Source organism: Malaclemys terrapin, chromosome 3 (genome assembly GCF_027887155.1).
Source record: "Malaclemys terrapin pileata isolate rMalTer1 chromosome 3, rMalTer1.hap1, whole genome shotgun sequence".
In the NCBI taxonomy this organism is placed as follows: domain Eukaryota; kingdom Metazoa; phylum Chordata; order Testudines; family Emydidae; genus Malaclemys; species Malaclemys terrapin.
The window spans coordinates 118,353,955-118,598,165 of NC_071507.1; the positions used below are offsets into that span (position 1 = coordinate 118,353,955).

Genomic DNA, 244,211 nt, shown 5'->3' on the forward strand with positions numbered 1-244,211 from the left:
ACACCCAGGCCTTAATAACTCATTATCAGGCTGGGACTCTTATAGAGGCCTGGACTGGACAGAGGTGACTGGACTGTTAAGTGATTTTTCTACTTCAGATTCCATCTGCCTGTCAGATGAAGGGATCTCTGCAGACAGCCCTATCTGCCTCCTGTCAAAAACAACAACCAGAGTAATTCTTTATCTGAAGTTTGATCCAGATGAATGGCAACAGATGCCTTTCCCTGAGGCTGAATCAGGATATATACCTTTCACCCATTCACTATGTGACTCCTCATGTCAGGAGGCCATGACAGCTGTAGGGACTATGGAAAGATCATCGCTCCAAATCGTTCTGTTGATAAAACACATTTCTTTTTTCAGTGGGTCAGAACATCGAACACCCTTGGGGAATTCAGTCTTTAATATTAATGATCTGTCTTAATCACCTTGGAGAGTCTGGGCACATCTGAGAGTAAAGGTGATTTGCTGCAGCTTCTCAGCCAACTGCTCTGTAATTCACAGTCCTGTTTTGAAAGATACTGAAGTCTACTTTTCCCTTCAACATAAGGCACATTGGCCTTACCATCCAGCATGAGATTGTGCTCTAGGTCCTGGACAGAAGTGCCACATCCATTAGGATGCCCTCTTGCAACAGTTGGCCTATGAGGCAGCACCTCTAAGATTAGGCTTTCATTGAATAGTCCTCACCCATGTAACAAGTTCTTGGGTTGGGTACAGGGCAGTTGTTGTTGTTGTTAGCATTCAGTACAGAAGAGGGCCCCTTCCTGATCTGCTATGCCCTCCACCTGTCTGGATGGTTATTGGTGGAATGTAATAACGAATTTGCCATTTGTTTGGTTTGCAGGTTTTGTTTTGGTTTCACAGGACTGGAGATTTCCATGGGCGTCGTGAAGACTTTGAGGATTTTTGCAGTTTGTTGGCACAGGTGACTTAAGGACTCACTTGGTCTGTTTGTGTGGTACAATTTGACCTATCAGCACAGGCTTTGTTTGTTTTATTGATATATTGTTTGTTTCACATTATCACAACTCTGGGTAGTAGATCCTGGCAGCAAAGTTTGACTCTACTCTCACCAATTTTTAGGGGTGTAAGCATTGGTTTGGTGATTGGTTCTCCCAAAAACTGTAAAAGTCAGATGGTTTGGGAGAGCCCTTTCCCTATGAGTTGGGCCTCAACACACCTTTCTAGGGGAAAAGGATTGGATTTGTGGCCAAGCCTGAAGCGTTCTGAGTATTGCCAAACTGAGAAGTTCAAAAATCATGAGTCAGACCCCAAAAATCCAAAGATTTTTGAACTCCCTGGTGTGTGTGTGTGTGTGTGTGTGTGGCTAACTCTCCCATATTTATTGAATAAAGTGATTTGGGCCCTCTTCCAGGGTTCTTTCTGGCTGCCTTCTGATGCAAAGCTTTAAGCTTAAATCCAAACCCCAAAATTCTAATTCATTGTGTGTTTCGTCCATCCCTCAGCCCAGCAATTAATGATGCACCTCACCAGCCTCTACATCAGTTCTGCCACTTCTAAATGCCCACAATCTGCCTATCCCCACCCTCCCCACCTCATCTTTCCTTCTCCTGCCATCAATGGGTTCTTCTTTCCCTATCCCAGGCCTGAGGGACTGCAACAGGGTCCCCTCTTCCCATTTCAGGCTGTGGGGGGCAGCTCCCGGTGTTCTTCATACCTCTCCTCCTTCCCAGTCCTGGTGTTGCAGGGATGGATGGGGAGGAAGGAGGAGCAGACAGCAGACTGACCCATTGCTCATAGGAGGGAAAGGTGGAGCCACCCTGAGCTGCTGGACTCTTTCTGCTCCCTCCTTTTCCCATCACCTGCCCTCCTCTGTGAATGGTGTCAGCTGCTCCTTCTCCCAATAAAAAGTCCCTTGGGTTCCTGAGGGGAGTGAGGAGAGCTGTGCATTCTTCCTGCACCAGCTCTCGTTGTCTGCTCTTCCCCAGAAGGTGGGCAAGTAGGAAGGAGCAGCCAATCAGAAAGGGTTTTCCCCAAGGTGGGAATGAAATTCTCTTAAGGGCTGGAGCTACTTGCATCATCATGAGACTGGCTCCAGCCCCAGACAAACTCCTGTGACTCACTAAGGAATTGCCAGAGTCGATACCACTACATCCTATGAGGTCAGAGGGGTTCCCTGGAAGTAAGCTGTTCTTGGTTGCAGGCCACCGTAGTCCTTAAGAGTAATGGAAGTTCAGATAGGGCCTAAGTTTTGAGCAGCTGCTAAGTCCCGACACTCTGGTGCTCAGGATTTAACTATCAAAAATGGTGAAGGCAGGTGACAGAGAGCATTGATAGCCTTCCCCCTTTCACTGTTGCCCTGAGAAGTTATCCTGTTAAAGAATTAATCAAGTTGCTGCCACTTGGCTCAAAATTCCAGATGTCAGTATCTGTTGGCCCTGGCCATTCACAGTACCCTTTGAGTGCTATAAACCCTTTGGATACACCTACACTCTAATAAGACCCGTGGCACAGCCATGGCTGGCCCAGGTCAACTAGGCCAAGCTTGTGGGACTCAGGCTGCAGTGTAGATGTTCGGGCTCAGGCTGGATCCAGGCTTTGAGACCCAGTGAACAGGGAGGGTCTCAGAGCCCAGGCTCCAGCCCAAGCCTGGACATCTACATTGCAATTTTTAGACCTGCAGCCCAAGTCCCACAAGTCCGAGTCTATTGACCAAGGCTCTGAGACTGGGGGCAGGTCTACACTAACCCCCCCCAATTCGAACTAAGGTACGCAACTTCAGCTACATGAATAACGTAGCTGAAGTTCGAAGTACCTTAGTTCGAACCTACCTCAGTCCAGACGCGGCAGGCAGGCTCCCCCGTCGACTTCGCGGTACTCCTCTCGCCGAGCTGGAGTACCGCAGTCGACGGCGAGCACTTCCGGGTTCGACTTATCTTGTCCAGACAAGACGCGATAAGTCGAACCCAGAAGTTCGATTTGCTTGCCGCCGAACTACCAGGTAGTGTAGATCTACCCTCAGTATTGCAGGTTTTTATTGCAGTGGAGACATGATCTGAGACCAAAGAAGAGGCTCTCATGCTCTGTTTCCCAAACATCCCAGTTTCCCAAGCAAAGGGATGAAACATCTGCCTGTTAGATGAAAGGATTCAAAATACACTATTCAGTTCAGTTGTCTTTATGGAAGGATATTGGGGGGGGAAAGGGGGGAGAGAAATAGTTTGTACTGAATGTCTTGACTATTAAAAATAGTCTACTCAAATTTTATAGTAAGTTATTCATGTAGTTTTACAGAAAGGGCTGTCTTGGTAGCAGAAATTCTGTGTATTATTGAATGTACTTGTCATTAGTGATGAGATCACATAATAAACAATAATACTTTGCTTTTAAAGAACATTTTTCATCCAAGATTCTCAAAGCACTTTACAAGCATTAATTGCTAAAACCTCACCAAACATTTGTTATATAAGTATTATTGTCCCCATATTACAACTGGGTAAAATGAGACACTAAAAAGAAGTTCAGTGACTTGCTCAAGGTTACAAAGCAAAACAATGGTATAGCTTGGACTAGAACCAGATCTCCTGACTCTAACCACTAGCCTATACTCTTTCCTTTGCAGAGTACTTATCTAATGATCACGATTTGTTCCCAAGAGCAGGAAAGTGGGTTGAAAATCTCTTTAAAGATGAGTTGCAATCACCCCATCTTCTGGCTGCCAGTAACCATCCCTGATTCCTTGCATAACATTGAAAAACCCTAAACCCCCCAGACAATTTCCTAAAGCAGGATTAACCCTGGCTTACCATTTTTGATGTTGGGCTCAACACTGAAAACTATTTCCCATTAAACTTTTAAATTGCTGTGCTAAGCCTTCTTTGAAAAAGATGAGTTGGCAAAATAAAATCACTTTTGTTTCATCTCTGCAACATCTGAATAAGTAACACTTTTCATTTGTCACAAAAATTATGACATTGCTTTTGTAACATTGCAAAAACAAGCTAGCAATTTACATAGTGATTAAACTAAAGTAAATTGGTACACTTCATGCTGATGATTGTGATGTTGTTCTTTTATTATGCTTGATACTTTAGGTACTCCTAATTGGGCAAAAGAGCATAAACAGTAATAGGAAGAAAGCAAACTGGTATTGGAAGCACCATATATGTGACTGGTATATTTCTAAATGTGAATGAAGTGTGTATGATTTTGTAAATCAGCTGAGGATCAGGCCCCTCGTATTTATTCATTCAGTCAAGGCTTCCAGGGGAAAAATAAGGGCGGCAAAAAAGCTTATTGTGTTAGTATCTCTTTAAATCCACAAATTACCTTGTAAATGTGTTATATTAGATGAGTTGATGCTCCCAGCCAACCTTGAGAAATGGGTTTTAACTTCTCTTCTACAGTTCAAAAGGGGCATTTTAAGATTATGAAAACAGATGTTTCTCTTTCCCTTGCAGACTGTCTTAAAGAGCTCATTACAATGACACTGGTAGAGAAATTAACATTAGTTAACAGGAACTAATTGAAAAGGTGCAACAATGTCTGGCCACATCTAAAAGACCTTTATACATTGTAATTTAATTAAATGTACTCACATCCCTTACATTCTTTTCTGTTTTATTTATTTATTTTTTTCCCATGAAAGGGTTGCCTCATAGAACGTCTTAACATATTAAGGTATTTTAATGCAAGAATGAAGTTTACATTTATTTCCAAGATTTTGAATTCTGTGCACTATGAAGTCTGTCCTGCTGTATTGTTCTTCGCATATATTGATAGGTGGAAAATAATAAAAAAAAGGTTAAGCTGTGATTGCTGTTGATCTGGTTTGAGTGTCCTACAGTATATCTACCTCTTTCCGGTACTAAAGTGCCCGGAAGCTATTCAATATTGTAGGTGTAGTCTCATTACAATTATCTATGCAAGGATTATTATTGCACAAATCTGTCATTCTGGCACAGACAGATATTAATGTCTCCCAGTTGTATACTAGGATGAATTCAGATTGTATACTTCAGTGGGAAAACCTATGGGAGGGATCCTGAGGGGAAGAAAATGATACCACAGCCTCAGTGCCAGGAAATACTACATATGTGACTGCCTCTGACTCTCAAATACACTCAAGATGAATAAGGTTCCACAGACGTCTTATGAATAAATGATAATGCAGTTAAGGGCTAAACTAGCTTTTAAGTGGATTCCCTGCAGAGCTTTGAGGGTGTGACATTACATAAATTTCCCCAGACCTTCCCCATACTGCCCCTCTCCTACCTCTTCCACATGCAGATTCCTGTAGTCCTAGGGAGTACTTTATGAATGCAGAGGTGGAGAAGGGCTATACTGTAAGATGTCTGATTCCACTTCCATGAAGGAAGGGAAGGGCTGTAGATAAAAGGTCCCTTCTATAGACGGACCCTGTTGAAATGAACCCTGCTGAGACTGCAAACAAGGGTGCCAATTGGGGTAGTGTTTTTTGTTGTGTGGACACTTATACACTAGAAACTGGACTCAAAGCATCAACTAATTTCACATAGATGATTGAAAAGCCATCAAATGGTGATCATTTTAGCTAATGCTTATTTGGGTTAGATGTGAAGCAGTATTTTAGGAATGGAAGAAATTGTCTCTTGTCATCTGACCAGTTTGGTCTTCTCATTCTACTAGAATGAGAACACAATATCTGAGTCATAATAAGATACCTTTGGATCAACTTGCTCAGTAGCCTATTTTGAATTTGAAAGTCTTTTTCAGATACTAGGTTGTAGTATTTTAATTGGTTATGTAAACCTGGGTTAAGATAAAGTTTCAACTGCAGGTGGCAGCAAACCCCTAAAGATCAATTTATATTTTGAACAAAGTAAAAGCAAGACTAGGTTTACCATATCAAGAGTAAACAGAAATATATTAAAAAGCTATAGATCATGAGATGATTACATAGCAAATAGAAACACAGAGAACACATTTGTTAAAAACTAAACGGACATCTAATCCCAGATGTGTGATAAGCAATGACAGCTCCCTTAGAGAGGGTGGCAATCATTTGCAGGAATAGTCTCCAGCAAAGTGACATTGAGCACTGTATGTAAATTTTTCTCCTGTCATGCCCTCAGCAGATTACTGCATAGCTAGCAGCAAAAAAGAAGTCTGGTAAAACAGGGCATTTATATGTCCTTGCATAGTAAACTAATGCAAGAACTGGCTGCTCCAAAACATCAGAGCATTCTTGTTTAGGACGTTATTAACGCAGCTAGCAGAAATAATGAAGGCAAGCAGAATCCCAAATAAGGAAGTGTGATTAACCTCTAAAAACTGTCAAAAGTAAAGGATGGTTTCATGAAAAATAATGGTGTGGAAATTAAAGGCAGCAAAGTGTGCTATGGAAGATTATCCACATCTGTTTTAAACAGATGATGTGACAGGTGCATAAAACCCTGGGATGAATGGGCTTAAAAGCCTAGCGCTGAATAAGAGAGGCACTACAAGTGGCTAAGCCCATTGCCAGTATTGGCAGAAAACCTAGCCACAAAAGGCAAGCGGGAATATCTGTGACACAGATATGGCAATTTCCTCCAATATCTTTGGGAGATCTTACTGTATTAAGTTGAGGTATCATTGTGAGCCAGGGATTGTACGTAATTCCATGGGGAGGGGGACTACAGCTCTCTGGGAACTAAGAATAGTGGAGGGTGATTAGGCAAACACACTCAGGTTGTAACACCTCCAGAGAGGTACCACCACTTGGAGAGGCTCACATATACTGGTTCAAACTGGATTCTCCAGAGATCAATGGACTAAGAAAGGACTTTTGGTTAAATAGATAAATGTAAACTGAGTCAGGGTCTTCATTTTGATCCAGCAAATGGACAGGACCTTCAGTCCAAGAGGTGTTGGAAAGACTTTAGCCTACTGAGGCCTCATAAGATTGATGGGTGAGCACAGGTAAGCTTTTCGCAGGCAAATACAAACTTTTAGTGTTTTTTCTTGTGGTAACTTATGACTGCCGGCAGTTACAGCTATTCTTCGGAGAGAAAGCAAAGTTCAGACACTGGCCTATTTAGACAGTCCAACTTGCTGGGGATATCACAGTGTAGAAAGGGAACTCTGCAGCCTAGAAAAACCCCAGTCAGGAGGGACAGAAAGATGGGTCTCTACCCAAGAGCAGTGATGGCTGAGGAGCTGGGTGCCTAGAATGGGTGCCCTCAAGGGACCATAGAGAGAGAATAAGGGTGCAGTTACCCTGCACTGTGACAGCCTGCACTCATCTGACAACACCTAGAGTGGGTAAAATCATGCTTAAATGCTATGTAACCCTTCTGCCCCTCTGAGTTGGCAGCAACAAGGGCCGGGTTCAGTATCTAGGGGTTCCATTTCAATAATGCAATGCAAAACTGGCTCGAGCCCCTACCCAGTGACCTGGGACAATTACATACCCCCCCACCCCCCAGGCGCCTCTAGGAGGCAATACTTCCCCTCTCGCAAGCACGGAGTCTGAGTGTAGCAAAAGCCTTTTAATAAAGGAGGGAAACAATGCGGCATTATGTTGGGGAAACACCACAAACAGGATTCATAACACAAACCATGAGCAAAAGACCCACCTCCAAGTAAGTTTGGCAGTGTCCTTTTCCCCTCAGGGTCTTAAGTCCAATCACCCCAAAGTCCAACAACCCCAATGTCTCTGTCCCTGGTCAGTGCCGCCCCAGAGTTCAAAAGTTTATCTACAGAGTTTTAACCCCTCCCCACCCCACCCCCAGCCTGGGTGGAAATGGGGGGGGGGGGCACACAGGATGTTAAGGGGCACCTTACGTGGTCCGAGGCTGATTGCCCCACCTCTCCGTGGAGTTCTGCTGCAGCTTTTACCACGAATGGCTCTACACTACCAGCCGCGCCGCACCGCTCCACTCTGCTCCTCCAGCCATCCCCGCAAAAGGCGCTGCTCTGCTCCCCATTCCATGGGCAGCTCCAACCGTCCCACAAACTGCTCAGCTCTGCCAGCCGCTCCACTCCACCAGCCGTCCCATGAACCGCTCCAGCTGCCCCTGCAAATGGCTCAGCTCTGCGCCGCTCCAACTGTCCCACAAACTGCTTGGCTCTGCAAGCTGCTTAACAATATATCTTCAGGCTCCCCCACTGGTTAACACAGCACTCAGCTCAGCAATTTCAGCTTGTAGTAGGGGAGCCCCAGTGCTGGTGCACCATTGGCCCAAAGTGAATTCAATTCAGCAACTTCCAGCTAGACTCCTAATGGAAGTAAACTGAGCTCTGCTATTCAACGGGGGCAGGGAGGGGAATAGTGCAATTGGTGTTCCAGGCCCATACTACCAGGTACATCTATCTGTCCCCAACATCTCCCAATTCACTGGGTTTTGTAACCCATGCCCCTTGTCTAGCGAGTGCTACTTAGTTACTGGTGACTCCCTCTGTCATACAACAGTTCCACTGGCCTTGATTCACAGAATCAGGGTAACAACACTTTAGTCTTCTTGCCCCAATAACAGAGAAACTGGGGATCCCACACCAGCCAAAGTAACCACTTTCAGTTGTTGTTGTCCCACGCTAGGCGGATGGGTGTGCATATGCAAACAAGATCAGCCCCTGGAGTTCTTTTCCACCCTCGCCATAATTCACCACCAGATGTCAGGGTAGAGCTTATCCTGACCCTGCTTACAGTTACCACGTAAACTGGTAGTCTAAAAAAGAAGAGGTTTCAAATGAGATCTCTCTGAGACAGGATGAAAAATGGTGCTCTTCCAGATTGTGCCTCGCTGAAACCTGATAGTGTTTACTGGTGCTGAGCTTTGGAGAAAGCATGTCTCACTTGATAAATGTCCAGTTCTTTATTCCTTTATTATTCTGGCAGTATTTCCAATAGTAAAAATATCAACTCATAATTTATCATTGGTGCAAGCAACAACAAGGGTGCTGGAACAATTTGTATAGTAGGGTTTCTGAGAGCCATTGAACCAAACTGTAAACCCTGTATATGATAGAACCCACTTCAAGCCAGGGGATGCTGCCACATCCCAAGCACTGCTAGATCCAGCACCTCTGAGCGACAGTGGAAGATGTAGTATAACCAAGATCAGACAAGGTCATGTATTTTTAACCACCTGAGAAATTAACGAAGTAGAAGACAGGGCTCAGGCATTTTTATCACCATGTCACCAAACTCACCACCAGTGGTAGCAAGTATGGAAGATGTATTGCTCTCACGATTTTATCATGAGTGTCACTATATTGGTGATTTTCTTAAAGCCCTAGCTGCTGGAATCAAGAGATCACATAAGAATCTCAGCTTTCATTTTTTTTTTTTTAAGGAAGTTTTTGGCCTTCATGGTTGCGGAGAAAAGCTTGAAAATGTGATGCAAGTGGACCTGAAAAGTTCAGAAACCAACCAGAAGGCAAATAAAAAGAACTCGTAATTATTATTTTAAAACACTGTCATGATTTTAAGGCAGTCTCGTGAGGTTTATAGGCCTGACTCATGATTTTTGAATGCTTAAGGTTGGCAATACTGGGTGCCTGAGACATAAACGGTTGGTGGGGGGTCTGAGGCAGGAGTGACAAGCCAGGCAACTGACTTCAGAACCCAGGATAGCCTGTAAAGAACCAGGACAGCTTAATTTTATGAACTGAGCCCAGACAGGCAGTATTTGAGGGAAGGGAACTGGTGGCAGGTGTACTACAGAGTAAGTCTTTTAGGAAGTGTAGCGATGCCATGCTTCCTGTACACTCTTAATGTAGTCTTTGGTTTCCTGTGACACACTTCCTGCTGTGGCAGATACAAGGCAGCCTAGAACAGGGTAGTCACGTGCTGCAGCTACTCAGCATAGTGGAAATTTTACCACCTCAGTTCTGTACATAGCTCTGATCATAATAAAGGTTTTATCTTTACAGTCTGCTCATCAGTGAAATACTACATCATACCAAGAGTGGAAGACACAGCATGCTGGAAGACCCACTGAGAAAGGTAACAGTGCAATGGCTACTACACGGCTTGTGCTACTGCATGTAACTCCCCTACTAGCCATGAGAATCGGTATCATTTGGAGAATAGAAGAACCAACAGATTTCATTCACTCCTTAGTAAGTGTAGAGAAAAAAGGAGGACTATGACTGTATGTGGATCCTAAGGGGCTGAACAAAAACATAAAAAGAGAACACTTCCACTTGCCCACAAGAAGCGAACTATCTGTCTAAGAAGGCAGACACCAAATTCTTCAGCAAATTAGATGCATCGGTGGGATTTTAGCAGAGCCATGTGGACACTGAAAGCTCCAAGATATGCACTGTCAACACACCATTTGGCACATTCAACTTCTTAAGACTGCTTTTCAGAACACATTCAGCTCCAGAACTATACAACCATACAGTAAGCCAGATGCTAGAGAGTCTAGCAGGTGTGAAAGCATTCCTTGATGACATAGTAATTTGAGGCAGCACTGCCATTGAACATAAGAAACTACTGAGGAGAGTACTGGAAATTGCAAAAGCTAATAACCTTAAATTGAATAAGGCCAAATGTCAATTTCAAACAACAGAAATAATGTACTTGGGAGAGAGACTGACTTCTAAGGAAATCCTACCTGATGAATCAAAGATCCAAGCAATACTGAATATGCAGAGACCTGAAGATAACTAAGAAATTCAAAGCTGCGAGGCATGTATCAGCAAATTCATACCTAATTACACAGCTCGCAAAACTCACTTAAGACATCTCCACAAGGTCACAAAACGGCATGGATGCTAGGGCATGAAAGAGAGCTCAATGATTTAAAGCGCATTTGGACATCAGCTGCAGTGCAGCACATTTTTGATGCAATGAAAGATATCAAATGCTCCACAGATGCCTCAAAAGGAGCACTTGGAGCCATAGTATTACCATGTCATGGAAATGATTGGTTGCCAGTGTCATGCATCTAGAGCAGGGATCAGCAACCTTTGGCACACAGCCCATCAGGGAAATCTGCTGGCGGGCCGGGACGGTTTGTTTACCTGCAGCGTCCGCAGGTTCGGCTGATTGCAGCTCCCTTGGCCCGCGCCGCTTCCCGCAGCCCCCATTGGCCTGGAACAGTGAACCGCGGCCAGTGGGAGCTGCAATTGGCCGAACCTGCGGATGCTGCAGGTAAACAAACTGTCCTGGCCCACCAGCGGATTTCCCTGACAGGTTGCATGCCAAAGGTTGCCGATCCCTGATCTAGAGCTGTGACAGCTGCAGAGAACACATACACTCAAACTGAAAAAGAGACAGTAGGGCTAATCTACATGACACCACATTCTGGACTATGGGTATGTGATTGTAGACAATTCCAATGTGTTGCACTCTAACTGCCCTATGTAGGCTCTGCTTGTGCAAACTAAAAAGTATCTAGTGTGCATTAATATAGTCCTGCTGGAAACGAGACTCCATCAATGTGAACTAGGCACCATTTAATTTGTGCTAGCAGGGTCTACACAGAGCAGTTAGAGCACGATATGTTAGAGCACTCTATAGTTCACAGCTACGTACTTCAGACTGCAGTGCCACATAAATAAGCCCTAGGTCTGTCGTATGGATGTACAAGATTTTGTTACTTTCTCTTATAGTCATAACTTCAAAGCAAAAACTGATCACAAACCACTGATTGTGATATTTAAAAAAAAAACTTGGAGAAGCACCACCAATGATACAGTGTCTGCTTTTGAAAATACAGAAGTATACTGTGACCCTGGAGTTCCAACCTGGTTACTACTTAGTAGTAGCAGACAACTATCTAAAACATATGCTCCATCTGATAATACATAGCCTGGTGATCTGGTACAAGCAGTAAACATGCGTGTAAACAGAATAAAAGTGTCCCATGCTATATCTCCAGGCATATAGGATGAATTGGAGAAAGAAACAGCTAAAGATGAAATGCTGCAAACAGTGATACAAGCAATAGATAAAGGAGAAAAGAAATCAAGATTTCCGACCAGTATATCCCACTATAAAAATGAGCTTTCGATGTTCTCTCAGGAGTGCTCTTGAAGGGGACACAGATCATGGTTCCCACAGTGTTGAGAAGGAAAATATTGAAATGGATACATGAAGGGCACATGGGAATGACCAAATTAAAAAAGTATGTCATGTAAGGTATCAATGTAAAAGTCACAATCTACCTAATATGATTATCCTGTTTATATGCATGAATCATCTTTGTGTCTAAAGTTCTGAATATTAACTATGTTCCATTATTTCAAATGCGTTTGCTCCTGGGGTAACACCCACAAGGTAATTTACATCCAGTCTGGCCAGCACATTGTGAATGAACTATTCAAGTTGATGGCCCATTAAAGTTGATGGCCACAGAAGAAGCTTGTCCCCGCCCAGTGAGCCTTCTTGTGGATGCCTTAGCTAGAATATGGGTAATAGTTACTCCTGAATCATCAAAGCATGCAAAGGCATGTGACTGGCTTATGTGACCCTGGACTCCACCTTGTGCCTGTAATTTTCCACAAACTAAAACTGAGAGCATCCCCTGCACATGGATGAAGATATAAAAGACCCTGGAAGCGTCTCCATTTTGTCTCTCTTTCCTGCTCTGATTTCTGGACTATGGGCTTACACTAAGAGTATGTCTACACTGGAAACTTCAAAGTGCTGCCATGGGAACGCTTGGAGAGAGCTCTCCCAGCGCTCCTGGTAATCCACCTCCATGAGGCGATTAGCGCCGAGCACTGGGAGCCTGGCTCCCAGCACTCGGAACCTGTCTACACTAGCACATTAAAGCAGTCAGACTTGCTGCGCTCAGAGAGGTGATTTTTCACACTCCTGAGCCAGCAAGTTAGAGCACTATAAAATGTAAGTGTAGACAAGCTCTTAAAGGAGCATTCTAACCAATAGACTGAGGACTTCCAGTCTTTTGGAAATTACCAGAGACTTTACAAGCCAGCAGTTTAGTCCATCATAGCTTCAAACCTGATACAAGAACTTTGCAATGAGTTTGTTTTTGTTCTCCTTGACTATTTTTAACTCTCTCCTCCTTCTTTTATCTTATAAATAAACCTTTAGACATTAGATACTAAAGGATTAACAACAGCATGATTATTGGGTAAGATCTGAGTTATATATTGACCTTGCTATGTGGCTGATCTCTTGGGACTAGAAGGACACTTTGTTTGATTAAATTGGGTTTAAATAACCACTCATCATTAACTCCAGTGTCTGGGTGGAGAAATAAGGCAGCTTGGACTTCTTGTTAGCCAGTGCGGTGAGACAGAAGTTTACTTTTGCTTCTGGCTTGATATATGTAATGATAGAATAACCATCATTTTGGGGTTAGTTTACCCTATTTCTCAACAGTTTGTCCTGAATCTGGTAACCTCAGCTGTGACCCACTGAGGCATGGTGACAAACCTGAAGAGTTAAGTCAGGAAATTTTAAAAGGGAATCTCAAAAAGGGAAGATGTGCTATAGTGTAAGTTCTCCAGGAAGTGTAGAGATGCCACACTTCCTGTACGTTTTAGATGCAGTCTTTGGTTTCCTGGGAGTTAGGAAACACTTCCTACTGGAGCAGAAAAAAAGAAGCCTGGAACAGTGCAGTTGCAGGCTGCAGCTATGCAGAGTAGTAATAGTTTTGTTACTTCATTTCTGTACACAGTTTCTGCTCATAATAAAGAATTTATCTTGAAACTGGTCTTCTCATCAGTAAGATCAGCAAGTCATATAATAGCATCAGGAGACATAGCTTTAGGGGTTGCTCTCTGCAGCTTAAGAGAGAGGACCCCATTTTGTGTCTCAGCCCATGACATCCAGTCATTTAGGAACACCTGGAAGTATACTGGAGCGGACAAGAGCCTCAGACTCTATATCCAGGAGGAGAGGACTTTCTGCCTTTCTCACCTGTTCAGCTAAAGGAATGCCAGGGAATGGTACACTGGGAACTGTTCCATTCAGGGAGAGGGCTGCCTTGCTGTGGGGCACCTTAACAGTGAATACTGGGTATACTTTACCTAGATAGGAAAGGGCTCTGGGAGGAGGAAAGTGTTGGTTACTGGGTGCACAGCAAGGTGAAGGCTCATCTGGAGCAAAAAAGGTGTATTGACATTACACTACACACCAGCCACATTCAGGCCTACAATGTCTATTTGGTTATGTTAGTGGACAAACTTAATTCTATTCAGTCAGCCTTACAGTGCAGCACCTGTAGGCATACCCAGGCAAGCATTAATCTACATAAGAACGGCCATACTGGGTCATACCGAAAGTCCATCTAGCCTAGTATCCTGTCTTCCGACGGTGCCAAGTGCTTCAGAGGGAATGAACAGAACAGGTAATCATTAAGTAATTCATCCCCTGTTGCTCATTCCCAGCTTCTAGCTAGCAGAGCTAAAAATTAGCAGTGAAGATATGGCACCTTGGGCTTTAGCAAAGGCAAGAAACATAAGTATATACTCAGGGTCCTCAGCATGCATGTACAGCCCCAGCTGAAGTCTGTGTTGCCATATCTTCACATTATTTTTAGCTGTGCTAGCTAAACTAAGGCTAGCACAGATATGCCAGCCCATGCTGAAATCCCAGCTCTGATTGCAGTGTAGACTTACCCACAGAATTCTAACACAAAAAGATGTGCGAAGACTCTGGGGGTTGCACCAACTGGCTTTTATACTCTGTGCAGGTCAGGTTACATTTAACTGTTAGGGAGGGTTGACACACTGTACCCCATATGACAACCGGTACCTCATGTTCACCACTTTTATATAGTTATGAGTTATTTTGTACAAAGTATGCCTTGTGAGGTATCATTTGAAAACTCATAATCTACTGAACATCATTGTCCTGTTAAAATGTATTTATAAACATTGTATGTGAAGCTATGAGATTTTTTAAAAATGATTGTTACTGAAATATACTGTAGTTCTGAGTAATGCCCTCAGACCATTTTCTCAAAGACAAAGGCACACTGGCATGCCACCTAGGTGCTAAAAGGCCATTACCTGTTTAATCAGAGATTCATCAGCAGGCAAGATATAAAGAAAGTATTTACAATTCACCTGAAGGACAGCTGGCAGAGCACATATGCAATGGAGTTGCTGACCTCATGACCCAGCAAGGACTTTTCTAATGAAAAGGGTCAGGATATAAGAAGGCGAAAAATGGCGTCTGGGCACCACTTCTTCCCCATTTCTACTCAGAGTAGCAAGACTGTTTGAAAGACAAAGAACCATCACGGAACTGGAGGGGGGAGAGCTGTTCCTAACTGGAAGGCTTTCCAGTTAGCATGGACTGCTGAATGTTTTTGCATGAGAGCTCTCACACCCACATCTGCCCATCTCCTTCCCAGCAATTAATTTTGCATCCACACAGTCCCCACTCCCATCACTTTGGCCTCTATCAGTTCAGCACTCTAGTTTAGAACCCCATCAGTTGATTCCTCTCAATGCCTCTCAGTTGACTGTGTCAGTCCCAGCCCCACAGTTCTGCTCCCCATCAATTCAACCCCACCTCCTTCAGTTCAACCACCTCAATGTCTACCCCCTAATTCAGATCCCCCACTCGTTCTGCCACCATCAGCTCTGCCCCCCAGCTGTCCCCCAATTCAGCTCTCCCCAAGCCTCATTTCTGCTTCTCCTGGGATTCTTCACCCCCTCTCCCAGATCTGGGGGGCTGAAGTGGGGCACTTTCTCCCCTTTTCAGGCTGTGGGGGACAGCTTCAGAGGCTCTTCACCCGCTCTTCCCTTTTCCATGATGTGTGCTGCAGGGTGGGAGAGGGTGGAAGCAGAGTCACTGACCTGTCCTCCATTGTTCACAGGAGAGGAGGAGCAGGCAGAGCTGCCCTCAGCAGCTGGGCTCTTTAGCAACCTCCGTCCCTCACCCATCCTGTGAGAATTGTTTTGGGTTGCAATGGAGAATAGGAGGGGGAGAAAGCTCTGTCTGCAGCAGCTCTGATTGGTTATTCTGCCTCAGGAGGTAGGCAAGTGGAGCAGGCATCAAAACAGAGGGCTCAAATTCACTAGAGGACTGGCCCTTCTTGTGTTATTGTGCAAGCCCCATTGAAATTCATGTCACTTTTGGAAAAATTGCAAGTGCTGGCAACACTGTTCTCCTTGCCATTCCCTTTCCCCTCAACTTCTATTTTTGCTACTTACTTTTCCCTGATAAAGTGTTTGTTTCCTTTTAAACGTGGTTGGTGTTTGAGCCTGTTTTATTAAAAATGAACTAGAAGTCATAGGGACTGTATATTAATTTATTCACTCAGCCACTGACTGGAGGCACGATGCACTGAAAATCCAGTTTTGCTCCAGGAACTGGTAAGCTCTAAGAGCTAATGCCTGCCATCAGACCTAGGAGCACAACGAATCCAAGGCCCATTGGTTCTAAGATGGGTCCTGGAGCTCCTGAGGAGGGACAAATGGGACTGTACCACAGCAGGGGACCAGATATACCCCTAGCTGTGGCTACAGGCCTCAGAACAGATTTTCCATTGCCTCCATGCACCTTGTGTAGTCATTTTATGCTGGTGCAAAATATGTGCAAAGTGGAGGTAAGTTGTTATCATTCTATGATAGTTTTACATCCATTTTGTTCTCACTATATCTTGGTGTAATGGCTGTATGTGGTGCAGGGCAATGAAGAATCTGGCACCTCTTCTTGTCTCTTATGGTTGTCTGTGAACCAACAACCGGCCAAGATAATGACACATAATAGCTAACTCAGGCCTCAAATAAATGTACCGTTAAGAGAAAAATTAGAGTGTTAAGATTGTCAAGTAGCCAGACCTGGAAAAGGAATGAGGCCATTGAATACAAAGGTATTTATTTGAATGTCCAAGAACTTCAAATTAATTTGTAATGCATCACTCTGACATTCTGAACGTGGAAATACTTGAAATCAACAATTCTGCCTTCAGGGTAGTTTTACAATTCCTATGAGATATTCCTCCTCCCATGGCATGAAGGAGCTAGAATTATACATTCATTAATAATGGCACATCTATTTGCAGCCTTGCAGGATCTTCTTACTTTGGCATATGTGTCTTCTTACAGAGGAAGATAGAAGGTTAAGTGCAGACGGCTTTATATTACAGCCACAGCTGAGGAACTAGAAACTGAAACATGTACATGAGATATTTGATCTATTATTCTGCCACCTGTACCCACAGTAAACTCATAGTCTTTCAAGGTCATTGTATAATACTGCAGGTACAGTTAGATATAGATGTCTAGTAGTGGGTTACTGAAAAGGATGAGTGAAAAATAATGAAAATCTGCCAGTGTTCATAGGAAATGCCTCAAGGAATTTAAGAATTGTACTCTGTAGCACATGTCTGCTTGCACCCATGAATGCAACAACAAAGCAAATTGTGAAGAACAACTGTTTGTGCATCCCATGGTTGTTTAGTAACTGTGTGGTGCTCTACTAAAAAGCCTAAATAGCTAGGGTCTGGGGATCTGTGGCTGAAATGTCTTATAACAAAAGTTCAATTGGAATAGGTGGAAGGAAGCTGCCACTGCCAGTTGTACTCCCACAAACTAATGGCACGTACAGGAACAAGAGAAGCAAGTATTTAAGTGCTCCGACATTTCTGCTAATTCCAATGAAAGCAGGAAAACAAGCTGTTTTCAGATGGGTTCATTTGGTAGACCAGGGATCGGCAACCTTTGGCACATGGCCCACCAGGGTAAGCACCCTGGCGGGCCGGGCCAGTTTGTTTACCTGTCGCGTCCTGGCCCGACCCTGGCAGGCTGCGTGCCAAAGGTTGCCGATCCCTGTGGTAGACCATTGACAGAGTCTTGGTCATTGTGAAGACTAATGACTGCCAGTGTTTCCACTACATTTACAGAATGGTGGGGAGGGGAGTGTTGATCACAGTGACTATATTTCTGCAACTATGGGGACAACAAGAGCTGAGGAAACTTCTGCAGATGCATGAAGCCATATTATTTAATATGTACATTACAGGAGCTAGAGGCCCAGAGCAAGACAGAAGCCCCATTATGCTAGGTGGACAAATATATAAAGACAAGGGTGAAATTTGGCCTGACTGAAGTTAGTGGCAAAACTCCCACTGAATTCACTGGGGGGAGGATTTTACCCTAAGTCCCTATCCCACGGCTTTTCCTCTCTCTTCTGTTGTTCCAACAGCCAGTGGAATGCTTCAGTGATGCTCCTAAAACAGGAGAGGGAATGGAATGCTGGAACTGGAAGATGCCATGGCAGTTAGAACTGACAGTTGGGGGCTAACATGATAGTTGGCAATTTTTCCATGACTGACGGGAAGAGCCGTTCCCAAAGGCTCCCTGTGGAAGAAGAAAAAAAGCTGCTGATGTTAGGTTACAAGTTAGCAAGAGTCCCCATTTTCTGTTACCAGTGGTGTGAAAAATGAGAGGGAGAGAATACATCTATTTATACACTGCAGTAGTGAGTGTGTTATAGGACGTTTGTTATCAGGAAGCAGGAGGTATCAACATAACTTGCATGCTGCTGACTTCTCATTGGTATCTTTGTATGTAGGAGTCCAGTCTCTAGTTACCCTGACCTTGTACATCCCAGAGGCACCCTGTCCTGCACCCTGAATAATGTAAAGATTAGAGCGGCATGGGAAATACTTTTCCTGTTGCATGAAAATTTTCATACTACATAAAAAATTTTCCTGTCCCAAATTGGGATGAAAAGTAAAAATCTCAGGAAAAAAAATAATTTCATGTCAATCGAAACTTTTCATTTTGATTTTGACCATTTTAAAATGTTTGTTGTGATCATTAGCTTAAATTTTGAAATAAAAAATCATTTTGAACAGGAAAACTAGAACTTTTTGTTCTGAAAATGTCAGTACAAAATGTTTCAACAGTTTCTAAACTTTTTTTGAAAACTTTTCAAGCTAACCCTTTCCTACTAAAAGGTTTGGCTTGGATGAATTGGCATTATCTGAAGAAAAAAAGATTTTATTCAAAAATTGTTGAGCAGCTGCCTTAAAGATTACTTCAGGGGGGGAAAGAGCTGGGACACAGCATTTGAACTGGATTGGGGAGTGATGGAGTGCTCTGTCCCTCCCACACCTATTAGTCATATAGCCTACAGCCACCCAATTTGAGTGCTAACATTGCAGAGATTCAAAAGCCTTCTTTACCCACAACTAGAGTAAAGGCATTGAATCACAGAATCATAGAATCTCAGGGTTGGAAGGGACCTCAGGAGGTCATCTAGTCCAACCCCCTGCTCAAAGCAGGACCAATTCCCAACTAAATCATCCCAGCCAGGGCTTTGTCAAGCCGGGCCTTAAAAATGTCCAAGGAAGGAGATTCCACCACCTCCCTAGGTAAAGCATTCCAGTGCTTCACCACCCTCCTAGTGAAATAGTGTTTCCTAATATCCAACCTAGACCTCCCCCACTGCAACTTGAGACCATTGCTCCTTGTTCTGTCATCTGCCACCACTGAGAACAGCCGAGCTCCATCCTCTTTGGAACCCCCCCCTCAGGTAGTTGAAAGCAGCTATCAAATCCCCCCCCCATTCTTCTCTTCTGGAGACTAAACAATCCCAGTTCCCTCAGCCTCTCCTCATAAGTCATGTGCTCCAGACCCCTAATCATTTTTGTTGCCCTCCGCTGGACTCTTTCCAATATTTCCACATCCTTCTTGTAGTGTGGGGCCCAAAACTGTACACAGTACTCCAGATGTCGAATAAAGGGGAACGATCACGTTCCTCGATCTGCTGGCAATGACCCTACTTATACAGCCCAAAATGCCGTTAGCCTTCTTGGCAACAAGAGCACACTGTTGACTCATATCCAGCTTCTCGTCCACTGTGACCCCTAGGTCTTTTCTGCAGAACTGCTACCTAGCCATTCAGTCCCTAGTCTGTAGCAGTGCATAGGATTCTTCCGTCCTAAGTGCAGGCCTCTGCACTTGCCCTTGTTGAACCTCATCAGGTTTTTTTTGGCCCAATCCTCTAATTTGTCTAGGTCCCTCTGTATCTGATCCCTATGCTCCAGCATATCTACCACGCCTCCCAGTTTAGTGTCATCTGCAAACTTGCTGAGAGTGCAGTCCACACCATCCTCCAGATCATTAATAAAGATATTAATCAAACTGGCCCCAGGACCGACCCTTGGGGCATTCCACTTGAAACCGGCTGCCAACTAGACATGGAGCCATTGATCACTACCCGTTGAGCCCGACGATCTAGCCAGCTTTTTATCCACCTTACAGTCCATTCATCCAGCCCATACTTCTTTAACTTGGTGGCAAGAATACAGTGGGAGACCGTATCAAAAGCTTTGCTACTCAAATACTTGTACACAGGCTCCATTGCTGTTCATTACTTCATATTTGTTGTCCACTGTGCTACCTTGAGCAGTAAAGGGGGATTTCCTTTTTAATTAAATTATTTGATTAAAATAATCTATTGCTGAGCCTAGTATAAGTGAAGGTAACTTATAGACACACCAGTCCTAGGAGGCAGGGAAATAAATCTGTTCAAATTACTATGCATTCACAATCCTTCTCCCTGCTGTCATTCAGATTTTTTTTATCTATTTGGACAACCCATGCCTACGAGTCCTTGAAAGGAAAGGAAAGGAAAGGAGTGATAGTTGCAATGCATCCCTTCCTTTGTGTGGGAGGGTTGTATATGTCTGTGGTACTTTACATACCACAAATCTCAGAACTGCAGGAATGACAATGTTATGTGTGTGTGCACATTTTGGCTGAACTGTTGAGTAAAGAGCTATGATTCTGCCACAGAGTCATGGAGGTCACGGATTCCATAACTTTCCAGGACCTCTGTGACTTCTGGGGTAGGGCTGGAGCAGTTGTCAGCCCCAGGGCTGCCAAACAACTGACTGGTGGCCAGACCCAGGGCCACCGAACAGCTGACCAGCGGTCAGCTCTGGGCAGCAGTCCCTGGCCGCTGGAGCAGCACCTGGGGTTGATTCAGCCCCTCTGGGGCTGGGGCAGCAGTCTGCCCCGGCCACAGGAGCAGTGGCAGGGCTGGAGCAGCTGCAAGCACTGGCAGTGCTGTCTTTGTGTCCCATCCCACGCAGGGTATTTTTAGTAAAAGTCAGGGGCAGGTCGCAGGGTTCCATTAATTTTTGTTTATTGCCCATGACCTGTCCCTGACTGTTACTAAAAATATTCGTGACAGAATCTTAACCTTAGCTATAACTAGGTTTGTTTTACTCATTGTGCAGCATAAGAAGACTGCTTTAAGTAGGGTGACCAGATCACCCAGGTCAAATATCGGGACGCGGGGGGGCGTGGCATGACGGGGGGGTGGGGCAAAAAAAAGTGGCAGAGCAAAAAAACAACCACCACCCCTCCACAAGCACTGGAGGGAGGCCCCGGAGACACAGGGGGAGTGCGGGGCTGGGGTGAGTCAGAGTCCGGCCTGGCCCCGAGCGCAGGCAGGACTCAGTCGGGCGGTAGGGAGAGTAGGGAGGTGGCCCGCGGGGCCAGGCAGTGACTGTTCTCCCAATCTGGGCAGCGGGACTTGGGAGCAGCCGCTGCTGCAGCTCCAACTGCCGCGGGGGAAGGAAGCGGCCATGGCGCTCGGCGGCTGCGTCTCTGGCGCCCGGGCCTGAACCCCCCGAGCCCGGGCCTGTTGCGGGGACCCAGCAGGGCGCATGCTGTGCCCAGCCCCTAGCCAGTCGAGTCTGGGCTGCTGTCCAGCTGGTGCAATCCCACGGCAGGCCCGGGGTGGAGGCATCGGCAGCCCAGCCCCGTTCGTTCCCCTGCGGGACCCGAGCAGGACGGGGGGCTGGGGCCTGCTGCCCCCACTCCGGGGCCGCCTGCGGGATTGCACCAGCTGGGCAGCCAGCTGAGACACGACTGGCCAGGGGCTGGGCGCAGCGTGCGCGCTGCTAGGTCCCAGCAGCAGGCCCGAGCTTGGAGGGTTCGGGCCCGGGTGCCAGAGCCGCAACCGCTGAGTGCTATGGCCACTTCCTCCCCCCGCGGCAGTGGGAGCTGCAGCAGCTGCTGCTCCCGAGTCCCACTGCCCGGGGGGGAGAACAGCCACCGCCTGGCCCCATGGGAGCCCCCCTACTCTCCCTACCGCCCGACTGAGTCCTGCCTGCGCTTGGGGCCAGGCTGGACTCTCACTCACCCCGGCCCCGCGCTCCCCCTACGTCTCTGGGGCCTCCCTCCAGCGCTTGCGGAGGGAGGAGGAATGGCGAGCCTGGGGAAGAGGCGGGGATTTGGGGAGGGAGCCAATGGGGGAAGGAAGGGGGGGAGTCGGTGCGGGGGGGGGGGCACAAGCACTTCTGGGCTCCGGAGCATTTGCTTGTTTGTTCAGTGTCCCGACCTAACATCGGTCAGTACACGGGACAAACAAGCAAATATCGGGACAGGCCCGATAAAATCGGGACGTCTGGTCACCCTAGCTTTAAGACATGCTTTTAGTAATTTAGCTTATTCTTTTATCACTGCTCTGGACTCATATGATGTCGTATTTTACAGTTTTCAAGATGCTGCTGGTTACAGCTCTGAGGTTATTCAGGAAGCACCCGAGGTGACTGAGTATATACCTGTTGTCAAACCTTCATAGTGAGTGCTGATGAAACTTCAGACATGGTTTTTTTTACAGCCTATCATGGTCACAAATCTTTTGTCTTTCCTCTTCTTCCCAGGTTCTATGCTATAGCAGCAATGACCTTTTCCATGCATGTCTAAATATTGCCTTCAAAGTGCTAGGGGCCAGAGCACAGAGCAATGTGACTCCTTGGATGTAATACTCCTCCAGAGGGTATTCACTGGGTTGATGTGCTTAGCATTTTTAAAAATAACTTAATGTATTTGGTTTAGAAATGCTTTCTCTAAGCTGGTTTGGACCCCAACTGCATACACAAATATTCCCAGACAAAAACTAGGTTAAAATGGAGTTAAGATTGAGAGTACATACCAGTAATTTAGGGTAAACTACATTACATGGATGTTGTTGTTATTCTAAAAGCAAGTATTAAAAACTCAGGAATTTCATACAACTTCAAATTTAAAGAAATCCAGTAAAATGTTGTATGTGGTCCAGAATCCTAAATTAATGGCTGATGAGTAACATCACCCCTGCTAATGATAAAGAACTACATCTAACAGTCTGAGAAAAGCTAAAGTGTAAAGGAGAGAGAGAGAGAGAGAGAGAGAGAGAGAGAGAGGTGTTTTAGAATATGTGCAAATAAACCTGTAAAGGAAAACTAGATGTTCGTAAATCTAAATATTAACTAAAAAGACAACAGCATGTTTTCTCCCATGCATAATAGAATAGAAAGTTGTAAAATATTTTTGTATTTATAAGATGCCTTACAATAATCTGTGATATTAATTATATCACCTGGATCGATCGGACTTCAGCTATCATTAAGACTGCGCCGATCACAACATGTCCGCCATTTTTCTCGCACTCTTGCCTTTCTTCTCCATGTTCGTCCGAAACATTTAACAATGTCATCTTCCCATCTTCTTGGAGGCCAACTGGGTGGTCTTTTCTGTTCTCGCGGGTACCACTCAGCAATGATTGCGGTCCACCTATTGTCCGTGAGCCGTGCTGTGTGGCCCACCCATTGCATCTTGTTATATCTGCTTTCCACGACAATATCTTTCACACCGTTCTTTGATCATTTCATTTGGGATGCGATCCAGAAAGGAAATTCCCAATATAGCTCGTTCCATTGCCCTTTCAGCTACCAACAGCCGCTGCTCTTCTCTCTTCGTCAGTGCCCACGTTTCACTACCATACAGTGTGGCAGGCAGCACTCTTGAATTGAAGATATTTGTACGTGTGGTCTTGTCGATTTTTCTTTTGAGAACATCCTTGATGGAATTAAACTCACACCATCCTGCCTGAATCCTTCACAAGAGTTCTCCGTTTAGGTCTTGGCGCATATTAACTTCTTGGCCCAAATATATGTACTTTTCCACTTCTTCAATTTCTTCTCCTGTTACCATTATTCGGGCTTTTCGTAAGACGTCTAATCGCATGTATTTCATTTTGCAGCAGTTCATTTTCAGGCCAACCTGAATGCTTTTCTTGTTGAGTCTTCATAGCATGCTCTGCAGTTGGTTGGTGCATAATTATATGTTGTTGTCGTAGAGCAAAATATTGGGGCTTTTAATATAAAGATAAACTAATTTGTTGATAACCTTATATAAGTATTAAAAGGGAGGATGCAAACATAAAAGATAAGGCAATAGAGAAGAACTGAGACATTATAGGATCTGAATCCCAGTAGGTATTCATACTCTTCTGGTAAAAGTTCTGTTCATCCCATCTGGTCCATCTTTCCTCACTTGTTAATCTAATTCAGGCAATAAGTCACTCAATTCCTCTTAATTACTTTATTTAGGTTCTGTAGAGGATGGATCTATGTTTTTAAAACCAAAATAATGCTAAATCTAATTCTAATTACTATATGTATTTGTTAATTTAAACGAATCAGAAACTAGCAAAGCCTCCTTGTGGAGACACAGCATATACCAGCAAAAGGAGGTGTTTTGCCAGTATAGTTAAACCACATCCCCTAACAACATCAGCTACACCAGCAAAAGGACTAAAGGGAGGGGGAAAGGAGGTATAGGCCACCTGGAGGAGGTGGCAGGGGAAATGAGGGGGGGATTAGGGAAGTCAGCTATCAAGCTCATATTCTCCCTTTCTGTATGTATGCCAGGATCTGGGGGAACCCTGCCCCTCTGAGAGGGCTTGAGCTCCTCTCCCTTCCTGCCATATGAATCAGGAGCTGAAAGGGCCCTGTCCTTCTGGGTAGAAGGGGTCTCCCCTTTATACTGGGATTCTGCCTCTTCCTCAGTGGCTTGCGGCAACTGGATGCTTTAGCTTGCATATATGCATTGGCTAGATCAGCAGCTTTTTTCATAGAATCCAGGGGTTTATCCAAGATTACTTGTCTGATTTCCTCAGAAAGGGTGCTCAGGAACTGTTCCTGGGCAAAGAAATCAAACAACTGGTCATAATTCTTTGCCCCTTGGCCCATTTTCTCATCAAATCATACAATTTATACACATATTCCATATGACTTGTCTTGTCATTCATTCTAAGAATGAATTTTATTCTATACACTTTAGGGGTAATTTGAAACCTTTGTAATACAGCTCTTTTATACTCAGGATATTTTAAAGCCTCTTCAATTGGCATTTAATTGAATACATGTAAAGCTTTACCAGAGAGTTTTGCAATCATTGTGGGGACTTTCTTGTCCTCTGAAACTTTATGTACTTCACGTAGCCTTTCAAAAGTGCTACAGTATTCAATACACTCTGCTTCCTTATATGCAGGGCACAATTTATCCCAGCTTGGGGGAGGAGCCCTTGGGTAGGATTGATTATTTCTTGGGGATTGTCCACCCATAGTTCCCACATCTTGATTTCATATTGATGTTTCTTTTTGTTCTCTTTCCATTGTCAGAGACCATGGGTCTCAAATCCTAGTCCACAGGACTCTTAAGAGATAGACAGTCCCAGCCTACCACCTGCTGCTAGAATAGCAGCTGAACTCTAGCAGAGGACTCCAGTCCTGGGATCTGATTGGTGGAACCCTGGGGGTCCTGATTGGTCCCCAGCCTCTATTTAACCCAAGCACAGGAAGAGGAAATTGTCCATGATAATGGGAGCTTCCTTCATTGGACTGTTTCCTCTATTATACCTGCTCCAACTGATGAGTTCCTGGTAGGATTGCCAATCCTCCAGGATTGTCTTGGAGTCTCCAGGAATTACAGATTAATCTTTAATTAAAGAGTATGTCATGTGATGAAATCTCCAGAAATTTGTCCAACCAAAGTTAGCAACCCTATCTCCTGGTAATCTGATCCTGCTTGCCTCCTGACATGTGATTTTCAATTTGCCTTCTGGTCTGTTTTTGACTCTGACCTCCTTGTATCAGACCTGGCCTGACTCCTGTTCTAACCACTAGGTCAGACTGCCCATATCCTGTCTGTGATACCCATTCATGTTGGATTTGAAGGGTTTCCAGCTGGAGTTTCTCTCTCTAGCTGCATCCATTATGGGCCCACTTTTAAGCTAGATCTGTTTCCTCCTGATGCTGTAGACTCTGGGACCTCAGATGGGTCCTAATACACTGCCTGCCCTCCACATGTTTTGCCATAATCCATGAGGCCATTTTTTGATTCATTTGGCTTTTTGACAGCAAAGGATATGCAGCAATCTGAACATAATTCTTCTGTTTTCCAGTGCATTTGTCATGTGTTTCTTTGCTCCTCTTGCCCAGGCTTCTGTCTCTCACCCTAAATAAACAAACAGAAAACAACAAACCTTTCTTTTCACTGTTTGCAGACTTCACATGTGAGAATCACTTAAAACTGTTACACCAGTGCTTAAAGTATAATCTCAGTTAAAATAACAAGCTTTATATAAATCCTGCTTTGACTATGCCTCTGTCATATTCTGGGGTGCAATCCAGACCAGTGAGGAGTTATGTCACTGCCTGCCCATAACCTTGGGCTCCTCACAATGCTTTGCTGTTCTAGCTCTCAACCTGCGCTGCTCCCAACCAGCCTACCAGTCATACCATGAGCATCTGTGTGCTAGATGGTTCAGCAGCTCTCACCTCAGCTACAGCCCCAACCTGACTTTCACCAGTCTGTGTTACTATTTGCAGGGTGACCCCAACAGACCCCCAGTCCTGGATTTTCCCCAAAACTCGTGTTTTGCAATGTCCAGCCCTCTCCTGGACAGTTCAGAGATGGAGGTTCATTGCCTCTTTTAAGGAGTCACCAATAAATATTCACCAGTTTGTTACTTTATGTGGAGTTACCAAACAGTGCACACAGCACTGGATTGGTTTAGATTAAAAATAAAACAAGATTTTAAGTGAATTGAAGTATATGAGATAGTTAGAAATGGTTACCAGCAAATAAAAGTTAAAACATGCATCTAAAACTTAATCTAGCAGTGCTGATTCAAAGCTTTGTTTAAGATGGGCATTCTCACCCACAGTTTTCCAGCAGGATGGTGAGTGACCCTCTTGTCACGTTATTGATTTAAACTGGGACCATATAGAACATGGTTGCAACCAAAGTCCTGTAGTGGCACCAAATCTTGTATAAAAGGGGGTCAAATAAGGTGTCTAAGACAAGGTTATGGTTTGTTGGTTATGATTATGCTGTCTATATGTGTGTATCAATTTTGTAGTTGAAGTTATGAATATTGGCTCTATACTGTCTGTATTTCAAACTTATGCTATGCTTCTGGGAAACTTCCCAGACAAGTTGGTGTTAGCTCTGCCTAGCCTGCTTGATGGCCCATTAAGGACCATCAGCTATACAACTGACCCATTGAGAGAAGGCAAATACGCCTTGCAACTCAGCAAAGTATGCAGGGACTGGCCCATGTGACTCCTGACTCCATTTTGCTGTAATTTTCCACAGTAAGGACAAAGAGATGTTCTTATACCTGGAAAAGACTATAAAAGGCTAAGGCCTCTCCTCCATCTTGTCTTCAATTCTGCTTCAGAACTCTGGAGGGACTTTACTATGAATGGAAGCTCTATACAAAGAACTGATGACCCATCCCAGCTGTGGATGTACTCCAGAGACTTGATTTTAAACCTGCAGTTTATTCTATCACTGCTACAAGCCTGAACCAAGAACTTTGCCATTACTGTATGTAATTGATTCCATTTAACCAATTCTAGCTCTCATCTCTATCTTTTTCCTTTTATGAATAAACCTTTAGATTTTAGATTCTAAAGGATTGGCAACAGCGTGATTTGTGGGTAAGATCTGATTTGTATATTGACCTGGGTCTGGGGTGTGATCCTTTGGGATCAGGGGAACCTTTTTTCTTTTAATGGGGTATTGATTTTCATAACCATTTGTCCCCATAATGAGTGGCACTGGTGGTGATTCTGGGAAACTGGAGTGTCTAAGGGAATTGCTTGTGTGACTTGTGGTTAGCCACCTCTAAGCCAGGTTTGCCTTAGAGGTGGAAAAACCTCAGCCTTGGGCTGTAACTGCCCTGTTTTAAGCGATTTGTCCTGAATAGGCACTCTCAGTTGGGTCCCGCCAGAACTGCACCGTTACACCTCTCCTCAGTCAAACTTCTCCCAGAGGCCCAAGGTTCTGGTGCTTTTGTCTTGTTAGGTGAAAGAGAGAAGTGAGAGTTTTCTGCTCCTTTCTTTTATAGTCCAGTGAACCTCTGAAGTGGATTCTTCTGAAGGTTAACCCTCAAAGTAAAGTTTATGCAAACAGTGAGGAAGGTGGCATGGAATCTGGGGAAGGAGGTTCCACATTCTTTCTTCCCCCACTTGTGTTTGCTAAAATGCAAATTATTCTGTTTCCTGCCATTCCTTTCCTTGTTATCTTGAGGACCTTGTTTACTTATGTAAATTCTTTTGTTTAGGATAGACCTGTTTAACAACCAGGCCTGTCTGGTTACACTTTCTAATAACATCATACAGGGGAATTTTTAACTTTACATATAAGGTTGCTACATACATTTTACCATTGTATTATTGACCAGCAAATCATTAGTTTTCAAATGATACCTCACAAGGCATAGTTCATACAAAGTTTATTACAATAATATATAAGGTGTGAATACAGAGGTGCTTTCAGTTACAGTGACCTACCTCTGTCTCTGAGTCTAGTAAACTATCTCTCTGTGGAGTCTCTTCCATCCCTGTAGGGTTGTCCTCCAGATGGTTCTCTCTCTCTCCATTCTGTGATCTCTGTATCTCTGTAGGCCATCTCTGCGTATTGTATGTACTGGCTTATAAGTGTCTCCTGTTTTTTTGGATCACTTGTTTCTCTTGTGTAGTCACCTCATATGGCCTGCCACTGCATGCCCCTCACAACCTCTTTAGTCCACTCCTTTTGATGTCTCTGTAATAGCTGGATCCTCACAGGAGTGCCGGTCTCCAGGGCTTGTAGGTCCTTGGCTGACCTGTCGTACTCTAGTGTCTACTGTCTTTATTCATTGGCCATCTTCTCTCAGCAGTGTCTCCATCTTTCTGGCTGCAATAGGTCTCCCCTCACTGGTAGCAGGGTTTTGGTCCTTTGTCACAAAGTGCCTGTGCTGGAGTGTTTTGGCACTGCTGCGATGATCCCATGTGCCTCATATTACCGTGTGCCAAAAAGGTTAGCAAGGGGTCTGAATGAGAAGAAACACCTTGTGTAACAGTTACTTAGCAGTTTTCACAGCTGATTCCACTTTACCATTACTCTGTGGGTATGCTTGGGAAGAGGTATGGTTCAAAATTCCTTGAAACTTCCATTGTTATGCTGTATATATGCAAAAAGATTGATAACCAGTGTTTGCTTGTAGTCTTGCGAATTGTTCTAATATAGAAAAACATATGAGATTGACTGGTAACAAAGTACATTTTTAAAAAATGCTATAGGAATAGTTTCCATAGGAAAGAGGTGGAAGCTCTATGGTTTCAATGGTTTGCAAGAAAACTGGACACAGAAATTACACAAACTGTACAGCACAATCTTCTGCATTTGCAGGGGAGAATCTAGATTATATTAAAAGATAAATTATAGAAAATGGAGATTGAGTTAACTAAACAAAAAGCACCCCTTTATGTCCTTGCACTACAGAATACATCTTTAAACATATGAACACATACCATTTCACAAATAATACAACACAATTATACTTTTGTCTGTAACCTTAAATACATGTTTAGCATTTTGTATTTCATTTTTCTATACTTTCACTAAATTCATTTTCTTAATGGTCCAATATATCTTAGGCTTTGTATCTAAATTCTATTGTTTCAAAGTATGTATTTAAATAAAGTTGTCAAAATCCATGTATGATAGGGTATATACCCTCCACAGGGTGACAAAAGGGTTAAAGTGGTGTAAGAGGTCAATTAACCTACCAGGCTACATTTGAAGGGTGGTTGGGCCTAACTGGAGATCAGACCCAGCTAGGGAGGGGCTCGGTCTTCATAAAGGAAGGAGCAAAGGAGGTGGCCAGAGAAGAGACCTGCGTGAGAGGTAGCTTTCTCTCTGGATCTGAGAGAAGTCTGGGAGGCTCAGCCCTGAGCTGAAACCCTGACTGGACACAAGAGCTAAGCAGGGGCTGCAGTTTTCCTTAGGTGCAATTCAGGGGATGAGGCAGTGAACTATGAAACTAAGTTGCATATTTAGGTGACCTATATTTGAGAGCAAATTTTTGCTCGTATTCTTTCTCTATCCTTCCTGTCTAATATGTTGTGAGCTTTTGATGTAAGTGACTTTCATGAACTCTGTCTGGCACACAAAGTAGTAAATAATACTGAAAGATGTTACATGTGTGTATCTAAGGTTTCAGAAGAAGTTGTTTTATTTAAATAGTATGTGAATGTATAATTAAATAGTGCATGATAATATAGACCAGGGATCGGCAACCTTTGGCACGTGGCTCATCAGGGAAATCCGCTGGTTTGGCTGATCACAGCTCCCACTGGCCGCAGTTCGCCGTTCCAGACCAATGGGGGCTGCGGGAAGCGGCGTGGGCCGAGGGATGTGCTGGATCTAACTGCTGTTTTTGGTTTCCATTTAAAAGTATTCTCCAGCTGCCACTACTTTTTAAATTTGGAAATAACCCTAAACTATTTGGCAGCACTGGAACCAAAGTGCCCCGAAGACCCGCGGTGGGGGGGTCCTTCTGCCCCGGACCCCCTGACGCCAAAGACCCCAGGCCTCCTGAATCCTCTGGGCGGCCCTGAGTAGGAAACCCTACACCAGGATTACTTACCTTTCAAAGTGGAAGAGGTTTTCTGTCTGGGCATCCCAACACAGGGTCTCATCCACACAGTCATCCTTACAAAAAATTCTCAAGTATCTATTACACCTGAAGCAGTAAGGCTTAGCTATCTCCTCTATCAAGGTTCACCTTGCAGCAATCTCAGACTTCCACCCCTGGGTGGATAACCAGTCCGTGTCTTCAAATGACGTGTCTGTCTGATTCCTGAAGGTCTAGAAACACTTATATCCTCAAGTAAGAGAGCCTCTTCCGCCTGGGACCAGAACTTGCTCTTATCAAAGCTCATGGAACCTCCATTTGAACTATTGGCAATATGGTCCTTGTACCTCTAAGAAAAGTGATTGTCTTAGTGGCCATCTCTTTGGTCAGAAGGGTCTCGGAGCTCCGTGCCCTCACATCAGAGCCTCCATACACAGTCTTCTTTAAAGATAAGGTTCATTTACATCTTTACCCCAGATTGCTCCTGAAAGTGGTTTTGCCTGATTGCTATGAAATTGCAATCTTCCTTCCTGCCTTTTACCCTCCCTGCATGCAAATAGGGAGGAACAGCGCCTCCACTCATTGGACATGAGCCCTAGCTTTCTACATAGAGAGGATTACATCATTCTGAAAGTCCACCCAACAATTCATAGCGGTAGCTGACAGGATGAAGGGTCTCCCAATCTCTTCACAGACAATTTAATCCTGGATCACTTCATGCATTTGTACTTATTACAGTGAAGCAGATGTTCCACCTCCGGCTATCCTGACTGCTCATTCCACAAGGTTGCAAGCATCCTCAGCAGTATTCCTAGCACAGATCCCTATTCAGGACATTTGTAAAGCAGTGACCTGGTCATCGGTTATCCTCCCATTACTCCATCACTCAACAGTCCAGAGATGATGCCAAATTTGGCCGAGCTGTCCTGCAGTCAGTGTGTCCATGAATTCCGATCCCTCTATCTATTCAACTGCTTGGGAGTCACTCCCAAGTGGAATGCACATGTGCAATCAGCCAAAGATTCAACAAGGACAAGTGCAGAGTCCTGCACTTAGGAAGGAAGAATCCCATGCACTGCTACAGACTAGGGACCGAGTGGCTAGGCAGCAGTTCTGCAGAAAAGGACCTAGGGGTTACGGTGGACGAGAAGCTGGATATGAGTCAACAGTGTGCCCTTGTTGCCAAGAAGGCTAATTGCATTTTGGGCTGTATAAGTAGGAGCATAGCCAGCAGATTGAAGGATGTGATCATTCCCCTCTATTCGCCATTAGTGAGGACTCATCTGGAGTACTGTGTACAGTTTTGGGCCCCAAACTACGAGAAGGATGTGGAAACATTGGAAAGAGTCCGGCGGAGGGCAACAAAAATGATTAGGGGGGCTGGAGCACGTGACCTATGAAGAGATGCTGAGGAAACTGGGATTCTTTAGTCTGCAGAAGAGAAGAATGAGGGAGGATTTGATAGCTGCTTTCAACTACCTGAAAGGGGGTTCCAAAGAGGATGGATCTAGCCTGTTCTCAGTGGTACCAGATAATAGAACAAGGAGTAATGGTCTCAAGTTGCAGTGGGGGAGGTTTAGATTGGATATTATGAAAAACTTTTTCACTAGGAGGGTGGTGAAGCACTGGAGTGGGTGACCTAGGGAGGTGGTGGAATCTTCTTCCTTAGAAGTTTTTAAGGTCAAGCTTGACAAAGCCCTGGCTGGGATGATTTAGTTGGGGATTAGGTCCTGCTTTGAGCAATGGGTTGGACTAGATGACCTCCTGAGGTCACTTCCAACTCTGATATTTTATGATTCTATGATTTTATGTGCCTGGTGGGATGCAGGTCATAGTAATGCTAAAATAACATGTGTGCATATACAACTAAGATGTGCATGTGTGCATATATTAAATGCTACAACAGCCAAATACTCATACATAAACCTCATTATTAAAAGAGATGTTACCTTAATGCAAATCACTTTAGAACTCTCTAAGATATTGGTAGCCAAAACAGTTACTTTTGTAAATCATTTGTCTTTGACAAATTACTGAACTGTTGGAGATGTACCAAAATATTTGCCATTATTGACTACTAAGAATAAAAACTATTGATTTCATTGCTTATTTGTGCAATAATTAAAGTAGTTAAATATTAGGATTCCAACTAGGGCTGTCAAGCAATTAAAAAAATTAATCGTGCAATTAAAAAAATAATTGTGTGATTAATCTCACTGTTAAACAATAATAGAATACCATTTAAATATTTTGGATGTTTTCTACATTTTCAAATATATTGATTTCAATTACAACACAGAATACAAAGTGTACAATGCTAACTTTATATTTATTTTTATTACAAGTATTTGCACTGTAAAAAAACAAAAGAAATAGTATTTTTCACTTCACCTAATACAATTAATATAGTGAAATCTCTTTATCATGAAAGTTGAACTTACAAATGTAGAATTATGTACAAAAAAACTTGCATTCAAAAATAAAACAACGTAAAATTTTAGAGCTCGCAACTCCATTAAGTCCTACTTCTTGTTCAGCCAATCGCTCAGACAAACAAGTTTGTTTACATTTGCAGGAGATAATGCTGCCCACTTCTTGTTTAAATGTCACCTGAAAGTAAGAACAGGCGTTCTCCTGGCACTGTTGTAGCCAGCGTCCCAAGATATTTATGTGCCAGATGTGCTAGAGATTCATATGTCCCTTCATGCTTCAACCACCATTCCAGGGGACATGCATCTATGCTGATGACAGGTTCTGCTCGATAACAATTCAAAGCAATGCGGACTGATGCATGTTCATTTTCATTATCTAAGTCAGATGCCACCAGCAGAAGGTTGATTTTTCTATTTTGGTGGTTCAGGTTCCGTAGTTTCCGCATCAGAGTGTTGCTCTTTTAAGACTTCTGAAAGCATGTTCCACATCTCGTCCCTCTCTGATTTTGGAAGGCACTTCAGATTCTTAAACCTTGGGTCAGGTGCTGTAACTATCTTTAGAAATCTCACATTGGTACGTTCTTTGCGTTTTGTCAAACCTGCAGCAAAAGTGTTCTCAAAATGAACAACATGTGCTGTTTCATCCCATGGCACATCACATGGCCATATCACATCCCATGGCATATTACAGTGTTAACATTTCAGAGGGAGGTTTTTAAAGGCACAAGTCACAGTTTGGAACCCAACTTATTGAGGTTTTTCAGTGTGAGTTGTGCACTTAACTGCCTTGTGCCGTTGAAAATTGCCCCTTATATTTCTTATTTTTTATTTAGTTTAGGTGCACACCAAGGAAAAACATACAGTAATTTGTTTCAAATATATTCATTTTGTGCCCTCTTTCTGCTCCTAAGTGGAAGTTTGTCTTTATTTTTAATTACATGGTTTTGATCAATCTTACAAATGCTCTGAAAAGACAGAAATTCTTACTACCTAGGGCACCTGCACCTTACTACATAATGCAAGAGGCTGAGAGAAAATACTCCATTTTTTTCTTAAAGCTATACTGTGAATTGTCATTGAATTTACCTTCCTTTAAAGGATAAGTTTTTCAGCCTGAACATGTTCAATGTCTAAGGTTTCTATAATTAATACTGAACTACATTTTAACCAAATTGATTACAAATGGCATCAAGTAGAAATTTTCATAATATTTTCCCACTTTCGTCTTGCCTAGTACAAATAAGGCAGATGAGAAGATTTGGGAAAACTGCTAAATTTTAGTATAATAGTAATCATTAATAATTAATTAATTAATTATGTGTCTTAAAGCTGTACAGCTACAGCCTGGTCATTTTATCTTCAAGAATGCTATCAGGGAATAGAATGCTTATTGTAAAATCTTTGGAGCAGGCACTGTTTTCCTATATGTGTGTGTACCAGGACCTTTCTGAGCCCTTAATTGAAGGTACAGGATTGTTGAATATTTAACTTTATATTTTATCCAACAATTTCTCAAGATATCTGAGTTGAATATGTTTAGAGTTCTAATCTAAACAGAGTTCTAATCTAATTGCTTTCTTTGTCATTCAGGTGTCATTTCCTTGGAATTTATGATGCCACAAATCTACTAGATCTCCAGTCTTCCAGGAAAAACATGGTAGCTAGGAAGTGAGTTTCTAATGAAATATCTATCTCTACAATGCTGGGTTCATCTTTACAAAGCTATGTCCTATCCATAATATCTTAATTGTTCTTGTAAATCTCTCAATTCATGCTCTGTGAAGGTCAGACAGGTATTGAGTAACTTGAATGGTTTCTAACTACACACAAAAAATCACCACAGAAAGGAAATACATTATTTAATTGACTACTGATTAGGCATTTTAAAAATTCCTAGCAGTGAACATTAATCATTCAAAAATTTCAAATTAAAAAAGATGCTCAAATATAGTTGAAATAGGTGTTGAAATATTCTGTGTGACTCTCAATGGTGTATTCCACCATTACAAGGCTCTTAAAAATCCCTTACTATTAAGTCTATGCTAGCTTTTCTCCACACTTCATTAAATCGAATTATAATTTATTTCCCTTACTATAACACCTTCTTAAAATACTAAAAAGACATAACTCCTAGAGAAGCTGTTACACAGAAGGCACTGTGCACAGAGTCACTTATATGGAAATAACTAAAGCACTTCTGTTCTGTGATAAAGGTTAACAATGATTAGTTGCAGTCTGTTTTCATTAACTGGAAGAAGAAAAGTGGCATAGCAATATTAAGAAAATTAGTTATAATGTTCTAATCTGGAAATCAATATGCAGCTGGGTGTGAGCACACTTAGTACAATTTTGTGTCTCAGCAGTCATGACAAATTATCTTCATCTGTTTTAAGGTAGAGCCGTTTCTATCTTTACTCAATTTAGTAACTGCACCAGTTTTAGGAAAGCTTTATATAAAAGTACTAGAGATGCCCTTTCATTCTGAAAATGTCAAATGAAGTTCAACAGTATTAATTAAGTCACTCTCTCCTTCTCCCTCCTCCCCCAGCCCAGTGTCTTACTGTCATTTTAATGGCTAAGATGCTACTGAGTTTTTAATATACCTTATTTAAATGGAAGCCCCTCAATCTCCAGAGTTGTCAAGATAGTCACTTTAAAACTAATCAAGTAAAAATTGTTGCAAAAGCTTATTTATTTAGATTTGAATAATAAAATACAAAGTTTTCATTACCCTGACAAACATTACAACCGAAAATAATCCCAGCAGCATTAAATAATTTGAAAAGGAACTCTGCCAGCCTGCCACCAACAAAAAAAGCTCCTTTCCACTCTTTTATCAGTCTCAGAAACACACCAAAGTTGGGCTATTTCAGACAAACTTGGGAGTAAGTGAGTTCCAGAGTCCTGGAGCCTCAGAAAGAATGCCAGGCCAGCAGCTGCCTCTCTTTCATAATGTGGAAGACCCAGCAGGAACACTTCTCTGACTGCAGCTATGGCAGTATGGCACCAGCTTCAGTCACCAAATGGTTTTAATGTGTAACCCTATAGAAAGCACATTGCAATTATCTAATCACAAGGCATCAAAAGTATGGATAACAATGGCAAAGTTAATATCCGAAAGGAAAGATCTCAAACTGCTAGCCAAAAATATTTTGATCTTAACTAAAACCTTACTTTTCTACCATAGAAGCAGACAGCCTACCCTAATCTGATCAGTCTTGTACTCAAAATAACAAGAAACTCGCCTCATCAATGGTGGAGGAGATCAGTATTATAATGTCCTACCTAATCCATTAGGGATTTGGCCTTTTGGTGGAACAGGACTTCCCACAGAGCTCTCTGGAGCCCTTCTGGTTCCATTAATCTCCCAGGGCAGACCACCTAAACATCCCTCCACCCCAACAGAAGAGATGAGCCCCAGCCTCAAAGTGAAAAGAGGTCCATGATATAGGTTTAAGATCCAATTTCCTAACCTCCAGTCCTAATACAACAACTAAGTTCAACATGTAGCCAGCTGTATGAGTTGAGCCAGTAACTGTATGGGCTAAGCCCATGATCATCAGTGGCCAGGAAATCCTGAGCCAAGTCAGAAGATGCATTATCCATATTGTTACCCAATACGTATAGGTTTTATACAAACACCAACATTAACAGGTATTATGTGTATGGTATTAATATGGTATAATTGGGTATACAAACCCCAGACTGGGCCTGAAGGGCTTAAAAGGCAAAACTGGGCCCACTCCTCTGAGCTTGTTGAGCATGCGCCGACTGGAGGAGCAGGTTAAAAGGAGCTTGGAAGCCCAGGCAAAGGGGTGGTGGACAGGCTGCAGGAGAGAGGAATCCTCCTCCAGGAAGCCAGACAGGAGGTTAAGTCTAAGAGAGGACTATAGAGCAGGTAAGGCCCACAGGCACCCAATAACCATCATCCCCTTTGAGAACCAGCAGGTCCTGCAGGGCTCTGCTCCTGTGGGCTCTTCTTGTTAAGTGATTGACTGTTTGGACTATAGGAGCCACACTCAAAACTGAAGGGATATATAGGTAGGAAGTAGCTTAGGGCACCAGACTTAGACTCACTGTAGGGAGGACGCTGCTGGTGTTGTTTCCCACAGGGCCCTGGGCGGGGACCTGGTGGAGAGGGAGGTCCTCAGTCCGCCTACCATCCCCTTAAGGGCCAACGCCCATATGCAGGTGGGGACTGAAGACTTCCAATTTAGGGTCAGGAATAGGCACCTCTACTACCCTGATAGAAGCAAGAGGCCTGAATTTGGGTGTGCTAACCACTAGGATGCCTGGCCCTCCGAGCAACCTATTATACATGGTATAGAATGTGGTCACCATAGTTTCCCAGGCCTGAAAGTAGGCCAGAGGAGAGCATGGGGGGAGAGGCAGAAATGTATTTTGAGAAGTTGCTGAAGTTGTTCCTGGAAAACCAGCAAAAGCAGGTAGCCCAGCAACAGCAGACCCAACTGCTCCACCAGCTTACTGCCCAGCAATTGATTAAAGAAATTGTAGCACAGCAGCATGAGGAGCAACAGTGGCTCATCCAATAGACGACAACACTCCTACCGCCGGCTGGGGCAGCAGCAAGTCTCACCATGCAAAGCAGAGTTACAGCCCCAGTGCCATAAATCCTGGTAAAACTGACAAAGATGGGGCCACGATGACCCAAAGGCATTCCTTATCATGTTTGAGAGGATCACTGCTGTGGCTCGACAGAAAGCGGGGCCACCCTATTGGCCCTCTATTTGACGGGCCTGAACCAGACTGCATTCCAACCATAAAACACATGGAGACATTTCCCTTCTTCAGTTTCCAGCCCTCTAAGGAATCCAGGATTCCCCTTCCTGCACATGGTTTTTCCTCCAAATCATGGAATCTCTCTCCCCCTCTTCTGTAGACAGTTTTCTTCTTCCTTTGTGGGTCCTGCAGCTAAAAAGGACTCCTTTGCCATGAGAGTATGTTCCTGTCCCCTTCCCAAGCTTCCTTTGTCTCTGTGATTCCGAGTTTCTCTCAGGCTCTATGTTTTTTAAGACTTAGGCCATGTATACACTACACCAGGGGTTGGCAACCTTTCAGAAGTGGTGTGCCGAGTCTTCATTTATTCATTCTAATTTAAGGTTTTGCGTGCCAGTAATACATTTTAACATTTTTAGAAGGTCTCTTTCTATAAGTCTATAATATATAACTAAAGTATTGTTGTATGTAAAGTAAATAAGTTTTTTTAAATGTTTAAGAAGCTTCATTTAAAATTAAATTAAAATGCAGAGCCCCCCAGACTGGTGGCGAGGACCCCCTGCACTACCCCACACTACACAATTAAGTCAACATAAGGCAGCTTACATCGACCTAACTATGGAGGTATACACACTGCAATGCTCCTCCCACCGATTTAACTCTCCTGCTACACAGACATAATAAAACCACCTCGACGAGAGGTATAGCATTTAGGGTGACGTAGTTAGAGAGATGCAGTGTCAGTGTAGACCAGGGGTCGGCAACCTTTCAGAAGTGGTGTGCTGAGTCTTCATTTATTCACTCTAATTTAAGGTTTCGCATGCCAGTCATACATTTTAATGTTTTTAGAGGGTCTCTTTCTATAAGGCTATAATATATAACTAAACTATTGTTGTATGTAAAGTAAATAAGGTTTTTAAAACGTTTAAGAAGCTTCATTTAAAATTAAATTAAAATGCAGAGCCCCCCGGACCGGTGGCCAGGACCCGGGCAGTGTGAGTGCCACTGAAAATCAGCTCGCGTGCCGCCTTTGGCATGTGTGCCATAGGTTGCCTACCCCTGGTGTAGACACTGTGTCAGTGTTAACACCTGGCCTCTTTGTTCCCCTCTTTGAGGATTTTCTATTCTTCAAAACCCAGCCCCCACCTCCTACCCTAACAGAGAGGTTGGAAAATAGTGGCTTTATCTAGGCTGCAGTTACTCTTTTGTTTGATCCAGGTAAGATCTATTCAGGTCCTAACAGTCTTTAATGATTAGCAGATTCATGGACAGACATGTCCATGCCACTCCCCTGTCTCCTTAGCACAAGGCGTATGAGGCAGTACAGAGTAAACGAAAGTCATAAGGATACAGATAGTTCATAAAATCAAACTGGAATTCGTAAATTGTTCATAGACAAATCATCATATCTCTTCCTTCTTCAAAAAAAAGTGGAGTTGGGGTACCTCTCAAGTAGCAGAGCGGGAGTTCTCACATCCCTCTCTGTGATTAATACTTACTGATTTCAAGCTTCATACATTCATTCCACAAACAGTCCCAATATACCAATATAGTTTCATCAAAAGATTATAAGTCAGTTCCCATTTATATCATATAAATCTCATTCCTCATTATCTCACAGGAGGGGCACATAGGGGCAGAGTTCATGGGTGTTCCCATTATGCTCTTGTCACTTGTGTCAGTGGAGGTGTCCACAGTTGGTGCTCTAGTGCCAACAGAGAGAGCAGTGCACTGTGGGTAGCTATCCCACTGTGCAAATTGCCACCTTCTTCCGCTAGGAGTTCTGGGAATGGATCACAGTGCATCATGAGGGCAGGATCACGGCCCGGTGATGCAGTTTTCTCCGTCCCATAATTCTAAGGGCTTCCAGCTACATTTCATGCTGTTGTTCAACTGTCCCTGTAAACTTTGCACCTGACATCTCTGCCTGAAAGCATAGGTCCTGCACTACTCACCAGTCTTGTGATATGTGTTATGATCACAACGCGACAGATCCTGCAGTATTTCATGAGCTGTGAATCTAACAGGAATCCGTTGTACTTGCCCTGCTGTGTGCCATGGAAAGAAACAATTCAAGATTGATGTTGGCATTCATGGAGCAGTTGCACAGTGGACCGTTGCTATTGGGATTGGGAAACAAGTACTGAGTGGTTGGATCGGATTGTGAAGCAGGTATGGGATGCCAAGCAGTGGCTGCAGAACTTTTTATGGGCAAAGCCACCTTTCTTGAACTCTGTGCGGAGCTCACCCCTGCCCTGCCGCACAACGACACCAGAATGAGAGGTGCCCTCATGCTGGAAAAGCATGTGGCGATCTCTGTGTGGAAGTTGGCAGCTCCAGACTGCTACTGGTCAGTCATGCATCAGTGTGGAATTGGGAAGTTTGCGGGGATGCCAGTGTGCAGGGCCATTAATCACCTCCTGCTGAAGGACTGTGACTGTGGGCAATGTGCCGGAAATAGTGGATGGCTTTGTACCAACAGAATTCCCTAAGTGCGGCGGGGGGATAGATGGCATGCATATCCCAATTTTGGCCCCAGACCATCTTGCAATGAAGTACATCAAGAGAAAGGGCTACTTCTCTATGGTATTGCAGGTGCTGGTGGATCACTTGGATCGTTTCACTGACATCAATGCGGGGTGGTCAGGGAAGGTGCATTATGCACACATCTTCAGGAACACTAGCCTGTATAGAAAGCTGCATGCAGGGACTTTCTTTCCAGACCAGAAGATTTCAAAAGGGCATGTGGAAATGCCCACAGTGATCCTGGGAGACCCAGCCTACCCTTTACTCCCATAACTCATGAAGCCATAAACCAGAAACCTTGACAGCAGCAAGGAGCTTTTCAACAAGAGGCTCATCAGGTGTTTGGCAGATTAAAGGGTCACTGGCACTGCCTTTTTGTCAGGCTAGACCCAATGAGGAAAATATCCCCATGGTCATAGCAATCTGCTATGCTCTGCATAACATTTGTGAAGCCAAGGGGGAAAAGTTTCCCCAGTAATGGAGCACTGAGGTGGATCACCTTTTTTTGAGCAGCCAGACACCAGGGCTCTTTGAGAGGCTCAATGGGGGGCTATTCAAATCAGGGAGGCTTTGAAACAGCATTTTGATAATCAGCCCCAGTAATGTGTCTTTCTGGTAATGAGCCTGGCATTGTTTACTTGCCACCTTAAATGACCCCTGTAATGATTCCTGCCTGAGCATTAATAGTAGTCTGCAAATGTGCCGATTGCTGTGGTGTATGAATGTCTTCTGTAACCATCCTGTATAGATCACAAATAAAGAACCACTAAATTTTTATTAAACAGCAATACGTAGATTAACATTTCTTACAAGGGACATGACAGTAAGCAGTACTCTCTGAAGTGAGGATTTCACAACTGTGTGTAAGTCCAGCTGTTGTTATGGAAAATGTCCCTGGGGTGGAGTACAAGGGGTCCTGCAAAGGGCGAGGAATGTGTGTGAGGGTGTTTGGGGAGGGCAAGGAAGGCAGTTTTGTATAGGCTAGAGGGGGAGTCGAGCATGCATGTGTTCCACCTGCAGCGTAATCAGGGACCTGAGCATCTCTGATTGGTCCTCCATGAGCTTTCCATCCACTTCTGCCTCTGACTCCTCTCCTGGCTATCTATTTCTAAGTTTTTCATTTATTGTCTCTCTCCACGCTCTATGCTCACTATTGGCCTGATCTGACAATTGCAGCACTTTGCAAAACATGTCCTCCTTACTCACCTCTTTATCTGACGGAAGAGCTGGCCCTCAAGGGCACATCTGCAGAAGCAAAAGAAACAACACATAGAGTCAGTATTATGTGTGCATTCACAGTCTTGAATCATTAAAGTTACATACACCTCTTTCTCACTGTCCCTTGGCAAACACAGCACAGCCAGAGCACTAGACATGGTGAGTTTGGCCTGGGAGTGGAGTGGTGCAAGAGGGGACAAAGTTTCTGGGTGGTTTCAGAAGGGGATCAGTACAAACACCTAGGGACACTATTCTGAATACTGGCACTATTTTCCAAAGGCGGAGGTGATTGAAGTTGAAATCATACTACTGAGGGTAACTGAAGATGCAAGCCTTAGGGGCAGGGTGATCTGGGCGCCTGCCCAGGGTGCTGTAGTCAGAGGGAGTTGTGGCAAGGGGTTCGGGCTCCCCCTCACTGCCTGTGGGGTTCAACCCGGTGCGGCAGGAGCACACACCTCCTTGCTCCAGAGTGGAGGCCCCATGGTCACTGCCCCACCTGGTTTTCCAGCCTGGCTCCTAGTCCTGCCTCCGCACTCTGCGAGCCGGCGGGCTCTTCTCCCCTCCACCCCCCTGAGTGAATGAGGGAGCCCAACTGAGGGGGGATGAGCGGGGCTGTATTGGGCTTATAAGGGCAGGAAGCTGATAGCAGAGAGGGCTGTAGACTGCAGTTTCACCCTGGGAAATGGGAGGTTAGTTTGTGGCTATAAAGGCAAGTAGCCTACAGTTATTTCCTAGGAGGAGGGAGTTTGCAGATGGCAAACCCAGAGAGTCAGGGGAAGAGCCAGAAGGTAAGGACAGGGCTCAGGGAAAGGCAGTCTGGAACAGATCTTGGCTGCTGACTAGAGGGTCCCTGAGCTGGAACCCGGAGTAGAGAATGGCCCCAGGTTCCCCTACCAGTCACTGGGGAAGTGCACAGACAAGGCAGAGGAAAGAAGACTGCCTGGGACAGTCCCCCAAAAGACTTTGGTACCCTGGAAGGAGTAAACTCATATAGTGACCTAGCCAGAGGGCCAAGTTATGATGAAAGAACAACTGGAGTCACAGAGACAGCGAGAGAATGGCAGTAGAGCATGCAGCTAGCAGCAGAAGGGGGCCCTGGACCTGGAAGGAGCTAATTCCCAGAGTGGCCAGGAGGAGGAGTGAATGGACCCCGTGAGGGACTGTGACAGGAAAACTGTTTTATATATTTGATGTAAAGCAGGGTGGACTTTTGTACTGAGTGAGAACATGAGGACAGAAAGAGAGGAACGCTTATTCAAATCATAGACAAATTTCTTCTGCTTTCCATGGCATTTTTCCTTTGCTTTTTGTGTTTTTGATATCACAGTTATGGGTATGGCTTAAAAACCTGAATATAAAATATCAACTTTTCTTCTGGAAAAGGCCAAATGCAATCAGTGTTTAAACTATTCTATAGAAAAATGATACATTTTTGACAATTGTTTCCACAGATTATGCCTCCAGTGAGTCAGTTTGTGTACAAACATCTGCACATCTAGCTGTAAACATACATTGCTCCTTTTAATGTCAGACCTGCAGTTCACAGAAAATGTCTGTATTAACTTGTATGTTTTCGAGATCCACATAGAAATCTCAGCACCAAGGATTAAGCTCAGCATCAGCAATTAGTTCTTAACTTTAAAATAGGGCACTGTGGGTTTATTCAGTAATGATGTTCTATCGGGTTTGTTAAGATCAGGATATTAATGTATGAAGGACAGAAATGTTTAAGCTTTATGGTTATTTTTAAAAGTTTTACAGTGTGCTTATAAATAGTGGAGTGTAATTTTATGAAAATGGTAACACTTGCATACAAAAGAAATAGCCATGGCATGTTATGAAAAGCTACCATTTAGTAAATAGAAGTGAAATAAACAGAAATTGTCTTCTCTTTAAGATTCAACATATCTTATTGGTATTTTACAAATAAATAGTTATTTTATTGAAACATTTACCAAAAATAAGAATTAAGGCACACTGCTGGAACTCTGACCCCTCTGCACGACAGTGACATGCAGAGGCATCACCAAGAACACTCAGATGAAGGAATCCTGATTGGCCAACAGGTGAAATTTGTCTGTATATTGGGAGTGGTGAGCATAAGAGACTTGTTTGGTATATGTATTCTGTGTGTATTGCTAATAAATAGATGTTTAGAGCACAACTGTGTAAGGCTCTTTCCCTGGGAAAAGGTTCTGCGGTTCCGTAGAGCCCTGAGGCCCGAGGGAAAGGGTGGGTACTTAAATTGACTAGGTTTCTTCCTGAGCCCCCTGGATAAGAATAGGTGCCTTACGCCCTGAGTCTTCAGAAGGGAAAGAGCGGGGATGTTTAATTTGATTGGATGAAGCCTTGAGTCCTCGGGGTGTACAGGCGAGGTGCCCTAAATTGACTGGGTCACATCTTGAGCCCTCAGTAGGGTATAGGCAGGGTTTCCTAAATTGACCGGGTAACAGCGGGGAGGATCTAGTGAGAAGCCAGATGTCCAGAAACCAGAGAAGCTGGGTTAAGCACAGGCTGTAGGGAAGCAACTCAAGTGGCTCAGAGGGAGGAAGTGGCAGAAGGAAACAGCAATGTATTTGAAGGCATGGACTTGGCTGCTCAATGCAAGATGTCTGGGTTGAAACCCAGAATAAAGGGTGGGACTGAGTTCCCCTATCAGCCCCACAGAACAGGGACAAGACCACCATCAGGATTATGGAGCCCAGGATGGAGTTGAAGATCAACCTCAAGGATGGGCTGAAGAATAGCCCAAGAGGGGGCAGAAGGAGCTCTTGTGTTAGGACAAGTTGAGACTTTTAGTGGTACTTTTGTTATCTCAGGAGGGGTGAACACATATCAATACCTGGCTGAGGCAGAAGAAGAGAGACCACTGAAATCCTGGAGTGACTTGGTTGAAGGTGCTAGAGGAGAGTGAGTCTGCTACACCATATCTAGCTGTGAGAATGAGCTAATTGTTACTAATATCTATGAATATGTCAGCCTATAAAGTAAACACACCCCAATATTATGTGGGTGCAGGGCCGGCTCCAGGGTTTTGGTCGCCCCAAGCAGCCAAACCAAAAAAAAAAAAAAAAGCGGCAATCGTGATCTGCGGCGGCAATTCGGCGGACGGTCCTTCGCTCCGAGCAGGAGTGAGGGACCGTCCGCCGAATTGCCACCAAACAGCTGGACATGCCACCCCTCTCCGAAGTGGCTGCCCCAAACACCTGCTTGGTAAGCTGGTGCCTGGAGCCGGCCCTATGTGGGTGAGGAAATTAAGTTTGAACATGGAAGATTGGGCACATACTGCTCAGACTCTATAACAGGAGCAAACCACTATGTTTAGTGTTAGTCGTAGGTTGGTTTTTCTTAGGTCTTTCTCGGCTTCGTCTATAGCTTTCTAGCTCTCTAATTTCTCCTAAATTTTTCATCTCCACTTGATCCTTGAAGAATCTGGGCCATCAGACTCTTTTGACAAGCCAGAAAATGGTCCTTTGTCTCTCACCACTAGGTTCTCAAGGAAGGGTGTGAGCATGTTAATCTAGGAAGTTCTTATAAAAGATACCACCTGTACCTCTAGATCAGTACTATTTCCTTTTAATTCTGGGTTTGGAACTTTGATTACTTTTCCATTTATGTTAATAAATGTTAATAAAAGTCACTAAGGCTGTATTTTATTCTAGCATGAGTGTCCTTGTCATACATCCTGAGGGTCTTTGCAAGACTCCGTGTAGCCTGATTCTGGAGCAAGGATACTATTATCTTCTGGTCAGATCAATTGGTGAGCCTAAGACCTATATTATATAAGCAATAATAATGATGCCTATGGCCTGATTTTAGGGGATTATTTGAAAACGCATAATCTGTTGAATATTAGCCTGTTGAAATGTGTGTAACAACACTGCATGTAAAATTGAGATTTTGCTATATGATTGTTACTGAAATATTATAGTTCTGGGTAACATCCACAAACCATTTTCTCGGACACAAAGACACACATGCCAGCAAGGTGCTAAAGGGCCATTACCTGCTTAGCTGGCCATTCACCAGCAGGGGGAAAGTATAAATAAGAAATTTACATTTCATCCCAGAGATGGTTTGAATCTCACATATATACAGGACTGTTTGTCTACACCCCTTTGTGTGTGGGTCTGTGTGTGTACCTCAAAGAAAGAAGGAGGATATAAAAATAAGTGACTGACCTCTACATAGGGTGACCAGATGTCCCGATTTTATAGGGACAGTCCTGATTTTGGGGACTTTTTCTTATATAGGCTCCTATTACCCCCCACCAGCTGTCCTGATTTTTCACACTTGCTGTCTGGTCACCCTACCTCCACATCACCTATTTCTTCCTCCATCTCTCTGCTCACGGCATCAACGCATATCTGAAGAACACTGAACTGGGGAAGGGGTCTCTGGCTGAAAGAAAATCCAGCCTGTGAACTGTTACAGCTTATGGTGAGAGGCACTTTGCTTTTTAGCTCATTTAGGTATTAGTTTGTGGTTTTATCTTTTTTTATTTCTTTTGTAACCAATTCTGACTTGTAGCTTATAGGGCTAGCCTGGTTGCTTGCCTCTATATTTTTTTCTTGTGGGTTTCTTATTTTTTTATGGGTTTGATTATTTGTTTTACTATAATAGGTTATATTAGAGTATTTTGGATGTAACGCAAGGGACCTACAAGCCACATCCTGTATGTTGAGCTAAGGCAAAGCTAGCGTGTGTGTTTAGGACAGGGGTCTCAAACTCAAATGACCACGGGGGCCACATGAGGACTAGTACATTGGCACGAGGGCCGCATTTACTGACATCTCCCCCCTGCCGCCCTCGGCCCTGCCCCCACTGCACGCCTTCCATGAGGGCCTGTCCCTGCTCTGCCTTTTCCCACCTCTTCCCTGCCCCCATTCCAACCTCTTCCCCGAAATCCCCACACCAACTCAGCCCCCTCCCTGCCCCCAGGGGATGCAGGAGGAGTGCAGCAGGGGGCTCAGGGCAGGAGGTTGGGGTGCAGGAGGGGTGCAGCAGGGGCTCAGGGCAGGGGGTCGGGGTGCAGGAGGGGTGAGGGGTGCAGCAGGGGACTCAGGGCAGGGGGTCGGGCGTCGGGGTGCAGGAGGGGTGTGGGGTGCAGCGGGGGTTCAGGGCAGGGAGTTGGGGTACAGGAGGGGTGCAGGGTGCGGCGGGGGCTCAGGGCAGGCGGTCAGGGTGCAGGAGGGGTGCAGCAGGGGGCTCAGGGCAGAGGGTTGGGGTGCAGGAGGGGTGCAGCAGGGGCTCAGGGCAGGGGGTCGGGGTGCAGGAGGGGTGAGGGGTGCAGCAGGGGACTCAGGGCAGGGGGTTGGGCGTCGGGGTGCAGGAGGGGTTTGGGGTGCAGCGGGGGTTCAGGGCAGGGGGTTGGGGTACAGGAGGGGTGCAGGGTGCGGCGGGGGCTCAGGGCAGGGGGTCAGGGTGCAGGAGGGGTGCAGCAGGGGGCTCAGGGCAGAGGGTTGGGGTGCAGGAGGGGTGCAGCGGGGGCTCAGGGCAGTGGGTCACGGTGCAGGAGGGGTGCAGGTTGCGGCAGGGGGTCGGGCGTCGGGGTGCAGGAGGGGTGTGGGGTGCAGCAGGGGGCTCAGGGCAGGGGGTTTGGCTGCAGGAGGGGTTTGGGGGGCGGGCTCCAGCCCGACGCGCACCGGGAGCAGGCAGGCTCCCTGCCTGCCCTGCCCCCGCGCCACTCCGGGAAGCTGCCGGAACCTGGGGAAGGAGGGGCGCAGGAGTGTGTGTGGCTGTTGCTTCAGGCACCACCCCCAGCAGCTCCCATTGGCCGGGAATGGGGAACCGCGGCCAATGGGAGCTGCTGGGGGCGGTGCCTGCCCTGCCCCCGGTGCACGTCGGGCCGGAGCCACTCTAGGTAAACGCTGGGGGAGGGCAGGGGGCCGCGAGGAGCTCGCGGGCTGCAGAAAATAACCCCACAGGCCATGTGTTTGAGACCCCTGGTTTAGGACATTTCACCTAGATAGGTGGTGATGAGCTAAAGCATAAGGACCATGTATGGTTGCAACCTTTAACATAGATAAAGAATGTGTTGAAGCAGGGTAGTAAGGGGGGGCTACCTACGTTCATACTCTCTTTAAACTTAACAGGTGCACCACAACTTGGAAGAACTGAAATAACCGGTTAGGACAGAAATTACAAATGCAAGAATAATCTAATGTCATTAATATGTATTTATATGTCATCCATATGTTCAAGCATACCAGCCCATAGAGTAAGTGTACCCCAACATTTCAGTGGGTGAGAAAACCACATTTGGTCATAGGAGTGTTCATGCTCTTTAAGTGGGGTGACTCACCATGCCAAGCTGGCTTCTTCGTTCTTAGTTCTTTATGATCTTTTGTTTATTGGTCTGTTAGTTTTCAAGTGTACATTTTAAGTGAGTTAATTAAGTAAAAGTCTAAGTTAGCTTTTTATAGTCTTCTATAGTCCTCCCACTCAAGAATTGAGGAACCTTGACCTGAATCTCTTGGCATGCTAGAGGCAAGGCTGGTCCTTTGTCTCTTACCACCAGGTAATCAAGAAAGGATATCAGTATATTAATCAAAAGCTTTGTACATAATATTACATAGCTCTAGAACAATATTATTGCCTTTGTAATTCCTGATTATTTTACCATTTGATTACTATTCCATTTATCTCAATAAAAGTTCTCAAGGCTACACTTGTCTCAGTGTGAGTGTCTTTGTGATACATCACAAGGGTCCTTGCAAACTCTGTAGCCTGATTCTGGCACAAGAACCTTATCTTCTGATCAGATTAATTGGTGAGCTTATAACCCATATCTAAAATATTAACCTCCTAAAACCAGGCAACAGGCTTATGCCTCATCACTTCTAATTACTTAAAATCTATCTCTAGTTAATAAACTTGTTTTTATCTAAACCAGCATATTTAGATTGAAGTGTTTGGGAATCTATACTTAAGATGACAAGGCTAGTGCATAATCACCACACAGTGTTGGAATGACAGACTTACTATGAGCTTACACTGTCCAGGAGAATATTGAGCAGTGCAAGATGTACTTAGGCCTACTTACTGCAGTGTCTTCACTGCAGTGAGTCGACTGCTGCCACTCCCACGTCGACTCTGCCTGTGCCTCTCGTGTCAATGGAGAACAGGAGTTGACGGGAGAGCGCTCGGGGGTCGATTTATCACATCTAGACTTGACACGATAAATTGACCCCCGCTGGATTGATCGCTGCTCGCCGATCCGGCAGGTAGTGGAGACATACCCTGTGAGAGACAGCCTACTGCCCTCCTTCAGTTCACTCTTCCATTCCAGAGATGGAGGTAGCTGGGCTAAGTTGAGCTTACCAAAACTTGCAACAAGAGGATAAAGTTTAGGTGAGACCAGATACCTATATACATTTGTCTTAACCTTTTTCTCTGTTTGCACTGTACTTTTGGATAAATAAACAATATGCTTGTTTTGATTTAAACTGCATTGAGTCATTTTAATCAGCTCCTAGACACAGACTCCTGAACAGTTTTCTTGCAGGTGCCAAATGCAGTTTGGCCTGTTATGTTTTACATGGTGGGAAACAGAGTAACCCACTTATTAAGTGCCTGAATGGTAAAACTATGGGTTTCCACCCTTGAAAGAGGTGAAGGAAGCCAGGCCTGTCACCTGAAGGGTGCATTTGAGATAAATTGCAGTGGGGCCTAAAGTGCAACTTGTCCTGTAATGATGACATTGTTAAAGAGATTGAATAGCCCTGGCTTGAAAAAAGATTTTTCTCGACCATCACTGGAATTTACTCCCTGAGAAGATGATTCTCCACTTGCCACTATTATTTAAGATTTATGGGTTAGCACGTTTAATCACTTTCACAAGTGCTGCATTGATTTTGTTCAGTACTACTATTTTAATCAGAATGTTGTGCGATACTTAGACAAATACTGTACCAGACCTAGGTCTGATGGCAGCCCTGTTAATTTTTATGAGCTACCCTGTTAAGATTTATCAAGTACAGTAACTCCCCACTTAACGTCCTCTCGCTTAATGTTGTTTCAATCTTACATCCCTGCTCAATTACAGAACATGCCCCATTTAAAGTTGTGCAATGCTTCACTATAACATCATTTGGCTGCCTGCTTTGTCCACAGCTGGCAGCCCCCCTACGCCCTCCCCACAGTGCCTCCCGCCCGCTGGCAGACCCCACGGATCAGCACCTTCCCCCTCCTCCTGCCCATGGCAATCAGCTGGCTTGTGGTGTTCAGGATGGAGGGAGGGGGAGCCTGCGCATCGGGTCCTCGCTCCTCCCCCCTCCCTCCTGAATGCTGCAAGCCAGCTGATTGCCGCAGGCAGGAGGCAGGGGAGGGAGGGGGGAGGCGAGGACACCACGTGTGGAGTAAAGGGGAGGGGAGAGAAGAGGCAGGTTAGGGGTTGGAGCTTGGGGGAAAGGGGTGTATGAGCGGGCCAAGGGTTGAGCCCCCCACCCCTGGTGCTTGCAGAGTAGGGGAAGCTGCCACTGCTGCTGCACAACGTGCTTCTTCTAGCCTACAGCACCTTCAGCCTCCTTGCCTGCCTCATTGTCTGCAGTGCCAGTGGGCTGTGCCTGTGTGGGGTAAGGTGGGGGCACCTTCCAACTATAGTACTGTACTGTACTGTATGGCAAAAAAAAATTCCCTGAAACCTAACCCCCCCATTTACATTCATTCTTATGGGGAAATTGGATTCACCTAACATCGTTTCACTTCAAGTCGTATTTTTCAGGAAAAAGCGACAAAGAGTCCTGTGGCACCTTATAGACTAACAGACATATTGGAGCATAAGCTATTGTTGGTGAATACCCACTTCGTTAGACACAGGTATAAATATGCAGGCAAGAATCAGTCTAGAGATAATGAGGTTAGTTCAATCAGGGAGGATGAGACCCTCTTCTAGCAGTTGAGGTGTGAACATCAAGGGAGGAGAAACTGCTTTTGTAGTTGGCTAGCCATTCACAGTCTTTGTTTAATCCTGAGCTGATGGACTTAAATTTGCAAATTAACTGAAATTCAGCAGTTTCTCTCTGGAGTCTGGTCCAGAAGTTTTTTTGCTGCAGGATGGCTACCTTTAAATCTGCTATTCTGTGTCCATAGCAGAGGGGCATTGCTGGCACATGATGGCGTATATTACATTCGTGGACGTGCAGGTGAATGAACCGGTGATGTTGTGGCTGATCTGGTTAGGTCCTGTGATGGTGTTGCTGGTGTAAATATGTGGGCAGAGTTGGCATTGAGGTTTGTTGCATGGATTGGTTCCTGAGTTAGAGTTACTATGGTGCAGTGTGTGGTTGCTGGTGAGAATATGCTTAAGGCTGGCGGGTTGTCTGTGGGAGAGGACTGGCCTGCCTCCCAAGGCCCGTGAAAGCGAGGAATCGTTGTCCGGGATGGTTTGTAGATCACTGATGATGTGTTGGAGAGGTTTTAGCTGAGGACTGTAGGTGATGGTCAGTGGAGTTCTGTTGGTTTCTTTCTTGGGCTTGTCTTGCAGCAGGAGGCTTCTGGGTACACATCTGGCTCTGTTGATTTGTTTCCTTATTTCCTCATGCGGGTATTGTAGTTTTGAGAATGCTTGGTGAAGATCTTCTAGGTATTGGTCTCTGTCTGAGGGGTTGGAGCAAATGCGGTTATACCTCAGCGCTTGGCTGTAGACGATGGATCGTGTGGTGTGTCCGGGATGGAAGCTGGAAGCATGAAGGTAGGCATAGCGGTCGGTGGGTTTTCAGTATAAGGTGGTGTTAACGTTGCCGTCACTTATTTGTACCATTGTGTCTAAGAAGTGGACCTCCTGTGTAGATTGGTCCAGGCTGAGGTTGATGGTGGGGTGGAAGCTGTTGAAATCGTGGTGGAATTCTGCCAGAGTCTCCTTCCCATGGGTCCAGATGATGAAGATGTCATCAATGTAGCGTAGGTAGAGAGTGGACGAGAGCTGAGGAAGCGTTATTCCGGGTCAGCCATAAAAATGTTGGCATATTTTTCAGGAACATAACTACAACGTTAAGTGAGGAGTTACTGTAGTAAGATATTCTCTCCTCTAGCAACCTGTCTGCCACTGTAAGGTATACGACTCTTTACAAGGAAAAAGAACTGGAAAGTTATTTCTATCTGAAGACTGGGAGAGTGGGGCCCGGTTCCTGCCTTTGCGTGTTACTGCCCTCTAAAGACTCACATAAGCAGCCCCCCGAAGGAAGAAGGAGGGGCTCTGTGGCCAGTAACTGCTGGAGATAGGCTGGGGCAGTTGCAGAACTTTTGATCGCGTAGTGGCAGCACCGTGCAGAACCACGTGCAGCAGTGGGAGATGAAAAAGAACAAAGCGGGAATAAGAAGAGCGCCACCTGCTGCTGGAAAGGTACGGGAGCAAGTGAGCGAAGGAGTTGCGGAAGGGGGCGGGGGAGTACGCCGCCAGTTACGCACCTGCTGCTCGGGAACAGCGCCTAGCGCGCGCACCAGCAGCCATGAAGACTGGGGGACAGTGCATATGCACCTGCTGGGGGGGAGGGGGGGGAGTTTTCCAGCTGATACGCATGCGCAGGGCTCAGGTTGCTTAAAACCTGTGAAGGCTGGGATTGACAGGGCCAGCAGTGAGCAGCCGGAAGTGACGACGTTGTTCAGCGTAAACAGTTTAGCCGGAGCCTGGTAACCGGGTGGCGGCTGCAGCAACAGTCGCCGGCTCCTCCGCGCGGCCGGGCGGGGCGAAGCGGCAGCTCTGCTTGGGCTGGGCGAGCCGCGGCGGCGGCCGGAGCCCCCCGCTCCCGAGGGTAGCGTTGTCAGGGGGCCTTGCTGCCAGCCCGGCACGGAGCGAGGGAAGCGGCGGCGTGCCCCTCTTGCTGCCCCGGTGCGCAGATTCTCCCCCGCCCGGGGCGCGTCCCTGCCTTCACCCGCACCTAGCGGAGGGGGCGGATGGTGTGAGGGAGGCGGGACCGGGCTCACCGCCGCGGGGGGCTGGAGGAGGACGCTCCGCCCGTGACCCGGGCAGCGGGTGCGGGCAGGGCGCCGCGGCATCGCCCCGCCACCCCCCGGTCGCTTTCCTGGAAAGCGGAGCGGGAGGGCTAGCGGGGTCTCGCTGTGAAGATGGCGACCCCCGGGATGAACTGGCAGCAGCATTACTACGGCGGCGGCGGCTCCTCAGCCAGCGCTGGGAAATTCGCCGCGTCCAGTTCCCAGCCGGGGCTCAGCGTGGAATACAGCCAGGATCTGCACCTCAAAATGAGCAAGAAAATAGCCCAGCTCACCAAGGTAAGCGTCCCTCCCCCCAGTTCTCCAACCGTGTCGTGTCTCCTGCTGCGAGCTGCTCTCCGGGTGAAAGAAGGAGCTCGCTCAGCGCTCTCTCCTCTCCTACAAGCCACATTCTTCCGCCTGAGAGGGGCAAAACTGGCTTCCAGTTCCCACTTAGATGGAGATCTTCCAGTGATTAAAACCTGGCGGATTAGTCCCTTTAAAAGCTGCATGTGGATTGGCTGCGCTGCCCCTATTGCAGTGATACCTCAATTCCCCAGGGTGGAATCCACAACGTGTTTTTCACCGAATATATAATGAGATTCATGCCGGTTTTGACGTCTGTTGACGGTGAAATCCTAAAGCAAAGGATGACAGCCAGCGAGACAAATAGTTTCAGTTACAAAACATGATATTAAAAATGCGTTGGAAAGCTATAAAGTGAGTCCATTTAACTGTGCTCGTGTACATAGTTTTTTTTCTGTATAACTGTCTGTGTTTAGGGAAACTGACACTGACTGTATTTTGTATTTATACTCTAAAATTTATAGGGTTTTAAAAAAACTTCATTTACATAAGAGGTGAACAAGTCCTTCTAGGTAATTAAAAAAAAAAAGTAAACTTGGCAGTAGCTTTGCTCTCTATTAAGAACTTATTTTTAGTATACCAGTAGGTTATTTTGAGTGTCCCTTGACAATGAATTAACTTGGGGGGGAGAGGGAAGAAGGAAAAATATTAGTTTTGTCTCACTGATTTAACAGCCTTCTTGACAGGATCCTAAGCCCTGTAAGATGATACTGTACATACATTTTGTTAAAAGCTGATATTTTAAAGAAACATTGTCAAGGTTAGTAGACTGAAGGGTAACAGACTCTACTGTAGTTGTGATTTGCATATTCAGAATAACTTTTTTACAAATGCATGATCCAATTCTGTAATTTTCCTTGGTTTGAAAAAGAATCACAATTCATAAAACACAAAAACAGCTTTGCATGAGGGAAATACACAGTGCGTGTTGGAGGGTAAGTAATTGGTAATGAGCCGTTTCAAGCTTCATGTAGCTTATATTTAAACAAGAAGTTAAAAAATCCATAAATAATAAACATATTGGTATCCTTCAAATATCTGCTAAACTGGAAGAAGAAAACATTTCATCTCAGTTTGGCTTGTTTGCTGAACAGAAATAGAGAATTTTTTGGTAGGAAGTTTATGGTGGTCATGCAGGCCATACCAAATTGTCTGTGTATCTAGTTTGAATGAAATAAAGGCAAATATTTACCAGAGTCAGTTAATGTAGACAGCAAAAACAAATTATTTTGACAAGTCAGATTTTCTTTTCTAGTTATTGACCTGATTCTTGCTCACATTGACCTCGGTTAGAGAGTGAAATACAGTTCAAACCAGTCAAATAACGGCTATAGTTAAGCTTAGTTTCGACATAGCTTACTTAAATTGTGGTTTAAAACTAAGATAATACAATTAGTAGTTTTTTATCTTTGGTCACCATGTATGAAGAGTGTCCAGGTGACACTTAAATTGGCTTGTGACACTTTTAAGAATTTAAGTTGTGATATGTATGTGGGAATATTTGTACAGACTAATTCCCATTTGTGTACAGTTTTAGGTTTATTTCCTTTTCTTATTTCAGTAGTTTGCATAGCATTTAATTGTCGTCAGAAGCATATTTCATTTCCATATTAAAATAGATGCATGGTCTTTTGAGTTCTATGTCATTGAACGTATGCTATACATTCTGAGGTACTCAAAGCACTAAAGTAGCTCTGCATTCAGGGATTTTATGCAGGTATATTCAGAAATCTGGTGTATTGTAGTCTTACCCTTTAATATCTTTCAATACAGTAGTTTATTAAAACTAATGCTTCAGTTTATTTTAAGGTTCATGTTGCTATAAGGTGAACCCAATAATACATTATATATGTAGTCTTCTTATTTCCAAGGATCCCAGAACATTTTATAAAGCAAAGTACAGTATGTGGGTCACCCTTCAGGTTGTGTATTTGAAAAAGGTTGGTTTAATTTACAGGTTAATGGCCTGTCTATACAGAGAATTTATCAATGGCAAGTTGGGGTTCAAATCTGCAGACTGGCTTGCTTTGCTCTGACCATGTGGACCCTGCTTTTGTAGACTAAAAGTTCAGAGTGCAGAATTGTTAGTGCACAGTAGCAGGATCCACATAGCTACGTAGTGTGCGGCAAGCTACTGCGGTGTAAACAGGGTGTAAACCAACTTGCACGACTCTCTGTATAGGCAAGCCCAACAGCCCCAGAGCTGCAAGGATTTGTGTGTGAACCTTTATAGGGTCAGTGTTCATATTTGTTTCCTGGCAATACTGTGATGTTCTACTGGCCTTTTTGGTAATAGACTCTTGTTCCAGAGTGGAAGTTTTGCAGGGGATTGAGTTATAGAGTAGAGGAACTCACAGAAATTGACTTGTTGCGAGCTCCGTGTCACTGGAGTAAACCAGGAGGGCTCAAGGCTAGAGTACCTCTGCCTCACTGCTGGTATGATGATGTAAGAGCTGTGATCAGTTTCTTAGGTAGCAAGGTTCCACATCTTTTAGGGCTGTAGGTCAAAAACACCTTAAACTCCATCCATAAGCTTCTTGGCAACCAGTGCAAACTATGGAACACTGAGATTATTATTATTTGTAGTAGTATTTCAGCACCTTGGAGCTCCAGGTATGGACCAGGACCCCATTAAGCTAGGTGCTGTACATCCACAGAACAGACTGTCCCTGACCCAAAGAGCTTATAATTTAAGTAGTTTTTCTGTAAGGTGAAAAGACACATTGAACTGTTGTACGGCTTGTATCTGAGAATATGCAGACATGTTTGTATGTGACTGAAGATATAATGTTAAGGTCACTTGGACCTTTTGTTAAAACTTCAAGACAGAGCCAGAAAATCATCTTAAATTGTAATCCTGGTGTTCAGGCAATTTTTAGGGCTAGGACTGCCATGCATACATCACTACAGGATAACAGTAACTTGTGTTTTTTATTCAGTGCCTGAATAAAAGCAAGTTCCAAGCAAACTAATACTTTTTTTTTTTTTCCTCCACAGCAAGCAGTGATTTCATACTGCTTTGATATTCAGGCATGCAGTTGGTCAAATGTACATATGCAATCACATATAATCACAGATTATTTCTTGATGGCATGCTTTAATTTTGTTGTCAGATACTATTTTATCTTCTAAACTGGTACACAGATCTTTTGAAGTGCCTAGAAATAAGGAGCTTAAGCCAAATAGGAAGGACTAAAATTGCTTCAGCCACAATTTACCACAAATCTGCATGATGTGGGGCCAGGTTTTTTTTTTTTTTTTTTTTTTTAAGAGTTGCATTTGTTACTACTATCTGACCTATGTTTTCCCCTTACATATTTTTGATATTAAGTATTTCAGAATTTTCAAGATATTGGTACGCTAACTTAGGTACTTTTGAAGATGTTAGCTTTCTCTAAGTGTAAGATTTTGCAGGGGCAGAACTAGAATCTGGGTCTGTGGGATGGCTCACACCTCCATACTGCTGCCATGCAGCCATGAAAGGACCACATGCATTACCACATAGACCCTATGGAGATAAGCATCACAGGTAGTACCACCTCAGAAGGTCGGACTCACAATTTCAGTCATGGCCCTTGATTGGTCCATGCACCCTACTTAAGTTCAGGAAGATTCTGGGATATGTCAGTGCAATGAGGTAGACCAGCCAGCTGTACCATCAGACCTGCATCTTGGCTTACTCTTTGACTTCTGACCCCAGCTCGGACCCTTGGCTTCAGTACTTGGAGTCTGACTCCTGCTTTGCCCCATGACTTGGGTACTTGAATTCTGACTGCAGACCCTGGCCTTGCTGCTTGGATCCCACCCCCTATTATTGGTACTAGGACCCTGACCCCAGGTCCTAAACTCAGGCTACTGCTTTTGGTCTCCTGCCCCTTTTGGCACCAGCCCTGATCATTAGGCCTGACTGCCCTAGCCTTGACACTAAGCAGCTTCAAAAGTGCCTAAAAGTGACCTAGAACCTGAAGCTGATGTTCTTAATGCAATGTATTAGTATCTTATTCTTGTGTGTTTTTTGTCTCAGTTAGGGTCACCCTGTTGTGATAGGCCTTCTATAGAGACATGGAAGGAAACCGTTCCTCCCTTGAGGAGTCTGCAGTATAAGAATTGAGTAGTTCTAAATCAAGACTTCTGTTAGTGGATTACTGTTTCAGTTGCTGCTGCTGCTGCTTCTTCTTTTTTTTTTTTTTTTTTTAACTGCATCATCAGGGTCCTTCCTTCAAATGCTTTAACACATGAAGCAGGAATCTCAAAGATCTTGATTTTATATTTACCTTATGAATTACCTGCATCCCTGTGGAGAAAATACTTTCATCCTTCACTATTATGGTTGGAGCTACAAATTGCATTTGGACAAAAACAAAATCCAAATTAGCACAGGGGTCGGCAACGTTCGGCACGCGGCTCGCCAGGGTAAGTACCCTGGTGGGCCGGGACAGTTTATTTACCTGCTGATGCAGCAGGTTCGGCCGATCACGGCCCCCACTGGTCGCGGTTCGCTGTCCCGGGCCAATGGGGGTGGCGAGAAGCCGTGGCCAGCACATTGCTCGCCCGCACCGCTTCTCGCTGCCCCCATTGGCCCGGGACGGCGTTCCGTGGCCAGTGGGGGCCACGATCGGCCGAACCTGCCGCGTCAGCAGGTAAATAAACTGTCCCGGCCCACCAGGGTACTTGCCGCGTGCCGAGCGTTGCCGACCCCTGAATTAGCATTAGCTGAGTCGTAGATAGTTTAGTCGACTGAAATAAGTAGACTAGATAATTGGACGAAAACCTTCTGTTTGTACTTCCGTGGGGAGACTTTAGTGTTGCAGATTTCTTGAAGTGGGATGTTTAGACAGCTATCAGTTTACAGGTTAATGGGAACCTACCCTGAGAGTTGTATTATGTAAACAGAAGCAATTAGCACTGCTTCAGACAAGCTTGTTGTTCAAAAATAAATAAAAAAGCATCTTGGTGTCAACTACCAATTAAAATGGTATGAAAGTTGGTCAACGCTCCCTAAATGTCAGGTTTAAATTTTCCCATTCTAGGCTTCTTTGTGCTTGGCTAAGTGGCTGATGTGAAGTTAAAATATTCAGCTGGCAACAACATCTTTTCGTGGAAGAACAGTAAACTCTCTCTTCCTAAACAATTAGAATTCCTTTCTGTCTTTGTCAACCAGACTAAATATTGCCAAAACTTTTTTAGTAATCCATTTTTCCTTCACTGCCCTGTTGGTGGGAAATGGGTTAGGATTCAAGAGCCCAACACTTGATAGTGGCACAAAAGTAGGCTCATAGAACTTCTTTAATACAGGAAGCATTACTTTTGTGATTGTTGTTGTTGGAGTGTGGGGTAAGTGGAGAGAATTTAGATATTGGTATCCTGATCATTCTGTCCTCAGACCAGTATTTAAATCGTTAGTTTTCTTTTGACCTAATAAACTGTTAACTTCAGCACTAAAGTTGTTTTTAAGACATGTTAATCTTTAAGGGTGCCTGGAAGGAAGCTGGATTAGAAATGGACAATAAAGAAAACCTGTGTGTGTGTGTGTGTGTGTGTGTGTGGTTTTTTTTTTTTGTTAAGAAAGAATGGCAGGCTTTGGTCCAAACATTTCCACATAGGTATGGTGGTATGTTTTTGCCTTTAACCAGTGGTTTGTGCCAGATAACTTCACTGAGCATAAGACATTTAGAAATAAAACTTGACTATCAGTGGAACCCTTTCAAATCATGAGACTTGACTCTTAGTTTCTGGTAGCTGTAACTTAAATGGTATGCTATAAAAACAATGAGAGAACAGGGCTTTGTTAAAAGTGAGGTTAGTCTCTGCAGTGGCCTTTATGAAACATACATTTCATATTCTAAGATTGAAGTTAGAAATGTAAGACTCTATCCAGAAGTAGTCTGTAGTTTCTATGACCTTTCCTTTTGTACCTGTCCTGAAAGGTCAAAAGACTGCCTGAATGAAATAATAAATTCTGATTTCTGTCTGTGATTCCAAGTGTGTCAAATGCTTCTTCCCTACCCCTTCAGTTAATGCATTAAGAATTAAATATTTAATCTTTGGGAAAACTTTTCTCTTTGCTGTACAACAGCCATAAGTATGAGAAAGCTGTTTCATTATTACATGTCCTATGTTAATTCTGAAAATGCTGTTCTGTGACTCTCTAGATTTATTTATTTATTCCAAATACACTATGCAGAAGTCCAGTATTATAACACTTACCTGTAAACATTTCTGGAACTGCTGTGCTGTAAGGTAAACTATAAATGCCCTAAAACCAGCAAGGAGGGAGGGTCTCAGAGCCCAGTCTGGAGCCCAAGCCTGAATGTCTACACTGCTATTTTTAGCCCCACAGTGTGTGCCTGAGTCAGTTGACCCCAGGTCTGAAACTTGCTTTTGTGGATCTTTTTTCAGTGTGTAGATGTACCCATAATTTCTCTATTCAGCTCCAGTGAGACTCCATATGGGTTATGTGTCCAGGGCTGGACCTTCAATCCTGGTTAGATATTGACAAACTGCAGGGAGCTCAAAGATATAGAAAAAGGCTAAGAGCCATAGGGATTCAGTGAGTAGCATTGCCCAGTAGATAGGAAATTGGATTCTGGAGACCTGAGTTCTGTTCTCAACTCTGCCACTGACCTGCCTGAATTTTGCCAACTCACTTCATTTTTCTATCTTTTTTTTTTTTTCCTCCGCCCTTTTCCTGTCTTATTTATTTAGATGGCAAGTTTTGGGGGCCGGGACTCACTCACCATCTATTGTACAGTTCCTAGCACAATGGGGCCCTGATCTCTCTTGGGGCTCTAGGTATTAACAGTATTTGTAATCCATGTAATATCCTTTCTAATGAAACAGACACACAGAAGGCTTAAACTGGGAAGGGAATAGCTCTATTTACTACCACTGTACAAGATGCTTTCTTGTGAGAGTAGATGCCTCATGGTCAAACCTACATCCCCCACCTTGTCAGATCATACTTGATACTTGCAAAGTAGCTTAATTGTCTGTCAAACTATTATATTTCCAGTACCAATTCTATTCTACTTTGACTCTGTTTGCAGTAATAGCAAGTATTGTTGTCTCATTCCCTTCCTTCAATCAAGGAACTAAGACCTACTGAAAGTCTGCTCATATAGGACTAAAAGAGAAACCTCTACCCCTTGAAATGGGGGAGGAATTGGAAACCTCCAGACTAGTGTTGTCTTACTTAGAAATATCTTACAGAATTCTCAAATTGCTGTATTGTTCAAATTACTATTTTTTTGTTAACTACCATCCCACTGTAGTTTGGCTTTTAATAGTGTTTTCTAAGAAAATGTTTTAAATCTCTTTGAACTTTTTAAACAAACTTATGTCTATACACTAGTGTGCATTAAAAATAGCAGTTGTTCAGCATTCCAATATAATCCTAGAATTGCAAGTGTGGGACAAAAATTTGGAGGATAGGAATTCATAAGAGAACAGATTTGAACATCAATACCACATGGATAGGTCTTGAATAATAAAATGGGAGCGTTTAAATGATTTGATACTTTCGCAAAAAGGGCAGTGTTAGTGTCTTTGTGTTCTTGAACACTAAATACTGAACATATTAAAGATTTCCCTGCAGTGTGTGGGGTTTTTTCCAAAGTATGGTGCATGCTCTTATGAGGGGTGTGAAGGACTAGTGAGGTGTGTCCATGCCCACCTGCCTGCCCCCCTCACAAATGTTCTCCAGAGTCTCAGCTTTCCTTTTTTTCAAGTTGATGTGTAGCTGTTTCGGTTGTGAAGAAAATATTTAAAATTTGACCCAGGGTAACCAATTCACTAATGTTTAATCTGAGTTTGCAGAGAGCCTGAAATAATATCTCTGAGATGTGAAGTATCCCATTCATTTCAATGGAAGTTAACTTGGATGCCAATAATACTTTAAATGTCAGCTTCAACTGTTTCATTCATCAAAAAACATCAGGAAGATCTTTGGAAGATGTACACAATTCTGCACTGTATTGTTACTCATTTTGGTTCCACACCTATGAGGAGGAGGCGGCAGGTCCTGCCACCATCTTTTGAACACATGAAGTTTTGAGCTGGGATACTGCATAACAGGGCCATTTAGCATGTTGATGTCTTAGATATTGCCATCCAAGTAATACTATTTTGATAATTTAAAAAATATTAAAAAAATGTTATGTTTTACTTTTAGATAATGAAATAACTTGTTCAAATATTTGATACCTAATATTGAATGCCATTTCTTAAAATACAACTAAATTTCACTTCATTGAACTGTAACACACAGTGTTGAAAAGGGGCATGGGTTAATTTCTGGGGGCTCAACTTTCAAAAGTTTTGGCTATTCTGCTCTATAAGATATGTAATGACAATTTCATTGCAGTATACTGAATAAATCATTCTATTTTCTTTCTACTGTGCATTACAGCCTTTTTTTAAAATGAGAAATCTTTTGTTAAGAGATGTGCTTGGGCTTTCTAAGGTATAGATATAGCATTTCTTATCTTAGGCCTGGTCTACACAATGGGGGTAAGTCGGCCTAAGTTACGCAACTCCAGCTACGTGAATAACATAGCTGGAGTTGATGTAGCTTTGGTCGACTTACTGCGGTGTCAACGTTGCACTGGGTCAACGGGAGAAATTCTCCTGTCGACTTACCTTATGCTTTGGGTTCCAGTGGAGTACAGGAGTTGATGGGAGAGTGATCTGCAGTCGATTTTAGCAGGTCTTCACTAGAGCTGCTAAATCAACCCCCGGTACACAGATCACTGCAGCATCGATCCCTGGTAAGTGTAGACATACCTTTAGCCTGGTCTACGCTACACAGTGTACAACATTACAGCCTTGTCCCACTGATGTAAGTGCCCTGCTACATCGATGACATAATTCCACCTCCACAAGAGGCGTAGCACTTACGCCGGTGTAGTTAGGCAACTCAGTGTCTGTGTAGATGCTGCTTTACTTACCTTCTTGACAACCTTAACTGTAGGTTCTCTTTATTTTAAATTTCCTTGATGATTTGGGAGGAGGGAGAGAGAGAGAGACACACACACAATAATGTAAGCACTGAAGCCAATATATCTTACTTTGAACTTTTTTGAAGTAAGGTGTGTAATGGGATGCTTGGCTACAGCCTTACATACAGAATTGCTGGTGAAGGTTCTAACAAAGTCCATAGTTTTGCCTCTGTACTGCTTGAAACAAGTCAACAAAGGAGCATCAAAAAACCTACTGGATAGAAGAATTAGTGACTTGGCACTAGGTAGCTAAAACATGATATTTCTAATGAGAGTCAAACAACTTTTCTGTTGGTGACTGATAATTCACTTTGGGGAGTTACCAAACAGGTGTTTATGCTTTCTAAATGCCTTGCAAAGTAGAATACTGTCAGTTCTGAAGTCAAATTGGGCATGGCTCCTGAGCTACCCTCACCCTTCTCCCTGCTCGCTGGAAGGACAGCATGGAGAAACATACATTGTTGCTCGGTTTCAGAGTGGTAGCAGTGTTAATCTGTATCAGCAAAAACGAGTGTGGGTAGAGAGAATTGCAGCCTTTGGAGCTTTCATAAGATGTGCAATCAGAAGAATGGCAAATGTAGAAATTAATTATTGAAAAATATCTGTTTCAGAATTATAGCCAACCTTCGATTGCACTGCTGTGCTGGCTCAGTCTAACGCTAACTGATGTGGATTTGCCTCTTTTAATTAACTAGTATTCGCAGAGAGGGAACCCATGTTTTAATATGCAACTTCAGAGGAATCTGTCAGTGTGGATTTAGTATGCCTTTTTGAACTGTAGAGACTGTCTTTTATTTAGTTCATGTGGGAGAACATACAAAGCAGAGGTGATGCATATTGCAAGGTGTTCAGTTTTGTCCATCAAACTGGCTTCTTAGTTTGGCAACTTTAAAATCCCTAGAACTTCATCAAATTAAAGAGAGATCTGTTATGACAGCTGGATGGAATAGCCAGAAGGTGGTCATAAGTCTTGAACGTCACATTGTGGGCACAATTTCACAGTACCAATTTTATAGAACAGCTTTGTTTTACTTTGGCCGCAGAAGTGGTGGTCATCTTAGTCTGGTACTCAAGTATAGCACAGTGCCACTGGACTGGCTGACAGCAGCAGGTATTTAACCAGGACCTTGGATCTGTAAGCATTGGCTGCTTCTGCTTGAGCTAAAGAATCCAGGTTCTGTAACTCAAAGGCTATAGGAAATTGATAAATCTCAGTGCATGGACTATCCACTAGAGGGATAGACACAAGGTATTTGTGGACTACATGATGTAGATAAAATACTTGTTTTCCAGGCTTGATTAAGTCTAGCTAAAGTTCCCTTTCCATGACCTCTATAAAGCACGTTCCACTAGTCCCTACTGCTGCTTTCAATACAGATTAGATAATTCCTAATCAAATCCCCACTTTTATGATCTCTCTGTGCTATAATAACCAACAGTTCACAAGATAAATCCAAGAACTAGTGGGACTCTCGTCTTGCTTGCCAAATTTACACTCCCACCCTGAAACCCTGCTCTCCTTTACAGTGTTACCATCTCCGGCCTGGTCTGCACTACAAAGTTAGGTTTACCTAAGTCAATTTGTTTTGACATAGTTTTGCATGTGTCTGCACCTAAATTAGACTCCCAGCAATGTAAGCATCCCATTTCATTGATGCAATAACACCAACTGCCTGAATGACACAGCCATTTTTGATCAACTTTCATTGACATAGTGTAAGGGCTGGTCTACACTGGGGGGGCGTCGATCCAAGATACGCAATTTCAGCTACGCGAATAGCGTAGCTGAAGTCGAAGTATCTTGGATCGAATTACTTGGGGTCCACACAGCGCAGGATCGACGGCCGTGGCCCCCCCGTCAACTGCACTACCACCACTCGCTCTGGTGGAGTTCTGCAGTCGACGGTAAGTGCGTTCGGGGATTGATATATTGCGTCTTAACGAGATGCGATATATCGACCCCGGATAAATCGATTGCTACCTGCCGATATGGCAGGTAGTGAAAACATACTCTAAGTGTAGACGTTTTACCTGTTGGCCCTAACAGTCCTCCAGCAGCTGTCCCACAATGCCCCATCCCCTCTACAATAGTTCCTCAAGTCAGTTTTGAACTCGCCTGCCCCTTTAAAGCCTGCAGCATGTTTTTGAAATGCTTTTTCCTGATTGCCCACCTTTGCAAGCATCCGACCATGCCAGTTTCTTGCACAGAGAGCTACTAGATGTGCTCCTGCCTGCAGAACGAAGGAAGTCATGGATCTCTGCTGGCTGTGGGGAGAAGAGACTGTATAAGCTCAGCTAAGGAGCAGCTGATGAAATACAGATATCTATGTGCAGATTGCACAGGGGGTGATAAAACTGGGGTACAACAGGGATGAGCAGCAATGCCATGAGAAAGTGAAGGAACTTTGGCAGGCATATCAGAAGGCAAGGGAGGGCAACAACAAATCTGGGGCTGTCTCCGCAGACCTGCTGCTTCTAAACAAATTGCATGGCATAATTGGCGGGAACCCACCAGGACCCTGAGTATGACTGTGGCGACTTTGTGAGAGCCTGGCATAGAGTCCCATGCAGTTCACTGTTTGTGTGTGTGTGTGTGTGGGGGGGGGGGGGGGGGGAATTATGGGGAGCAGGAACGGGGAGCAGGGGGAGACTTAAACCATGTGGTGAGCCAGGAGCCATTTGAAACTCCACCGGAGTCAAGCCAGGCCTGCCAGGCAAGCACAGATGAGCCACGGTGACAAAGGTGAAGGGAGTTCAGGTAAGTGTATACATGCATTATTCCTCATAAATATTTCTTACCTTTTTGTTGCCCAAAATCTCCTCTTTTTCCTTCCCTTTCCCCCACCTTTCTTTTATATTTAAAAATAGCTCCCATCCCATGCGTTTAGAGAACAAAGCTATCAACTTTTGACTCCTCCATTTTACAGGTAAAATATTAGAAAAAATTTAAAAAATAGTATGGCAGTCTGCATTACACAGTCTAGATCAAATCACTGTACTGTGCTTGAATGAAAGTAGAAGAAGTAGGCATCTGCTTTTCCTTTCTTTGGCTTGTTGGGCTAGGTGAGGGAATTTTCTGCATGAAGAGTACTTTGTTTATCTGAACACAAATGTGACTCTTCTATACTCATGAATCATCTCAATGAAATTCTGCAGTCCTTTCCCAAACATTTTGAGGGTTGGGGCGTTGCTTCTTGACATTGCCATGTCACTCTGCGATGAGTTCACTGGCACCATTACAATGACCAGGCTAGCAGCTTCTCTTGTCCTGGGTGGCCTCAGGAAGCCAGTAGCAGCTGTGTTCTCTGGACCTTTCACACTTTCAGGTGTGAGATCAGCCAAAACCACCACTGCCTGTGAAAATATTGGCAATAGTCACAGCACTTTCCTTATAATCATACTCAGTGTCTAAATCTTCCTGCAACAATTCCGCTCCACCCTCTCCCTGCTCTTTTGAGTTGCAAAGCAGTGCTGTAACAAGGTGCTCCAAAACTAAAGAGACAACTAGCTTTTCTTATTAAAGGCTTGTATGAGAATAATGTAAAAAAGTTGAGGTTTCCCTTTCTGTTGTGACTGTAAAGTTATTGCTATATCTGTCTGTTTTAATCAGCAGCCTCTGCCATGGTGGTCTTGAGATGTTCCCCCTCCATGCTTACTGAATGTCTGACCCTGATCAGGTGGTGAAGGAAGCACACCAGGGAAAAGATGTTTGGCCACAACATCCAGTTCTGTACAGCAGCTTTCCATGAACATGAGGATTAGAGGGGCTGCCTCTGACAACTCAGGGCGGGGCAGGGGGATCTGCATACTCCCTAAGATCCAATTCTTATGAACTCTTTGAGTTGGAGGATCAAAGGCCTCCAACAGACCCCAGGCTAAGATTTAGGCACACTTTTTGTGGTATCTCCCACCTTGACCTCCAGGTCCCTATGCATACAACATGCCCCCATAGCCCTATTGGAATCCATGGGTATTGCATCATGAAGGCGAGCCCTCTGCACTTCTGTCCAGCGGTGGGACTACCTGACCTGTTCCTTCTCTGGAAGGGTTACAATTGTTTAAGTGAGTATATTGGGGAATTATCAGACAAAGAATTTCTTCCCAGGAAGGAAAATAGGATGGCAGCTGGCATAGTATCATAATCCCCAGCATATTAGTGGGGACATCCATGTAATCTGAGCCAGATGACTATAAGAACCTTCAAGACTTGGGCTGCACGAAGTAGCAGAGTCTCTTAAAATACTGCTTGAGGTGTTGTAAGGAAGTGCTTGCAAGCTCTTAGATGCACACCATACATCCATGGCTGGTCACCTAGTGCTACCTATCAGTGAAGCCTTGTTAGAGTGGCTAAGGACACTGGCAAGCTCCAGTACCAACCTTGAAGTTGCACCAACCTTGAAGAAGGCAGCTAAAAGGTAGCAGATACCATCGATTGAATTTGAATACACCTATACCACCCTGTGCCAATCTTCCCTGTGCCAGATTCCTTTGTGTTAGTGATATCCCATGAGAGAAGCAAATATTAGCAAATGAAAATGACACGGTAGACTAGAGAGCTGAAATGATTCAATTTTATTAAGCAGGAACAGCCATTCCTCAACCCCATTGGAATTAAGGATTGGTAACTACCAAGCACTGTTAACAAGAAGACTGTTTAATCTGTCATAACATCTCAGATTTTGCTGACAATCTACCTCAAGAATCTAAGGAGGTGTTCAAGTCTCTGATTCTACCAGAGCTCAGGCAGGAGCTGCAGCTTCCCTGAGGAGAATACCCATCTCAAAAACATGCGGAGCAGTAGCTTGGGGTTCAGTCTCTATATTTTATGAAATGTTATTCTCTAGTTTAAGCATTGAAATATGATACTTCTGTTGGCAGAGCTGTGCTGCAGGCTTTGCGTAGGTAGATTAGGAGCACCGACCACCATTGGACCAGGTGGCTGCTTGTGAGTCACCAAGAGTGGCATATATACATGGATGATCAAAGAAGAAATGGTCACTTACCTTATGGAAACGGTGGTTCTTGAGATGTTGTCCATATATATTGCATGACCTGCCTTCCTGACCTGCTACTATGGAGACCTTTTAACACCTGGATTTTGTATTGATAAAGAAACTGAGGGGTGGCTTTGCCCAGTCTGCCCATTATACCCTTGGTACAAGCACAAGGATACTGAGAGGACATGCACAGCCCAAACAGACATTGCTGGCCAAAAAATTCTGATCTCAAGTGCACCATGAGTGCCTAGTTCTTACATAGCAATTTATTTTTAGATCTCAAAGATCTTACAAAGGAGGTAAGTGTTATCCCCATTTTAGAGATGGGGAGACAGACACTGAGAGGGAGGTGACTTGTCCAATTTTGTCCAGTAGGTCAGTGGCAGAGCTGGAAATTGACCCCAGGTCTCCTGAATTCCAGTCCAGTGCTCTATCCAGTAGGCTATATTGCCTTAATATCTCAAAGAACCACCGTTACTTTAAGGTAAGTAACAGTTACTTCCTCTCTTCAGTTCCTTAAAGCCTACTTTTAGGTAGCTTTTCTTCCGCTAATCATGTTGCTTTCCCCCTAAATTATTGGCTTGTGTTTGTCTTGTCTACTTTGGATCCTGTCTACGCTATAAAAGCAATCCATTGTTGATAATTAAGTATGCGATTCTGTCACAGAGGTCATGGATTCTGTGACATTTCAGGACCTCCGTGACTATTTCTGCAGCAGCAGAGCTGGAGCAGCTGTCAGTCCCAGGGCCACTGGAACAGCAGCCCCAAGCCTCAAGTTGCAGCCAGGGTTGGGTCAGCCCCCTTGGGGCTGGAGCAGCAGTGGTCAGCCCCTGCCCTAGGAGCAGCTGGCCGGCAGTCGGTCCACTTGGCTGCCGGAGCAGCTGGCCAGCAGTCGGTTGGTCCCCAGGCAGCACTCCAACTGTTAGTCTGCCCCCCTCCCCCGGGTATTTTTAGTAAAAGTCAGGGACAGGTCATGGGCTTCCATGGATTTTTGTTTATTGCCCCCAACCTGACCCTGACTTTTACTAAAAATATCTGACAGAATCTTAACCTTATTGATAATGGTTGTCAGCAAACAGATGCAGGTGAATACAAGTTAGCTGCAAGTGTAAACAGGGACAAGCTACATTCAGCACTGTTTCAGAAATTGCTGTATGGAGTTTGACTAACTTGCATGTCCTGCATTTCTGCTAATTGAGATACTCTCTTTGAATTGCATTTGGTATTGAACCCAAGGATCAGGGAGTGTGGATCTATTTTTCCTTTAGCATGGGGACCCCAGGAATGGATCTAGTTGCACTAACCTGAACAAGAAACTACAGGTCTTTTCTGGCAGCAAGTTCCAGAGAAAGTTTTAGTGACAGTGCTATCCCCACACTTTCTCAATAGTGTCTCTCAGTCCTGCTGCAGACGGTGCTGGCAGATCCCAGGAAGCTTTGTCATGATTTTATGAATATCCCACAAGAAGAGGAGGCTTTTTAATTGGGGGTGAGGGTGTTCAGTAATGTCAAGAGGACAAAGGGCTGTAGAGACAGTAGTCAACCTTTAAATTAGTTTATGACAGGTAAAAATTGCTGCCAAACTGATATATAGAATGTGTGTCTAAGCCAGACTCAAACAAGTTATGGTAATCCAGTAGTTTGGAGTCATGGGGCATTTAAGGAATCCCTGGGGGCCTGATACTGCAACCTTTACTGTTTAGGTAGTAATAAGTCCTTTTGGTGGGCTGCTTCCGAGAAATCAAAAGGACTTGGGTAGAGCTATGGCTCGGAAGGCTTGCTGTTAGATGTTCATGCCACATCTTGTACTATCAGAGGTAGAACACCTTAAACTGTGAATCTCAGCTATATTTCAATACAAGATATATGGCTGCCTTACATATGACTCCCAGACACATTCATTAAGCATTAATGCTTAATTTCCCTTTGCTACAGAGCCTGAACAGATAACCCTAACTACAGTACCGTGCATTAAACTTTTGTATTGACTGTGTCTTGATAGCTTCATATTTAGCTAGAGCCTAGTGACCAGGGTGGATTGATTTTTAAATCTTCAAGCAGCAAACCTTGATTAAAATAATTGATTTTAATCTTGTTTTGCATTTTTACTTTATTTTCCAAAGAGAGATTTTTCCTCATTGGATAACCATTCAAACATTTTTATATGCAACTCAGTATAGCCTTTACATTACTTTTGGTGTTGCTTCTTGCTAACAGGGAGAATATATCTTCTTTCCTTTATCGGCTGGTCTACACTACACAGTTAGGTCGACATAAGGCGACCTAGTTATGCCAGTGTCTATATTACAGTGTTCCTCCCGATGATGTAAGTGCCCTACTACAGCGACATAACTCCCACCTCCACGAGAGGCGTAAGGCTTTTGTTGGTATAGTTAAGGCGATACAGTGTCTAGGTAGACAGTGCATCCCTTACATCAGCTGTCATGTCAATTTCACAGCTCCTGAAATTTCCTGCCATGAAATTGACAAGAAAGCCAGGCAGCTAAAGCCCAGCTGCCCTCCGGCCCCCTGGAGAGCTGGGCGGCTCCAGACCCGCCTCTCTGCTGGAAGCCAGGCAACCTTGACAATTTTGTGGCTCGGTGAGCCATGAAGTTGTCAAGGCTGCCTGGCTTCTGGTGGGGAGTAGGTGGTGGGGATGGATCCAAGAACCCGGGGAGCTGGATCCCCCAGGAGTGATAAGCCCTTGCTTTCACTGCCCCCTGTGGGGCACAGGGAGTGGAGTGGGGGCAGCCAGGCTCTTGGTAGGAAGCTGCAAGGTCCTTCAAGATTTTAGAACAGGCAGATCTCATCCCACTCACACACCTAGTTTTTATTCATGGATTAGAATAGGAAACGGGTTCCTGCTTTTTCATCATCCAGTTGGTTTCCTAACTTTGAATAAAATAGTCATTGAATTGAACCAGGGTGGATTTGATTTAAATCATTAGTCAGGAAGACTTGATTTTAATCATGGATTTCTACATAAAAGTGCACTCCTGTTGGTTGTTGTAACCTAAATACATATTCTTCACAACTCCGAGATGTAGGTTTCATTTTTAGAAGGTACACACCATACATTTAAAAAAAATAATAATTAAATAGACTGTCAGCCAGGGCAACATGAGAAATTTAAAATATTGGCTTCTGCAGGTAACTTGGTTGTCTTCACCTTCATTTTCCAGTTTGTTCATAATCTGGAAAAGAAAAATAAGCTTTCCAGCTTTTTCAGGTCCCAAACAATTTCTCACTTTGGAATGAATTAGTTTAAAGGAAGAAAATATTCTTTCTACACTGGCAGAAGAAGCTACTGCTGTTAAAAGTGAGATTATCACTTCAACAGTCTCTGAATCCAAGTGCTTAAGTGACTTCCACCAGTTCACTGGTGTGACTTTCTTTAAAACATCATCAGCAAACGTATATTTCTTGAATGGTTCACCATTAGCTCTGAAGTTTATTATAGTTGGCATTATGGAGGGATGATTGCTGGATGTCCATGTCCTAGTCAACTCCTCTTCTTCAGCAGTTAAGATTTGACCCTGGTACCAAGTATTGAGAATAATTGCCAGAAAATGATCTGGAGATAGTGCTTGTCCCATTTTTTTTTTTAAATGCTTGTAATTTAACTCTGTCATTGCATATTTCTCTTTTTAAGATCTCACTCAGTTCCTTCCAAATTTCAACAGCTATTTCCCTGCATTTTATTCAAGGCTTCAGAAATAGGCTTCTTGGGTACTCAGCATGTGTTCAACATTTCTCTTAAGCCCAATGTTGAGAACTTTGGCTGTGACAGTGCCATCTATTTTTTCACAATTTTGTTCACAAACTGTCATCAGATTAGGCCAGTTCTTGATATAGTGCTCAAAACAGTCCACTACTGAGTTCCATCCTACATCTTGTGGGAGAGTTAGCTTGGTTCCTCCCACTTTTTCAGAGCAGCTGCTGCAAAATGGTTGTTTTACAGAGGTATTTTGCAATTTCAACAACATTAGCCTTTATTTTTGGAACACTGAAGTCTTTGGGTAGGAGGTGCATCACATGAGGACTGCAATCATATGTTATTAGCTTGGGACTCTCTTCTAAATAATTTCTTCTCATCTTGGATACGTTCGCAGCATTGTCTGTGACCAAGCTGCGTACTAGACATTTGAATTTTTTTGCAGTTTGTTATAGCTTTTACTGCTTCTTCTTGTAAGTATTCTTCTGTATGTTCATTTCCTGATGTATCAGTTGTTTCTGTAAGGAAGACATTCCCTTCTTCTGTTGTCACACAAGCACATACAACAGGATCATTGTGGACATTACTCCACCCATCAAGACTCAGATTAACAATTTTACCCTCTACACCTTTTTGCACATTGCTTAGTTTCTCTTTCATACACTTTATCCAGCAATTTGCCTGTGACATCTGCTCTGTTGGGTGGACTGTATCCTGGTCTTAATGACTGAACTATGTTAATGAAGTGTGGGTTCTTAATCATACGGAAAGGAGAGTTTGTTGCATAAATAAACAGGCAATTTTTCATCAATTACCTCTTTTTGTAATCTGCTGGTTCTTATCACAAACTTATCTATGGTTGTTTCTGGATGATGGAGATTTTTTTTCTTTTTACCACAGGTGATATACTGTGGTCATGTGACATACATGACTGAAACACTGTCATTGGCAGGTAACTCTAAAACTATAGAAAATGATGGTGATCTTGAAGGTGGATAGTCTTCAGAATCCTGTATGTTGAGGATGGATTCTCCTAAACAAAATAAGTCAATGTAGTTATTTAATTATTATTATCATACTGCTCATTTAGTATTACTCATTGCATTCACTGACACTATTTTAAAGGTGAAATTGTAAAAGGAAGATCTGCCTATTTCAGCTATTTATTTTTTTATCACAACTGCATCTAAAATGATAGTACCATAAACTAACAACTATATTTTTTTGCTCAAACATGAGAATTCAAGAATAGTCCAGAAGGAAGACTGGCAGTCCTTAAGAAAGAAGTATGAACTAAAAAAGTTTACCAACCTGAAGATCCGGCATGTTCAGACATGTTCCTTTCATCATCTTCAATGCAGCTTCCTCCTGAGAAGGAACACTTCTCAAGATGTTTCATTCGGGCAACCAGGCCTTGCATTTCTTTGTTGTGCTGTTTGCATTTTGCACGCATGCCCGTCCTACCCACAGGTAGAGGAACTTTATTAAAATATTCACAAACTGGGTCTCTTTTGCGGCCTGCTGCCATTATAGTTTTTCCCTTCTAGTGAGAGAATGGTATGGTAGATCTCAAATCAGTGAAGACTACACTCAGGAAGACCTCAAGACTTCTGGAATATGTGCTCAAACAGTTTCACTTTTGTTTCTATTGCCTGTCCCTCCCTTCTGACATTTATCTCAAGACTCCTCCTTGTCCAGATCTATTCTGCCCCCAACCATCTTCTATTCTTTGAACTTTTTGAAACTTTGCACTTTCAGAGAGAGGTAAGGGATTGACTCTGTGTACACAAATTTGCAGAGGGACAATAGGGTTGAGGTGTGTTATTTCTCACCTCTATATATTTATTTATTTAAAATATTTTTGCTGTTCACAAGCATATTATCTCTGGAGACAGAAATCCACCATTTGAGAACTGCAAAACTAAGCATCTATGATGTTATCTTCTAGACTGAGCACTGAGTCCCATTGGGTAGATAGAAAGATTAACCTAAATAATCTATACAGAAGCCCCTGGAACTCCATAAGATTAGGTCCCTAATCCATGAACTACTGGCACTCATTTACAAAACTTTCCTTAAACATTACATGAATATATTCTCATACTATAGAATTAGAATTTATATCCTTATTTCATGACGAGATGCATTATAGCTCAAGATATCTTTATCTTTGCTTTTTCCTCAAAAAGCATTTTATCAAAAAAATCCGATTTTAATAAAAAAAAATCCATTGATTTTTATCCACCCTGAATTTAACTAGTTGAATACTCTCTGCACCTACAGAAGAGACTACTTCTGCCAAAAGCTGGTTTAGTACAGCAACAAACTCTGGTTCTAGGTGCTTGCTTAGTGGGTTCTGCCAATTCAGTGGTTTGATTTTTTTTTTTTTTTAAACTTGGCAGAAACCATGTACTGTACTGCCTCATATTTTTTTAATTTAATTTGATTTTAATAGATTACAGTAAATGTAGGTGTTTATCACAGTTCAGGACAATTGCAGCTGTATTCCCCTTCTGTGGTGCAGCAAGGGCACCCATTCTCAGGCTTCCGGCTACCCTGTCCATTGCTGCTCCTGGATGGAGAGACGCACCTGAACAGTTCCTTGCCTTCATTGTGTTGTCCCCAGCAAAAGACAGTCTGCCTAAGCAGGTCTGCTTCTTCTTCGAGTGGCGTCCCGGCGGGTGCTCTGATTTAGGTGATTTGTGCGCCCTGAGCCTCTAGTTGGAGAATTTTGACAGCAGTACCTGCCTGGGCCACACATGCGTTTTCCCCATCTCATGCCTGCAGTGGCAGTTAACTAATGCTGTGCAGCCCCCGCCACCCTCCAGTTCCTTCTCAACTGCCCTTGCTCCGAGTCAGAGCTCCAGCAGTGTGCTTGCTTGCTTTACTTCAGACTTAGTTTAGTTAGCTTAATCAAGTATTTTAGTATAGTTAGCTTAGTTGGTTAAGAACCTTTATTTTGTTTTCTTCCCCCCCCCACCCCTTTTTTTAAGGAGGAACTAGGGGATGGGGTGGAGAGGCGCCCTGCACTAGTTAACTGCCACTGCAGAGGCAAGACAGGGAGAGCACATGTGCGGACCGGAGCTCGCATCTCAAAGAACCTCAGTTACTGCACAAGTGAGTACACACAAGGTGAGTAAACTTCTCTTCTTCACTCTTCTGTCCTCAAAGATGGAACACAGAATAATTGCCTCAGTTGTAAGTTACCACAGCTTTTTTTCTGAGCAAGCATATTTTATTCTTAAAGTAAAAGCACTACAAAGAACACATTTTAAAAACAATAAAAGAACCCACATGCATGATGATGATAAGCTTACAAGAGATCATCACCACTGAGATGATCTCTGGCAAGAGCAGTCCTTCAAAACCCCATATTGGGCTTTCTCTCTGGTTTCAAGTTCATCACACTCTGCGCAGAATGAGAGCATTCATGAAAAGTGTAGTCCATTGTTTATACAATTTGGGAGTCTTTGATTTGACTTTTTCGAGAGCAGGTAATCAGTAGATAATGAGTTTCTCTCCCCAGTGCATAGCTTCAGAAGGATGGGCTCGGAGGTGGGTCATTCACATGCCCATCACTCAAGTATTTCCTTGGAATTCCTCTTCACACATTTTGTTCCAAAAATCTTTTGAAGTTACTGCATCCGAAGAAGTGGGCTGTAGTCCACGAAAGCTTATGCTCTAATAAATTTGTTAGTCCATAAGGTGCCACAAGTACTCCTGTTCTTTTTGTGGATATAGACTAACATGGCTGCTATGCTGAAACCTGAAATTTGAAGTTACTAATACTTCCAAGAGATTGCATTAGTAAGGGCACGCCTTCACTGGCCACGTTAAGCACTTTAACATGGCTTGTGTAGTCACGGCACAGTGCTGGGAGATAAACCCCACCTCTTTAATAAAAAAAAAAAAATAAAAAAAAAAAACCTCCCCGAGGGACGTAGCTACCAGTGCTGGTGCACTGTCAATACTGGCACATTACAGCGCTGAAACTTGCAGTGCTTAGGGACGGTGGTTTTTTTTTTTTTTTTTTTTTTTTTTTTTCACACCCCGAGCGAGAAAGTTGCAGCGCTGTAAAATGCCAGTGTAGACAAGCTCTTAGTCTAGAGAAGTTACATACAGTTCCACAATAGCACACACACAGTTTAAGTTTTAGTACAATGGATCCCAGAGATATTAAATTTAGGGTTTTGTCTATGACTTGGTAGGAAATTGCCATAATTGTCGCAGTGTAAACATAGGTGGTCCTAATTTCAAATTTAATTTTTAAAAGGTGAGTTTTTAATAATAAATCTGTTTGATTTAAATTAAATACATCTGATTTTTAAAATCCATTTTTATCCACAAAAATAAATTGAGAAACTGTTTTTAAACTTTGTAGAAGACTGATTGCTGTAGCAGAATCTACATTGTGTGACATGAATTACAAAATTTTGAGATTATTCTTGGAATTTTTTTAAACAGTGTTTTTTTTTTTTGCGTGTGTGATTTGTTTTGATTGTGTTAAATAATTCTCAATATATAGTCCTGTATATTGTAGCATGCGCTGCTACAATACACAGGACTATATATGGAGAATTTTAAAGACAATCAAAACAAATGGAGGTAGCAGGAGCACTTCAAAATTGTCTTGTTACTGGTGGAAGTGGAGAATTTAATAGAACTAATATATCAAGGAATGAAATGAAACTTGTCAGTTCAATTCAGAATACGACATGAGTAAACCTAAAATGTCAAGTTACACAAATATAAAACAGACTTGCACAGCATAGACCTCTGTAAATGCCTCAAGGCAATAAACCTTAATCAAGCTAAGAATATTTTCTCTAATGTCACCTCACTCATAATTGTGCAGTAACAATTCTGCCTTTCTTATAATTGCACATCTGCAAAATTGTCTCTTTTTACTAAATTAGTTTTGCTTTTCAATATATGATTCCTGCCTTTTAATTTTCACTACTGAATAATCAAAAATCTCTTGCTCCTCAACAGAATTTTAAAAATTGAGGAAGGGGAACAGACTGAATAACTTATAAATGTCTTTCTACTGATCTGTGTCCCTTCCCCCATCATGTTGGCTATAAAAGATATTTCCTTTCTCCCTTCTTTTTATTGTTTGTATGATTGTAGTGCCTAGGAACCTCTTCATGGACCCAGAGCTCATTGAATTAGGTACTGTATAAACACTGAACAAAAAGACAGACCTTGAAAAAGTGATGTTAATAATATGTGCCAATGTAGTACTTCTGAGAGTGTTACAGATTTATATTAACATTAAGTAACAAAACAATGTTTTGATTCTTGCGGTTATTTCATTGGAGTGAAAGCTGTGAATACTGTATAACTATTGATATATGAATTTATACCTAGATCCTGCAATTTGAAATGTGTGTTAACCTACAGGTCTCTATCATGTAAGGTAATGGGAAACTTTCCCAGTGGACCACCACATCCTGTCCTACCTTTTTTTTGTCTATAAACGTAATGCTCAGCCTGAGGTGGAACTCTGATTGGAGAGCAGTGTGATATGAGCAGAAGTGACTGAGCCACCTGAAGGCCTTCTTAAAAAAAAAAAAAAGAATTCTTTTGAGATTATGAGCAAAGCCATATTAAAAAGAGCAGAAGCTTAGTGATCAGTCCTTAGTTTGAACTTCAATTGCATTCTTGATAAAATGTGGGTGCCTATGAAAAAGAGAGGTTTCAGAGTAGCAGCCATGTTAGTCTGTATCCGCAAAAAGAACAGGAGTACTTGCGGCACCTTAAAGACTAACAAATTTATTAGAGCATAATAATAAAGCACAAGTACTCCTGTTCTTTTTATGAAAAAGAGGATAAGGTTACTTACAGGGTAGTGTGGTGCCTCATAAAATATTTTAGCACTATTATCTCTATTTAAAGACCACAGACAGACTTTTTTTTTACTGTTTCCTTTAAGGAAGAAACATGGATATACACCTCTACCCCGATATAACACGGTTCTCAGGAGCCAAAAAATCTTACCGCGTTATAGGTGAAACAGCATTCTATCGAACTTGCTTTGATCTGCCGGAGGGCACAACCTTGCCCCTCCTCCCTCCCCCTGGAGCACTGCTTTACCGTGTTTATGTTCGAATTCGTGTTATAACGGGTCGCGTTATATCAGGGTAGAGGTGTAGTAAGATTGACTCTGTTTTTCTGCTCATCATTCGGTTGCAGATCCCAAAATGGTAGTACAACAATACACCCTTAGAAATTATTAACAGCATATTAACACTTCCACAATGTTTTGGTTTTCAGGATTTTCCACAAAATTTTAAGGAACAATGGGGCCAAGTCAAGAAACTATCTCAATGTGTACCTCCAATATGGTAGAGGTGTGGAAAACTTAAATATGTTTTAAAGGGATACTTCTCTTGTTTGTTTTGAATGTCTCATTTTTGCAAATTCCATTTTCTGATAAATATCCTGTAGTGTCCTGAATTTAAAAAAATGAAATCCTTAATTATTTTTAAGACTTTTCTCTTATAGTTCTATCACTCACGTGGAGGGGGCTCGCAAGGACTTAGGCAAACCCCTTTCACATAACTTCATATCCACAAAGGAGAAATTTGGCACCTTTAAGTTTCCCCCCTATTTCCTTACAAACATAGAATTGAAAATATCTTCCAACCCTAGTAATTGATTTATATCTGCCACTGACTTCCACATCTGCCATTAGGTTCTAGGAGATACTTAACGATATCTGTTTACCAAATATTTTAGGGTACAAGACAGTTTATTTGGAATGTAACTAAAGAATAATCTTGCTTACTCTCTCTTCAAAATCCTTAGGCCAGCCTGTGCACAGTGATGTAATGATGGCGGAAAGACTTTAGTTGTGTTCAAGGTGTGGATGGGGAAATTGTTCGGTAGGCCTGATTAAAAAATTAAGGATGGCTATGCTTATTTAAAATTTTCAGACCTCCCTGAGGCAGGGACTTAGCCTGCTATACTTGTTAGGGTGCTCCAAGAGTACACCTGCTATTTCAATGGCAACTCCTTACTTGTGTGCCTTGTGAGAGCTTCCAAGAGCACATAGGGTTCACACCTTTTAGAGCCTGCTACCCCATCCTTCATGCCAGTGCACAAGGAGAAAAAGAGATGACAGGTTGTTGCTGCAGTGAGTGGGAATCCTGCTCTATGCCGATTTCTCCAGATAGTTCCTACCTGCTCATCTTCATGCATGAGATTGAAAGTCAAGTACTGGGAGGGCCCAGGCCATTCTCCCCACAACTCCACTGTCCCCCAAAACCAGCTTGGGAAGATTGTTAGACTAACGCAATCATCTCAAATATCAAAGTATCATTCTGCAATCCAGCCACCCCAGCCTGTCACTAGAGAGGGAACCGCTCACCATCCCACAGCCATAAGCTGCAATATGATCCCTCTTCCACCACTGCTGCTAGTAGAGGCTGCAGGATACCTGCTTGCTGCTGCCATCACCGCTGCCATCACCACTGCCTCTACTATGAAGAAAAGCTGATAAGTATGTTAATGACATAAAACTCCATGAACTTCTGGGAAAGGGGAATCAAGGGAGATAAAGATGGGTAGGAGCAAAAGATTGATGCTAGTGGCAATGGAAAAAATATTAAGATGAATTTTTCAGGGGTCAGTTGGAGGGTATTCCATCAAGGGAGCATCACCTGTATCACTGATTATAGTGGACACTTTTTGATAGTCTTCTTGCTGAAATTTTGGTCGCGGTTAGTTGTTTTTTAAGGCTCAGCATCAGGGGAGAGATTTACATAATGAATAACTGATTACAAGTTAAACTGACTACACAAATGCTGTCAAATCAACAAAATAAACTAAAAGGAGGGGGAAGGCAATTTCCCCCACTGATTTAGTTTAGTTATAGTTAGTCTTAGGTGTTACTTGGATGTACATCTTCTGACAGTGTGATTTTTTTCAAGTTGATAGTATCACGGAAATTTTTTACTTTGATTTTTACTGTAGACTAAGTTAACGAGGGCAAAGATGCTGTTAGGGAAAATGGAATATTAAAAGGACGGAAGATTAAATAAAGCATTTATCTTTTAGGACTTTTGGCACAACATTAATCTCTCTTTCAATGTGTGGCAGGCTAATATTTGGCATACTAGCTTTGGTCTCCAGTATCATCTTTTCAAACAAAGTGTTTTTTTTTTCTGGACTTGACTACAATAAATTAACTTAATTTTTATAAAACATGCACTTTCCTGCACAGTAAGAGAAATTTAAAAATAATGGTCACCCAGGATGATAAGATAACCTTTGTTACCTTTCACTAGCTGTTTGAAATCTTTAAAAAGTTGCTGTGGAGTTAAACCTGGAGGTGGGAGTAGAAGGATAGAAGAGTAAAAATGTGACTGCAATTTTTTTCAAACTTTGAGTGGTAAGGGATATAGTGAAGTTACAAGTGGTGACAATTAAGTATGTGAAATACTTTTGAAGGACAAATTAAAAAATCATGTTGAGATTTACAGCCTCAAGCAGTTTCAGTTGACTCACTCTGATGTTTAATCAGATTTATTTTATAATCTAGTACAGATTACTACAAGAATCTCACCATTAAGAAATATTTCTCTGATTCTTAGGAACAGCAGAACATTTATAGTACAGATGTGATTATGTCAGTGACTTAGCTTAGTAAGTAATTTCCATAGTGCTGTAAATGTCTGGCTGATTTTTCTTTTGTATTAAGAAAATGTAGGCAGAAAGATGAAGATTTGTTTCACTAGCTACTTTACCAAATTGAAGAAAAATTACCTTAAGGTAAATCAGAATTAGCTTGAGTTACAGCAAACAAGTGGCTTTATTTAAAAAAAAAAAAAAAAAAAGCGGAGTTTAATGCTTGGAAGTAGACATACTTGTTACATGGAGCACCTACCTCTTTTTCCCCTTCGTGCTTCTGGCTATAACTTCACAAGTTAAGAATCCACAGCTCCAGCTCTCCACACAGACAGAAAACATTGTGGGAACCTATTACTTTTCTAGCAATAAACAATCTTTTGTGAGTGTGTGATTACATTCTATATCTATATATGAAATAAAAAATATGCTATTTTAAACTGAGACTTGCTACTCATGATTTGTAGCTTTTTCTGGTAGCTTTTGGCAGTGTATTAAGCTGAAATGCACAAAGGTGCTTTTAGGGCGCAGTAAGTGTCCTCATGGGGAATTAGTGCAGAGTAGATTGTATTATGTACACCTTAGCTTGCTGACACTAATTCCTGAGTAGACCTGCCCTCAGAAGCAATCTGAAAAATGTGGGGATACCTCTTCTGGTCAGTATTTACCACTACTGGAGAAATACCAGATTAATCAACTGTGATCATTGTCTCCAATGTAAATATCATTCCAGATCATGTATTTAAGAAGTTGAGGTTGGGAGGGGGAAAAAAAAAAGTAAAATATCCTAGGCGCAAGTACCTAAAGCAGTTTGGTATGGGATTTACCTTTGACTTTCTGAAACCTTTATTGACTTGTTCGTAATGCTGTGTTGATCAGAACTCCAATAATCTAGCATTATTTTTTTTAAATCATCTATTTTATCCCCGAGTAAACAATACAGCCTGGGAAACTTTTAAGAAACATGTTTTATCAGGACAGTAATATGAATTTAGGAGAGTTGATCAGTATTAAAAAGAATGTTTATAGTTTGACTACTTTGCTAGAATTGTGATTACTGTGAATTACTTTAAAAATTAATGTTCATGCTCAGATGGACTTTAAGAACATTTGAATAAAAGTTGTTTAGGTAAATATAAATTTAAATAAATTTTGAAGTTCACGTCTGCAACATCTACATGGAGAAGTTACAGTGCAACACTCTGGTGCATGCTACAATGTATATTCTCATAGTTCAAACTGCGAGGCAGAGTAGACATGTCCATGGTTTTGTTATAATGTATTTAAAATGTTATACATCTGTTATTCAGTGATCTAAAGATAATTGGTCAAATTGTCTACCCCCCTCCACCTTTTTGCTGCCTCTCAACCATCCCTACAAATGTTTGTGAGGCTTTATTGACCAAACAGTCATTTCTGTGGGCTTCATTTTTCCTTTGTCCAACATTCCCATCTGCTGTTAGTTTTTAGATTGTGGTTCCCATTTTAGAGGCTTGCTGATTCCATGGGTGATATTTTGTCAGGAGATGGTTTTTTGTCATACAGAATGGATAAAAGTTGATTTAAAAAAAAAAAATCAAGTGTCAGATTTTTAAGTTTAAACTGGATTTTATTTATTTTTGTTCTTAAGAATAACCCGATTTAAATTTGAAATGGACAACTATATTTCCTATATCTAGTAAAATTTAAATTAAATAAAAAAAAATTAAGCAGGACATATTTGTTGCTGAAGTTTTAAAGAAGTCAAACCACTGAGCTGGTGACTAAGCACCTGAAACCGGAGTTTCAGGGAGAATGTTTTCTTCATTTTAGTTTATTCAGCTTGTTCAATTTAACAACTAGTTCATTCAGAGTTGAGAAACCAATTGGGAGTTGATAAAGCAGCCAGGCTTGTTTTCCTCTTCCAATCTAAGAATTAAAAACTAGGTGTGAGAGGATGATATCTACTTGTTATAAAATCTTGAAGGACTTGGTGACCAGAAGTAACTATATTCAGTAACTATAAATACTATTTCCTTTGTTTAATAAATGTTAGTTTTTAAATGCAAAAAATGTTTCGATACACTTTTTTATGTATCCAGCACATTTAAAGTAGTCATCTGTAACTAATGAAAAAAAATGCTGTTTTTGCCCATTTTAAATTGAATTCCAGTTTCTATCCTGATAAATCTTGACACACATCACAAATAAAAAATGAATCATCTAGTAAATAAAAATGCATCATTCACTATTTTCTAATATAAAAATAAAAATTGAGAATCTGAATAAATCTGTTATATAATTGCTTAAATAAATGTGTATATAATATATCCTCCTAGTTTACAAAAAGAATTACCAAATTTTGTGTAAAAGCTATATTTAGTTACAACATATTTATTCTCAGTGGTTACAGTCTCTAAGAATTGACTTTACTGTTTAGTTATTTTACTAAAGAACAAATTCAGAACCGAATTAAAATAGATTTAAATCAAGGTTTCCTGCCTGGTGATTTTAAATCATAATTAAAATTGGTGAATTAAATCAATCTATGCTGCTGTCATATGATTGTTAGATTCCATTTTTTGTCATTTGCTGTTATGAAGGTGCAGATAACCAATTGAAAGATACATTCTGTTTCTGGTGGTCGCTCCCTGACTCGCTTATTATTATTAACATCAGTACACTTTGTACTTCTGTATCTAGCATTCTTCTGGAAATTATTATATGCTCCCTTAAATTGTTTTTGCTGGCTGTATTTGGACCCAAACAATTTACAGAACTCTGTCATTAAGGAAAGGATGTGTTGGCACATTCAGAATTCAGTTATACAGTTCATGTATCTTTTTCTTATTTTGCTTAATTGACTTTGCATTACAGTTTCCATTCCAACCCTTGTGAGTCATGGTATAATCCTCTCTACTGCAGAAAGATGAAGAGGCACATGGTTTGGTTTGGGGCAAACTATTTCTGCACTCTCCTAAATTGATTTGGTACATACAGTTGTTTGTTTTTCATTTGTCTTCCATAGCATCTACCTGTTGCAACTCTTTTCCAAGAGAAGTCATGGTCCTTGCTTCAAAGATATTACAGTCTAACGTCCAGTAAGCATGAGAGGTCTATTTGAAGTCAATAAAACTTAGACAAACACTTAAACATGTTTAACTTTTAGGCCTTTATCCTACAAATAGACAAAGGGAAGGAGAAGGGGATGTAAGTAAAGCAGTCATGATGATAGTTGTCCATATTAGACTGTAAGGTATTTTTAATAAAGGAAATAGATTATCTTCGATTACCCACTGCCTTATCATAATCAGCCAGTTAGTTTCTTGTAGAAACTACAATTTAGCCTTTGAGGTGAATTTTGACTGGCTTTGAAGGAAGATTTGTACTGCTGGCAGCAGCTAAAAGTATGAATAGTAGGGAGGGAAAAGAGGGTTCTGTTAGTATAATATTTCTATTTAGTGCCCATCACCTGTGATATTTAAATACACAATATCAAGGAGGATAAAAGCACAGGTATAGTAATTTCTAATTTACTAATTCATAAAATAGATTGTTCTCAGGGGTATCACAAAACTTACATACTTGTCATAGTGGGTTCAGCAGGAAGTATCTGCAAAGGGCTGATTGGGGGGAGCAGCAGAAAACGAAAATTCTGGCTTTAACATTTTTCAGAAAGTGTGTTGAACTGTAGGTAGAAACAGAAGATTGATCGTGCCCTTGGCTTGAATGAATCCTAATAAATTCCTTTGATAACATTGCCTTGTAAATATTTCATGTTAAATAGAAAAAGTGAATCCATTGCAAGCGGTGTATTTGGTTTAGGTTTGTTTTTATAATGTAACCAAGAACAACAATTCAGTATCTTCTTTCGCATTGGAGCTTAAAATTAAAAAAAAAAGAGAGAAAACAATCTTTTAGGCAGAGGAAGTAGTGTGCATAAAGACCAAACTGAAGAGTATAGGAAATTCTGTAATTTTTTTTTCAAAATGAGGTTTCAAATTAAATGTATTCTCACCCTGACGATGTAATGGAGACTAAAACTCAAGAGTATTATCTTTTCATATTGCTAAGAAGAAAGTTTTAAGCACATTCACGGTATGAAGGGCCAGAATTTACAGAACAGCATCTGTGCGCATACAGTGCAGCACGAAGGCAGATTCTTCTTTGCATGATAGTTACTTTCAGAGAACTAACTGCATACTTAGGCAAACTGAAAATGTCTTCAGATAAGAATTGTGGGCATATACAGATTTTGACTGTATACACAAACACGAATTTTTAAGGGGGGCTCTTAGAGTCAACTATACAGTTTCCTTCTCCCTTTCAAAAATTCTACATGCACATGTCTGTTTGGTTACAACACTGTGTGTGTACACACACATATTTGTTTCTAAAAAGACTCTTGAAAATTTTACCCAAAATGTGTCATTTGTCTTGTTTAGTTTCTTTTACCAATAGTGCATGAACAACAAAATGTAATGTTATGAAACATACTCTGTGTTACAGCATAACTGACTCTACATGCCAAACACACTAAGATTGGATTTATAAGAACTAAACCAGTAATCACTGACATTTTTCTACAAGTTTCTTATTGGCAAATAACTAGTGAAGTGTTTATTTTCCAATATTGCTATTTTTGTGTGATCGGGGGAGGCCGGGGAATTTTACAGATATCTATGGAACAGTTTTGCATTATAGACTTAGAACTTTTTTTGGTTGATATTAATTATTTCCTGGAGCCTCCCAGGGCCGCTCCCCAGTATGCTATAAAAACTCCAGGGCCCAGTTGGGGTGGAGCCGGTTCAGGGCTCCAGGCTTCAGCTGTTGGTCTCGGAGCGGCGGAGAGCTTGGGGCTTCTGCCTTGTGGCAGGGTGGTGGGGCTAGGGGCTTCTGCCCTGCGGGGCAGCAGGGCTCCAGGCTTCAGCTGCAGGGAGGGGGGATTCAGGGCTTTAGCCCCACAGTGGGGCTTGGGGCTTTAAGCCCCGCGGATTTGAAAATATTTACTGGAGCTCTGATCCAGACAGCTCTGGCTGAATTTAGGCCCTGCATATAATGCATATCTACAAGTACCTTCTTAGGGACTAAGTTAAATTATTATTGTTTAGAGGTGTAGGGAAGGATTTAAAAAAAAAAAGTTACTGACTTTCATTCTAACCAGAAAAAGCTTAAAGAAGGGGTTGAGGTGTAACTTTTCATTTCAGATACAGCAGTTGGCCACAGAGTAACACTAGTTTACTCCAGAACTGCTAATTGAAGAGTACTTTCATCAGTAGATTTGCACTTTAAAATATTAATTTTTTAATTTATCAAATGTTTTTTTTAAAGGAGAGAGCCTTTAGTTCAATTTGTTTTACAACTGTAGGCCTGGCTTGACGTAAGTAGATATGGATGAGGCTTCATTTCTTGGGAGTTAGGATTAGGCAGGTTAGTGGATCAGCAGGCTGGAAACAAAATGTCAGTGCTAACTAAAATAGATAAATGGATCAGTAAGCTAAGAGACAGAATGTCTCTAGTAGCTAAGATAAGGGGGGGAACACCCAGGGAATCATTTACGATGGACAAGTTAACAGTAGGCAAAATAAGACTGAAATGTAAGATGAGGTTAAGAATAAGTCATTCATGGACAGTTTTCTGGTCAGAACATGCTGTACAGGAATTGATTCCTGCAAAGTAACCAAGACAATCCCATAACCTGTAATGCAATATTTAGTAAATCCAGTGTCATGTGTAAATGTATATAGAGGAAGTTGTTTTTTGTGTAACTTTGGATGTGTGGTATGCCCTATACCTACCCCCTACATTTGAGTCTGTTCTACTTAGCATAGCGTTGCTGTATGCCAAATAAAGGTACCAGAGTGGTGAAATCTGGAGTCAAACTAAGTTCTTGAAAAACCGTGTGGAAAGACATCTCCGAGGGAATCTTAACAACACTACTAGTGAAAACATATGGAAATAGGGAAGGATTTTCTGTGTGGAGTATAACATTACAGAAAAGTTTTTCTCTAGTATCCCATGGGTGCTTCACTTCAGGTGCATATTTGTCCCACGCACCTTTGGTCAGAGACTTTCATTAGCAATGTCTGTTCAGCCCACACCTGCACTGCAGATACACCTCTACCCCCATATAACACAAATTTGAATATAATGCGGTAAAGCAGTGCTCCGGGGGGGCAGGGCTGCGCACTCTGGCGGATCAAAGCAAGTTCGATATAACGCAATTTCACCTATAACGCGGTAAGATGTTTTGGCTCCCGAGGATAGCGTGTTATCTGGGTAGAGGTGTAGTCTCACCCTTACTGAGGCTATATCAGGCTGTGCGGGTGAACTGCCCTCAGGTCCTTCTCCTCCACCTCAGCCTGACACTGTGTCTGCACTGTGCCTCGGCTGCTTGCTGAGTTCATTCTATTTAGTTTAGTTAGTTACTGGCTATTGAAAAATGTTTCCCTTTTCTTTGGGGAAATCCTCCCTGTGAAGGGCATGCCCGGTTCATCAGTGTTTAAATGTTGCCTCATTTTCAGAGAAGCTATCCCAGTCAGTGACAAACATTCTGAATGCATTCACTGCCCAGGAGAGTCCCATGTCCTGCAGAAATGTAACTTCTGTTTAGCCCTCAAATTCAAGGCACAGAAGAACCATGAAATCAAGCTGTGACTATTAAGGAGGGAGCACTCCCTTCGCCCTGCTTCAGAGCCAGGTCAGGAGAACTTCCCCTATACATCAGTCCCTGGAGGTCTGTAGTGCCCTTTCAACCTTAGCACAATATTCCCCTAGAAAGGAAAAAGCCTCAGAAGCCTCATCTGAAGATCCTAAAAGGAGGAGCTCTAATTTCCCTTTTAAGGCACCCACCTCAAAAAATCACTCTCTGACCATGTCAACAACCTCAGAGACTTTGTTTTTGAGGCTTGGTAGTCCATACCATAGCGGCGAAGGGCTCCTTGGGTATCAGCAAAGCAAGAAAATAGCTCCGCTCTAAGAGCACACATAGGACTGAGAAGACTCTGGTACCATCTAGCGGAGATGGTCAGTGCAAACACAGAATATCGATACAGTTTGTCTTAACTCCTCTTCCATTCCTCTTATCGAGCTCTTCAGTTCCATGTAAGACAGCTTCCATCTACATCAGCACTGCCTGTGAAGTGCTCAGAACCATTGGTACTGTCCTGCAGGGACAAGCATACTGGTCTGTCAGTATCACAACCTCATTCAGTGCCACAAGTCCACTTGGTGCTAAAAGACAAGGCATCAGTGACTGCTGAACCAGAGTCTCCATTGCTGGTAGGTACTGAGCATCTCTCAATATTGAGAACCTCAGTCACTGGACTCTTATTCATCCCCAGTACCATCACCTCCCTTTTCAGTTGTAGAGGAAGAAAAGGATGATGATGGGGGAACTTCCTTCAGTACCACCGATCTCCGTTCAGGGCTCTCCTATGAACCCATATAAAAGACCCCTTTCTCAAAGAGACAAGAAAAATGTCCAGGGACCACATCACTTCTTGTGGGGGCAGCTCTGGATGCCACCCCCTTCCCCTTATGGTCTTCAGTGGTCATATTGGAATCCTATATTGCAGCTTATTGCTGGCAGTTCGGCGGGCCCCGTACCCTCTCCCATCAGGATAATAGGGAGACTCAGGCTTCTCCTCCCCAGCAACAGGAGGAAATGTTTGAGGATCAAGAGACTAGGGCAGATAAAGAAGCTACCTCTCGGACTACCATCACGTCGTCCTCACCAGATGAGGCAGTAATGCCTTCTTCTCTATCTGTGGCTGATTGATTTTTTTTTTTTTTTTTTTTTTTTGGCAGTTTCAAGACCTTGTTAAACAGATTGCAGACTCTCTACAGATACCTCTTGAGAAGGTCAAAGAATCCCAGTACAAGCTGTTGGATATTTTTCACACTGCAACACCATCCAGAGTTGCACTTCTTATCACCGAGCCTCTGCTGAAACCTGTAAAAACTATTTGGCAAACCCCAGCTACAGTAACATCCATGTGTAAGAGAGACGATGATATGTTCCGACCAAGGACTCTGAGTTCCTATTTTCTCTCACTCCATCCTACTCTCTGATGCGGTGAACAAACAAGGCAAACAACACTGTCCATCCTGTATGACAGAGACCAGAAGTGTCTGGTCCACCTTGGGAGAAAATCTTACTCATCGGTAAGCCTACAATTCTGCATTATGAATTACCAGGCGCTGATGGCCAAATATAACTTTACAAATTATTCAAAATTTGGCTCCTTTATTCAACATCTTCCTTCAGACCAAAGGGAACAATTTCAGGCTGCCATTGCTGAGGCACAGTTACTGGCTAGGACATCTCTTCAGGAACTGGACATCGATGCTGCAGATAGCACAGCCCATTCCATCTCCACAGCAGTGGCGATGAACTACGCCCCCTGGCTACAGTTATCTGGTTTCCCCAGAGAAGTTCAGAATACAGTAGAGGATCTCTTGTTTGATGAGCTGAAGTTATTCACAGAGAATACCTATCAGTTATTGAATACTCTTAAAGACTCCAGGGCTACATTGCATTCGTTAAGCATCTGTATTCCTGCTAACAGAAGAAAAGTCAGTAGATCACAAATAGCTCAAAAATCCTCCCCAATGCAATTATCTGGTTTTCAGAGACTGATGCAACCTCCTAGAAAGAGACGTAGGTACCAGAGAAAAAGATCCTTCATCTTTGAAACTTTAGTTTTGATGGGATGGTGGTGGGTTTGGACCCTCCCTTCTCTTTATTTTGTCAGCTACAATGATTTGCCCACCTCCCCGCATTTGGGGACTGACTCTTCCAATTCCATATCTCCTCTGACAACTGGGTGCTAGAAATAATATCATTGGGCTACCCTATCCATTCTACCTATCTCCTCCTCATTCCCCTTCTCTGCCCTCTTCAGGGACCCTTCTCATAAATTCCTACTATGACAGAAGATAACCCCCCTTTTTGTTTAGGATCACTAGAGTCAGTCCCTGTTGAGCAAGGAGGAAGGGGCTTCTACTTGAGGCACTTCCTTGTGTCAAAGAAAAATGGAGGGTGGAGACCAAACTTAGACCCAAGACTCATAAACCAATTTATGAGATCTCAAAAGTTCAGAATGGTGACTCTGGCAGCTATAATTCCTTCTACGGATTCAGGGGATTGGTTTTTGGCCCTCGAACTTCAAGATGCATATTTCCATATAGCAATATGCCCATCCCACAAAAGGTTCCTGCATTTTGTCAAAGGCCAGGATCATTTTCAGTATCTGGTACTCCCTTTTGGTCTCTCTTTGGCTCCAAAAGAGTTTTCAAAAGTTCTGTCGGAGGTAGTTGCCTGCCTGCATTATCAGTTGATCACAGTATTCCTCTACCTCAATGATTGGTTGCTCAAGGGTCAATCGTACAAAGAAGTGTTATCTGCCACATGAAAGGTACTTTCTTTGTTCTTGGATTTGAGTCTTCAACTGAACCCTGGAAAATCCACACTGACTCCAGTTCAGAACATATAATTTATAGGGGCATCCAGGGCCTTCCTTCCCATGAACAGATTTACGACTCTATCCGTTCTTCTTGGAGTGCTTGCTCGTGTCCATTCTAATGTAGGTATGCGTGTGCCGCATGCACCATTGCTGGAAAGTCTTTCCCTAGTGGTATCCATCCGGTCGGCTTTGGTGCCTCCTGAAGTGGCACCTTCATGGCACGATATTTAGGAACCTGCTGCCCCCTCAGTTCCTTCTTACCAATAACTCTGACAAAAGGGTAGGAGGGCGGGTTCTGGACATGAGCAACACATCTTGAAGAACAAGGGTTACGGAAAGGTTTGTAACAGTGTCTGAGTCCCTGGTTTTTAGTGTCCAACAGAGTTATGAATTTAAGTTCCAAGGCTTGCCTTTTGAATATGTTGTTCAAGTTAAGGAGGACAAGTACTGAGAGGTCAGATATGGAGTGACTGCTTTGTGAAATGTGTTTGTGCACAGGTGATAGGATGTTCTTGTCTTTTATTATTTTTCTGTATGAGTTCATTCGAGTGTGTTGCTTTTGTCTGGCTCTCCTCACATGGAGGTTGTTGTTGTATTATATAATGTGTAGGATTGGAAGGGACCTCTGAAGGTCATCTAGTCCAGTCCCCTGCACTTCAAGGCAGAACTAAGTAACAACTAAACCATTCCTGACAGGTGTTTGTCTAATCTGTTCTTAAAAACCTCCAATGCCAAGGATTCCAGTCTCCTTAGGCAGTTTGTTCCAGTGCTTAACTATCCTGACAGTTAAGAAGTTTTTCCTAATGTCCAACCTAAGCCTTCCTTGCTGCAATTTAAGCCCATTGCTTCTTGTCCTGTCCTCAAAGGTTAAAGAGAACAATTTTTGACCCTTTTCCTCGTAACAACCTTTTATGTGCTTGAAAACTGTTATCATGTCCTATGCTCCTCCCCCCCATCTTCTCTTCTGTAGACATAAACAAACCTAATTTTTTCAGTCTTTCCTCCATGGATCATGCTTTCTCGACCTGTAAATATTTGTATTGCTCTCCTCTGGACTATAGTACCGCCTCACTTAACATTGTAGTTATGTTCCTGAAAAATGCTACCTTAAGCGAAATGATGTTAAGCAAATCCAATTTCCCCATAAGAATTAATGTAAATGGGGGCAGGGGGGGTTAGGGTCCAGGAAAATTTTTTTCACCAGACAAAAGACAGACACACACACACACACACACACACACACACACACACACACACACAGTTTTAAACAAACAATTTAATACTGTACATAGCAATGATAATGATTGTGAAACTTGGTTGAGGTGGTGGAGTGAGTCAGAGGGTGAGCTATTTCCCAGGGAATGCCTTACTGCTAAATGATGAACTAGCACTCGGCTGAGCCCTCAAGGGTTAACACGTTGTTAATGTAGCATCACACTCTACAAGGCAGCACAAATGGAGGGAGGGGAGACAGCATGGCAGGGAGAGACAGAGAGAGAGAGAGAGAGAGACGCCCATTGCCCCTCTAAGTACGCTGACCCCACAGTAAGTAGATTAGCAAATTGAGACAGCAGCTGATGCCAGCAAGCTCCCTCAGTCCTGAGCCCTGTAGTGTCATCCCCCCCCCCCCCGTGGAGCTAAGGTACAGGAGATTGGGGGGGGGATACAGGAGCAGGGGGGAGAAGGCCACCCTGACATTAACACCCCTCTTCCCCCGTCCTCTGCACAGCAAGCAGGAAGCTTCCAGGAGCAGCTCCAAGGCAGAGGGCAGGAGCAGCACACAGCAGTGGGGAGAGGGACAGCTGAGCTGCCCAGCAATTGATAGCCTGCTGGGCGGCCGCCACACAGGGAACTTAGAGGAGCAGGGAGCTGATGGGGGGCTGCCAATCCACCCTAGTTTCAAGCACCGACCAGCTAGCTCCAACAGGCTACTCTTTCTGCAAGCAGTGGACAAAGCAGGCGGCTGCCAAACAACGTTGTAAGGGAGCATTGTGCAACTTTAAACGAACATGTTCCCTAATTGATCAGCAACATAACAATGAAACAATGTTAACCGGGACAACTTTAAGGGAGGAGTTACTGTATCTCCAATTTGTCCACATCTTTCTTGAAATGTGGTGCCCAGAACTAGACACAGTAGGCCTTACCAACACGGAGTGGAGTGGAAGAATTACTTCTTGTGTCTCGTTTATATTGCTCCTGCTAATACATCCCAGAATGATGATCTCTTTTGCAACAGTGTTATACTATTGACTCATATTTAGCTTATGATCCACTGTAACCCGCAGTACTCCTTCCTAGGCAGTCCTTTCCCATTTTGTATGTGTGCAATTGATTGTTCCTGCCTAAGTGGAGTACTTCGCATTCGTTTTACTGAATTTCATCCTCTTTACTTCAGACCATTTCTCCAGTTTGTCCAGATCATTTTGAATTTTAATCCTATCCTCCAAAGGACTTGCAACCCCTCCCAGCGTGATATTGTCCACAAACTTTATGTATACTTATGTCATTATCTAAATAATTTATGAAGATATTGAAAGAACTGGACCCAGGACCAATCGCTGTAGGACCCCACTCAATATGCCCTTCCACTTTGACTGTGAACCACTGATAAGTACTTTTTGGTAATGGTTTTCCAACCAGTTATGCAGCCCCCTTATAGTAGCTCCATCTAGGTTGTATTTCCCTAGTTTGTTTATGAGAAGTTCATGCGAGACAGTATCAAAAGCCTTAGTAAAGTCAAGATATACCACATCTACCGCTTCCCCCATCCACAAGGCTTGTTACCCTATCAAAGAGAGCTATTAGGTTGGTTTGACATGATTTGTTCTTGACAAATCTATGTTAATTGTTACTTATCACCTTATCTTCTAGGTGTTTGCAAATTGATTATTTGATTATTTGCGCCATTATCTTTCCAGGTGCTGAAGTTAAGATGACTGGTCTGTAACTCCCTGGATTGTCCTTATTTCCCTCTTTATAGATTGGTACTATTTTTTGCCCTCTTCCAGTCCTCTGGAATCTCTCCCGTCATCTGAGTTTTTGAAGATAATTGCTCAGATTTCTCCTCAGTCAGCTCCTGGAAGCTGCAGACCCCTCTTACATTGTGTATACTGCAACTTGTTGGCACACTCGCTCTGCAGCAAACACAGTGCAGTAAGGTGGTAGGGGCTGACAGGAGCATGGTATGCAAGTGCCACCTCCCTCACCACATGGGCAGGAGAAGGCCATTAGAGGCAACCTGAATTTGAGAGAGTCTGGTTGTTTTCTGACCTGATCTGAATCTGACACTTGTAATCTGGTCCTGTCAGATTGCAGGGTTGTATTTAGAGGGGTAGAGAGAAGGTTGTGGTGGTGGTGTTATTTTCGGGAGGGAGGGGGAGGAGGCGCTGAGGCAGTTACCTTAATTTTGTATTTTCTGCTTTTCAGCGGTTTAAGGTTATTCACTCTTCACATTCTGGAAGGGCACAAGGCATCGTCCTTAACTCTGGATTAAGAAAGTTTTGGGGCAATTAATATCCACTCAGAAGGCTACTACAACGATCAGTTACCTGGCTTTTCACTTAACCTCTGGATTGGTCTGCTAGCTTAACCACATCACTTGCCTCTGGATTGGTCTGCTAGCTCCATATTCTTCATTGCATCAAATGCAAACTACTTTTCTTGACTTTTAAGGCCCTTCAAGGCCTATCCCCACCCTACCTATCATTTTTTAAATTGTATTGAAATGTCAAGACCTGCCTGAGTTCTGCAAGTGATGCCAGCCTCCTGACAATTTTTAAAATTTTCCGACAAGCACCTTGATGCTTTCTTCTATGCCACATCTTATATGTGGGAAGAGCTTCCTGTAAATATCTGCAAGACTTCCTTCAAATTCATTGTCTTCCATCAAATTTCTCTTTAAAACTCCCTTTGGCAGGATACCTACAGAAAACTCAACAGTGATTAGACAGATGGCTTAATGCAATATATAAAGCCATAGAACTGATTACTAGATGTCTAAGAATGAATGAAACTGTTGTAGAATTTTGTCTAAATATATTCTTGCTCTCTCTTAGATCTGGTAAGGTATGAATTTGAGTCATTCACCTGTTCCTGGGGTTCAGAAGTTTAGTTTAAGTGGATACATAATTCCAAACAGTACTACAATAAGCACTTAGAGAATAAAGAACAGAAGATAGCTACACCTCTACCTCGATATAACACGACCTGATGTCACATGAATTCGGATATAATGCGGTAAAACAGTGCTCCGGGGGGGCGGGGCTGTGCACTCCAGCGGATCAAAGCAAGTTTGATATAATGTGGTTTCACCTATAATGCAGTAAGATTTTTTGGCTCCTGAGGACAGCGTTATATAGGGGTAGAAGTGTATTAATATATAGTAGGAGAGTGTTGGTGAACTTGTGTGAGCTTGCCTGTTGTGTTTTTAAAAAAAAAAAAATAGTTGTGAGTTGCTATCTTTAGACTCTAAAGTTTAGAGTGAACATGTCACTGATCTTCCCCTTTCTTTCTTCTTCCCTATTCTTTCCTCTCTCAGTCCTCCATCCTCAAAGCTGGCTCAATCATCCCCGAAAGGCCAGAATTGTATTGGGAATATATGTCAGTAGAAATGACACTGCCTGCCCATTGGTTCACACTTGCTGGTGGTTCCAGCACTATATCCACTCTCTATACCACATATATATTTTGATTAATTTAAAAAAAAATCTTTGAGCGCACACACACAGTACTTGAAAATTAATTTTTGTTACCATTCTAAAGCCCTGGTATCCAAGTTAAACATTTTTAAGGTATAGAACAGTCAATATACTAGCTAATATACATGAGAAATAGTAGCTTTAAAAAAAAGTATCCCATTTTAAAAGAAAAAAAGAACAAAACAAATCTATTAAGCATAACTAGTCTGCAACATTTAAAAAAAAATAAATAAAATTTTTAGGTTTTTAGATTAAAAGAGAAAATACCCAAAATGTTGTTCACTGTATGCAGTAGAAAACTGGACAGGATGTAGGAAGAAATGAATTCAAAGATGTAGGTGTGGATGAAGTCGAAGAGGATTTTAAAGATGAGAATGAAAAACGTGAACTGAATGCTTAAAAACAAATACATATAAGACAGAGGGGAGGGATGTAATCACAGAGTAGTGGGAGAAGAATATATCATTCTTTTGAACAGCTGGAAGGTGGGAGTCAAAGGACAGGGAGAAGATGATGACAAGTTACTGTAGTAGAGGTGGGAAATTACAAGAAGCAATTTTAGTAGTGATGATCGAGAGGAAACTGCTAGTTTCAGAAATTCTGAAGTTGCTGGGTGGGGTGATAGCAGGATTTAGCAAGGACGGATCTTCCCAAAGTGGGTGAAGCTACCTTTCTCAGTGCCATCTAGAGGAACTGGGCCCATTTGCAAGGAAAGTGCATGCTACACCTTCTTCAAGGATGGCAAAGTGGCTGTATTCTGTGGATCTCTCACAGTCCACCGAAACATTAGTAACTTCAAGTATTACAGAATCATTAATCCGAATCTAAAAAAATCATGAGATTGGCTTAGAATCATGTGGTGTTATCGAACAATAAATGTTGGGTTATTTGCCTTCTGGGCCTTGGCCATTTAGAATCAAATCCTGACCCTATTGAAGTCAGTGGGATTTTGCTATTGACTTCAATGGGTCCAGGATTTCTCCCACTTTTTAAGCTTTTCACCACAACTATGAGAGCTAAAAGCTTGCTATTTTTTCAAATGAAAGCTAAAAGTCTTGAATAATCATACAAATCCAGGAGCTGGGGCTTTAGGAAAAACACCAAATAGTTTGAGACTCTTCATAAAATCATGGGAGTTGGCAACACTGCCGCCCCTGATGGTGGGATCTATGATAAAAGTACTGCCTGTGCTTTTTTTCTGGATCTATTAGATTTGTAACATGTTAATGTAATAGTTTTAGTTTAATTTTTTGCTGTTTATTTTAAAATACACTTAGCTACGTTAATCACTTCTTATGAACTATAAATAGCATCGTGGCTTGAAGGGTTAATATAAATAAGAATGTCTGAGTAATATAACAAACATGAACTCTAGTGAGAAATTTAGTAATTCGAGAGAATAACTTAAATGACCTGCTCTTCGTCAAAGCATTTTTAAAAAAAATCTTCTAGATTACTTCATCTTATAATTTGTAATATGGGAAAAACAGTGACTCCCTGACGTACTGTGATTTACAGACAACATTTTAGAAAGTAACTGGCATCAACAATAGCTTTAAAAAAAATTGTTATGAAAACATGCTAACATTTACTTCAGGGTCTTCCAAACCTCACTAGACTAATTAATACCTTATCACAACCTTCCCCAGCCTACCTAATGGAAATAATGTTTTTGGTCTATTAAGTGTGTGTGTGTGTGTGTATAAGGGTACGTCTATACTTACCTCCGGGTCTAGTGGTAAGCGATCGATCTTCTGGGATCGATCCCGGAAGTGCTCGCCGTCGACGCCGGTACTCCTGCTCCGCGAGAGGAGTACGTGGAGTCGACGTGGGAGCCTGCCTGCCGCGTGTAGACCCGCGGTAAGTTCGAACTAAGATACTTCATGTAGCTGAAGTTGCATATCTTCGTTCAAAGTGGGGGGTTAGTGTGGACCAGCCCTAAGTGTGTGTGTGTGTGTGTGTGTGTGTGTGTGTGTGTAAGGTTTGGATACCAGCAGAGAAATTTAGCACTCTACTGCAGAACAGTCTTCAGACTAAAGGGAAATGATCAACAGACTGATAGAGGAGCAGCAGTTTCTCATTATACAGTTTGACTAGACAAAGCAGTCCCACAAATTAATTTCAAGGCTAGTTCACCTCTTCTGTTTGATTTGTCTTGCAGATAATCCATTCCAATAAATTCAATATAATTTCAGCATCAAGAAAGCATTCCATAGATATCATTCAGTTCAATTTCCAATCTGAGTGTAGCAATTATGAAAAAGATCTCAAAGTCCTTATTCAGTTTTCACTCAGCTCTTACCAAAATTTGCACTGACTTCATAGTAAGTTTTGCTTGACCTCAGGATTTGGCCATTTGTAGATATGAATAAAGTTTTACTGGGGAAAATGTAAAATTAATTTGAAATGATAGACACTATTAACAACAGACTCTAAGGACCATATCACACCCTCCACATCTACTAGCGGAAGACACAGAAAACCCATTCTAAGCATGCAGTAGTAAGAAGAGCCACCTCTGTAGCATTATTCTAGTGCATAGTTGAGGAGACTTCATCATTGTTCCCTCTAATTTTTTATATCCATGCGCAGAATGAATTTTGTTATGTGCACCGATATGGAGGTGATGTGTGGCAGGGGTTTGGCGCGTGGGAGGGGGCTCTGGGCTGGGGCAGAGGATTGGGGTGCAGTGGGGCCGAGGGGTTTGGCTGCAGGTTCTAGGGTACAGGGGTTTGGGGTACAGGGTGGGACTCAGGGCTGGGGCAGAGCATTGTGGTACGGGGGGCGGGAGGATGAGGGCTCCAGCTAGGGGTGTGGGCTCTGGGGTGGGGCTAAGAATGAGGAGTTTGGGGTGCAGGCTGCCATGGGACTGGAGCCAGCTCTCTTCCCGCGGGCGGCAGCAGCAGCTCCCAGGCCGGGGCTGAGGCACCTCTCCCCGCCAGCAGCAGCTCCCAGGGCTGGGGGGAGAGGCCTGCAGCAGCCCTGCACACCCCAACTTGCTCCCCTCCTAGCCCACCCCCATACCTCTCTCCTCTCCAGGCCCTTTATAGCCTGCTGTGCAGCCATGCAGCTTAGAGGGAACTTAGCTCCCCATATTTAGGAGAGGAAAGGATTGGGGATGAGTGGGAGGCAATATCATACCCCTGGTCCTACATACATTGGTGGGTATTATGAAATTAATGTAGCCATCTTTGCCCTTCCATGCTGTGGAACTTTCCCTTGGGGTAAAAATAGGTTCAGGAATCAGTAGCCATCAGGGCACAGCTGGTGTGCCGAGAGGAGCTGGCATGGAACCCCAGTGCTGCCTCCAATCTTTTGAGATGCTTTTGGGGGCTTGGACACAGGATGTGAGAGGAGCAAAGTCACAACTCACAGTGGAAGAGTGTATTAATAACTCTCTACAAGGGGAACTTTGTGAAGTTCCATGTTCTCCTTAAAGGAGACCGTATACTGTATCCCTAAACTAACTTGTGTATCTTGTACATGTAATTGCAAAACTGTTTTTATTTCACTTTCCCCACATTTGCAGGCTTGCTGAGCTAGCTTCAGCTATTATAACAGTTTAGAGATTAACTTTAGAACTTCTACCATCAATAAATATTGTTAGCTTGTTTAAGTCATAATGTATTTACAGAATACATTAGATCTCCTTTTTAGCTGGGAAGGGTAAATGGGAGAGTACAACTCTCCCAAGTAACAAAAACAGATGGCTACTGTGACTTTTGTTTAACCACCTAAATCTAAGCAAAGTAATATCCATGTCACTGTTACTTTCTAGCAAAATAATTATGAATTCTTGTGAATAATTTTTTGCATATATAAAATGAAAAAGTACAGTGATACAGAATTACTTTCAAATCTGCCTGTTTTAGCTAAACTTTAACCTGTAGAAACACTTTGTTTTTTATTTTGATATGTGCTTTAATGTCTAAGCATGCTGAAAATGTGTTGATTAAAGAATAAATTTAGCTTAGTGTCCATTAAAGTCTCACTGAGATTTCCCTCTCCTTCCCCCACAATAGAAAATTTAGAAGACCACCAAGCCCCTCTTATGAAAAAGCCTACAGTATCCACATTCTGTCCTCTGCTGCACATGGTTATCTCCTATTGAACTCCATGGGAGTTGAGTGGATATAACAGTGCAGAATTTTGTCCTGTGTAAACTGGCTTTATAGCATTTCCTGAAAATCATTAAGCTCTGGTTCTATTGGACCAGCATGGGGAGTGAATTCCAAAGCTGAGTCCTTTTACTGAAAATATCCTGCCGCCAGTTCCCAAATATTTTTTAAATGTGGGGATTGTTAATACAAGTGTATCATCTTTTCTCAATGGTGAAGTAAGCACATGAGTAGAAGGGTATTCTCTTCATTAAAAATTGGTAGACTAGTTCTTCATTTATTTTTAGAAGAATTGGAGCCAACAGCCTGGGATCTTCTGAATGGTTATTAATTTGACATTAGAATCCTTTCAATTTTTATGGCCTAATTTTTGAAACTTGAGCATGTTATCCAGTGTTGTTACTTGGAACAATGCATGCTTATTACATTCTTTTTTTTAATATAGGTTGAGAGGAACTATTGTTTTTCCTCTGTGGAAAAGGTACAGAGCACAGAGCCTGAAGGGTGCGAGAGAGAGAAAGACAGACAGACAGACAGACACACACACACACACACACACACACACACACACACACACACACACACACAACCTTAACTTGCAATTACCAGAAATATTCATGACAACAAACTGGAGATTAATTATATTCATACTTAAGAACATATCATTAAATTTTAAAAAATCTAAAATCTTAACACAATCTTCCATAGCCCCCTCCAAAAAAAGATCCTGACACTCTTGTAGCCTATAAAATCCCAAATACACTCTGTGGTTGGCTTTTTGGGAAAGGGAGAGGGATATCCTGCTTAATTAAGATAATGGAACTGTCAGGGGTGGAGGGTGTTATGAATGTCTTACGTTATGTAACATTTCTCCATTTTTGAGTGCTTTGGAAGTTTTCTCGGGGGGGGGGGGAATGAGAGTCAAGACAAAACCTCAATGGCATGACATGACATGAGAAATGTGAAGTTCACCAGGGACAAGGAAATCATCTTTGCTCCCCACCGATCCACCTTCAGTAATTTCCCCTTTCAATTCAAACACTAGGCAGATTTATTTTGTTTTATATATTAAAATTATACATAAAATAACACACTTGGGGGATTTTGTGCTTAAATACTAATGGTTAAAAATTGGTTACCTGATCAAAAACATATGCTATTACCCTCATGAATGTAGGGCAATATACAGTATATTGAAATTAGTGACATGTAACGTGCAGCTTAAAAATGTCACCATTCTCACAGCCCTTGCAAGGTGAAACTGGTTCTGGTTCCTCTACCCCCTGAGTTTCTGACAGGGCAAAGAACTGGCAAGATCCTTCCATCTCCCAAAGGTGAGAAGAACTAGCTGGCAAACTGGCCCCAGCTTTTGCTTCTACCTATGAGAGGGGAGCAAGGACTCAATACTTTGCCTACTCTTTCTCAAAGGCTGTCCTGTTCTCAGATAGTATACTACAGCAATTGATAAACATTTATGATTGTACCAAATCTCAACATGGTTTGAAGGAAGCAATTGCACCTATATATGCTAATGACAGTGAACCAAGCCATAGTATTTACTGTGCTAGTCAATTGAACTCATAAGTCTTGGGACTTGATATAGTGCCCTTTATTAAAGCTGATATTATGTTGATCTACTAGTGCTCAGTGTAACACTATGACCTGAGGCTGCCGTGTTTCATGTGTAGATGTTACTGGGAGACACTAGGCTGCTTGAAAAGAACTCTTATTTTTTATTTCTGTTGCTGTAGCTCATGGGGTTAAGAATAGATTCATGACGTTTACTTATGGGTTATTTTTCCTTCACCTGGCCTTCTTTCTTCATCTTGCTCATTATTTTGGGAAGGCCATGTCAGGTTTAAATTTATGTCTGAAGGAAGTTAGATTAGAGTTCGTTATTAACTATTTTGCAATGGAGTTACACAGTCGGGGCCCTCTGAAGAGAACATTCTATCCCTGACTCTTGAAATTATCACCCTTGTCAGTGGTAATTCCATAGTAACCAGTAAGTATAGCTGTCATTTAGGGAGACATGGTTCCTGAGATAGCTGGGGCCCCAATCCATTTAGGGCTTGGAAAATCATGACCAGGACCTTGAATTTGAACTGGTGTTCTGTGGAAGGTCAGTGTAATGATCTGAACAGTAGTGTGATGTGTTTCCTTCATCCTGTGTTATTTAGTAAGTGGGCTGCTGTTTGTTGTGCCAGCTTGATTTTCATCAAAAGTTCCTACTTTCATTCCCAAGTATATAGTGTATTAAGTAGTTAAGCCTAGAGAGCATGAAAGTATGGATCATTGTTGCCAAGTCTGTATCCATCAGGGTTCATTGAAGCCTCTTGACTAGCCAGTTTTCCTGGCCACTGTGTTTTTGGGATATTCAATAACAGAAAGGTTAAATGATATGGAGAGTGTGTGGGGTGGAGATGGGGTCTTGAAGGGCACCACAGATGAGTGCTCTGGAGTCTGAGCTTTTTCTGATAGTGGGTTGAGAGGAGAATCTGAGAGAGTTCAAACAGTTTCCTTCCACCCCTGGCAAAACCTCATATTTAACCATGTTGAATGCTGTTGAGAGATCCAGCAATAAGAATATGAATGGTGACTCCACCAGTGCTAGAACAACAACATCCACTAGTGCAGTAGTTCTCAACCTATTTTACCATTGTGGGCCACATGCATTACTACCTGACCCTGAGGATGTCACACGGGCCGCAGCTGTGTGCTGATTGGGCCACAGGTTGAGAACCAATGCACTAGTGTCATTTCTGTGGCACATCAGTATAAAAAATCCTGGTAATGATGAGACCAAGATACTGGCAGAGGTCAGGCATAGTTGGGGGTTTTTTCTCTAGTTTTGTAATTACCTTGCTCAAGCTCCCATTATTGAGCACTGGGAAGTAGTTAACAAAGTCAGTTGCATGAAACAATTGAACTGGTTGGACTACAACATGTTTTAGAGAGAATGATAAGTTGCCTTTTTCAAAAGAGTCGATGATGATGTATATTAGTAGCTGGCCCAGGTGCTCATTCACAAGGCAGAAAAGGCAGGCATCAGATACACATGCGGTGATTTGGACTTGCCTTAGGGACTTCCTGATGAGTAAAATGGTCAGGCTGAGAATGGTGGTGGTCTGATGGTGATGTTGTGCGTTGGCTCTGATGGTTGTGCTGTACTGAAAGTATCTCTGATTCTGAGGATCTTTTCTGCAAAGTACATTGCAGTTAATTACAGCAGGAAATACTGGAGATAAGAATGGATAGGAGGCACTCCAAGTTAAGACCTTTTATTATTTCAGTTGTCTTCTGTGAGACTTTTGTATGCAGAAGCTTGTTAGAAACAAAGTAGATACAGTAACTCCTAACTTTAACCTCTTCTCGGTACATGTTGTTTTGTCATTACATCACTGATCTATTAGAGAACATACTCATTTAAAGTTGTGCAATGTTTGCTTATAACGTTGTTTGGCTGTGGGGGCTTGGAACAGGGGGGCTGCCGGCCCACCCTTATCAGTTCCCCTCCACCACGCCAAGCACCTCCCACCTGGCGGTGGAGCCACAGATCAGCAACTCCGCTCCCCGTGCCTCCCGCCCACAGCAATCAGCTGTTTGGCGGCGTTCAGGAGGCTGTGGGGGGGAGGAGTGAGGACGCGGCACACTCGAGGGGAACGGGTGGAGCAGGGAGGGAAGAGATGGGGCAGGAAGGGGCGGGGGTGGGGCCTTGAGGGAAGGGGTGGAGTGGGGGCAGGCCTGTGTCAGAGCCGGGAGCTGAGCACCCCCCAGCACATTGGAAAGAATAGCAAGAGGAGCAGCTGGATGATCCACCCTCTTTCACCCTCTTACTCCACCACCTCAACCAAGCTTCACAATCATCATTGCTGAGTACAGTATTAAATGGTTTGTTTAAAATTGTTTAAAACTTATAAGGTATACGTATATAATGTCTTTTGTCTGGGGGGAAAAAATTCCCTGGAACCTAGCCCCCACTATTTACATCAATTTTTATGGGGAAATTGGATTCGCTTAACATCATTTCACTTAAAGTTGCATTTTTCAAGAACATAACTATAATGTTAAGTGAGGAATTACTGTACATATATAATGAGTGTGAAAAGTAGTGTCTTACTATTTTAGGCATTGTGTCTGAGTGGAGATCCAGTCAGTTAATGCTCACAATAGTGGGGAGTACTGTTCTGCAATTGAGATAGTGTTATGGTAATAAAGTGCATGTTACTGAAATATAGATATGAAATCCTCCATGAAAGGATTATATTATCTATTTGCATTCCAGTAGTACCTAGAAGTACTAACCAAGATTGCAAGGCACTGACATATGCACAATAAGAGTCTCTGCACCCAAGAACTTACATACAATCTGGATAGACAAGGCAGAAATGGGGCACCAATTAAAAATAGGGAAACCAACCTGCTGAATGTGGGGCAGGCCCTCGCGGATTAGTGATTCCTCAGTAACAGAGCAGATACAAAAGAATTTTATTAGTATGTGTGTTTGGAGGCAGAAATTAAGATATATTCGAGACAGTCAGGAAACAGCTCATATGCTGAGAGACCATTAGAAATAGAAGCTCTCGGCTTAAAGTGCTGGACAAAGCCATGTGTCAGCTAAGGTTCTAAAAGTTGAATTACCTACGTACAGCTTTGCTGTCATATTTATCATTTTATTCAAGATGAACAGGACCTGTATACATATTCTATCTAAAATAGACTAGAAGGAAATACTGTGAATCTATGTCACTAATTTTTCTCCCAACATAGGAGTTACCTGCTGTAAACCCCCAAACCCTATGTACTGCTTGCATGCAGAACAATATTAATAGTGTATGTAATGATGCTCCCTCTGGCGGGACACAACTGAGAGTATCAATTCAGGACAAATTGCTTAGAGCAGGGCAGTTACAGCCCCAGGCTGTTGTTTCTCCACCTCTTCGGCACACCAAACCAGCCAAACAGAAGACTTCGTTCTCACCCCACTGGCTAACCATAAGTCATACAGGCAGTTCCCTTAGACTTTCCAGTATCACCACCAGTGCCACCCGTTATGGGGACGAATGGTTATGAAAACCAATACCCCAGTAAAAGAAAAAAGGTTCTCTCGATCCCAAAGGACCAAGCCCCAGACCCAGGTCAATATACAAATCAGATCTTACTCACAAATGACATTGTTGCCAATCCTTTAGAATCTAAAGGTTTATTTATAAAAAGAAAGAAATATAGATGAGAGTTAGAATTGGTTAAATGGAATCAACTATATTCAGTAATGGCAAAGTTCTTGGTTCAGGCTTGTAGCAGTGATGGAATAAACTGCAGGTTCAAATCAGGTCCCTGGAGTACATCCACAGCTGGGTTGGGTCATTCAGTCCTTTGTTCAGAGCTTCAGTTTGTAGCGAGGTTCCTCCAGAAGTAAGAAGCAGGATTGAAGATAAAATGGAGGGGTTTCCATGGCCTTTTATATTCTCTGCCCTGTGGAAGAACACCCCTTTATTCTTACTGTGGAAAATCACTGCAGCAAGATGGAGTTTGGAGTCGCGTGGGCGAGTCACATGTGCATGCATGACTCAGTTTGCAGGCTGAAGCCATTGTTTACATGTTAGTTTGAACGTTCCCACGAAAGCTCAGATGTGGATTGGCGTCTCCCAACGTTCATTGTCAGTTAAGTGTTTCTTGACTGGGCACTTACTGAGAATAGTCCTTTCTCAAGAAGCTGACCAAATGCTTCAGAGATTACTTAGAATCAAAACACAGTGAGATAGAAGTACATAGCCAATATTCATAACTTCAACTACAAAAATGATGCACACATACAGATAACATAATCATTCCATTGACACCTTACTGGACCTCCTTTGTACAAGATTTGGTGCAACTATAGGACCTTGGTCACAGTTCATGTCAATAATGTCACAGTGTAATATGAGAGAGCATATAAATCTTAAAAGTATTATCTCTTCTTTTTAAATTCATTAATAAAGCATGTGCAAATATCTGTTTAAAAATTAACTAGAAATTAGTTGAAAAGACAGGGTGAAATAATCCTTCTTTTTAAACAACTCTTCCTTATGACAAATTTAAATCTTGAAAATATTTACCCTGACTTCTTCCCCTCCCCTCCATTCCACTTGACACTGTTTTTCCCCCTTTTGTTTTGAATGAAACTGACATAGATGTTGTTTACATCTTGATAGTGAAGTGGTGCATTTTTGTGTTATTTTTTAAATCAAGTAAATAAAGCCTCTAGATTTTTAGAATTCAAAGGATTTCTCCCTATATTACAGAGGTCCAAACCATGAACCTGTTTCTGCACATGTAGACCTGGCTAGAGCTTTGTGATTTGGGTGGGCTCCAAATCACATGTTGCTTCAATCCAGGGGGAAAGGCCCCCCTGTTCTTTGACTGGAATTGCTCTGAGCCCACTGAGACCCTCCCTAACCTAGAAGCTGAATATGGACTGTCCCTCACTGTTACCATGCAGAGTCTTATTTGGGATGCTGTAGGTTCCTTCTGCCCAGAGAGAGAAGGGCAGGCTTTATTTGCATGAGTTCCTTGCCTCTTCCTTGGCCTCTGGACTCCACTTTCACTTGGTTCATTTTTGACCACTTCCAATATAACTGTTACTTGGAAAGAAAAAGAGTTTGTCTGTGTTGTGGATCGGTGTCCTTTCTTGCCTCTTCTCTTCGTGTCTCTTGATTCTTCCAACCAGGGCCGGCTCTGGCTTTTTTGCCGCCCCAGGCAAAAAAGCCACCGGCCGCCGCCCCCCCCCCCCCACGGGGAGGGGGGGAGGAGGGTGGCCGGAGCCCTGGGGGGAGGGCGGCGAGCCCCGGCCGGGGCTCCGCTCTCCCCCCGGCGGCCAGAGCGCAGGGGGCAGGGCGGCGAGAGGGCGGTGAGCCCCAGCCAGGGCTCGCTGCTCTCCCCCCGGCGGCCGGGGGTAGGGCGCCGGGGGGGAGGGCGGCGAGCCCGGCCATGGCCCCGCTCTCCCCGGGGGCCGGAGCACCGCGCCGCCCCCCTCCAGTTGCCGCCCCAAGCACAAGCTTGGTGGGCTGGTGCCTGGAGCCGGCCCTGCTTCCAACCATGCTTCGTAAATGTCCCTTACACAGCTACATTATTTGGGCTTAAGTGTAAATGTTTATTTAATATTTAATGATGATTGTTTCAAAACTGTGTACTTGATTTGTAACTATTAACACTATTACTAGAGCTGGTTTAAAAAAAAAAAATTCCATCAGAACTTTTCTGTCAGAAAATACTGATTCGACAGAATTGAAATGCTCCGTAGGAATGTATCAATTCTGTCAAAACTTATGATGGAAACCAGGAAGGCTGGCCTGCCTGGTTTTCTGCCAGCCTGCCTGGCTCCCTAGGTGGCATGCCGCCTGTTCGGTTTGCCAACTGGGCAGCTAGCAAAGTCTCAAACCTGTGCAGCCAGGGAGCTGGCAAATCTGGAGAGCCCAGCAGCACACCCACCAAGCAGGGAGCTGGCAAGGAGCCGAGCAGCTTGCCTGCCTGCCAAGCAGCAGCATTTGGTGTGTCCGAAATATTTTGGAATTTCAGTCCTGTGAAAAATTTGGACTTTTCAACTTGATAAAGGAGAATTTGTTTTTCAAAATCTTGACGTTTTACAAGGGACAGAAATTCCATTTTGCAGTCAGCTCTACTGTTTACATGATATGCACTACTCTCTAGCAGAAAAATTCTTATCCAAATTGCAAATCTTTTATATTAATATTTGGGTGTTTTGGGGTATATCAACTATTCCTTGTCTTCTGCAGTACTTGTGTATGACAACGCCAAGTGAATATTCACCAGCAGAATCACAGTACAAGAAGCACAGCAATGCTGTTTAACTCAAATGTATAAAACTACTGTAATATCTGGTACAAAAGGCCTATGACGTCTCATTCCTAAAAATGTATGGTGCTCTATTTGTGTCATGAATGTGTATGACTATTTGTGATAGCGTGTCAAAATGCTTAGAGAATATTTTTTGATTTAGCAATAAGTCTGAATATACCTTTTAATTAATAAAATTCTGTTTTAAACTTGCAGGTAATATATGCTTTAAACACTAAGAATGATGAACATGAAGCTGCTATTCAAGCCCTCAAGGATGCTCATGAAGAAGAAATCCAACAAATTCTTGCAGAAACAAGAGAGAAGCTCTTACAATATAAGAGTAAAGTTGCTGAAGAAATGGATCTTAAGAGAAAGATCCAGGTTTTGGAAGAGTCATTGGAAGATCATAAAAAGATGAAACATCAAGCCTTGACAGAATTTGAAGCTTACAAGGACAGAGTTGAAGATATGCAGCTTTGTGCAGAAGCCCAGCATGTCCAGCGTGTAGTAACTATGTCAAGAGAAGTAGAAGAGATTAGAAAGAAGTTTGAGGAGAGGCTACGAAGCTTTGTACAATTGCAAGTACAGTTTGAGAAAGACAAACGCTTAGCTCTGGAAGACTTGAGAGCAGCACACAGATTGGAGATTCAAGAACTTATGAAAACTCAGCAGAATCAGAATGCTACTTTAAGTAAGGGTCAAGAGAAGCTAGAGGAGTTGCACAGGTTGGAACTGGAAGATTTAAACAGCAAAGTTGAAGAGCTAAGACTGGAGAGGAAAAAACTCATTGAGGAGTATGAAGGCAAACTCAGCAAAGCTCAATCCTTTTATGAACATGAACTTGATGCTTTGAAAAGATCTCAGCTCTTTACAGCTGAAAGCCTGCATGCTTGCAAAGAGAAAGAAGTGGAGCTAAGAAGAGAGTTTCAAAGCCAAGAAGCTGTTTTACGGAAGAACCTTGGGAAACTGAAGACTGAATTGCAGATGGTACAGGATGAAGCGGGTAGTCTGAGAGAAAAATGCCAAAAGCTTCAGGTAGCTCTCAGTACAGCAGAAAACACTGTTCAGGTGAGACTGACCACACGTCATTCTTTTAAGTTCAATGTGTTTAGTAGAAATTAAGCTAACCTAAAATTATATACAGCAGTGGCAAATCATTAGCATGTATGTAGGACCCTACCAAATTCCCAGTCCGTTTTGGTCAATTTCACAGTCAGAGGATTTTAAAAATCATAAATTTCATGATTTCAGATATTTAAATCTGAAATTTCACAGTGTTGTAGTTGTAGGGAGTCCTGACCCAAAAAGGAGTTTGAGAGGGGGGTGTAGCAAGGTTATTGTAGGGGGGGGGGTTGCAGTGCTGCTGGTGGTGGCGTTACCATCAGAGCTGTGCGTCCAGAGAGTGCCAGTTGTTGGCTGGAAGCCCAGCTCTGAGGGTATCAGCACTGTCCGCAGCAGCACAGAAGTAAGGGTGGTAATACTGCGACAATCCCTCCCCACAAAAAATAACCTTGCAACCCCCCTACAACTCCCTTTTGGGTCAGGATCCCAATTTGAGAAATGCTGGTCTCCCCCATCAAATCTGTATAGAATAGGGTAAAAGCACACATAAGTCCAGATTTCACAGGGCAGAGACCAGATTTCACGCTCCACAACACGTTTTTCATGGCCGTGAATTTGTTAGGGCCCTACGCATATGTTAGCTTTGAAAGTTAAGCTTTTGTCACCAGTACTTGGCTGGCTGTCCACCTTTCAGCTGTTCAGCTGTTTTACTGATGTTCTACTCCCCGGTATTATGGTATAGGAATTGAAGTGCTGAAAGTTTCATTGCAGATTAGAGAGTACACAGTCAAATGAGCACTGAGCAGTAGCTCTCCCTCAGAGCTCACCATATTAGAATCCAACTTCACCTTTTATTTGTTTTTAAAAGGGTGGGTGACTGGCTCCAGGGCAAGGTAGGAATGAGGTGGTCAGTAGCTAAGTACAACTGAGGTCTGATTCTGGTATACTGGTATCATTGCTAGAAAAGTTTGGGAAACACTGATTTAGAGTGTACAGTGTGTTCAAACACTTACACATATGAGTAACCTCACACAAGTGATTGGTCTTGTAAATATTCTATATTGGTGTATAGTTGGGCTATGAAGAAAATATTTCCATTTTGCTACATTATATTTGTCACTGCAGTTATTTGTGCCAGCTGTTATCTAGTAATTAATTTAAAATATGTTGAACAAATACATAATATTGTACAAAGAAAATGGGAAAGGACACTCTTTGGTATGATGATGAGACCTATTAATCAACTTTTCCTACGTATACTTCTTGGACACATACAAGAGGCATTCACAAGTAATGTCTCAAATACTGTACACATTTTCAGAGAGTTGCCCTAATGTTGTTTTCTAAAGCTGCTCTAAAATAGGATCTGAAGCCCCAGAAACATAAAGCAGGCATTTGGGGACCAGAGGGGTTGAAAGCTTTCCTTCTATGATGGAAGGAGGCGTAGAGTTTTGTAGATTGGGACTAGAAGAAATGATTCTATGGGACTCTATTTGCCCTTTGGTAGCTTTATTGAGGACTTCCCCCTTTAAGTGTGATCAACTTGTAGAAGAGATCAGTCAGCTTATATTTGCATTCATCTCAACATTCAGCCCTCAAAGCCAGGTGTATCCATACTGCACTGTAGCCCACATGGAAAATATGAAGGATCTTAGGGTAAATGTGAGAACATCAAAGGTGTGAGCTGGCCTAGGTGAAATCTGAAAGGAGACCTAAACTTTTATGGTCAGGTTCAAGAAGAGGTCTCTCAGGTCCATTTACAGGGTGCAAGACACACAGACAGCATGAATAGAGATTCTGAAGGCAACCACTGTGAGCTCATAAACCTTATGAAAAGCCAGATCTGCCATTTTATCAGTGGAGTCCTAGGGGGATAAAACAGAATGGAAGAATGGCTCTTTAGATGCAGATTGTGGCGGGGCGCATTTGAGTCCACCCTATGGACAGATAATATTCTCTTGGAGTAATCAAAGAGACTGGGTTCTGCTTTGCCATGCAATCTGGGTTAGTGGATCTCCTTCCAGACATGACAGCCCACTTGCTGAGGCTGGGTCTACACTACCCGCCTGAATTGGCGGGTAGAAATCGACCTCTCGGGGATCGATTACGCGACAATCGATCCCCGAATCGACGCTCTTACTCCACCAGCGGAGGTGGGAGTAAGCGCCGTCGACGGGAAGCCGCAGAGGTCGATTTTGCCGCCGTCCCTACAGCGGGGTAAGTCGGCTGCGATACGTCGAATTCAGCTACGCTATTCGCGTAGCTGAATTTGCGTATCTTAAATCGACCCCCCCCCCCTGTAGTGTAGATGTAGCCTAAGCTTCTCCCATATTTTACAGGTACTGGCTCCCTAGGACTCTGCCCTACTTTTTCCCCATTGAGACCCCCTGATCTCTGCATAAGACTTGGATGCGGAGTGAAGAATTGTCTCTTAGTTTTCCTCTGCCTAGGATTCTTGGCTGATGCGGAGTTTGGAGTCTCAGCTTTTTCCATCTTCTCCTTTCTCCTTTTTTTGTTTAAAAGGCCTAATAGAAAAGAAGCATGGGGAATTAGAAGAACCTTGGACTTGCTGGGCAAGGAGACTGAGACTGGGATGAGAAGCCGGAATGGAGACGGGGGCAGGGACAGGTTGCCAGGGCAGAAGGGGTCAAATTTGGGGGAATTGGGCAAAAGGATCTGTGATCACTAGCACACACTCCCCTCTAATTCCTGGAATGGAACCAAAGAATACTGAATCTCACTAATCTTCTGATGTCAGCAAATATCAGTGAAACCCACTGAGAAAGTGTGTGTCTCATTCCCCTCTATGAAGTTGTCTGCTGTCCCAGAATCCACCAGTGTCTTCTGTGGTGGAATTCGTTAGGGCTCCCCTGGAACACGGAGGTGGACCTAGACCTTAAGGTGCAGGGAATGTTAACCATGCCTGGGGCATGCCTCAGTGAGGAGTAGGAGTGCGTTACCTCAGGGTTTGTCCAGGTCAACCCCTTCTACTGGGCCTCGGCATGGTAGTTTCCCAAATTGCAACATGTTGGAGCTCAGGTTGGGCAGTAGGATCCCCTACTGCCAGATCCCCCACAATAGAAGCACAGCCTGTGGCAACGATGGTGCTCTTTTTCCTTAGGTGGGCACTATCCAGCTGGATGGGGTCAGGTTGTACACAGATATCGAGGGGCGCTGGCCAGCTGGTAATGCAGACCCCTTCTTTTCCTCACGTCGTTCATACAACTTACTGTTAATGCATATGACTAGGTCAATGAAGGCATCTAGTTTGGTTTGGGCATCCATACAGACTAGTTCATCCTTAACCTCCTTGTGTAGCCCCCATCAGAACTGGTAGAGGTGGACCGCTTCATTCCATTCAGTGTTGGAGACCAGATGTCAAAAGTGGGCGGCACAGGAGGAGGCCAGTCCATGCCCCTGCTGTAGTTTGCACAGGGTTGTCTCTACCCAGTGGGCACAATGGGGATTGTCAAATATTGCAGAGAATGCTTGGAGAAAGGCATCCCAGTTCAACAGCATTGGATTTGCTCGTTCGAGTAGGGTTCTACTTTTGCTTGATCAGTGGGATAGGACTGGGGGCAGAGCAGAAACAGCAGGTGGCATTGGTTAACAACCCCCCAGAATTATTGGCTGTCCCCATTAAGACATTCTGGGAGGAGTACTGAGGGGATTGGGTCCTGGCTGCAGTGCGTGCCCTTAGTGCGGCATTCTCTGCTGGGCCGCCTGCTCTCGTAGCATCTGGTTGTGTGTGGCATGCTGTGCTAGTTGGACCCATAGTGCCGGGTTTTCCTCATGGAGGTGGGTGGATTGCCTTCACAGAGCTTGTTTCTCTGTTGTGAGCTGTGATAATTGGGCTCGAAGTGTAGGGAGATCCTCCTGGGAGTGGTCATCCCATTCAGGCATCTCCAGTACTCTCTGGGACAGGCTGGACAGGGAGTGGCTCACTGTCTCCATGTTCCCCCAGGGTAGGTCTTCGTCACAGGCTAGGGTGGTCCAGGAAAACTGTTAGGGTTCCAACAAGGGCATTCAGGGCCAAGGGTCAGAGCAGGTCCAAACCTGAGGCTGGGAGTAGCAGAAGAGTTCATAGTCAGGTCCAGGTCAGTGTTGATACCAAGGGTCTGAGTCCAAGTCAGGAGGCAAAGTCCAGTTGAGGTCAAGCCAGGAATTTAAGAGCAAGGAGCAGGAGTAGTTGTGGCAGCTACAGAAGATCCATGCTGTTGTCCAGACACTTCCTGAAATGCCCCTTGGGCTTATATAAGGCAGGGAGCCAACTAGGAGCCATGGAACTGCCGTCTGTCAGACCCTTGAGGTGGAACTTCCAGTGGTCTGTATCCGCAGCAGATCATAGGAAGAGCCCAGATCACTGATATTGAGAAGTACTGAAAGATAATTTCCCCCAGTACTTATTCATCTCCCAGAGCCTACGTACCCTCCTTTCACATTTTAGACGGCGACTTACTGTCTGGTACTGATGCTGTTTACACACAGACTCTTTGAGGTACCGAACAATGTTTTCAGGGTGTCCCAATACAACATTCTCTGATGCTGCCTCACAAGCCTCCCTTTCTAACATTGGTACCAATGCAAGTACAGGTCTCTTGCCAGAGCCTGGTATTGACCCAACCACTGGTACCAGCACCACTTGCCTCCTCAGGGATACAGGGGATGATGCCTCATCAGATTCGGCGGTGTCTGTAAAAGGTTCCTCTTCCTTCCAAAATCCCTCTTTCAAGGTTCATGCTGAAGGAGAAGCTCCTAGCAGGAAGCACACCTGGCTATCTTGGCAAGGACAGCCTTCAAGTCCTGTCCCCTTTCCCTTATGTCCCACCACAATGGGCTTATTGGAACCCATGAGCTCTACATGGAAATCTTTACAACAGGGTAACATCTCAAAAGAGGACTCGTCAGGAGCATCAGCCACACCCGCAGGCCCTGCTCCACAGGTACACCTCTCAGAGCAGAAGTCAGTAGAAAAGGAAGAAATGATATCCTCCTACAAGACCTCCTTCTCACCAGATGAGGGTGTCATGGCTTCCCCACCATCTTACCCTGATAAGCCTTTCAAGACTGTATTAAAAGGTTAGAGGACACATTACAAATTCCATTGGAGGACATACAGTAAGCCTAACATTCTTTGTTGGATATCCTTCATACACCTCCTTGGGGCATGATTGCCTTGCCCCTCAATAAGGCTAAGATTTAGTCATGGGTATTTTTAGTAAAAGTCATGGACAGGTCATAGGCAGTAAACAAAAATTCACGGCCCTGTGACCTGTCCATGACTTGTACTGTATACTCCTGACTAAATCTTGGGGGTCTCTAGGGGCACTGCTGGTGCTAGGGCAGGGCACACCAGAGCACCCACTGGTGTTGGGGAGGGGAACTCTGGGGCACCTGCTGGTGCTGGGGGGGAAGGGTGGGGACTCAAGGGCGCTTGTTGGTAATGGGGAGTGATGCTCTGGGGCATCCGCTGGTGCTCGGGGAGAGGGGGGGCCCGGTACCACTGCTCACGGAGCAGCCCGGTACTGCTGTCGCTGCTGCTCACTGCAGGAGTAAGGTTCTACCAGTTCCATCTTGGTTCCGATGTGTAAACCAAAAGACAGGCATCTACTGTTATTACCTTCAACATTGAGCTCAAACTCTGTGCCCATATCCTGTAGGGATCCAACATCCACGGTGAACAAGGACGTATCGGATCTGACGGCGCCAACCACCAGTTCACCCCAGGGAGGTCTGAAGTCTACGTCTCCCTGGAGAACATTTTTGCACTTCTTTATCCTCAACCTCCTCTTCTCAAGTTCAACCTTATTTAAAGACATCATTACACTGGAGGAAGATACCACCTTGAGGACATGGGGCCACTCTCCTCTTACATCCTGAACCTGAGTACCCATTCATCGGTACCATTGGTTCCACCTGATGATTGAAAACCAAATTTCTCATAACATGCAGGCCCCAGATGAGCATTTATCCCCACATAGACTTTCCAAGTACCAGTGATTGCTAGTGCCATGGAGTTTGCCCCAACCAGTTGACACTTTGTAGTGATGTTGCTGGGGCCCCTGGGACCCTTTCTCTAGGCACCCCAGATCCATGTATGGACCTTGTCTACCCTCTCCAAGCCGACACGAAATGGCTCTACTTGAAAGAGGAGCTGGATGCAACAGTTCCAGCAGCTATTTTATCGTCTTCCCCAGATGAGGCAGTTATCCCATCTTCACCATCTCCACTGATCGTCACAGGCAAAATCAGGAGTTCTTTACAAGGAGCGATGTCCGAGCTCCAGATCCAGCTCAAAGAGGTTCAAGATTTTTAGCAAAAGCTCCTAGACTTATTATAATTCTCAGGTCCAATGAGGCCATGATGGAGACAGCCAGGGAGTGTGGCACAGTCCCACCCCCAAAAAGGCTGCCTGGATAGCAAGGGCCGTGCCCGTGACTCTGGTTTATAGGCCATACAGCCCCAAGACCAGAGTTAACCCTACAGACTCAGCCATGGGGCTGTAATGTGCCCCTCCCCCACCCCAAAAGGGTGAGGGGTGTACTTGCCCCACAACACTTCCACTCATCCAGTCCCAACATATCCAAGTAATGTCAGACAATACGACTGTCTTCTATGTAAACAAATAAGAGGAACAAGATCCTTTCTCCTGTGTGTAGAGACAGTCAACTTTTGAAAATGATGTATCAGAAACCACGTAACCCTCTCAGCAGCGTACCTACTAGGTGCGAGAACTCCCTAACAGACAGAATCTGCAGACCTTTTTCCACAGACCATGAATGGGAGATTCATGATTCCATCCTAAATGAGATCTTCACACAGTTGGGAATGCTGTCTTGGACCTCTTTGTCTCACAAGCAAATGCAGTTCCCCCATCCACAGCTCCAGAACAGCGTTAGGTCGAGGCGTGAAGAATGACGCCCTTCTACCCTGGACAGACCATCTCAGATGTGCCTTCTTGCCCATCCCACTAAGACCACAAGTGCTGCGAAAGATTTGTCAAGACAAGGCTCAAGTTATCCTCATTGCACCCAACTGTCCAAGACAGTTCTGGTTCTCGGACCTCTGGAGGATTTGAACCTGTCCGACTATCCACATCTGATCATTTCTGGATCTTCTGGTGCAACACAACAATGTAACTAGGCACCCCAATGCAGGATCTTTACAACTCAAGGCCTGATATTTGGATAGGCATTGAATGTAGAATGCACATGTTCACTAGTGGTCCAATCCATCCTCATTCAAAGCAGGAAGGATTCTATTAGGAGATGTTATTCAGCCAAATGGAAACATTTTTCCTCTTTGGAAATAATGTACTATTTTGACAGTCAGCTAGAATTCCTTGTTACTTTAGATTACCGACTCACCCTGAAGACATTGTGCTTCTCAATCAGTTCCCTATGGATCCACCTCATGGTAATCAGCACTCTTCATCCTCCAGGTGAGGGCCATACTACCTTTACTCATGCAGTGACAGCTAGATTCCTGAAGGGACTTGTTAGTCTGACCACTGGTGGGAAACTTCTAACACCACAATGGGATCTCAGTCTCATCCTTTCAGTTCTCAGCAGACCTCCCTTTGAAGCATTAGGCACCTGTTTTAAGTTCCCATCTCTTGATGAAGGTTGTCTTCCTAAGTGCCGTTACATCAGCCAGAAGGATGAGTGAGCTGGGAGCGCTCATGGCAGATCCATCATATACCATTTTTCAAAAAAGAGAGAATCTCTCTTTGTCTCCACCTGAAATTGATCCCTAAAATAATTTCAGACTTTCACATGAATCAAACCATCCAGTGTCTTTTTTTTTTTTCAAAATCTTGTGCATCTGATATGGAGAGAAGATTTCACTCCCTAGATACCCAACAGGCACTGTGATTCTACCTACAGAGAACGAAAGCAATTACAAAGACACCCCAGAGGGGTTGAGAGCCCATTCCACCAGAGCACAAGCAGCTTCTGCGGCATCTCTGTACGACGTACTCTTAATAGATACATGTAGGGTGGCTATATACAGTTCCATCTACATCTTTACAAAACATTATGCATTGGTCCATACTTTTTTACAGATACAGGTGTAGGGACGTCAATATTATGGACATCCATACCATCTGCATCCTTGCACCCATCTCCTGACTGACTACAGCTTATTAATCTCTCACATGTTGAATACATATAGGGACCATGACTTGAAGAAGAAATGGAGGTTACTTACCAGGAACTGGAGGTTCTTTGGGATGTGTGGTCCTTTTCTGTATTCCACTACCAGCCCTCTGTCCCCTCAGCTGTGGATCATGACCAGGTTCACGGTAGAAGAAGGAACTGGAGAAACATCAGTCCGCACTGCCCATTATATCCTCTGTTCAGAGCATGAGGAGAACAACTGCAAATATGAGGACCAACGGATGCTGCTTACTAAAATCTCCAATCTCAAGTGCATGGTGTGCATGCAGACTCATGTGTGGAATACAAATGGAGACCCCATATTCCAAAGAACTTCCGGTCACAGGTGAGTAACCTCCATTTAAGTAACTTGAGTTCTTTGAAATCTGTGTCCCTAAGGGTGCTCCAATACCTGCCCTCCTTCCCCTCTGCATTGGAGTGTCTCGCTGGACTTTCATAGTAGAGAGGAACTGGAGTGGCAGCGGGTCTGCCCCTCCCTATATACCATCATACCACAGCACAAGAGTGTTTAGGGTGCAGTCATGGACCTGTGGATGCAGCGGATGAAAATCTTTGATCACAGGCGCACACACATGCTGGTGTGGAGCACCCATAGTGGGTCACATATCGAAGAACTCAAATTACTGTGCAAGGTAAATAACCTCTCCATATGGGACCATACATTTAAAGACTGTATCATAATGCTTATGTACAAGTGGGCTGGATTAAGTTTGCACAGGCTCATGAATTCTGGCACTTTCTAACTTCTGAGTGCCTAATTTTGTGACCTTATTAATGTTCTAACAAAGGTTTTTTTTATATTTATTACGATTAGTGTATAAAATATTTATATACTTCCACATAGTTACCTGGTATTGGTAAAATGAATATATCTGAACAGTGTAGTATTTCATCTTGCCTAGTGCTATATGGCTATGTAATGAAAGATCCTATCATAATCCATATGCGTAAGGGGATAAAGTTATGGTTGTGATGGAAACCATAATTGGTTTCTGTGATTTACAGTTTCTATTTTAAGATTACATTAACATTGTTTTTTTATTATTTCCACCGAAAATCTCTTTAAACGACACGTATATGTGGGTTTCCTCCCGCCCCCCTCCCCAATTTATTTTGGAAATCATTTTTTATGACTGTCAACTAGCGTGGTCTCAGCCTTGAAAAGGGGAAAATATACATTTTGTATGCATAATACGTAATGACTGATTAAATCACACTGATCTTATTTGATTGTGGATCTAAATGTGGATTACAGAGGCAATAATAAAAAAACAGTAATCATATGCTTATATATTGGTTTGTTAAATTTGATACAAGATCAAGTACACTTGAAAGAAATAGCAAGCTTGCTTCATAACACTCAGTGTTAGTATGTGTGTTATTTTATGTATGAGATCTTGTTTTGTGTATGAATAATAAGCCTTATAAGCTGAAATGTCATCTGTATTTATACTTTAAATTCGTGCTTGTTAAATTTAACAGCATTATTATGTAGTGTTAATGAATATTATGTTGTTTGTTTCCTTAGGTGCTTCAAAAACAGCTAGATGACGTCAAGGAGGAGGAGATATCATTGTTAAGCAAACACAAGGAGGTGGAAAGTGAGCTAGCAGCTGCTAGGGAACGCTTACAGCAGCAGGCCACAGATCTTGTACTTAAAGCCAGTATGTATATCCATAACTCTGTATGTAAATGAGTCTCAAATATTAATTCAGGATGATACTATTATTTTTTCTATTTTAAATTATACAGATCTAGAGCGTATGTGAAGAGTTTTGCATTGTCCCTAAAAAGTTCTGAAAGTCTTCCTTGTTTTTTTTTTTTAAATTATGTTATGTGTATTGTAGTTAGATTTATATTTGCTTTACAAGCCTTCATACTATTTTCAAATATGTTTTGAAAGTAATTGACTTTTATTAAGTGGCCTAATTCTTGACAAATGCAGTTTTTCATTAAAATGTCAGATCATTGTACCTTTTAGGAAAGTGTATACTGGATTTGTTTGACAATAAAGACAAAAAGTCCCAAGAAGAGGCTCTTCGAGGCTAGGTACAAGCAGGGGAGCTATGTTTATACATGTCACACAGTTTCAGGGTAACTTCACCTATTTTCCCCCCCTCCCTCCACATCATGATCCACTCTAGGTGTGCCCAGTCAGGTCTCAGGTGTCCAACCATCACTTGTCTCTGGTAGGGACCACTGTCCCACTAGTTTCCTTTCCAGGGGTTTTAAGGCTGCACAGCCTTATCGCCTTACTCTGCGATATCTTCAGCAAGTCAGTCTGCCTAATAGCTGGTTCCTGTGCCTTGCTTTCTCTGAGGTTTAAGAACAGAGTATTGCCAGCAATTACAAGTTACCACACAGCTCTTTCTAAGCAAGCTCATTTATTCTTAAGGTAAAAGCATCACAGGGAAAACATAATAAAAACAATTAACAGATTTAAATACACACTAAACATACGAGGAGGCACCCATCAGTCTTATAGGGCTCTAGTAGCCCAAAGTCTTTCCAACCTTTCCACAAGATTTGCCCCCCCCTTCCCCTCCCCCGGACAGAATATCCTTACTGTTTGCTGGATTAGAAAGAAGGCCTTGAGTCATTTTAAACCCAGTCTTTTTATATCAAAAACCCCTTCTCTGTCTGTTTGGTTTCTGAAAATCCCAGTTTGAGCCAGTATATACATACCTCCCTTGGGGGTGGTACCTCTCTGTTTACAACCTAAGTTATTCACCGTACTCACCCCCTACTAGTTTTGGTTCCTGGTGGAGCTATGGTGACCCTTCCCTCCTGGAGTTGCATACAATTCTTGTTCCATAGTGATACATAAACATAGTATGGTGTGGTCCACAAAGATATTGCATTGGGTTGCAATATCTATCACAATATCATTTGTGAAAATATTAATAAAATCATTGTGGAATCTTGAGAGTAGCCAGATGCAAATCCTGTTCTGCCTATAGTCATGTCTAGGTTATTTGGGCTTTCTAAGAATTGGCATGAACTTTGGGGCTCTCTTACAACATTTTTGATCTTGCTGAAAGCTGATTGATGAGGAAATCTTAACTTCCAGCAGTGATCATTATCACCTTTTGAGGACCTATATAGCAGAACTGGAAGCTGGGTATTCAACTTAAAATCTCGAGGAGAGCTGTTCCAAAGGATCTTCTGGCTTTAATTTTTCGCTGTGATGCCAGTATTGAGCTGGCCTCCCTCTCCTGGTATCTCCTAACCCACAATCTGATCAGTAGATTGGCTTTGAAGCTGAGAGCCAGAGTTTGAATCCAAGAAGTGTCTCATTGACGCTCTCATTAAAGGAGAAAAGATTATTTTAGGTAACACCCTTGAACAGGATCTCAAGAACTAAAATAATACTGTATCATTGTTTAGGAAGCCTAGTTCATCCTATTCTTTCTCCTTCTGTCACAAGGATTACCATTGTTTCAAAGGTCCTCTTAAAAATATCTCCTTTCCTCGCTAAAATATAGAGATATTATGGCCCTAGAGCATCCTGAAACAATATATATATATATCCTGGTATATTCTACCAAATATATCAAAGAAGGCTTTTGATGCCAGATGTACAAGTACATGACAGATGTGGACAACGACATCTGAGTGATGGGCTTCTCCATTTTCGTTACCTCTGAGGAACATCGTGATTGACCAGTGAGTATTGCCTCTTATCTCTTCAGAGAAGGAGTTACCAAACACTTTCATAGCCTGGACTGCTCTAATTGGCTCCAGCTGGTAACACTTCTAGCTGAGGATAGCAGGAGCACAGCATCTTGTTGCCATTCTTCTTCCCCATCTTGTCCCCAAACTTCTTGTGCCCAAGGCTGTGCGGGCTCTGTGCCCGCTGGGCTTTCTCATATGCTGTCAGAATCCTTTGCATTGCTGTACTGATGCAAAGGGACCGGAATGGGACAAATTATCTGCTTCAGAGTCCTCAGCAGGTGAAACAGTGCTGTGAACAAAGCTGGGTGCCAAAATTCTAAACTACCAAGTGATCTGAGTCAAAGGGCAATGTAGGAGCAGTCCATTAACTCTACATTCAGAAAACAACTTTCAAGAACTTTAATTGTCTTTTATGAAATAAAATGCCCTTAATGAATTTTAAGGACATGTGTCATTGTGATTGCCCTGAACATTTAATGTCTTCATATAGCATCTGGAGGGTTGATCATCGCTGTGGATTTAATGAACTCCGTAACATATTTAACTGTAGCTTTAGATACATTCAAACTCCAAAGGGTGTAGTGGGCATTCTTCTTTGAATGGCTTCTGCACATTCTTACTTATGGGATGTGCCAACAATGTAGCTCTGACAGTGGATATTTCTTATAGCAAAGACTGCCTGAGCACTCTCGTGAACCTCTTGCCCTTCCCCTACTGTTCCTGACATTGAGGGTGAGGCTGTAAAAGGGGGCGTGGTTCTCCAGCCACCTCAGTTTCTTCCAACATCACTTGCAGATGGACCAGGAACTTCATCGGGTCAGTCTGATATGGAATCATCGACTTTTAAGTCTCAGTGCCTTAGCTAGGTCTCAGTTAGTATAAGATTTAGCTTTTAAATTTAATTTCTTTTTAGTCTATTCCAGTGCTCCAACAGAGGTGTGCACAGCTGATGGCAGATCCAAAAGGGAAAAAGCCAGGATTTACGAGGTGTGCCTCTGGCCCTATTTACAGCTTCAGACACCCATGTTTGGTGTCTGGCTTGTTTGGGGGAAGGTCATGCTTCATCTTGCTGTGCCATTTGCACCACTTTCACCCCAAGATTTCACAAGGAAACAGTTTCAAGTCTGTAGGATTCGTGAGTACTGAGAGGCCTACTTCATCCCCAACTCCTTTGGGGACTTAAAAGCAGCATAAGATCCTGTCCAAGGCATTCTGCTACCAGAGTGAAATCTAAAATCATGGTACCAAAGAATCCACAGTCATCAGATTTGATGGCACAACAAAGCGGGCCCCTACTGGTGTCAGCCTCTGTTAGCAGAACCAGACCTCAGGAATGCAGTCCTTCGGATCTGTCATCTCCAGCCCCTAGCAAGGAGGTGACAGGCCCTGCAGGTATCTGTGTCTGTCTGTTAGCAGAGTCTGTCTGCACACTGGAACTCCTTGGATCTCATGGCCTCTGTTCCAAGACCACCTTCGGAACTCAGGCCAAAACCAAAGGCTCATGGTGATTATCAATACCAAACAAAGCATCATACCCCAGTTCCAAAAAATATTACTGGAGACACATCAAACTTCTTGGCACCATCCGCTTCCACTATTACAATAGTGGTCCAAGTACATAAACCAGACCTGCAGTCAGAACCATACTCTTGGGGGGGAATTAAAAGAAGAATTGAAGACTCTGATATCCTTACTCCCTTGTCTTCACTTGGAAAGAAAGGAAACACCCCTGCTCAGTTACAGATTTCCCCTCAGATTTGGCTTCCTCCCCACACACACCTACCCCAGGGAACTGTCCCTCACCATTTTCTATATTGTACTTACCAAGGCCAGTACTGTCTCTAGTTTGAGCTACGTCAGATCCACATTTCGATCCACAATCAGATAATGACTAAGGCTAAGATAGACCTGTTAAATTGCCACCTCCTCTCCTTCCTGGGGGTGGATTACATACACTAGAAAACATTATACTGACACCATATACAGATCATTTAGACAAAGAGAACACCTTTATGCTACATGGTATTATGATAGAGTGTGACACTGAATACTAAAAAGAATGTTATATCTCCCTTGATTAGATGACCTTACTGCTCTTCACATTCCTTACTGGCCTTTGGATCCAACTCATCCAGCTCTGTCTACATCTCCACTTTAAAGAGACCCTTCTCCCATGTTTGTCCCAGATATGTTAGAATACGAAACAGGAGGTCCACTGAATTCCAGGAGGCCAACATGGAACCAGACAATCAAATATCTCCTGATGATATTTGTGTGTGTGTGTGTGTTGGGGTGGAGGGAGGGACTCTCCTCATCTTCTTAATCAGAAGATGCTATTCATTCCCATGAAATGCTAGAAAGAATAGGTACAACACTGAAGATATAATCGTTCACAATGGAAGAGACCTTTCATCCTGTATTCAGTATTTTGGGATCTCCTTCCAACAATAAAATCACTCTCCTATGTTGGAAGGTTTATTGCAGCTGGTCAAGAGAATAATCACATCCTGAATTGGGTCAAGCTATGTTTTTAAACAGTGTTGGACAAGTGTTATCAACTTTTGTATGAAGGGGTTTCAATTTTCCACACACATCCAGCTCTTAATTCACTGGTTGTTGCTGGCTAAAGAACAAAAGGAAGATAAGTACACCCAACTCTGTCTGACAGAAAAGGGAAATAGCTTGACAACTTAGGCAGAAAGGTCTTCTCATCTGTTTCACTTGGCATTAGGTTTTCTAATTATCAAGTCAGAATGTCCATCTTCTCTCCAAGGTGGTACTGGTTCCTGGCCAATTTTGCTAGATCCCTTCCTAAAGACCAGAAGAAGCTGGCAGAAGCCATAAGAACATAAGAACGGCCGTACTGAGTCAGACCAACGGTCCATCTAGCCCAGTATCCTGTCTACCGACAGTGGCCAATGCCAGGTGCGCCAGAGGGGGTGGACCTAACAGGAAATGATCAAGTGATCTCTCTCCTGCCATCCATCTCCATCCTCTGACAAACAGAGGCTAGGGACACCATTCCTTACCCATCCTGGCAAATAGCCGTTATTGGAATTAACCACGATGAATTTATCCAGTTCTCTTTTAAATGCTGTTATAGTCCTAGCCTTCACAACCTCCTCAGGTAAGGAGTTCCACAAGTTGACTGTGCGCTGTGTGAAGAAGAACTTGAAATCATGAACCATGAAAATCACTCTCCCATATTGGAAGGTTTATTGCAGGCGTACTCATTTGACTTCTGTGATGCAGCAGCCGGGGCAGCGACTTCAGCAATAGCATTAAGGTGATATTCATGGCTGAGATCATCTGGCCTCGTATGAGAGATGAAAACATGTGTGGAAAACCTTCTATTCTGAAAGATGGTCTATTAAGTTCAGGAATGGATGAAATCCTAGAAAAGTTGAATGGTACTAAGATCCACAACTACTATCGAGGGATCTACCAGCCATCCAGAAGAAGGTTTGATATTCCTGCTTTAAATATCATAAACCACAATATTCGTCTTCCTCATTATCCTACTGCAGGTAGAGATGGCAGTTCAACCAATCATCATCTTAGCAACGGCTACAGAGGAGGAAAATTTTTAAATTTCGTACAAAGGGTAAATCAACAGCTTCCACGTCTTTCACACTAGGGCTTAGACCTCACATTTGCCGAGACACCCAAGAGCATCAGATCAACCTTGATCGATCCATCCACCTCCTTCCCCTCTTTTGGAAAAAAGACTTTCGCACTCCTTCAACATCTGGCATGCCTTCACAACAGACAGTTGGATCCTGAAATTATACAGAAAATTTATTCTATTCAGTTCAACACAATACCTCCCACCAGTCCTCTTGTCCCTTTTCTCTTCAGGGACCTTTTCATGAGAATCTGTTAGGAATAGAAATCCAGTCTCTAATGTAAGCAAGGAGCCATGCAGAAGAGTTCAAGGGAATTCCATGGAAAGGGTTTCTAGTCCAGATACTTTCTGATCCCAAAGAAAGATGGAGATCTTCTGCCTACTTTAGACCCGTGAAAATTCAATTAATTAGTCAGGGAGTTCAAATTCTTTGTGTTAACCTGGCATCAGTTATCTCCTCCGTATCCACCCAAGATTGGCTTGGATCTCTCAGTTTTTAAGAAGTGTATTTTAGAATTCTCAGACCTTCACATTACAAATACCTTCATTTCATCATACGAGAGGATCGCTTCCACTCAGAGTCCTCCTTTTTTCTCTGCTCAGGTGCACGTGAGTAGTCACAAAGTGTCTATCTGCAGCAGCAGCAACACATCTAAGATGACAGGGCATCCACATTTACTTCTGTGTAGACGATTGGTTAATCAGTGTATCCTCTCAGGGAGGACCTTTCAACAATTATGGTCCAGACATGATCCCTCTTCAAAAACTGAGACTTAAAATAAGCTGGAAAAAAATCACAACTTCTGTATAGTTAATCCAGTTTATTGGGGAATTCTGTATTCTTGAAAAGCCATAGTCTTCCATCCAGAAGAAGGAGGATTTATGAAAAGCTTGATGGCAACAAAGACTCCACAAGAAGCCCTGATAGTCAAGTATCCGTCTCAAGATGAGAATTGGCTAGCAAAGATTTATCTTCCAAATTTGGACAGCATGTTCTCCAAACTGACAGTTCGGAAAGAGGTACTGTCATCCTTCAGTTGGTCGATTCAGCATCACAGTGTTTTGAAGGAGTAACATTCAGCCCCCCAGCTTTGTCGACTATGATTACCTCAAACATTTCATACTTGGGATGGGGAGCTCCCCTGTACAACCTAACTGTCCATGGCCATCAGAACCACTGAGAAGGGACTCTGCAAATGCTAAAATTAAGAGCATTCCATTTGATTTCAAATCCTGTCTCCACATCTGCAAGGCAAAATCATCCATGTAGCAATAGACACGGCGGCAGTGTTCTGTGTGAGCAAACAAGGGGCCCACTCCAGCCAACCTTGCAGAGAAACAGTGGTACTGTGGAACTGGTGCATCCAGCACCATATCTACCATATAGCCCTCGTGGACAAAGTCAACAGTCTTGCAGACCAGTTGAGCTGAAACAGAAGTGAACAGTACAAATGGTCACAAAATCTTAGTAGTAAATGAGATATTCTGTCTTTGGTGCTATCCAGACAAAGACTTCTTTGCAAGCAGATACAATTCATATTGCCCAAGGTTTTGTTCAAGAACTGGAGTAGAAATCCAATCCATATCAGATGCATTTCTGCTTGACTGGGAAATAGGTCTCCTTTATGCCTTCCCCCATTTATTCTCTCTCAAAGAGTCATAAGAAAAATAAGACCGATAAAGCAAGAATAACCTTGATTGCCACAGCACAGGTGAGACAACCAACGTTTCCAGATCTTCTTCATCTGTTCAGAGGGAACTATCAGTCTCTTCCACTAATAAAGAGGTAAATCTGACTTGGAATCTTAACCTACTTACTCCACTATTTACTGGTATTTACTCCATTCATGAAACCCCCTTTGAGCCAGTGGGGTTACTTAATTCTCCTTTCAATCAAAACCGCCTTTATTACAGCAAGCACATCTGCTAGAATTTATAAGCAAGTTACAGATCCTCATGCTGACCCACCATTCACTGTCTTTCACAGGGGAAAAAGTCCTCCATCTGCATCCTAAATTCCCTCCCAAAGTCGTAATAGACTTTAACCTAACTCAGATCAATAACTTAGCAGTATTCTTTTCTAGACCTCATTCTCATTCAGATGAGGTAAAGCTTCATGCCTTAACTGCCAAGAAGTCACCAAAAGGTTTTATTTCATTTGGGGATACTACTAATAAAGGAAACATAATTACAACCTTTGTCTAAATGGGTTAGGCTTTGTACAGAGAAAAGCTGTTTTGTATAGTAGAAAGCTACAAACAAAGCTCTGCCCCTCTTCCCAGGGAAAATATGGTTTCCATGGCATGCATCAAGCTTATCCCGATTTTAGAAACATGAAGAGCTAAAACCTGGAGCTCTAGTCACACTTTCACAAAGCATTACTCACGAGGTCTAGCATCCCGGTCAGATGTTCAGTTTGGTAATACAGTACTACAATCATTATTCAATTAGGACTCTGCATCTCAACTTACAGAGATTGTGGTACTTCTTTTCTAACTATCCCATGAGTGGGAATGTGCTGAGGCCATTTGAAAAATAAATGAAGATTATTCACCAGTAACCAGAATTATTTGAGATGGACTCTGTACATACACACTTTCCTCCTCCTCATTTTTTTCTTTGGAGTGCTAATTTAAACTTTGAACCTTGAAGAGGCGGTGGAAGGAACCAAGGTGACCAGATCCTCATGCCCCCTTTTTATACCCTTGCCCTCCAAACGTTCAGGAACAGTGAGGGAGGGGGCATGAGAGCACTGCTGCAAGAAGGTTCCACTGTCAGAGCTGCATTACTGGACATCACTTGGGTGGGCATGTGCAGAGTCCATTTGTAAGAGTTCGGGTTACAGGTGAATAATCTTCATGTCTGAGATTTTAAATGGTTGTTTTCTTTTTGTAGGTCACATTGGAATTCTTCAAGCTACACAGATGACACAGGAAGTTACAATAAGAGATTTAGAATCAGAAAAATCTAGATTAAAAGAGAAACTATCTCAGCTGGAAGAGGAAAGAAATCTATTGCAGAGCAAAACACAAAGTCTGGATGAAAGACAAAGGCAGCAGATTCTGGCACTGGAAAAGGTAAAAACAAAACAAAACACCACACCACAGTTCTTTCTATTTTAGAACAACAAAATAGAAGCCTTAGAATTCTAACTGGAAATATTAATGAATTCTGAAATATCTTAACTCTCTTAAAAGACTGGAGTGTCTGACTGTATGGAGCAGTGATAGCACATTATACTGCCCTGTGAGACACGTATGGTACTGCAAACTTTTCAAGTTACTAATGTAGATCGTGTGCATTGGAGAGTTGAAGGTGGTAGTTTCAGCTGAGATGAAGACAGAGAGGCGGCAGGTGCAATGTTATCCAAACTGATTTCTGGCATCTGTTGTGCTTCTTGATTCTTGAAGCAGATTGCCAATAATCTTCCTAAGTGTCTCATCTCCCAGAGTGCCCCCGTGAGGTGGGAAAGGGGCTGAGTTCAAGGAAAAATTGAAAATTAGTAAGCCTTGAGAATATACATGCAGGTACCCAATAGGCCCAGGACAGGGCAAATATAGCACACTAAAACTTGAGCTATTGTATAATGATTCTTTAATTGTTTCTTCCTGTTCCCACCAGTTAAGATCATGATGATGAGATAGATTACATATAAAGTAATGGAGTCCAGAAAAACGTACTGGTTTAAACGATGTTATGTTGTTTGAACAACCTTCCTTTTGACTTTGTCTTGAGAGGGCATCATAATAAGGAATTTCCTCCTTGCCTCACTACACACCAGCACTAGTTCAAAACTAAAATAAGAAAGAAAAAGAACTGATACCCAAAACCATGTTTGCAGCTCAGAGAATAATGAATTGGAAATTGCCTCTAGATCTGAAACTTTTTTACATGATAAAATAGAGAAAAAAAAGAGACAGTAGATTTTAACTTCTTATACTTAGTCTATAATTGAAACACCTTTCTAAGTATAGTTTAAAGATCTGGTTTAAGGGTATTTATTCTATGCTACATGTATATAAAGTATAATTGTTTTTGAGTATTTGTGTAAAACTTCTCTAGTTTTTCCTTTTTTTCTTTTTCTCCTTACTGAAATAGACAAACACTTAAGAATAGGTAATTTGGAATTTTTTGTTGTCTGGCTTTTACAGAAGGTAAATGAAGCAAGGGAAACACAACGAGAGTATTATGAGAAAGAGCTGATAAAGCTGCAAACCAGATTGGAAGGGGAGGCGGCACTGTTAAATGAGGCTCATTCTAAGACCTTGGAAGAATTGGCATGGAAACATCACACTGCGATTGAGGCTGCACACAGCAATGCTACCAAGGAAAAGAAAAAGCTGCAACTGGTAAGTTAGGAAGAAAACAAACCATGTTCCAAATAAGAAAGGGTCTTGAGCCAAACTATGAGAAAATGGTACATGCATATGGATAGCATGTATTAATGTCCTTATTTCATTCTTTTATCCCTTATTCTCCTAAGAGGGCTTGACTCTGGTACATTTGTATTTGTAAAGAATAACAAAGGGCATTAGAGTGCTCTGGGATCCTTTTATATACAACCACTGCAATTCCTAAATGAAATATGGACAAGTTGAGGGTGATATAGCAGTCCTAGTTGTGTTAGCTAACTTGCTTGTTGATTTAAATACATGTATACAACAAAGCCATAGTTGCATCTTTATGGTTAGGAAAATAGTATATTAAAGATTCCTCTTCAAACTTTTGTGGAAAAGTGAACACGTACTTTTGACAAGGTGCAGGAGCACTATGTGTTGCCCATTGAACACATAGTTAATTTCAGGATAGCTTCCCCCTGACTTGCACAAGTGCTTGGGGAAAGAACTATGGGCCTAATCCATAAATCAGTGAAGTCACTGAGAGTCTTTCCATAGCCTCAGTGAGATGTAGATGTAGCTGTTTAGCAGTGGCTGCATGCCACACAGTGGAAGGAAAATGCCTTTTGATAGAACTCCAGATCTAGAGTTGTAGGACTGGGTTGAACTTCAAGCTAAACAGTTTTTGCTGCTGCATTATTGCTTTGTTAAAATATATTTCTTTGTTATGAACGCTAATACTTAAGGAGAATAATTTCTGACTGAAACTGTTTTCCTTTTTTATTGAGAATTTCGAATATTTTTCAATGCCTACCTGTTCTGTATTGTCTATGGATTTGGCCAATTAAAATATTTGTAGGCCTTATAGGTGGATTATTTTTGTAGATTTTCTCAACTGTGCTTTGCTCCCATCTGCTTTCAGTGTTGGTTTTTTTGTTCTTGTTTTGTTTGTTTGTTTGTTGGTCTCATACATTATTTTAGTTTTGATTTTGGAAGGTGTGCAGAATATATGGGGTTCTTAAAATATTTTCACCAAGTCATTATATTGGCATAGAAAAGACCTTTGTTTGTTAGCATGCATTTGTTGACATGGGGAAGGTGGATTTGACTCCCTGGGGATAGAGAAATGAGAGAAATGTTAATGAGCTATGGAGCCTTTAAGCTGTAGGTCAGCAATGGGAATCCAACAAAGATAGGTTGTTGCTGAAAGTTGTAGACATCTAATGGTTGTTTAAGTAGCCTTTGCGAAATGAGAGAGACAGGGTAGCTGAGGCAATATCTTTTATTGGGCCAGCTTGTTGGTGGAAGGTACAAGCTTTCAAGCTTCATGGAGCTCTTCTTCTGGTCTGGGGAAGGTAACCACGGTGTCTAAGCAAAATATAAGTTAGGATAGATTGTTAAGCATAAGGAGTTGACGCATGCTGTAGGAGACCATTTAAAATGAAGTGGGCAACTAGGGGTTAAAACTGTTATAATGAGTCATAAAAATAGTGTCTCTGAGTCCATAGTTTTTAGTGTCTAGCAGAGTTATGAATTTAAGTTCCCAGGCTTGCCTTTTGAAGGTGTTGAACAGGTTTCCTTTGAAGATGAGGAAGGAGAGGTCAGATATGGAGTGATTGCTTTGCTTTGTGAAAAGTGTACACCCATGGGTGATAGGGTGTTTTTGTCTTTTATTGTTTTCTGTGTGAATTCTTTCGAGAGCATGGTGATTGCCTGGTTTCACCCACACAGTTACTGTCGGGGCATTGATTCAACAGAGACACTGGTTTCATGGCTCATTACAACAATTTGTTACAGACCCTGCCGCCTGCAAACCCTTAATTGCCCACTTCATTTTAAGTAGTCTCCTATAGCATGTGTAAACTCCTTATGCTTCCCAGTCTGACCCAACTTATATTTAGCTTAGACACTCTGATTACCTTCCCCACACCTGAAGAAGAACTCTATGAAGCTTGAAAGCTTGTACTTTTCATCAACAGAAGTTGGTCCATTCCTCACTTACCTTGTATCTCTCATATCATGGGACCAATTTGGCTACAACAACACTACAAACAACTTTGGAACATGAGTTATTGGTCCTGTGTCCATATCACAAATATCAACCTTCATTGTGGGCTGACTTATTCGGGAACCTCGGCAGAGGATAGGGACTGAGTCAGCATAGAGACTGAACTACTCCCTAGTAAATATTACCTGTCTCAAGTCTAACATGAGACAGGAAGTCCCTGCTGATGGCTTTGCAAAGATATACTGTGCTGTTGGACTCCAACAGTTGGAGGGATAGAGGAAGGAAGACCCTGAGTATACTTTTGTGGAGAAAATAGGAAGATAGTGTAAGGAAGTAAAAGACAAGAAGATGAGGAAAAAGGAGTGACAGTAGGGTGAGGGGTGGTATATGTATTGAAAGGTTTATTTTTTATTGTAAATTGTATCTTTTAGTATGTTATAGGCAGAGCTCATAACACCTATATTTTATATCACCTGGCACCGTTTTCAGTTGCTAATAACTTTGCCAAACTTCAGTCATTAAAGGTGAAATTTTCCATGCTGGGTGTCTACCTAAGGCTGATTTATTTTTTTATTTTTTTATTTTTTAAGTATCAGGGGGGAAAAAAATCAAGCAATTCTGAGAATCAGATTGGGAAAAATGTATTGTTGCCCATATTAAAAAAAGAGGAAAAAAAGTTAAAACTGTTTTCTTGAAAAGCTCTAGCATCTTCATGCTTAGGGATGAAGGACTGGAAAATTGTCAGAGATGTTGCCCTAGTATCAGGGATGTGCCTTTTGTTATTCCAATGAAAAGATGTCAAATTTGGACAAGTTATCATTTATATAAGCCTTTGAAAAATCACAATTGGCACATGTTCAGTAGAGATTGGCTAGGATTTTGCTGCTAAATTCTTCAGATACCATCTGCACAGAGCATGCTCCATCCCAGGGATGCTGGACTCTCTTTGCAATGGCTGCTGCTAGCTTCTGTGACCAATGTGGTGCTGGGCATCAGAACAGAGAGCAAAAAGACAGTCTCCCCAGTGCTCTCAATACCACTCTCCCTCACCCCCCGCCCCCCCCAAGCAGCTTGGGACAGGAAAATCTGAATTAGATGCAGAGGGGACAAGAGCTGAGCTAGAATGATGGAGTAGGCTTGGGACAAGGAGCCAGGGGGATGGGGAGGAGGGGACCGAGACTAGCTGGGAAAAGGGATTGGGAGGCGAGGTGGGGATAAGAGACTGAGATTGAGAGCCCAGCGGGGAGGGAAGACTGGGACTTGGAGAGGACATTGGAGTGGGAGACTGAAGCGGGCTGGACAATGAGATTATAAGAGTAGGAAGAAGAGAGGGGACTGGGACAAGATCAGGCTGGAGGGGTGGACAGAGGAAGAAGAGCCTTTGTCCACTAGACCGTATTCCCATCCAGAGCCTGGAATGGAACCCAGAATTCCTGAATCTTACCATTCCTCTGCTGTCAACAAATATCTGTGAACCCCACTGGCAAAGTGTGCTTCTGACTTCCCTCTAGTGCCTGGTCAAAGTAAAGGATAACAGCCTACTACTTCTCTGTTAACTGAAGTGGTAGACATGTGCTGTGGACCTAAAGATTTCAGTCCTACTGATGACCCATATAGGCTGTCAGTATGATTCCACATGATGGAATTTTTTTCAGTTTTTTGGAAACTAGGAATTACATCCACAAAACATATATATTTAAGAAAGTTAAGATTGCAAACTGAAGCACTCAAAAGTTAGGAAATGCCTGAATTAAGACTTCCTGTATAACCTTAATTTGGCTCCTTTGTGCATTTTTATTATGATACAATCTTGAATTACATAATCATATGCTACTTTTTCCGCAGAACCCCCACCTTATTTAGTATGCAGTATGGAGCATTCTGGGAATGAATCAGGGTTGTATACTGACAGATACTGTTGTCCATAAGACTGTGCATTATTGCTGCAGAAGTTCGAAGGTGTGTAGTCACTGAGGCAGGGGACTGCAGGAAGAGAAAGGAAGGTCTCAAAGTTAAGGCAGTTGAATGCTGCTCTGGAGCATTCGATTCTATCCCTGCTTTTGTCACAGAGTTCCTATATGATGCTGGGCAAGTCACCTAAACCAGATTTTTCACAGATAGTCACTAATTGTGTGTCCCTCAGTTTCTGATTGCCAGATTTGGGACACTGGGGCCTAATTTGCAGAAGTGCTGAGCATGCTTAGCTCCCACTGATATTAATGGGATCTGAGCTTTCAGCATATAAAGTGGTCCAGAATGTTAAGTTCTCTGAAAAATCAGATCCTACGCATCTCAAATTGGGCATGCAAAATTAGTGGACACTTTTGACCTTAATTTCTCTGTGTCTTAGTTCCCCATCTTTAAAATGAGGATAATATCACCCCATCGCCTCACCGAGGTGCTGTGAAAATACATAAATTAATTTTTGTGAACCTCTGAGATACTATAATGATGAGCACCATAGAAAAGCCCATAAGGAAATTAATAGTTCTATCTTCAGAGCAGGGTTTGAATAGTGTGACTAAATAAAACCTGGGGCTACACATTGAACAATAAGGATAAACAAAATATTGAATAGCTGCTTGTATTGAATATCTGGAGAAGTAAGGGTGGCAATACTGTTACCCACCCCTACAATAGGGTTACCATCCATCCGGGTTTCCCCGGACATGTCTGGCTTTTTTAGCTTTAAATGGCCGTCTGGGGGGGATTTCTAATAAGGTAGAAATGTCCGGGATTTCCCCCTTCCCCTCATGCAGAGTGCAGTGTGGCTGATTGGACGGCTGTGCCTGATTGAAAGCTGCTCGCAGCCACTGGGGCCTCTAGCAGCCAGAGTCCCTCCCCCTCCCCCGCTCCCTCCTGCCCCGCAGAGCAGTGCCTTATTTGTTTGGCTGCACGTGGAGCCCGCAGCTCTCCCTCGGCCTGGTAGGGGGTGCAGGCAAGGGACAGGGAACGGGGGGTTAGATTGGTCACGGGTTCTGGGGGGGCTGTCAGGAGAAGGGGGTGTAGAGAGCAGTTGGGGCAGGCAAGGGACAGGGAACAGGGGGGATTAGATTGGTTGGGGGTTTTTGGGGGCTGTCAGGAGAAGGGGGTGTAGAGAGCAGTTGGGGAAGGCAGGGGACAGGGAATGGGAGGGTTAGATTGGTCCGGGGTTCTGGGGGGGGGCTGTCGGGAGAAGGGGGTGTAGAGAGCAGTTGGGGTAGTCAGGGGACGGAGCAGGGAGACTTAGATAGGGGGTGGGGTCCTGGGGGCAGTTAGGGTGGGGGGGACAGGTGGGGGGGGTATTCTGAGGGTGGTGGGAGGAAGCGGGGCTAGGGCGGTACCCCGTGTCCTCTTTTTTTGATTGTTGAAATATGGTAACCCTACCCTACAATAACCTTCTAACCCTTCCCCCCACAACTCCCTTTGGGTCAGACCCCCCAGTTTGAGAAACGCTGGTCTCCCCTGTGAAATCTGTATAGTGCAGGGTAAAAGTACACAAAAAAACAGATTTCACGGACAAAACCAGATTTCATGGTCCATGACGTGTTTTTCATGGCCATGAATTTGGTAGGGCCCTACCTATGCACTAAATGAGATAGAGATCCGATGGAGAAAATCGTATGTGATTATGTAATTAAAGATTTATAATATATAATCACAAGGGTGCCAAATTAAGGTTACATGGAAACCTTAATTCTGTTATTTCTAACTTCTCAGTGACTTGACGTTGCAACTTTATTGTTATTGTACTGTAACTTTTGGACCTAGTAGATTTAAAATATGTTGCACTGAGATTTAAAATGTTGTTTGTTTTTTTGTTTTTGTTTTTTTTACTTTGAAGGCTTTCAACATGGCTGTGACTTGAAGTTTATTAAAAGCCCATTTTTGCTGCTGTTACATTTTTGTATGTTAAAATAATCTTGTGACGTATTATTATATACTGGAATAATGTTCCATTTTGTCACATTTGTGTCCAAATTATTAATAAAACACTAGTCTTAAAAATAACTTGAGTTTTTTTTAAAGAGTAACGATTCCAGCACAAACATATATGGCTTAGGTTTATAAAACAGTGATGTAAGTCACAGATTGGCAGATGCAGAAAGGCACACATGCAATTTATTATTTATTATTATTTCATTTTCTAATATTTGTGTTACTGTACAAGCTGGGGCCTCTGATTAAAATCAGGGCCTTCTCAGGCTAAATGTTGTATAAACATGGATATAGTTGGAGTCCCTCCCCCTCAAAAAGTGCAATCTAATAATGTAAGCAAAGTATGAGGGGGAGGGGTGAAACGTAGACCATCAAATATATACATTTTCATTACATGAATACAATTTTAGATTTGTAGGTGTATTTGCTGGTTTTTTAGTTTTATAATGACATAAAAATTATTGACTTTCCCCAACTTCAGCTCAGCTGCCTATCTGACCCCTCTGCATAGCCATTAAGGTTTTACTGCTTCCTTTTATGCATGTTATATAGAAATTAAATACTATGTTATCAAAGTTAAAACTCATGTTTGATACAACTTAAGGTCCCTGAGTTGGTAGAGCCCACGTATATGCAAGATTGAGAGTCTACATTTTTGAATGCTTTGGGCTAATTACAAAAGGAGATTTTACATACTATTATTTTTATCTTATCAACAAGGGATATGGACTAGAAAGTACACAAAAAAGCCATGATCTCCATAATAACGGGCAAAACTTACCCCTATTATAATTCCTTAGAGAGAAGAGTTCTTTCTAGGAGTTAAAAGCTGTAATGACTACTAAGAATGGATGTAATTTTTCTGTTTTGTTCTTCTGTTTTCTTAAGGAGTTGGAGCAGCAATTTGAAAAGGAGAAACTACATCTGGAAGGGGATAAGAATCAGCTTAGACAGCAGTTGGAAAATATGAGGGAAGAACTGACAACAAAGCTGACTTCGGCCAATCAGGAGGCAAGAATTTTCTTAGTCAAATCAGCTCACTGTCATATGCATTAGCCCACATTTAATCAGTAACGATAGCTTATTCAACTGATTTTATTAATCGGATATTCGACTGGTCCCATGCTGTGGGGCCTTTTTTTAGCTCATTGTCTATTTAACGTGAGTATTCCCAAAATATAATTCACTTGACCACTGTCAAAGTATGATTTTTTTTTCTTTTACAGTATATTTTCCTACAAATTAGTGTAGCGAAAGGAAAGGAAAGAAAACTATGATGTAAACAGCTCCATTTATCTCTAATATGCTCATGTGCAAATCAAGTACAGTACTTACTAAATTTCCATGCACAAAATACTTCAAGAGGTAATTAAAGAGAAAAGAACAATCTTTTTGGTAACCCAAATTTCTTTATAATTTGTTTACTGTAAACTGTGGCTAATTTCACAACATGCAGATCCTTTTTAACATTTCCTGGAAAAGAAGAATTTAACTCTTATTTCCAATAATAAAATTATCCATTATGATACAATATATAGTAATGTATTCCAGGTTACCTTAATATAATTTTAGTTTGTATTTAAAATGTGACAAATTGGTGGTTTCAGTCAATTTCTTAGTGAGTTAAGTGTCTGGCTTTACATCCAACCAAGGCTTGGCAGAGAAACTCCCAGAGATGGTTCTTTCAGGTCAGACATATTACATTGTTGCATCAGTATATGGAATTTTTTGCCCTGTGTCAGCAAAATACTTAAGCATGTACTTAAGTCCCATTGACCTCACTGTTCAATGGGATTTATGTGCTTTGCTGAATAGGGATGGACTTATGTATGTGCGCAAAGGCTTTGCTGAATTAGGACTTTGCACCGTTATTTCTCATGTTCTATCAATTCTATGGATCAGAGAAGATGTCACTCTAATTCTGACAGTCTGCAACATCAAAAAAACACTAAATTCGCTGTTTAAAAAAAATAACCCAGAACTGATTACTTTTTTATGACCGTACAGGATGCAGAATTATAAACTTGTATATTAAACATGTATATTTAGCTATATCGTTCTCCATACATCTGGTACACATTCAGCCCCTTTTGAATCCCCCATCTTCAAAGCTCATCAATACTGCTGTTAAATCAGTGATAAATGACACTATTGAACAGTGCTTGTCATTGTTGGATACTCCTGAACTCTGGCATTACTGAACAGTTATGGGAATGAGTATCTTGGCCAGTAGTTCAAGCCTTTTGAGATTGGGAATGGAAGCTTGATCTCTCTCTTGCCAGTTTGAAGGAGTACCAGAATGCCACTGACCTGGCTGCTTTAATTTTTTCTCAGTATAAAAATAATTTTCAAGTTGCTAACATAATCACTTGTGGTATTTGTTTATTGTGCCACTTCAGTAGAAAGCCTCCTTATCTCCCTTTTGTGCTCCTAGGGGAGCACTTTCATGCTATCATTCCAATTTGGTTTTCTTGTTCCTGTTTTTAAGCTTGGAAAATAGCTCAGTAACATAAGCTAAAACCTTCTATATTAAATTTAATTCTTACATTTTTTGCTAATGTGCTCATATCCCAGGGTCAACTAAGTAGAGCTGAAGGAGCTGAACATTTTATTTAGGGAGAATTCACCTTCATTATCCAGCTGCTACCAAACAGGGAATATAACATTTCAAAACAGATTATCATTCTTTATTTAGAAAACACAAGTCCAATCCACTAGAGTAGCTAGTTTACTTTACTTTATTCTAGGTTTTCCTTTCTAGTCTTGACTTAGTAAGTACAAGAGATTGGTGCTCTGCTTACAACAATAATTTACTTCTAGACTTTCATAGGCAAAACTGGGAAAGGGATTTTAAGAGGTACAATACTGTATTTATTTTCTGTAATTAGTACAACACTGAATATTCACTGATGCAGAAGAAACTTTCTTGTGAAATGCATCCTTTTATTTTGTCTCTAACATTCCTGTTAATATGTTTACGTTTTTTAATAATATTTTGTCTCTTTACCTAAAAGGAAGTATATATTTATTACCCTTTCTCTTCATAATGCCATCTGTCTGTTAGTCATGGCCAAAGATAGCAACTCACTCATGACCCTAGAATGTTCATAAAGACGGGCAATGTGGGTGAAGCAATGTCTTCTTTTGGACCAATTTCTGTTGGTGAAAGAGACAAGCTTTCAAACTTACAGAGAGATCTTCTTCAGGTCTGGGCTCTGTGCAAGAAGAGCTCTGTGTAAAATCATAAGCTTGTCTCTTTCACCAACTGAAGTTGATCCAATAAAAGATATTACCTCACCTACCTTGTCGCTTTATTGTCCTGAGACCAATATGGCTACAACACTGCAAACATAGAGATCACACGCAGTTCCAGGTTATTGAAGTGTTACAGTTTCATCATATATCTGTGTGCTACAGAGTGTGAAAACTCGTTGATAAAGAAGTGTTGAAATGTGAAGGTGGTAAGCAGCAATGTATATATTTACAGCAGGAACAACCGGCGTACCAGATTAGAAATTGGTATAGAATCAAGTAATGCAGTACCTTGAAAAAGCTTATTATAAGAGAGCTCCATAATTTCAAAACACCATCATTTGTAACACACAATTCATTGATAAGCAATTATCTTTTGATAGCTTTGAATAATTTAGGATCTACTTGGAGGAAAAAAGAGATCATCATGTGACTACATTTGTATCTAGTATTGTAGAGGTGCCAAATAATTAACTTTTGTGTCACCATTTCAATTATAAACCAGTATTGTCAGGGGTTTCCGAGAAAGTAGTAAAAAGTTGTTTCAAACTGAACTTTACAAACCAGGTATGCAATATATCAGAAGCCAGTGTATCATTATACAGTACTTTTAATTTTTTGTATTTAATGTTTCCTGGGGAATAGTTGAGAAACAGAGTTGGTCTTACTGTTTTTGAGCAGCGCTGCAAAATAGTAATGTGCCATTCATCCCTCTGCAAAATATAAACAATTTATTTCCTCCATGGTAACACTATTATACCCAAGCAGAACTATGGATTTTGGGTAGAGTTAGGGAAATATTTATTTGAAATACACTCTGAACTTAGCTGACTCTTTTTGTGTGTGTGTGTGTGTGTGTGTGTGTGTGTGGAAGTGGAGCCCTGCTGATTGTTCCTTCAGCATTAGCTACTGTCTTATTTCAGTTCATATTGGTTTAATGTTTCAAGGATATCTTTGCAATGAAAATGGAAACTTTTTTTTTAATTAAAGTTGAGATTCACATGTATCCCCAAATCAGAGGGTCCATTGTCACAGGCTTTGTGAGGTTGAAACACTAGTGCTCTACAGAAAATCAGAAATATCTTGCATCTATCAATTAGATAATTTGTTAAAATAGGAGAGAAATAAAAGAAGAAATATACTTGTTTTTGGATGTTTTCAGAAATTGCTTGCTGTTTTCTAACATGATCTTTGCCATTTTTAGCAGCTAGTCACAACTGATCCTCTTTGTATCTTTTATTTCATAATGTTTATAAAGAGACCAAATTATTGACAATTAAAAATAAGCTACGGTGTATAAAAAGTAATATATGTTAGAAAAGGAGAGAGAGAATGCGAGAAGAGAAACAGCTCTTTTGGTTTTGCCTCTTGCATAATAAAGTATATGTGCATTTTTGTTTTAATGTTTTATTTCTTTAGCTTCAGCTCCATCAGTATTAACTGAAGAGATTTCTCCATTGCTTCTGACTGACAGGTAGCTTTACCAATGAAAATAAGGCCTTCTGGTACCTCCTGTTTCTGCTCTTTACTCATCTCAGCACTTGTCTTTCTCTTTCTGCTTTTTTTTTTGGACTGCCTCAAATAGAGTAGCACTTAAGTTCTTTAATTTTTTATTCATCTTCCTTGTTTCTCAATTTAATTTTCTTAGCTGCATCTCTAAGGGATGACTGAAATAAAGAAGATAATGGGCAAGAAAGCAAGTAAGCAGAAAAACCATAGCCTTATAGTTTGAGCTTATCCTTGGCCACCTTGGAAACACTTTTTACTTCCTGCCTCAAGGCCCTGTGTAGCCCTCAAGGATCTGGGCAGATAACCGATTCCTTACCCAGAATCTGAGGCAAAGTGAATATTATGACAAGGAGGCCCCAGCGAAGAAGCCTGATGATACTTTTTTTTAACCAATGGTCCAGGGCAGATAAGAGACTAATGCAGTTTTCCTGTTATTAGGCTTTTAAAAGAAGTCCTGTCCCATCAAGAGGGATAACAGTTATAGTGTTCTTCAACTATAGATCTCAAAGTGTTGTACAAAGGTGAATATGTATTTTATATTTGGAGAAACTAAGGCACAGAGAGGTGAAGTTACTTACTGTGTGACACTGAATAAGTCAGTGCACCTTTCTGTGCCTCAGTCTCTCCATCTGTAAACTAGGGGTAATGATACATCTGTGTAATTGGTTTACCAGCTTTGATAGTAGTGCTGCTCTAAACTCTCGGTCGTTGCCTGTCAGTGCCTGTAGAGTTGGTTCCAGAAGATACCTGTAGTTGGAAACATAAGGGACAGAAAGTAGTTTTTCATCAGCGACATCCTAATCAGGGATCCCTGAATGTTTGCTTTTTTCTGAAAGGGCTAAGAGATCATTTTCACAACTATAAATATTGACTGGACTGAAGAGCAAGAGCACTAAACTGTTTCCATAGTGCTAATATAGTTCCTGAGTTTGTGCTTTGTTGCTTGAATTGCAACCAGAGGGCAGTGTTGAAACTACAGTAAGCAAAGTTTAATTATTCAGATTGAAATTTCTCTAGGATACCAAGGTTAATGCTGTGCCTCTTGCAAAAATTGCTTTGGGATTTTGTAAGGACAACTGATATTCAGGGCTTCAGTTTTACATTATTTTCAAAAGATGACAGGCACTTTCAGTAACATCTTTATCACCATGTTTGATCATTGGTTTGTTATTGCCTCGGAGGAAAAATTGCCTCAGAATGAATCAAAAGTGCCATCTCCTGTGACATCTAGGTTTCCTTGGAGATTTCTATCCAGTTGCGAATTAGACAAAACTCTGTTTAGCTAATACATCATCACTCATCATTCTGATTTTGATTAACACTTTTTTTCCAGCTAACTAATTCAATAGTGTTTTTATTATTCCTGAGACAAGGTGGGTGAGGAAATATCTTTTACTGGACCAATTTCTGTTGGTGAGAGAGACAAGCTTTTGAGCCACACAGAGCACTTGTACAGGTATGAGAAAGAAACTTCCACCTTTCATTTTGCTGTGACACTGGGACAGATTGTTTAGCATAAGTAGTTAGTATGTGTTGTAATCAACCATTCAAGGTAGAGTGGCCTATTAACACCTCTGCAGTCAGAGGACAAAAAGAGGGGGTTAATTGGTTATAGATTGTTGTAATAAGCCATAAATACAGTGTTTATGTTCAGTCCATGATTTTTTAGTGTCTAGCAGAGTAATGAATATAAGCCCCCAGGCTCATCTTTTGAAAGACTTGTGCAGGATTCCTTTGAGGATGCGGACTGATAGGTCGCTTTGTGAAAAGTGTTCACCCATAGGTGAATAGGGTGTTTTTGTCTTTTATCGCTTTCCTGTGTGAGTTCATTTGAGATCATAATGATTGTCTGGTTTCACTCACGTAGTTGTTGGGGCATTTAGTGCACTGGATGAGGTATACCACAGGTTGTAATAGGCATATGTAGGATCTATGGATCTTGGAAGGTGTGTTTGGGGTGGGGGATTGTTGATTGACATGGCTGCAACTACACATCATTATTCCTGGCATTCTTGGACTTGGCTGGCTTTTAGTTTTTCCTCTGTTTCAATTTTTAATACATATTTAATAAAAATAATAACTAAGGAAACCAAGAAACAAAGAAGCAAAGAAAGACCCAGAACAGGAGGAGCTGAGGTGCCTTCTTTTCATTGGTACTGCTGCCTGTGTATCGACATTTATGAGAAAAATCTAGATAGGATATGGAAGTCCGGAAAACAAATTACTAATAACTGATCATCTTTTCCTCTTTAATGTTGAGGAAAAATACCATTAACTGTTGGTAATATTAGTAATTAAAACATGTAAATATATATCTTAATTCTGTGCCCCAAATATTGAAACCAAGTTTACTCATATTTGTAAAATAAATATTTGTGGACTACTATGTCACATTGCTCAGGGTTAACGATTGCATACAATAACTCTTCACTTAACGTAGTTATGTTCCTGAAAAATGCTACTTTAAGCGAAACGATGTTAAGCGAATCCAATTTCCCCATAAGAATTAATGTAAATGAGGGGGTTAGGTTCCAGGGAATTTTTTTTCACCAGACAAAAGACACATACACATATACATACACACACACACACACACACACACACACACAGAGTATACGTTTTAAACAACCAATTTAATACTGGTACACAGTGATGATTATTGGGAAGCTTGGTTGAGGTGGAGGAGTCAGAGGGCGGGATATTTCCCTTACTGCTAAATGATGAACTAGCAATTGGCTGAGCCCTCAAGGGTTAACTCTCTCACTCTGCAAGGCAGCAAGAATGGAGGGAGATATGCACATTTCCCTTAAGTACACTGCCTTGTTAATTAGATCAGCTTGCTGAGACCGCAGCTACTGCAAGCTCCCTCGATCCTGAGCCCTGCTCTATGGAAGATGGGGTAAGCGGGGTGGGAGGGGGACATCCTGACATTAGCCCCCCTCTCCCTTCCCTCCCCCCGGCACAGCAAGTAGGAGTCTCGGGGAGCAGCTCCAAGGCAGAGGGCAGGAGCAGCACTTGGCAGTGGGGGGAGGGACACAGCTGAACTGCAGGCAGCTGCTGCACAGGGAACTTAGGGGAGCAGGGAGCTGATAGGGGGTACTGATAGGGGGCTGCCGGACCACCCTGGTTCCAAGCCCCCACCAGCTAGCTGCAAGGGGCTGCTCTTCCTGCAAGCAGTAGAGAAAGCAGGCAGCTGCCAAACGACGTTAGAAGGGAGCATTACACAACTTTAAACGAGCATGTTCCCTAATTGATCAGCAACATAACAATGAAACAATGTTAACCAGGACGACTTTTGTCAAGGTTCCTTCCCCACTCTGAACTCTAGGGTACAGATGTGGCGGATCTGCATGAGAACCTCTAAACTGAATTACCAGCTTAGATCTGGTTTTGCTGCCACCACTCCCAAGTGCTAACTCCCTTCCCTGGGTAGCCTTGAGAGACTTCTTCACTCACCAATTCCTGGTGAGTCCAGATCCAATCCCCTTGGAAAAGGAAAAATCAATCAGGTTCTTAAAAAGAAGGCTTTTAATTAAAGAAAGAAAGGTAAAAATCATCTCTGTAAAATCAAGATGGAAAATAACTTTACAGGGTAATTAGATTCAAAGAGCCCAGAGGAACCCCCTCTAGCCTTAGGTTCAAAGTTAAAGCAAACAGAGGTAAACGCTCTAGCAAAAGGTACATTTACAAGTGGAGAAAACAAAGATATACCTAACACACCTTGCCTGGCTGTTACTTACAGGTCTGAAATATGACAGACTTGTTCAGAAGATTTGGAGAGCATGGATTGATGTCTGGTCCATCTTAGTTCCAAGAGCGAACACCCCCAAAACAAAGAGCACAAACAAAAGCCTTCCCCACACCAAGATTTGAAAGTATCTTGTCCCCTTATTGGTCCTTTGGGTCAGGTGTCAGCCAGGTTACCTGAGCTTCTTAACCATTTACAGGTAAAAGGATTTTGGAGTCTCTGGCCAGGAGGGATTTTATAATACTGTACACAGGAGAGCTGTTACCCTTCCCTTTATAGTTATGACAACTTTAAGTGAGGAGTTACTGTACTTTGTACTGTATACTTGAAATGGAGGAATTCTTAAGGTCACCATTAGATCCTTTTCTCTTTAATTTCTTGACTTCTAACAATTTGAAGTTTATTCAAATGAAGAATTTAATGTAACATTCTTGTAGTGTGTTGGAGGGTTTTTTGTATTAAAATGTGTCCTAATTAATGGTTAAAATACATCAAGTAAGGGTGTGGAATTCCCTGTGTCTGTTGCGTGGTCAGGGGCTTTTCTGAGCGGTTCACTTAGTCTTCCATCACTTTTATTCCTTTAGCTGCTCTTTTTGCTGTAGCGTAAGTTCCTCTTGGTGATTCTTCTGTTCCCCAACCTTCCACTCAGCTTCTGCTCAGACCCTGGGGCCAGAATCAAGTTTCACCCTTTCCCTCTGTCTTTGCTAGCCTTTTGACAGGGGATGAAAGTCCCATTGGCATTTCACCTGTTCCCTGCTGCCCCCGCTCATGATTGTTGCTGCTTCTGCGGGGGCTCTCCTAAGTACTTCACCTGCTAATCCTTTCCTCCCGCCCTCCTTGTTGCACCTACCACTTGGGCCAACATGTCCCGTGCTGTTCTCTCACTCTGCTGTCTAAAGCTGCCAGGTCCCAGGGATCCCCTTGGTGTCATGTTTTCAATTCAGTCTTTTTTGCCTTAACTTCCTTTATACAACAGCATTGAACTATGACACCGTGCTAACAAAAAGTGAGACCAGGCTCAAGAGGAGTAGAACACCTGCTATGCTTTCATAGTGAGAAGGAGGACTGGGAGTCTAGCAACAGTCAAATGGGGGAGGAGAGGGAAGGAATGAGCTAGCACCCAGAGAACAAGACCATATTTGGTCAAAATGAGAGTTGGGGACAGGCAGAACCTGATTGCAGGTGCAAAGTGGCCCAGGCAATACCAACGCCCAATCCATTTTTCATGTGTTCTTACCTCAATTCTTTGCTACGTATCCCTAGTTCAGTCCCTAAATTCCACACCCCATTTCAGAGCACCGCTACTTCTTCCACTCTTAACTGCTTGTTTGGGTGCCACCCTGGCAGTCTGCCCCCAAAAACACACTAATATGAGCCTCTCCTATTTGTATTCTGTAAAATTCCTCACAAAATGTTTCAAAGTGCACCTTTTCCTTTAAAGGTGTTCAGTTAATCATACAAATATTGTAAATTTAAATACGTAGGAGGAATTCTGCCTGTCATTACATGAAAATAGTCCTATTAAAGAGAAAATAGGTTGCACACAAAAAAATCTGATTTACAAGGAAGAGAATAGTATTCACTAAAGTAAAACCCTTAGGCTATGTATACATAGGGATCAAAAATCCGTGACTGGCCCTGGCTTGTGGGGCTCTGACTCCAGGGTTGAAAAATCGCTGTGTAGATGCTCAGCCCCACGCTGAAGCCCGAGCTCCGAGACCCTGCAAGGGAGGAGGATCCTGGATCCTGATCTCCAGCCTGAACCCAAATGTCTGCACAGTGATTTTTTTTTTTTTTTTTAGCCCCACAGCCTGAGCCCTGCCAGCCTGAGTCAGCTGACCTGGGCCAGCTTTTGCCATGCAGTGGGTCTTTTATGCTTGTGTAGACGTATCCTTGGAGTGAAAGATATGAGGCTGATTTTGTTTGGTTGCTATTAGTAATAATTATGAAAATATTGTATTTCTTTATATTGTAGGTGTGTCGTTTACAAGACCTAGTAAGAAAAAGTGAACAGGGCCTTGGTACTGCAGAAGGACACATCTCCAATCTTCAGGAAACCCAGGAAATACTCCAAAAAGAACTAGAGTTAACCAGAGCAAGGCTGAGAGAGACCACGGATTCATTGTATAATGTTGAGGTAACCACATGATGGGGAAAGCAAATGATTTAAAACACAATTAACGTTTTCTGACTGTTTTTTTAAATGTCAAGACCTGGTTTAATGGATATATTAAACAAGTGGCTTCATATAGCCCTATTTAAAAAAAAAAGTTGATTTTTTTTTTCATTTCAAATCTTAGGACATAAAAATTAGATATGAATATTTTAAGAGGGTCATTTCTGTTATTAATTGAGTGTTGCTACAAATACATCTTTCTCTAGCTAATTGAAATTATACTGTAAACAACTCTGAGTAGTTTTATTAGAGCTAGAATTTTGTGTTTAACTCTTGTTGGTTTTCACTTCATGTGGCTCAAACCATGAAATAATGAACATCTAATTGACATGTCATTTTTAAAAGTTTTCTTTTTAAAAGTGGAAGATATCCTTAAAAGACTGAGTAAGAAAGTTTCAGAAAGCAAATGAGCAAAGGTTCACAATTATTGTAGAGAGAATCAAGGTGTTAAGAATATTCTTCTCTTGAAACTAAATTCAACAAAAAACAGTTATAATGTTTGGTGAACCTCTGACTTAGTCTGCAATATAAACATATAATTTGTTTTTGTTGTTTTGTGAACTGGATTTGCATCTTAAATTATGTGTGTGCGTATATATGTGAAAAGACTCCTTGCCCCCTCAGTTAATTTCCTTATAAAAACCTACTGAGGCGTCACAGAAATGTAGGCTATTTAGAGACCAATTTGCTTATTGTGTACTGTCATATTTTCTTTCTACTAATTTTTATTGAAAAGGAAAACAGCATTTTCAGCTTTTATTTGGTTTTGTTATTTATTCCCTACCTAAAATCATAATTCCCTATTTGTCATGTCATATGTGGTTGCTATGGAAAATATCCTTTACATAGAAAATCATTTAGGCAAATACTTAACTTTTAAATGTGAATAATCCCATCCCCTATTCGGCAAAATGCTTGTCTTTGCCAGGGCCCAATGTAAAAGATTAAAAGATTCAATGTACAGGTTGCTAGATTAGTACTAGCATCTTTTTTTGTTCCAACTTGTAACTTTCAGATAACCACTGTGCATTCAGAAAGAATAAGCATCTGAAATTTAAACGTTCACATTTAAGAAATGGTTAGTACTAGCAATTGTCTCAGCAGGTTTTAGAATGTATTGGTTAGAGAAGGGCGAATACTGCAAAAAATGTCCCACGAATATTCATTTAAAAAAAACAAAAACCCTCTGATACTCTCCACATGCTTTATGAGTTGGCTTTTCATAAATAAAGCAAATACTGCTGGCAGGAATGTTTATTGTAACTATGAAGTTTAAGCAAATATTTCAAAATGTTCACAAAAAATGAATTTTGAATTCCTGATTACAAGTGTCCACCACAAAAACTTGATTATTATAATTATGCCTTGCCAGGCAAGGAACAGAAAAACATACCATGTGAACTTTGTATCTGATCAAAACAGCTCAAATTTTGAATTGCAAGTGCTGAATACTTGCAGCCAACTGCTCGCATATGATACACACAAACAAACATTACTTGCATAAATGATTCCTTGAAAAATTTCAAATACGTAATAAATTTAAAAAAATATTTTGTCAGAAATGTAATGACAAAAGCATAATTCAGATAGATCAAATATTTGTGGAACTGAAAATAACAATGAAAACAGTCTTCATTAGGAGTCAGATTTTTGAATTATTTTATTCATTATTTTACACTTTAATCATGTTAAAATAAGGGACCTGTAAACAAGTGTTTAATGACCAAAAATGTCAATTCTAGTTGTATACACTGGCAGGAATTTTATTTTGATTCAGAGAAAGATTTCTGTTCAAAATATTTTTTTGCAGCTGCTGAGTCTCTTATAAAGTTTGTATTTTCAGGGGGAACTAGAACAGGAGAGACAGCAGCATGAAGCAAAGATTTCTGCCATGAGGGAAGAGGAGAAGATGAAAGTTGACAGAATGGCTCGTGATCTAGAAATAAAATGGACAGAAAATCTTCGGCAAGTGTTTTTTCTTTGTTTTAAATAGGAAAGAAAAGCATGCATTAAATGCAACAAGTCATTATTAATGCAATGTACAGCAAAGATTTTTGTAATTATATAAGCATTTCAAATTCACTTCTCAATAAATACTTCTTAATGAAAGGCTAGATCATGTTTTAGTTATGTTACTTTTGCTTTCAGACAGGAATGTAGTAAACTTCGTGAAGAGTTGAGGCTTCAGCATGAAGAGGATAAAAAGGCAGCCATGACTCAGCTCTTGCAACTGAAAGAACGCGAAAAAAATGCTGCCAGGGATGGATGGCAAAAGAAGGTGGAAGATCTTTTAGACCAGGTAACTAGAATGGCTAGTTCAGTATCAGAGGAATGTTATAATTTGGATTTAGGCTGCTGATGGTTTATTACTGACTAATTGTATGAAAGCAGTATAAAACTTGTTTCTAGGAGTAATTTGGATGATGGTAACTCATTACAGGTTACTCAAAAATAACAATACTGATTAATGACAAATTTTTTCTTACTCATTAAAATGATGAGAAAGAGTATATACTCTTGTGTTACTGAACATGAAGAAACTGTTTTGTTATCCCCGCTCTGTGGATTTCTGCCTCTCTACCTATTAATGTTTCTTGTTGTAGGTATTTATGTATTGTGACAGACCCAGACCAGTGGGGTACAGGAGTCTGGTAGAGGGCAAATATGCTGGTCACTGGATGAGTAGTTTTCTGTTCCTTGAGTGACCAGAGCAGGGGCTGCACTAGAGTAATCAGGAACCTGCTAGAACCAGTTAAGGCAGGCAGGCTAATTAGGACATCTGGAGCCAATTAAGAAGAAGAGTCTAGAATCAATTAAGGCAGGCTAATCAGGGCACCTGGGTTTTAAAAAGGAGCTCATTTCAGTTTGTGGTGTGAGTGTGAGGAGCTGGGAGCAAGAGGTGCAAGGAGCTAAGAGTGAGAGGGTGTGCTGCTGGAGGACTGAGGAGCACAAGCATTATCAGACACCAGGAGGAAGGTCCTGTGGTGAGAATAAGGAAGGTATTTGGAGGAGGCCATGGGAAAGTAGCCCAGGGAGTTGTAGCTGTCATGCAGCTGTTACAGGAGGCACTATAGACAGCTGCAGTCCACAGGGCCCTGGGCTGGAACCCGGCGTAGAGGGCGGGCCCGGGTTCCCCCCAAACCTCCGAATTGACCTGGACTGTGGGTTCTTCCAGAGGGGAAGGTCTCTGGGCTGTTCCCCAATCCACACGGTGAATCTCTGAGGCAAGAAAATCCACCAATAAGCGCAGGACCCACCAAGATAGAGGAGGAACTTTGTCACAGTATGTTATATTGCTTAGTTAGATTTGTAATTATTTGAAGGTATCATACATGTTTACATTGCTGGTACAGTAGAAACCATTAAAAAAGTCAAAATTTGCCAATTACCAGTATCCCCACACATTTACTACAGCTATCTCCTGCCCTAAATATAGGGGGAAACTATAGTAATCTCAGATACTACTGTGTGGTAATCTTTGTAAATGCTGCCTTTTTAATTGCAGCTACTGTGTGTATTCATGCTAATATTTACTATAATACAGTGCTTCCCCCTTTTAATCATTCACACAAATTCTTTGTTTTATACTTTCTTGCAATGCCAGTAGTGAAGTAGCATTGATTTGATAGACTACTTGGATGAAAAATAAGGATAAGAGAAGGCCAAACATAATTTTAATGACAGAAAGGAATAGCTTTTTGGAAATTAGTTAGTAAACATATGTTATTTTTGTACTTGTATTGTGACCGCTTCAGCCATGGCTTCAAATTTGAGAGCTCAAAAAGTGTGCAGCTTTGTGCTCACAATTAATTATGGGTGCGTATGTTAGTATTTCCCCATCTAATTACCTGATTTTATACACTGTAGGAAAGTTAAGTTTGTAAATGCTATCATTTGTGCCCATAAAGGTGGAGGCTTCTGAAAATCTTGACCTAAATTACTTTTTACAACTTGAATGTAATCAAGGACTTTTGTTTCTCATTTTTAAGTTCATTCTCATTTTGAGTAGTAGTATTTTCAAAGACTCATTTTATTCCCATTTTTTCAGCTTGTAAATGGCATATTCTTAGTTTCATTCCCAAAAGGCGCTCAATTTAAAAAGTGATACATTGGCCAAAACATGCTAAACTTTGTGTGTGTGTGTGTGTTTTATTATTTGTGTTTTAAAAAAAACTTTAATTATGTTTGATACTTAACAAGATGTGTTGTATTTAGGGCTGTCAATTAAATCACAGTTAACTCATGCAATTAACTTAGAAAAATGTATCGCGATTAAAAAAATTAATTGTGATTAATCACAGTTTTAATTGCACGGCTAAACGATAGAATACCAATTGAAATTTATTACATATTTTTGGATGTCTTTCTACATTTTCAAATATATTGATGTCAGTTACAACACAGAATACAAAGTGTACAATGCTCAATTTATATTACTTTTGATTACAAATATTTGCACTGTAAAAATGACAAACAAAAGAAATATTTTTCAATTCCCCTAATACAAGTACTGTAGTGCAATCTCTTTATCATGAAAGTGCAACTTACAAATGTAGATTTTTTTTGTTACATAACCGCACTCCGTAACAAAGCAATGTAAAACTTCAGAGCCTACAAGTCCACTCAGTCCTACTTCTTGTTCAGCCAATCGCTAAAAGAAACAAAATTGTTTACATTTACAGGAGATCCTGCTGCCCGCTTCTTATTTACAATGTCATCTGAAAGTGAGAACAAACGTTCACATGGCACTTTTGTAGCCAGCATTGCATGGTATTTATGTGCCAGAGATGCTAAACATTCATATGCCTCTTCATGCTTCAACCACATTCCAGAGGACATGCTTCCATGCCGATAACACTTTAAAAAAAAAAAAAAAAGAGTGTTAATTAAATTTGTGACTGAGCTCCTGAGAGGAGAATTGTGTGTCTCCTGCTCCATGGTTTTACCCACATTCTGCCATATATTTTGTGTTATGGTAGTCTCGGATGATGATCCAGAACATGTTGTTTGATTTAAGAACACTTTCACTGCAGATTTCACAAAACACAAAAAAGGTACCAATGTGAGATTTCTAAAGATAGCAACAGTATATGACCCAAGGTTTAGGAATCTGAAGTGCCTTCGAAAATCTAAGAGGGATGAGGTGTGGAGTATGCTATAACATGAAGTGAGAACTGTACACTTTGTATTGTGTTGTAATTTAAATCAATATATTTGGAAATGTAGAAAACATCCACAAATATTTAAATAAATGAAATTCTATTGTTTAACAGCACAATTAATCACGATTAATTTTTTTAATCACATGATTAATTGTGATTAATTTTTTTAATCACTTGATAGCCTAGTTGTAATAAAGCTTGCCTGTTTTTCTGGAGTGTAAAAATACCAGTTTATGACTGTTGGAAATGAGCATGTACTTTTGGGATTTTTTTTCTTTTCCTGAATAAGATTTTGGAACAGAGAAATCCAGAAAAATAATGGTAAAAGGGAAGAGAGGTTATTCTCAGGGTAAGAAGAGAATTGTGGGCGTAGGAGACAACTTGTGTATGTTAAAATGCTTATTCTCTCTTTTACGTTCATTCACCTGTGCCCAGCTACACAAAATAAGAGTTACAGCGTGTGGAGACAGATGACTAATTAGAAGCTAAAACAATGCAAAAGACATTTTCCATTTTTCTTCACTTGTTGTTTTTTCATAAACAGATCCTCAGTTGGGATTCTTGTGTGCTATTGACTCTATTCTAGTAAAGTCTGACCTTGCTGGGGGATTTTATGGACTGTGATCTTGTCTGGTGGGTTTAGTTCTTCATATTGGGCATTCAGGGTTTTTTACTTCTGGCTCTGACAGCTTTGCTTTAGTTTTCTGCATCCCATACTCTCACCTTGAAATGGATTAAGTATTTTCATCTTGTTTCTCTGTGATTGGCAAAGGGATTTTGCTGTAGCTCTGTGTAGCTTTTTTCTGATTCTGTCAGTCTTCTTTCTGTAGTTCTAATAATCATCTACTTTTGACCGTTTTAGGTGATTTCAGTATGTAAAGCTAACAAATAATAAGAAGGAAGATCTCTTCATACAAGTGCTCTGTGTGTGAAGTGATAGTGTAGGCCACTTTAATAAGTTGTTTGTATTTCTGGAATGAAGTTGGACCTAACCTTATGTTAAATGACCTTAAGAAGTCAGTCCATGTCTAAAAAATGGGCAAATGTTGAGGTAACTACATATTTCAGGCTTTTGGTAGCTAATTTTATTATAGTGTGGCTGGAGGTACTCGGTCATTTTTGATTGTTTTTTTTTTTTCTAAAATGGCTGTAATTGTTCTGAATCTGTTGTTTATAATTGTTTTTTAATGAGAGGCGGGCTTTGGTTTCTGGCCTTCAAGAAAAAAGGTTTGTTTGTTTTTGTTTTGAGCAAAGATTTGGGTCACAGCCATTTTGCTTCCTCCTACCTCAATTGTGTACTGCAATTCCCTGCTTGGAAATGATAAGGCTGTTTTTATAGATGTTAAGGGACCTGATTGTCATTACCATTTACCACTCAGGAGTGTAAATGGGTTTTTAAGGAGGATGTAAAGTCCTTTCACGCTGCTAGAATGGTGTGAAGGAGCCTTAGGCTTGGCCCACACTATGGGGTTAGGTCGAATTTAGCGGCGTTAGGTCGATTTTTAAAATGAATGCGTCCTCACAACCAACCCCTTCCGTTGACCTAAAAGGCTCTTAAAATTGATTTCTGTACTCCTCCCTGATGAGGGGAGTAGCACTAAAATCGACTTTGGGTCGAATTTGGGGTAGTGCAGACGCAAATTGAGGGTATTGGCCTCCGGGAGCTATCCCAGAGTGCTCCATTGTGACCGCTCTGGACAGCACTTTGAACTCCGATGCACTAGCCAGGTACACAGGAAAAGCCCCGAGAACTTTTGAATTTCATTTCCTGTTTGGTCAGTGTGGCGAATTCAGCAGCACCAGTGACCATGCAGTCCCCCCAGAATTGTAGAATGTTTCTACGCTCCCCCTATCATCTCTGTCCCTGAGGTTATCGCAGATGAGAAGGTGAAAAAAATGCACTTGTGATGACATGTTTTCCAAGCTCATGAAGTCCTCCTGCACTGATAGGGCACAGCTTAATGCATGGAGATATTCAGTGGCAGAGGCCAGGAACGAATTATGTGAGCATGAAGAGAGAGGCAGGACACGATGCTGAGGCTAATGGGGGAGCAAACAGACATGATGAAGCGTCTGTTGGAGCTGCAGGAAAGCCAACAAGAGCACAGGCCCCAGCTGCATCCACTGTATAACTGCCTATCCTCCTCCCCATGTTCCATAGTCTCATCACCCAGACGCCTAAGAACGCGGGGCGGGGAGGCTCCGAGCACCCAGACACTCCACTCCAGAGGATGGCTCAAGCCACAGAAGGCTGTCATTCAAACAGTTTGATTTTTAGTGTGGCTACAATAAGCAATTTGGCCTTGTCCTTCCCTCCTCTCTCACCTCACCCTGGCTACCTTGTCCGTTATCTCATTTTTTTTTTAATTAAGAAAGAATGCATGGTTTCAAAACAATACTTACTTTATTTCAAAGGGGGGAGGGTGGTTGGCTTATAGGGAATTAAAATCAACAAAGGGGGCGGGTTTGCATCCAGGAGAAACACACACAACTATCACACCGAAGCCTGGCCAGTCCATGAAACTGGTTTTCAAAACCTCTGTGATGCGCAGCACGCCTTGCTGTGCTCTTCTAATCGCCCTGGTATCTGGCTGCTCAAAATCAGACGCCAGGCGATTTGCCTCAACCTCCCACCCCACCATAAACATCTCCCCCTTACTCTCACCGATATTATGGAGCACACAGCAAGAAGCAATAACAATGGGAATGTTGGTTGCACTGAGGTAACCCAGGAAAAAAGGCGCAAAACAATTGTCTGCCATTGCTTTCACGGAGGGAGGGGCGACTGACGACATGTACCCAAAACCACCCGTGACAATGTTTTTGCCCCATCAGGCATTGGGAGCTTAACCCAGAATTCTAATGGGCGGCGGAGCCTGCAGGAACTGTGGGATAGCTACCCACGGTGCACTACTTCGTAAGTCGATGCTAGCCACAGTAGTGAGGATGCACTCTGCCGACTTAATGTGCTTAGTGTGGACATACACAATCGACTGTATAAAATCAATTTCTAAAAATCGACTTCTATAAAATCAACCTAATTTCATGTGTTAGACATACCCTTAATGTACATGAGAATTAGGCTCAGTGGTCTCCATACTGAACTTTGATTTTTGGATGACCCTGTTGAGCTGTTTTCAATCTCAAAGCCAGAAAATCAAAGCTCAGGATGTATACCTTAACTTTGGTAATAGCAATCCTATCCCTTTAGTATTTTCTGTCATCTGTAGATCTGAAGGAGATGTATTTCTACATCTGTGTCTGGATATCTGTACTTTGCAACTAGCTATACTTTCGATACCACAAGAGGTACTTCTAGTACAGGGCCCTTCCTTTTGATCTATTGACCTTGCTGAGGGTTATTAGCATGGTTTTAGTGGTTTTGGTTGTGGCCTTTTGAGAACAGAGAATCTACGTTTATCTGTTCCTGGACAACTCACTAATTAAATCTCCCTCAGAGTAGTAAGCAATCAAGGATACAGGCAAAGTGAATAGCTTTCCTACAGAAAAAAGGATTTGTGATAAACAAAGAAAAGAATGTCCTGATCTCAGCTCAAAGGGTGTAACATCTGAGGGTCATACTCAACTCAACCAAAGACAGTATCTTAATCTCAGAAGAGAGAGAAAGGAAGATTGCGGGTATGATAGATCTGCTAGCACCAACATGCTAATATCATGATTGGAAAACATACAGTGGGTCCACTTCAACACTTCAGCTATTATTGCAGTAATTAATAATAATAATAATTAATAATTAAAATAATAGTAATAATAGAGGCTCCAACCAATATCGGAGCGCCATTGTGCTAGGCACTGTATAGACATGTAGTAAGAGACAGCCCTTGCTACAAAGATTTAAATATACCAGATAGACAAATCACAGAGAGGTGAAGTGATTTTCCTAAGGTCTTCTAGCAGGTTAGTGGTCGCGCAAGGAATGGAACCTATATTTCCTCAATCTCAGTCCGATATCTTATCTAATGGCCCACACAGCCTTTCAAACCTGCAGACACTAGAGAGATTCCACATCCTCTCGCAGCCATCAATCTCTGCCAAACTAAGCATCAGAGTGAGTGTTCCAGACTCTCTAATTTGATCCCTACAGACTCAAATGGACTATCCTATGTCAGAACCAGAAAGGATCCTTGTCATAAATAATGCCAGTCTGCACAGATGGGGAGCACATCTGAAATCCCAAATGCCACAGTATGTTTGGTTCCAGGCAGAAATAAAGAAGAAGCAGTGATCCAGCTCACCTCATTGCATTTCTAAATGACAGTACACTACAAGTATTGTTCACATCTTTACCAACAACACCACACAATGATGTACCTGAATTAAAAGGTGGGAACAAGTACCACTGCTCATCACAGGAAGACACACACACCTCTTATCTGCCAGAAAATCATGTCTGGTGTGCTCATGCTCTTCACATCAAAGAAAAGACAAACATTGCATACTGATTTAATAGGGAAGATACATACCCTAGGAAATGCAGCCTGTATGCACAGGCATACAAGATAACTCAAAGATTCAAAATTGTTTCAGTTAATTATTTTGCTTTAAGAGTCAAGAGGGAAAAAAAATGAGTTTAATTTTCGTAAGACAAAAAGTATACAGAAGTAGGGGCAATATATGCTCTAACTGGCTCCAGGTTTTTTGTACACCTATATGCTCATTCCACTCCTGAAAAAAACAGAAAATAGCACCAGAGAAATACTATTGGCTCCCATCTGGCTATGGAAGCTATGGTTTTCAGACCTCACTTAGATGTGGATTTTGGTTCTACTGTCACTTCCACAAATTCTCAACCTTCTAAATCAGGAACCAGTTACCTATCTGATTCCTCATTTCTTATGTTTAACACTCTGAAAACATAGTAAATAACTAAGCTTTTTTACATCTTTAGTGATAGTTAAAGACATCCTGCTTTTTTCCTGAATATTGTTGGTGATGTATGAGCCAGAAAGAATACAGTTTGAACTTCTGGAACTGGTAGTTTAAAACAATAACAGCATTGTTTACTTGTAAACTGAGTAATTGTGCCCCGAAAGTCATATATAGACAATAAACATGAATTTCACTTCAAGATGTATTTCATATTTGCCATCACATACACAATGTAGAAGTGAATTGCTTACGTACCAGTTTTTCTCTCCTCTTGGTAATAAATTGTTAGGAACATAGGAATTGCCATACTGAATCAGGCCTGTGGCCCATCAAGTCCATACATATCTTGTCTCCAATAGAGGCCAGCACCAAGAGCTTCAGAGAAAGCATGCAAGAAATCCTCCAATAGGCAGATGTGGTCTAATCTGTTATCCATTAAAGTTTTTTGTCCTAACTCCTAAAAGTTAAGGATGCCCCAAAGCATGAAGTTTTATATTTCTTCCAAAACTTGTTTTAGCATTTGCTATTACAACTCTGAATATTCTCTTAGCTACTGCATATTTTCATTGTATTAATATCCAGTCTCTCTTGCTAAATTCTTGGCCTCAGCAAGATCCAGTGGCAATGAGTTCCACTGTCTAGTTATCAATTTGTAGAATTATCAATTCCCCCCACCCCACCCCCCGCTTTCAATTTCACGGAATTTCCCCTTGTTGTTCTACTATGAGACAGGGAGAAAAGATCTTGATCTACCCTCTGTAGAGACTTGCTGTATAGACAAGCCTTAGACCTTTCATGATTTTTTTTTAATACTTTTATCATGTCCCCTTTTAATCATCTAGTTGTTTAAGGTAAACAATCCTAATCTTTTCTATTGCTTCATGTGAGCTTTTCCATGACCCTACTCATTCTTGTTGTCTTTCTCTGAATTTCCTCTAATTCCGCCATATCCATTTTGAGTTCACACAATATCTACGTGAGGGTGACCCATATAATGACATCATAATATTTTCTGTATTAGTCTCCATCCCATTCATTGTGTGGCCTACCATTTGTTTGCTTTTTTGACTGCAGCTGCACATTGATCTTGATTGAGCTGTTCACAGCGACACCCAGATTTATTTTTTCCTGAATTGATACTCTTAATTTAGAATCCCGTAAGGTATATCAGTAGTTCAAATTTTTCCCTCCAATGTCCTCTGCTTTGCATTTAACATTGAAGTTCATCTCCTGTTGTGTTGCTCATTCACCTAGCTTGGTTAGCGATCTCTGAAGTTTCTCACAGTCTTCTCAAGACTTCACTAACCTAAATAATTGTCATCTGCAATTTTTTCCACAATTTGTATCTGTTAGAGCCGTCTGGAAGAAAACAATGCTGTTTCACAAAACGTTTTGAGGTTTTGAAATGAAAACATGAGAGAGCATATGCAGAAAACACACTCTATCTCTGTAACCTGAGGGATAAGCCTGCCTGATTCAGAGTAGGGACTTGACTTGGGTCTCCCGAACAACAGGCTAGTACCAAAACCACCAGGGTCACAGAATCCATCCTAGATCCAAGAATCCCTCCTGACATAATTGCTATTGAATCTGGTGTTTCTGTGAAACATTTTGGTTTCAACAAAATGGAATTTTTCAATTGGAAAAATGTTTTGTCAAAAATATTTTGACCAGCTCTAATAAATATAGTAAACAATATTAGAACTGTGTTTTTGTCGACTTTTCTCTTTCCAGTATAGGGTGCATGTTATGTTATGTTGTTTTAGCTTCTGTCACTTTTCAACTTCCACAAAGAAGAGATTGAAGCATAAATATTCATAGATGTTAAGGCTAGAAAGGACCATTAGATAACTTAAAAAGGCATCCTGTATGACATAAGCCATAGAACTCACCCAGTTATCTCTCTAATGAACCCAATAACTTGTGGTTAACTAAAGTCTGTAGACCTCCAGTTTTGATTTGAAGACATAAAAGATGGAGAATCCATCACTTCCCGAGATCACTTGGTCTCTTTGTTAAAGCCTTTGTACTTTATTTCTAAGTTGAATTTGTCTGGCTTTAACTTCCAGTGGTTGGTTCTTGTCATCCCTTTTCCTGGTAGGTTAAAGAGCCCTTTAAGTAACTGTTTCTTTCTCCCAATGTAGGTACTTATACACCATAATCCAATCATTTATTAATCTTCTTTTTGATAAATTAAACAGATTGAAGGAACTCAGTCTCTCACTGTAAGGCATTTTTTCCAACCCTCAAGTCTTTTTAGGGCTTTTCTCTTCACCCTCTCCAATTTTTCCACATCCTTTTTAAAATGTGAATGACAAAACTGAATGCAGTGTTTCGGTATTGATCTTGTCAAAGCTGTATACAAGTGGTAAAATCACCTCCATACTCCTACTCATTACTCCCCTGTTTATACATCCAAGGATCGCATTAGCCTTTTTTACCACAGTCTCTCACTGGGAGTTCATTGTCAATTGATTGTTCACTATGACACCTAAATCCTTTTCAGAGTCACTACTTTCCAGGATAGCTCCTCATTCTGTAGGTATATGACCTACATTCCTTGTGTCACTGATATGGTCGAGCTCCTCTCTCTTGGACACTCACCAGACTGTTGTGAGGGGATCCAAACCCTGAATCTCCATGTGCCTTATGTCTACAGAGTCCAGAAGCTCCCCCCTCTAACTCCTCCTTTTGAGATCTGAGACCTCATGGTCCAACTGCCTCACCTCTCAGATTCCCCCATAACGTATGCACACCCTTCCCAGAACTGCACCTTGTGAGCTCTGAAGGTTTACAAGTTAACTCTTCAGAGGCACGCAGACATCCTTTGCACAGGAGTCTAAAACACAGTTACCCTTTACTTGAGAGAAAGCACAAGAGAGTATAGATCAGAGGTGGGCAAACTACGGCCCGCAAGACCTTCTTGCCCGGCCCCCAAGCTCTTGGCCCGGGAGGCTAGCCCCTGCCGCTGTTCCTCCTCCCCCGCAGCCTCAGCTCACTGCGCCACCGGTGCAATGCTCTGGGCGGTAGCGCAGCTGCAGAGCCACGGCCTGACCCGGTGCTCTGTGCTGCGCGGTGGCATGGCTGGCTCCAGCCGGGTAGCACAGCTGCCTGTCCTCGTGCTCTGGGTGGTGCAGCTGTAGCACCGCCAGCCACTGGTGTGGGGCGGGGGCCGGGCCACGCCTGGCTGTTTGGGGAGGCACAGCCTCCCCTAACCAGCCCTCCATACAATTTTGGAAACCCGATGTGCCCCTCAGGCCAAAAAGTTTACCTGCCCCTGGTATAGATCATTTAGAAAACAGCAAACACTGTGAATCCAGTGCACTTCGCTCTAGTTCACCCTTCCTTTGGGAATCCTTGGGGACCCTGTGTGTTCAGGTAGGCAGGGTTTTCCCCCATGCTTCATCCAGCTCCTGCAGAAAACGGGTTGAGCTGGTGAAAATGGTTGAAGACCCCCAAGTAGAGTAGCTCATACTGTCTTATAATGATCCAGTCCCTCTGTCAGATGACTTTGTTGCCAGACCATCTCCCCCTAACAAACCAGTTCTCCTGGGTGGGAGCCAGCCTATGCTCTAAGATGTTTGTATATGATTAGAGGACCATTCCTGAGTTGTTAACCATCTTTTGTTAGCCCTGTATCACTACTTCTTAGAATTTCAGTACAACATGGAGGTAAAAGGACAGTAGAGAAGGCACAGGACTGCTCATTCTAAATGGAGTTTGCAGCTTGTTAAAGAACTCTCTATATGTACATAATCTCATGCAGAATTCATAATTTGTGCAGACAGTTCCCCCAAATCGTCACAGTAGGACCTTGCATTTGGCTGTTTTAAAATGTACTTTGTTTGTATGGGCCCAGCTTACCAGGCAATGCAGATCACTCTGTATGACTGCTCTGTTGTCATTGTTCATCACTCTGCCAATATTTGTGTCACCCTCTAATTTTCTCAGCAGTGAGTTTATATTTACTTATGGATCATTGCTAAAAATGTTGAATAATGATGGGCCGAGAACCAATCCCTGCAGAATCCCACATGAACCCCTAGTTAATGATGATTTCCCCATTAACTAATATTTAGATCTGTCACCTACCCTGTCCGAAATCCATTTGTGTGCTTTATTGATACTGCATAGTACCACATGACATTCTAATTAAGATTACCACTAAGTCGGATGCCTTATAAAAGTCTTTTACATCTATGCAGTTATATTTATCAACCAAGCTTGTTTTCTCCTCAAAGAATGAAATCAGGTTTGTTTGCCGAGACCTATTTTCCATAAAACCATATTGACAGGCATTAATTATATTCCCATCCTTTAATTCTTTATTTATGGAATAGCTGATATGGGCTTCAGTTATTTTACCAAGGATTGATAGCAGGCTAACCGACCTATAAGTACCTGCTTTTGAATACTGGCATTACATTAGCACTCTTCCAGTCTTTTGGGGTTTCCCCAGTATTTCAAGATTTATTAAAAATCAGTGGACAAGAGATTTCTTCCTCCATGTCTATTAGGACTCATAGGGCTTTTCTTTTCACTACTGGGGTAAGTCGACCTAAGTTACGCTACTTCAGCAACGTAGCTGGAGTCAACGTAGCTTAGGTCAACTTACCATAGTGTCTTCACTGGTACTTGCATGCTGCTCCTTAAGCTTTTAGTCATGGGACAGAACCCAGCATGATTGTAGGCCAAATAAGAAATTTTACCTGGAATTTCTTTCCCATTTCTTAGGACATTGCTAGTTTATCACTTTCAGCTAAGTATCAGAAATATATTGTTAATTATTCATATTACAGTAATGCTTAGAGGCCTCAATCAAAATTAGGGCCTAACTGTACTAGGGACTGAACAGACACATAATAAGACACAGTTCTTGCCCCTAGGAGTTTACAGTCTTAAACAGACGAGACAGACAAAAGATAGGGGAGGAGGCCCAGAAAGCTGAAGTGATTTGCCCACAATTGTACAGCAGAGCTAAGGATAGAACCTAGATCTCCTAAGCCCTAGTCTGGTGCCGTATTCACTGAACCATGCTGCCTCTCACTGTTGCTAGAAATAGTAGTTTGCTGTACAGAAATGTGTTTCCTGCAATTTGAATAAAACAACAAGAGGCTTTCTCTTTTTCCTTTTTGTAGATTTAGGCTGTGGAAAGATATTTTTCCTCTTTTTTTATGTTCTGTCAAAGTATTGTCCAAAATTTCTGTAATGAAGACATCAAGGCAGTCAAGGTGGTCCAAAAAATCTGTTGTCATTGAGAAATCCATCTATTTGAATGACATAAGTGACAAATGGAGTCTGAATCAGACACTGTTTCCAGTTATGAAGATACCCATCATTCATTTTTTGATTATCATATTGAGCACATATATTAGCTGATATATATGATCAAATAATATTGATATAATGCATCTACATACCAGTATATGTTTATGTATATCTGCAGTTTTTCATTAGTAATTGATGTAAGGTGGTGATACAGTAAGTAATTTTGCCCTGGACTGTTACATGAAAACCAGTCTCTTTTGTAAGGATTCTTAATCCTTAAATTTCAGAAAACAAAAAATTCCACTGTGCTTTAATAGAAGTATCACTTTATTAAGGACTAAATGTGTTCTCAGTATTAAAACAGATAAGACTGTGAAATTTCCTCTTGATATTATAAGGCTACTAACTAAAAAAATGCATACAGATGAACACTGACTGCAATGTTCAAAGTGTAATTCTGATTGACGATAAATGCAAAAAGTCAGTATATACTTGATAGCCTTTTCTAAAGTACATTAGCTAAAGCTGAGAGCAGATAAATGCATCAATTTGTTAAATGCAAAAATGGTTCAGTTACATAAGAGGAACATTATATTACACTGAAAGGGATACTGATATCCTGGATATTTGAAATATGAGATAGGAAATGAAACAGTTTTTCACCTCATGAGTATGCTACCTTGTGTTCTGTGTTCAGTGATTTTGCAGTAAGTCATTGCAAAATTTTTTGTCTGTCTAATTTTTTTTCCAAACAGTTTTCAACTTATTTTTCCCTGGTCAAATTATAATTAATGTTCTGTGTTTTACTCTCCCTTCTTTATCCCTTTTTCTTTTACTTAGTTGATTTCTGAATGTTTCCCTTTATTCCTGTGATCTTTTCTTCATAGCGGCACTGTCTCGGTGAAGCTTTGCATAAATCTATCAGCAATGTAAGTGAGCTACACTTACAACTTGTACACAAGGGCATGCTTGCACTTCTAAACTTGCATACCTTACAATGTTGCTTTAAAGCTTTAAACTCTGAAGTAAAATACATGATGATATTAGAGATGAGGATATGTATGCATCTGGTTAATAAAAGCTTCTGTGCTGCATCCATTCATCTGTATAAGTGCACATATCATCTGACATCAAACGCTACATAATTTCTGCAGCATTTTTTATTATGTTAAAGCAATCTTGCAGGCAATATATTTGCACATTGTGAAGCTTTTTATAAAGCATGAAGTTAATGATGCTATATTATAGTTTGCTGTTTGTAATACAAATCTTAATTGCAGTTTGATTACTAAATTTTCTTCTATTATTTATATCTGTCAATTTTTAATCTCTTGAAAGACCTAGTTGACAAGATTATAAGTTCAAAGTACTATGTATATCTTTGTGTTCAAGGAGTTATCTGTGTTTTGTCTTGCATCCTCAGTATAGGGAGAAACCAAACGGGAAGCTAGAAGATTCTGTTACTGTAAAGATAGGCAAAGAGAGACACACTTACTTTCATAAATGTGCTTTTAGCATATATAAATACATGGTGAATCATTCAAATATTTATTTATAAAATGTATATATGTATGCTTAAAACCCCTTTATTGAAATATGCTATTGTTTGTTTTGCTATATGAGGCAATTTAAACAAAAGAAAACTTCACGTATACGGTATAGAAAACCTATATTTTTATTAGTTTCCCATATGTGAATTGTTTGTTGTTATGTAGAAAGAAGAAAAGAATGGATATTTCAGAATTATCAGACTAATTCACAGCAGTGGAACAATTGCTGTCACCAGAGGGTGGTATTGTAAATTACGATAATTTACATCTATAATGTCGATACGTATGTGAACAGATTTTGATAGTGACTGATCTGATTATAGTGACTATAGCAGTCCTTTAATAATAACACCTATAGTTAAATCCATACCTTTTGCAAACATGTGGTGTTTTGTATAATAGATAATATTATATTTCACCAGAGGTAAATACGTTTCAAAGCTTTATAGAATCATGTATTTTGTAGAAAGTGCACACTTAACTGAACTCCATGGGTTGGCATCACAGAATATAACATCACCAATGTATTACAAGATAGGAAGTTGCTCAGGGAAAGAATTTGCAGACTTCAGCAGTGCATGGATACCTGAAAATAAGTAGAGTATTATAGGCAGAGCTGGTAGCTAAGCCTATAAGTAAGGTTGCCTAATACTTTCCATAATATAAAATCCTGTTTTCAGCTGTTTATCATTTTGCCAAACTTTAACTGATTAGGCTGAAATTTTTGATACCAGATGTCTGCCTCAGGTTAATTTTTTTTATTTTAAGTTTCATCTAAAACGAGTCAGCCATTTCCAAGAATGAGATTAGGGGAACATGTATTGTTTTGTCCATAGTAACAAAAAAAAAAATGCTACGCCCTATTCATTGGGAAGCTCTAGTGCTTCCATGCTTTGGAGTAGGGACTTGAAATTTAGCAGGGGGGTCACAGTGGTGTCAGAAATGGGCTTTTGCCATCTCCATAAATATCTGCCCAAATGTGGCCAAGATGAATGATTCTGAAAATCTCCCTTCACACACACTCAATAGAAACTTGTTAGAGTCTGGCAGCTAAATTTGCTGAAGCTTCCATCTTCACTGATGTGCTCCATCCCAGGGCTGCATGGACTGAGCATGATTTCCCCACAGTAGTTCCTTCCTCCCAGCAGCTGGAGACTGCTGTGGCACTGGGCACCAGAACTAAGAACAGGGGGACTCTCTCCTGTGTTGTTAGTGCTCCTGCTGCTGACCAGAGGAGGAGAAGGAAGAAACAGTGCAACTGGGATGCAGGGAGTTGAGAATAGAGGGAAAAGGGGCCAGGAATTTGAGAAGGGGAGGGGCAGAGGGAAAGCAGCATAAGAGCTGTTAGGGGAGATGTGGATAAGAGCAGAGGGGAAGAGGGCAGGGGCCAGGTGGTGAATTGTGGTGGTGGGGAAGCAGAGGGGAAGGGGAAGTTAGACCCAGGGGTGGTGGGTCAGAGCAGAAGGGTAGAACGTAGTTAGGGTGGAGGGGACTGGTTAGGTGCAGAGTTGGAGCAGGAACTGAGGAGTAGGTGTGGCATGAGTCAGGATGGGGTACATAGGAGCAGAAAGGGAGTGGGCAGGAGTCATGTTTGGGGGAAATAGATACAGAGGTGGGGGTTGGAGGCAGCAGTGCAGGATGTTGTAAATATATGAGGAGGACAACACGAATGGGAGGGAAGAGTAGGGTGGATAGAAACAATGGGGAGGAGTGACAGGTGCCAGGATGGTGAATAAGAGCAGAAAGAGGAGCAATAGCCAGTGTTGGAGAAGATAGGTGCAGAAGGGGAAGTGACAGGAGCCAGGGTGGGGTGGGAAGGGGATGAGACAATAGCTGGGGTTGGGGTGGATAGAAACAGAGGGGGAAGGGAACAAGAGAGGTGGCAGAGGGGGGTTAGGAGCAGAGTGGGGACAGGGCAGAAGGGTTTATAATCACTGAAGCACACTCTCCTGTAGAAACTCAGATTTAACCCAGAATTCCCAAGTCTCAGCATTCCTCTACTGTCAGCAAATATCTGTGAAACCCATGGGCAAAATCTGTGTCGGACAGGACCGGCTCCAGGCACCAGCCCACCAAGCTTGTGCTTGGGGCGGCACGGTGCTCCAGCTCCAGCCGCCCTCCCCCCGGCGCTCTGGCCGGTCCGGGAGAGCGGAGCCCCGGCCGGGCTCGCCGCCCTCCCCCCGGCGCTCTGGTCGGTCAGGGAGAGCGGAGCCCCAGCCGGGCTCGCCACCCTCCTCCCGGCGCTCTGGCCGGTCAGGGAGAGCGGCCCACGGCCCGGCTCGGCGCCCTCCCCTGCCGCACTGGGGGCGGGGAGGGGGGGGCGGCAGGAGGGTTTTTTGCCTTGGGCGGCAAAAAAGCCAGAGCCAGCCCTGGTGTCGGATTACCCCCTTGTGCTTTGTCAAAATAAAGGATAACAGCTTACTACTGCTACCAGTTATTCTGTAGCTGAAGTGATAGACACCTGTGCTGTAGATCTAAAGATTTCAATCCTACTGATGACCTGTGTACAGGTCAGTATGGTTCCACATGATGGAATTTGTTTTTTTCCAGTTTGCTTCCCTCCTGCCCCCTCAAAATCTAGGGAATTGCATCTAAAAACCTATATTAGACGGGTTAGAAGTCAAGCATTCAAAAGTTAGGAAATGCCTATTAAGGCTGCCTGTGCAACCTTAATTTGGCGACCATGTATGTATACATTATGATACAGTCTTTAATTACATGATCACATACTACTTCTACAGAACCCCTGCCTGCCTCATTCCACGCACAGGATGAATCATGCTTTGAAGATGAGTTAGGGTTGTGTAGTGAATGAGGCTGTTGTCAGTAGGACCCCTGCCTCACTTGTTGCATAAGTTGAGTAGTGAATGAGGGGTAGAATTGCAGGAAGAGAGAGAATGGTCTCATGGTTATGGCAGCTGAATGCTGCGGTTGGAGAATTGTTTCTTCACCTACCTCTGCCACAGAATTCCTATGTGATGCTTGAAATGTCACTTAAGCCAAACTTTCTCTCCAAGTAGTATCCCTAGAGGTGCTCCTCCTGTGCCTTTGATCAGAGATTTCTCATAGCAGTTTCCATTCAGTCCTCACATGAGTGTTAGTCAGTCTTGTGCCCCATGCTGTTGCACAGCACTGCGTGGGCAAACCACACTCAGTTCCTTCTTAACTGTCTCAGCCTGGGGTGGAACTCTGGCAGTTATCCCATTCAGATTTCCTCAACTGTATTCTCTCTTCTTATTAACAATTACACCTCTACCGCTATATAACGCGACCCGATATAACACGAATTCGGATATAATGCTGTAAAGCAGCACTCCGGTGGATCAAAGCAAGTTTGATATAACGCGGTTTCACCTATAACGCGATAAGATTTTTTTGGCTTCCGAGGACAGCATTATATCGAGGTAGAGGTATGGTCATAGTGTTAGTTTTAGTTCCATAGTTAGTAAATAGTACTAATGTAGCTTCTTTTCTTTACAAGAGAAAATAATTTTTATTGTATTTGGATAGGTACTGGTTAGTTATTAGTTCTTACTGGGAGGTTATGTCTGGTTCCCCTGGCTTCAAACATCTGGCATGTTGGGAGGTGATCCTGGTCAGCGATGGGCATTCCCACTGCTCTGTTGCCTCAGAAAATTACAGAAGTGCAACTTTTGTCTGTCACTGAAATCAAGAGCCAGAAAAAACACAAATAAAGCTTTGTCTCCTCATGTTGGAGAGCTCTCTACACCCAGCTTCTAATCCAGGCCAAGGGACTTCCCCATATGTCGGTCTCCAAGCAAGTCGGCTGCCTCTACAACATTGGAGCCCCACACCTCCAGGGCCTCCAAGAAAAAGATGCAGGAGTCCTCTCATAAGCCCTCAAAGGAACATTCCCCTGGCTCACCAGGTAGAGAATGTACTTCTAAAAAGCTGAAGTCATCGGTATCTTCAGCCACCCTGGCAGCACCAGCTCTTCAATCAGGTGTCCTTCAGGCTGCTGATTCCTGGGCTACCCAGGGCATGGCTAGGCTGCAAGATGGCCACAGGGCCAGAGAGACCATTGGTACAGTTATTGGACCAAGGTGGCAAGAAGAGTTGTTCTTCTTCCTCTGTATCACAAAAGCCCACTCAGGCTCCAACTGTGCTTCCCTCAGAGCTCATGAGACCTTATGTACCGTCAACGACTGCGCTGCCCTTGGAGCACCTGTAACCTATGGTACCGTGAGCGTCCTCGACCACAATCACCTCAGCACAGACCACAGGGTTGGTACCAATAACTCTTGCAGTACTGCAGGTTCTGACTTCCCCAGGACCTGGATGTATCTGGGACTCCTGATTCTCCACTTCTTGGCTCTGAGGTGCGATCAGTACCGAGAATGCCTGAACTTTGCTCAGTACAGAAGGTTTCACTTCAAATCTCTCCAGGTGCTCCACCATTCCTTAGTGAGCTTCAGGAAAGGGATTCTGATGAAGACCTTGCCTTGGTGTCTGAAGTGTCAGTTCAGGGTTTTCCCCCTTACGCCTACAGAGGACCCTTTCCATAAGCCTCCACTGAAGCGGCAACTGTTCGCAGCATATATTTGCGCAACTGAGTCTACAGCTCAATACCCAGAAATCAACCTTGAGTCCCATACAACATCTGGAGTTTATTGGGGCCAAACTCAACGCACTGCAAGTGAGAGCATTCCTCCAGCTACAGATTCAACACCCTGACAAGTCTCATAGGCAGGTCAGGCCAGCCCACAAATACTGGCCAGGAATTGCCTCCAGCTTCTCAGGCACATGACAGCATATTCATTTGTGACCCCACATGCCTGATTTTACATGAGATGTTTAGATATGGCTCATATTTGTTTATTCTTTGAACAAGTACAGGCTAAACAAGCCACTGCCAATGCCCTCCAGGGTCAGACACTTCCTGGACTGATGGAAAACACCATCCAGCATCCATGCAGGCATCCCTTTCACGCAACCCCCATCAACACTGATTCGAACAACAGACACCTTTCTAATAGGCTGGAGAACCCACCTAAATGACCGCAAGGCACGTGGTCTCCCACAGAATTGGTTCTCCATATCAATCTTTTAGAACTAAGAGCTGTCAGAAATGCCTGTGCATACTTTCTCCCACTCGTCAAAGATACTCATGACAGACAATATAGCATGCATGTTTTACGTAAATCGCCATGGGGGCACCAGATCTCCCTCCCTGTGCATGGAAGCACTGAAACTTTGGAATTGGTGCATCCACCACAATGTGCTCATTTCAGCTGCTTACCTGCAAGGGGTACAAAATGTGATAGCAGACAGACTCAGGTGGAATTTCTCATATGACCACAAATGGGAGATGAATCCAGCAGTGCTTCACGGCATGTTCAGCCGATGGGGAACCCCAACAATAGACCTGTTTGCTATTACAAGAAATGTCTCTGCTACTGCTACAGAGCCGGACTGGGGAAACAGTCTTTGGAAACGCTGTCCGCTTTCCAAATGGCAGGGAGCTGCTATACGCCTTTCCTCCATCCCGCTTAAGGATACAGCAAGAGAAAGCGAAAGTAATACTGATTTACCCCCTACTGGCCAAGGCAAGTGTGGTACCCATCTCTTGCACAACTGGCAGTATGTCCTCCAATTCCTCTTTGACCCATTTCTCACCTGCTCTCCCAAAATGACAAACGGATCCTTCACCCCAACCTACAGATCCTTCACCCCAACCTACAGATTCTCCAGCTCCAGGCTTGGCTTCTTCGTGGTTCCAACACTTGGAGAGTGAATGATTCAAGGAGGTGAAAGTGGTGTTACTGCACTGTAGGACGTAGACGACTCATCGCACTTACCTACAGAAGTGAAAATGATTCCAAATTTGATCCCCACCATGCTGATGGCGGGCAACCCCACCACCAACAGGGCTCTGGCTTGGGACCCAGAGGAGAGGGCGGGACTGGATCACCATATCCTGGCCACCTCCCATCCTGAGGTGGTAGTCCAGCTCACCAGCACTACTGACTCTGGCCACTAGGCTGCACTGCCCTGATACTAAGGGTCATATTGCTGACACTGGCTGCTAGACCGCACTGCTCTGATAGCAAGGGCCGAGCTATTGACCCTGGCCACTAGGCCATACTGCCCTGATAGCAAGGGCTGGGCTACTGACTACGTCACACACAACCCAAGGCAAGTGGCTGCCGCGCAAGAGGCAATGTTACACATCAGCCTCCTGGAACTCAGAGCAGTCAGGAATGCCTGTCTCCGGTTCCTGCTCTTAATCGGGGAAAGATCAACATAAAGATCATGACAGACAATATATCATGCATGCTTTTTATTAATTGCCGAGGAGTAGGATCCCCCTCCTTCTTTGGAATTGGGGCATATGCAACAGGATCATCATCACAAAGGAGTTCAAAACATGACCGCGGTTGCGATCAGCAGACAGTTCTTCCAAGACCACAAGTGGGAAATAGACCTGGTGTATTACACCATATATTTCATCAATGGAGCACCCCTAAGATATATTTGTTTGCCACATAGTTAAACAAGAAATGCACCTACTTCTGCTCAAGGAACAGACTGGGTCACTAATCCCTGGGGGATGCTTTTCACCTTCAGTGGTCATCAACTTTCCTGTATGCATTCCTGCCAACTCCCCTAGTAGCCAAAGTTATTCTCAAAATAAAGAAAGACAAAGCCAGAGTCATCCTAATAGGTCTAACCTGACCCAGGCAAACATGTTTTTTTTTCTTACCTGGTACAGCTGGCCACTTGCTCTCCAATCACTCACCCTGCCTTCCTGGGAGAGATGAGGAGCAGCATGAAGATTCTTTATCCCAATCTTGCTGTCTTTCATCTCAAAGCATGGCTGGTCAATGGCTCACAGGATTAGAGACAGCTTGCCCAGAGCATGTAAAAAGAGTGCTTTTACACATCAGGAAATAATCTACTTGCTGCATGTATTCTCAAAAATGGACACGGTTTGCCAGTTGGTGTGACCACAGGCAGGTTTCATGGATGACTGCATCACTTCCGAATAGGCTGATTACACCCTAACCTTGAAAACCTCGGGACTATCAATGAGCTCCATCAGAGTCCACCTGGCAATCATCACGGCTTGTCACCCTGCAATAGAGGGCTATTCCATATTTGCCCACCCCACCACAGTGAGATTCCTCAGAGGGCTTGGAAATCTCTATCCACCAGTCCAATACCCTACTCCAGTATGGGACCTCGATATGGTCCTTAAATGCCTCACAAGACCATCCTTCAAACCACTGGCTTACCCGATGGTTGGAGAAATGGGTGCCCCGATGGCAATACCCTCACTTAACAGTATTTTTTAAGGACAGGGTCATGATGAGGCTCCACCACAAATTCTTACCTAAGATTTCTTCTGAATTCCATATCAATCAGCCCATTCACCTTGCCTGTCTTCCATCTCAAACTGCATCTAGATCGCGAGGAGGCACTGCTGCACACCCTTGATGTCAGGAGAGCCCTGGCCTTCTATCTAGCTAGGACAAAACCCTTCAGGAAAACTCACAAGTTCTTGATCTCACTAGCAAGTAGGTCAAAAGGCGACAATCTCTAACCAGAGACTTTCCAAGTGGATATCAGGCTGTATTCACTCTTGTTATGAGTCTCACAATACTCAACCACCTTTGAATATATGCACTCATTCTACAAGGTCTCTTGCCACTTTTAGGGCTTCCTCAAGAACATGCCCAATATTGAAATCTGTAAAGCCGCTACGTGTGCTTCCATACATACATTCACCAAACACTATGCTATAACTCATGACTCTGCTTCTGATACTGTATTCGGCTTGGCTGTACTTTTCTCTGTACTGGACTTGACTCTGAAGGCCCCTCCACCTTAGAGGGAACTGCTCAGTAGTCACCTAGAGTGGAGCATCAGTAGGGACACTACTCGAAGAAGAAGAAATGGTTACTTATTCTGTGCAGTAACTGTGGTTCTTTGAGATGTCTGTCCTTCCCTTTGGAGTCCTCTGCTTTGGAGTTTCACCGTAGAGAAGGAACTGAGGGCAGTTTGCCCACACAGTGCTATGTAGCAATGCCACAGGGTACGAGACTGACTAACACACATGTCCGAACCAAATGGACACTGCTGTGAGAAATCTCCAGTCAAAGGCACAGGGGGTGCTAGCACACTTAGAGTGCAGCACCCGTAGGGGGACACATCTTGAAGAACCACAGTAATTGCGCAGGGTGAGTAATCATTTATTTTCACAGGTGACCACTAATTGTGTGTGCCTTCTTTTCTGAGTGCCCAACTTAAGCCTTTGGGGCAGAGTACTCACAACTGCAACTGAAGTCAATGGGAACTGTACTTTGAACATATAAAGTGCTATATAATAAGGACCCTGAGAAAATTGTTTTCATACACTGAGGTGAAATTGTGAAATTAGCCCAGCCCCGCAATTTTTCCCACAAGAAGGATGCTGAAGTGGGCATCTGTGTATGCCATTCTTATGTTCATTGCATCTTTTGGGTTCCCCTCCCTCCAACCTGCTGCTCTAACAGCGGGGTAGCCAATGAGTATGCATTGTCCCTCAGGACTGCTCTCCCATTGGCGCTACATCTGCACCCCGAGGCACCATCCCTTGCTGCATATTAACAAGCCCAGAAGACGCGAGTGGAAGTATTGCATGGAGATGGTTTCCAAAGAGCCTAGTAAAAGAACGAGGGAGCAGCAGCTTCTTGTCAACTCCCGCCACACTGGTCTGACCCATGCTCACCTGCTGGCTACCCCAGGGAGCAGCTGAGCTCCAGCTGACCCACCTGTTAGACCCAACTACCCCCTCTGCAACCTCATGGAACAGATACTGGGCAGAGGGGGATACCTGGGTGCAAGTAAAAGGGGGGGGGGGTTGGGAAGATGAGACAGTGGAGGGGGAGCAGCTGAAGGGGAGGGGCTAAGTTGAGAGCCTGTGGGTGGGAAGGAGGTTTGAGGGACCGGAGTTGGAACCAGGGACTGGGGTGGTGGGATAAGTGGAGGAGGAGGGGTGGGTATGAGAGGCTGGGAGGGACAACACTTTGTGAGGGAGTATGTGTATGAACTTCACAGAGTGCAAGACAAGAGCACATGGATGCTCGCTTCTGCCTTCCCGCTGCTGGAAAAATTGCTGCAGTTCTGGAGGGACCAGCAGCCAATTTTCTGAGAGGCACAATAGCCAGCACCACAGCTTGGAACAGAAGCAGCTGCAGCCTCAGGAGAGAGGCAGAAGCATGTGTTCTAAGCGGCAATGGCATGCTGTCTACTGTGCCTTGCGTAAAACAGGCCCCTGAGTGCCCCCTGAACTGCTGTAATTTTCCAACAGTGAGGAGGTGGAAGTGGGCATCTGTGCACACTGGTTTCCTGCTGTTGGAAAAATTGCAGCAGTTGTTGTGGGGACTTGGCATCTGGTTTTATGCAGAGGAATGCAACATTGATCTTTCACAGACTGCATTCTGTGTGTATCCTAAGAAAATCACTGCTTAACCCATGACACTGCCATGATTTTTTTTTTTTTTCCAAATCTGCAGTTTTCTCAGGGCCCTCTATATAATGCTAAGTATTCTGAAAAATCTGATCCTAGGAATCCCACATTGGGCACCCAAAACTAGTGGACACTTTTCACCATAATCTCTCTGTGCCTCAGTTCCTCATCTGTAAAATGGGGATAGTAATATATCACCTTGCCTCCCAGGAGTGTTGAGAAAATAAATTCATAAATATGTGTGAAGCACTGAGGTACTGTTGTGTTGTGTGCCATTGAAAAGACCAAGGGGAAATTTAAAAAAATGTATTCAGGGTTTGAATAGTATGTAGTGACTAAGGCATGAGGTTGCACATTGAATAATGAGGGTGAAACAAAATATTGAATAGCTGCTCATTCAATGAGCACTGTCCATCCTATTCACAGAAGGAGGCCGGGGTCTATGGAAAAAATAGTATGTGATGTAAAGACTGTATCATAATGCATACTCACGGGGGGGCTGAATTAAGGTTGTATAGGCAACCTTAATTCAGGTATTCCCTAACTTTTAATTCCTTCAACCTTAACGTTCTTTTAACAAAGGTTTCTAGGTGTAAATTTTATATTTAAGCTAATAGGAGCTGTTAGGTTTCTCAGAACTTGAAAATCAAGTAATTTAGGTGTCTACATTTAGATTTCTATTTTTTAAAATCTTATTTTAAATTAAAAGGAGATAGCAAAGCAAGATCTAGAGAAAAGAAAGCTAAAAAGAATGCTGATACATACTTAGAAATCAGAATGGAACAAGTAATCAGTTTCACACATACAGAATGGGAAGAGACTGTCTAGGAAGGAGTACGGCAGAAAGGGATCTAGGGGTTATAGTGAACCACAAGCTAAATATGAGTCAACAGTGTGATGCTGTTGCAAAAAAAGCAAACATGATTCTGGGATGTATTAACAGGTGTGTTGTGAGCAAGACACAAGAAGTCATTCTTCCGCTCTACTCTGCTCTGGTTAGGCCTCAGCTGGAGTATTGTGTCCAGTTCTGGGCACCGCATTTTAAAAAAGATGTGGAGAAATTGGAAAGGGTCCGAGAGAAGAGCAACAAGAATGATTAAAGGTCTTGAGAACATGACCTATGAAGGAAGGCTGAAATAATTGGGTTTGTTTAGTTTGGAAAAGAGAAGACTGAGAGGGGACATGATAGCAGTTTTCAGGTATTTAAAAGGGTGTCGTAAGGAGGAGGGAGAAAACTTGCTCACCTTAGCCTCTAAGGATAGAACCAGAAGCAATGGGTTTAAACTGCAGCAAGGGAGGTCTAGGTTGGACATTAGGAAAAAGTTCCTAACTGTCAGGGTGGTTAAACACTAGAATAAATTGCCTAGGGAGGTTGTGGAATCTCCCTCTCTGGAGATATTTAAGAGTAGGTTAGATAAATGTCTGTCAGGGATGGTCTAGACAGTATTTGGTCCTGCCATGCGGGCAGGGGACTGGACTCGATGACCTCTCGAGGTCCCTTCCAGTCCTAGAATCTATGAATCTATAAGTAATGTATATGTTACCTACTACTTTGCATTGCACATATAATACCTTGCTTTTTAAAATTACGGTAAAGGAAATGAAAGTGATTCATTTTGCATTGCTTTGCTGATGTACAATGTTTAAAACATATTTTTCATGCTTATTATATGCTCTGACATTAAGAAATTCTTCTAATTAATTTACTTCATACAGGAAGTAAAGTAAAAACAATTAATGTTAGTGTACACAGTTTTTCATGCATAGTTTAGATTACGAAATTTAATATGATCTTTCAGCTATAGCTAAATCTCCTTTAAAAGGCATTTGAAGTAAAATATTACTGTCAAAGCATACTTACAGGATAGTGTGTGTTTGTATGTGTGTATATATATACTCAACGAGTTTTAAAGGCAACCAGTCATGGTCATTTCACTCAAACTTAATTTGCTTGTTTTATTTAAGTGCTAATTTTACTTTAAATGTAGCTTCTTCCATTACAAATTTGCTTTAGCTTTGTACTTGTGATAGAATAATTTCAGCAATAATATAAATGTTGCAAATTTCACACAGTTATCCTTTGCATGCTACTCTTAATTTTATTTTATGCTGTGAGCTTTAATTCATTGCAGAATAGCACAGAGTACGTTGATGTATTGCTATGACTTTAGCATTTATTTCATAATTAATCTTGGCATGTGCACAATTAAATGACACTATCAGTTTTTTCATCAGTTTTATGTGATGAAAGGTTTACCCTCTGAGGCTTAGAAATATTTTTTTCTATACTAATTTAAATACTTTGCCGTTTGGCAATTGTATTTTTTCCTCCTGTGTGATCAATGGAGCAAAATTCATTTTTGTAACAAACTTTGTTTATTCTTGTTCCCCAAGCTGGCAGGTGCTGAGGGTGCCTTGTCAGCAACCTTTCTGTCCAATTAAGGAGTTGTGTTATTTGGATCCAAATGGAATCCCGTCAGTCCAGTCTTCTTTGTCTGGAAGGATGATGGCTAAGCCATTGGACATTAAGATTGGGGTATAAAGTTACAGTTGAGATAAAGGATCATGGAGCTCCCTTATGGACTACAGGAAATCATATTATACTCAGATATGTTTGTTTGTTCACGAACATCATTGTTCATGTCAACAAGTTTCCAGAAAAAAATATACATTTGATAGTTTAATTGCTGTGGTGTTAGTTAAGAGACAGCAGAAGAACCACAAAACATTCTAATTTTATAGATCTAACAAAAGTAGTGAGATATTTTAACTTAGTTGCAGTAGAGTGCTACATTTTTAAAAACAGACAGTTACCTATAATTTAGGACCGTAGAAATTAGAGATGGAAAAGATTTACATTTCTTGGTCTTCTAATCCATTTCTTTTGCCAGTCAGGATTTTCCCTACATAACCTTGATGATCTTCTCCACAGAATTTATTAATTTTAATATATCCAATGTTGGACCTCAGACCTTGATAGTGTCATTTTAATTTTTTCTTTATTAAAGATCTGGAAGAGCATTTTGGTAACATGTAATTCATTTATGAAACATCAAATACCTTATAAGTAGTGGTGTTTTAGGGATGTATCTTAAAGTGGGAGCCCTCACAAAATCTCTTTACTCTAATTCTTGTACTTCTGAGGTAAACTATATAACACAATCCAGTAGTTATAAGTTACTGTTTCTCTCTTGTGTTTTATGTTCTGGATAGTTCCATGATATTTGGTTATAATCAGTAGATATGTTATCTGAATTTCAGATTAAGAAATGTGGTGTTTAGAAGTATGTTCTAGAAATTTCATATATAAAGTTCATATGAAATATTTACTTCTTTTGAAAGCATTTTTTCCTGATTTGACATTTGTATTTATGATTTACTGATGTTTCCTATTCTGTGGATTAGATCTCCTTGCTGAAACAGAATCTGGAGATGCAGCTTTCCCAGTCTCAGAGCTCCTTGCAACTGCTACAGGCGCAGTTTAGTCAGGAGCGACAAAGGCTTACCCAGGAGCTTGAGGAACTGGAAGAAGAGCATCAGCAAAGGCATGAATCCCTGAAGGAAGCGCATATACTTGCATTTCAAAACATGGAACAAACAAAAGAACAAAAACAAAAGGCATGTTCATATGGATATTTCAGACAAGTGTATAGGGTACACCACGGAAACATGATTAAACATACCAATATACAAAATATTGAGAGAATTAGTAAAAAAAATTCTTTGCATTATTTCTTATTTCTTTTTTCAAGAGATGTAACTTACATTAGTAATATGATTACTACAGTTAAATATTATGCAGGCAAATTGAATAACTTCCTTTATAATATAGACATTACCTAGTAGAAGTTTAGCACCCTGTTCTGTCTTCTGGCATCATGTTAGTATATTTAATCATTATCAACATCACCTACATATTTTTGTCCAATAATCTGATTCTGAGGGTTTTTTAAAAGTTCCTACTACACTATAGTTCATGTTGTTATATGTAATAACTTTCTTTGTACTTTCCAGGACATCCAATATAGCTCTTCTTTTAATTTGTTACATTATATTTCTGAAATGTGGTCACCGCATCTCAAAAAAGATATATTGGAGTTGTAAAAGGTTCAGAAAAGGACAACAACAATTATTAGGGGTATAGAATGGCTTCCATATGAGGAGCGATTAATAAGACTGGGACTTTTCAGCTTGGAAAAGAGACGACAAAGGGGGGATATGATAGAGGTCTATAAAATCATGACTGGTGTGGAGAAAGTAAATAAGGAAGTGTTGTTTACTCCTTCTCATAACACGAGAACTAGGGGTTATCAAATGAAATTAATAGGTAGCAGGTTTAAAACAAACAAAAGGAAGTATTTTTTCACACAATGGACAGTCAGTCTGTGGAACTCCTTGCCAGAGGATGATGTGAAGGTCAAGCCTGTAACAGGGTTCAAAAAAGAACTAGATAATATCATGGAGGATAGGTCAATCAATGGCTATTAGCCAGGATGGGCGGGGATGGTGTCTCTAGCCTCTGTTTGCCAGTAGCTGAGAATGGGTGACAGGGGATGGATCACTTGATGATTACCTGTTCTGTTCTTTCCCTCTGGGGCATCTGGCATTGGCCACTGTCGGAAGACAGGATACTGGGCTAGATCGACTCTGGTCTGACCCAGTATGGCTGTTCTTATGAAAAAACTTCTCACACCACTTCTCAGAATTTGCTAGAGTCTTTTTGAAATTTGTTTCTTCACACTTGTGTAAATCATATGCTTCCTTATTTTGTCTACTGTCTAAGGCCCTGAACCTGCAGTGTTTGTCCATGGGCATACCACCGTTCCTGCTTAGAGCCCCATTTACTTTGTTGGGGCTCCATGTGAGATCAGGCGTCTTCTCATGAGCAATGTTAAGTAAGATCAGGGCTGAAAGTTGTAACATTACTTCTGTTACAAATCCTTTTAAGCCTATTCTGACACCCTTGCTCAAATTGAGTATAGTAGAACCTCAGAGTTATGAACACCAGACTTACTAACAGACCAGTCAACCACACAACTCATTTGGAACCGGAAGTACCAAATCAGGCAGCAGCAGAGACAGGAAAAAAAAAAACAAAAAACCAAATACAGTACAGTACTGTGTTAAATGTAAACTATGAAAATAAAAGGGAAAGCAGCATTTTTCTTCTGCATAGTAAAGTTTCAATGCTGTATTAAGTCAATGTTCAGTTGTAAACTTTTGAAAGAACAACCATAATGTTTTGTTCAGAGTTACAAACATTTCAGAGTTATGAGCAACCTCCATTCCCAAGGTGATCGTAACGTTGAGTAGTACCTAACTTTACATGTAGTGCTGTTCATTTCAGTGGGATAATCTGTACAGCAGAGTGCTGCCTAATTTGAGAAAGGATGGCAGAATCTAGACAAGTAGTTCTCAAACTTTTGTACTGGTGACCCCTTCCACATAGCAAGCCTCTGAGTGCGACTCCCCTTATAAATTAAAAAACACTTTTTAATATATTTAACCCCATTATAAATGCTGGATGCAGAGCGGGGTTTGGGGTGGAGACCGACAACTCGCAACCCCCCCCATGTCGTAACTTCACGACCCCCTGAGGGGTTCCAACCCCCAGTTTGAGAACCCCTGATCTAGACATTTGTGATTTTAAAAAGAATTTTCAGAACTGAAAATATGCATCTATGTCCTCAACCTGGGAATTATTTTTTTCATAGTATTTAAAAGGTGATAAAGCATTTTTTTCTTTTACCCACTGTAAGCTCAGAAATTATTGTGATTTCATACTTCATTTTGTTCACACCTGGATCAAAACCACCCAAACAATAAATAACTTTAGAAACTTAAACTTAGGGTGTAAATGGTCCTTGTACCCTGCCATTGTTCCATGCACAAATTGGGAGTAGATTATGGTCCTTACTCTTTATACTCAAAAGTACTGGTAATCACCAGTAATGGGAAAGAATAAGAAAGAAGTCCTCTGTGGCACTTTAATTTGGGGAAGTAGAATAAAGATTACATTTTTAATGATGGCTTGAGTATGTCATTGGCTTTTTTAAATGATAAATGGAGGTATTTTTAATAATACATGCATTTTTTTGTCATTTAAAAAAATCCTTTCTGTTAGTTCATTGTTAAATATTTTATGCATTGTTTTAGTTTGTGTAAAAAAAATTCTCCTTTTGGATTTCATAGGAACTAGAAGAGCATTTACAACAAAAACATTCAGAAGAACTTCAGACACTGAAAGAAGCACACAAACAAGCTATGGAAGGTTTCAAATTGGAAATGGAACAGGAACTTCAGACTCTTCGATTTGAGCTGGAAGATGAAGGGAAAGCTATGCTAGGTATACTATTTTCAAGCTAGTGTAAATTGCATCAGAAGATATGATTACTATTTGCATAATTAATATAACTGTAGACATCATAAAGCACTTTCCACAAACTTCATAGCACTATAAGTGAAAAATAGTATAAAACTAAGGATGACATTATGAATAAAGAAGGTAAATAATTTAAATAAATATAAAGTCGTAGAGTGGGATTTTCAAAAGCATTCAGCATTGGCCTACAGGAATTTGATTTCAATGAGAGCAGGTAGATCAGCTGAGCCTTTGGAAAATCCCAGTATTAAGTATTCTAGAATGATGTATCAGCAACCAGAATTTCATGATGGAGAAGGTTTCAGAAAGTACCAATGAAATAGAACAACTAGAATAGTTTCAGCATATACATGTAACAATGGTAAAAATGAAGAGACTAAGGATCCATCTGTACTGCAAAAACATTTTAGTCAGGTGACTCAATAAGTACTATTTGCTAATTACTATGTATATTACTAATCTATAGTGTATTACAAATCAATCTGATTTGTAGAATAGACAGACCCTTAACTAGAGAGGTCCATAGTTTTAGCCTGGTTAAGGAATGTGGTTACTAAAAAATCAGCTTGTACATGACTGGGTTCCTTGACTTTTATTTTTGGCATATAGATGAGTATCATTTTATTTATTTTTGAGCCCCTATGAATGTGCTAGGCACTGCACAAAACAAAAAATCCTCAAAGAATGCACAATCTAAATTCAATACAACAGAACAAGTGAGGATCATAAACTGATGAGAAGGTGAGAGGAAGGACAAAGGGTGACAATCATGCAATTTACTCCATAACATACACACACTTGATAGTTCTGAGTTGTTTGTTTTTTAATTTAAGGAACCTTTCCCCTCTCTCACTTTCAACTGGTGAGATGGCAGGAATTAACTTCTAGAAGGAATTTGAATGAGGCAAGTTAGGTGGCTTGGTGAATAGACTTGTGGGAAAGAACTGGACACTTAAGATGCTGTGGAAGAAGACAGAGATGCCTGTGAGATGAGGTGATTAAGGGAATACTGAAGCTGGTGTCATTGGTGGAGCAGAGGGATGGGGGAAATGCAAAAAAGTGGCTAGATTGTACAGGTGGGCAAAGGTTGCATGATGGTAGGACCTTGAAGACAAAGACAAGAAGATTGAAATGAAATGCTGTTCAGTGGCTCCCCAGTGAGTGATTCAAAGAGGCGAAATGATATATTCAGAGCAAGATGAGATTCAGAAGAGAAGGAAGATGGGGGAGATATTTTTGGCAGTGATATTTTGGCTTGACTGGAGGGTGAGGGGCAGGTGACAAGGGTAGTACGAAAAAAGACATGAAAAGGAGACTGCAAGAGTCAAAGCAGGAAGTAACAAATACAGAGAAGTGATTTGCCTATTAGGACAAAAAGGAAAGGGCAGATTTTAGAAATATTATGAAGGGGAAACCAACCTGGATAGCAGTAAGAAGAAGAGGAAGGATTCAAAGATTATCCCTCAGTTTAAGGGCCTTGGTAACAGGGAGCATTGTGGTGTTGTCAACTGCAGCAGAGAATGGGGGAAGTGGGCCTTAAAAACAAATAAAAAATTGTGATTATGTACATAGTTGCAAGATGTCATTTTGGTATAAGATGGCATTTTTCTGGTAGTTTCTGGTTAGGTCACACTTTATCCATGTCACATAATGACTAAGCAAAAATATCACTGTATATGTAGAAATGCTTGTCAATTAGGCACCAGCAGCATGTCTCACCTGAACTCACTACTTTCATTCTGCCTTGTGCGCTACCATTTTCATTCCTTCTTTTAGTAGTGGTTGTTTCCTGTTCCCTTAATTGAAATGTTTCCTTACTAGTTCAGCATCTTTTCCAGTTAGTTTAGCTTAATCTTTCCACCTGAAAAATCAAAGAAAACAATCCTCTAGCTACTCCACTTCTGATGAGGCAGTGCATCTCAGCAGTGTTGGGTCTCCCTGTCCATCTTGCTTACACTTCTCTGAGTCATTGTTGGAGCAGTCATAGTCCAGAGTTAATCTTGGTGCATCAACCTCATGCTTCCCAGCTGGTGAAGAGCCTATGCTCAGAGATCTCCCATCCAAATAGAGTTGCTTCTTATCTTTTTTCTGGCAGATCTCTCTTTTCAAACTGTGTTGTTTTTTTGTGAATTTTGGGCTTTGGGGTTTTTGTTTTTGTTTTTGCTGTTGCTGGCTTGCCCTTTGTGATGGCTTAATTCCAGCTTTCTACATCTGTGTTCCTCATGTCAAAACTAATAACCCATTGCAGTGAAAAGAAAGGGCCCAATATTAAATATTTTCAGCACATTATCAAAGTCAGGTTACCTCTGACTCTAGTCTTCTCACACAGACAAATCTCCTGTAGACTTAGTTAATGTTGGCTCCACAACACTAGCCGGAATATTCTTTCTGATCCTGGAAGGCAGGGTATCAGGGATAATGCCAATTTCAACTTCTTGGACAAGCTAAAGTAAGAGCCTCCAGACACCTTTCATGAAAGGACCTATCTGCTTGTTGCAGGAATTTGACAAAATGTCTCACATTATTCCCACCCCTTTCCCTCAGCCCTAACAAAAAGTGGAGAGGATTTGTTCTTCATTGTTGAAGAGGGGAATCTGGACAATGCCTTTCTTCAGTTGCACCCTTCTTTTATGGTTCTTCAGAGCAGTACTGGGGCAGTCCCAGGCACCTGTTTTTCCCACTCTGCTACAAATAGAGACAATTTGTGAGCACACAAAGCAAAACTGTTGTCTTCTCCACTGAAAGTGAACTTAGCAATGATCTGTTGCTTCAACCAATCCAGCAACTGAGTATTTTTGTGAACCAATCCAAGAGTTTCCTCTTAATCCTGCACAGTCTCATGCACCTTGGAATGCTCTCCCAGATCCACAAAGGGATAGTATTCATCTTGACAAAAGGTCTGTCTACACTAGAGCTGGAAGGTGTAAATTCCAGCTCAAGGAGTCATATTTGTGCTAGCTCTGATCAAGCTAGCAAGCTAAAAATAGAAGTGTAGCTACTGCAGCCTGAGCAGCATGAGGGACTAGCTACCCTGAGTACAATCCTGTCTAAGACGCTAGATGTGTACTTGGGTTGGCTACCTCATCCCACCACTTGCATCACTACAGCCCCACTTCTATTTTTAGTGCACTAGTTCGGTCAGAACTAGTGTGGGTATGTCTCCTTGAGCTGAGTTAATACCTTCCACCTCTAGTATGGACATACTTTAAAAAGTATTGCAAACAGAAAGCTGCAATCAAGGAATTTGTGGTGCAGTTAGCTGCACCACATCACTAATCAGTAGGCTTTCTACATTCTTTTAAGGTACCCTTGGAAAAATTGACTTGACCTAGAGTTTAAACTGACCTCAGAGCCATGAACCTCACTTTGAATCTGTGAATATTAAAGTTCTGGTTTTGGCTGCTATTGTTTAAACTAGGTAGGTCAGTGAACTGTTTTTTTCTCATCAGCCCTTTTAGAAGAGGGATATTGGTAAATTTAGGGATAGCTCAGTGGTTTGAGCATTGGCCTGCTAAACCTAGGGTTGTGAGTTCAATCCTTGAGGAGGCCAGTTGGGGATTGATCCTGCTTTGAGCAGGGGGTTGGACTAGATGATCTCCTGAGGTCCCTTCCAACCCTAATAATAATAATAATAATAATAATAATAATAAAAAAAAAAAAAAAAAAAAAAAAAAAAAAAAAAAAAAAAAATTCAGAGAAGAGCCACAAGATTAAAGGATTGGAAAACATGCCTTATAGTGATTGACTGAAGGAGCTCAGTCTGTTTTCCTTAGTAAAGAGAAGGGTAAGAGATGATGTGATCAGTTTGTAAGTACCCTACAGAAATTTGGTAGTGCAGCAATTTGATAATAGGTTCTTCAGTCTAGCAGACAAAGGTATAACCAGATCCATTGACTGGAAGTTGAAACTAGACAAATTCAGACTGGAAATAGGCATACAATTTTAACAGGTAGGGTAATTATTGGAACAATTTACCCAGGGTCATGGAGAATTCTCCATCACTGGCAATTTTTAAATCCATATTGGATGTTTTTCTAAAAGATATGTTCTAGTTAAAATAGGAATTACTTGGGGAAGTTCTTTGGCCTGTGTTATACAAGGGATCGGACTAGATGATCTCAGTGGTTCCCTCTGTCCTAAGAATCTGTACTGTCATCTATAATAGGGTTACCATATCTCATAAATAAAAAAAGAGGACCCTCCACGGGCCCTGGCCCCGCCCATTTCCCCACCCCTAGCCCCGCCCTAACTCCGCCCCCTCCTCCCTTCCACGGGGAAAGGGCTGCCCCAGTGCTACCAGCTTCAGGATTTGCCGGGCAGCCCCCAGACCCTGCGCCCCCAGCCGGCGCTTCCCCAGCGCAGCTGGAGCCTGGGAGGGGAAGCGCCCAGCCGGGGGCGCAGGGTCTGGAGGCTGCCCAGCAAACCATGAAGCCAGTAGCGCTTGGGCTTTGGGCAGCCCCTATGCCTCCGGACCCTGAGCCCCCAGCCGGGCACTTCCCCTCCCGGGCTCCGGTGGCGCAGGGTCTGGAGGCACAGGGCTGCCCGAAGCCGGTAGCGCTGGAGCAGCCCGGCTCTTAAACAGAGCCGAAGAGTCGGGGAGGAGCAGACCGCCATTTTCCCGGACATGTTCGGCTTTTTGGCAATTCCCCCTGGACGGGGGTTTGACTGCCGAAAAGCCGGACATGTCCAGGAAAAAGAGGACGTATGGTAACCCTAATCTATAAACAGATAGACAAAGGCAAACTGAGGTGGACACCACAGGTGCCAGACTGTGGGGGGGCACCACTAGGACCCCGAGTGTAGAAAATAGTGTTTGCTGCTGGTGCATATGTATTCTCTCTGCTCTAGATGCACAAAGATGGTGGAGTGCTGTACTGGAGAAAGGAAGGCACAACAAACATAACAGGCAGGCAGGAGAAGAGGTGAGAGGGAATAACAGAAAGCTGCAGGGACAGAGAGGAGGAGCAGCCTCTTATTCATAGATTCATAGATTCATAGATTATAGGACTGGAAGGGACCTCGAGAGGTCATCGAGTCCAGTCCCCTGCCCGCATGGCAGGACCAAATACTGCCTAGACCATCCCTAATAGACATTTATCTAACCTACTCTTAAATATCTCCAGAGACGGAGATTCCACAACCTCCCTAGGCAATTTGTTCCAGTGTTTAACCACCCTGACAGTTAGGAACTTTTTCCTAATGTCCAATCTAGACCTCCCTTGCTGCAGTTTAAACCCATTGTTTCTGGTTCTATCCTTAGAGGCTAAGGTGAACAAGTTCTCTCCCTCCTCCTTATGACACCCTTTTATATACCTGAAAACTGCTATCATGTCCCCTCTCAGTCTTCTCTTTTCCAAACTAAACAAACCCAATTCTTTCAGCCTTCCTTCATAGGTCATGTTCTCAAGACCTTTAATCATTCTTGTTGCTCTTCTTTGGACCCTTTCCAGTTTCTCCACATCGTTTTTAAAATGCGGCGCCCAGAACTGGACACAATACTCCAGCTGAGGCCTAACCAGAGCAGAGTAGAGCGGAAGAATGACTTCTCGTGTCTTGCTCACAACACACCTGTTAATGCATCCCAGAATCATGTTTGCTTTTTTTGCAACAGCATCACACTGTTGACTCATATTTAGCTTGTGGCCCACTATAACCCCTAGATCCCTTTCTGCCGTACTCCTTCCTAGACAGTCTTTTCCCATTCTGTATGTGTGAAATTGATTTTTCCTTCCTAAGTGGAGCACTTTGCATTTGTCTTTGTTAAACTTCATCCTGTTTAACTCAGACCATTTCTCCAATTTGTCCAGATCATTTTGAATTATGACCCTGTCCTCCAAAGTAGTTGCAATCCCTCCCAGTTTGGTATCATCCGCAAACTTAATAAGCGTACTTTCTATGCCAATATCTAAGTCGTTGATGAAGATATTGAACAGAGCCGGTCCCAAAACAGACCCCTGCGGTACCCCACTCGTTACGCCTTTCCAGCAGGATTGGGAACCATTAATAACAACTCTCTGAGTACGATTATCCAGCCAGTTATGCACCCACCTTATAGTAGCCCCATCTAATTTGTATTTGCCTAGTTTATCGATAAGAATATCATGCGAGACCGTATCAAATGCCTTACTAAAGTCTAGGTATACCACATCCACCGCTTCACCCTTATCCACAAGGCTCGTTATCCTATCAAAGAAAGCTATCAGATTGGTTTGACATGATTTGTTCTTCACAAATCCATGCTGGCTATTCCCTATCACCTTACCACCTTCCAAGTGTTGGCAGATGATTTCCTTAATTACTTGCTCCATTATCTTCCCTGGCACAGAAGTTAAACTAACTGGTCTGTAGTTACCTGGGTTGTTTTTATTTCCCTTTTTATAGATGGGCACTATATTTGCCCTTTTCCAGTCTTCTGGAATCTCTCCCGTCTCCCATGACTTTCCAAAGATAATAGCTAGAGGCTCAGATACCTCCTCTATTAGCTCCTTGAGTATTCTAGGATGCATTTCATCAGGCCCGGGTGACTTGCAGGCATCTAACTTTTCTAAGTGATGTTTAACTTGTTCTTTTTTTATTTTATCCGCTAAACCTACCCCCTTCCCATTAGCATTCACTATGTTAGGCATTCCTTCAGACTTCTCGGTGAAGACCGAAACAAAGAAGTCATTAAGCATCTCTGCCATTTCCAAGTTTCCTGTTACTGTTTCTCCCTCTTCACTAAACAGTGGGCCTACCCTGTCTTTGGTCTTCCTCTTGCTTCTAATGTATTGATAAAAAGTCTTCTTGTTTCCTTTTATTCCCGTAGCTAGTTTGAGCTCATTTTGTGCCTTTGCCTTTCTAATCTTGCCCCTGCATTCCTGTGTTGTTTGCCTATATTCATCCTTTGTAATCTGTCCTAGTTTCCATTTTTTATATGACTTCTTTTTATTTTTTAGATCGTGCAAGATCTCGTGGTTAAGCCAAGGTGGTCTTTTGCCACATTTTCTATCTTTCCTAACCAGCGGAATAGCTTGCTTTTGGGCCCTTAAAAGTGTCCCTTTGAAAAACTGCCAACTCTCCTCAGTTGTTTTTCCCCTCAGTCTTGATTCCCATGGGACCTTACCTATCCGCTCTCTGAGCTTCCCAAAATCTGCCTTCCTGAAATCCATTGTCTCTATTTTGCTGTTCTCCCTTCTACCCTTCCTTAGAATTGCAAAGTCTATGATTTCATGATCACTTTCACCCAGGCTGCCTTCTACTTTCACATTCTCAACGAGTTCCTCCCTATTTGTTAAAATCAAGTCTAGAACAGCTTCCCCCCTAGTAGCTTTTTCAACCTTCTGAAATAAAAAGTTGTCTCCAATGCAGTCCAAGAATTTGTTGGATAGTCTGTTCCCCGCTGTGTTATTTTCCCAACATATATCCGGATAGTTGAAGTCCCCCATCACCACCAAATCTTGGGCTTTGGATGATTTTGTTAGTTGCTTGAAAAAAGCCTCATCCACCTCTTCCACCTGGTTAGGTGGCCTGTAGTAGACGCCTAGCATGACATCTCCCTTGTTTTTTGCCCCTTTAAGCCTAACCCAGAGACTCTCAACACTTCCGTCTCCTATGTCCATCTCTACCTCAGTCCAAGTGTGTACATTTTTAATATATAAGGCAACACCTCCTCCCTTTTCCCCCTGTCTATCCTTCCTGAGCAAGCTGTACCCATCCACACCAACATTCCAATCATGTGTATTATCCCACCAAGTTTCAGTGATGCCAACAATGTCATAGTTGTATTTATTTATTAGCACTTCCAGTTCTTCCTGCTTATTCCCCATACTTCTCGCATTTGTATATAGGCATCTAAGATACTGGTTTGATCTTTCCTCCCAGTTTTTTCCTGACTCTCCTTTCTCTCTGCCAATATAGCCCACACTCCCTCTTGTTTCCGACTCATTTCCCCGGTCTCCATGTTCCCCACTTACCTGTGGGCTTTGCTCACCTGTCCCCGTCGAACCTAGTTTAAAGCCCTCCTCACTAGGTTAGCCAGTCTGTGTCCGAATAGGGTCTTCCCTCTCCTCGAAAGGTGAACACCATCTCTGCCTAGCAGTCCTTCCTCAAATAGCATCCCGTGGTCTAGGAAGCCAAAGCCCTCCTGGCGACACCATCTTCGCAGCCAGGCATTCACCTCCATGATGCATCTGTCTCTGCCCGGGCCCCTACCTTTAACAGGAAGAATTGAAGAGAATACCACCTGCGCTCCAAACTCCTTCACCCGTGCTCCCAGAGCCCTGTAGTCACTCTTGATCCGCTCAGTGTCACACCGCGCAGTATCATTTGTGCCCACATGGATGAGTAGCATGGGGTAGTAGTCAGAGGGCCGGATAATCCTCGACAATGCCTCCGTAACGTCTCGGATACGGGCCCCCGGCAGGCAGCATACCTCCCGAGATGAAATGTCAGGGCGACAGATGGGCGCCTCCGTCCCCCTCAGCAGAGAGTCTCCGACCACCACTACCCTACGTTATGTACCTCTCTAGCACCCCCAGGAGCCTGGACTGATTAACACCAGCTTCTCAGGGAGATTCCTGTTTCCTGCTGCTTCCCTGAACCCACCTGAGGAGAACAGGCAGTCAACTGAAGTAGTAGGAGCCAGTTAGGCCCTTAAGACGCTGATATCTTCTCTCACTCAGGCCCTGCTACTAGCCTGCTTATTTGTCCCCTTCAATTGAGTGTTGAGAGCCACTATAGCTGGCACAGAACAGCAGTCATGAGTGAAAGAAGAAAACGCCCCTCTGGGGCAGCATTCAGAAAAAGAAAGCAAGCAAAGGAAGCTTGTCTATCTAAACAGGAGGGACCTCTCCTGAGATACATAGACACAAATGTTCACGGTGAGCCTTCCACCCCCAGTGAGGATGTGAGTGGTGAGGAGATGCCTGATCTTCCAGTTAGTCAGAGTGCAGGTGTCCTGGCAGCTACTGCAGCATCCATACCTCCAACTCAAATGGAAGTAACCATGCACATTCCTGAAGAAAAGTGTAGATCAGAGAAGAGTGTGGTGGAGGTCCAAGAAACAGCTGCTGCTGAGTTTAGTTCCTTAAGTCTACATGATCCAGGACTGAACCCACTTGAGCAGTAGCCTGAGGGACTTCCTCGTACCGCATGGGCCACAGCAAGTGAAAAACTTCATGTTCCCCAAAGACAATGAAAATAGAAGTTTCCATCCAACACATTACTGGCGTGAAATCCCCAATGGTGACAAAGTGGAGAGGCCATGGTTTGTGTACTCAAAAACCCAGAACGCTGCATACTGTTTTTGTTGCAAACTCTTCCAGGCTAATGTACCAGCCACATTGGGTTCTACAGGAACAAAGGACTGGAAAAATCTGGCTAGAAATCTGGCATGCCATGAGAAGGCAGCAAATCACCAGAGAGCATTCCATAGATGGAAAGAGCTTGAGATGAGACTAAGGTTAAAGGCCACCATAGATGATCAGCATCGAGAGAAGCTTGCATCAGAGTCTCTTTGCTGGCAAAATGTTCTGAAAAGACTCATTGCCACTGTAAGAATGCTTGCTATCCAAAACTTAGCACTGCGTAGCACTTCAGATCAGCTGTATGTGCCAAACAGTGGAAATTTCCTTAAAACTGTAGAGCTGATGGCTGAGTTTGATGCTGTACTCCAGGAGCATCTAAGAAGAGTCACCACCCAAGAAATGTACACACACCACTACCTTGGAAAAACCATTCAAAATGAGATCATACAGTTACTGGCAACAAAAGTCAAACAGAAGATTGTGGCAGATCTGAAGTCAGCAAGATATTACTCTGTTATTCTGGACTGCACACCTGACATCAGCCATATGGAACAAATGACTTCAATGGTGTGTTTTGTAATAATAACAGAACCTAGTGAAAATGTCCCTGCAATGGTGACTGTCAGAGAGCATTTTCTAGAATTTATTGACATTGATGATACTACAGGAGCTGGTATGACATGTGCTTCTTAAAAAGCTGGAAGATACGGGAATTGCGATAGCTGACATGAGAGGTCAGGGCTATGATAATGGTGCCAACATGAGAGGAAAGAACAGAGAAGTGCAGACACGGATCCGAGAGTTAAACCCTCGAGTTTTTTTTGTCCCATGCAGTTCTCATTCATTGAACTTGGTGGTCAGTGATGCAGCATCAGCTTCTAGTGAGGTTGCTGATTTTTTTTAATGTAATTCAAAGCATCTATGTATTTTTCTCTGCATCAACTCATCAATGGCAAATTTTGAAGCAACATCTGGGAACATCCTCTCTGACACTGAAACCACTGAGTGCCACGCGATGGGAAAGTCGAGTGGAGGCAATAAAGCCTATCAAACACCAAATTGGGAAGATAGATGATGCCATAGTTGCCATTATAGAGAATAATGTTATGACAGGAACTGTTCATGGGAGAACAGTGATAGAGGGAAATGGAATCACCAGAAACATCCATAACTTCAAATTTCTGTGTTGTGGCATGACATACTGTTTGAAATAAATGTTGTAAGCAAGAGACTCCAAGGTGTTGACCTTGATATATCTGGAGCAATGGAACAACCGGACAAAGCAAAGTCATACTTACAGTCTTACCGGTCAGATGAGGGATTTCAAAACGTTCTGAAGAGTGCACAGAAGTTGGCAGAAGAACTTCACACTGAAGCTATCTTCCCATCCATTCAAGAATACAAGAGTCACCAAAGAAGAAGACATTTTGATTATGAGGCATGGGATAATCCCATAAGAAACCCCAAACAACAATTCAAAGTTGAATTCTTTAACCAGATGCTAGATTGTGCAATACAGTCAGTTAAAGAACGTTTCATGCAGCTTAAGGAACACAGCAGTATATTTGGGATGTTGTATGATATTCCCAAACTCCTCACTGTACCTGAAGAAGACCTACACCTGCAATGCAGGACACTAGAAACAGTGTTGACACATGATAACACATGCAATATTGATGCGAATGATTTAGGTGATGAACTGAAAGCCCTTTTAAGATACATTTCAGCAGGATCAACTCCAAAGGCTGTTCTGGAATATATGTGCACAAATAAGATGACCACCCCTTTCCAAATGCTTTTGTTGCTCTGCGCATACTTCTAATACTTCCTGTAACAGTTGCCAGAGGAGAACACAGCTTCTCCAAGCTGAAGTTAATAAAAACACATCTATGCTCCACAATGACACAGGAGAGGCTGGTTGGTCTTGCAGCCATCTCAATAGAGCATGAGCTGGGCCAGACTGTGGACCTTCAGCAGGAAGCAGTTCAACTCTTTGCAACCAAGAAGGCACTGAAAGCACCACTTTGATTATTCAAACAGATAAAAATGTCAGTGTTTACTATGCAGACAAGAAAAGTTATATTTGCTGTTCAGGCATTTGAAAGTTAAGTGTTACTTAAAATTGTTGAACAAGGCATTTTAAGTTGTTAGTTCTTCTTTATTGAGATAGATAGCAGAACTGTACCATGAGAGGAGTAGAACAGAAAGAAGGCAGAATTGAGACCTTTCAAAGTTTTCAAAATGTTGTGGGCCAGCCCTGTCCAGCTGGGAATCACACTTTCCATTTGCAGTGTAGACTTACCTTAAGGGCCTAATCCAAAGCCTACTGAAGGAAATGGAAAGATTCACATTTACTTCAGTGGGCATTGGATGAAGGTCTAAATGGCAAAAATGTGAACAGCAAAAGATCAAATGAATCTCATATTTCCTGACAAATGGCAGTTTATATAGGATAGATGAACGTTGATACCAACAAGGATGCCATTATAGTAATCAAGCAGGAAAAGCACCAAAGCGTGCACTAGAGCTTGTTGTGTCAGCTATTAACCACAGAGTCTCAAAATGTTTAATAAATGAAGTTGACACACGTCTTAGCAGTAAAATCAACTTCAGATTGAATGACAAATCTGAGTTGAAGATTACATCCAAATTCCATACAGCGGAGGCTAGGATGGTACAAAATTAGCTTTCTTCAAAATAGAAGGACTTCTGAATGGAAAGGCAAGTGACGTGGCTGAAAAATAGAATTTCACCCTTACCCAATATTTATAAGAGTTTAACATACATCCAGTTAGAGCTGTCACTCAGGATATCTCAACACTGCAGCTGCCAGCATGCTTCCCAGCTAAGGTCGACAGACACGCACTAACTCTGCTCCAGCTAGGGTGCTGAAAATACAGTGTAGTCAGCTTGGGTTTTCTGCCCAAATACAGTACACATGAAATCTTAGGTTTGTATCTCAATGATCTTCAGCAAGTCCAGTTCCTAACTGGCCTGGCCAATTTTAATCCTGCATTGCCAGTTGCAATGTACCAGGCAAGGGGGAGGGGTAACTTGTTTCACTTAAATTACAAGCAGAAAAAAACATACCATATTGTGACTGGCAACTGTTGCTGCCTGTATGTGCGGTTGTGCATGCCTGTGGCCGTTTCCACTATGGTGCCCAAGTCACAAGGCCTCTGGGAGCACTGCTAATGCACCACTCTGCATACAAGGCCCTCAGTATGCCCAATCGGCAGCTTGATGCCAGAAAGCAGGACTGACCCAAGACTCATGCGCAGTGAGGTGTAAGCAGCAGGGGCCCAGGGACATTGGTTCCTGAGAGCTTGGGAGGGGACAGTAGGGGAGTTTCCTGGGCTGGGAGGGAGTGGGTGTAGGGGCTTATGGGCCAGGGGGACCAGGTTGATGGGAGAAGAGAACCGGGGAGGGAAGGAGAGGGCATCTGGGAGGGGAAGAGAAGGGTCAGGCCAGTTGAGGGTGGTACCTGGAAGGGGAAGAGGTGGGTCAGGCTTGTGGGGGGAGCAGTTGCTGATTTTTCTGCTTCTCAGAGGTGACAACTGTATTTGGGCCCCGACCAGCTTCAAGCTGGCCCCCATTCCCATCATGGCCATGGTGGTGAGAGCCACATAAGAATAGGGGGTTCTGGGAGGGGTCCAGTTTTTTCAGGTCTCTTTTCAGGGTTCAGCTCATCCTTTGCACATTCTTCCTCTTTGCTGGTGTTGGTATCATGAGCCATCAGAGCCACAGTGTCCTCTTTGGGGTCTTGGTAGCGAGCCATCATGGCACCCAAGTCCTCACTTCTTCCCAGGGGAAAAAGAACCAGCTTTCCTGCTCACTCAGCTGTTGAAGCCCAATCCCACAATCAGTTCTCAGTCGTTCCTGTATTTGTATTGATTTGAATCAAACTTGTGTCCAAAGCCAGCAGAAAGACTGTGCCCTTTTCCCGAAGGAACTGGTAAAGTTACTCCCTTAGTCCTGCCTCTTTTTCAGAAAGCAGCAAAAGTATGTCTCACTCAGGAGGCTCAGATATCCAGTATGCTAATATACTTTCTCTTTTCTGTATCATCTCCAGCAAATTCCATTTTCATCAGAAACCCTTTCCCTTATAGATGCGGAGAGACAGCTGGGCACAGTCAAGTTAATTTCTAGGTCACTTTTCATAAATACCTCCTTGTGATTAGCCTATTTAGCAAATGTTTCCCAGAACAAAAAAAGAGAGAGTAAGTGGGTATTAGATTTCTTTAAAAAAAACAAATTGTTATGTGTATTTAAATTAAATAGTCTAGATCTATTAATATTAATATACTTCATATTAGATTTTTCAGTCTTCTCTGATCCAATATTAATAATAAAATGGAGATGTTCTCATATTTACTCATTGCATATCACATGCTCTTCTAGTTTAAGGAAGGTTTCCCCCCAATTTCCATAGATCACGGCTCCAAAATTCTTTAATCTGATCCTGATGTGCAGCTCAAGCAAGCTCAATATAGAAGAGTTCAAACATTTTTTTTTTCTAACTTTCAGTGATGCAACTCCAAATTGGAATCTGAAAGTCCGTTTGTGTTCTTTTCTTATCAGTCTCAATCACTAGTTTTGAGGATTCTGCCATTCAAACTATGCCTTCTATTAACATCTGTGCAACTTCATTGTCTTTAAATGATGCCCTCAATTACATCTGTGCGAGTTCATTGAAGGTTAATGGGGTTGCACAGATATGACCAAAGGTGCAATTTAACCTCCAGAATCTTTATTCCTGGTGATAATTAAGGCTACAATTTAGTCATGGGTATTTTTAGTAGAAGTCTTGGATAGGTCACAAGCAACAAACAAAAATTCACGGTCTGCGACCTGTCCATGACATGTACTATATACCCCTGACTAAATCTTAGCTAGTGCGGGGGGGAACGCTGCTCTGAGGGGCGGGGGGAGGGGTGCTGCTCTGGGCAGGGGGTGGGGGGTGAAGGCCACTGCTCTGGTGGAGCCACCGAGGCCAGTGGCACCAGCTGCCGGGGGCCAATGAGCAGTGGCTGCTCTAGCTGCCCCAAGGGCTGCCCACCCGCCGCTGCTCGGGCAGTCCTCAGAGCCACCCTCACTGGCTGCTGCTCGTGTGGTCCCTGGGGTCAGCTGCCCAGGGGCTGCCTGAGAAGCAGTCGGTGCAGCTGACCCTAGAATTGCTCCAGCAGCAGCTGGCTGTGGGGCCGCCCATCCACTGCTGCTCAGGTGGTCCCTGCGGCCAGTTGCACTGGCGGCTGCTCTGGCAGGCCCCGGAGCTGCTCGAGCAGTAGCTGGTGTGGCTGGCCCCAGGACTGCTCTGTGCAGCTGGCCCCCGGGCCAACTACTTGGGCAGCCCTGGGGTCAGCCACACCAGCTGTTGCAGAAGTTATGGAGGTCACAGAAACGCACGGAATTCTGCTTGCCCACTCAAGAGGTTGAAGAGCTTTTTTTTCAATGTGCAATTAAAATGTCATTAACTGGGGTGGTTTTTTCCATTATCAGTCATGGTAAAAGAGAGACAAGTAGGTTTTGTGCCTAGACTGGTAAACTTCAATGGCAATTTTGCGAGTAATAAAACATAGTTTGTCACTCAGGTAAGCAGACATGACTCTGAATGTGCAGAGGGAGCAGATGTGTTGTATAAGATCCCATTTTTACATAAGTATTTTTCAGACTAGAACACACTTTAAAAACAAGCACACTGAGTCACCAGTACAATTTCCTGCAGCACGTGGGTTTTCTAGTATTGAACAAGTCTGACTTTGCTTAAGATAGAAGATAGATGATGTGACAGCTCAAGGTGTAGGGTTGCAAACCTAAAATCAGCTTGATATGGTCAACATAGATTTTATGTTAATTTATACAAGTAATTTTATATCTCTCTGTTTATTAGGTGAGCAGTAATATTTTATCAGAGTTGATTATGTTAATTAACAATGTTTACAAAATAAACTTTTTTCCTTTTAATCATGGTAACTAGCTTCTTTGCGCTCAGAGTTAAATCATCAACATGCAGCAGCAATTGACCAACTAAGGCACAACCATCAACAAGAATTGGTAGCTGCTAAAATGGAACTTGAAAGAAGTATAGAACTCAGCAGACGACAGGTAAATAAGCATTAATGGTAACTGGATGTAAAATTGCATATTTAGAATTTGTTTTGTGTTAACTGGAGAGCATAACTGTACTATAAATGCATATTGAGGACTTTAATCTTTGAAAGGCAGTCAGAGTTGAAGACAGTGCTCCTTCATCAGTTTATCTAATCTGCTACCCCTTTTCCTTCTCCCTTCCCTCATCAACAAACCTAACTGGGAGTCTTAAACTAGCCCCAAATTCAAGTCTATAAATTAAATTTCAGATTCAAAATTGTTCAGCCATTTTGAGGGCACAGTGACTGGACTCAGAGGGGGAAAGTGTTATTTCCTGTTAAAGTTAATCTGCTAGACTTTCTTTTAGCCACACTTCAAGGCTAAAACACTGTTTCTTTTGTGGAGCCACTGTTGCCCTAGGACAGGGGTCTCCAAACTTTGAGATGAGGGCCATATTAGATTTTTGAAGGGGCTTCGCGGGCCAAAGTGACGGTGAAAGACATTAAATATATGCAAAATCGTTAAAAAAACAACACTACACTACTGTGTTAGTGTTGCATTAAATTCTAAATCAGGTATAAAAGTTAATCGATGCCGGTACTGTGAAATCACACACAATATTTGTCAATACATTAAAAATCATTTCACATAATTTTTTTAATTTTATTTCTAAAAACTCACACATTTGTATCATACAAATACTGTTTGGTTCTATTAGTGCTGTAGTTAAAATTTAACCATTATGAAATTGTTAATTTCCATCTTCTTTACTCCATTTATTGGAGATGTAATTAAGCATCTGGCTTGTATTTTTACTCTAAGGCAAGGGTCCATGCTTGCTCGGCTGCAGCAACAACTGTCCCCTAAGTTGGCTCCCCTTTTGTGGGGACACTGGCTCCTGGGGGCACTCACTCCTCCGCACAGTTCAGCTGAGCTATTGCCAACCCCACACACACACACACGTGTGAGCTGCTGCCGGCAGCCCCGCTCTCCCCCTGCCTTCTCCCTGTACCTGCTCGGCTGCAGCAACGACACTCCCCTAAGTTGGCTCCCCTTTTCAGGGGACACTGGCTCCCAGAGGCACTCACCCCTCTGCACGGCTCAGCTGTGCTGCCGCCCCGCATGAGCTGCTGCCGGTGGCCCCTTCCCCTGCCTGCTCGGCTGCCTACTCAGCTGTTCGCTTCTCCCTGTTGGTTGGAGGGCCTGACAAATGGAAGCCCTGGGCCGGATCTGGCCCGCGGGCCGTAGTTTGGAGACCCCTGCCCTAGGAGCCTAAATCCAACATTTAGGTGCCGTGGAAAACCAAAAACTCCCACTAAGCTGGCACCTAACTCTGTAGACACTTAAAGTCCCTAGAGGCCTATGTTTCTGCTAGTGGGCATGTGCACAGCCACCTCACTCTAGGTGGCTGGGCACCTATCTTGTGCCTAAATTCTAGCAGGTTCCTCAAACTAGGCAATGCCATGCCTCTCTTGCCTGTGGAGCCTGATCCTGTTGGTGTTCTCAAAGTACACTGAAACCCATATAAAATTGCCAGAGGAGGAGGTAGAGATAGCGATGCTATGCTTGTTATAACTTTTAGCCCAGTGATTAGGGTAGTCACCCAGAATGTGGGAGTCCCAGATTGAATTCACCCTTCTATCTGATGTAAATAAGGGTTTAAACTTGAATCCCTCACCTGCCATGCTAGTGCACTAGCCACAGAGCAAGGGGGTATTCTGGGACAAGTCTCTTTGTCTCTCCTGTTGAATCTGTTCCATTGTGTATAAATAATTAAATATGAATTGAAGCAGAGCGAATGGACCACTCAGTGTGCTGGCTTTTTGGGATCCCATTCTTAGGTGCCTGTCTCCCCCCATGCATTATATAGGTTCCCTAGGTGCCCAATTCTGGGCTGGGGATTCCACTGGTTGGCAAGGTGCCTTTCAACAGCGGTTTATGATTCAGCCACTTTATCTTTCACTTAATAAATTAGGAGCCCAGTTCAGATTTTTCAGTAGTAGCAATCCAAAGTGACTGTTCAGCCTCAACTTCTTGTTCAAATTAAAAACAGACTCCTGGGAATGGGAGGAGAATTATTATTATTTATTTATAGCAGTTGCACCCAAAGGCTGCAATCAGGATTACTTGTCAAAAACATAGGAAGACACAGTCCTCTCACCTAAAAGCAGGTCTGTTTTTAGAAATGTTTTGGACGAAGAAACAGCAGGAGTTAGACAGAGCCTTCATGTGTAGGGCAAGGAAGAAAGAGTCAGAGATGACTCCCACTTTACAGGCCTGAAGAATAGGGAAAATGCTATTAGTGCTGTCAACAGTAAAAGAGAATGGGAGGAAAGATGAACAGGTAGTTTGGCCATATTTAATTTAAGGAGATGGTGAGACACTGAGGCAAGGCCGACGAGGTGGGGGGGGGAAGCCTGTACAAAGTACCGGGGCCCGGCTTCTCCTCCCCCCCCCCCCGCCCCCTGTCGGCCTTGTTTAGCCAGTCCGCCCTTGCTGGGGGGCCTGAAAAAAAATTTTCACCAGGGCCCGAACCCACTCTCGGCAGCCCTGCACCCAGGAGGAGATGTCAGAAGTATAGGATGAAGTACAAGATGGGGGATTGATCCTTCAAGGTGCTGATCACTCTGGCCCCAGTCAAGCAGAGCATTTAAACACATGCATAGTTCCACTGAAGTCAAAGCACCGGCCAGGATTGAAGGCAGGATGCATTGAAATAAATCAAGAGAGGAATGGTAGATTTCTTATTCATTAGAGTAAAGATAGTAGCTGAAGCCATCTGAGTTGACAAATGGAAAAAAGGAAAAAATTATGAGACTGAGTTACAACTAAAACTAAAATAGTAGGCAAAGAGTTTATAAGTTTTTTCCATACTATTTTCTCGTCTCTTCCATCTTGGAACTATTTTTTTTTATAGGGGAAGGAATCCTTGCATAAAACCTCTGTGTATGGAGATGAAGGAGGGAGTTAATTTAAAATGCGGTAGTAGAATAATGGTGTATTTCTTGGATGGCTTCAGCCTTGTACCTCACAATACTCCTAAGATATTCTCCTAATGCAAACCTTGTGGTGGCTTATTGCTGTATTCTTGTACAACTACAAATGGAGAAAACATAGCCAAGATCAGCCAAACAAGATGAATGTTAATAGTAAACATTTTCCACACTGACCAGAATCCTTGCCATAACCATTTACTTACCAGATTGAGTCCTGCAAAGCACTTCTGCATGTGCTTAACTTGAAAGCATGTGAGTAATCCCATTGAATCCCATTAGGATTTGCTAGGTAAAGGAAGGCATTTTTATGGGGTGTCCACATAATTAATGAAAGTCAATGGGACTACTCACATACTTAAATTTAAAAACATGATTAAATGTTACACTGTAGTGCGTCTTAGTGAGGAAAAATTAAAAATGAGTGCGACAACAGTTCCGGTGTAAAAGCATATTTTGTGTTCTTTGAATATATGTTGGTGTGGATCCCATTGTACATACACATGTGTTTGAGATTGGAATCTTTTGAATAGCAGTATCCATCAGGGCCACATATGCATGCTGTTCCTCCTCATGCTCCCATACAAGTTTACATAGGGTGGGGTTGCTGTAACCTTCCCTCTATCCCCTCTAACCGCCCATGGCAGCGACAGAACCTGGTGAGTGTCTGTCGCATTAGTTCTTAGCTTTTTCTAAATTTTCTCAAACTCATAAAATCTTCAGATCTCTTCAGAGTCACAGATGTTCAACTGCCATGAATGATATCAATCTATCTGGGTTGTAGCATATGGGGAAAGATTCTAGGAAGAACCCATTACCAAACAGAGACTCTTACACTGGATAGGAGATGAATGGATTATTGTTTAATTTTAGCTAAGAAACCAGTACACACTGGCTTAAAGAGCCGCTCTACGAAAGTCACCTCAACATCAGTGGCCTAGCTTAGACAGGTTCCCTTGATAGCGATGTGCAAAGCAGCAACTTGAAATTCAGTGCACACTTTCACCAGGCACTGTTCTTTGGACTTAACATCAAATTCCAGTGCCCAGTATGGCAGTAATGGTGTCCAAGAGGGCGATGCTACAGTTCATATTTAGCTCAGACCTCCTCATTTACTCACTGCTTGCTAATCTCTCACAAGTGAAAGTGCATGAAGACCCTTGAAGAAGAAAGAGAAGTTAAGTACTGGGAATTATTGTTCTGTGAGAGTCACCTCTGCGTTGACGCTACCTTCCTGTCTTCCCCTGTACCTTAGAGTTCAATATAATGTCAGGACTCTGTGGTTTGAAAAAGGAATGGAGGTGGTTCAGAGGTGCATTCCCTTATGGACATACAATAGGCTGATAACATCACCGTCAGATGAAATTCCTTGTGCATCCCATGATGGACACTGCTTTTCAAGGCAGTTCCGCAGCTCAAGACCAGGGACACCATATCCGACAAATATGAATGCACAGAGGTGACTCTTGAAGAACAACTGTAAATAAGAACATTAACGTTGTCCAGGCAACTTTAATTCTGCCCTCATACGTATGCTTTATGGTACAGTCTTTAATTACATGATTGCATATTATTTTTCTCTGCAGGACCCATGCCTCATTCAGTCTACAGGATGAACAGTGCTCAGTGCAAAAGGCAGTTCAATATTGACTTTTACAGTCATTGTTCTTTGTTGTCCCATGCCTCAAACATCACATATCGTCTAACTTCTCTAGAGAATGGGCAGGATGCCAGTCTCATTCTTTGCACAACATTAACTCATTCAATTTCCAGTCCTTGTGCAGAATGAGAAAACTGTACTATAGAAAATATAGTAATTAAAGACTGTATTATAATGCATGCACACAAGAAGAAAGAGTTAAAGTTGTTAAGGCAATTTTAACTTTCTCATTTACCACTACATAAGTTTAAATGCCTTTCTGAATAGATAGGGGTTGTATGCTGAATCAGGGCTTCACTTATTCCATATGCACTTCCATTGATCATATGGAAGGCATCATTCACTCAAATTTGCCCCCCCACTCCTGTCCCCATCATGATGGGGGGTGGCTATGCCAAACCTGAGTGATGCTTTGACCCTTGTGAGCCAGGTCACAATGGCTGGAGCAGGAAGCTGGGCCCAGCCCCATGGGACAGGGACTTCTGCTGCAGGATGAGTGCAGGGTGGGCTTGCTCTCCACCACCCCCAACCATGTCCCCAGGGCATTTCCTCAGCACCTGTCTGGCATTAGGACTGAGATGCCAGGGCAGAGTGTGCTGCTGCAGGTTGTTAGTGTCCCCTCAGTGGGGAAAAGAGGTAGCCAAGGACAAGAAGGATGCTGGCCTATGATTTTTTCATCCCCCACATGAATTTGGACTCCGGACGGGTTGCAAAAAAAACCCAAATTTCAGCTGGTGGGTTGCTTTACTAAAAGACCAAAGATCTATGTCCATGCCACGTATCAGATTTCTACCACTTCACATTTAGATGCTAGAGCAGTTCAAAACAAGTTGCAAACGTTTTTTATAATTACAAAAGTGTATTTTTCACTCTCCTCATCCTTGAAAATCACTGAGCTTTTTCTTGAACTGTATTAAAAATAAATAATTCCAAGGCTAAGAACAAACATGCTAAACTTTAGCCAAAAAAAGTAAAACTATCTTTTTTTAGAATGAAACAGTTTGTATAACCTTAACTATAGGTGATTCCTCTCCTACAGCATGCTGAATAGATAGAATATATAGAATTCTCTCACAGGTATGTGGGTGAGAGTGTCTTTTTTTCTACTCTCACACAATAGAAAACATTATTGATCTCCGGTTTCCTTTATCGGGATTTTGATAAGGACTTTTTAAACTTATACTCTATACTTAAACACTGTTAAATGGTAAATAAAAAAATCTAAAACAAAAGGAAAAGTAAGCTATGTTATAAACTTCCAGAGACAAGTATTTTGCATCTGAAACAGGAGTATATTAAAGTATTCTTTGTTCTTGATATTTGTTTATCAGGAGAAGGAATTTTTGTGCCGAGTATCAGATCTACAGGATGAACTCAAACATCGCGACCATCATATATCTGAATTGGACAAGGAGGTTCTGACTCTGCATGAGAATATAAGTGCCCTAACCAAGGAACTGGAGTTTAAGGGGAAAGAGGTTCTCAGAATACGCAGTGAATCCAACCAACAGATTAGGTATGAATTTTTCTACTATAAACTACAATATTTTCCTATTTATTAATCTCAACTGCTAATGTTTGTCAGAGATACTTGACCCTTTGTGGGTTGTTAGTTTAGATATTTAGTCATGTGATTCTGTATATCATTTAGCCTCTGCCAGGAGGTAATATAAGTAGATATTATTATATGGTTCAGCTGTAATTTTAATAACATATTTTGGCCAACTTTAATTAAAGTCCCCTTAAGTGTTTTTTAAAACTCATTGTGTTTATTTAAAAAAAAGCATTAAAGGAGATGACTTTTCAGTGAAATAAGCTTGAAGCATAGAGAAAAGTCAATGGTACGATTTGATGATTCAGTAACTGCTGACAGTGTTGTTTGGTGTTGTACAAAAAGCCATTTCAAACCTGGCAGAAAATCGTGATGAACAAAGCAGACTGATGTTAGAATAACTTTTTTTTAACCAAAAATGAATTAAACAGGATACATGAGCAAGATTTAAGCAAGAAACATGAGAAAGAGCTGGATGTCATGACAGCAGACCACATCAGAGAGAAACAAAGCATACTCGCAGATTTTAATAAGACCCAAGAGCTACTCAAGGAAATTAATTCAGCTTTACAAGTTTCGTAAGTTTCATTACATTAAAAAAATCATATGTGGCTGAGTTTTGAGTGAAAAGTGATTCATTAAAATATCCAGTAAGTTATCAAGTATCCTTGGAGAGAGAGACATATGGAAAAACCACCCCCAAATATGGGGCCTAATCCTGCATTCCTTATGCACTCAAAATTCCCATTGACTTCAGTGGGAGTCTTGAGTGTAATCAGACCCAAAGATACAGGGTAGAAAAGACAAAATAGTTCTTAATAAATTGGATGGAACATGTTATTTAAAAGATTATATTGTTGCTATACATTACTGTACATAAGTGAGAAAATAAAATTGTTTAAATAAAGCTATAAATACCATAGATCATGTTCACTTCCAAAATATTGACTATTGTAAAAGATGAGGGTAAGACATTGTTCAATAATTATGTTTAGCTTTTATTAAAATCCAATAAAGATTTCCACATGAACAGGAAGATTTCTGTTTGACCTTTTAAAAATGGGTGAAAACTTTTTCTTTTTCTTTCACCACAGGAAGCTCATACATTTTTCTAATAACTTAGGCCAGGCAGGGAGCCATTTCTCTGAGCAACACAGAATATCTCTTTACAAGAGTTAAAACAGCATATGCTAGGGTTACCATACGTCCGGATTTCCCCGACATGTCCGGCTTTTTGGTGCTCAAATCCCCATCCGGGGGGAATTTCCAAAGAGCCGGACATGTCCGGGGAAATAGGGAGGCATAAGCCAGGGTCCACCCAGCACGATCCGCCAGGTCCGCAGCGCAGCCCAGCTGCCCCAGATACAATGCTCAGGAGGGGCTTGGGCTTCCCTCGCGGGCGGGGACCCCCCCCGGCCACTGGGGGACCTTTCCTGTGGCCCCATTGCCCCACGCAGCTTGGAACCCGGCGCCGCGAGAACTGTTTCCCGTGGAAACAGACAGGCCGGGGAACGTGCTCGGTGGCAGGAAGGAAGCTGCGGCTGGGGCTGTAGGGACCCGCGCTGCTGAGCGTCTGAAGCCCTCAGCAGGCAGAGGCTGCCGGGTGAGCGGGGAAGGAGGGCAGGCGGGGGCATAGAGGCGGCAGGGGGCTGCAGGGCGAGTGGGGAGCAGGGGGAACAGAGGCCGCAGGGGTGGAGGGTGCAGGGGCTGCAGGACGAGGAGGAGCAGTGCAGGCAGGGGCATAGAGGCGGCAGGGCAGGCGTGGGAGGTGCAGGGGCTGCAGGGAGAGTGGGGAGCAGGGGTCTCAGAGACTGCACGGGTGGGGGGGGTGCAGGGGCAGGGCAGGCAGGGGGCGCAGAGGCTGCAAGGGCAGGGGGGTGCAGGGGCTGCAGGGCGAGGAGGAGCAGTGCAGGCAGGGGCATAGAGGCTGCAGGGGCAGGGCAGACGGGGGGTGCAGGGGCTACAGGGTGAGTGGGGAGCAGGGGTCTCAGAGGCTGCAGGGGCAGGGCAGGCGGGGGGCGCAGAGGCTGCAGGGCGAGTGGGGAGCAGGGAAGCACTTAGCAACACCAACCAAGATCAGAGCGGGAGGGAGAAGGGGGAATGCAGGGTGCTCAGAGGAGGGGGCAGAGTTGGGGCAGGGGCTTTGGGGAAGGGGCGGGGCTGGGGCGGAGTTGGGGCGGGGCCGGGGGTGGGAAAGGGGCTGAGTTGGGGCAGGGGCAGGCCCCTGTGGAGTGTCCTCTTTTTTCAGTGTTGAAATATGGTAACCCTAGCATATCCATATCTCTTTTAATATATATCCAGGCCATGTGACTCCCATATACAAAGGAGAGGAGAAAAAACAGGAGAGCCTGCACTCCCTAATTATGGGTGAGATTTTTGTGCTGTGCCTCTAAGAGACAAAGCAGAAAATCTCATCACTAGAGAGCAGAAAATCTCATCACTAGGTAGCTTTATGCTGGAGTAATTTAGTGCTTGTCTACATGGGTAAATTTACAGGCCTAACTATACTGGTATAATTATAACACTATACGACCCTGTGAGGTGGGGGTCCCAGAGCCCGAACATTTATACAGCAACTAAACAGTCCCTTAGCCTGAGCCAGCTGTCACGGCCAGCCGCAGATGTCTAATTGCAGTAAGACATACCCTAAGGGCTCTTTTACACAGCTACAGAAGCAGCATAAAAGGACTGTAGGAATGGAGGCCTCCCTATGTGTACAATAGTACCTTCAGTAAGTAGGCATTATATCATATCTCAGCCATAACATACTTTTAAGTATGCAGAAGACTAGGAGATTATTAATTAAAGATATTAATTAAAATATATCCTATTATATTTTGCACAGAAGCAGAAATTTATTTGGGAGAAATTTATTTCCAAATGTAATCCTCAGTTTCAACACATACCTCCTCAATGAAGAGAACTAGGGTGACCAGATGTCTGGATTTTATAGGGACAGTCGCGATTTTTGGGTCTTTTCTTTTCTTATATAGGCTCCTATTACCTCCCATTCCCATCCTGATTTTTCACATTTGCTGTCTGGTCATCCTAAAGAGAACTCAAACTTCAGAAATATTTTTATTGCACTTGCAAAGAAAGGTTTTTATAGTTGTGGATAATTAATTAATAATGAGCAACTGATGTCAGGGCAAAGAACACCCTCTAACTGTGTGTAATAAATTTAAAAAACTGTTCCTTCATATGTAGCAAACTCCAAATAAATTAAGATTGAACTCCCCATTGCCCTTCTAAATTAATAGCAGCAAATAGTGTATTCCTTGTTTGTAAGTATTTATAATAGTGACAATTAAGAATCTTAAGCTATCACCTAAATATATGTGTTCAGCATCTTTCAGGTTGGTATGGCTCAATTGCATATATTTTACTATACTTGAGGTTTATGATCTAAGCCAAACAGCAGAGAATCTACTTTAAAAAGAAAAGTATAAAGGTGTGGAGAGGAATTGGGTAGCACTGTGTGTCAGAGATTATGTTCTGGCAACATTAAAGAAGATAAAGAGAGAGTGAGTTCAGCTAGAAAAGACTGAGAAAGTTGATAGTCTTTAAAATATTAATAATACTTAGCTCTTCTATAACACCTTTCATCCATAGATTTCAAAGTGTTGTACAAGAGAACTAAGCATCATTTATGTCCACTTTACAGGCATGGGTCAAAGGTCACTGGGCATAGAACTGAGGTGCATATGTCAAAATGGACAAATCCTGCAGAAAGGCAAAGACATTGCTAGAAAGTCAAACAACTTTGCAGGAAAAATTACAAGGGATACGATAGTATACATATGCCTGTTATCATAATCTGAGAACAATATATCTGAAGAAGGCACAATAACATCAGGAAGGAGAAGTAACCACCACTTCAGGATCACAGAAGGAATATTACACAGACCATTAGATATAATAAATGAACAGGAATAAACAGGATTCATTCTAGCATACTAAGGGAATTAAGTAAGAAACTGACATAGCTCTTATCAAGTTACTTTGAAATGTTGATTATCATTAGGAGGGTACTTGAAGACAGATGTTATGCTTGTTCTTGAATAAATTAATAGACGGGAAACAGGAAAAACTAGACTAAATAGACTGAATTCAATTTTAGAAAATATTTTAGAGTCATTAATAAGGGATGAGCTGGTGAGTTTCTTATCAGAGAGTGGTCAGCACATGATTTACAGGTTGAAAGTAAAACCTGTTTCAGACAAATCTGATAGACATTTTTCAAAGGAGGGACAGAAAAAAATCAGATTTATTTGTGTTGCAGCAAGACATTTGCAAAAGGATATTTGAACAAAAAAAATCAAGCACAATATGCTAAGTAAATGCTGGATAGGAAACATGCGCATGAAAATTGAACAGTGAATATTCAGTCCATGTATTCATAAATTATCTGGAAAAGGGGGTGAACAGTGTAGTGACAAATTTGCAGTTGATACAAAACTACGCAAGACAGTTAAGTGCAAAGCAGACTCTGAAGAGTTACAAAGGGATCTCACTCAACTGGGTGACTGGACAACAAAATGGTAGATGAAAGTAATGTACACTGGAAAAAATAATCCCAATTTATTTATACCAAATGATGGGGTCTAAATTAGCTGTTTCTACTCAGGAAAGAGATTTTGAAGTCATTGTGGATAGTTCTTTGATCTGCTCAATGTACAGCGGCAGTCAAAAAAGCTAACAGAATGTTAGAAACAATTAGGAAAGGGATAGTTTTCTGCTTTATTATCTATCATAATGCCAATATATAAATCCCCACCTTGAATACTACGTGCAGTTCTGGTTGCCCCATCTGAAAAAAGTTATATTAGAATTGGAAAAGGTACAGAGAAGGCAATAAAAATTATCAGGGGTATGGAACAGCTTCCATACAATGAGAGATTAAGAAGAGTGGGTTTGTTTATCTTAGAAAAAAAGACTACTAGGGAGGAATATGATAGAGGTCTATAAAATCATGGTGTGTAGAATGTGAATAGGGAAGTGTTATTTACCATAACACAAGAACTAGGGGTCACCAGATGAGATTAATAGGCAGCGGGTTTAAAAGGAAGTGCTTCTTCACACAACACACAGTCTGCCCATGAAACTCAGTGCCAGGGGATGTTGTGAAGGTCAAAAGTATAACTGGGTTCAAGAAAGAATTAGATAAGTTTATAGAGAATTGGTCCATCAAAGGCTAATAGCCAAGATAATCGGGGATGCAACCCTATTGCTCTAGGTGTCCCTAAATTTCCAACTGCTAGAAACTGGGACTGGACAATGGGATGGATCACTTGAGATTGCCCTGTTCTCATCATTCCCCCTGAAGCATCTGGCAGTGGCTACTGTCAGGAGACAGGATACCGAGTTAGATGGACCATTGGTCTGACCCAGTATGGCCACTCAAGTGTTCAGGGAAGGTTTGCGAACTGAACAAATAACCTCAGCCCACATTCACCCAATTTCCATAAGTATGAGCTGAAGTTCCAAGGATCTAATAACACTGGTCTACAATTTTTGAGAAGTCGTCTGCTTCAGAGATAAAATGTGCTAGCTATTATGTATTTTGATGTGCTGAATTCAAATATGACAATTAAAACAACTGATTGGCTACTGTTTCTAAGATATTTAAGTTTTACATTTTATGTCTATGTATATTGTGTAGATAGTAGAGTTTTAATCATAAATTGTAAACCTAGGTCTTTTCATGTGTTTATGGTTGCTTTACATGAGAATATTTCACCTGTCCTGTTTGTCACACTTTAAAAATCAGCAAAAGGGTTATATAAATAAAATTTATTATGAAACAAAAGGCAAAAAACTATTCTGTACATAGTTTAGTCCTGTTCAGTGTCTACTCGGCGCTTCTTGGCTTGTCTCTTGTATTCATTAAATGGAGCATCTCTTGTCACTGTCAAGCAATAGTCTGCAAGCATTGATGGGCTACATTTGCCCTGATAGTTTCTCCATTGTTGCAATGTCCTGGTGAAATCGCTCGCCGTGCTCGTCGCTCACTGCTCCGCAGTTCGGTGGAAAAAAATCTAGATGAGAGTGCAAAAAATGTATCTCTAGTGACATGTTGCAACCAAGGCTTTTGTATGCCTTGAGGAGGTTTTCCACCAACAACCTGCAGTTGTCTGCCTTGTTGTTTCTCAGGGTATGTCTACACTACGGGATTAATCCGAATTTAGATAATTCGGATTTGAGAAACAGGTTGTATAAAGTCGAAATGAGTGCGGCCAAACTAGCACAGTAATTCGGTGGTGTGCGTCCAAGTACCGGGGCTAGCGTCGATTTCTGCACCGTTGCACTGTGGGTAGCAATTCCATAGCTATCCCATAGTTCCCGCAGTCTCCCGCGCCCATTGGGATTGTGGGTTAAGATCCCAGTGCCTGATGGGACAAAAAACATCGTTGCAGGTGGTTCTGGGTACAGCCTCACTTCCTCCCTCCCTCCCTCCCTCCCTCCCTGCATGAAAGCAACGGACGGCAGACAACCATTTTCGCGCCTTTTTTCCTGGGTGGGTGAACACTGCAGACTCCATACCACGGCAAGCATGGAGCCCGCTGAGGTCAAGACAGCACTCATGAATATTGCAAACACCTCGCGCGTTCTCGTGGAGTTTATGCTCAGCCAGGACCAGAAAAACGAGGAGAGGAGGCAGCGGCGGCGGCAGCATGATGAGGACATGGACACAGACACGGATACAGAATTCAGTGAAACCACAGGCCCCAGTGCTTTGGAGATCATGTTGTTAATGGGGCAGATTCTATCCATGGAACGCCGATTCTGGGCAAGGGAAACAAGCACAGACTGGTGGGACCGCATAGTGTTGCAGGTCTGGGACGATTCCCAGTGGCTGCGGAACTTTCGCATGCGTAAGGGCACTTTCATGGAACTTTGTGACTTGCTGTCCCCTGCCCTGAAACGCCAGAATACCAAGATGAGAGCAGCCCTCACAGTTGAGAAGCGCGTGGCGATAGCCCTGTGGAAGCTTGCAACGCCAGACAGCTACCAGTCAGTCGGGAATCAATTTGGAGTGGGCAAATCTACTGTGGGGGCTGCTGTGATGCAAGTAGCCAAAGCAATCACTCAGGTGCTGCTACGAAAGTTAGTGACTCTGGGAAATGTGCAGGCTATAGTGGATGGTTTTGCTGCAATGGGATTCCCTAACTGTGGTGGGGCAATAGACGGAACCCATATCCCTATCTTGGCACCGGAGCACCAAGCCACCGAGTACATAAACCGCAAGGGGTACTTTTCAATGGTGCTGCAAGCACTTGTGGATCACAAGGGACGTTTCACCAACATCAACGCGGGCTGGGCGGGAAGGGTTCATGACGCTCGCGTCTTCAGGAACACTACTCTGTTTAAAGGGCTGCAGCAAGGGACTTACTTTCCGGACCAGAAAATAACCGTTGGGGATGTTGAAATGCCCATAGTTACTCTTGGGGACCCAGCCTACCCCTTAATGCCATGGCTTATGAAGCCATACACAGGCAGCCTGGACAGGAGTCAGGAACTGTTTAACTACAGGCTAAGCAAGTGCAGAATGGTGGTAGAATGTGCATTTGGCCGTTTAAAAGGTCGCTGGCGTTCATTATTGACTCGCTCTGACCTCAGCCAAAGAAATCTCCCCATTGTTATTTCTGCTTGCTGTGTGCTCCACAATCTCTGTGAAAGTAAGGGGGAGACCTTTATGGCGGGGTGGGAGGCTGAGGCAAATCGCCTGGCTGCTGATTACGCGCAGCCAGACACCAGGGCGATTAGAAGATCACACCATGAAGCGCTGTGCATCAGAGAAGCTTTGAAAACCAGTTTCATGGCTGGCCAGGCTACCGTGTGAAATATCTGTTTGTTTCTCCTTCATGAAAACCCTCCCCCTTTACTGACTGATTTTCTGTAAGGAACCCACCCTGCCCCTTCCCCCAGCTTTCTTTCAAACCAAATAAAGTCACTATCATTTAAAAATCATTTATTCTTTATTAATAGATTAGAAAAAGAGGGAGGGAACCCGGGTGGTATTTGGGAGGAGGATTGCTGGGAAGGAAAAAGCCACAAAGAAAAGGTTAAAAAAATGACAGCCTTTTGCTTGGGCTGTCTACTGGGGTGGAATGGGAAGGTGTACGGAGCCTCCCCCCCCCGCGTTCTTACACGGCTGGGTGAGGAGGATACGGAACATGGGGAGGGGGGAGGGTGGAACAGGGGCTGAAGCGGCAGTCTGTTTTCCAGCAGCCGTTCCTGAACCTCCACCAGACGCCGGAGCAGCCCCAGCGTTGCATCCTTCATCCTCTGGTCTTCCTGCCGCCATCTCTCATCTCTATCGTCCCTCCTCTCCTCACGTTGGTCCCTCCTCTCCTCACGTTGGTCCCTCCTGTCCTCACGTTCACTGACTTCTTTCCTATACTTTGAAACTGTTTCCTTCCACTCATTCAGATGAGCTCTGTCACTCCTGCTGGATTGCATAATTTCAGAAAACATGTCCTCCCGCGTCTTCTTCTTACGACGCCTTATCTGTGATAACCTTCGGGATGGAGGAGGGAGGCTTGAGGAATTTGCAGCTGCTGTAGGGAGGGGAAAAAAGAGAGAATTGTTTTAAAAGCTACATTTTGCAGAACAATGCTTATACTCTTTCACGGTGACCAACACTGTTCACATTACATAGCACATGTGATTTCTGTGCAAGGTCGCATTTTGCCTCTTAATGCTGAGTGCCTGTGGCTTTGCTGCTAGAGATCACAGGTCTGGGCAACAGAATTCGGCTTGCATGCGGCCATGGTAAGCTTCTGCGCCGTGCTTTCCCACATACCAAGCATAGCTTGTAGAGTGCTGCAGAAGCCTGGCCAATCTCAGCCAGTTGGGGGGGGGGGCAGTGTGGTGGGGCTTGTCTGGGCCCCTTCAGGCAAGTAGAGTGCTGCGGTTTTTCTGTTAACATTCAGCAGCACCAGAAAACAAACTAACCCCCCCCCCCCTCGCCATGAATTCTCTGGGATGATCACGGTACCCCTACCCCCACCGCGTGGCTGGTATCAGGGAAGATCCCTGCAGGCACCAAACTACCCACCCCCCCGCCGCCGACCCCCCCCTCGCCATGAATTCTCTGGGATGATCACGGTACCCTCCCCCCACCGCGTGGCTGGTAACAGGGAAGATCCCTGCTAGCCAAACGCGAAAAACTCAGGGCCAATTTCCCATCTGCGCTTGGCTAACTGCAGGGAAGGATTTATTTTCCGCCACAGGCAAACAGCCCAGTAGGAACGGCCACCTCTGTCCCCTTAATTAAGTTCCCGTATTTCAACCAGGTTACCAGGAGTGATATCACTCTCCTGAGGATTACACAATAAGATAAAGAACGGATGTTGCTTGAATGCCAGCAAACACCGGGACCATACGCTGCCAGGCTTTGTCAGGCAATGATACCAGATTACTTGCTGCAAGCATGGCGTGGTCAAGTGTCCTACCATGGAGGAGGGAATAAAGATGCACTGCCCAGAAACCTTCTGGCAAGGCTTTCGGAGTACCTCCAGGAGAGCTTCATTGAGATGTCCCTGGAGGATTTCCGCTGCATCCCCAGACACGTTAACAGACTTTTCCAGTAGCTACAGACTTTTCCAGTAGCTGAACTGACCGCGAATGCAAAGTCAGGCAAAGTAATCATTAAAAACCGTTTGCTTTTAAAACAAGTTTTATATTTTAAAAGGTAAACTCACCTGAGGTCCCTTCCATGGGGTCAGAGTCTTGGGTACTGGCTTGGGAGGCTTGGGAGGGTACTTCAGTCAGGGTGATAAAAAGATCCTGGCTGTTGGGGAGAAGGGAGTGCTGTGTGCTCTCTGCAAGCTCATCCTCCTCCTCCTCCTCTACCCCATCGGCAGAATCCTCAGGCGTCGAGACTATCCCCGACCCAGAATCCACGAACAAAGGTGGGGTAGTGGTGGCAGCCCCCCCTGGAATTGCATGCAGCTCGGCGTAGTAGCGGCATGTCCGTGGCTCTGACCCGGAGCGACCGTTTGCCTCCTTTGTTTTTTGATAGGCTTGTCTGAGCTCCTTGACCTTCACGCGGCACTGCTCAGAGTCCCTATTGTGGCCTCTCTCCATCATGCCCTTGGAAATTTTTTCAAAAGTTTTTGCATTTCGTCTTTTAGAACGAAGTTCTGCAAGCACTGAATCCTCTCCCCATACAGCGATCAGATCCAGTACCTCCCTCACGGTCCATGCTGGTGCTCTTTTTCGATTATCCGCCTGCATGGTTACCTGTGCTGATGAGGTATCTGTGGTCACCTGTGCTCTCCACGCTGGGCAAACAGGAAATGAAGTTCAAATGTTCGCGGGGCTTTTCCTGTCTACCTGGCCAGTGCATCCGAGTTCGGATTGCTGTCCAGAGCGGTCACAATGATGCACTGTGGGATAGCTCCCGGAGGCCAATACCATCGAATTGCGGCCACACTAACCCTAATTCGAATTGCTAAAATCAATTTTGGCGCTACTCCGCTCGTTGGGGTGGAGTACAGAAATCGATTTAAAGGGCCCTTTACATCGAATTAAATGGCGTCGTTGTGTGGACGGTTACAGGGTTAATTCGAATTAAAGCTGATAAATCCGAATTAAAGTCGTAGTGTAGACCAGGCCTCGGAAAATTTATTGCCACTAACTGGAAGGCTTTCCATGCCGTCTTTTCCTTGCCACGCAGTGCATGGTCAAATGCATCATCTCGAAAAAGTTCACGAATCTGAGGACCAACAAAGACACCTTCCTTTATCTTAGCTTCACTTAACCTTGGAAATTTTCCACGGAGGTACTTGAAAGCTGCTTGTGTTTTGTCAATGGCCTTGACAAAGTTCTTCATCAGACCCAGCTTGATGTGTAAGGGTGGTAACAAAATCTTTCTTGATTCAACAAGTGGTGGATGCTGAACACTTTTCCTCCCAAGCTCCAATGACTGTCGGAGTAGCCAATCTTTCTTGATGTAATGGGAATCTCTTGCACGACTATCCCATTCGCAGAGAAAACAGCAGTACTTTGTGTATCCAGTCTGCAGACCAAGCAAGAGAGCAACAACCTTCAAATCGCCACAAAGCTGCCACTGATGTCATAGTTTGTATATGTATACATATATGTCATAGTTTATGCACCTCAAAAGTTGTTTCACGGTGTCATAGGTTTCCTTCACATGGACTGCATGACCAACTGGAATTGATGGCAAAACATTGCCATTATGCAGTAAAACAGCTTTAAGACTCGTCTTCGATGAATCAATGAACAGTCTCCACTCATCTGGATCGTGAACGAGGTTGAGGGCTGCCATCACACCATCGATGTTGTTGCAGGCTACAAGATCACCTTCCATGAAGAAGAATGGGACAAGATCCTTTTGACGGTCACGGAATGTGGAAACCCTAACATCACCTGCCAGGAGATTCCACTGCTGTAGTCTGGAGCCCAACAGCTCTGCCTTACTCTTGGGTAGTTCCAAATCCCTGACAAGGTCATTCAGTTCACCTTGTGTTATGAGGTGTGGTTCAGAGGAGGAGGATGGGAGAAAATGTGGGTTCTGTGACATTGATGGTTCAGGACCAGAAGTTTCATCCTCTTCTTCTTCCTCATCTGACTCAAGTGAGAATGATTCTGGTGCATCAGGAACTGGCAGTCCTTCTCCGTGGGGTACTGGGCGTATAGTTGATGGAATGTTTGGATAATGCACAGTCCACTTTTTCTTCTTTGACACACCTCTCCCAACTGGAGGCACCATGCAGAAGTAACAATTGCTGGTATGATCTGTTGGCTCTCTCCAAATCATTGGCACTGCAAAAGGCATAGATTTCCTTTTCCTGTTCAACCACTGGCGAAGATTTGTTGCACAAGTGTTGCAGCATATGTGTGGGGCCTACCTCTTGTTCCAATCTCCAATTTTGCAGCCAAAATAAAGGTGATAGGCTTTCTTAACCATAGTGGTTATACTGTGCTTTTGTGATGCAAAAGTCACTTCACCATAAACATAGCAGAAGTTATCTGCACTGTTCACACAAGTATGAGGCATCTCTGCTCACTTTGGCTAAACAGAGATGTGTCCCTTTGCAAAATCAAACACTGACAAATAAGAGAGCACGACACTGTATGATTTCTAGAGCTGATATAAGGCAATTTGTTCAGCAGAGTGATGTAAGCTTCGTTCTGATTGCATCATCCATGACTTCTAGGAATAACATGATGCAATTCATATCATGTATGACGCAATACCAGCTTCAGATTGCATCATTCATTGTTTTGCCTAAAAAGCAAGTACTGTCCAAACCCAGGCATAGATTTATTCATAGATCCAGTCAAAGATGTATTTTAGTCATTTCTGGTTTAAATTGAGATCCCTTCCCTTTAGAACTCACTTATCCTCTGCCATTCCCAAGTCAAGGGTCATATATACTGACCCAATAGCATATCTTGAAAACTAGAGCCAATCAACAATTTTAAGCATCATTTTTGTTCTCAGTGACCCAGAATTAGTAAAGTTTGACTACATTTATTTCAGAAGCATTTTGGCTGTAGAGCATTGTAATTGTTGAGGGGTAGGAGCAGCAGAGGTGCAACGCAGAGCTTTGTGGAAGAGCAGTATCTGGGGACTGGACTGTGAGGGGACTGCTGTGGATGGCACCCAAATGGAGGTTTGAGTTAAAGCTCAAGGGCTCCTGTAAATCCAGATGCCTGGGTTCTATTTACAAACTGAATCCTGCAGGTTTAGCACAGAACTAATACAGAGCTATAGTGAATAGAAACAAGTGGGGTATCCCCGAGACTATTTTTGCTCAATATCTTTACACATTACTTACTGCTGTAAGGCAGTAGAAAAAGCATGATCTCTAGAGATGACCGTAGGTGCAGAATTCTGGTCAAGATTACAAACCATCCTCCCCAAAAGTTAGAGGGTATTTGGATCCAGATTTTGTTTCAGGCTGCTCTCCACTGATAACTAAATTCCTGTTGGTACTGAAACATGAACTGGAGATATATTTGAGAACACAGAATGGAAGGAAGATTTAAATATATTTGAGAAATGGATTAATGTGAAGTCTGTTGCAAGTGGAATTTAATGTTCCAAAATTTAAGCTCATGCATTGTGTACTTCAGAAGAAAATATAGGAGAATAAGTTACATCAAATGGTCCAGAGCTAGAGTGATCTAGTGAGGAAAAGGATTTAGGAACTGTAATAATTTGAAAGTTGGGGCACCATTTCTGGTAGCCACAATGAAAGGAAAAAGATTATTAGATTATATAAATGGGAATAAATTGTAAAGCAAAGGATGTGATTCAACTATATAAAGCTATAACAAGGATATATTATGAATGGTATGCGCAGTTTTGGTCACCAAAGGATATCCATATTTTAGAAGATGTATGAAGGAAGACAACATCACTAATTTAGGATAAAGACGGAAAGTCCTATAAAGAACTGAATTAAGCCTATGCAGTCTGAAAAAAATGAAATTGTGTTGTGGTTTGGGAATGGGCAGGGACCAGGACTGTTGTGCCTCTATTCGTGCTGTTACTCCCACCCCTTCTCTGCATCTCCCCCCCACCCACCCATGGGAGTGCTGTTCTCCCCCTATCTGAGCACCAAATGCCCCCCATCTCGCCACCATGTCTGAATACTGGACACTCCCATGTCCCTGCTAAACAGCAAAGAGCCCCTGAATCTGGGATCAGAGCCCCCTTTGACTGTCAGCACCTCCATCCCTGCCCTCCCATTAGAGCCAGGCATGGGGCTATGGAGGCAAATCACAACTTCAAGGGATCCATGACACAAGCCATTGGGGTTAGTGCCAAATCATGGTGTACCTGAAGAGGGCACGAAGACCTGTAGGAAAACAACTGTTAATAATGCACAATAAGCACCAAGTCACCATTCAGCTGGGCTCTCCACCCACTACCTTAGCCTCAGGGATAGAGTTGCCTCTTCACCTGTACCCCTCCGCCTTACTCGGGATGGAAACAGCCCACGGATCTGCTAAGAGCAGAGTTTGACTCCAGAGTATACAGTTTTCAAATCCTGCTTCGCTTACCCAGCCCTCATAAGGATCTGCCATGATTGCAGTCCCTGTGCTCACGTGAGAACAGGGCATACCCCCTTCCAAAGAGGGTGGAAAAGATGTGGGGCCATGTGGGCTGAACAAGCCAAAGGGAAGTGGGAGGGACCATCCTTTTAGGTGCATGGCCCAAGTGTACACTAGGGTAGGATTATGCAGCCTCCTGGGGCAATGCAGCTCTGCTCCACTCTGAACACAGAGACAAGCTTTAAATACATGACATAGTCCTTAAATTGCTGTTTTCTGATCAAGATGGAAAAAGTAGGCCCATGGGCCTTTCCATCCAAATTTCCGGAGATAATCTTACCCCAGGGTCCCAGCTGTTGCTAGCTTAGACTCTGGTAGGTAGATTTCGAGGCAAAAAGTCTACTGGGAGGAGGTTCTGGAGACAAAAAGTTGCCACAACTTATCTTATTCTGGGAGCACTGAAGTGAGCTAGCATGGTCCCAAAAGTGGGCAACACTAGCCAGTAATAAGTTGTGGTGAGAGTAACCAGGGGACATGCCAATTCATGCCTTTACTCTCAGCAGCTTCCTCCAGCAAACTTATGTGGAGGCCTTGGGGAGATTTTAAAATTGGTCCTATATAACAGGTTTCCCCCCAAGAGGGCAGCAGTAAAAAAGCCACCTCACTTCTCTGAGGTGCAGTCTCCTGTGAACCACAGAGGTCCATGCTGGCAAATAAACATGTAATTTTCACCTCCCTGCACCAGCTTTAATGAACCTACCCTTGTATGTTTGAGATGCTGAAAATACAATAATAATTATATACAAAAATAATGTATATCTATTTCATATTTGCCATTAAAATAGAAATATCAGGCAAGATTTTTTGCTACAGCTGAGCTCTTCTTAGATGCACCGAGGTGGGAACCATTGGGGAGCCAGTTATGGCTCCCTAATCCTGAGCTGTTTGGCCCATGCTCAAGTTGAAGACCTGTGAGGTAGCTGTTCTGCTTTACACCACTGGTATAAGGCCCTTAGGCCAGTGGAGCGTCAGGTGGAGTGCTCTGTGCCATAACCCCACTCCCAGGATGTCACTTCTCTCCCCTGACATTGTGGGGGCAGCTGGCGAAGGAGATATCTATGCCAAAGGGGAAGCCTCCTTCTCAAGGATTTCTCTACTAGCTATCTCCAGCTGCTTTAAGTCCACTTTGCCCCACTGAGTGCAGTACATAATAGACTTATGTGAACTGGAGAATCTGGCTCATGTAACTTTGAGGGGTAGTATTAATTAGCTTCTCTGATTTGGATTGTTTGGATTACCTGTACTTCTTTGATATACATAGAAAATGGCTCCCTGAGATGTCTGAAAATAGGGTGGCAGCTGTGCATAAGTGTGTATTATACTTTGGGGATTTGTCTACAATAGCTTATCCTAGCAGAAAATGTATACACAAAATTAAACCCACTGAGTGTATTTCCATTCTGCTGAATCAAAAGCTTTTTCTGCATCTGAAGATGCAATTGTATTGTCCAAATTTTCAGTATTTTGTTAAAATATTTTATAAGATCACTAAACTACATGGGGAGTATTTTGGGGGCATAAATAAAGCTTGGTTTGCAAGCACTAGTTTTTCAAATGCTCACTGTAGTCTTGGCTGTCTCATCTTGTGAGAATTTTATTATCTGAATTTGAAGGCAATGGATTTCTGATTGTCTCAGAAAGAAGTGTTTCAGAAAGTACTAGCTTTCTGCAGACCAAAATAAGCATGGCCTTTTGCACTATGCAGCTCCCACATAGCTATGCATGGTGGCAGACCAAAGACCAATAAACTGCTTGGTGGGGTGGGAGAACCCCAGTGTATTATATGGAGAGTTGTAAATAAAGTTTCTTCCTCCCATGTATTGCTACTCCCTGTTCTGGTGTCCTCAATCCCATTTCCTCACCCCAAGGTCATGCATTCATTCCATGTTAGTTGCTATATCTCCAGTCATTCATCTGCTTGATTTAGTAATAAGGCCTTCACTTCCTTCATTGTTGGAGAAGCTTCACCAATTGGAAGTATCAGAGGGGTAGCCGTGTTAGTCTGAATCTGTAAAAAGCAACAGAGGGTCCTGTGGCACCTTTAAGACTAACAGAAGTATTGGGAGCATAAGCTTTCGTGGGTAAGAACCTCACTTCTTCAGGTGCCACAGGACCCTCTGTTGCTTTTTACCAATTGGAAGAGATCTCTATGCCCGCATCATCACCAAAGGGTAAACCATAAGGAAGCTATCACCTTGTGAACAAGATGACTTATTTAAACTTTTTCGTCAAATCATTTAGTGAGGGATAAACAGTCTCATGCTAAGACATAGAAAAAGGCATAGAATATGCTCAGTTCATCAACTGACATCGTTCTCATGAACCTGAGACGTAGGCAGTCACGTAAGGCCAAAGTCAAAATTACATACCTGCTTCTGAAGGGAAAATACTGTTGAAATGAGAAAGGATCTGTAGCTTAGGAAGCCATGTGGAATTAGATTTGGACTGACTAAATACCTTAAATTGTAATTTTTCCCTTTTTGCTAAACTTGTTAAATTCTCTGTATTTGTGCTGAAACTCAAGGCAGTAACCTACATGAAAGTTGGATTTGGCAGATGCATATTGCAAGTAACTTTCTAGTGGGCAATATTTAGCATCATGAATTTGATGTCTGTTAGGAATTTCAGCATAATGTCATAGTGACAAATAGTATTTTAAGGCTATCTTCTGAAAACTCTTTCAAAAGTTTTTTCTTCATATCTTCCTAAAAATTCAAGAATCCTTGTGCTAATTCTCCTACAACTGTTCTCTAAATTGGCGTGCTTATTTCAGTTCTCTCCTTTAATGCTTTCCCACTGTGATTCAAGTTTCCTCATATTTTTCTCAACTTAATCAACTGTTACTTTCCTCTTTAAATGCTAATATCCAGATGTTTATTGTTTGTCTCTTACAGCTGGTTCCTTTATTTCCATCTCTCATGGTGCTAAATTGGTTTTGCGGCGAGGAATTAGTTACAGATTAGTCTTCACCATTTTTGGATATCTTTGCCCCACTGTCCTCCACATGAGCTGAGGAAGATGGTGCCAGCCTTGTCTCTTTCTTTTCTCTCTTTCTTCAGTACCACTTCCGTACACCTCTGTACAGTCTAGTGATCTATTAAATGAAACGTATTTTTATTACTTTTCTCATTCCTCAGAATAAATCTAGCTGAGCTGCATATTGCCAGCTTCACAAAATTCAAGTTAAGATAATATTGGATACTAAAGTTTAGTCTCTGTACAGCACATAAGAACCGCTCTTATCTACAACATCCCGTGATTTCACTGCATATATTTTTTGTTTGCTCAGAGGGCCTGATTTTCAGTGTAGCCTATACCAGGCCTTTTATTTAGTGCCCAATGTTTGCATGCACAAAAAGTATGATGAGTTTTCAAAATCTTGCCCAAAATGTTGTTTGTTATAGCAAAGATGGTAGTTCATGTTGAAGTTCAGATTAACTAAAACCTCTTTAACCAGTAATTTTGGTTGATTTTAAAATAAAAATGTTAATGTATAAGGGGTAAAGCAAATTATTGTCTTACTGTTTATTTTTTATAACCCATTGAATTACTTATTCTACTTATCCACAGTATGATTATATTCATTTTGAATTTAATTCTGGACTACATTAAGTTAAAGGTGGTGTCTTTCTCTCCTATGAAGTTTAGAAGAAATGGAAGAGAAATACCAAAACAGGGAATCAAGACCAGAAGATTTACAGCTTATCGCAGAGTTGAAAGACCTGATTGCAGAGAGGGACCAACTCATAAAGAAACTGATTGTAAGACTTTTTGTGCTCTTTCTGGTATTAATATATTAACCGATATAAATATTAGTCTAATTTCTTGAAAAACCTTGATTAAAATGGATTTAAGGCCTCAGTTCTGCTTACACTTATGCATATGCTTAACTTTATTGCAGTAGTCCCATTGACTTAACTGGAAATACAGTAGTAAAGTTAAGCACATGCCTAAAGGTTTGTAGGACCAAGCTTAATATTGTAAATATATATAAAAATGTAAGTTGCAAAAAAAAAAAAAAAAATTCAAAATTACAATATTCTATTAAAATTACAATATTCTCTTAAAGAGTAAGTGCCTGAAAGCCAGAAAATTCAAAGTTAAGGTTACTTAAGTAGAATAAAACATATATGCATTGGAAAATATGGGAATACAGAATTAAGGAATCCCAAATAACTTTACTTCCACCTTTGTATCTGTACCATCCTGTAGGTGCCTTCAATGTAAGGTAGCTATATTCCCATGGCTAGATGGTATGTTGAAAAATGGACAGGAAGTCTGGTAACTGAGTGTATCTTAAACCCTGGAAACACTGGTGTTTTGCCTGAATCTGTGGACATCTCAAACCATATTGACCTTGGCTTTTGCAAAAGAGTATGCAAATGATAACCGTAAGTAATACTAGGATTAAAAAATCTGCAGGCCCAGGAAGCTCAACCACTGAGGAAAATGAAATATTAAAATCATGTGAGAGTTTTCTATTCGGAAGAGGGGAAGGGAGTTAAATATTATAGGTCTTGGGGTATATATGAAGTGTAACAATAATATTTTTCACTTGTATAGTGCCTTCCATCTGAGGATCTCAATGTACATGCTTTATAAACAACAAGTAAATTAGCTTTACAACACCTCTGTAAAGCAGGTAAGTACTATTATCTCCATTGTACAGCTAAAGAAATTGAGACACAGCAATTGAGACAAGCTTAAAATCTATGTCTCCCGACACTCAATTCTGTGCCTTAACCATAAGACCATTCATTATTCTTCTCTCCAGAGGCAAAATGTTGGTGTTGCTGTTTGTCAAGGGAAGGTGAACTAGACACTAGTCTCCAGTTGAGTAGGTAACACATATACAGTATAATGAATAGGTGGTGCCTACATTCGTATGTTGAACATGTTACGGTGTGATAGGAATATGTGGTTCCAATTGTCATATGTAAACAGACTGTCTTATGATTTTGAGTGGATGATTAGTAGGGATATGAGGGCAGACTTAAGGTTGTTTGGGGTACCATAACTATATTTCCATACTTTCCAATATTTTCAGTAGGAAGAACTAAGTGTAACTGAATTTCCTGGCTTTCAGATATGTGTGTTTCTTAAAACTACAACATTACATTATGTTTCTTTCTCTGAAGTTATTCAGGGCTTAACAAACGTGTTCTGGAATTTCCTTTGATGTTGTGTCTTTTTCCTTCAAAGAATAGCTGAATGACACCACACTGTACGTTTTTAGGTTGGAAGATCATCACTAGCAGAACCAAAGCTTCAAAGCAATGGCTAGTTCTAAGATTACCACCTTTCAGCTAGCTAAACAACTGAGATAAATGCCACATCCATTTTGGGCTGGATCCATTGGACTGGGGAAAGAGAGATGTGGGTGGCAGAGGGAGGAATGTGAAAATGTAAGGTGTCTGAGCATGCTGAGTGATGTAGCGAAAGATATGGGTACCTTTGCTAATGAGACAGAGAATATTGGAAAGGGCAGGTGTTTTTCCCCTTTCCCCAATAACCTTTTATTGTGGAGCACTAGTTTCACTAACTCAGGTTTATTGAGACTTATGCTCTACTTGTTCCTTTCACATCTATGTGGCCTCTGCTGTTCTGCACACAGTAATAATGTGGTGGATGAGGAGAATTTCAGTTATGTTTCTTTTTGAAAAATCCACATACTAAATTCCCCGAAGCTCAGTTTTATTGACCTTGAAGATAGAGGAGTAAGCTAACCCTGCCCAGATTTGAACCTGTGACTCTAGGAAAATTAGATATTTCAAATCAGATGTTTAAATCACTAAGACAAATCCTTCATCAGAGCATGAATATTCCATTATAACTTCTCACATTTTGTTTCTAAACCTGCTTCTCTTTCAGTGAAAAATACTACCAAACATCCAATCCCTTAATTCTTCCCATTCCATCTCAGTTTATGTATTCTTGAGAGTCGCCTAGTTTCCCACCCATTCCTGACTATGTAGAAAGCATCCCATAGAAGAAAAGTGAATTTCCTGTAGTAGTTTACTAGAGAAGGACTGGACTGGGAGTCAGGAGTCTTTGGTTCTAAACCAGCTTTTATACTTGCTTGCTATGTGACCTTGGTCAGGTCTGTTAAACTTTCTGAATTCTGTAAAACGGATAATATATATACTATAGGAATGTTGTGAGACAGCTAAATAATGGGATTCTCCTGTCTGGCTGAGCTGCTTTTGGCACAATAGTGTGGCTGTAAATGGGGTTGGTCTGGTCTTCAGCATAATTGTGAGGTTCATCGTCTGGCCCATTGAAGTGCTATATACTGAACATGCACAATATTGTTAAGATGAGAATAAAATATAGGAGTTTTTGGCTCACAGTCTTGTAATGTGCTAAAAACCATATGACCTCAGGAGAGTTAAGGATACCATCACCATTTTCTTCAAGAAAATATTTGTACTGTACCAATGAATTTAGAGGAAGAGGAGGACATAAGTTGTCCTTGTGGTGCTTATATTTTTAACACCAGACAGTTCTTTGCTGAACTTTACTAAGTCTGTCAGACTCGACAAATTTTACAAGGTTTAGTGGATCTTAAGTCTGCAGCAGCCTGATGGAATGTTTGATGCTCCTAATTCAGCAACGAATAGCTTAAAAAATTAAAAAGCAGGTTTTTTTATATCATAGACATTCAAGAACTTGAAGAAACCAATTTGAAGTTTTTATGTCAAGTTACCTCTGAGATATTTTATGACAAAATAGCATTAAGTCCTAAATATAAGCCATATCTACTTTTCCCAACTTCCATATCTCAGAAATGGCTTGTCCAATTTACCTTACTTTTGGCACCAAAAAAAAAAGAAAAAGTTCCTCTGGTCATAGACTATACATACAAGATTTAAATCGGACAGGACCTTACACAGGATTTTAGACAGGTGAGGATGGGGACAAATCAGCTTAATAAGGGGAAATTGGTTACAACCAAACAACTACTCTGAACCTTCACAGCTCAAAGTACTCATTGCTGAATTAGGAACATCAGAATATTCTGTCAGGCTGCTGTAGCCTTATTTGGGGAGTTGTAGACACTCAGCATATCATAGGATTGGGGCCTCTCTCAGCAATTCCGTAGGGATGATGTGTGCATTAGGTAAAAGTTCATACAACATTTTGAAAATGTAAAGCATTTGAAATTAGTGGCACTTGAGAAGGATCACTCCTCAGCCTTTTTACTGCAGCTTCACTGATGGGGACATCTTTGACCAAGGCCACACAGGAGGATAGTGGCAGAACAAAGATCAAGCATTGTGGGTCCCTGCCTATCCACAGTCCACTAAACCATGCTGTCTCTCAAGTGTAAAATGTACACAACAGAAACTCATTAATGTAAATTATTTAGTGTTTCTTTAATTGTATATAAGATCATACATAAATACATTTTAAATAATGGATTGATTGGAATATATAGGAATACAAGTTTAGAACTGAATGTGTTTGAAACAGTATTATATACATATCTTGCCATTAGCTAATGGAAAATGCATAAAGAGAAGTTTGTATTTCTTGTTCTTCTTTATTAGGATGACAAAAAATTCTATCAACTAGAACTAGTCAACAGAGAGACAAACTTCAACAAAGTGTTTAATGCGAGCCCTAATGTCGGAGTTATTAATCCACTGGTGAAGGTAGGCTACACAGGCTTTATTGCTAAAATGGAAAAGAAATCTGTGTTAATACATAGTGTAAAAAAAAAGAAAGAAAGAGAGAAACATGATAGTCTCTATATTTTATATATATGATGTGTTCAAAACACTGAATATAGTTCATTGCTAGCCTGTATTCTATTTATTATTATTTATTTGTATTATGGTAGTACTTAGGGACCCAAACTGAGATTGTGCTCCACTGTGCTGGCTACTGTGAAAACATAGCAAAAGATAGTCCCTGCCCTGAAAAGCTTAAAATCTAAATAGATAAGATAGACAACAGATATAGGGGGAAGGATTATAACATACAAGTAAAGTGAGCAGCAATGGTCTGAAAATGTCATGTTAGTTCCGGAGAGAGACAAGGTGGGTGAGGTAATATTTTTTATTGGACTATCTTCTGTTGGTGAGAGAGACAAGCTTTCAAGTTTACATAGAGCTTTTCTTCAGGTCTGGGAAACATCAGAGTGTGGCCACTAAATACAAGATCTGACACAAGTGGCTATTCACCCACGAAAGCTTATGCTCCAATACATCTGTTAGTCTTAAAGGTGCCACAGGACACTCTGTTGCTTTTTACAGATCCAGACTAACACGGCTATCCCTCTGATACTAAATACCTGTAAATACAAGATTGTTTAGCATAAGTAGTTAACCCATACTTCAGAGGACCATTCAAGGTGAAGTGGCTCGTTAACACCGCTCCAGTCATGGGGGTTGGGGAGAGAAAAGGGAGGAAAGGCAGCTGTGGGTGGTTGTTAGTGGGTTATACACTGTTGTAATACGCCAAAACACTGCATTTATGGAGTTAAATCAGTCTCTTACCTTAACTAACCTTTTTAAGGGTTCACATCAGATCATATAAGAACATTTCCCTGTCTCTCCCCCATATACCTTCTGTCAGTTACCTGGTCCCTCATATTTTGCAGGGCCCAGTAGCTCTGTAAAGCTCTTTTGTGAGCTAGGTCCCGCAGCACTGCTGCTTTAAAATCGGTCTCACAGTAAACTCTGGAGTGCTCTGTGTGGGGAAAACTCAACATGTGAGAAATTTAAATAAAATGGTAACCTAGGCCTAAAAGAGACAATATCAGAACTGTGGACACCTAAACCAGATAAAGGTGAGGTCTCCACTTAAAGGAGCATGTAGAAATACAGACACTGCATGCCCAACTAACAGAGGTGCAAATAGCAAGATAGATGGTAAAGCATGGCTTAGGTGAGTAGAGTGCTCTACAAGGGCTCTCTACATGCCAATCTGTGCCTCCCACATCTACACTGCCATTTTTAGCAGTGTAGTGGCCCATTCCTGGAGTCTTTCCCCACTGTGTCCCTGTCAGAGCTTTTTTCTGTGATATGTGGCTTACAGGCACCCTACACACTGCCAGAAGATAAAGGCTTGGGAGTGTAGCTTCAAAAGTTTTGGAAGATTTTCTCAACTAATTGTCTTTAAACCTTTGAGGTTTAACTATCAATGTTAGCTGGTGTGGGGTTTTTTTGTTTTGGTTTGGGATTGTTGGTGTTTGTTTTTTTGTTTGGTTGGTTTTTGGTTTTTGTCATTTTGATTTATGAAGCACTTACGCAAACTTCTGCAGCCTCAGATCTTCAGACTGATCACTCACAAATATTTGGACATGTACTTCTATCAATTATTCCTTTTAAGATCAGAGCCATAATCCATAAACCTGCCTTAAGAATTAAAAGATTTCTAGAACTTGGATTTTGTATAATTACTTAGCAATGTTTTAGATTTTAATTATCTTACGTTATATTAGTTTTCTAGTTTAAATTAAATACAAACTTTATAAAACCATTTTCTTTAGCTCATCAGGAATAATTGTTACCTTATCCATTTAAAAAAAAAAACACCATACTAAGCTATGCTGATGGCGTAGAGTGCTAGCACAGAAGATATCCATGGGTTCAGAAGCAACTTGGGAATTCATAACTAAGGGCCTGACCCAGTGTACATTGCAGTCAAGGGAAGGATGCCTACTGACTGGAGTAGAAATAGGATCAGGCCGTAAAATTTGCAGAAGTGATTTGTTGGAAGATGAGCCACGGGGAAAATATTTCAGGAGATGCTTGTTTCCTCTTGGCCAGACTAAACAGCAGCATTAAAACTTATTGAAACTGAACATACTATAAATTCTACTTTTACTGGAATAGAGATGATGGAATAAATAATCAACAAAAAAGGAAGGTAAGACTGAGGGAGACAACCTAAAATGAAGGAGGGAAATAACAGCTAATATTGTATTAATAAAATATAGCTGTGGTCAGTCAAAATAGCAACATGAAGATTCAAGTGGCATTAGTTTGTTTTTCTTCTGTCTCATGCGTCTTTATTTTACTTATTCATGTGTTTCTCTTCATAATAATAACCAAATGATCAAGATCTGGGAAGTGCTACATTCAGCATAGTGGAGATAACATTGTGAAAGTATTTATGTATTTAGTTTTGACTGCATTTTAAGTTTTAATTAAATAAATTAGTATGTAATGGAAATCCCACATTCCCAGTACTGCTAGATATGTTTTTCCCACTTTTCTTGAAGCTACTTTATGCTAGATGTGAAAAAAAATCTTTGATTTCCCCTCCTCAAAATCTAACCTCCTTCCCCCACTCCAATATTTTTCTGTGGCAGTTTTTGTTTCATCAACCTTCTATTATAAAATGACTGGATTCAGTACTGTTAATTATCAAAGGGGTAGCCGTGTTAGTCTGGATCTGTAAAAGCAGCAAAGGTGAGGTGTTACCTCAACTGCTAGAAGAGGGCCTCATCCTCCCTGATTGAACTAACCTCGTTATCTCTAGCCTGACTCACTCTTGCTTGCATATTTATACCTGCCTCTGGAAATTTCCACTACATGCATCCGAAGAAGCGGGTATTCACCCACGAAAGCTCATGCTCCTATAAGTCTGTTAGTCTTTAAGGTGCCACCAGACTCCTTGTTGTTTTTGTAGATAGACTAACACAGCTACCCCCTGTCCTATCCCACTATACAGCAGCTGTTCTAGTGTGAACTAGGTGAGTGTGCTGTCCATTTGCACCTGTAGACATTGACATATGTTGATAGGAACAGGGGCAGAAAAAAAGCCCAACATATAAGGATGAAAAACCTGAGCATTTTCCATCAACTGTAGTGTAAGAGCTTCAGTGGGCAAAAAGCCAAAGAGTTTTCAGTGTGTGATGTCAGTGAGAGAGAACAGCAGTCCTTGGGTAGTTAAAGACCAACACCTCAATTAGTAATGACTTTGTCTCCCCTTGCCAAAATATTTTGGCGCCTCTTGCTCTGAGAGCATTGGATTTTTGTTTGTTTGTTTTTCAAGTACATGTTACTAGAGAACAGTTTTAGAGGGAAAAGGAGACTCTTAGGTCAGGAATTGTAAGTAGCTCTCTGGGCTTTGAACATTGAGTCATGATTAGGTAGCACCACTGCAGCACAATTGACAGCTTCTTAAATGTATGCCGTAGATCTCTGGAGTACTCTATGGTCACGTTAGCTGGGATTCTATAGTGTTTTGAGTGAATTTAATGAAAGTTCCAAATGTCACTTTGTATCTCTAGAATGCACGGTTTGCAAAATTCCAGAAACCTAGTTTATTATATGTATTTTACAAGGGAAACTAATTTACTTTTCCTGAGCACTTGGATGTAGGGAATATACTCAGGGAAATTTAAAGATAATACATAAGAAAAAGCTGCCAGAAGAAAAATGACCCATGAAGCACAAAGCTTTAATACAATATAATTTCTTTTGTACCACTACTGAAATACTTTACAGACAAATCCCTGGTACTTTCACTAATCTGTTTTATCACACATAGTCTTTCCTTGGTTTTTTCAGCAGAGACTGCCTGAGGAGGTAAAGCGGGACAGTCTTAATTTAATCCTTCTCAACAGAAGACCTTTTCCCCCTTATACTTAAAAAGGGACTTTACTGTTCCCTCTATCAAGACCGTGGTTTATACTGACCTTTATTCAAGTGGGAGGGGGAGAGAAACGCTGAGAGTAACCCCCTTTGGAACATATTGGCTCAGTGTGGTTGTTTCAGGCTAATCTATGGTGGTGTTTTCTCTGAACATTGAATGTGCTGCATTAGCAGCACCTGCAGCTGCCAACCAGGTAAGAGGCCAGAATTCAAACCTAGGTCTCTCATCTGGCAGTACAGGACACTATCAATAGGGCAATGTGGCCATCTACAATTCAACTCTTTTCCATACCTGAACTCATCGTTCCTTTATTTCAAATGCAGTTCTGCTCTGAAGAGTATATGTTACAATTTTATGACAGAGTTACAGGTGCATTTGTCGTTCAGGGACGCCATATCAAATGTGCACACTTTACAAGTAACCAGACTTTTTTTTAAGTGCTTTAGGTGGGGTTCTATATCTATTTATATATACTATTTGTGAGAAAAAATGAACTCAGTTTCAATTTGAAATCAAGTGGAGTATATTTTTAATGATAACCTTTTTACTATGTAAATAGGAAGTACATGATCCAGAAGTAATGAAGAGATATTTAATATGGTATGCCTCATTAGGCCATTTTGCTGTAAAAACTTTTGAGATTTGAACCTTCCATATATTTATAAGTTCTAGAGAATCAGCGAGTAGGAGATAAAGCTAGTACTGGCATGGCAGATAGTAGATAATCATTCATTTTACCTGGTAATAAGTTACTGATACTAAAAAATCAGTATTACAATAACTCTCATCTATCTCTTTGAGTCACTTGAAGTACTGTCAGTTGAAGTTGAAAGATACTTCAAACTGAAAAGTTGATTTAGTTGTGCCATCTAGTGGCTAGAAATATTCTACTTAGAGCTAAAAGGTTGTGCTTTTTTCTCTTTCTGGCAAGGAACTGAAATACAGTATAGGATCAGTTATATCCTTCATAATAATGTAATAACACCCATTGATTTGGGGGTCATCAGTGCTTTAATAAAAGAATGTACCTTAATTGCAGATTTTCTAAGTTTCTGGTCAAAGACAAAAACTAATTGTTTACCAAACTATACTTAAATGGCAAAGTGAAACTTATTGAACAGATTTATCTTTCCCTCCAATGAATTTGCTGTATTGCATTTGATAGCACAACTATTTCACTAATGCAGAGAATGTATTTAAGTAGAAATGAAGGATAGCAGACTGAAGTATAATTTTGTAGAGAACTAGCTACCTCCCCATCTCCTTCCAATAAAATATCTTACTCTGTACATTCAATCCATCAGAATAATATACATATTGACTGCTGAGCTAGGCCTGAATTCCTTAGTAAATTTGCTTAAATATTTAATTTTCCTTTGAGAATTTATGGTATTCAGCATTGTTCAAGGAATACAATAAAGGTGCAATTATAGAAACTATTCCACTTCCCTCCCAAACTTGCTTCCCATCCAAAAAAAAATAAAATAAAGAAAAAAGCTATAAAGGAACCTTCTTATCTACCAATCTCCTCATCTGTCCTGGTGCAAGGAGCCTTCCTTACATTTGTTGTTTTTAATGCAGCAAAAGAAGAAGAATGATAAATCAACAAACAGGTTTGTGAGTGTTCCCAATCTAAGTGCTCTGGAATCTAGCGGAGTGGGCAATGGACATCCTAACCGCCTGGATCCCATTCCTAATTCACCCATCCATGATATTGAGTTCAACAGCAGCAAACCACTTCCACAGCCAATACCACCCAAAGAGCCCAAGAAGTTTTTGAGGTGAGCACTGACTCACCAGTCCTTTTTTTTCTTAACTCATAGAAATTTTGCATTCCTATTTAGATGAAAATCCCACTTGCTTTATTAACACTTTGAGTACAAATATTACTGTGAAATTTTTACACTCTGTTTGTAACCTCTTTACAGTATTCCTTTTTATTGTAGAGCCGGTTGAAATGTGAAATATTTTTTGACCTTTTTATAAGTCTTGAACCCTCAACTTTTAAAACCTTTTAATATTTCTTAATATGATTCATGTGCTTCCAATTGTTTACATGTTATGAACAATTGTTTTAAATGTTTGTGTGATTTACTAGTTGTCCTTTGGGAACTGTTTTTAAAACATAGGGATTTTTTTATTCATTTTTGTGTGATGACTTTTATATGACAAAATTGTTTTCTGTGGTAGGTTGATTTTTTTTTGTCCTTTTCCTCATTTCTGTCAATTTTTTTCATAAACATTAGTTTAGTACAGAAATAGGAAATATGCATGGTTGGATGTTTGAATGCTGCCTTTCCAGAAATAGAAATTAGCCTTAAAATCTCCAGGATTAGTTCTTTGAAAGGGATGGTAGAGTGAATTACACTATTAATTTAACAAATGAATTAAGAGGGAAGACTCAGGTCTTTAGGCTTTAGGTGCCTGGATCCTGAGTGCACTGCAGAACTGGTGTTCTCTATCTGTAGAATTGCTTGCTATCCTATTCCTATAACACATTTTATTTCCAAATCAAAGCAATGGCATAAGTGTCAGTTGGACAAGCAGTTGTTTCCCTTCCCTTATGATTTACATGGGTAATGCCACAATTCTAACAAGTGTTAAAAGTAGAAGTGGGAAATTATAGAATTAAAAATAAATAAGTAGTAACATTCTGTTTTAAGAAAATATACTTTTGTTAAATACATTGTGTTGCTTATTTTTCCCTGTGTATGTGATATGCATGCGTCTTCTCAGACGTCAGTAACATGCATGTGCATGAATTCATGGATTGTGATGCTGGAGTTTCCATTGCAAATTGTTTCGTGCCTTGTATTATCCCAGTAAAACGGTAGGATTATTTTGTTCTTAATTTTTGTTGTCCAAAGAACTTTGATCTAGCATTAAAATTACAGGCATTTTTCTTGTTAATAATTCTACTGAATTAGCATGTTTGAGGGAGGGGGAAACTTGTTTGCCATGCACCAATTTCCTTGTTCCTAGTATATAATTAATGTCTTTTAAATTGTGTGCATGAAATGATATAAATAATATTTCGGTTTGATTTATGTAAAATATTAAAATAGTATGTATTTTTGTTTAGTTACTGACTAGTCTTTGTTAAGCACATGTCTTTAAGAATGTGATGCTTGCATCATACTTCTGAAAACTATCTTTCCTAGAAGAAAAGGATGCTAAAAGAGGACCCTCCAAAGTTCCCCCCCTCAACAAAAAATTTTTATCCAAAAAAAGTTAACTTTATGATTTTAATTAATATTATCTCCAAATATTTTTCCACCTTATGATGTGGCTTCTTAATTTGTCTGTGCTGCTGATGCTCTCCAATGGAGTGGATGATCACAGATATTGCAAAGGGACATTAAACTAGACTATATACTACAGTATGTGATATTTGATTTATGAAAAGATATTTGGATCATTTGTGTTGCGTATTGTATTCTCTGTGCCTTTTCCAGACGTTTTGCACTCTTTATTTTGGTGTTGGGTTAAATTTTTTTTTTCTTTTTATGAATTTAGCCCTCCTCAGACTGAAGCTTCACCAGATCCACAACGCCAGGAATGGTTTGCCCGATACTTCACATTCTGAGAGAGAATTTTTTTTGTGGCATAGCGTGGTGTGGATTGTTTATAAGAGCATGTCTTTAAGTAAACCCTATGTGAACAAGCTTTCCTGTACTATGTCAAACACTGTGAATGAGAAAGTATTTGTCTCTCTGATTTGAAAATGCACTGTATTTCATGTGGTATTTGTTGGAATCACTTGACATGATACTATATAATGTGCGTAATTATATCAATTATTTTTATTTAAAATGGAAGAGTCTTTAAACTTTGTAATTATTACATAATAAATTTTGGTAGAACAAACATAAGGCTTTCCCCATTTTTCCTATAAATACATTTTCTTTGGTTGCAGGAAGGCTCCCCCTCCTCCCAAAGCAATGTACTGCATGGTTATAATAAATCAAAATAATCTTTCAATGATAAATAAAATAAAATACAAAATATCAGACTAGGGCAAGGTATGTTTAATCCATCCCAAATTTATTTTGTAGCACTTTAAAAATTGTCCTCTTACTAACATTTAAAGTGGTGAATATGAAATAAATCAGACATAGTTTAGCTTCTGGCCTTCAGAACTGAGTGACTTTGACAAGACCATAAAAAAACTTAGCGTTTTCTTTTTTGCTAACTTCTTACCTACTGCTAATTAGACTCTGTACTCTAGAAATAACTACTACATTTGATGTTGAGTTTCACCAGAACCTGCCTTCATGAATTACCTGTTTATTTTATGAATATCTACAAAGGCAAATGATCTTTGGAACATTTGGGATACTAAACTAAGAATCATTAAAGGAAATCTGCATTTTGAGGACATCCTCCTTCAGGCAGAATATAGGCTTTAAAAGTAACCCTATACACACAATTGTATGCAAATATTTTATTAAAGCTCAACCGTATTCAATTGTCTACATGAAGGAAATTTCTTTTTTACCTTTTGACATGAATCCATGGACTACTTGGCTTTTTCAGGTAGTAAGCCTGATTCTCTAGTCCGTTATACTGGTGTGACACCAGTGTTACTTCATTGCCAGACAACTCCTATAACAGATTGGAGAATCCGGCCTACTGTCTTTGAATTATCAAAAAATATAAATAATAAAGATTATCACAAAATAGTTAACACTGGTAGTCTCAGGGAGAAAAATACCTTTGTTTTATGAATGTATTTTAAATCTGAAACTCTCTTTTAAAAACAGCAAGGGACTATTTTGATTTATTATTTAAATAAGGTTTTAATCAGCACATACAAAAGCACATAGATCTTCATTATTTCTTCTGAAGCCCTGACTATATCCTATTTCCCTTTATATACAAACAAATATCTAGTAAAAGATGCTCTTGCTAATTATGAGTTTTATATGTAGTATATATATAAATGAACAATTTGTATGTTTTCATATAAAATATTCTAAATGAAATTTTTGAAAACATCTCTTCTATAACTCACCTTGAAAATTTCATGCTGCCATAGTGTAAAGTAAACAGCAGATTCTGTGTAGTTGGTGGACTCAACTGTAAGTATATGCAACTTTTTAATTTTAAAAGAAAGCCATATTGGGCCAAAATGTTAGATTTCTTGGCTGTTACCTGAAATAAAACACACTAGATCATTTTGCTATAACATTCTGAAGTGAGTGTTGTATTTTTTCTTCTCTGCCTTGCCAGTGTTGGTAAAAGGACACTGCTTCTTTGCCAACCCAGTAACTCATTGATTAGAGCGTTAAGTTGCATAATCATACATTTTTGCTTATGGAATTTATAGATATAAACTATAAATAAAACCAACTAAACTCCACTTCAGATTTTTCCTGTTCATGCATTTTTTGCTCTCTTTAGTAAATGGTGTATTGGTTGCCTCTGCCATTGGGCATCAGCTTTCCAGTGGTGAGGAGAACAAACTCAAGAAACCATCAGTTCCAGAGTCCTTTTAAGGTCAGCAGATTTCCGACTGACAAACAAGTGTGTCCTGACAAAACCTGTCAAATCCCAAAGAACCCAGGAAGCCTGAAAAGTTTCTGCTAAATGGTATCCAGAATGCTTGATGCAAACTTTATTCCACATTATTTTGACTGTCAAGCTTGCATGTTAGATTCACATAGGAACCTGCATTACCAGATTAGATCATTGTTCCATCTAGACTTCTGACCTACTTCTTTTAGTTTGTGATGCTTTAGAGAGAGAGAAAAATCCTTAATGCCGCTGGCTAAGAGCCCAGTCCTGCAAACCCTTTCTCTCGCATGTAGTCTTTCCTCACATAGCCTTCTCATCCTCATATTAGTTCCATGGGAATACTCTTACGAGGGTAAATTCCTTCTTAGCTCCCATGAGTGACATTTTAGGATTCTGATGCGTGAGATTAGTTTATCTATATCCTTGTAGCTTATCCAAATATAAATGTTGTTAATGGTAATACAATTGACTATCCCTTTTGTTGTTACATAACAACCCCAAACTTTCTTGATAAAATTGTATCAACATTAAATATTCAAATAAATTAACAAGTAGTAAAGTACATAGGCAAACTCAGAGACACTTTAACATTTATATGCTTGGTCAAAAGCATAGCAAAACTATGGTTTAGTCAATATTACACTTCTCCAGAGAGAGTGGCATGATAAGGGAATAAAGTTCAGTGATGAACTGAATTTGACATAAATGTGTAAAATGTAAAAAAAATTTGCAAAATGTAAAAAAAAATCCCATGAACAATCATAAGGTTGTCTTAAAATTCAGCCACAGGGCCACATTCTCTTCTTCAAGCTGGACACTTTTTTCACTCTTGTGGTACAAAAGGGCTAGAAAACTGGTGGATATCCCCAGTTGGCAGAAAACTATTGTGGCTGAGTCTTCCACCAGCCCCCTTGTAACCTCCCAGCAGAGGGGACATGGGCGTGTGGGTCGCAGCAGCTCTGGTCAGCAGTGCTGACCAGGCCGTTAAAAGTCCCGTCAGCGGTGTTGCCTGGCTAACGCAGATTAGTCCCTACCTGTTCTGACACTGCGCTGCGCCCCAGAAGCGGCCAGCAGCCGGTCTGGCTCCTAGGCGGGGGAGGGCAGCAGCATGGGGCTCCGTGCGCTGCCCCCATCAAAGCACCGGCTCTGCACTCCCATTGACCGGGAACCACAGCCAATGGGAGGGTGGGGGCAATGCCTGTGGGTGAGAGCCACTTAGATCTGCTTGCGCGCTTCTGCCTAGGAGCCGGACCTCCTGCTGGCCGCTTCCAGTGCACAGCACCGTCTGCAGTACCAGGACAGGCAGGCAGCCTGCCTTAGCACCCCCCACTGCGCCATTGACTGGGAGCTGCCCGAGGTAAGCCCATGCCCCAACCCCACACCCCAGTTCCCTGCCCCCCCCAACCTGAAGCCCATTCCTGCACCCTAAACCCCTCAGCCCCAGCCCAGAGCCTGCACCCCCAGCCCAGAGCCCTGATCCCCTCCCCCCAGCCCCCTGCACCAGCCCTACTCCCCCCAATCCTGAGCCCCCCCCAGCACTCCAAGTCCCTCATCCCTGGCCCCACCCCAGAGCCCTGACCCTTATCCCGCACTCCAACCCCCTGCCCCAGCCCAGAGCCCCCTCCCACACCTTGAACCCCTCATTCCTGGCCCTACCCAGCAGCCCTCACTCCAACCCTCTGCCCCCGCTCTGAGCCTCTCCCACACCCCAAATCCTTCATCCCCAGCTCCGTTGGGTCGTGGGCATCAACAATTTTCTTCAACTGGATTGCCAGAAAAAAAGTTTGAATACCACTGCTCTATTCTCCCCCTGGGTGCCATAGCCAGCTAGTGTACTTTAAAATATCCCCAAGGCTGTTCAAATTATGCTGGGCCCAGGGTTGGCACAGAACAAGCCCTGGGATTAGCTGACTCCTTTCCCCCACATCCTTTAAGCTGCCCTTAGCAGATATTGGACATAGCTGAGAATTTGTCCACAGTTCAGTATTTGCTTTGGTGACTTGTAGTGATAACAGATTCCACAAGTTGATTATATATGCTGTATAAAGAAATATTTTTGTGTTCTATATTTACTGATTTAATTTGTTCTTTTATCCCTCATGTTCTGTTATTATGGGACAAATAGCTTAAACAGATCAGTTTTCACTATTTTCTTCATTTATATGATTATTTTCACATTCATGTACAAGTATAAATAAACCTTAATTTTGAGGAAATCTTGGGACACCCAAAACATAAAATCAGGAACATGTAAAAGCTGAAGAAAGTATACAAAAGCATTTTTACATTCACATTTTTTAAGATCAGTGTTTACTTGTTCATCAGTTAAATCCTATTTAACTCTGCTTTCCAAGGTAAATAATGCTAGTCTTAGTTTCTCATTTTATATAAACTTCTAGCCATCTTTGTTTCCATTTTTAAGGGATGATATAATTTTCTTCATTGTTAGGTTGGAATTTTATGTTAGACAGCTAGGCATTGTGCCTTTTGTCATGTGCTGACCATTATTTCCTGCATTTTGAGGTTAGAGCAACAGCTGGGTGAAGTTTTTGAGAAAAATAGCTTATTCACTAAAAATACGGTTTACGGTCAACTGAAACTATTTGCAAATTTGACAGACAATTAATAGTATCAGCCAAAAATAGTTTTTAGGGCTAGATTTTCTCTTACCTGCCATTCATAGAAGAACTAGTGTTGGTGCCATTGCAGGCCCCACCCCGTGGTTAGAGCACTCACTTGGTACGTGGGAAACCTAGATTCAAGCCCCCAGCCCCATTCAGAGCAGGGAGTTGAACATGGATCTCCCAAATCCACTAACCACTGGGTTATAGGCTATTCTGGGGTGAGTCTAAAACTTTCCTGTTGAATCTGTTCTACTTTGTATTAAATAATTAGTGATTGGCCCAGAGAGAGAGAATGATGCCATAGCCTGCTGCTGAAGGGACTCTCATGGATTCTAGTCCCTGCTGCAATTAATGCTTATTTATATAAAGTCAAACAGCTTCAACAGGAGAGTCTGAGACAACTGCACCCCAGAATATTTTATGGTCCAGTGGTTGGGGCACTTTCCTGGAATGGGGGAGACCCAACTTCTAAGTCAAGCAGAGAAGAGATTTGAACCCAGTTCCCTGACATCCCAGGTGAGTGCTTTAACACTGGGGCTATAGTGTATAATCAACTTGTCTGCCTGCTCTAGTTTTGTGAATGCTGTTTCCAAATTTTCTTTTCTTTTAATGTTAAAAAAAACCAGTAAAATAATGGCAGAAGACTAAATGTTTCATTTTGAGTTGATCCAAAACCTTTTTTTTTTTTCTGATTTTTTTCGTTGAGAAAAATTGATTATCCACACAGATGCCAGGGGTCTGTTTTGATGGTTTACACTTGAAGACTGATTGAACCAAAGTGCTCCCAGAGTCCTCAAAGGAAGTTTTGGTTCATCTAACTGACGACTCTAGGATTTTGACTTACAGGGTGTACTGCAAAGCTCATTTGTTCACCGAGGCAACTGAAGAGATGGGAGCTTGATGGGATAATTGTTGATGGGGGATGCAGGTTTGGTGAGGAAGTTTTGCTGGAGCTTTTGCTTAGGGTTGCTGTTGGTTTTGTTGTATTGTTATTTTTCAAAATGTCAAAAGTATCCAGAATAGTAGCTGGACACCTTCTTATGTTACTTATTAATAATAATAATAATAATAAATTGGTAAGTGTAGGATAACCAAACCTTTTTTCCTTATAGGAGCTGTTGATTTGCCCCCATTAGGTGTTATTTACTCAAGCATTATATTATTACTCTTTCCTTAATCAAACTCTCAATCAGTTTTCCTAGGATTTCAGTTAACTACTTTTTTGAAGTTTGGCACTGCAATAATTCCTGTTTTATTTGAAGATATTTGCAGACAAAAGCTTTAAAATGGAGCTCAGGTTAAGAGGAAAGAAAAAACAACTCTTTCCTTCTCTGAAAGACAAAATCTTCACTGACTGATGTTCTTTTCTCCAAACCACCCAAAACAAAGTTTGGAAATCAAAGCATCACTTTAATTTTAAAAAAAGTGCATTTGCTGGGCCTAATTTGCATAAGTGCATGTGTAATTATATGCACAAATATACATAACTAATTTGCCTTTCAATTTACTGTGATTTATGCATACACAAAGCCATTTGTGCATTTTATGATAACTGCATGCACAAATTAGGAAACTGCACACACGCACTTGTGCATGCACAACTAAGCATGTTCATTTTTGAAAATCAGGTAACCAGTGTCACCCCTGCAGCCTTAATTCTGTCTCTGTATCACCATCTTTTGAATGTGAACTTAGGAACAATATAATTCTTTAAAAGTACAAGGTTTTATATTACCAGTAAATCCTGAAATTAAAAACGTCTCTTAGCAGACATTTTAATCTGAATTCTACTTGTTATACACTGTTATATTATATCATTATCATTTATGTATACTGAACTCAAAACGTATTAGGGCTTTACACAGCAAATAAATACTTGGCAAAGGCCCTTCTCCAAAGAGTTTTCAACCTAATTTTACATGTGACATAACAGAAGAGGCAGTAGTAAGGAGGGACAACTTTACTGTAAGTCTTACACTCCAATCCTGCACTGAGCTCACCTGGAGTATCAATTAGTCTCACAGAAAAATTGGTACTGGGCCTATCACCATGACAATTTGGTGGTTATTTGCAGAATTGAACACAACATAGAAGGAGCAACAAGAGGGAGCATTAATACAATTAAAAACACTTCTGTCGGAAATATTTTTATCTATGTTGATAGGAAACAAACATATCAACCAAAAGCTAAGGCAATAACAAATAGGTCTAGCATCGTTCCCTAAAGCTCACTAAAATCTGACTCTATTCCTAAAGTGAAAGCTCATGGAGATAACTAGGTTGGATTGTCCTGACAAAATGAATACAGAATTGGAATAGAGTGCTGATATTTAGGCTGTTTTAAGTGGATAGTACTACTGTTTGTATTAAGTATTTTCCGCTCCCCACTTTCTTCCTGCCCTTAACTATGAAGGGTCAGATATACCAAGCAAAAATGAAGAGCAAGCCTTATTTATACCCTACTTGGGTGAGAACCTATTTTCCAGTCTCAGCTGTAGGGGGCTGGATTGAGCTGAGCTGGTTGGAACCTTCCTTTTATGTTTGAGGGTGAGATTCACGCCGTGGAGGATTGGAAACTGCCCTATGGATGGTCCAGGAGCCTGCATGGCTAGTATGGAAAGGGAGACGTCAGGGAGGTCTATTGTGAGATATTTTGTTTACCTATTTCCATAGCATATGGTTGGAATGCAACTGGTTAGTATCTCCATCCTATTAAGGTCTTTAGACCTAATGTAAATTGGGTTGAGGAAATTACCAGTGAAGGTGAGCATTGTATATGATGGGAAACCAATGAAGTTGACTGGTAGGGATGGTATGTGAAAGTTTCTTCAGTAATCCCTTTTCTAGATCCCATGAGTTGGGTCACCACTCTCAACTTGCAAGATGCTTACTGCCATGTGTTTATTCATCCTGCTTACCAAAGCATCTGCATTTTATTACCTTTATTACTAGTTTAGAGTCCTATTATTTGGCTTGTGAACAATTCCAAGGATTTTTACCAAATGTCTTTCGGTGGTAGCAACTTATCAGAAGTGACGAGTGATAAAAGGCCACTCACTGCAGCAAGTCACAAATGACATTCAAACAGACCTCCATCCATTCTCCTGGGTAGGCCTGAGGACTAGCTAAGACAAATCTACGCTCATCCCTGTTCAATCAGTAAAGATTACGGAGCAATACTGGAATACTGGAATCCACATCAGCATACCATCCCCAAAGAAAGTTTGGCACAATGTCATCTCATTTCCAATCTTCATTCTCAGCCAAGAATTTCAGTGAGAATCTGCCTAGGCGTGCTATGACACACAGCTGCTTGTACTTAGGTCCCCCACCTCCTTTAGGACTATGCCTTTGCCCTCTTGAAATCTGTTTACCAACTGGTTAGACACAGCATGGACTTACCTATAGGGTCCCTCCACAAGTGCTGACATTTCTGTTTTGGTGGACAGAAACTCAAAATGTCAGCTAAGCTGTAATGTTTCAATTGTCTTGCCCCCGCCAAAGACTCTTGTTACAGATTGTCCCAGCATGACTGAGGTGCACATCTAGACAAACTTCAAACACAGAGACTGTGGTCAAGGACAAAGTTGGACATAATTGTACTAGAACTCAGAGCTGTTCACTTAGCCTGAAAGACTTTTGTACCTTTCCTGCAAGTCACAATCATCCAAATCCTGGCAGACAGTATTACAGGAATGCATTACATAAACTGATTCGAAGAAGCAAATTCATCCCCCTTATGCCAGGAAACTATCTACTTGGAGGCCTGGTGCACCCTTTATCAGATCAATCTAACAGCCCTACACCTGATAGGCAGCCAAAAAAATGTAGTGGATAAGATCAACAAGAAGGGCTCCTCTATGCACAAATGGACTCTCAAAGATTTGGTTCTTTTTAAAATGGGAGATCCTCACTATAGATTTCTTTGCTACCAATGTCCAGGCACAGTACCTTATATCTTCCTCCCAGGGAGGAGAGGGTCCAAGCTCTCTGGCAGATGTATTCCTGATCCAGCAGGAAAGAGACCTCCTATATGCTTTTTCTCCATCCCAGAGGGGAAATTTCCACTGCTCTCAGGAAGATACAACAGCATAAAGCTGAGGTGATGATGATAGCTCTGGCCTGGGCTTATCAGTTCTGGTAATCCAATTTGTTGCACCTGTCAAACCAACCATTTCCTCTTCCACTTCCAAACCAGCCAGACATTTCACAGAACCAAGGTATCTGGTTACATCTTGACCCAATTTTTCTACATCTGATAGCATAGAGGCTAGTTGAATAAATTCTGCTGTCAGTGGTAGCACAGGACATTTTGATCCAGAACAGAAAGGCTTCTACAAGATTGACATACAAAGCTAAGTGCAAGTGTTTTTCATTGGGTTCCATTCAGAGACACCTTCAACCTTTGGAATCTTCTGCTCCTGTTAGCTTGGATTATTTACTGTCTTTGAAACACTCAGGTCTATTGATTAGTTCTATTAGAGAGCACTAAACTGCTATCTCTGCCTATCATCCCTAGCCTCTGTTTGCCAGAAGCTGGGAATGAGTGACAGGATGGATCACTTGATGATTACCTGCTCTGTTCATTCCCTCTGGGGCACCTGGCATTGGCCACTGTCAGAAGACAAGATACTGGGCTAGATGGACCTTTGGTCTGACCCAGTAGGGCCATTCTTATGTTCTTATGTTGAGGGTAAATAATTTTTTCCCATCCCACTGTATCAGTGTTTCTAAGAGCCTGTTTCATGTTGTTCCACCCAGTCAAGGACTCCTTTCCTAGAGGGAACTTGAATGTGGTTCTTCTATCATTGATTAAACCTCTTTTGAACCCATGTCGTCATGTTCATTATACCATTTTTCTATTAAGACAGCATTTTTGGTGGCTATTATTTTGGCTCAGAGTGGATGTAATCCAGGCTTTGATGGCAGGCCTTATATAAATTATATTCCACAAGGAAAAGATTACTTAGACCATATCCAACATTTTTATTAAAGTGGTTTTGGATTTTCGTATTATTCAGTTTATATACTTGCCTATGTCTCTTTTCCTAAATCTTACAACTCTCTTGGAGCAGTTATGCTTCATACACTCAATGATTTTTCTTTTTACCTGTTTAGAACAAAAACCGCTTCTTAAATCATCAAGGCTTTTTGTGATTTTTGGAGACAGACCTAAGGGGTTGGCTATTTCCTCAGAGGCTCTGGGATGGGGTCTATCAGGCCTTTGCTGCCTGACAGACATCCTATACTTTACCTATGTCAGAAGCTGCAGCCATGAAAGACTCGATACGTCACCATCAAGAATACCTAGTCATCAATTGGGCTGTAGAGGTAATACATTATCGTTCAAGGATTCTCTTTGACCTAATACTGGAGCATGCACTCCTTAAATGGTGCAATGACAAACACTAATCCTCCCATTATTCAAGGGTATATGATACTGCACGCACATGCCTTTTGTGTCTGACATTGACCAGATACACAGAAATAGAATACAGACTTCTCTTCCCAGATGGTGGGATTATTGCAAAAGGGAGAGATCGGACCCTAAGGCCCATTCTGCAGGTGAAGGTGTGTGCTGGAATCTATCAGGCAGTCTCTGCTCCCTGTGAAGGTGTTTTTGCCCTGACACACCCCTGCTCAGGCCAGGTTGCCAACAAGACATAATCCTTCAGAGCCCTAAAAGGGTCTCAGGAGCCCTAAAAGGGTCTCAGGAGCCAGGAAGCCAGTTAAGAAGGCTTGCCTGTGTCTTCTCAGGGCAGTTTGGGGGTGAGACTGGGACAGAGAATTCCTACACATTAAACAAACTACCTCCTTACTCTTGGATTAAGGAATACACAGTTACAGCTCAAACAACATCTATAACATGCTTATGGGGAGTCCCTCTTTCAAAAATTTGTAGGGTAACTACTTGGAGTTCTATTGATACATTCCCCATTAATACTCCATTGTGGCAGCTTATAGATCAGACGTCCAGTTTGGCAGGGCTGTCCTGGAGTCATCATTTAGATAGGGGTCCTATCATCCTTCTCCAGTAGGGGGTGACTGCTAGCCATTCATTGGAATCCATATGTACAAATACTTGAATAAAAATGATTATTTACTAGGGCTGTCAAGCAATTAAAAAAATTAATCGTGATGAATCACGCAATTAAAAAAATTAATCACAATTAATCACGATATTCATAACAGAATACCATTTCTTTAAATATTTTGAATGTTTTCTACATTTTCAAATATATTGATTTCAATTACAACACAGAATACAAAGTGTAAAGTGCTCACTTTATTTATTTTGATTACAAATATTTGCACTGTAAAAAACAAAAAAAATAGTATTTTCCAATTCCCCTAATACAAGTACTATAGTGGAATCTCTTTATCATGAAAATTGAACTTACAAATGTAGCATTATGTACAAAAAATAACTGCATTCAAAAATAAAATATAAAACTTTAGAGCCTACAAGTCCACTCAGTCCTACTTCTTATTCAGCCAATTGCTCAGACAAACAAGTTTGTTTACATTTGCAGGAGATAATGCTGCCCATTTGTTGTTCATGGTGTCACCTGAAGTATGCCCGTTCATGCTTCAAACACCATTCCAGAGGCCATGTGTCCATGCTGATGACAGGTTCTGCTTGATAAGTATCCAAACCAGTGCAGACCGACGCATGTTCATTTTCATCATCTGAGTCAGATGCCACCAGCAGAAGGTTGATTATTTTATTTTATTTTTTTGGTGGTTCAAGTTCTGTAGTTTTCACATTAGTGTTGCTCTTTTAAGACTTCTGATGGGATGCTGCACACCTCATCCCTCTTCGATTTTGGAAGGTACTTCAGACTCTTAAACCTTGGGTCAAGTGCTGTAGCTATCTTTAGAAATCTCATATTGGTACCTTTGCGTTTTGTCAAAGTGAAAGTGTTCTTAAAACAAACAACGTATATGCTAGGCCGTCATCTGAGACTGCTATAACATGAAATATATGGCAAAATGATGGTAAAACAGAACAGGAGACATACAGTTCTCCCCCAAGGAGTTAACTCATACAAATTTAACTAATGCATTATTTTTTTAACGAGCATCATCAGCATGGAAGCATGTCCTCTGCAATGGTGGCCGAAGCATGAAGCAGCATACAAAGGTCCAGCACATAAATACCGTGCTTTCAGGTGACTGTAGATAAGAAGTGGGCAGCATTATTTCCCATAAATGTGAAAAAACTTGTTTGTCTTAGCGACTGGCTGAACAAGATGTAGGACTGAGTGGACTTGTAGGCTCTGAAGTTTTACATTGTTTTGTTTTTGAGTGCAGTTATGTAACAAAAAATCTACATTTGTAGGTTTCACTTTCACGGTAAAGAGACTACACTACAGTACTTGTATAAGGTGAATTGAAAAATACTATTTCTTTTGTTTCTCATTTTTACAGTGCAAATATTTGTAATAAAAATAATATAAAGTGAGCCCTGTAAATGTTGTATTCTGTGTTGTAATTGAAATTATATTTGAAAATGTAGAAAAACATCCAAAATATTTAATAAATTTTAATGGGTATTCTATTGTTTAACAGTGTGATTAAAATTGCGATTAATCATGATTTTTAATCGCAATTAAATTTGAGTTAATCATGTGAGTTAACTGCAATTAATCGACAGCCCTTTTATTTACCTTTTTAATAACTATGGTTCTTCAAGGTGCTTTTGTCCTCACAGATCTTATGATCCACTCACCTTCCCTACTGATTTGAAATCTTTTAATAGTAGAATTCTATTTTGATGAAGGAACTGAGTGGTGATTGGAGCTGCTCTGCCCTTTATGGCCTCACAGAGGGGCCATGCAGTGCACATGCACAGCCCCAGTGGACTCTGAGCTCATGCACATGGGGCAAACATAGTGGGATCTGTGTGGACAAAAGCTTCTTCAAGAACGTGTTATGGTAAGGTAAATAACTTATTAAATTTCTGTGTACATAGGTTTGGTTTGTATCTTTATTCCAAATTACCTGCATGGAAGAGAGGGCTAGCAGTAAAACAATCCATTGCCACCTCATGCGGTGCTTCCCCAGTGACTTGCACAGGTAACAGTGAGAGATAAAAAGGCATCTTTTAAAAAGTGGAAGTCAAATCCTAGTGAGGTAAATAGAAAGGAGCATAAACCCTGCCAAATTATGTGTAAAAATGTAATAAGAAAAGCCAAAAAGGAGTTTGAAGAACAGCTGGTCAAAAACTCAAAAAGTAATAATGAAATGTTTAAGTACATCAGAAGCAGAAAGCCTGCTAAACAACCAGTGGGGCCCCTGGACGATCGAGATACAAAAGGAGCACTTAAAGATCATAAAGTCATTGCAGAGAAACTAAATGAATTCTTTGTTTCGGTCTTCACGGCTGAGGATGTTAGGGAGATTCCCAAACCTGAGCTGTCCTTTGTAGGTGACAAATCTGAGGAACTGTCACAGATTCAAGTGTCACTAGAGGAGGTTTTGGAATTAATTGATAAACTTAACAGTAACAAGTCACCAGGACCAGATGGGATTCAGCAAGATTTCTGAAAGAACTCAAATGTGAAATTGCAGAACTATTAACTATGGTTTGTAACCTGTCCTTTAAATCAGCTTCTGTACCCAATGACTGAAAGATAGCTAATGTAACGCCAATATTTAAAAAAGGCTCTAGAGGTGATCCCGACAATTACAGACCGGTAAGTCTAACATCAGTACCAGGCAAATTAGTTGAAACAATAGTAAAGAATAAAATTGTCAGACACATAGAAGAACATAACTTGTTGGGCAAAAGTCAATATGGTTTCTGTCAAGAGAAATCATGTCTTATTAATCTATTAGAGTTCTTTGAAGGGGTCAACAAACACATGGACAAGGGGGATTCTGTGGATATAGTGTACTTAGATTTCCAGAAAGGTCCCTCACTAAAGGCTGTTACGTAAATTAAGTTGTCATGGGATAAGAGGGAAGATCCTTTCATGGACTGAGAACTGGTTAAAAGACTGGGAACAAAGGGTAGGAATATATGGTAAATTTTCGGAATGGAAAGGAGTAATTAGTGGTGTTCCCCAAGGGTCAGTCCTAGGACCAATCCTATTCATGTATGAATAAGTTGATCTGGAGAGTTTGCAGATGATACTAAACTGCTCAAGATAGTTAAGACCAAAGCAGACTGTGAAGAACTTCAAAAAGATCTCACAAAACTAAGTGATTGGGCAACAAAATGGCAAATGAAATTTAATATGGATAAATGTAAAGTAATGCACATTGGAAAAAATAACCTCAACTATACATACAATATGATGGGGGCTAATTTAGCTACAACTAATCAGGAAAGAGATCTTGGTGTCATCGTGGATAGTTCTCTGAAGATGTCCACGCAGTGTGCAGCGGCAGTCAAAAAAGCAAACAGGCTGTTAGGAATCATTAAAAAAGGGATAGAGAATAAGATGGAGAATATTTTATTGCCCTTATATAAATCCATGGTATGCCCACATCTTGAATACTGGGTACAGATGTGATCTCCTCATCTCAAAAAAGATATACTGGCATTGGAAAAGGTTCAGAGAAGGGCAACTAAAATGATTGGGGCCCATATGAGGAGAGATTAAAGAGGCTAGGACTTTTCAACTTGGAAAAGAGGAGACTGAGGGGGGATATGATAGAGGTATATACAATCATGAGTGGTGTGGAGAAAGTGAATAAGGAAGTTATTTACTTGTTCCCATAATATAAGAATTAGGGGCCACCAAATGAAATTGATGGGAAGCAAGTTTAAAACAAATAAAAGGAAGTTGTTCTTCACACAGCGCACAGTCAACCTGTGGAACTCCTTGCCTGAGGAAGTTGTGAAGGCTAGGATTATAACAGGGTTTAAAAGAGAACTAGATAAATTCATGGAGGTTAAGTCCATTAATGGCTATTAGCCAAGATGGGTAAGGAATGGTGTCCCTATCCTCTGACTATCAGAGGGTAGAGATGGCTGGCAGGAGAGAGATCACTTGATCATTACCTGTTAGGTTTACTCCCTCTGGGACATCTGGCATTGGTCACTGTCATTAGACAGCATACAGAACTGGATGGACCTTTGGTCTGACCCAGTATGGCCATTCTTATGTTCTAAACATGGGGGGATAAATAGCGGGCTTGAAATAAATATCTAACTCAGCTACAGTAACCACAGCAGTTTTTATATTTAAGATCACTGTATTTAAAATAAGTAAAACAAAATGAAAGACCACTGAAATTAATGGACTACTCGTGTAACTAAGGCAAGCAAAATACTGTTTTGATGCATGTGAGTGTAATGTATTAAATAACTTGAAAGTACAAATTATTTTCCTACAAATTCTTTTTGTTTAGTATGTGTTGACTTTTCTCCACATATTTCAAATGAAGTTACAATTAGGGGTTTTCATTTCCTTTTTTGTGCACTTTCTCACAGATTATGTTAGCGCAGCCCTGGTAATAGTGTTGCGTCTGGTGCCTTTGCAAACCATAGATTAGTGAAGGAGAATTGCAGTTTTTGTGAAAATCTTACACTAGCAACTGTTTGGGGTATACAGGCTGTTTCTGTTTTAATTTTGCACCAGTTAATCATCAACTGTCAACACCACCCAAAACACAATGGAAGGCAAGGTCTCTGCAATGAGCATCTTACAATAGAAGGCTCAAATCCTGTGAACACTTATGCAGGTGGGTCTACTCTCATGCATAAAGTTCTTTTTCCTTTATGCCACTTTTTCTGGTGAGGGTCACGGCAGCAGCATGGAGAGTAGGAAGGACCACACCTCCTTTTCCTCCACAACAGGTTCTAGTTCCTCATGGGGGATTTTCCAGTGTTCCCAGGCCAGCCAAGAGATATAATCCCTCCAGCGTGTCCTGGGTTGGCCTTGGGGCTTCCACCCAGTGGGACGTGCCTAGTAGAGTTCCAATGGAAGCCTCCCAAGGGGCATCCTTATCAGGTGCCCGAACCACCTCAACTAGCTCCTCTAGATCTAGAGAATGTAGCATTTCTACTCCGTAGCTATCCCATACAGCCGAGCTCCTCACCCTACTGCAGCGTAAGCCCAGCCACCCTGCAGAGAAAGTGATTGCAGAACTGGGGCACAATCAAACAACAAAAAGGAGACACACTCAATGATTTTATCTTTGGGTCTGATCATCCATCCCTTGAAGTCAACAGAAGCAGGATTAGGATTTAAAAGCAGATCATTTAAAATTTTATTGGTGGATAGCAGCACTCTTAATGATATGGGAAAGTTGTGGGCTAAGTGAATGTTAGAGAGATCTGACTGAAAAATGGATAGGGGCCTAGTGCACTGGGATTGGAATGGAATTTCAGACATAGGAGACATATGGGAGGGGTTGCTTTTTAATTTTAAAATGTAGTAAAAAGATTTAACTGTAAAGTATTCCAACTAGTTAAATATGTAAAGGGGAGAAAGAAGATGTTTACAAGCTAAATACAACACATCACAAGTACTCAGATGTAAGAGAAAGTTATGTTTAACACCTCCCACTCCCACCAAACAAACAAACAACAACAAAAACTTTGTGGCTATGTCCCGGCCCCTGCAGCACAAAGAAGAGAAAACCGGCTTGCTTATCAGCCTGACTGACTTTAGAGACCAAAATTCAGAAGACCTTGAGGTATCTGTCCAACTATGGGGATGGGGGACATGGGCCTAATTGAGCTTCAGTTAATTGGGAGTTTTATTTAAATGGAGCACCACTACAATTGCATTTTCTCCTTTTTTTACTGGGATCTGTAGTTCTCATGGCTTGCCTGAAAGATAAGTAACTGTTGTCCCCATTGTACAGATGCGGAAACAATCACAAACAAGAAACTTCCCTGAGCTCAAGCAAGATGGCTGTAGAAGTGCAAATTGAATTTGGATCTGCTAAGAAGGTCTTTTTGCCATTACTGACAGTGAAAAATCAAAAACTTCTGTAGACAGTCTTCTTTTACAATACAAAATTAGTCTGATCAAAAGATCTCATTGTTATAGAGGTTAAAAAAAGCTTTTCTAATTTTTGATATCCTTAAAGTAACGTCATTATGGCCTTTTAAAATCTCTACTTAAAGATGAAATATAAAAGGTTATACAGTCATTAAACATATTGCTACCTTACATTCTATAGTATAACGTCTCCTTTTGAAATGCCTGTGCACTCTGTCATCTTAAAAGACCAAGTCAGAGTCTACATGTTTGGATCATTGTTAAATTTAATTCCAAGGCACCAACCTCTATTTTAATAGGAAGTCCTGAGTATTCCTTCTCTATTGTATATAGTTTAAAGAAACTGTAACTCAGTTACTTTCCTAAATGGTCTCCATCTCTTAGGGCCTCACCTGCACTACAGATTAAAAAAAACCTGGAATTCCAAATCCTAAAAATGTATGTGCTTAACATTACTAGCATGAGTGGTTCCATTAAAAGCAATGAACTTGTTTAAGCATCTGCAGGATTGGGGCATAAGTTTAACCAAGTTGTAATACTGCTGCCTTCACAAACAGTGTATGTCCACATAAAACATGGACAGATAATTCCTCGTAGTGCAAGTATCTGTGTTTTCACCCTGCTTGCCATAGAACATTAACATTATTATTGAGCTATATAACCATGTTCCCACACATTGGTGGTTTTAGTAGAAGTAACTATTTAATCATCCCCATCTGCAATGCATCCATATAAACAGCTGTGCAGCTTAGTGCACAGACCAATACGTTTGACAGTTATTCCTGTATCTGAAGGAATCAAGCAAAGCTACATTGTTTAAAAACCCAACAAACTTTAACACAGTCAGAGCCCTAGAACAGTTGCACCAACCTTCCCTCACCCATCAAAGGACAATGTTACAATTCTTATCGCCTCCCCCAGCTCCCCCACCAACCTCATTCAGCCCACATCCACCTCCACTCCAGTTAATGGCCGAGGGGAAGTCCATTACATTAGTGTGTAGAACTGCTGACTCAAGCAAACTGTGGTCACGCCAAAACCTAGGTACATTTCACATAGTTATTGTGGTAGCATAGAATGTGCCTTAGTAAGGTAAAGATAACTGAATAGTCTTGAATGAATCCTTACTTAGTTTGAAGTGGTTCAACAGCAGTAAGAGCAAAACAGAGGTAGAGGAGGGGAAAAACAAGTTTGTTTTTAAAAAGTCCTCAACTGGGTTCCAGTTTTCTTATTCAGGCCTAAGCGTAGTATTTATCTATCTACTAATTTATGCCATAAGAAACATGCCCCCTTGTACCCACAAATGAGCCATTTAGATGGTACAGTGTTAT

General features: G+C 42.0%; 1 protein-coding gene across 8 annotated transcripts; it reads left to right on the forward strand.

Annotated features, from left to right (window-relative positions):
- The first annotated feature begins 52,182 nt into the window (after nucleotides 1-52,182).
- FAM184A (family with sequence similarity 184 member A) lies at nucleotides 52,183-227,969 on the forward strand. 8 transcript variants are annotated; one of them, XM_054023782.1, is made up of 19 exons: nucleotides 52,183-52,766; nucleotides 105,490-106,344; nucleotides 116,047-116,182; nucleotides 124,714-124,895; nucleotides 125,970-126,167; nucleotides 132,970-133,092; nucleotides 142,566-142,727; nucleotides 144,610-144,735; nucleotides 144,919-145,065; nucleotides 158,974-159,015; nucleotides 172,514-172,726; nucleotides 175,301-175,454; nucleotides 190,752-190,879; nucleotides 196,849-197,033; nucleotides 197,501-197,647; nucleotides 214,810-214,927; nucleotides 218,717-218,821; nucleotides 224,358-224,557; nucleotides 226,293-227,969. In XM_054023782.1, exons 1-19 carry the CDS (start codon nucleotides 52,602-52,604, stop codon nucleotides 226,360-226,362), a joined length of 3,456 nt encoding a protein of 1,151 aa, XP_053879757.1. In that variant the 5' UTR covers nucleotides 52,183-52,601; the 3' UTR covers nucleotides 226,363-227,969. The 8 variants fall into 8 exon arrangements, with proteins under 8 accessions (XP_053879757.1, XP_053879760.1, XP_053879762.1 ...); XM_054023785.1 differs by having other exon boundaries at nucleotides 224,358-224,389; XM_054023787.1 differs by lacking the exon at nucleotides 224,358-224,557.
- Nucleotides 227,970-244,211: the final 16,242 nt, after the last annotated feature.

What these genes read in the sequence shown, in the direction of transcription:
- FAM184A (XM_054023782.1), top strand. Translation starts at nt 52,602, where the DNA reads ATGGCGACCCCCGGGATGAACTGGCAGCAGCATTACTACGGCGGCGGC. An exon ending in GAATCCAACCAACAGATTAG is followed by an intron (nt 197,034 to 197,500) that starts GTATGAATTTTT and finishes TGAATTAAACAG; the next exon opens with GATACATGAGCAAGATTTAA. An exon ending in AACTCATAAAGAAACTGATT is followed by an intron (nt 214,928 to 218,716) that starts GTAAGACTTTTT and finishes CTTCTTTATTAG; the next exon opens with GATGACAAAAAATTCTATCA.